The sequence below is a fragment of the Primulina eburnea genome, chromosome 18 (assembly GCF_022965805.1).
Source record: "Primulina eburnea isolate SZY01 chromosome 18, ASM2296580v1, whole genome shotgun sequence".
In the NCBI taxonomy this organism is placed as follows: Eukaryota; Viridiplantae; Streptophyta; class Magnoliopsida; order Lamiales; family Gesneriaceae; genus Primulina; species Primulina eburnea.
The window spans coordinates 28,755,585-29,043,942 of NC_133118.1; the positions used below are offsets into that span (position 1 = coordinate 28,755,585).

The 288,358-nt window shown below is 35.8% G+C and overlaps 28 protein-coding genes, 1 long non-coding RNA gene and 2 other non-coding genes across 53 annotated transcripts; 13 read left to right on the forward strand and 18 right to left on the reverse strand.

Annotated features, from left to right (window-relative positions):
• Nucleotides 1-20,338: 20,338 nt before the first annotated feature.
• LOC140819596 (cytochrome b561 and DOMON domain-containing protein At2g04850) lies at nt 20,339-21,922 on the reverse strand. Its single transcript, XM_073179753.1, has one exon. It carries the CDS (start codon nt 21,758-21,760, stop codon nt 20,549-20,551), a length of 1,212 nt encoding a protein of 403 aa, XP_073035854.1. The 5' UTR covers nt 21,761-21,922; the 3' UTR covers nt 20,339-20,548.
• Nucleotides 21,923-29,719: 7,797 nt separating this feature from the next.
• Nucleotides 29,720-31,529, forward strand: LOC140819874 (plant UBX domain-containing protein 10-like). The gene is made up of 4 exons (XM_073180126.1): nt 29,720-30,267; nt 30,377-30,550; nt 30,944-31,120; nt 31,200-31,529. The coding sequence occupies exons 1-4, from the start codon at nt 29,761-29,763 to the stop codon at nt 31,425-31,427; spliced, it is 1,086 nt and encodes a 361-aa protein (XP_073036227.1). The 5' UTR covers nt 29,720-29,760; the 3' UTR covers nt 31,428-31,529.
• Nucleotides 31,530-32,476: 947 nt separating this feature from the next.
• On the forward strand, nt 32,477-33,696 carry LOC140819876 (uncharacterized). Its single transcript, XM_073180127.1, has 2 exons — nt 32,477-32,908; nt 33,055-33,696. The coding sequence occupies exons 1-2, from the start codon at nt 32,688-32,690 to the stop codon at nt 33,506-33,508; spliced, it is 675 nt and encodes a 224-aa protein (XP_073036228.1). The 5' UTR covers nt 32,477-32,687; the 3' UTR covers nt 33,509-33,696.
• LOC140819873 (probable apyrase 7) lies at nt 33,086-36,780 on the reverse strand. 2 transcript variants are annotated; one of them, XM_073180125.1, is made up of 4 exons: nt 36,639-36,776; nt 35,250-36,474; nt 33,392-34,553; nt 33,086-33,246 (listed from the first exon to the last, which is right to left on the reverse strand). In XM_073180125.1, exons 2-3 carry the CDS (start codon nt 36,376-36,378, stop codon nt 34,027-34,029), a joined length of 1,656 nt encoding a protein of 551 aa, XP_073036226.1. In that variant the 5' UTR covers nt 36,379-36,474; nt 36,639-36,776; the 3' UTR covers nt 33,086-33,246; nt 33,392-34,026. The 2 variants fall into 2 exon arrangements, with proteins under 2 accessions (XP_073036226.1, XP_073036225.1); XM_073180124.1 differs by having other exon boundaries at nt 35,250-36,780.
• Nucleotides 36,781-39,925: 3,145 nt separating this feature from the next.
• Nucleotides 39,926-42,192, reverse strand: LOC140819815 (glycine cleavage system H protein, mitochondrial-like). The gene is made up of 4 exons (XM_073180047.1): nt 41,964-42,192; nt 41,811-41,899; nt 40,383-40,553; nt 39,926-40,149 (listed from the first exon to the last, which is right to left on the reverse strand). The coding sequence occupies exons 1-4, from the start codon at nt 42,082-42,084 to the stop codon at nt 40,021-40,023; spliced, it is 510 nt and encodes a 169-aa protein (XP_073036148.1). The 5' UTR covers nt 42,085-42,192; the 3' UTR covers nt 39,926-40,020.
• Nucleotides 42,193-44,824: 2,632 nt separating this feature from the next.
• Nucleotides 44,825-48,697, forward strand: LOC140819757 (uncharacterized). 2 transcript variants are annotated; one of them, XM_073179947.1, is made up of 5 exons: nt 44,825-44,975; nt 45,595-45,690; nt 46,144-46,277; nt 46,910-47,335; nt 47,905-48,697. In XM_073179947.1, the coding sequence occupies exons 2-5, from the start codon at nt 45,661-45,663 to the stop codon at nt 48,317-48,319; spliced, it is 1,005 nt and encodes a 334-aa protein (XP_073036048.1). In that variant the 5' UTR covers nt 44,825-44,975; nt 45,595-45,660; the 3' UTR covers nt 48,320-48,697. The 2 variants fall into 2 exon arrangements, with proteins under 2 accessions (XP_073036048.1, XP_073036049.1); XM_073179948.1 differs by lacking the exon at nt 44,825-44,975 and adding an exon at nt 45,086-45,105.
• Nucleotides 48,698-49,642: 945 nt separating this feature from the next.
• On the forward strand, nt 49,643-54,018 carry LOC140819582 (uncharacterized). 6 transcript variants are annotated; one of them, XR_012115239.1, is made up of 6 exons: nt 49,643-49,990; nt 51,883-51,949; nt 52,267-52,665; nt 52,852-53,192; nt 53,342-53,645; nt 53,727-54,018. XR_012115239.1 is itself a non-coding variant. In XM_073179729.1 (5 exons), the coding sequence occupies exons 1-5, from the start codon at nt 49,904-49,906 to the stop codon at nt 53,555-53,557; spliced, it is 1,110 nt and encodes a 369-aa protein (XP_073035830.1). In that variant the 5' UTR covers nt 49,643-49,903; the 3' UTR covers nt 53,558-54,018. The 6 variants fall into 6 exon arrangements, 4 of the variants coding, with proteins under 4 accessions (XP_073035830.1, XP_073035831.1, XP_073035833.1 ...); XR_012115240.1 differs by having other exon boundaries at nt 53,822-54,018; XM_073179729.1 differs by having other exon boundaries at nt 53,342-54,018.
• Nucleotides 54,019-66,069: 12,051 nt separating this feature from the next.
• LOC140819475 (uncharacterized) lies at nt 66,070-69,491 on the forward strand. The gene has a single exon (XM_073179592.1). The coding sequence runs from the start codon at nt 66,351-66,353 to the stop codon at nt 69,282-69,284; it is 2,934 nt and encodes a 977-aa protein (XP_073035693.1). The 5' UTR covers nt 66,070-66,350; the 3' UTR covers nt 69,285-69,491.
• An 8,526-nt stretch (nt 69,492-78,017) lies between these two features.
• On the reverse strand, nt 78,018-90,183 carry LOC140819789 (protein MICRORCHIDIA 6-like). Of its 2 annotated transcripts, none has more exons than XM_073180002.1 (20): nt 90,048-90,183; nt 87,102-87,473; nt 86,798-86,872; nt 86,656-86,690; nt 86,037-86,115; nt 85,848-85,937; nt 85,703-85,778; nt 83,917-83,995; nt 82,944-83,072; nt 82,634-82,732; nt 82,409-82,510; nt 82,182-82,319; nt 81,526-81,618; nt 80,698-80,749; nt 80,500-80,611; nt 79,975-80,228; nt 79,627-79,739; nt 79,445-79,521; nt 79,064-79,106; nt 78,018-78,525 (listed from the first exon to the last, which is right to left on the reverse strand). In XM_073180002.1, the coding sequence occupies exons 2-20, from the start codon at nt 87,463-87,465 to the stop codon at nt 78,406-78,408; spliced, it is 2,130 nt and encodes a 709-aa protein (XP_073036103.1). In that variant the 5' UTR covers nt 87,466-87,473; nt 90,048-90,183; the 3' UTR covers nt 78,018-78,405. The 2 variants fall into 2 exon arrangements, with proteins under 2 accessions (XP_073036103.1, XP_073036104.1); XM_073180003.1 differs by lacking the exon at nt 90,048-90,183 and adding an exon at nt 87,574-87,772.
• A 4,171-nt stretch (nt 90,184-94,354) lies between these two features.
• Nucleotides 94,355-126,925, forward strand: LOC140819021 (uncharacterized). 2 transcript variants are annotated; one of them, XR_012115186.1, is made up of 5 exons: nt 94,355-95,592; nt 95,716-95,984; nt 124,508-124,663; nt 125,527-125,709; nt 125,790-126,217. It is a non-coding gene; the product is annotated as an uncharacterized lncRNA (long non-coding RNA). The 2 variants fall into 2 exon arrangements; XR_012115187.1 differs by lacking the exon at nt 125,790-126,217 and adding an exon at nt 126,792-126,925 and having other exon boundaries at nt 94,355-95,984; nt 125,527-125,683.
• Nucleotides 126,634-132,035, reverse strand: LOC140819020 (putative late blight resistance protein homolog R1B-12). Of its 3 annotated transcripts, none has more exons than XM_073179010.1 (4): nt 129,052-132,035; nt 128,769-128,829; nt 127,288-128,366; nt 126,634-127,164 (listed from the first exon to the last, which is right to left on the reverse strand). In XM_073179010.1, exon 1 carries the CDS (start codon nt 131,839-131,841, stop codon nt 129,403-129,405), a length of 2,439 nt encoding a protein of 812 aa, XP_073035111.1. In that variant the 5' UTR covers nt 131,842-132,035; the 3' UTR covers nt 126,634-127,164; nt 127,288-128,366; nt 128,769-128,829; nt 129,052-129,402. The 3 variants fall into 3 exon arrangements, with proteins under 3 accessions (XP_073035111.1, XP_073035112.1, XP_073035110.1); XM_073179011.1 differs by having other exon boundaries at nt 126,634-127,176; XM_073179009.1 differs by having other exon boundaries at nt 126,634-128,366.
• A 634-nt stretch (nt 132,036-132,669) lies between these two features.
• On the forward strand, nt 132,670-139,789 carry LOC140819037 (uncharacterized). 3 transcript variants are annotated; one of them, XR_012115190.1, is made up of 6 exons: nt 132,670-134,418; nt 135,590-136,588; nt 136,974-137,199; nt 137,608-137,754; nt 137,921-138,308; nt 139,656-139,789. XR_012115190.1 is itself a non-coding variant. In XM_073179045.1 (5 exons), the coding sequence occupies exons 1-5, from the start codon at nt 132,931-132,933 to the stop codon at nt 138,223-138,225; spliced, it is 3,165 nt and encodes a 1,054-aa protein (XP_073035146.1). In that variant the 5' UTR covers nt 132,670-132,930; the 3' UTR covers nt 138,226-138,519. The 3 variants fall into 3 exon arrangements, 2 of the variants coding, with proteins under 2 accessions (XP_073035146.1, XP_073035147.1); XM_073179045.1 differs by lacking the exon at nt 139,656-139,789 and having other exon boundaries at nt 137,921-138,519; XM_073179046.1 differs by lacking the exon at nt 139,656-139,789 and having other exon boundaries at nt 135,593-136,588; nt 137,921-138,519.
• Nucleotides 139,790-141,507: 1,718 nt separating this feature from the next.
• Nucleotides 141,508-144,991, reverse strand: LOC140819666 (uncharacterized). Its single transcript, XM_073179840.1, has 6 exons — nt 144,534-144,991; nt 143,807-143,920; nt 142,955-143,035; nt 142,407-142,579; nt 142,173-142,269; nt 141,508-141,963 (listed from the first exon to the last, which is right to left on the reverse strand). The coding sequence occupies exons 1-6, from the start codon at nt 144,750-144,752 to the stop codon at nt 141,853-141,855; spliced, it is 795 nt and encodes a 264-aa protein (XP_073035941.1). The 5' UTR covers nt 144,753-144,991; the 3' UTR covers nt 141,508-141,852.
• Nucleotides 144,992-147,729: 2,738 nt separating this feature from the next.
• Nucleotides 147,730-149,799, forward strand: LOC140819248 (uncharacterized). Its single transcript, XM_073179259.1, has one exon. It carries the CDS (start codon nt 147,730-147,732, stop codon nt 149,797-149,799), a length of 2,070 nt encoding a protein of 689 aa, XP_073035360.1.
• A 4,041-nt stretch (nt 149,800-153,840) lies between these two features.
• LOC140819768 (triose phosphate/phosphate translocator, non-green plastid, chloroplastic-like) lies at nt 153,841-158,185 on the forward strand. The gene is made up of 9 exons (XM_073179965.1): nt 153,841-154,338; nt 155,078-155,200; nt 155,296-155,448; nt 155,839-155,924; nt 156,034-156,118; nt 156,348-156,467; nt 156,617-156,685; nt 157,661-157,790; nt 157,896-158,185. Exons 1-9 carry the CDS (start codon nt 153,961-153,963, stop codon nt 157,970-157,972), a joined length of 1,221 nt encoding a protein of 406 aa, XP_073036066.1. The 5' UTR covers nt 153,841-153,960; the 3' UTR covers nt 157,973-158,185.
• Nucleotides 158,186-158,477: 292 nt separating this feature from the next.
• LOC140818967 (uncharacterized) lies at nt 158,478-162,663 on the reverse strand. Of its 6 annotated transcripts, XM_073178940.1 has the most exons (4): nt 162,361-162,663; nt 162,245-162,268; nt 160,466-161,164; nt 158,478-160,207 (listed from the first exon to the last, which is right to left on the reverse strand). In XM_073178940.1, exons 3-4 carry the CDS (start codon nt 161,121-161,123, stop codon nt 158,688-158,690), a joined length of 2,178 nt encoding a protein of 725 aa, XP_073035041.1. In that variant the 5' UTR covers nt 161,124-161,164; nt 162,245-162,268; nt 162,361-162,663; the 3' UTR covers nt 158,478-158,687. The 6 variants fall into 6 exon arrangements, with proteins under 6 accessions (XP_073035041.1, XP_073035035.1, XP_073035038.1 ...); XM_073178934.1 differs by having other exon boundaries at nt 158,478-161,164; XM_073178937.1 differs by having other exon boundaries at nt 158,478-161,164; nt 162,536-162,648.
• A 3,267-nt stretch (nt 162,664-165,930) lies between these two features.
• On the forward strand, nt 165,931-168,279 carry LOC140819748 (iron-sulfur cluster assembly protein 1-like). Its single transcript, XM_073179939.1, has 3 exons — nt 165,931-166,333; nt 166,621-166,675; nt 167,887-168,279. Exons 1-3 carry the CDS (start codon nt 166,036-166,038, stop codon nt 168,044-168,046), a joined length of 513 nt encoding a protein of 170 aa, XP_073036040.1. The 5' UTR covers nt 165,931-166,035; the 3' UTR covers nt 168,047-168,279.
• Nucleotides 168,280-168,993: 714 nt separating this feature from the next.
• On the reverse strand, nt 168,994-170,977 carry LOC140819840 (probable protein phosphatase 2C 25). Its single transcript, XM_073180078.1, has 4 exons — nt 170,546-170,977; nt 169,795-170,136; nt 169,491-169,670; nt 168,994-169,387 (listed from the first exon to the last, which is right to left on the reverse strand). Exons 1-4 carry the CDS (start codon nt 170,909-170,911, stop codon nt 169,202-169,204), a joined length of 1,074 nt encoding a protein of 357 aa, XP_073036179.1. The 5' UTR covers nt 170,912-170,977; the 3' UTR covers nt 168,994-169,201.
• A 2,817-nt stretch (nt 170,978-173,794) lies between these two features.
• On the reverse strand, nt 173,795-173,885 carry LOC140820387 (small nucleolar RNA SNORD96 family). The gene has a single exon (XR_012115462.1). It is a non-coding gene; the product is annotated as a small nucleolar RNA SNORD96 family (small nucleolar RNA).
• A 366-nt stretch (nt 173,886-174,251) lies between these two features.
• On the reverse strand, nt 174,252-174,341 carry LOC140820388 (small nucleolar RNA SNORD96 family). Its single transcript, XR_012115463.1, has one exon. It is a non-coding gene; the product is annotated as a small nucleolar RNA SNORD96 family (small nucleolar RNA).
• Nucleotides 174,342-177,503: 3,162 nt separating this feature from the next.
• On the reverse strand, nt 177,504-179,087 carry LOC140819548 (dof zinc finger protein DOF5.6-like). Its single transcript, XM_073179684.1, has 2 exons — nt 178,869-179,087; nt 177,504-178,563 (listed from the first exon to the last, which is right to left on the reverse strand). The coding sequence occupies exons 1-2, from the start codon at nt 178,914-178,916 to the stop codon at nt 177,658-177,660; spliced, it is 954 nt and encodes a 317-aa protein (XP_073035785.1). The 5' UTR covers nt 178,917-179,087; the 3' UTR covers nt 177,504-177,657.
• Nucleotides 179,088-191,777: 12,690 nt separating this feature from the next.
• Nucleotides 191,778-194,189, reverse strand: LOC140819375 (uncharacterized membrane protein At1g75140-like). The gene has a single exon (XM_073179443.1). The coding sequence runs from the start codon at nt 193,951-193,953 to the stop codon at nt 191,938-191,940; it is 2,016 nt and encodes a 671-aa protein (XP_073035544.1). The 5' UTR covers nt 193,954-194,189; the 3' UTR covers nt 191,778-191,937.
• Nucleotides 194,190-195,788: 1,599 nt separating this feature from the next.
• On the reverse strand, nt 195,789-197,184 carry LOC140819249 (uncharacterized). The gene is made up of 4 exons (XM_073179260.1): nt 197,176-197,184; nt 196,768-196,888; nt 196,524-196,654; nt 195,789-196,457 (listed from the first exon to the last, which is right to left on the reverse strand). Exons 1-4 carry the CDS (start codon nt 197,182-197,184, stop codon nt 196,386-196,388), a joined length of 333 nt encoding a protein of 110 aa, XP_073035361.1. The 3' UTR covers nt 195,789-196,385.
• LOC140818966 (uncharacterized) lies at nt 196,852-199,378 on the reverse strand. The gene is made up of 3 exons (XM_073178933.1): nt 199,035-199,378; nt 198,780-198,956; nt 196,852-198,685 (listed from the first exon to the last, which is right to left on the reverse strand). Exons 1-3 carry the CDS (start codon nt 199,086-199,088, stop codon nt 198,509-198,511), a joined length of 408 nt encoding a protein of 135 aa, XP_073035034.1. The 5' UTR covers nt 199,089-199,378; the 3' UTR covers nt 196,852-198,508.
• A 2,155-nt stretch (nt 199,379-201,533) lies between these two features.
• LOC140820141 (ASI1-immunoprecipitated protein 1-like) lies at nt 201,534-204,386 on the forward strand. Its single transcript, XM_073180464.1, has 3 exons — nt 201,534-201,646; nt 203,500-203,960; nt 204,060-204,386. Exons 2-3 carry the CDS (start codon nt 203,520-203,522, stop codon nt 204,210-204,212), a joined length of 594 nt encoding a protein of 197 aa, XP_073036565.1. The 5' UTR covers nt 201,534-201,646; nt 203,500-203,519; the 3' UTR covers nt 204,213-204,386.
• A 1,186-nt stretch (nt 204,387-205,572) lies between these two features.
• LOC140819621 (mitogen-activated protein kinase kinase 3) lies at nt 205,573-210,700 on the reverse strand. The gene is made up of 9 exons (XM_073179789.1): nt 210,487-210,700; nt 210,132-210,383; nt 209,000-209,218; nt 208,763-208,900; nt 208,511-208,678; nt 207,943-208,056; nt 207,286-207,393; nt 206,784-206,875; nt 205,573-206,395 (listed from the first exon to the last, which is right to left on the reverse strand). The coding sequence occupies exons 1-9, from the start codon at nt 210,586-210,588 to the stop codon at nt 206,035-206,037; spliced, it is 1,554 nt and encodes a 517-aa protein (XP_073035890.1). The 5' UTR covers nt 210,589-210,700; the 3' UTR covers nt 205,573-206,034.
• Nucleotides 210,701-220,230: 9,530 nt separating this feature from the next.
• Nucleotides 220,231-221,142, forward strand: LOC140819250 (uncharacterized). Its single transcript, XM_073179261.1, has one exon. The coding sequence runs from the start codon at nt 220,231-220,233 to the stop codon at nt 221,140-221,142; it is 912 nt and encodes a 303-aa protein (XP_073035362.1).
• Nucleotides 221,143-225,018: 3,876 nt separating this feature from the next.
• On the reverse strand, nt 225,019-230,517 carry LOC140819001 (peroxisomal membrane protein PEX14-like). Its single transcript, XM_073178981.1, has 12 exons — nt 230,323-230,517; nt 229,045-229,292; nt 228,845-228,893; nt 228,553-228,740; nt 228,196-228,388; nt 227,962-228,054; nt 227,142-227,212; nt 226,994-227,036; nt 226,840-226,907; nt 226,666-226,710; nt 226,498-226,566; nt 225,019-225,809 (listed from the first exon to the last, which is right to left on the reverse strand). The coding sequence occupies exons 1-12, from the start codon at nt 230,378-230,380 to the stop codon at nt 225,333-225,335; spliced, it is 1,602 nt and encodes a 533-aa protein (XP_073035082.1). The 5' UTR covers nt 230,381-230,517; the 3' UTR covers nt 225,019-225,332.
• An 18,863-nt stretch (nt 230,518-249,380) lies between these two features.
• On the reverse strand, nt 249,381-256,809 carry LOC140820298 (protein EXECUTER 2, chloroplastic-like). Its single transcript, XM_073180639.1, has 11 exons — nt 256,297-256,809; nt 255,395-255,511; nt 255,259-255,324; nt 252,994-253,100; nt 252,817-252,898; nt 251,584-252,270; nt 251,058-251,184; nt 250,801-250,967; nt 250,648-250,722; nt 249,756-249,848; nt 249,381-249,670 (listed from the first exon to the last, which is right to left on the reverse strand). The coding sequence occupies exons 1-11, from the start codon at nt 256,627-256,629 to the stop codon at nt 249,569-249,571; spliced, it is 1,956 nt and encodes a 651-aa protein (XP_073036740.1). The 5' UTR covers nt 256,630-256,809; the 3' UTR covers nt 249,381-249,568.
• A 1,712-nt stretch (nt 256,810-258,521) lies between these two features.
• Nucleotides 258,522-278,490, reverse strand: LOC140819452 (NADPH:adrenodoxin oxidoreductase, mitochondrial). 5 transcript variants are annotated; one of them, XM_073179550.1, is made up of 14 exons: nt 278,375-278,490; nt 263,332-263,475; nt 263,098-263,202; nt 262,511-262,624; nt 262,349-262,402; nt 262,113-262,229; nt 261,274-261,383; nt 261,120-261,193; nt 260,671-260,732; nt 260,371-260,566; nt 259,963-260,026; nt 259,724-259,791; nt 259,465-259,610; nt 258,522-258,949 (listed from the first exon to the last, which is right to left on the reverse strand). In XM_073179550.1, the coding sequence occupies exons 2-14, from the start codon at nt 263,446-263,448 to the stop codon at nt 258,722-258,724; spliced, it is 1,455 nt and encodes a 484-aa protein (XP_073035651.1). In that variant the 5' UTR covers nt 263,449-263,475; nt 278,375-278,490; the 3' UTR covers nt 258,522-258,721. The 5 variants fall into 5 exon arrangements, 4 of the variants coding, with proteins under 4 accessions (XP_073035651.1, XP_073035649.1, XP_073035650.1 ...); XM_073179548.1 differs by having other exon boundaries at nt 263,332-263,524; nt 278,375-278,437; XM_073179549.1 differs by lacking the exon at nt 278,375-278,490 and adding an exon at nt 265,689-265,810.
• Nucleotides 269,067-270,583, forward strand: LOC140819853 (UDP-glycosyltransferase 90A1-like). The gene has a single exon (XM_073180092.1). The coding sequence runs from the start codon at nt 269,135-269,137 to the stop codon at nt 270,530-270,532; it is 1,398 nt and encodes a 465-aa protein (XP_073036193.1). The 5' UTR covers nt 269,067-269,134; the 3' UTR covers nt 270,533-270,583.
• Nucleotides 278,491-288,358: the final 9,868 nt, after the last annotated feature.

A 288,358-nucleotide genomic window follows, 5' to 3' on the forward strand; every position in this document is an offset into this window, starting at 1 on the left:
AAAATATATATATAAGGTCTTTTTTAAGCATAAAACGGAATATATCGATATTGTACCAAAATCTCGATATACCGCAATTTTTCGGTATAATCGGTATGCTAATTATACGTAACGAAAATTTCGATATACTGAGTTTATATATACCAAAATTTTCAATACGATGTCGATATTTTTGGGTTAAGCGTGCATAAGTTAGAGGTAATGAGATGTGTGATCTCATATGAAGTTCTCGTGCATCAAAATGTTGACATTGCGCCGTTGATCTAGTTGGTTAGGTGAACCGTAAAGAGTTATGTCAAATCTTAAAGAGTAATATTTTCTTTGCTGAGAAAAGCCGATAGTGGGAAAAAGATAAGACTGATCTATAAGGAAATGAGACAACACCAGCAGATAGACATGTACCTCCCCGCACTCATGCACCTGACAGCCCCACCCATTAGTACCTTATAGGTGCATTATGTTCTGCCATAGGTACAAGAAAATAAAGTTGTGTCAGTTGATCTGGTTGGTTAGGTAGGCCGCAAAAGAGTGATGTCAGATCTTAATGGGTAATATTGTCTCTGATGAGGATAGGACCGATGGTAGAAAACGGTAAGACTGATCTCTAATTGATGTAAGACAACACTAGTAGATAGACACGGAACTCCTCGGAATCATGGGCCCAACAACCTGATCCATTAACACCCAATAAGTGCACTATATGCTGACACGCGTATAAAAAAAATAAAGTTGCATCTTGGCTAACATTCATTTTTGACTTAGTGGTAAGCACTTAATCTTAACATATATACCGCAATTTTTAGTACGGTGTACAGTATGCATTTTTTGTTATAGTACGATATACCATCCTAATGTAATGTACATGTATTAGACTTTTAGTTCATTAATTTGCAGTGTTGTAATCATTTTTTACTCTATTTTTATCGAAGTGCTTACGTGATATCGAAAAATGATGACATAGTACCGGAAAAATGATGATGTGATACCAAAAATTGCTAGTATGGCACCACGCGTTAACGTATTGGATGTGAACGTTAGCACTCTGTTGAAAAAAAAAACTAAAATTAAAATAGTAGTGCAAATAATTGAACTAAGACCATAAATTGAAATGATAATCATACAAATCACATCATCAAAATATATTTTTCTCAATTAAACAGTGCTTAAATTCATGAATTTAATCAGTGAATAAATGGGGGGAAATTTTAATATATATATATATATATATATATATATATATATATATATATATATATATATATATATATATATATATAAATTGTGATTTGGATAATAATTTTCTGAGAAAATTTATGTGATACCCCTTGTCCAACATCTTAAAAATTAAAAATTTAATTAGCAATGGACTTAAATAGCAACTTGGGTTAATCATTTCGTAATACGATAACGAATACGAAATAGTTGCAATAGAAGCTCATTGTGCATTCACGCATGCGCGAGCCCGAGCTCGGGGCGTGACAATTTAACCTATTGCTATATTTTATATGTCATTTGAACTAACTTTTATTTCAAATCACGACTGGAATTTTAATTTTTTTTCAACATTCCACTTTTTTTAATTGCAATTTACAACTGAAAATTGGAGAATCAACACTGTGCCTACTTTCTGATGGTATTAATTTGGTGCAGCAGTGATGTTTGACCATATTTGAGTGATACACATGATTGTATCAGAGAATGATCACTAATTACATTTACGAATAGGATGACTCCGATACAGCATCGTGTATTGTTGTTACATGAGATCGATCAACTTAATTAGATACAAAAGAGATAACAAATTGATGTTGGTTTGGCTTCCGTAAGATCAACGTCACATGATCTGCATTTGAAGATAACAAGACTCTAGAAAATATATTGAAAAACTCGAAGTTTAGACAAGAGAGAAATCTTTGTCCTTAAAACGAATTTGTCCTTCAATAATTCTTGCGAGATACATCACGTTTCTCAAGATATAATGTGATTGTGGGGACCCGGACGCTAATCATTCTCTTAATCATCGTTGGGATTTAATTATCAATTAAGATAAAACAGGGTCTAAAAATTTTTCTTTTTAATATACAATAGCGGAAGGTAATGGAATCTAAATAATATACATATCTGTATAAAATACATTTCAGTATTAACATACAATAATCTAATCTAAGGTTCAACTACTAAATTCAAGTAATAAAACCCAATCTACTGTAAGTCCGGAATCACCACGCTAACTCGTCTTCTCTCATCGTCATCTCGACCCTGATCCAGCCCCACCTGTTGTCATGCACACATACAAAACAAGACAACAGCCGGATAACTCCGGTGAGAATAAATCCCAGTATAACACATGGTAAACATGTATATACATAAAATAAGTCCTGAAACATGCTATTACTAATAAACTCAAAACATTAGATTTCATAAGCTATGAAATCTAATCACAACAAGCATGCACTTCAAATCAGCTAAACATGCATTTAACCAATCTAAATCATAAAAACATGCTAGCACAACTGGAAGCAATAACGATGGGTCCCAAGATCTAGGAGCCACATCCATATAAGCATGCAGTTCTAATCAAATCATGTCTAGACTTGACTCGACCTATAACTCTAGGGATCCCGGTGTGAATAAGACGTCACTACCTACCCTCCAATCGGGGTAATGTATGTCTCATTCCTAGACTTCGGTCTGATCTGTATCAACGGCGGCAATAAGAGTAATACCTACTCCTATGCTGAGATACACCGAAACGTCTAGATATTTGACAATGCCTGTCAAAGACTCTCCTATCTTAACTGCAAGGAATAACAATCTGTAAACAAAGCATAATCATATTCATAACTGAATATCACGATTATCTTACCTGCTTGAATACAATTCTGTAATCAAAGCATAAACATGTCACAATATAAAGAACAAACTAGTATGTGATTTTTGTTGGGAAACTCAAATGAGATTTCATTTGAGTTGAGACTTCCCGAATATCACATGCATTATACCTTTATCGTTCCCCGTCCGAGGAAGACGAAGTCTCGAAGTCAAATCTGTCCATCCCTGATCTGAAACGACAATAACAAATACACTGTGTCAAGGTGTAGTTCAAATCACGATCTGTCTAGTCAATATCTGAATAACTATAATCTGATTCATATCAACAATATCACAAGATAACAGAAACCAATACTGAATCTGATCAATCTGCACCACTGATGTGTAGACGGCATAACAGTACAGTCTTGTAATCCCGTCGGTCTTAACATCACAAATAGCATATCAACATCTAATAAATCTAACTCCTAAGATGCTGAAATACAAACACAGACATACTGTAGTATTTCTTCGATCTGACTTCACATAACTACTGAATAACCTATCCAGACCCATAAAAATAATCCTCTATTCATTCTTCAATCAAGAATACTTCCATTTAGTTTGAATTCTCAGTCAATACCTTCGAAAATTCATAACAATTGTATAATCAATCTATTCTTAAATCTGTCTTCGATTATACAATATCTACGGTAGTAAAAACACCATATCCGAATCATATACAGTTCTCACAACATCATAAATTCAAATCTTGTCTAAACTTAATAAAACTTACGTCCTTGTGTAGCTTGTAGCGAGAGGAGCACGATACCGTGTTCGAATGTGAAATCAGGCAACCGGATTCTTCGTAAATCAAACTAGAACCTCACGAATCCTATTTCCTCTCCACTGTCGATTCTTACCTCTGAAAATCTGGAAAGCCACGTTCAACCATATGTATATATACTACATGCAAGCCAAGAAACGTGTCACCCATCTTTGTGCAACACGTCTCTCGCTCGGGCGGACAAAAGTTTCCGCCCGGGCGAGTAACTCTCGGCCCTAGCCAATCCAAGCCACCTCGCTCGAGCGGTCAAAAACGTCCGCTCGGGCGAGTGATTCTCGGCCCTCTTCTCCTAAACACTCTCGCTCGAGCGGTCAAAACTGTCCGCTCGGGCGAGTCACTTTCGCCCAACAATTTACATAATTAAATTTTGAATCTCCAAAATGATCTGGTTGCATTCATATCTACTCAACATCGATAATTTCAAACTATCGTGTTATAAACTCATTCGAGTTCGTATAATCTCAATCATAATATTTAATCAATGTCTGATTAAATAATTAACTCTCGGGCATTACATTTCTCCCTCTCTTAGATCTGAGTTCGTCCTCGAACTCTCCAATCATCAAACCAAATCTGTCAGAAGAAATATATGACAGAGTTTAACATCCAAACTCATTTCACTAGCCGAATCAATCCCATATTACTGGCTATATAACACTTGTATACGCCAATTGCAATTTATAACAAAGCAATACCACCTGTAGTTGCTATTCCATCTTCGGCTCCCAATACCAATCGTCATCATCCGACATTGGTTTCTTACATCTATTCATTCTAATCTAGCTGGATAGTTATGGTCATACCGTAAGTCATACCCTGAAAACCATTCATAACAGCTCGTACTAACATCTAGTACTAAAGTTCTACCCATATCCGCCAATACCTGGTTACTATACGCTGACTACCTGTCAATCTGTAACAACTCTGCGAGGGAGAACTCATGATATTTCCATCACAAGTACCGCTCCATCCAAATCACAATCTGATATCATCTAATGCAGCATTCTAGTAAATCTGACAATTCCTTTGACATTGATCTATGTCATCTGGTACAAACTGATAGATATAGATTGAATATTCTGTCAATCATAATCATATCATATCATATCATAAGCTGTAGAATTGACGGTACTTTTATCCCGAAAGCCATACTCACATTTTCTTATTCAGAAATATACTAAATCGGTAATCATCTTCTGATTCATATCTTTCTGGCTTCTTTTGTTCTCAATTCAAACATATCAGTACCATTTCTACCAATCTTACAACATAATTTGCTGTCCCAACTGATCTTATCTATCTATGCCACATTATCTGTTCGAATATCTTACATTCTGAAATAGCTGAATGAAACCTGAATCCACCCCAGTGCAGTTCTGACACTACCTGTGACTTCAGATTCGAACTAATGCTGTACAAGATCAGTTAATAACATAAAAGAACGAAGAAATACCTACCTGGTATTCGGCTCTGACTATCAATACCAAAAGCTGTAAACAATTCTGATAACACACGATAATCGGTCTTATACAAAACACAAATTACATAGCTGTTAAATTGATCTGATCAACAAAATACAGGTCTGAACATTCTGATTACATTTCTGAACTGTTTACACTAGTCTGCATCACACACTGACTCCCAATAACATCAAATTCTGAATAGAAAAAAAACTATACAGATCTAGTGAGTTTAAGAAAACTCATAACATAATAGATTCTGGCTGGCTGACTAATCTTCATACTGCCCAGATCAACTGCTATATCTCATCTGCAAATAGAATATACTCCCAAACAATATAAGATGTCTCAAATACTGATTTAGAATCATAACAATACTTAGCAGACATAAAGCAATACAAGAAAAAGAAAATCAGAAGAAAATAATCTGGTTCTGACATATCTGACATCCTGCTAATGCTGACATTTCTGATACCGCATAGTCTGAATGAAAACCTGTATCAGTAACTGCATACCGGATTCATACCTGACCCATTGCTGTATACAATAATCACCGTTCTCGGAATATTTAACCCAGTCTTCAAATATTCAATATAAACAATCAGATGCTATGGATATATCCCGGAATCATAGATATAACAAGCATAATTCTTCAAAATACCCCTGAACACATAATCTGTCAATTTAGAAACCAACTAAAATGTCATCCAGAAAAATACACAATCAACTGGATTCCTTAGCCCATACTTTAATCTGTCACTTCTTCCTGTTCATTCTGATATAAAACACATCTGACATCCTATCTTGGCCAACACCAGTCAACTATTAGATTACTAGCCCATGTGTTACTGCTAGACTCGATTTCAGTGGATCTACTGAATACATAAGGATACTATCTATTCCTTTCTGTACTAATCGAGTCAAGAACAGTACAATGATCTAAGGAATTCTAGATCTAGAATCCTCATTTATCAACTATTTCCAGAACACATGCTACAATATTTCTGTACTTGTTTAGCAGTACATATCCATACTGAGATCGAAATCATATAACACAAGTACATCATAATCTAGCCCAATCCCGGTTTCATTCTACTGTAGTATATAACATGACACAGAAATCTCTGATATCAACATATTCTTCCAAACAGTAAGGAAATCAATACTACAGCACAACCAGACCCCATAAATATAGCATATCACCATGCTACTCAATCACATATACTCATGAAGAATGCATTAATATACATCAATACATCTGCAATATAATCATAAAGAATAGTACCTGTTGTCGTGGCTGGGTTTGTTTCTCAGTCATTACCACTAATGACTCTGCTCTTTAAGATCTTCGAAAATGTTTCTGAGGACAAACTTTAGCAAAGTGTCCCGTCTGCTTACAGATATTGCACTTCCCAAGCACTCCTTTGCATTGCTCTGAGGAATGTCTCCCTCCGCAAATCCTACAGTATACTCCTGTATAGCTCGGGCTGGAACCACTGGAACTAGAAGAAACATTTCCTACTTTCTTGAACGGTTTCTTTTGAGCTTTCAATGGTTCTTTCTTTATATCACTGCTGCTGCCAATCTCGACTCTAGGAGGCAGTTGCTGTGGATTCGGAGTTGGAAGAGCATACAACACTTCCTGTTGTCCTGTCAGAACCGTTTCCGCTCTTTTGGCTCTATTCAAAGTATCAGCAAAACTACTTGATTGCTTCACATTCACCAATGTACGTACTTCTGGATTCAATCCCTGAATGAACTGACTAGAAATAGCATCATCATTTCTAGCCACAAGAGGAGCAAAACGTAGAAGTGTGAAGAACTGTGCCAGGTATTCATCAACACTCAAAGGACTCTGTCTCAGGTTTGCAAATTCTGCACTTCTATCCTCTCTATATGACCCGGGGAAAAATCTTTGATAAAACTCAAACTTGAAAGTCTTCCACGTAATCACTGAACGACTCTGCTCTAAAGCTCCTTTGGTGAGTAACCACCATCTCCTGGCAGTCTCATGCAATTGGTTCTCAATAAGCCTAATTCTACACTCATCTGTGAAATTTAGAAATTCAAATAACATTTCTATTTCTTCAAGCCACTTCTCACAATCTGCTGGCGTCTCATTTCCCTTCAGAACCGGCGGCTGAAACGACTGAAACCTCTGAAACTGTGTTTCCATCTGAATCTCTGCCCCATCTATCTTAGGTTCTGACCTACCTGTCTGATCATATGATGTACTGCCTTTTTCTGGAATTCTGCGGGGAGCTATATCTGATTACCAAAAACATCAGTAATCCATACCACCAATCTGTTTCAAATCTTTTCCTGACCATCTTACTGCTGGTCATGAATCCGATCTGATTCATATTTAAGAATACATAATCCCAATTCAAATCATATAATCAGGTAAGCATGTATCTTAAAGCAATAACACATAGTCTCATGCTAGCACACAATGTCAATCAACATGAAAAACAATCTCATGCTAGCACAGACATGCAAGGAAAGAAAATTCATCTACCCCGCTCATTCTCTTCTATCTTAATCTGAGTCAGTCTAAAAGATCTATCAGTTCTTACTATCTCAATCTAAAGATCTATCTCTAAAGGATCTTCGCTAAAGGAACTATCGCTAAAGGAACTATCAGCTCTGATACCACCTGTTGTGGGGACCCGGACGCTAATCATTCTCTTAATCATCGTTGGGATTTAATTATCAATTAAGATAAAACAGGGTCTAAAAATTTTTCTTTTTAATATACAATAGCGGAAGGTAATGGAATCTAAATAATATACATATCTGTATAAAATACATTTCAGTATTAACATACAATAATCTAATCTAAGGTTCAACTACTAAATTCAAGTAATAAAACCCAATCTACTGTAAGTCCGGAATCACCACGCTAACTCGTCTTCTCTCATCGTCATCTCGACCCTGATCCAGCCCCACCTGTTGTCATGCACACATACAAAACAAGACAACAGCCGGATAACTCCGGTGAGAATAAATCCCAGTATAACACATGGTAAACATGTATATACATAAAATAAGTCCTGAAACATGCTATTACTAATAAACTCAAAACATTAGATTTCATAAGCTATGAAATCTAATCACAACAAGCATGCACTTCAAATCAGCTAAACATGCATTTAACCAATCTAAATCATAAAAACATGCTAGCACAACTGGAAGCAATAACGATGGGTCCCAAGATCTAGGAGCCACATCCATATAAGCATGCAGTTCTAATCAAATCATGTCTAGACTTGACTCGACCTATAACTCTAGGGATCCCGGTGTGAATAAGACGTCACTACCTACCCTCCAATCGGGGTAATGTACGTCTCATTCCTAGACTTCGGTCTGATCTGTATCAACGGCGGCAATAAGAGTAATACCTACTCCTATGCTGAGATACACCGAAACGTCTAGATATTTGACAATGCCTGTCAAAGACTCTCCTATCTTAACTGCAAGGAATAACAATCTGTAAACAAAGCATAATCATATTCATAACTGAATATCACGATTATCTTACCTGCTTGAATACAATTCTGTAATCAAAGCATAAACATGTCACAATATAAAGAACAAACTAGTATGTGATTTTTGTTGGGAAACTCAAATGAGATTTCATTTGAGTTGAGACTTCCCGAATATCACATGCATTATACCTTTATCGTTCCCCGTCCGAGGAAGACGAAGTCTCGAAGTCAAATCTGTCCATCCCTGATCTGAAACGACAATAACAAATACACTGTGTCAAGGTGTAGTTCAAATCACGATCTGTCTAGTCAATATCTGAATAACTATAATCTGATTCATATCAACAATATCACAAGATAACAGAAACCAATACTGAATCTGATCAATCTGCACCACTGATGTGTAGACGGCATAACAGTACAGTCTTGTAATCCCGTCGGTCTTAACATCACAAATAGCATATCAACATCTAATAAATCTAACTCCTAAGATGCTGAAATACAAACACAGACATACTGTAGTATTTCTTCGATCTGACTTCACATAACTACTGAATAACCTATCCAGACCCATAAAAATAATCCTCTATTCATTCTTCAATCAAGAATACTTCCATTTAGTTTGAATTCTCAGTCAATACCTTCGAAAATTCATAACAATTGTATAATCAATCTATTCTTAAATCTGTCTTCGATTATACAATATCTACGGTAGTAAAAACACCATATCCGAATCATATACAGTTCTCACAACATCATAAATTCAAATCTTGTCTAAACGTAATAAAACTTACGTCCTTGTGTAGCTTGTAGCGAGAGGAGCACGATACCGTGTTCGAATGTGAAATCAGGCAACCGGATTCTTCGTAAATCAAACTAGAACCTCACGAATCCTATTTCCTCTCCACTGTCGATTCTTACCTCTGAAAATCTGGAAAGCCACGTTCAACCATATGTATATATACTACATGCAAGCCAAGAAACGTGTCACCCATCTTTGTGCAACACGTCTCTCGCTCGGGCGGACAAAAGTTTCCGCCCGGGCGAGTAACTCTCGGCCCTAGCCAATCCAAGCCACCTCGCTCGAGCGGTCAAAAACGTCCGCTCGGGCGAGTGATTCTCGGCCCTCTTCTCCTAAACACTCGCTCGAGCGGTCAAAACTGTCCGCTCGGGCGAGTCACTTTCGCCCAACAATTTACATAATTAAATTTTGAATCTCCAAAATGATCTGGTTGCATTCATATCTACTCAACATCGATAATTTCAAACTATCGTGTTATAAAATCATTCGAGTTCGTATAATCTCAATCATAATATTTAATCAATGTCTGATTAAATAATTAACTCTCGGGCATTACAGTGATACCCTTGTCTCACATCTAAAGATCGTAAGATTTGATATTCTTGTGTAAAATAAATAAATAATATAATGAGATATGCACCTTTGGGGAATTAATTGTGAGAAATCTTTTACCAAGCCAATAATACCTACACTTAGGCATACTAAATTTTCGAAAATAGGTAAGAAGATTTAGAAAATTAGGATATTATACAAGTTAGAAGAATTAAGGCATGATTTTGCTAGGGATTTTCGAAAAATCCAACCATATTATATGCCAAATTATTTTACTTGATTGGTTTGAAGCAAATCATCCAAGTTGGCTCAAAATTCCTTCCCACTTAGCAACCTAGATTTCGAACCAAATTGAGAGCAATAGATTAAGGATTAAATCCCACAATTTAAGAAGCTAAATTTTCGAGAATAGCAAGAAATAATTGAAACCAATTTATGAGATTTGGACACAAATTTTGGTAAGGATTTAGCCACCAAATTTAGCTTAACCCTCTCCCCTATAAATAGTGCATCAACCTCACTCACTCAACACACTTAAAATTCGAAAATCCTTGCTGAAACTCTCGAAAATCCAGCAGCCACCCTCACCGAAATACTGCTCGAAAATAGTCCCAAAGTCGTCCGAGAAATCGAAGCCAAGGCGCTGTCCGAGCAAGAGCAAAAGGCGATCCAATTTTCGAGTTGAGCAACAACGTTTTTAGTACATCCAAACACGGTAAGTGGGCTGTTTTAAATTTTGTTTTATGCACATGAAAATTTCGGTTTTGTGGTTTAAAAATACGGTCGAGTACCGTCGTTTTGTCTATACGTTTTTACGAAAGTTATTACGTTTATGTTTGACACTGTGAGGATTCCCTGAAAATGGGTGGAATTCCAACATATAGCCCTCAACGGTGGGATAAAAAATCGTTTTATGGCCTTGCCCCCTTAGAGGATTAAAACTTAGGAACTGACGTCAGTAAACCGTTAAAGGTGAAAAATCGCAGTGTTATTATGTTATGCAATTTACGTTACGATTATGAAAAGCATGATGTACGTTTATGATATGTTTCGAAAATGTTATTAAATCGGTTATGTTGTGTTCAAAGTCCACCATTTACTGAGTATTTCCCAAAATACTCATCCCCCTTACTCTCCCCTCCCAGATAAGTCCGAGGAACAGGTTGAGGACGAAGAGACGGAAAAATTTTGGGGTTGGTGATTTGCCAGATTAGTAATAGGCCTTATTTCGAATTTCTGATTTAAAGAACTGTAAGACGATTCCGCATTATTTACTATTTAGTTGGATTTCATTATTGTAAAGACAATTGTTATTTCATTGAGATTATGATATATAAACTGGTTTCGGTTTATAATGTACTACGAAAGGCTTGATGTTTTCAATTGTGTGATTGTTAAACGACGCCGGTGTCAATCCCGAGTTTCGGGGCGTGACAGAATGGTACAGAGCCGGTCACCGGCATGGAACACCGGGAAATAAGTGCTATGCGGGGCAAAGTGCTACGTGCATGGGAGTCACCTCTTGAACCTGCGGGACAAAGTGCTACATGACGGGAGCCACCTCTTGAACCTGTAGGAGCCACCTCTAGATTCTCGGTGCTGGTGGATCGAGGGATCAGGCCGCAACGAGGACGTCGCGTTCTGAAAGAGGGGTGATTGTGATACCCTTGTCCCACATCTAAAAATCAAAGATTTAAAAATGAGTTTATAATGGCTTACAATGGACTTCTATAGCAACTTAGGTTAATCATTTTCGTAAAGCGAGGACGAATACGAAGTAGTTGCTATAGGAGCCCATTGTGCAATCACGCAGGCGCGGGCCCGGGCTCGGGGCGTGACATATAACAACTTCCAACTTTTGATAATAGCAATGCAAATCGCAAATCTCATAACCAGAAAATGAAACAAACTCTCTTTTGGGAAGAAAGAAAAAAAAAAGGATTTGCGAACCAGAAAATGAAACAAACTCTCTTTTGGGAAGGAATAAAAAAAAAGGAAGAAGCTCAAAATGAATGCAACTTATTTTTTTTATAATATTCTCAAAGTTAATGTTATGTTATTTCTCATTATGTTATTTATTCAGATGGATTGATATTTAAGTCACAAATCTCAAACATTGGCTGATAGTTGGAGACAAAGATCATGAAAACTCGCAACTCTCGATAAGCAGCGCCTCCCTCAAGGCATTGAAAGATTCTAGATGATAAGTGCAAGAATTGCATTTAATTTATATGAGAATCCATTTGAATTATGTTAGTTTCAGACAAAATTATGCTTGATATTTTTTATTTTTGTGTTGTTCATGAGTAAACAATTATTGGGTGAATAGTGATGATTAGATGTGTTTTTGATGTTGAAATGTTGATGGACTATGGCGCCGCAATGCTATGGCTTCACAAGAGATAAAGAATAGTTGCAGCGCTACAACTCAACGTCGCAGCACCATGGTTGCCGATGCATGTAGCGCCTAGGCACCACATTACTATCGCCACGACGCTAAGATTGTGAGCTGATTACGATTTACGGGCGCCTAGGCACCACTTGACTAGCGCCGTGGTGCTAATGTTTGCGCGGAAAATTCTATTGACTTTATTTTGCGGGCTTGGACGAAGTATAAAGATAGAAATAGGGTTTCCATCGGGAGATGGCCGTTTTTGGAGGAAAAAAATCACGTGAGAGACAAGGAGCATACAAGGGAGAAGGATTTGGAACGCAAGGATTGATCTCAAAGACGAAAAACGACGAATCTGGGGACATAGACGTCATTTTTGACTCGTTATCTAGTTCTTTCATCCTTTAAGAACGAAAAATCATGTTGTGTTTTAATTTAGATTTCGTTATGAACTAACTTTTTAATTCTAGGGGATGATGTAGCTTCATTGACACGATAATTTTGACTTTGTTGTTTATATGATTGAATTCCTGTTAGTTTAATTGTGTTTCTAGTTCTTATTGATTTCAATTTACTGGTCATAAATTGACTGTTATCTTTTTCTAATTCTACATCTCGGGAGATGGGCTAGAATTATAGATCATCAGAGACAAATCGTTAAATGTTTATATTGTTCGGAAGGCGATATTGGCCATAAATTGACTGTTTTCTTATTAATTCTACAACTCGGAAGATAACTAGAATTATGAATCATTATAGACAAATCGTTAAATAATTATACTGTTTGGAAGGCATATAACTTTAACAGGGCTTATGTAAAATCATGGATTGCATATATCATTTGAATTTAGATTTTTATTGGGAATGTTTGAATCAAAGTTTGAATGATACACTTTATTCGACACCTGAAAAAGGGGAATGAAATAATTAAGTGTCATTGGCTATTAAATGAATGGAATTCATGAATATAAATTCAACCGAGAATAGTTATCGTGAAATTAAGTGAAAATCTATATATTTTCTCTCATTGATATTTGAAAAATTTGGTGATTCCGCTAATATTTATTTTCAATTAATTCGTTTTAAGTAGACTAAACATTTTATTGATTCTTCTAGATAAAATCGTGAATATTTTAATTACAAGCACTTGTAAACTTTTATATATACACTCCTCGTGGGAACGACACTTTAATCTCTTATATTAAAACTTGACAATCGTGCGCTTGTGAGCGCACACAAGCGCAAAATACGTGACACCATGTCATAGAGGGGGCACTTAGGTGGCTCTGGGAGGTGCTTCCCGTGCGGCTTGGATTGCCAGACTGCATATGAGGCGCCTCAGCACCTCCCATAACGTATAAAATAATTCATTTCGAGTTTCATATACTTCTTAATTTAATTTTCATTCATTAAAACTTTAAATTTATCCAAGAATCGAAAGAGAATCAATTATTGTAATTAATGATTATAAATAAAGAACACCAAAATTATCAAGTCTTTTTAACTTATTTGAGTGATTGATATTCCCTTTACACTATTCCATTTATTTTGACTAGAAAAATTGGCAAGTTTTGAATTTACTTCTTCACCTTTTGATTTTACCCTAAGTTTTTATTTTTTATTTTTTATTTATTATTATCCTATTAAAATCTAAGATTTAGTTCCCTTTTTAATATTGGCTTGATAACGATTAGGATGTGATGTAATTTTCAACTTGGTTATGTGCAGGAATAAATGGATTCCTGCGGGCTGCAACTAGTAAATTTCTTTCTGCACAATGGAGCACTTAATTGGATTAATATCTACAATTTTAGACGTCTCACACATTGTGAGACGGTCTCACGAATCTTTATCTGTGAGACATGTCAACCCTACCGACATTCATAATAAAAAGTAATACTCTTATTATAAAAAGTTATACTTTTTTCATGGATGATCCAAATAAGAGATTCGTCTCACAAAATACGACCCGTGTTACCTTCTCACACAAGTTTTTGTCATATTACTTTTATTCGGGTCTATTTATGAAAAATTATTATTTTTTTATATAAATTGTATTATTTTTCATAGATAAAGTGACAGATATAATCTCACAGGAGACCTATTCTAAATGATTTTTTGTACGATTTTATTTTAAATTGATTTTATTTTTCTTTGCAATGTTATTTTTTAAATGACACAGCGGGCGACGTAGCACTATCGTGTGTAATGTCGCATCAATCCTCCTTTATTAAAATTCCAACAATTAAAAGATATATGTAGGGTCGTCCCCGGGGAAGGAAACCTAGGGTCTCTGATTCCATTGGCGGGGCCTCCAAATTTTTTTCATTTAAAATTATCTCAAATTTTTTGCTAAAAAGTTATAACGGTGGTCAATTTTTTTGTATTTTTGTCGGTATTCTATAATCTTGTAATTTGCCTATTTGTATCTTCGTATGATTTTTAGTCACTTCGATCATAATTATAACTTGCATGTGTTAGTATTTAAATTTAAATTTGTATTTGTTTTGTTAGATTTGTTTAAAAAAATCAATTATTTATGTTTCTTTATTTTGATGATTTTTATTTGTATGTACTATACATAAATTCATTCCCGACTCGTGAGTAGGGATGAGAAAAAATACCGAAATACCGAAAAATCGTATCGAAAAAAATACCAAACTTACCGAAGAAATCAGTATACCGAAAATTTCGGTACGGTATTGGTATCGGTACAGAATTTTTTTTTTCGGTATACCGAAATACCGAAATAATTTTTTATTTAAAATTTAAGTTCGGTATACCGAAAAAAATGTCAGTATACCGATATTTTTTCGGTATACCGACAAAATTTTCGGTGTCGGTACGGTACCGATATGAACTTTTTTCATATCGAAAATTCGTTATACCGAATTTTCGGTATCAGTATCGGTATAAAAAAATTTCATACCGATATTTACGGTACGATATACGGTATCGTAGTTCGGGTATATCGTATTGTACCCACCCCTACTCGTGAGCTTACGCTTAGAGAATTAATTCATCGAGTTATTTTTTAGTTTACATGTAATTATTTATAATTTAATAAATTTACATAACACACTGGATTTTAAAGTTTTCTCAATTATTCAATCCATATAATGTACACATAATATAGCAAAAAATATTTTTTTAAAAAAAATCCCAAACTCAATAATGTCCATATTGTGAATCCTTATCCGAATTTTACACTTATTACACAAACTTTTTTACTATACATAAATTATCCACCAATTGCCACTTTTGATGCAATTTAAATTTAAATTTATGAATTGATCTATAATATTAACATAAAATTAAGATGTGGGCTATTAAAAGTAAGTCACTTTATGTGGTTGTGGAGCAAATATTGTCTGCCACTAATCTTTAAATTCTTCCTTTTTATTATTACTATTATTTAATTTACCTCCCAATCTCTCCTTTTCAGGAAGACCCACTCACGTTCTCACCTGCAAAGGAATTAGGAACTGTTGAGGAATATTAGTCCATTAGTCGTCACTCTCGTCACTGTATTTATAGTTTTGATATATTGTCTATCAATAGTATCTACTAATCTTATTTACCTTTATATATATACAAAACTATACATCTACAAGATAAATGTCACCTCAGTAATGAACATAGAGACGAACACTAATGTTTGACGACATAGCAAAATTATATATGTGTATATATAATATTATATGTATATATCCTAAGTGGGAAGCATTTACTTTTTGTAAAGTTGGTTGGCTTGAGGGAACAGATTCCCAAACACAATCCTAGAGAATAAAACACTATATTCAATGATTTCTTTTAGTCTATTATATGTGTTGGGAACAATAAATGCAAGTAACTATATGACAGTGGAGTGGAAAAACAGATTTTGTATTGTTTAAAATATTTGAGTTATATTATTATTTTTTTAGATATATTTGTTCGTAAAACGACGAGTATGTAACACTAAGATAAATTATTTTTAGATAGATTTGATAGATAATTTCAAATAGGAGATCATTTACCAATTTGAGTAATAATTTAGGGATATGAGGCATGAGATGTTTTTAACTTAATTTTTTTCGATTAATAGCTTGTAGGGCATCTTTTATCTTCTAGACAATTGTGTTAGTTATGGCATGAAATCTAGTAGATGGGCCGTCTAATCTAGTTTGTATGATTATTAATTCTGACGGCCTCACGAATTTTTATTGGCAAAAACTTGTGTGAGACGGTCTCACGGGTATTATTTGTGAGACGGATCTCTTATTTGGGTCACCCATGAAAAAGTATCACTTTTTATGCTAAGAGTATTACTTTTTAGTGTGAATATGGGTAGGGTTGACCCGTCTCACAGATTATGATCCGTGCGACGGTCTCACATGAGACTCACTCATTTTTATTTGTGAGACGAGCCAACTCATATTCACCATACAAAATAAAATTTTTGACAGAAAAAAATAATATTTTTTCATGAGTCAACAAAACAGAATATATATCTCACAAATTGACTCGTGAGATCGTCTCACATGAATTATGATATATCGGTTTTCTCTGTGTTTTCTCTCAATTAATTTTCCTTACATAATCGGTTTATAAAAAAAAGTTTAAATTAGTTTATCATTGAATATAATAGACTCCAAGTATAACTCGAAGACATTATTGTTATCGTATTTCTGGTACATATCTTGACAGTTTTCAGGAAAAAAAACCCACGACAATTGTCCTCGTACGAGATCCGAATCAAAGATGTTACATTACGCCCACCTTAAAATTTGATTATCTAACAAAGCAACGAATTCGAATTTTTTTCAAAACATAACTCCAAGATAATGCTCATGTTTAATTTACTACAATCAATGTGAATGCTGGGTGCAATAATTGTCCATGTTTGGTTGAGCGATCGAACCATGGTGTTTGAGCTGCTGTGCAGTTTAAAAGATTTGAGTTGCAACATTACTACTAGCTATAGCTTTTGATAAAGCGGTAAGCACTCGGTCCTACAATTGATATCAGAGCCAAGGTCACGGGTTCGATTCTCATTGATTGCAAGAAGTGCAATTATTGGGAGAAAGATTGTTGGGTGCAATAATTGTCCATGTTTGGTAGAGCGATCGAACCGTGGTGCTTGAGCTGCTGTGTGGTTTAAAAGACTTGAGTTGCATCATTACTACTAGCTATAGATTTTGGTAAAACGGTAAGCACTCGATCCTACCGTGAATATTTAACTAAATCCATATAGAATCACCCACATTATGCATCACTTACATGTATGCGTCTTCTTCAATTTTCTCACAAAAAATTTGAATCTTCGCCCTTATTTGTTTTGTTTTTCTAGTAAACTGGGAAAAGCTGTCGATGCATATATTCTTGAGAAGAATATAATCCAAGACTGACTGACGAATAAAAAATAGAGAATAATTATCAATCACTGGTACGATAGTTTTTTTTAAAAAAATAGTTAAATATATAAAATAATTAGCCTAGATTTCAAGATGCTTCCTAATAGCTACAATGAAATGGTACACAACCTATTGGCTGGCACGCACATAAATGGTAAACTCAAATTTCAGCAAGTGCAAGTGACAAGTCATGTTGACATTAGTCGTATATATGATTTTGATATATTGTTCACTCATTATGATTATCTCTATATTAATTAATGAGCCGACATTTATTTATTAGATATATATATATATATATATATGCAGGGACGGATCTAGGATTTTGGTTTTGGGGGGGACCACCTTTGCGACGGTTTTCTCTAAAACCGTCGCAATATGGCGACGGTTATAATAAACCGTCGCGGAATTTGCGACGGTTTTTGTAAAACCGTCGCTAAACCGCGACAGTTTCTATATAACCGTCGCTAAAAATTTTTTTTAAAATATTTGGGGGGGCCGTGGCCGCCATATAGCGACGGTTGTTGATAAAACCGTCGCGCATTTTGCGACGGCTTCCCTCACAACCGTCGCTAAAAAATTTTTTTAAATTTTTTTGGGACGGCCGTGGCCCCCGTTCGCCCTACACTAAATCCGCCCCTGTATATATGTTGTCCACTCACCGCACTCATATTAATGTCCACCAATGATGAAGTATATTCAAATGATACATTCAATAAATGAGTGTCATATCATTGGTGGATACAGATGTTTATATGATAGATAAGCAGCATACCAAATTACCAATATATTTGTATGTGTGTAGTGTATGTATTTATGCTATGCATGCATAAGATTTCAAGAATAAAATCATTTGGTCCCAAATACATAAACAACATTCCTTTTTTCGGTTTTTTAAATATATAATCCAGTTTCTAAATTTAATAGCATTTGTTCTTGATCTTTTTACTAACATGTTCCAATTAACTAAATTTTGAAAATGTTTTCATATATTTCTTAAATGGATTAAATAAAAATAAACTAACAAATTTGTTTTTCCAGTGATATTCTTAATCTGTATGAAAAAAACAAAGAACTCGAAAAGACGAAATATTTAATTTTCAAAAAACACCACTACCATATAGGTGTCACATAAAATTATCCATATAAAGTAATTGCTTGCATGAGATACAAGGCAGGGCAAAAGGTCCAACAAGGCTAGCTTATCTCTAGCACGCCTATATAATTTATATGGTAGCAGCAGCACATGCGTGTAGCTCATGTACAAAAAAGGACTTGTTTGCCACACAACTTATAGTAGAGTGGCATCCACTACGTATACTTCAAATCTACGAGCTTCTAGTCTCATTTCATAGATAAAGATGAGAATGTTTATTCGAGCTATGTCGAGCAATAGTATCATCTTTTTTTCCCGAAATAAATTTCTTTTTAGATTTCATTTATTTAGTTGATCTGATTAAGATACTTCGAGTAGCGTCGGGTATAGATTTTTTTCGAGACTTCTGTGATAAGTTTTTCCGGACTTCGCTTTATTCGAAAGAGAGAAAAGTGGAAAGTGTTGATATTGCCTTTACTAAAAGGGTACTTTGGAGTGGAAACAATGCACCAATTAATGAGTAGTTGTGAAGGAAACTTGAGAGCATTTGTTTGGACATGAAGGAAAGGAACTAACTTTGATATGAAGCTTTTTGTTATAAAGAAAGGCTGTTACTTTGGAAAATCTCCAAGAACTCTTGTCCTACAAATCAAAGATTGTTATATATATATATATATATATATATATATATATATATATATATATATATATATATATATATATATATATATATATATATATTTTGATATCCTGCACACGTATCAAAACTCTAATATCGTCTTAAATTTGAGACTTTGATGCCAGATAGACTACATAGTACGGATTCTAGTCATGCTATTTAGCTATCAATTTTAATTATTCTATTAATAAATAATATAATATTTTTAAATTGACATTATACAATTGATTATCACAATAAAATTATAGATTAAATAAAATGTACAATCACCCATATTTGTATATTAACTTTACGGTAATACAAGGTAAGATACATGACAATAATGAGTTAAATAACAAATTATGTAAAGGTTTTGTAATTTATGAGAATTAGTTTTCAATTTTGAGCTTAAAACTATGATTGGACAATCAATTTTAACAATTCTAGCCAAAATCATGAATTCAGTCGTAGAACTAAAGACCTATTAATAAATCTCTAATATTAAGAGGAAATTATATTTCTGTCATTTTGTTACTTTGTAATTTTGATCATCTATGTAATCAAATTTCAATTTTAGTCACGTATCTTCCGATTTTTTAAAATTTTAGTCGTTTTTCATCAGGAATATTGATGTGTCACTACACACGTCACCGCGACATCACACTACATTATTGCCACATCATGGAAAAGATTAAAATGGCAAAAAAAAAGATAGCCGACTAAAACTTAAATTTGAACGTTTTTGGTGGAAAAAATGTAATGAAAGACCCCCATTGAATTGAATTGAGTCCATAAATCTGAGAAAAAGTGAGAATTCTCGATCTCCCTCGATTCGAAAATCCAGGATTTGAATTGATGTCCTTTCATTGATTCCTTTAAATTACATTGACTTATCCTAAAAACTCATTTCAATTGGAATTTGGTTATATTACCAAAATTTAATTGTGATATTTAACCACTTTATAATTTAACAATATCACAATTGTTGCATTTTCATATCAAAAAACACTTTAAATTTGAATAAGAGAAAAAGGACTACTCTGATCTTAGCCACGAGTGATGGAGCCACTTCCCTTATCATAAATATCTCCAAATATCCCTTCTCTCCTTAGCTTTTCTTCCTTGGATTTCCGACAAAAAATCACCCAAGAATTCACTTCCAATGCAATGCAAACGCCTAGTAGCGTCGAAAGCAACAAACAATACGCTAATTTAGCATAAGATGTGTCCTCTCCCATGATTTCGAATCCTTGGAAAACATTAATAACACCTAACAAAACACAAGCATATCCAACAAAATGGTGATAGGATTTCCAATACTTTCTAAATTTGTGTGTAGTTTTAGGCCTGAACAAAAGTGCAAGAGTTTGCAACCACCCTAAACAAAAAGCCGCGAACGCGAGTTTCCGATGCAGCCCAAAAACTCGGCCTGGTGATAGTTCCCCTAGTTTGATCCCAATGGAGAATCCCACCGTTCCTAAGAAAACAGCCAGGATTTGTATCCCTGCATGAGCATAGAACCATGTAGGTCCTATGGCTTGTATGTGCCTTAGATATCGGGCCGTGACCACCCCTATGGGAAGCAGAATCCCCCAAGAAATGGCATTGAGGATCCCATGCACTATTTTGAGTGTTCTAGGATCGGTACTTGACTTGGCTGATGTGCCTGAAAGGACATCTATTGTTATGATGGAAGAAAGATCGTTTAATGTAGTTGGATGGATCGTTGGGGAGTAGCCTTGCACGTATAGGCCGCGGTTCCAAACGAAATGGATTTTGGTTTTGTTTGTTGGGACCTTTAATGTGGTATAGATTTGGATGGTGGCGCCGTCATATATGGTGGCCATACGGCCACCATACAGAGTGACAGAAGAAGAGAGGACATGGATGTCTAGAGGTCGGGATAGGAGGGCGTTTTTTTGTAGCTTGACTGTTGGATCCAGGATATATGGTAGCAGGACAATCTGGCCTGAGTTGGGATCTGGGAACGTGATCAAGGCTCGCGTTCCGGTCATCTCGGGGGAGATCGGATTGATGCCCCATCCGACCCACCCGGAGGGCGAAATGAAGGTGCCAAAGAAGGCTAGATCAAGAGTTGCATTGTGGGGGTGGAATGACCAAGCCAGGGAAGCTTGTTGAGTAGGAAGCGTGATGCATCTTTCGAAGGTTTTCGAGGCCGTCTTGGTAGTGCAACGAGACGAAAAGGCGACATTAGCATGAAGGGATAGAACAATGTGGAATAGCAAGACAATCAGCATGATGTTGCTGAAACAATAACAAGTTGAATCCTGAAATTGTGCAGTGTGTTGTTCTTCAACATATAATATGCTGAAAGATGTGCTGAGTTTTGCATGTTTCTAGCAACTAGTCCATGCAATAAATCATGAAAAAGACACATTGAATCCTTAACTTTGAAGAGAAGGCAATGGAATGATGTAATAATTACTGATCATAGTTGAACATATTTCTAGCCATTGGTCCATGTAAAAAATCATGAAAAAGACTAATTGAATCCTTGTCTTTGAAGAAACGGAAATCTCTATTATGATAACCACTATAACCAATCGTGAGCAAGAAGTGATTTCCTGATGTAATTAGTATAAATCAGACTTTAGTTCACTTGATTTAATGCACAGAAACAGGTCCACTCTCAATATTGTATTCTGGTGTCACTCATTAGCAAGTAATTAAGTTACTAAATAAGGGGCATTTGGGTGATTGACCTGTATAATATGTTATCAAATTTGAGTCTTAGTCTTTAATGATTCAATTTTTTTAAATTTTTCGATATTTTTCATCAGGAGTGGTGATATCTGTGTGCGACACTGCAAACATCAGCGCTACGTCGAACAAATGACTAAAATTACCAATAATAATAATAAAGATAACATACCAATACGAAATTTGACGACACATTACTAATGTCGCAAAAACGCAAACATACGTTATTAAAAAAAATACAAACGTCCTTAAAAAAAGTCATTTTTGAATTTCTATATCAATTCCCTTGCCCACTGAGGCTATGTTTTATATTCTCAAATCTCATATTACAAATGACATGGTCTAAAGCAAATTCTACTTCTAATTTGAACTTTACTAGAAAAGAAAGAGAGTATTTCCTCTGAAGTCTGAACTCTTGTGCGACATTCTCTCCTTGCTTTGAATAAAACTTTGATAAAGGAAAAGAATTCATTATAAAGTTGATTAAGACATCTCATGTAGCATACTTTTTGACAATGCAATTCCTCTTCCACATTTGTTTCATTACATGATCATAGGATTCCTTCCTTGAAGAAACCAGACAATCTGTTCTCATTAGAAACCAGTAACATCCGCAGTTTTTTTCCAAGAACGTGCCATCGACAATGGGGGAAGCTGCAAGATCACTCGGGGACGCGTCATTGAACAGCATTGTGTTAGAAATATTATTTTCTACAATGAGCTTACATATTTAAATAACAATTATATTATATATACTATCTAATTAATTTTGAGTCTAATAAGTGATTTATAAAGTCTACTCAATTATATATTTAAAGTATGGAATTTAATGTGTAGAAATCATATAATATTAGGATTGATGGGATTCTAATGAAAGGGTGCCCCTCATTGAAGGGACACATTGAATGGTTGTAGTCCCCAAACCAAATCTATATAAATACATGTAGTTATTCTTCCTTCCCCATTTTCAAGAGAGGACTAAGGAAATTCTAATAGGAATCAAAAGTGAGAAACTTGTTGATCTATTGAAGAATTAAGGAGATTTGGTTGTGGAAGGCTTCATCCAAGACAATTTATTTATTATGGATTCCGGTATGTTTTATAGTATTTATTTCTGATAATTTGACATGAATGTTTAAAGATCTTGTTGTGGTTATGAAATTTAAAGTGCCAACAAGTGGTATCAGAGCCATCATTCATGGCATATTATTGAAATTTTTTTTTTTTTTCGGATAGCAGCCTTCTATGTGCATTTGTTTGTTTCTACTTTCCTTGCCAATTTACGGTTCACGTACAGTGGGTTAGCACATATGCAATTTATGTACTGTGTCTTATTAATGCTGTGTATATATATGGCCTTGTGATGGATTCCGTGCATCATTTGAAATTTGATTACTGTTGCGAGAATTCCTTGCCAACTTGTTTATACCGTAAGTTTTTTTTTAATTTGATTTGAGTATGGATTAATAATTGCTAAACATATCTTGTTTCATGCATATTATTCCAACCGCTCATCCATCACCAATGGTTGCACCATTTCATTAGTTGTGGCCAAGTGAAAGTTGCATCATTTCATGGAGTCATATTTTTATTAAAGGCTTTTCATGCTTTATAAATGATTATTTTCATTTGCATTTTCACATCAATTATTGTTACTCTTAAATTTATTTCTACATGCGAATTTTAAGCCTTAGCGCTTAAAATCCAAATTTACAAGATATAAACTCTTGAGTTTGGATTTTCTAAGCTTATACGCTTAAATTCGAACTTTAGAATTAAATTCGAGAGTTATCTTTTAGTTTCGGATTTTTTAAGCAATTGCGCTTAAATCCAAGTTTTACAAGATATATACTCTTGAATTTGGATTTTTAAGTTTAACGCTTAGAATTCGAAATTAGAAAGTTCAAATTTGGCCGGTATGGGGCGGCGATGGTGGTCATAGTGGGTGAGGGATAACGGTTAAGGTATAAAAATCAAATAAATATTAATTAATTAATTACTAGTTTGATTGATTAATTAATTAATCATAAAATGATTTATTTCTTTTTAATCATAATTATTATATGAATTGGATTATTGTTTTTTTAATCTATATGACAAATTCAATTCATTTAATATCCAATCTTATGGATTATTTTGTTATAATATTTTAATATAAATTGATTGAAATTATATGTTGCCAAAGTAACCTCTATAATGTAGATTTATTTATTTTGAAATATTATAATGTGTGTCTACTATTTATGAAAATATGATCGGCCCAAAGGAAGATTATTATTTGGTCAAATAATAGACATGTTAATTAGTGTACGGTAATTTTTAAATTATTTTACATTATAAATATTAAGTCGGTCCAAAGAAAGACTTACTATTTGAGTAAATTTAATTAATTAAGTATTTGATTACCATGTCAAGAGTACCATTTGCAATTGATATTTTTTCCAAAGATTAAATGTCAATGTTGTGTTAGGTATCTTGTTTTCGGGCCCACCATTATGTGGAGTATTTAATCATATCATATGTGTGTTTATTTATTTATTTTATAATTATGATGTGATTATGAATTGCGAGCATGATATTTTATGTTTTATTTGTTCAGTCAATACTTCTGCTTCTACTATATCTGCTAGTATCAATTCCGTTCCTGTGCTTAATGGCACAAACTTCAAGAATTGGAAAGAGAATGTCATGATTGTTTTGGGTTGTATGGACTTGGACTTTGCGCTTCGGGAGGAACGACCTGTACCTCTTACTGAAGGGGGTTCTGCCGATGAAAAGGCGAACATGGATAAATGGGATCGTTCTAATCGCATGAGTCTTATGATCATGAAACGCTCTATTCCTGAAACCTTTCGGGGCTCTATGTCCGAGGAGAAAGTTGCTACTAAGTTCTTAGAGGAAATAGAACAACGTTTTGCAAAGAATGAAAAGGCCGAGACAAGTACTCTTTTGGCTAATCTTGTGTCCATGAAATATAAAGGAAAAGGGAACATAAGAGAGTACATAATGGAGATGTCTCATATCGCTTCCAAACTAAAGGCACTGAAGCTACAATTATCCGATGATTTGTTGGTGCATTTAGTTTTGATTTCTCTCCCTATGCAATACAGTCATTTTAAGGTGAGTTATAATACTCAAAAGGATAAATGGACTCTTAATGAGCTCATATCTCACTGTGTGCAAGAAGAAGAGAGAATAAAGCGAGAAAGAATCGAAAGTGCAAATTTAGCAACTGCCTTTAAGGACAAGAAAAGAAAAAGAGGAAAAGAAGCTGCAGTTGGGACATCAAACAACAAGAAGCAAAAGAAACAGAATACAGAAATTAGATGTTTCTTTTGCCGCAAAGTTGATCACTTAAAGAAAGATTGTCCCAAGTATGCCAACTGGCGTATCAAGAAAGGTTCGCTTCTCAATTTAGTATGTTCTGAAGCTAATTTGAGTTCTGTACCTAAACACACTTGGTGGATAGATTCTGGTGCTACTACTCACATAAGTGTGTCTATGCAGGGTTGCCTGTGGAGCCGACGGCCAAATGATGCTGAAAGATTCATCTATGTGGGCAATGGTGAAACAGCGGCAGTAGAGGCTATAGGAACTTTTAGGTTGTTATTAAAGACAAGTCATTATTTGAATTTGGAAGAGACTTATGTTGTACCGTCTTTTAGACGGAATTTAATTTCAATTTCTCTTTTGGACAAATTTGGTTACTCTTGTTCATTTGGAAATAATAAATTTAGTCTTTTTCATAATTCAAATCTCATTGGTACTGGTTCTTTATCTTTACATGACAACTTATATTTATTGGATACTATTGTCTCATTTAATGAAACCTTGCAAACAAGTTCACATGGTACAAAACGAAAATTAATTGATAAAGATTCCGTCACACTATGGCATAAGCGTTTGGGTCATATTTCTAAAGAAAGAATTCAAAGACTTGTGTCGGATGGAATCCTTGATCCCCTTGATTTTACAAATTTTCAAATTTGTATTGAGTGTATAAAGGGGAAACAGACAAACACAAGAAAATTAGGTGCAAACAGATGCTTGGATGTCTTAGAACTAATTCATACTGATATTTGTGGACCATTTCCTACAGCTTCGTGGAATGGCCAACAATATTTTATTACGTTCATAGACGATTATTCAAGATATGGGTACCTATATTTAATCCATGAGAAGTCTCAAGCATTAGACGTATTTAAGATTTTCAAAGCTGAAGTTGAAAATCAACTTGGCAAGAAAATTAAAGCCGTCAAATCTGACCGTGGTGGAGAATACTATGGCAGATATGATGGATCTGGTGAACAACGTCAAGGACCTTTCGCAAAATACCTAGAGGAATGCGGTATCGTCCCGCAATACACAATGCCGGGCAAACCCAGCATGAATGGTGTTGCTGAAAGACGAAATAGAACGCTTAAGGATATGGTTAGAAGTATGATTAGTCATTCTTCTTTGCCAGAATCTCTCTGGGGAGAAGCTTTGAAAACTGCAGTTTATATCCTCAATCGAGTTCCTAGCAAAGCAGTTGCGAAAACCCCTTATGAACTATGGACAGGCAAAAAGCCAAGTATTAAGCATCTTCATATTTGGGGTTGTCCAGCAGAGGCAAGACCTTACAAGCCTCATGAAAAGAAACTGGACTCTAGAACTGTAAGTTGCTACTTTGTTGGTTACTCTGAGTGCTCAAGGGGTTTTAAATTTTATGTTCCTACTACTAAGAATATTTTTGAGACAGGAAATGCAAGATTTCTTGAGGAAGTTGAGTTTGTGGAGGGAGATAAAGTTAGAAATATTGCCTTTGAAGAGGAATTTGTTAATATTCCTTTTATTGCAATTGATAATGGTCAAGACGTTATTCAAAATGCAAATTCGGATAATCAAGGCAATATAGAAAAACCACAAAATATAGAAACAACTTCTGTAGTGCAAACTCAACAATCTGAAGAAAATATGCCATTACGAAGATCCACTAGAGAAAGGAGAACTGCAATTTCGGATGACTATTTTGTTTTTCTCCAAGAAAATGAAAATGATATAGGCATGGTGGAAGATCCAATCAACTTTCATCAAGCCAAACAAAGTCCCAATTCTCAAAAGTGGATAGATGCAATGAATGATGAGATGAAATCCATGATGGAAAATGACGTTTGGGATCTCGTTGAATTGCCTGAAGGTGTCAAACCTATTGGTTGTAAATGGATATTTAAAACCAAAAGGAATTCAAAAGGCAATATCGAGAAATATAAGGCACGTCTAGTTGCCAAGGGGTTCACTCAAAAAGAAGGCATCGATTATAAAGAGACTTTCTCTCCTGTTTCAACGAAAGACTCTTTTAGAATCATAATGGCACTTGTAGCTCATTTTGACTTAGAGTTACATCAGATGGATGTTAAGACTGCGTTTCTTAATGGTAACCTTGATGAAACGATATACATGACGCAACCAGAAAACTTTGTATCAGGCGACCCAAAGAAAATGGTTTGCAAACTAAAGAAATCCATCTATGGTCTCAAACAAGCTTCTCGTCAATGGTATCACAAATTCCATCAAGTAATTATCTCATTCGGTTTTGAGGTAAACAAAGTTGATGATTGTGTATATCATAAGTTCAGTGGGAGTAAATACATATTTCTGGTATTATATGTCGATGATATCATACTTGCTAGTAATGATATAGGCTTATTGCACGAAACCAAGAGATATCTGACCAAGAATTTTGAGATGAAAGATCTTGGGGACGCCTCTTTTGTATTAGGTATACAAATACATCGAGATCGCCATCGATGCATTCTTGGGTTATCACAAAAGAGCTATATCGAAAGAATTCTTGATAGATTCGGCATGAAAGCATGTTCTCTAGGAGACACCCCTGTTGCTAAAGGGGATAAATTTAGTTTGAGTCAATGCCCCAGAAATGAGTTGGAACAAAAGGATATGCAGAAAATTCCTTATGCATCAATTGTAGGAAGTTTGATGTATGCCCAAGTATGTACGCGTCCAGATATTGCGTTCATTGTGGGAATGCTAGGCAGATATTTATGTAATCCAGGGATGGATCACTGGAAAGCAGCCAAACGAGTTATGCGTTATTTGCAAAGAACAAAAGATCACATGCTCACTTATCGGAAATCAGATAATTTAGAGATCATTGGGTATTCTGATTCTGATTTTGCTGGATGCCAAGATAGTAAAAGATCCACTTCAGGCTATATTTACTTGTTAGCCGGAGGGGCTATTTCATGGAAAAGTGCTAAGCAGACACTCGTAGCTTCATCCACTATGGCGGCAGAGTTTGTTGCTTGTTACGAGGCATCTAATCATGGGATATGGTTGAGAAATTTTGTCACTGGGCTGCGTGTTGTGGATAACATTGAAAGACCGTTAAAGATATACTGTGACAATAATTCGGCAGTACTTTATTCCAATAACAACAGAAGTTCTTCGAAATCGAAGCATATAGACATCAAGTTTCTTGTTGTTAAAGAAAGAGTTCAGAGTCGTCAAATTACTATAGAACATATTGGGACAAACTTTATGATCGCGGATCCGCTTACCAAAGGATTACCACCTAAGGTCTTTCACGAGCATACTGCTCATATGGGTGTTGTACTATTTGATGATGTACATGTTTAGTGGGAGTTTGTATTTTGATGTTCTTTGGTACATATATACATTTTTATGTTTGTGTTCTGAAGAATAAATTATTTGGTTCAAATTCTTAAACTCTGAATGTTACTTATGATTTATTTGATCTCATTAAAGAATAATTTTGGACTAGTTGGAATTAGGCATGTTGATCACATTGCATGTAATTTCCATGCTACACATCCATACTTGATCTATGTCATTGAATATATCAGTAAGGTGACCATTGATGGATCTAGTTACGAATTAATGTAACAAAGATCGCTTTGATTCCATTCTGATATATTAGATGGACCAGATTGTTGCTAAGAAAATTGGATAGTTAATTTTGCGCATTAAAGTCCATATAATATAATTGATCAAGAAACATATGAAGCCCAAGTGGGAGATTGTTAGAAATATTATTTTCTACAATGAGCTTACATATTTAAATAACAATTATATTATATATACTATCTAATTAATTTTGAGTCTAATAAGTGATTTATAAAGTCTACTCAATTATATATTTAAAGTATGGAATTTAATGTGTAGAAATCATATAATATTAGGATTGATGGGATTCTAATGAAAGGGTGCCCCTCATTGAAGGGACACATTGAATGGTTGTAGTCCCCAAACCAAATCTATATAAATACATGTAGTTATTCTTCCTTCCCCATTTTCAAGAGAGGACTAAGGAAATTCTAATAGGAATCAAAAGTGAGAAACTTGTTGATCTATTGAAGAATTAAGGAGATTTGGTTGTGGAAGGCTTCATCCAAGACAATTTATTTATTATGGATTCCGGTATGTTTTATAGTATTTATTTCTGATAATTTGACATGAATGTTTAAAGATCTTGTTGTGGTTATGAAATTTAAAGTGCCAACACATTGTACGTAGAATGGTTAGCCTTCCCCGGAGCATATTAGGTGGTTTTTCACGGGCCGTGAATCAAGGAATAGACTTAATCTGTATAGGAGATAGACATAGCCAGAATCATCAGCATAATGTCCATCCGAACTATCCGCTTCACTATCCTCCTCAGCAACCTCAAATGGTCCAAGAAGAATGGGCTTTCCTTGCAAGATTCGAGCAGCAATATGGAAATACTCATCCCTTTTTCTACGCTTGCCGGTTTGCGAATGCTTTAAAGATTGCTCAAGAAGAGCATAAGTTCTTGTTCATGTATATTCATTCCCCAGACCATCCTTTCACTCCCTCTTTCTGCAGAGAGACACTTTGTTCAGAGGTGACAGTACAGTTTCTTGATGCAAACTTTGTTAGCTGGGGCGCACTTGCTGGTGGAGGAGAGGGCATGCATATGGCTGCTGCTTTAAGGGCTGCTAGCTTTCCATTTTGCGCTGTGGTTGCTCCGGCTTCTGGTGATAATTTAGCGGTTCTGCAACAGGTGAGTTCGATTAAGAAGATTTCCGAGAGAATTTACTCAACAAAATGTACTTTATAAACTGTGCTAGGGACTTGAAAGTTTGGTCACTAGTTTTGCTTCTTTTGTACAGATGGAAGGACCAGTCTCCCCAGGTGAATTGGTGGAAATTTTACAGAGGACGTTGGAAGAACAAGGATTAGCATTCGGGAGTGGCAGGGCTAAACAGCAAGAGAAGGCAAATTCGAATCGCCGATTGAGAGAAGAGCAAGATGCTGCTTATCTTGCATCTCTTCAGATAGATAGAGTACATGATTCTTTTCAAATTCAAATAATTTTTAGATTGCTAATGAAGGGGCTATCTGCTTTTTCCAAACTTCATGTTATGTCTTCTAAAATCATTAAACCTTCCCCTCATACGATTTTGTGAGTCTGACCTTGAAAATAATGGGAATGACATTCTATTGCCTAGCCAAAATGTGGGTTGAGGGCAACATCGAACCCCCGTCGCAGCACGCTTAAACTTAGCAAGGCTAATTCATTAGATGTGAAAGTATCTCAAGTTAAGAATAACTTCACAGTTTCTAGCATGATTAATGTGGGATTAGTACCACTGTCTTCCATTTTTAACTCATGGACCATAGATTAGACCATTTAAGGAAAAAGAAACTGATAATCTACTATGTTTCCCTTATACCAGGAGAAATCAATGATGAAGAATCCTACATCTTCAGAAAACAGTGTTCCAAAACAAGAGAATTCCAATCATAGCTCCGCAACAAGCAAACTGCCAACTACGCTAAAATCATCTTCAACCAAGGCAGAAGCTTCTTATAAACCGAAAACCAGTAAAACAAAAAACTCTGAACCGACTAAGGTATTTGAGATTTGTTCTTTACATCTTCATGAGCATTTCGTTTACAAGAATGACTAAAAAAACGCTGATGCCTGGACAGATTTTAATCCGGTTTCCGAATGGAGAGAGGAGGGAGCATAGTTTCCTCTGTACAGACAAGATCAAAGCCATTTATCGGTACATCGACTCACTAGGCCTAGAAGGAGTTGCAAACTACAGGCTAATATCAAACTTCCCTAGAAAAGTTTATGGTGCTGACCAAATGGGAATGACACTCAAGGATTCTGGGCTCCATCCAAAAGCAAGCCTCTTTCTTGAGATTCTGTAACATTCTTTGAAACATTTCTTCGCTTAAAAAAAACAAGAATGTAATCAGTTTCTCGTGCATTCTTACAAGACATCACGATCTTACAACCAATGAGGTTGTAAATGCAAAGTGTAACTTGGCATTTACAAGTTTTTGTACTTCCTATCTTCATTTAATCTGGGAAAATTTTCTGCAGCTCTTATTATGTGCATTTTAAAAGTCAATATGCATTTATTTGGATTGATCAACAAAATTACATGAATTTAAAGTCTTTATCATTCAAACCGAAACCAGGAATCTGGGTATTTAAGCAGAGTCAAAGATGCATTTCGAAAAACAGAAAAATTTGTATGAGACTGTCTCACGGTATAATTTTATCAGACAGATATCCAACTCAACTTTAATGATGAAATAATATTACATTTTATGTTTAAAGTTCAATGTTTCATTTTAAATATGGATTGAGTTATTCGTCTCACATAAATAGATTCATGCAACTGTGTCACAAAGACATATTCTTCGAAAAATTGGCAAATGCTAATGCGGAAAACTGTTTTCCAAAATACAACAAGAATGGTTCTTTCTTGATTATGTTTATGTCGACATATGTTTCTTAGTTGTCGATAATATCTTCAATTTTTTCAGTGTTGAAATGACATAAAAATTGTATATAAATAATTAGTACTTTGTTATTTATGTTTTTCTTAATTAAATAAAGTAAAAACGTTTCTTGATAATCACAATAATCATATCAGTATTATAAACTGTTAATTATATGCATATAAGATATATTTAATAATATATAAAGAAAACTGATTAAATTTGTAGAAAAATTATAATTTTACAAATGCTAGGAACATAGAAAGAAATGTTTGACTAGTAAATTACTTAAGTAATAAAGAAGTTAATATTTAAAAAATGGATGGAAATAAATAAAATATATAAAAAAATTATTATTTTTTATTTAATTGAATATGCACATGGAAATAAAAAAATATATATATAAAATTATTAATTTTGATTTAATTTAATATGCAAATGAAAACATGTTTTCATTTTGTGAACACAAAGATCATCCTTAAAGTCGTTAGTACGAAGCTAAAGCGTGTTTTTCATGTTCCATCTTCGTCTCCTACCATTCTTTAACTAAAATCGCACGCAGTGGAAGTTAAAAGCGTGTTGCCTCCACCGTCGTCGAATTCAAAAGCATCATCCAGTGATTCCATCCCACTCATCTTCTTGTTTTTGCTCCGTTTTCGATTCTTCACCCAGATACAAGAAATGGGTAATCCAAGCATTTCGATTGTCGCAGTTTCGTTGATCTTCACTGTATCGTGTAGTATTACGAAATTGGGCGAAGGAAAAGCGTACGAGTCGCCGGAGTACACAGTGATGCACTCTGAATCAGATTTCGAGGTGAGATATTACAGAGAATCGGTCTGGATGAGTGCTCCGGCAGACGAAATCTCGTTCGAGAAAGCTACCAGAGATGGCTTCCACAGGTACCCTTTTCTTGTATTCAAGTCTAATTGGATTGCGTGTTTTGCACTTCATTCTTTATGGACGTAATTGCTCGAGGAAAATGGAGGTAAATGATCAAGATTTTTATGATAAAATGCTAAAGTTTCCATCTTTTATGAATTCCCAGATTATTCCAATTCATAGAGGGAGCAAATCTGAACTTTTCTAGGATTCCAATGACTGTACCTGTCTTAACAAGCGTAGTTCCAGGAGCTGGACCTCTTCAATCATCAGCATACAATATAAAATTTTACTTACCAGTGAAATTCCAGGGTACCCCACCTGTTCCCCTCCCTGAACTGAACCTGAAACCTGATTCCTGGAAAAGTCCTTGCATTGCTGTCAGGAAATTTTCAGGCTTCGCAAGAGATCATAATATTGTGAAAGAAGCTGAAAAATTGGCTGTGAGTTTAAGCAGTTCTGCGTGGGCAAACGCAAGTTTTGTGCAGAGTGAGTATGCTTACTCGATTGCGCAGTACAATTCTCCATTCAAGTTCATTGGTCGTGTCAACGAGGTTTGGGTTGTTGTCGATGGGTCTGAGGCTGCTGGTTGCAAACCCAGTCTTGTGGCTGAATTCTGAAGCTCGTTTTACTTGGCAAGAATGGCCACCATTGGAAATGACGATGAAGTTGAGAGGGCTATCAATGTTGGTCACCTGCTGCCCCTCTTAAATTTGCCTGTAAACTTTGGCAATATACATGTATATTTCCTTATGCATTGTATGTATAAAAAAGTAAGATCTTGCTAGTTCTAAATTTATGAATTTCAGTTTTGCCTTCCGCCTAAACTTTTGGCTTTGAGAACGACTCCAAATCTTATGTGTGTTCTATATAAGATCCAAGACATCTACATCATCCGTTGGTAATCAATACAGTGATAATACATATCATTTGATGTAGAATGATAAAATCTATGGATAGATTTTAGAGTGAAGAGCAGCAGGCATTTGATGGAGAGCAAACCACAAAATTCTCTGACGACCCGAGCATATTGATATTTGACATGCGCCTTTTCAAATGAATTCGGATTATATCAAATACATAAAACAGAAGGATAAACCAAATCTCTTACAATCAAGAATACAAGTGTATCTGTTGATCAATCAGGTTGTCCTTTAGGATATAGGTAAGATGGCAATGATGTCCGAGAAGCAGCCATCTTCCTACATAACATGGGCAATTTAATTTGACTGCAGTAAACAACGAGGAGGAGGAGCAAAAGCAAAAGAAATGTAAACAATGGGGAAAATAACATTTTATGGTCTGGCAGAGAAAGAATGCCATTTTGAGATTTATCAGAACCAAGCCATAAGAATTCTCCCTCGATTAGTGATGCACCTAGTGTCCAAGAAATATTTCCAGGCCCAAATATTATTTCCAAACCATTGAGGCAAAGAGCATTTTCCATAAGAGATGCCAAATATGGGAGCCGAAAACAATCGAGTCCGGTGATGCTTGTCTGGTCAGCTGACAGGTTTGAACATAACCTGTCACCCAACTCCCACAGCATAGTCAGGTTTGCCCTCGGGCTCAAGTTTAGTGCATGGGAGACAGCAAAGAATCCCGATACTGCATGATAACGTGTTACAGAATACGATGTTTTTGATAGATTAAGCTCCGTGTTACCTGCAGATGAGATATTGAAAGATGGGTGTTCATAATTTGGCAGCGCTAGCTTTTAGGGTGGAGTTAGACTCAAGCCCATAATCTTAACAGACACAATTCAATATAAACAACTTATGCTCCAGAGAAACATAAGATTACAAAATCAACAACGTATATTAAGAAGCAATACTGGTGTGTTAAATACCAGTAACTGAAATAGTTTTTACTTGTCAATTGACCATCATGGATGTGATTGTTCACAATGTAGGATGTTTTAAAGAAACATCTTAAAACAAGAGAACAACAAAGTGAACCTGACATTTGCGGGTTCAATAGTATAATAGCATTGACTACTAACAGTACAAGAATTTTATGAAAAAAGGGAAGAATGCAAACTTTCAAACTTCTCCTACATGTTGCTCACTTGCTCATGAAAAAATATGACCAAAAGAAGTAAAGGAATGAGTAAAACAAAAGCTACGAGACTAGTTTCATCATACTGGAAACTTTTTACGGGTAATTCGCAGTCACATGTAAGATAGACTTCAATGACAAACAAGCACCCAACTCTTCACAGCATAAGAAAACAAAACACTGTAAACTGGGCAAAAAACACTAAAAAACGTGTATAAAAATATAAAATGCATCTGGTATTCAGTAAATTAAGATACTTTTAGGTCTAAATTGTATGATCAGATTGTTATAATTTCAACCGACCTCCATAATTAGCCAAGCCAATACAGTTTGAACGATGAACTTGGTGAGACCAATCTGAACTGCTGGAATTTATAGCAGCTGACCTAGCCATCACTTTACACTGCTCCCAATTTGGTTCCCCAACAAGTAACAGAGAATGTAACTCATTGTCTCGCACATGGTTGCTCAGGTTTCTTGAATTTCTTGGATCAAGCCCAAAGCAACCACCACATGAGTGGTTTTGAAAGAAACCAGAACCAAGACACGGATGTCTAACCTCAAACATACCACCACTACGTTCTCTAAGCGCCTGAGTATGACTAAGCATAAAGATTGTTCGATCAAAAGCTTCATTCAAACCAAAAGCTGGTAATGAATATGCTGCAAGATCGTATCCAAATGGCCCAAACTTTGACCTAAACTCATGCTCATCTTTCAAAGAAACATCTACCTGAGCCACCACCTGTAATGAGGATCCTCCTATATCAAGAAGTCCCAATGTGTGCGGCGTCAAAGAACTCCTAAGTACCCCCATTTGATAATTCAATGCTACCCAACCAAAATATGCCTCCTCCTTCCCACTCAAGACCCGAATCCAGCTCTTCCTGTACAAAAACCCATGCTCTTTCACAACATTCTCAACATTCTGCAAAACCCGCTCAGCATCATCCACAGTTAATCTCCTCATTCCAGCTGTAGCAAAAACTATTAAAGGCGTCACAACATGCCTCTTTAAAGGTACCCTTTGCTCTGCATATCTAATCAGTGGCTCTAGAGATGCCCTCACTCTAAATCCATCGTCAACAAAATTATGCAACCCCGGTTCAGTTTGCATACAGTGGTACTCACAACCATTGCTTTTATTAATATTTTGTGGGTAACTTCTTAACAAAATGGGCAACTTCCCATAAGCCTCATCCCCATCATCAGTCATCCACTCATACACATTTACTCTTGAGCCGGTACTTCCACAGTCCAATACAACAGTGAAATATGTATTCATTTTCTCAGACATAAAAATTTGATCTTTCATAACTAAATATCCACCAACTATTCCTATGATCAAGATGATAATAATAACGAAGTTTCTTATTTTGGGGTTGTAAATAAACCTTGTACCTTGAAACTTCCATTTCGACTTGGGCTCCATCTAAAACATCACATCAAAAGAAACCCACGATTATTGAATCTACTATACATCATCTTCTTCATTTCTGATAGCTGGGGGTCATCAAGCAAAAACACACTGTACATTAGAGGTCGCATTATTCAGTCATAGTTCCTGATTCCTTCATCAAAAGACTAAATCGATAGGAGGCGTGCAAAGAATCCACCTTCAGATACCCAATCAATCACGAAATAGCTCTAAAATTCAAGATTTGGAAATTATTGGATGATTTGCTCACGTACCTTTCAGCAAGCAAGACACCAGATCTATGGTCCGCTGTGAGGTAATTCTTTCCTTATCATTTTTTGTCGTCAATTTCTTTTTATTTTTGATAAAATTTCACACGCAATCTTTCCGGAAAAACTTCACATGCATGATGCAACAAATTTCTTTTTTTTTTTCATTTAAAATTAGATTTCTAAAAATTTTATATATTTATTTGCATCGAGTAAGAGATCCCTCGTATAAAATTAATATATGAAATATAGTTTTTGTGAAATTTTTATTACCATAAGGATTCCTTATTAGTTACTCTGCACAGGCGATAAGTGTGTACAATATTTTTTATCATTATTGATGGATTAAAGTGAAATTTGCTAAATTATGGAGAACTAAATTGATATTTGAATGATTAAAATAAAAAAAAATGTGTGTTGAAATTTAAAAAAACAAAAACAAAAGTGTAATATTAGTAACATATAAGGGTAAAATTGGAAAAAAAGTTGATGTCCTCTCTAAGTAGTTATTATCATGTCCTCAAATTTAATATAACTAGTAATCGTGACACACGCGTTGCGTGTGTCCTGAATACATGTGACTATTATATTAAATATTCATGATATTACAACATAACGACGTTACAACATAAAGAAGAGAGTTTATTTTCACGGTGGCTAGTTTGGAGAAGAAATAATATTATTTTTCACGTGAGCAATTTCCTTATGACGGTGAATATAATATTATTTGTTAAGAAAAAATATAATATAAAAAATGAGAAAGGGTAAAATAGGAAATAAAGTTGGTGTCCTCATAGAGCGATTATTATTAGAGGCTCAACTATATTAAAATAGTAAATAGTAAATATAAAAAATTAAAAAAGGTAAAATAGGAAAGAAAATTGGTATCTTCATAGAGCGGTTATTATTAGGAGCTCATACTTAATATAATAATATAGATATAGATATATTTTAGCTGATGATTTTCTATAATAAGTTGCTTCTATCATAAAAAAAAAAAAACGAGAAAATCGTCCAAAGGTGTTAAACTAAACCAAACCAAAATGCATGAATTAGATCGGTTTTCAGTCAAACACAAGTTAGATTTGTTTTAAAATTAATCCAATCGAAAAAATTATTTTGGTTCAAGTTTTGTATAAAAATAAAACAAATCTAACCAATCTAAAACAGACTATATTAATTTAAAAAATATGTGATATTTTTTTATTAATTTAATATGATTTTTTTGGAATATAAAAATATTTTATTTGATTTTTAGTTTGTATTCTATTAACAGGGAACTCTGTACATGTTATAATATATTGAGAATCTATCATACACTTGAAACCGAATAAATATATAGAATGAACCACAAAAGTTTGGTTTTCTCGTAAAGTAAAAATTTGTGTGCGACGCTCTCACAGGTCATATTTTGTAATACGGATCTTTTATTTGGATCATCCATGAAAAATATTACTAAGTGCTAATATTGTAACGCATTTGTATACTTTGTGCGTGAAAATGTTATATCTGGTTTGTTGCAAGTTCATCATATTCCTTCATGTGACCAAATAGTTGATATTCTAACAAAAGCTCTATCTGCAAGGACAGATCCATGTGTTTTTCCGCCCTCCGCCCGGGCAGTAGCCCATCTGGCTCAGTTATCTTCAATATATTTTATACGTAAAATTTTGTTCAATATTCCAGTAGCTCGGAGACTCCATTTGTCAACATTAACTCAACTCTAACTCAAAAAGTTCTAGCTCGAATAGAAATGAAAACTTGACCGTACCATTATATCTTATACGTCTTTTCGAAGGTTAAGATCCAAGCTCAGTGCCATCCTAAATCCCTCCCTGAGCTTGCGGGGCAGGCCAAATAATACGAGGTTGCAGAGACAGACGAACTTACAATGGCAAAGATATTATACATATGGATTTGCACATGTGGCTACACTCTATAAGCTTGACGAGGAAATTCGGAAGCTTTGTTAACGATTGTGTCTCTGATGAATATGTTGGAAATTTAATAAAAATAAATTATGTGATTTAACCAAATATTATAATAGATCAATAAGTCATGTCGAACTATCAGAAAATAGAAATAAAAATAACACATACCAGAATAGATTGATTGACCTAGAATTTGAGTTATGGATATTATTGTCATAGATGAGAATATGAGAGAGATATAGAATATGTGTACTGTATATATTATGTGTTATATTTTATATGCTTAATGAACCATAATCTTATATAACTTTAGCAGCCTTCGGCCCGTCATATAAGACTTAATTGAGCTGGGTTTCTACACATAATTTGGATCATATCCAATTTATTTAAGAATAGGTCTCTTGTGATACGGTCTCACATATTTTTGTCTATGAGACGGGTCAACCTTACCGATATTCACAATAAAAAATAATAGTCTTAACATAAAACGTAATACTTTTCATGGATGACCCAAATAAGATATTTCTCTCATAAAATACGACTCGTGAGACCGATCTCACACAAGTTTTTGTATTTATTTAATATTTTGGAAACTCAAAATTAATTAGACCACTTATAGGATCTTTTGTTAGATAATATGTACATGTATAATTAATTAAATTATGAGAACCCACAAAATAGTCCCAACAAATTAATTAGGCATAACAAACTAACAAATTTTATTCCTTCATTTATCTTTTTTTTCTTTTTTTATTCATTATTTTAAGTATACAAACACTTCGTATTGTGGTTTGAAATATAATGAAATTCACTCTATTGCACGAGGAGAAACTTGTTCTTTAATTTTCTTGACTATTATAAAGATGATGATGATAATTCGACATATGAAATATGATTTTTAATACTGCTAAATGGCATTCACAGTAAATCAGGCTATACAAGTCTATTGTGAGACGATCTCAATGATTTTTATTCATGAGACAGATTAACACATACCATATTTACAATAAAAAAGATACTTCTGATATAAAAACAATATTTTTTCGCATGTAACTCAAATAGAAGACACGTCTCACAAAATTCACCTCATAAAATCATCTCATAAAAGTTTTTTATGAATGCATGATGAAATTTGTAAGTCAAAATACAAAATATATATATATACACAAGATATATCAAACTATTTTAAATAACAAAAGAATATTTGTTCCACTGTGTAGCATATATTAAAATTTCATGATTTTCACATAATTTTTTTTATATTCAATACATTATTTTAACAATACATTAAAAGATCTTGGTTCAAATCCATGGGCATTGCTGGGTTAATTTTAAGAATTAGTTTTACTTGAGAATAAAAGCAAAACAAAATAAAAGACAGTTGTAAAATAAAATATTGAGTTGATTAATTAATTTTTTTTAAATAGAACAGACCAAAAACACATTGCATTCAAATTTCAATGAGAAGCATCTTCTTCTTCACAGAATTTTGTGTACTCTTTTGCCCCCAATAGTGATCCCAATTCTGATGGATCACTAGGCTTCACCTTTATCATCCACCCTTCTTCATATGGGCTTGTGTTGATCTTCATTTCATGGCATGGCAAAAGAGTAATTTCACACAATATAAATTTCTCCATGCCCAAAAACAAGAATGAAATCAAGAAAACAATGGTTATTTATGTTACACTGAGTGTCATGATATGAATTGCAAACCAAAGATGAATTGTATAGATATGAAAATTTAATGATAATCAACCTAACACATTATTCAGTGAAAAAAATATGAACATGGATTAAGAAAGTTCAATGATGTTACCAATCCGGGAGAGTCGACTAGCTTTGAGTTGACCTCGATGACTTCGCCGGAGATCGGAGAATTGACGTCGCTGGTGGCTTTTACACTCTCCACGGCTCCAAAGGAGCTGCCTTTTGTCACGGACTTACCGGATTCCGGCAGGTCCACAAACACCAGTTCTCCTAAATGATCCTGAGCAAGCAGAATTTTAGTGACCACAAGTAACCTTTTCTCAGTCTTTTGCAACACTAATGTCACTTTTGTCTTCAACTGATTTATACCACTTGTTTCGAAATTTTGTAAGATTTTTGCCAACATGACAGAGTGTTTTCAGGCTATTTTTAGCAAATTAATCACAAGTAGTTGATCAGAAAACCTGGCTATGTGTAATGGAAATTAAACTGGTCACATATGAGCGAGTAATAGATGATTTTCCTTTCTCCAATTTCTCTTCTTCAATTGGTTTCTTCCCCATTCCAATTTTCTAAATTCAGGCTATATACAATGACGAGGTACAATACTTTATGAATTTCATTTTTTTCCCCTATTGAAGCTACAGTTTTCTTAAACCAACCTTATAGAGGGCAAAATCGAAAGACGGCTATTATTACTGTTGAAACATTGTTGGGAAATGGAGGAGCTATTTAGATTATCTAGTCCACCAAAATCTATCTCTGGATCTTGTCATGCTGGTTGATGTACCCACCGAGACAATGGATGCAACCGCTCCAAAGATAAGTTCGAAGATTGTTCTGCATTCTCACCGGACTTTGATAGGGGAAAACAACTCAAACATGTAACTCTACATGGAGAAATTGATATCATAATTCTTATCTACCAAAGGCTTTAACAAATCATTTCCGGAGGTGGGCTCAGGAATATAGCTTCTCATTCTTCAAATAAAATCCTCGAGTTCACCGCACCATTTGTTGAGGGTGGTGAATGATTTGATATACTCAAGACACATTTTGCAACCACTGGACATGGTTGGTTCATCGCCCAGCACGTCCGCCTAAGGGAGCAAATGGGAAGTCTCAATCCACCTTGAGGACAAGGCGGTTTTGAAGGAGATTGGAATGACACAATACTGGAAGCATCTTAGTCACAGAAGCAAATATTAATCATTTGTTATTTAAATTTCAAGTTAATATGAGCAAATCCCAACACCAACACAAGATTAAACAAGAAATAAATGATTTTCCTTCAACAATTTCTATTCTTCACGCTGTTTCTTCCCCATTTCTCCCCTTCTTTTCTAATCCCAACTACCCAATCTCCCCTCCTCGATTCCATGAGTAAATCAATCATCACTACAAAGTCCAAGAGTGAATTCCCATTCAATCACTTTCCATGACCAGATTTTCACGTCAAGCAACAAAATATTATTCAAACACTAAAAACAAAGTAGTGGTGACACTAATGTTTGAAGAGGGGAGACAGAAATAAAACCTGGGCATGGTCTGTAATCCCAACAATAGCCACAGAGCCGTCGTGCTTCACCCATTCATGCGAAGGGCTGTACTTGAACCCCTCCAGCACTGCAAATCAACCCCCAATTTCAATCATTCATTAAGTAAATTGAATTATACTGAACAATTTTACCAGTGGAAAAACATCTGGCGATCGAAAAGGCTGGAGAAACCAGCGCGGTTGAAGAACAAGCATTGGAAGCGGAGATTTTGAGAGCATTCGCGGTGGAAGAAGCCCACATTCTGAGCGCCATTTTCGAAGCAAAATTTGCTGTCAGCTCCTTCTCCAACTGAGTGACTGTGGAAGGGATTGAATCGAACGTTGGAGTTTTAAGTAAATTTGGTTATCTTGTACGAATGGTGGACACTGAAAGCCTCATCCTTTGGAAACGTCACTCTTAACAAAATGCAAGGGTAGCTCGATATTGTGAATATGTTCGAATATTTTTCGAATCAAATTTTTTGAGTCGAATTCGAACTACACTCGTAACGACTATGAATACATTAAAAATATTTGAAATTTATCTGTGAGACGAGTCAACTTTATCGATATTCACAATAAAAAGTAATACTTTTAGCATAAAAATTAATATTTTTCACGGATGACTCAAATAAGATATTCGTCTCACAAAATATGACATATGAGATTGTCTCACACAAGTTTTTACATAATATGATTTATTATATAAAAAGTAATTTATCATTATCTATACTATTAATAGTTTAAAAAGAGTCATAATAGTGACTATTTTTTGGTGAATTATTTTTCTTAAATCCAAAATTTTCTTTCACATATTTTTGCTTTACTACTTACAATTTGTTATTAAATTTGACCTTAAAAAATGGAAACATCATTTTTCCTAAGATCTTATAATGCTATAATTTGTACAATATAATTTATATTTTATTGTTAAATTGTTATTGATTTATACATTTATTTAACGCAACATAATGTGCTTGAATTTTCATATTTTATAATTATAAAAAAATAATTTTGATAAATCTTATATCACATTTAGTGTAATTTTTAGAATATTAAAATAACTAAATCAAGAACTTGAGAACAAAATATATACAATATATAAAATGCAAAATGTCAATTTTAGTATTCTATATGTCTTGAATTGTATTACTTTTATTCTTGTGCTTTTTATTGAATCACTTAAAATCTTATAATTATGTTTTGACAATCGATTGTATTCTTTTTATCCAAAATTATGTAAATAAATGATTAATATCATTATTAATGTTTTTATAATTATATTAATAAACATATTAGATGTCACGAGAGATTTTAACCTCGTAGTTATAAAAATTTAAAATTATTTCAGTTGTTTAATTACACAATTTTGAGAAAAAATGCCTAAAATTGATCATCAAAATATAGGGGGTTGTATTCAATGTAGGAGAATTATTGACTTTTGTAGAGTTTAAAAGTCTAGATGTATTCAGTTAAGACTTTTGTATACTTTATAAATATCTAGTGGTATTCAAAATAGACTTTCATAGAATTTGAAAAAGTCAATTGATATTCAACATTGACTTTTTATTAATATACAAACATTAAAGCCTAAAGTACAACTATAAATTTTCAAAAATTGTATTAGGTTCAACTCAAATATTTGGATGGATTTTTAAAACTTCTAACTCGTACACAAGCTATTTATTTCTCTCCCTATCGCTTCACATCACATCTCTTCTTATCTTCTCTCCTCTTATCTATCTCTATCACTCTCTCAAATTTTTTAAATGTGTCTATATATACATATTTCATTCAAATTTTTCATTTTTTGACTGATTAATCATTTAATAATTTTTTCATTTTAATATCATAGGAAATTTTGAATTCTAGAATTGATTTTGTGATTTTCAACTTATGATTTAGACAAATTAATGTAATATTCAATAATAATAAAAGATGACCCAAAAAATGTTGCTTAATTCTTAATAATTGAAGGTAAAAACTTGTGTGAGAGGGTCTCACGGGTTGTATTTGTGAGACAGATCTCTTATTTGGGTAATCCATAAAAAAATATTACTTTTTATTCTAAGAGTATTATATTTTATTCTAAGAGTATTATTTTTTATTGTGAATATCGGTAGGATTGACCCGTCTCACAGATTAGGATCCGTGAGACGGTCTCACATGAGACCTACTCGTAACTGAATAGCTGGCAACAACCATGATTTTTTTAAATTATTTTTAGCATTTTTAATTAATATGTAAGATATGATATTTTTATACAAAATTGTATCCACATAATGATAAATAAATATTCTTTTCACATGTATATTATCAATTCAAAAACAAGGTTACAAATTAATCAATTGATGTATTTTTAAAAAGTTAAAAACATGCACAAAAACCCATATATATACATATGTAAGTATTAAATGATTTTAATTTAAATAAGTAATTTTATTTATTAATATAAATACTGAAAAATTATTTCAAACTGAGTATGTTATATAGTATCAAACAATTATTACTTATTAGTTCAAAGAAATTAATAAAAAAATGATATGTTATAATTAAATACAAAATTTATAAAATTCTATAAAAAAAATTCACAAAAGTTTATAAAAATCTTACAAAAAAGTTTACATGAATCTACATAAATCTGTTTATAAATCTATGAGATTTTGTAACAGTCAATAAAAATCTTTCAAAAAAGTTTACATGAATCCACATAAATCTGTTTATAAATTTTTGAGATTCTGCAAAAGTCAATAAAAATATATCAAATCCATAAAAGTTTATCATTTGAAAAAGTCATTAAAATCAAAATTCTGGATTGAATACATCCTACATAGTTACAGATGACATATATATATATATATTGGATATACAAATTTTCTATGTTTATGACATAAGTTAATATCACCTTATCAATCTCGAACAAATATGTTCGGTGAGAATGCTGTGTGTGTGTGAAATGTATATATGTATGTATATGTGTGTGTGTTTTTTTGGTATTTAAACCCTATTCGGAAATTAGGTCAGATTTTCATTTATCTATCCGAAGCCAAAAATATTTATCTGGAACTTCTATCCTGTCCGGGAGAAAAGATACGATTTTGATATATTCTCCGCGCATAATTACCAATCTTTTGGGAATACAACCTATTCTCTGAAGAATACCACGTAAGTTGTTGTGTTTTTTTATTCAATTTTCGCTTTATATATGTGTTTTTGTTATGTAGATGATATCTCTCTTTTTTTATGCTCCGAAATCAATAATCATGGATAAAGTTTTTTTTTATTGTGATATCGGGTGTGTTGTTCCGGAGTAGTAGTTTCGCTAATTTGGAAATTATCATGTTTTTTTTTACTGAATTGTGCTCATATTGGGAATTTCTCGTTTGATCACCTAGGGTTTATCAGCTTAATATTATATTTTTTGCATTGCCTTTGCTTTATGAACTTATACTCGCCGAAGGTTATGGTTGGTATGAGGGATGATGTTTTGAATTTTTATCTTTTTAATTGTTTTGAGCACAATGAAAAAATTTATGGGAAAGCCAAACTAATGAAATCTTTGCATACGGTACAGATTTCCGATTTTCATGATTTTTTAATAATGAAATTTCTCTAAGTTTTAAAATTGCAAGTGAAACTTTCCATTTAAATCGAGAGCAAAATCAATTTTTCTGAACATATTAAGAAAAGGTTGAGAGTGTATTAGAGTGATTTAGTGTTGGAGTCCACGATATCTTTGTTTGAATTTTATTCAGTTGCCTAAAACAAGTGATTTCTTTTTCAGGGGCCTCGGTTATACAGCCGATCAACTGTTAATTTATTGGGGATTTTCTGTGTGAATATGGTATAGATGATGGCATTGGCAACTCATCAGTTTCAGGTGATCATGTCTCTCCATCATCTTAATTGATGCATGTTTAAGATAACAAGCTCTAGAAATTTGAAGTCCTAATGAAGAAATTGTTTGTGCAATTTTTTAATAATTGTTTAAATGAGTATAACATGGATTGTTGGACTGGATAAGCGCTTTTAATGCTTAATGTGCTTTTAGATTTCATGCAACATGATATTAATCTTCACATAGTCATTTCTCCGAGATTGGCCATGACCGCCGATGTAACTTTACAGGCCCACAAGGTAAAGTTCCCTGTTAACAGAGGTCAATAATAGTTAACAAGACTCTATCTCGCAGTTTTGAAGTTGGTTGCATGAATCGTCTTTATCCCAACTTCCATGAATCATCTTTATCCACCCTACCTTATTGTGAGCATCTTTTCTATATATCCTATAAAGACTGAGTAATTTTTGTTAACCAATTCTTGACTTTGTTCAGGGTTCTTATTGTTCTTCCCCAACCCTGTCCTCACCTTGGAGCAGAGGAAGGAAATTAAAACCTTTTGCACTGTCATTTTTTCCAGTTGGGCGGAATGATCGGTTCATCTCTTTGAAATCCAGATCTCGCTTAAGGTAAACGCTCGCCTTCATCTATCTCTAGGTTCATGTTTACATGTTTTCGAGGATGAAAAGCCACATAATTTGACTTCTTTTCAAGAGGTGCAGTTTATCGTAATGTTGGTATGTGGTATAGATAGGTCTGATAACGAAAGTTCAGACCTAAACCTGTCCTATGTACATGTTATTTACCTTATTCATGTAGTTGTGGATCTGCACATTTCTGATGCTCGACTCTTCTGCTGCACAAGGGGAATGTAAGGAAACCATAGCAATATCTATCTCTATTAACATTGATGGTTTGAGTGTTTCCACAAAGTGTTCAAATTAGAATCATGCTATTTCTTCAAATTCTCAAATGTTTCTTCTGGTTTTGTGGTATAGTCATTATCTGACCTTTAAACAATTTATAGATATGTTTGTTCCTCCGGTATCTGCGCTCATCTTCTAGGTGAATTGACCTCAATTTCTTGGTACTAAACTGCATTATCTTTGCTTTCTAGGCCTTTAAGAATTCAACCTTTCGCACCCTGATTTATTGGTGAATTCTGCACTTGTCTACAACCTCATCATGAAATTCCATGTTTTGCTAATGCTAGACAGCCTGTTGTTTTATAATATAAACTGATCAAATTGTTTGCTTACAGTGTAGGTGCTTATCTTTTGCATGGACCAAAGTCAAAATCACTTAAAATATCAGCTTTCAAAAGTAGCAGTAGACATGATGATTCTGGAAGCCGAAGTGATGGTTCAAAATCTCTAAAGAATCCTGTTAAAGTTCCTTATTTGCAACATGAGAGCAAAGAATCTGTGGTTGAATCTTCAAGGGCTGCCTTGGATGAGATGACCGCCAGATCTCTAGCTATGCAAAATTTATTCAAGAATTGGTTAACATTACTGCGTACGCCCTCACAAACCCAACTAGCGGAGGAAGTTGTTGAAGAGCCTTTTACGACAGAGACATCTGAATTGCAAAGTACAAAACAAAAGCAAGGAAAAGGTGAAATCTTGAAGGCAGCTTGGTACTACTTCTGGGGCTTGGATGCAACAATTAAGATTCCATTGTTGATATTGTAAGCATTGTCTTTCATCTCTCTCTCTGTCCCTCTATGTTGGGGGTTTGCTTAGACACTCTTTTGGCTTCAACAAACAAATAAATGCATGCAACTAAACAAAATTAGGGTATTGTGACTGTATGTTCTATCTTTGATGTACACTACAAGTACAGTTTTGGTTTACATTATACCCACCTAGAGGATCAGACAAATTCTCATGGGTTTTCGACCATATGCAGTTATTAAGAGGTTTTGGTTGAAACTGGTGCTAATTTGCTGGGTTGACCTAAGTCGGGAATTATGTCTTTTATTATGTCATAGATGTTCTCTTGGTTACGAAAATGATACCTGACTGAATTTTAGCAATCAAGATCAGAGAAAAATGCGCCTTATTTAGCTGTTAAATAATTTGGTTTCTCTCTGTATCTGTTCTCTTTTCCAGATTTTGTTCTCAAATTTCTAGTTGTAGGTCTTGATACAAACATTAAACATTTACATACGTAGATGCCTTTAGACCAGTTTTTTGACACATCACATCCACAACGCCATGAAACATTGCTGATGACTTGCACTTAATTTGTTTGCAGTACACCTCTATACCTCACTGTGAACGTTGTTTATGGTTCTGAAGTATCAAAAGAATTGACTCCACTTTGGATTCTTGGACCAATAATTGTTGGTCTCTATGTTAAGATGTTCCGGGCAATATGTAGCCTTTATGTATTCAGCTTCAAGCAGACGGTGAATATTGTGAAAAATATGCCTGCCTACTGCCTGCTGGCGTATGATTACATTTTCCGTGGGAAGCTAAAAGAAGCCATACGGGTGCACCTATGGAAACCGGTGGTGGATATAAAAAGCGTGAACTACAATGATGTAACTAAGAGAATATTGAAGGATTTGCAAGGCTGGCTGGTCGAGAAATACCTCGATTTTGTTGAATCGATATGGCCATACTATTGCCGAACAATCAGGTTTTTGAAGAGAGCGAATCTTATATAACTTTTGAGACTTTTCTTTGAAGAATCAGTGATCACCGGTTAGTTCCCTTCTTTGCTTTCGCCCCAATATTCTTTGGGTCAAGGCCGAGCCCTGTTTCCAGCCAGTTTCTTCTTCCCTCAAGCAGGCGACAGAAGAATGAAGAGGATCGGCATTGATCATTAGATTTCGACAAAGATTTCAACCATCTGTTGATGGTGCTAATGTCCCTCGTACATCCAAAGGGACCCCTTTTTCTGTATGGAAGATTTTCTATCGCACTCGGTTTATTGCAATTTTTTCAGATTATTACTGATTATAGATGTAGCTGCTCTCATTCAATACGAACTCATATACATTTGTACTTGGTTTTTTTGTAGTAATTATGTATTCTGCCTTTAAAGAGGAATCATCTTACTTTCTCTAAGTTTTTTTTTTCTTGTTTCATGGAGATGAATGCGCAAAATTTTCAAATCGTTCGTAATATTTGTATAGAATTTTACATCTACCTCTTTGAAGTTTGTCATGTCAACGAAAAAATCGAACTATATTGAAATAGGAAAGTAATGTTAGATCACATCAAATTTTATCTTCATATAATTGTCCTCGTATATTTATCAAGAAACAAATTGTCGTAAAAAAATAATAAAAAATATTTTTTGGAATATATTAGAGTTTTAATTAGATATTTTGAAAATGAATATTATATATTAGGTGCATATTATAGGTGAAGTTGATGAAAAATCTCCAATCAACACATTTTTTTGGGTTCACTCTCTACCCACAAAATTGTGGTACTATGTCATACAAAATGTGGTACACTTCATGTGGAAAATGTGGTACACTTCATGTGGAAATGTGGTACTAAAAAGTACCCAGAGACTGAACACAAAAAAAAATCGACGGCTGGGGATTGAAGGCCAATTTTCCGCATATTATGAGTAGGTCTATTGTGAAACGGTCTCACGAATATTTATCTGTAAGACAAGTCAACCCTACTGATATTCACAATAAAAAGTAACATTCTTAGAATAAAAAGTAATAATTTTTCATGAATGACCTAAATAAGATATCTGTCTCATAAAATACGATCTGTGAGACTGTTTTATACAAGTTTTTGTCTATTATAATATACTATTTCTATGTAAAATATGAAGCTATAATAAAATTAGTGGTCCAGGACATATTAGTTGTTGTGGATGTCCTAAGATTGTAAATCCGATATTTACAGCTATTTGGATTTAATATTTATCATTTATTCTTATATCTCTTTATTTTATTTTTTTGTAAATTACATATATATTTTTAATAATATATTATCTACGAATTTCCTAACTACCCCAAAAAATCAAATCAAAATAGAGAGCCGGCGGCCGAGTGGTCCTGTGTGAAGTGCCGCTTTCAGCAAGAACAAAGCAGCCGCTTTCTTTACTTCCACTAACCAAAATCCCGTAGCTTAAATTCTCACAATTGCCAACATACTTCGCGGATGGTATCCAGAATCTTCCGCAATAATCGAATGGGTTTTTCTTGATAATGAAATAATCTGCCCTTTTTGCTTTGTGGCGGTGTTTGGTTGTTTGTTTTCTACCTTCTGGGTTTGTAAGAATGTTACTTAGAATGAAACTTGGTTCTTCGTATTCTTGTGTTTCTACTTCTATTTCCCCACTACTCCAAAGGATGGACACTTTTAAGGTATTTTTCTTTCTCTTTTATTCGTGATTGTATTTTGTTAAATATTGTTTTTAGTTGCAATAGATTAAAACCTGTTTTCTTCTGGATTGTTGGCCTTTGGTAATGGTACGATTCCACTTGTTTTTCAGTTCCCTGACTGTGCTTTTTAATTAGCAATCTAAATTTGCAAGAATTGGGAGTTGTTTGACATGGTTGTGTTCTAAATTTTCTGTCACAGCTTAAAAAATTCAATCTTTGAGTTCACCCCCTGAATTTTTTCTCATTAGTTTGTTGGTTTGGTGGAATAAATTTGGTTGGTAGAAAAAATATAATGTTGTTGTATTGTTATCTTTTTTTTAATGAAATTAATAATTGTAAAAAGACATTACAAGTACAAATACTCTGGACACCACAGCGAGAGTCGATAACCGTAAAATCACCTACTACATAGCATCTATAACAGAAATCGCACTAGGAATGCACCGAAAGCTCAGAATCTTAATCTTCTTGATAATGTGTTCCAACACCGGCTTCTCATTTTCAAACATAGCTCTGTTTCTTGCATTCCACACACTGTGAACTGTTGCTGCCAGTGCAACACATCTCATTTTATTCAGGGTCGAATTACCTCGATAGACACTTCTTAAAGCTTTGAGGACTGCTGTCGAAGATCCCATAATCTTTTTCATTCCTAGCCATTGACGTACACCTACCCATATTCTGTTCGAAACATTGCAACCAAAAAATAGGTGTGCAAATGACTCTAATTCCGTGTTACATATCACACAAGACTGATCAGACAGATATCCCAGTCTATCACGGGTTAATAATTTGTTATGTGCAAATATCCACAATGCAAACCTGTGCTTTGGGAGGATAAACGATTTCATGATTTGAGGCTTCGAAGGCCACCATCTCACTGCCGTTGGGAAGAAATGGTACGCACGACTGAGCCCCACATTATCGCAAAACCACCCCTCCAAGCACAAGACCGCCGCATCAACAAACCCCAGCTCTCGAATCATCACATCCCTAATACCCATAATCTGCTTAATAAGTGGCGAATCCTCTCGTCTCCATTCCCATTGCCAAACATCACCAAATCTGCTATAAGCATGATTGATCCATTTTATCCATAGGCTATCTTTATTCATATGAATTTTCCACAAAGTCTTGCATATCAACTCATCATTCCAAGTCTTTAGATTTTTCAATCCCATGCCACCTTCTTCAATTGCCGATAAACTTGTTTCCAAGCAATGGGAGGACGCTTGGCTGGCCACACAAATTTCCTGCACAAAGTATAGATAACATTCACGATGTTAGATGCGATTGGTAGAATAGACAACCAAAAACATTCCGCACACTGAATCACAGATTTGATCAATTCTAGTTTCCCGGCGAATGATAGAGAGTGCCTCGGCCATGACTTAATCTTGGTATCCACTGCATCTACTAGGAGGCTGTAGTCTGATGTTCGTAGCTTTCTCGAAGCTAGGGGGATCCCAAGGTAACGGAACGGTAGTTCACCGTGACAGAATCCAGTAACAGCAAGAATATTCCATTTCACATCTGGATCAACACTCATGTAGGTTAATTCAGCATGTTAGTCCGATGATAAAAATTCAAGTTTTTATGGGAAAATGGTTTTGTTAGCTATAAACCAAATATACCACACGTTGAAGGGATTGATCCAAAATCTTGATAATTTGTGTTGGAAAGTTGTTTGATTTTATTTCAATAGAAGAAATACTTTTTACCTTTAAGTATCGAGGTCATTATCTCAAACGCTGAATGACGACAGGTTCAGACTTTTATTCTATTTCGCAGCATGAAAATCCGTCATGTGTAAATGCTTACAGTTGTTTCTTCTGTTAAGGTTACATCTGATTTCAGTTTATTCCTAATTTCAGTTGAACTCGAGACTACGCCTCTTTGATGACCGGAATTTATTTGCTGAACCATTGAGAAATATTAAAGGTAGCTTTTGCCTTGTTAAGTGCCAAAATGATAATTTCATACAAGATGCACTTGAGATGTGATTTGTCCCTTTTGTTGTGTACCAGCAACTCAGTAGTTTAATCTCACAAAATTAATCAAACCTTTAACAAATTTTAAATGTCTCAATTTATGAAGATTGAACGATTTTGTTCGTGGTGGGTTGTTCTGTGCTTGAAGCTCCTTATTCTAAGATCACGCAACTTGTTAAATTTCACACCTTTATCTTTTAGTATCTGTTCGATTTTAGATCTTGCTAGGATCATCCTGGTTATTGATTTGTACTTTTTTTCTTCAAGAAGTTAATTCATACCAGCTCACACAAAGGAAGCTAAAAGGAAAAGATAGCTTATTAAAAAGGCGATGCATTCTATACGCTACCCCTGAAGATGAATCATACCGTGATCTTGAACCAGATAATTTCGAGCAGGAAAGTCCAAATCCTCCTGCTGAAGATGATATTTCTGAAGATACTTCGTATCATCATCTTGAAAGAACTGGGGGAAAACCCGGATTTATTTCATTTTATGGACAAACAAAAATAAGTGAGGATGAAAATACTGTTTCTATCCCAGAGACAAATCAGAATGATATTTTGTGGTTTGTTGGTCCCACTGTTCTTGTAGCATCTTTTGTCTTTCCTTCACTTTATCTGCGCAGGATCCTAACGACGATATTCGAGGACTCTTTATTAACTGGTAGGTCAAATTAGTCATTCGATACTGTTACAAAATATTTTTGAAGATGGTAGATTAAAATAATGACACAACCTGGAAATCATTCTAAGTTTCTACCATCACAGAGTTACTGTTTGTCCAATAATTGTATAATTTGATCTATCATGAATGTTTCTGTAGAATACTATTCAATCTTGTTTTTTGCAGACTTTCTGATATTGTTCTTCACGGAAGCCCTTTTCTACTGTGGAGTTGCTGGTTTTCTTTTCCTGGTAGATTGCCTAAGGAGGCCTCTGGAGCCAGTATTTGCTTCGACAAACCACAACCTTGCCCCTCATTTGGGAAACCGAATTGCTTCTGTTGCTGTTTTGGTTCTTAGTCTCACGATTCCTATGGTGACAATGGGGTTTGTTTGGCCATGGACAGGTCCTGCAGCTTCCGCTACTCTTGCTCCCTACCTTGTTGGCATTATTGTACAGTTTACTTTCGAGCAATATGCAAAATATGTCAACTCTCCTTCTTCGCCTGCGATTCCCATAATCTTTCAAGTAAGAATTTTTTGGTTTTAATGCCATAAAAAATTAACGCGCAACATTGAGACTTATTTCACCTGCAGCATTCCATTCTATGCTCTCTTTGAGCATGTTGCAGAATAAACTGTTGGCTACTAACATACCACTTTTTCGACTCTTCGAAGGTTTATAGGTTGCACCAACTGAATCGAGCTGCACAATTGGTGACGGCCCTCTCTTTCACGGTGAGAGGGGCTGAGATGACCTCACACAACGTGGCTATAAATGGTTCCTTAAGTACACTTCTGAACGTCCTTCAGTTTCTTGGCATCATCTGTATCTGGTCGCTATCGAATTTCATCATCAGATATTTTCCATCACCCACCACTCATGATCCGTAAGACCGCGAGGGAATATGAACCTCACCTCATTGTCACCTCTCTAGAAATGATCTGACATACATATGAGACTGACTGCACAGGCACGCAGGTTAGTGTTTGATCTCGTTTTTTCCCTACGCAATCGCTTAAAAATCCATGATTAAAAGAATTATCGTTTCCCACCATTTAGCATACTCAAAATCTTCATATTAAAGATGACGCCTCCTAATAATAAGGCCGATTGTTGTTTCTTGATTCCTCATACTGTTTCTCGGCTCGGCTCAGATGGATTTCGACGCTCAGGTCCTGCTGGAATTTTCATAATCCTTTCTTGTATAGTTTCTTTCAAGTTTTTCATCATGATCTTGTGGAGAAGACACTTTTAGAGGAGAAAAAGCTTAATTCTTTGATGTGTTCTCCTTAAATGTAATGTGACATTGTTTTCTTTTATTTAGCATCAATGGATCCATTAATGCTTCCTTTCATATGCAGTTTTTTAGGATTGAGCAATTTATTATGTTTTAAATTATTCATTAATTTAGTGTTTTTATTAACTTTTAACGTAATTAATTGTTGTAATAAATTGAATTAAATGTCAACCTTATTGTGAATTTCTCAAATAATAATTTAATGTGAAAACCTCGTTAAATTCAACTACTGTTTTCTTGTATATCTAAACATCCATATGTGATATTGATATGTACCAAGGGTAAAAAAAATTAATATATACTAACCTCAATTTTGAACTTTTTAAAATAAAAAGTCAGAGCCAGTTTTTTCTTGTATGGATTTTGTTGCGAACGATTATAAAAACTTGAATGAGACGGTCTCATGGGTCGTATTTTGTGAGATGAATATCTTATTTAGGTCATCCATGAAAAAGTATTACTTTTTATGTTAAGAATATCACTTTTTATTGTGAATATTTGTCTCACATATAAAGATTCGTGAGATCGTCTCAAGACCTACTCTAAAAACTTTATTAAAATATATCGTGTACTTTTGTTTTTCCGACGTGAATCGGGCTATCATACTCTAGCTGGGGACTACTTCTATGTCTGGTCTAGTAGGATGGCCGATGGTTTACCCATCCCATTTTAATTTTTAATGTAATTTCTATTAATATGAGGGCAAATTTTAAAAAAAATACCTCTGTACATCTTTTGTTTAAGATTCAGTACCTAGATGATTTTGTTTACAGATTAATACCTGACAACTCTACAAATTTAGTTTTAGCTCCCTACAAAGATAAATTTACATTTTTGCCCTTTTATTAAATATATAATTTTATCCACCAAATTAATTGTGTGTTTTCCATCTACCAAAATATTAGTGCGTATTATGGGGTTTCAGATACTTGATTTTGTTATTTGAATACTCCAAATGTGTAAAAAAAATACTATATATTCGAAAAATAACAAGAAATTCTGTCATTGTTGTTTTTCATTAAAAATGCACTATGATGACTTATTCATGTCATTTTATTTTTTTAAAAATATAGTTGCTCACTCATCATGAAATAAGATTAAATACTTATTTTGACATATAAAGTATCTATTTTGAAGTTCCAGATATGTGATTTGACTCTTTAAAAACTCAAAATGTGTAAGAAAATACGAAGATCAGAAAATACGAAGATCGCCATAAATTCAGTCATTATTTGTCTTTTCATGAAAGGTATATTTGGATGATATATTCATCTAATTTAATATTTTTTTGTAAAAAAAATTAAATTCCAAACTAAGCCTGTAAATTTTAAAATATTTAGTTTTACTTGAGAAATACCTATTTTGAATTTGAAAATACTTGATTTCGTAAATGAGATACTCATAATATGTATTAAAATACTGGATATTCGAATAGACAAAGTAAATTCACCAAGTATTGGTATTTAAATAGAAAATGCATTTGGATGACATATTCATCCATTTAATATATTTTTTTGTTAATTTTTTTTTTAAAAAAATAAACATGAAAATTTTAAAGTACTTAGTTTTACTTGAGAAGTACTTAATTTGAGTTGATAAATACTTGATTTCGTAAATTAGATACTCACAATATGTTTATATATTTGAATAGGCAACGTAAGTTCTCCAAGTATTGGTATTTCTAAGGAATATGCATTTGGATGAGAAGTACCTAATTTGAGTTTGTAAATACTTGATTTGACATAAAAGATACTCATAATATGTCATAGAATACTGGATATTCAAATATGCAACGTAAGTTCACCAAGTGCTGACTTTTCATGGAAAATTCATTTGGATGTCATATTCATTTCATTTAATATATTTCTTGTAAAAAAAACAAATTCTAAAATAAGCATGAACCTTTTAAAATACTTAGTTTAACTTGAGAAGTACCTAATTTGAGTTACAAATATTTGATTTCGTAAATGAGATATTCACGATATGTAATAAAATACTGGATATTCGAACATGCAATGTAAATTCTCCAAGTGTTGGTATTTTCATGGAATATGCATTTGGATGAAAAGTAACTAATTTGAGTTTACAAATACTCGATTTGGTACAGGAGATACTCATAATATGTAATAGAATACTGGATATTCGAATATCCAACGTAAGTTCACCAAGTGTTTGCTTTCCACGGAAGATTCGTTTGGATGACATATTTATCTCATTTAATATATTTTTTTGTAAAAAAAAAACAAATTCCCAAATACGCATGAAAATTTTAAAGTACTTGGTTTTACTTGAGAAGTACATAATTTCATATTGCAAATACCTGATTTGGTACATGAGATACTCATAATATGTAATAGAATACTGGATATTCGAATATGAAACTTAATTTCACAAAATGTTGGTCTTTCTACGGAATATGCATTTGGATGACATATTCATTTCATTAAATATTTTTTTGTTAAAAAAAACAAATTCTCAAATAAGCATGAATATTTAAAAGTACTTAATTTTACTTGAGAAGTACCTAATTTCATAATGCAAATACTTAATTTGGTACACGAGATACTCATAAATATATAAATAGACTACTTGATATTCGAATATGCAAACGTAAGTTCACCAAGTATTGATCTTTCCATGAAAGATGCATTTGAATTATATATTCATCTTATTTAATATTTTTTTGGTAAACAAAATTATCAAATAAGCATGAAAATTTTAAATTATTTAGTTTTACTTGAGAAATATCTAATTGAGTTTGCAAATACTTGATTTCGTAAATAAGATACTCACAATATGCATTAAAATACTGGATATTCGAATCTACAATCTTTCCATGGAAAATTTATTAGGATACTTATTCATATCATTTAAATAAATAAACACAGTTCATTATTCATCATGGACTAATTGGGAGATAGATGCATTATGAACATAGTTCGTAAATGAGCTTGAAGTTTGCATTTTAAGCATTTCTATCGATTTTTGAATTAATGATTTATAAAATACTCATCAGTATTAATTAACAATACTTTTGATCTTCATTGAATGACTTATTTAACAATTATTCTTATTTGACATAATACTTATTGGTAATTATTCATTATACTTATTAGTATTTTTTTCTTTATACTTATGAGTATTAATTTATAATATCATTAATATTCATTCACAATACTTGTTGGTACCATTAAATGACAAGACAATACTTCATTTGATATCATCCACATTAATATTCATTCATAATATTTATTGGTAATCATTCATTATATGTATCAATATTCTTTCATTATACTTATTATCAAATTTGAGTTTTTAAATGATAAAATCAATTTTAAGTAGAATCTAATTATGTAATACTTTTAACAATTTATGTATTACATTTTTATTTCACGGATCTCATCATCAAAGATCACTTAATATTGAATTCAAATTATATATTTTGGCATCATCAAATAATCGAATCGAATTTGAGTATCTAATGGTAAAATCAAATATTTGCGAACTCGCATTAAATACTCTTTGTACCAATTTAGCTATCATATTTTTACCTTCACCAATTTAGATACTCTTCGTATCAATGCATCTTCCATGAAAAGAACAACACTTGGTTAATTAATGTTGCCTATTCGAATATCCAGTATTTTAATACAGATTGTAAGTATCTCATTCAAGATATCAATTATTTACAAACTCAAATTAGATATTTCTCAAGTAAAACTAAGTATTTTAAAATTTAAATACTTAGCTGGGAATTTTTTTTACAAAAAAAAATATTAAATGAGATGAATATGTCATCTAAATGCATCTTCCAAGGAAAAATAAACACTTGGTGAGCTTACGTTGCATATTCGAATATCCAGTATTCTATTACATATTATGAGTATCTCATGTACCAAATCAAATATTTGCAATCTCATATTAACTACTTCTCAAATAAAATAAGTACTTTAAAATTTACATGCTTAGTTAGGAATTTGTTTTTTCTTTTACAAAAAATTATATTAATGAGATGAATATGTCATCCAAATGCTTATTCCATAGAAATATCAATACTTGGTGAACTTACATTGTCTATTCGAATATCCGGTATTTTAATATATATTGTGAGTATTTCATTTACGAAATCAAGTATTTACAAACTCAAATTGGGTATTTCTCAAGTAAAAATAAGTACTTTAAAAGTTTAATGCTTAGTCGAGAATTTGTTTTGTTTTGTTTTTTTAAAAATATTAAATGAGATGAATATGTCATCCAAATGTATCTCTATAAAAATATCAACACTTGGTGAACTTACGTTTTTTATTCGAATATCCAGTATTTTAATACATATTGTGAGTATCTCATTTACGAAATCAAGTAACTCAATATTACTTGAAACTATATTTTTTATATCCAAAAATAATCAAAATTGAGTCTTAAAAGAGTAAATCAAGTATATGTGAAATCAAATTAGGTAATATTTGTATCAATTTAGGTAACACGTTTTTTATTCACAAATCTCATCATTAAAGAACATTAAATATTATCTTCGAACTATATATTTTGACATACTCAATCGAATTTGAGTATTTAGAAGGTAAAATCAAGTATTTGTGTACTCGAATTATGTATTATTTGTATTAATTTAAGTATCACATTTTTACTTCACGAATTTCATCATCGACGTCACTTAATATTACTTCAAATTATATTTTGGCATCCTCAAATAATTGGATATGAGTATTTACGGGGTACAATAATTTATTATAGACTCTAATTAGATACTCTTTGTTCCAATTTAAGTATCAAATTTTAACTTCACAAATGACACAATCAAAAGTCACTTAATATTACTTGAAACTTAAGTATTTTCTTACACATTTTAAGTATTCAAATAACCAAATCAAATATTTGGAACCCCAAAATATGTATTTTATCGATCAAAATAAGTACTTTTTTCTAATTCAACAATGAGTGAGAAACTGTGTATTTTTTCAAAAATTAGATGACATGAATAAGTCATCTTAATGTATTTCCAATTAAAAGACCAATAATTATTGAATTTATTGTGATAGCTCGAAGATCTAGTATTTTATTACACATTTGGAGTATTTATAGAGTCAAATCAAGCATTTGGAACTCCAAAATAGGTATTTTGTAGGTCAAAATAAATATTTAATATTATTTCATGACAAGTGATGACCTATATTTCTTTTAAAAAAAATAAAATGACATGAATAAGTCATCCTAATGTATTTTTAATGAAAAGACCAACAATGACTGAATTTATGGTCAATGCTCGAAAATATAGTATTTTCTTATATATTCGAAGTATTCAAAGAGCGAAATCAAGTATCTGAAACCCCATAATAGGTACTTTGTATGTCAAAATAAGTATTTACTGTTATTCCATATAATTGAGAAACAATATTTTTTAAAAATTATATTTTAAATGGAAAAGACACATGTAATGTTTGTGAATAAAATAATATATTTATTTAAATAATAAAGGGTAAAAATGTAAATGTTACCTTATAAGGGTTAAAACTAAAAGTATATATTTTTCAGACACTGATTCCTAAAAAAATATATATAGGTACTGAATCCTAATTGAAATTTTGGCAGAGGCATTTTTCTTAAATTTACCGTTAATATGATCTAATAATATTTTCATGTTTTATTAAAAAATAATAACAAAAATATTTGTTTTTTTTTTAAAAAAAATTATATGAGAATTATAGTTTTTGGGCTTCAAAAATGAATATTGACCCGAAATTCAAATATGCTATTGCCACTTGGCTAAAATTAGGTAGGCCGACCAAGGCCCAAGCTGAAATTTATCCGGGCCTGAATAGCCGTGTAAAAAATATTAGTCAAGCCCATAACCTTAATAGTTGCCTTAGGTTAAGGTACCGGTAGATTCGATTATTTTTATGATATTTTTAATTTTGAATTTTTTTCTTATATTTCTAAAATTAAAATAAAATGAAAGAATATGAAAATAAATCATACTTTTTTTATAAATACAACTCAACATGTATTTTGTTACTAAAACAAATAATTTTTTTTTAGAAATACTTGGAAAAAATAGTTTAAAGCAAAAACTTGTGTGATACGGTCTCACGGGTCATATTTTGTGAGACGAATCTTTTATTTGGGTTATCCATTAAAAAATATTAATTTTTATGTTAAGAGTATTACTTTTTATTGTGAATATCGGTAGGGTTGACTCGTCTCACTGATAAATATTCGTGAGACCGTCTCACAGATAAATATTCGTGAGATTGTCTCACAAGAGACCTACTCATAGTTTAAAATTAACATGAGTACCCAACATGGCTCGAGTATTCGAATCAGACTCAACGAATGCTTTCTTCATCGGTCGGATAATATTTTCGAGCTTTTCGATTTCGATTTCACCATAATCGCCACCATCTTTCATAGAACGGCTTGGTAAATCATACATTTTTTTTTTTGTTTTCAGAAAATAATAAAATTTAATGAATGAAATCAAGATTTCTTCACATGTTCACACACTAAGGACACCTTGGCCCCTCACCTAATCCACATACTGTTTTTTTAATTTTAATTTTAATGGAACAAATATAATGTAGACAAAAAAACATACCGACTACAAAATTAATAATGCAAGAAGAGCATAATTGAGATTGACTTATCACTAACAAATAAATCAAGAAATGAAACTCTAGGCATTGATCCAAAGGAGAAGGTATATTATTGATGCTTTGGTCTTTGACTATAATATACATACATATAATATATATATATATATATATATATATATATATATATATATATATATATATATATATATATATATATATATAAACAAAAGTTGACGAATTCATAGAATGTTAGCTGACAGCAACGATGTAACTCAAATTTACGTATTATATGTCGTCTTACCACCAATTTGTTTTGGCCTCTAACTTTTAACCTTGGTTAGTAGTATCTAATGTTTTGGGTGATAAGTATTAGTATACCTAGTGGAAGTATATATCTCGAGAAAATGTAGTGAAAACAAATCTAACATAGTTAGACATATCAAAACAGATTAACAGTACAAGTTATCTGTCTTTTTAGTGGGTCGATAAATTATCAACTCAAGATACATATTTTAGAAAGCATGACAGATCGATTGACTATTTTGTCTCGCTAACAAATTGTCAACCAAACACCTATTTTATATGATAAGACTGTCGATTTTGACATTTTAAATACAATAAAGAAAACATTTTCCCTTTTAAAGGGATTTTAGTGGGGCAAACTTTATGGATTTTGCCCCTCATAAAATGGTTGCCCGTGCTCATAAATTCCCAATCTCATAAGCAACTACACCAAAAGATAAACAATATCTATACAACACCACCAATACATTTAAATTAATTTTTTTAACTATATAAATACTCGAATGTCAAGTTTTGATTGATCGATTTTAATATCAATTGTATGATCGTGTAATCATCGTCATTTTACCTTATGTAAACGTTGACCTATTTAACAGAGTATTGTGTTGGGTGCAATAATTGTCCCTGCTTGGTAGAGCGATCGAACCGTAGTGCTTGAGCTGATGTGCGGTCTAAAAGATTTGAGTTGCACCATTACTACTAGCTATAGCTTTTGATAAAACGGCAAGCGCTCGATCCTACAATTGGTATCAGAGCCAAGGTCACGGGTTCGATTCCCGTTGATTGCAAGGAGTGCAATTATTGAGAGGGAGATTGTTGGGTGCAATAATTGTCCCTGCTTGGTAGAACGATCGAACCGTGGTGCTTGAGCTGATGTGCGGTCTAAAAGATTTGAGTTGCACCATTACTACTAGCTATAGCTTTTGGTAAAACGGCAAGCGCTCGATCCTACAATTGGTATCAGAGCCAAGGTCACGGGTTCGATTCCCGTTGATTGCAAGGAGTGCAATTATTGAGAGGGAGATTGTTGGGTGCAATAATTGTCCCTGCTTGGTAGAGCGATCGAACCGTAGTGCTTGAGCTGCTGTGCGGTCTAAAAGATTTGAGTTGCACAATTTCTACTAGCTATAGCTTTTGGTAAAACGACAAGCACTCGGTCATACATATTGTTATCTATATTTCATTTTTGGTTATCTGCACTCGATTCCATGAAAAAGTTTTTATACATTGAATGAAGTATATATAACAAAAAGTAAGTGCACATAACATTATCTCACTTGTCAAATCGTATAACAATTTTAATGCAAACTTTATATATATTTCGAGTTAAAAGTATTTTGGTCACAATAATTCAAAAATTGACAAGCTGATTGCTAAGTTGAGCACGCATGTTCACTATCAAAGCTAATTTCATTCTTTAGCCAACTCATTTGTTTCCATTTGTTTGTTCTATGTGAGCAAGAATATCCCAATAATCTTGATCTTAAAAGCAAGTTTTGGTAGGCTAAATTACAAAATTGGAATATATTTCACATGGGTTTGGTTTATCTTTAGGTCTTGGATCATAATTTAATTTCATTGATTTATCTTTAGGTTTTTAAATGAACAAAACTTTCACACAAAACCCTTTTTAAAAATATAGATTTTGATGTGATAACATACATCAAATCTCTATTATTTTTACTTTTTTAGCATATAGTTCACCATATTCATCTGATTAAAATGCTAGGAAAATGGCAGATAACTTGTAACTCATCTGACATCAAGATCTCAAATTTAGAGCGAGATCTCGAGTTCGAAACCCAACGGTTGCAAGTCATCTCGACCAACTAAAAAAATCGTTAGTAAAAGGGGGTGGTTCTTCTCTTGTGTTGTTTTCTTGTATTATAATTGGAATTAGGTGGCGTTTGGTTAGAGCAGAGAAGATTAATTGTGAAGAGTTAAATCATGAGGCAGGATTAGAAAACTACCAAACTAAGGATATGTATGTGCTTTACTTGGCCACAAGAAAAAGAGTTATAATATTATGAAATAAAAAATTAAACTTTTTTTTAAAAAGTTAAATAAATAATTATTTATATATTTTTATTATTATTTCCCCAAAGCCCACTAATTGGAGTTGTGGGGATGGCTGCAAGCACAAGTTTTCTTGGTGATGTGCTTTTTTTTAGGACAAAAGTCAAAGATTATACAAAAAATTTGTTGATGATATACATGAAACAAAAAATATATTCTTGGATATTTGAACTAAGTTGAAATAGAGTCGTCCCCTTCAATGATAAAGAGTGATGATTTTTGTTGTCAATTATCCAAATTATAATTCTTGTGGATCATCCAATTCTTTATTATACTAATATTATTACACAAAATATTTTGTTGTGAGACAGTCTCACGAGTCTATTTTGAGTCACCCATAAATATTATTTTTTATACCAATGTGAGTATGACTTATCTGTCTCACGGATAAAGATCTGTGAAACCATCTCATAAGATATCTACTAATATATATCCATCAAGTGTAAGGCCTTGATATCGCTATTCATCCTATAATTAAGAATAATTATTATAAACTCGGATGATTAAAAAATCTGTGAGACTATCTCGCAAGAGACCTACTAATAATGTTTATCGAACCAAACTATTACAAAAATCTCGAAAAACATAAATATTTCCGACTTCACATGCTAACGTCACATCTCACACTTGTTTTTTCATCTTGTAAATAAAAATATTGGTTTCATTACTTTTTATTATTAGTTAAATTTAGGATTTGGAATTTTTTTTACATGTTTTCTTATCTATAATTTTGTTTGAGAAGTTCACATCACGTGGAGATAACTTTGTAAATTGGTTGGGTAAATATTTAGTACACTCTGTTTTTACCTCTCATAGAATGAGTTTCAAATGTCGCATAATATAGATCCCGAAACTTCTCGGTGTATTTTCTCCGACTTCTTGATTTATAGAAGTTGTAGGATCGAATATTTGTTGATTTATCAAAAATTATAGTTTATGATATTATTGTAATTCGAATACTTTAAATTATATAATATCGTCCTTCCAACAAAGACACTGCTCACATTTTCCATTTTCTCATAAATTATATCTTGTTCTTTGTTAGAATTCATTGGACTTATTATCACATTAGTAGGTCTATTATGAGATGATTTCACGGATCTTTATCAGTCAGACGGGTCAACCATGTTTATTTTTATAATAAAAAATAATATTTTTTTGCATAAAAAAGTATATTTTTTTATGAGTGACTCAAATAAAAGATTTATCTCACGAGATTTTTTGTGTTATAACATGGGATGGGCCTAAGAGATAATGAGCTAAATGAGTGAATTAGTGAATGATTTAATGTTTAATCCCAAGTAAACATGTAATTTATTTTAAAAAACATAAGTATGTATTTTTTTTTTTAAAAAAATCATTTATCATGAATTTTACACAAAACAATTAAATAAATTATCACGAGGGAACCTTTTAAAAATGTTAATAAGACCATTCAAATAATGGAATTGTACCAATTAAGTTGACAAACGGTGATGTTTTTTGACCTCATGCTACAAGTCAAACTAAATTAAATATATTAAAATAGATTCTCAGCATTAAATATATATATACATATATATATATATATATATATATATATATATATATATGAATTCATCATATACATTTTATATGAACATCGATGAGATAACACTCATATATTTTGATATAAAATTTTGATATGTTTCATTACATCTAATAGGTGAATACTACCTTATCGATGTACACATGAGTGTTCACAATAAATGTAAAATATATCAAAATAATATATATATATATATATGAAAATAATATATATATATATATATACTATTATATTAAGGCTGAGCACCTTATAAAAATTGCCAAGGAGGACACCATCTTTTTTTTCCAGTTTTACCCTTATATGCTACTAATATTACACTTTTGTTTTTTGTTTTTTTTTTAATTTCAACACACACTTTTATTTTTATTTTTTTTTATTTCAATCATTCAAATATCAATTTAGTCTCTCCATAATTTGTCAATTTTCACTTTAGTCTATCGATAATGATAAAAAAGATTGTACACACGCAACGCGTGTGCAGAGTAACTAGTATATATATATATATATATATATATATATATATATATATATATATATATATATATATATATATATATATATATATTCAATGAACACTTTATTTATTTATTTATTTATTTATTTATTCAATCAACACTTATTCAATGAACACTTTATTTATTTATTTATTTATTTATTTATTATTCAATCAACACTTTTCCGGCTATGTTAGAATTTTGCTGATATCCCATTCGAGTGTGACATAAAGCAGAGACTTAGGGAGATCCCCACCTAACATTTCTATTTTCCTAAGGTGGCCTGGTGGGGGATCCCTATATTTCTTCCTATTGCATATTTTTTTAATTTTATTTTAATAATTTATTTTTTTAAAAAAAATCAATCTTCATAATTTCACCTCAAAAGCCACTAAATAACTCCATGATTGGTTTTTGTGGTACCTCCACATCACTATAATATAACCACAAAATTTGATGGTTTGATTTATAAATCATAACATATATAATTAGACTTTCATTTTTTATATGGTTTCACACAAAAATATATGATTGTTACCCCAATGGATGTGATATAAATGTGTATATGTGTGTGTATATAATATAATTTTTTTTAATAGTACAATAATCTATGTATATTATTTTGATCGTTCTTCTAGTATAAACAGCTATTACATCTCAACAATCATCTTCTCAATGATCATTACTCATTCCAATCCTTGAAAATTGAACTTGTGATTCTACCTGTGATTTTTACACCAATTATAAGATTAGACGTTTGTTATTTTACCACAACTTATAGATTTGACAGCGTTATAACTCAAATATTGTAAATCATATACTCTCAGCGTCATGTTTCGATTGTTCACTTGCATGAGTAATTATTGAATCTGAACAATATAACGTCCATTATAATTTTAAAGATATAAATAATTCATTTCTATTTTTTAAATCAAGCAAAATGCACCTAATAATCAAATTTTTTTTAAGTGGATAATATTAAAAGCGCCGCAGCTTTTGCCAGAATCTCTAGAAAAAAGTAAATGGTGAGAGTAAATTATTAAAGAATGAGTTCAAGATTTCATGAATATTACTACTATTTACCTTTCTTCAAAAGTGGATTGGGCAGACTTTTCACGTTCATGAATCTATATATAATCTCCATGCTCAGAATTCTTCTTTCTGGGATCAATCCTTTCTTCTAAAATCCAAACATTTTTCAGTTTTTCCTTCTTTAAATCCTCCAAGGATTTGAATTTCTTCTGTTTCTTGCTCACTCACATTCAATCTCATGTACCTTTTAGTTTCAGATATTTGATAATTCTGCTGTAGAAGCTGTTTCCTGTCACATGTTTTGAGATGGGATTCTTCTGTTTTTATGTGATGATATTTTTTTTCTCCATCTTTTCACCTTTTTCTACTCCTGTTCTTGGAGATGATACCTCTGATTCCTTCTGGCTCCTTAGAATAAAATCAGAATTTGTCGATTCCTTGGGAGTTCTTGACAACTGGATTCAAGAGACTAGCATGTGTTCTTGGAATGGAGTCACGTGTACAGAAGATCAAAACAACGTTTTGTCTCTAAATCTGTCCCATTCCGGGCTAAAAGGCTCCATATCTCAAGAATTCTCAAAGCTCAACTTTCTCGAGGATTTGGACTTGTCGGCAAACTCTCTCACAGGTCCTATTCCTTCTGGTATTGGGAATGTTCAAAACTTGAGGGAATTGAAGCTTTTCTCGAACTATCTCACCGATTCGATCCCTGGAGAGATTGGCCTCTTGAAGAAGCTCCAAGTTCTTCGAATAGGAGACAATTTTCTGACCGGCCAAGTGGTACCGAGCATCGGTAACTTGACAGAGTTGCAGGTGTTGGGCCTTGCTTATTGCCAGTTCAATGGAAGTATACCCAAAGAATTTGGGAAGTTGAAGAATCTCAAGTTTCTTGATTTGCAGAAGAATAGCATTGGTGGAGTTATACCAGAAGAGATTGGTGAATGCATTGAGTTGCAGAATTTGGCTGCATCGAACAATAGGATTGAAGGGGTGATTCCCGGTTCAATTTCCAATCTTGCATATCTTCAAATCTTAAACTTGGGAAACAACAGCCTTTCTGGACATATCCCAGTTGATTTGAGCCGGCTTTCGAATTTGAAGTACTTGAATTTGCAAGGAAATGGACTAGGAGGTGAAATACCAGAGGAGCTCAACAGATTGGTTCAGTTACAGACACTGGACTTATCCTATAACAACCTATCAGGGATCATTCCTCTACTTAACTCTGAGTTAAAGAGCCTTGAAGTTCTAGTGCTGTCTCACAATCTCTTAACAGGCACCATCCTGGACAATTTTTGCCCCAAGAACTCAGTTTTAAGTAAGGTTTTTCTTGATCAAAACGAGCTATCAGGGAACTTTCCATTGGAGATCCTGAATTGTTCATCCATTCAACAGTTAGAGCTCTCTGGAAACAACTTTGGCGGGCCACTACCTTCGGATCTTGGCAAGCTTGGTGGCCTTACCGATCTTTTGCTCAACAACAATAGTTTCACGGGAGCTCTACCTCCTGAGATAGGGAATTTGAGCAACTTGGAAAGTTTGATCCTCTTTGGTAACATGCTCAGAGATGGGATTCCAGCAGAAATTGGAAAACTGGAGAAATTGCGCGTTTTGTACCTTTATGATAACCAAATGTCAGGAGGCATTCCAAGAGAGCTAACAAATTGTATGAGCTTAACTGAGATTGATTTCTTTGGAAACCATTTTTCGGGAGCCATCCCTCCAACAATTGGGAAGCTTAAGAATCTTGTTATCCTTCAGCTGAGGCAGAATGAATTGGCCGGTTCTATTCCATCAAGTTTGGGTTACTGCAGAAAGCTTCAAAGGCTTGCTTTAGCTGATAACAAGCTCTCGGGACCGCTTCCATCGACTTTTGGGATGCTTTCTGAGCTGTTTCTTGTTACTCTTTACAACAATTCACTATCTGGTCAACTTCCTGAATCACTCTTCAATCTCAAAAAGCTTAAAATCATCAACTTTTCGAATAACAGGTTTAGTGGAAGCATTGCTCCTCTTACCGGTTCAAATTCTTTAACCGCTCTAGACTTAACCAGCAATAGTTTCTCAGACAGGATTCCTCCAGAACTAGCCATGTCTAAGAACCTGATTCGCATTCGCCTAGCAAACAATTTTCTTGTTGGTAATATCCCTAATGTGTTTGGCCAGCTTAAACAGCTTCGTTTTCTTGACCTATCGTTCAACAATCTAACCGGTGATCTTGATGAAACCGGGCTTTTAAACTTGAGGAATCTTGGCCATCTTCTCCTCAATGATAACCAATTTTCTGGGATGATTCCTAAATGGTTGGGAAGCATTCAAGAACTAGGAGAACTTGATCTTTCATCTAATAACTTCAATGGTACAGTGCCACCTGAAATTGGAAACTGCTCCAGATTGCTAAAACTTTCTTTACATAGCAACAGATTATCAGGTTCCATCCCCTCAGAGATTGGAAACTTAGACCTTTTAAACGTCCTGAATCTCAGAAAAAATGAGCTATCCGGTTCAATCCCTCCAACAATCCAGCAGTGCAAGAAGCTATACGAGCTCAGGCTCTCAGAAAACAAGCTAACCGGTCCCATACCTCCCGAGATAGGCACGTTAAGCGAGTTACAAGTCATTTTAGACCTGAGTTTCAACCAACTTTCAGGTGAAATTCCTTCATCCATTGGAGATCTAGTGAAGCTAGAAAGATTGAATCTTTCTTCCAATCAACTCGAAGGGACAATCCCACCTTCCCTCAGAAAGTTATCGAGTCTCCACAGACTTAACCTGTCAAACAATCATCTCCATGGCCAGCTTCCTTCAACCTTTTCAGGATTCCCACTCAGTTCTTTCCAAGGCAATAAGAAACTATGCGGCCCACCATTAGTACCTTGTTCGGAATCATCGCTACACGAGAGAAAGTGGCTCTCAGAATCTCAAGTAGCAGGTATCATAGTGGCCATCGTGTTCACTTCCACTCTAATATGTCTCTTCTTCATATATATCATGCTCAGAATCTGGTGGAACTGGAGAAACAACGTCACGGTTTCTTGCTCCGAAAACGGTGGTTTCGATTACAAAAAAGAAGATGAAGAATGGGTTTATGGAGAAGAGATCATCAAGAGTAGTGATCATCAGTTTTGGAACTCAAACAACATAGCATTGGTGCCGGCACAACCCAAGCAAATCTCCGAAGAAACCTGCATTTTTCAGTTCAAGTTGAGTTCGAGTAGCTCTATGAATCCTTCGGCTTGAATTTAATCTTTTCTCTCTTTATTTTCTTGCATTTCATTATATTTTTTCTTGTTAGTTTTGTCAAAGATTTTTGTGAAGTGCTGCATAGAATGTGTAGTTCATGGGGAAAGAGGTTTCAAACTGGATATATAGAGTATTAATTGTGCAAATCTAATAGCAGGGAGGTCTATTTTGTTGTATAACTGATATTTCCCCCTAAAAACATCTGATAAGGTCTTTTGTGAGACGGTCTCACGAATTTTTATTGTGAGACGGGGCAACCATATCGATATTCACAATAAAAAGTAATACTCTTAGCATAAAAAATAATATTTTTTTATGGATGACTCAAATAAGATATATGTCTAACAAAATACGACCCGTGAGAACGCCTTACACAAGTTTTTGTTAAAAGCTTATTAATTCCATATTGTAACTGGCAAGTATTGGAAATTTAAGTGTAATTTAGTCTTATGTGTACTATATTGCATGTCGATTTGTACACCAATTTTTTTTGTAGTGGAAATGATCATATCAACTAGAGTTAATAGTCATTTCAAATGGATATTTGTTCGAATTTTTTTGTCAAAATATAAAATTTTACCCAACAAATACTCTCGTTGATCGTCTCATGCGCTTATTTAATGAGACGGATCTCCGACCCAACTCGATTCGATTAATGAAAATATACACTACAACTCGGCTTACAAATACCTACTTGATTTTAAGTCTTAAAAATTCATTAACATGTTGGCCTCATTCAAAAATTTCCCCGTCTCTTCCTAAAATTATTGGGATCCAACAAATTTTCACGATCAAATTCATCATACTTATAATGATCTAACAATTTATCGATCACTTTTTGATTTTGTAACGCATCTAACATTAAGATCTTAAATTTGAGACAAGATCTTGAGATCCAGAACATCTCGGACTCGTAAAGAAAAATCTAATGATTGACTTTACGGTATCTACCATCATTTAGGAAATTGCATACAGATATTGACATATACGTATGAGCATTATTCCACGTGAGAAATGTATTTTTCTTTTTAAAAAAAAAAAAAGAAGTGAAATGATATATTTGATTTGGAATAAACTCAATGCAAAATGAACCCAAGTTGGTTTCTTCTTACTCGAACATGCATTATTCCTGTACTATTGCTTTTGCTTTTCGGCCTTGTGCAATCCGACGCAATGCAAACGTCACATCACAAAGAGAGACGTCGGGTTAAGAGTGAACATTTGATTTGACCCAATCTCAAAAACTAGTTTACAAGAAGACTGTCAATGATTTTATTCAACCGATGTATCACAACTAACAAGCCTCTCTCACGTTTAAGAATTATCATATGGAGCAGAACATAAAGTTTACAAGTGGTGGAACGTGAGCTCTGATATAATGTTAAGATTGAGACTTGAACATAATTCAACTATGAAAACTAGCTCATAAAAGAGATGATTATCCAAGTCCATATATACGACTTTCAGTGATTGTATCCAAACGATGTAAGACAATTAAAATTAATCAATTAAAATCAAAATGAAGTGTGTTTTGGGCTCATCATTATTATTATTTTTAAATGATGATTGAACTTGTATCTGCTATCTTTTGGTGTGTAGTGGTAAACCTTCGGACAAATGCAACAACCTACAAATCATGTTATCTAAATATAAATCACACTAGATAAACCTTAATGGCCACTCTACTAAGGGTTATGTGCTCATTATCTATGTAGATAGATGATTGGATTTTGAAGTGTTATGAATTTATTTTTAATAAACATAATTTCTTGACATTCATATTTTATCTTCACAAAATATAATTTTCCCAAAAAAAAATTCGAAGTACTCTAGAAAAAGAGAAAATACAATCGATAATTGTCAACCAATCAATTTAAAAATGGAATGTTTTTGTGATAATGTACCAGCTGAGTTTGATTGGAGAAATGATTTAGCTAGTTCGGCTGTCAAAATAACTTCAATTAGACAACATGCGTGTATTAGAAAAATCACAAAAAAAAATTGTATGTTTGAATGACAATGAGACGAGACGGAGACGGAATTTTCATATCTCATTCTCGTCTCCGAATTCCATCCCTACTCCCATATCCGCCACCCCAATCTTAGTTTTTTGGATCGGGACCGCGGAGATCAAATCCTCGTTCTCACCTCGTTTCCAAAATATTAATGGAGCAAGACAGAGACGAGTACGAAAATTTTCAAAATCAAAATTTATTATTATCTATTATTATTATTGATAATATTAATATAATTATTAATATTTTAAAAATTAATATTATTATTATATTATTAATGATAATAATATTATTATTTTAATTATTAATATTATTTTTGAGACGAGTTCTGTCACGCCCCGAAACTCGGGATTGACACCGGCGTTGTTTAACAATCACACAATCGAAACAACAAGCCTTTCGTAGCACAGTTTAAACCGAAACCAGTTTATAATTCATAATTTCCACGAAATAAACATTGTCTTTACAATAACGAAATACAACTAAATAGTAAATAATGCAGAAGCGTTTTACAATTATTAAATCATAAATTCGAAGTAAATCCTATTACTAATCTGGCAGATCACCAACCCCAAAATTGCTCCGACTCTTCTTCCTCAACCTGTTCTTCGGACTTATATGGGAGGGGAGAGTAAGGGGGATGAGTATTTTGGGAATACTCAGTAAATGGGGGACTTTGAACACAACATAACCAATTTAATAAAATTTTCGAAACATATCATAAACGTACATCATGCTTTTCATAATCGTAACGTAAATTCCATAACATAATAACACTGCGATTTTTCACCTTTCAACGGTTTACTGACGTCAGTCCCTAAGTTTTAATCCTCTAAGGGGGCAAGGCCATAAAATAGTTCTATCCCACTGTTAAGGGCCATATGTTGGAATTCCACCCATTTTCAGGGAATCCTCACAGTGTCAAACATAAACGTACCAAAAGTTCGTAAAAACGTATAGACAAAACGACGGTACTCGACCGTATTTTTTTTTAAACCAAAAAACCGAAAGTTTCTCACATATGCATAAACCGAAATTATAAATTTAAAACAGCCCACTTACAGTATATTTTCTTGCTAAAAACGTGGATGCTCGGCTCGGACAGTGCTTCGGCTCGACTTTTAGGCTAACCTTGGGACGATATTTGGGCAGAGTTTCGGCTAGGGAGAGTTGCTGAATTCTCGAAATTTGCAGCAAGGAATTTCGAGATATAGGTGTGCAAAGAATGATGGGGTATTTATAGGTGAGGAGGGTTGAGCTAAATATGGTAGATCAATCATCCCTAAAATTGCTTCAAATCTCTCAATTTTGACTCTAATATTCTTGCCCTTATTTCGAAATCTAGTTACTTAAGTGGAGATTTATTCTTGATCTCAATATCCTCCATAATCTTGTATTATTTCCCAAAAATTTCGAAATTTGCATGATATGTATGACTAAATATTGTATTTCCAAGGTATTCCAATATATCTCCTCAAAATATAGATACCCAAAAATATAGTAATAAAATCCTAACAATTCCTCAATTATCTCAAGAATATAATATCTTAATCTAATTATAATTGCATGGGTGAAAAAAAAAAATCGGATCTTACATCCCTCCCTCCTTATGGGAAGTTTCGTCCTCGAAACTGGAGTTGGCCTGGTCTCCAAATAGGTAGGGATATTCCTTTCCCTTACAATCTACTACCGCATTGTTTCTTGCTAACCAATCCATTCCTAAGATGATATCGAAATCGACCATGATCAACTGTATCAGGTCGGCTCTAAAAATCTAATTACCAATACTGATTTTTCAATCTCTGTAAATTTCGTCAGTTTCAATGGCTCTACTAGTAGGCGTGGCTAGTTGGAAAGGTTCGGTTAGCTTACCGGGCTTACGTCCTAACTTCTTACCAAATCTCTTAGATATACAAGAATGTGTAGCGCCACAGTCAAATAACACATAAGCAGGCGCTTGTTGAAAAATATGGTACCTGACACCACATCGCTTGCATCATCTGCCTCCTCCCGCGTCATGGCAAACACCCTGGCATTTGGTTTGTTCTCCCGTGGTTTGTTGGCATTCGCCCCTGAGCTGGACCCGTTTCCTTTACCTGGTCCAGTTGTTTTGTTGGTGGCGGTTGGACAATCTGCCATACGGTGTCCTGGTTTTCCGCATCCAAAGCAGACGCCGCTGGCTCTACGACATTCTCCCAGGTGTCGTAAGTGGTGTTAGGCAAGGCTTAATGGCTTGGTAGTCTGAGGCAGGCGAAGTTTCTTTAGATGGTTCACCGGAATGGTTCGGTTTCGTGAACGACTGACTGCCATGAGAGGACTGATCATTCATAGGCCTTTTGTTCCTAATCTCCTTCTCTCTGCGCTGGATATCAGTTTCAGCTCGGATAGCTGCGCCCATCAAGTCTGAAAAGTTCGCAGGTTGGTAGACTGCCAAAGCCGACTGTATTCTGCTGTTCAGACCCTTTTTGAAGCGGTGCAATTTCAGAGCTTCATCTGCCATAATTGTAGGTGCATAGGATCCAAGAGATTTGAACTGAGATGTGTATTCTACCACTGACATATCCGGAGTCTGAGTCAGATTTTCAAACTCACTCAACTTTTGCAACTTGACCTCGGCTGGAAAGTACTGCTTGAGGAATGCATCTCGAAAGCGCTACCATGTGATTGGCCCGGCGATTAACATGGCTGGGGAGACGGCTTCCCACCACTTACTTGCTTTGCCTTCAAGGAAGGGTACCATCACATCCACTTTAAGAGCATCTGGTATTTCTAGCAGTCGCATCTAAGTTTCCACGCTTTTCAACCAGTTTTGGCCTAACTCAGGATCTGCGTCCCCTTGGAACGTCGGGCACCTGTTCTTGCGCAGTGATTCATAATGGAACTTGACTCCGTGCTGTGGTGGAGGTGGTGGTGGCTGATTGGCGTTCTGGTTTCCCAACCCTTGCAGTGTGGTTGCCACAATGGTGGCTATGACCATAAGATCAGCTCGACTTAAGTTGACTGCAGGCAGGGGTCCGTTCCCTTGCTCGTCCTCCTGTCCGCCTTCTCGGTTGGCATTAGCGTAACGCGGGTTGCGGTTCTGCCTCGGGGGTCTGCCGGCCATTTTCTATAATCGCAAGTTCTAAGAATTTGTACGAGTAGGATTTATGCAATAGATTGCGTAGAAATAAATTGAAATCAACGGAGCAAATAAAATATTTTATTGATTTCTCAAGCAGGAAAATAAATGAACATGACTAATCCAAATGAATTAAAAGTATTTGACCAATCTAATGAAATGCATGTACTGAATAGAAAAACGTAGCGACAATGGAAATTAACTACTAAGAACGGTTCACTAAAACACTCTAATTCGATATCTCTCAATTTCCTAGAAACAATAAAAAGGAAATGCTCATAATATCAAAAAAATAGGACAAAATAAAATATCAAGAACTAATAGAGTAGGGTATCTATATATATATATATATATATATATATATATATATATATATATATATATATATATATATATATTCGAAAATTTCAAAAAATAAAAGGAGAATGTTGGCGGATTGACTCGTTGACTCGGCCGAGTTGACTCGCCGGGTTGACTCGCCGGAGTATGGTCGGAGCAAGGGCGTGTGTTGGTGAATGGGCCAGGAACACGGAACCGGTGGTGGCACGGCCAGAATCGGTCGGAAAACTAGCTAATTTGGCCGGAACTCGCGAGAAATCGGTTGGCTCATTTGAAATTGGGCGTTCCCGATTGGTTGATCCGAACTCGAAATTGATTCTTGGGAAAAGGTACCCATGCATCTTAGATTGTTTGGGTAAAAGGGATTGATAATCGGAGTAGGATTGGTAGGGTAATTGGACAAAATAATTTTCGGGTTAGGGTTCATACGCCAAATCCGTAGATCTGAAATTCCCGTTGTATCCGAACGCGAAATCTGAAATTGTGTAAGGGCTTTTGTTCGTCTCATCGAGGCGGTCCTAGATCTGGTCTCCGATCAAAGAAAAACTACCGGAAGCGGCCGGAATCGACGAAAAACGCGGCGGCGCGCGTAGGGGCTGTTTGGCCGCATTTTTTTTTTCAAAATTCGATTTTTTAAAAAAAAAATCGATTTTTCCCACTCGGATTATGAACCTGGCGGCTCTGATACCACTTAAATGTCACGCCCCGAAACTCGGGATTGACACCGGCGTTGTTTAACAATCACACAATCGAAACAACAAGCCTTTCGTAGCACAGTTTAAACCGAAACCAGTTTATAATTCATAATTTCCACGAAATAAACATTGTCTTTACAATAACGAAATCCAACTAAATAGTAAATAATGCGGAAGCGTCTTCCAATTATTAAATCATAAATTCGAAGTAAATCCTATTACTAATCTGACAGATCACCAACCCCAAAATTGTTCCGACTCTTCTTCCTCAACCTGTTCTTCGGACTTATCTGGGAGGAGAGAGTAAAGGGGGATGAGTATTTTGGGAATACTCAGTAAATGAGGGACTTTGAACACAACATAACCAATTTAATAACATTTTCGAAACATATCATAAACGTACATCATGCTTTTCATAATCGTAAAGTAAATTCCATAACATAATAACACTGCGATTTTTCACCTTTCAACGGTTTACTGACGTCAGTCCCTAAGTTTTAATCCTCTAAGGGGGCGAGGCCATAAAACAATTCTATCCCACTGTTAAGGGCCATATGTTGGAATTCCACCCATTTTCAGGGAATCCTCACAGTGTCAAACATAAACGTACCAAAAGTTCGAAAAAACGTATAGACAAAACGACGGTACTCGACCGTATTTTTTTTTAAACCAAAAAAACCGAAAGTTTCTCACATATGCATAAACCGAAATTATAAATTTTAAAACAGCCCACTTACAATATATTTTCTTGCTAAAAACGTGGATGCTCGGCTCGGACAGTGCTTCGGCTCGACTTTTAGGCTAACCTTGGGACGATATTTGGGCAGAGTTTCGGCTAGGGAGAGTTGCTGAATTCTCGAAATTTGCAGCAAGGAATTTCGAGATATAGGTGTGCAAAGAATGATGGGGTGATGGGGTATTTATAAGTGAGGAGGGTCGAGCTAAATATGGTAGATCAATCATCCCTAAAATTGCTTCAAATCTCTCAATTTTGACTCTAATATTCTTGCCCTTATTTCGAAATCTAGTTACTTAAGTGGAGATTTATTCTTGCTCTCAATATCCTCCATAATCTTGTATTATTTCCCACAAATTTCGAAATTTGCATGATATGTATGACTAAATATTGTATTTCCAAGGTATTCCAATATATCTCCTCAAAATATAGATACCCAAAAATATAGTAATAAAATCCTAACAATTCCTCAATTATCTCAAGAATATAATATCTTAATCTAGTTATAATTGCATGGGTGAAAAAAAAAATTCGGATCTTACAAGTTCGGAGACGAGGATAATATCTCCAAACCCGCCCCGAACTATTTCAAAGATTTTAAAAAATCCTCAAATCCGAAAAAATCAGAGATCCCCATCTCTGTTTCGGGTTTTTCCCACGAGCTCCCTCCAAACTCATGGGAAAAATTGTAATCCCTATTCATGAGTCAATTTTGTAAGACGAATATCTTATTTAGATTATTCATGAAAAAATATTATTTTTAATGTCAAAAGTATAGAATAAAATAAAATAAAGAATTTGTATAATTACAAATGTCACCTTCTTGTATAATTTTAAGATAAATAATCAATATTCTATGTTCTACACATACATGGAGATCTAAAGACTAAAATCATGCAAGACCAAAGGCAAACCTAATACCAACCAGCAAAGAAAGATACTCAGATTCTCAAAAATTAAATCAACTTGGCATGTTTCATCCATTCACTTTTTACCATATTTCACGTTAGTCAATTTTGAACCAAATTCAAAATCCATTATTTACAGTTAGATACAGACTACTATATCTCTGACTGTTTTAACATGAGTAAACATTCTCCTTCGATTCTGTTTCGAATAGAAGACGCGCATACTCGTGATGTGCTGCTTGTAGTTCACACTGACCTATTTCTTGAGTGAATCTTTCCCTTGAATGAGTCCGATGGATTTGGTATGTTTATTCAAATTCCAACAATTTGTCTTTCTAATCAATTTTTTATTTACCAAATATTTTAATGCATTTCACACAAATATCATTTCAACATGTTTTGCAGATACTGGAATTTACACAATTTATGTAAAAAAATGTCCGATATAACCTTAATATGAATTGTTTTCTTTATTTATGTGTTGGACAATCTATTTAATACATCTAATAGTTCGACTAATATCATTTTTCTTTCATTACAACGAGATTCGCAATCGCTACCCTTCGATTACATTGGCTAAATTCCCGACTAATGTAATAATCTGTATACTACACTGGATATGATGGAAGGATTTTCAAAATTAATAGTTCATGAAAGATCAGATGAAGCTCCGAATACCAAATTCTTGATTCGGGAGCTAGTTGACTACAATTGAATTGCTTATTCATGATTTTAGATTACCGGAGATTCATGTGGATTCAATTAGACATCCAACCTGTAATCGCAACGACCCAATGGCAAGATAGGAGCTCTACCAACTGAGCTATATCTCCCGAGCCAAATAGAGCATGCATGACAGTAAAATATATAAACCTCAAGTATCAAAATCAATTTTGGGCCTTGGATTTTACATTAGGTACTCCACATACTTCCAAAGACCGTGAATCCAACAAAAACTACTCAAATTTTAAACTGACCCTGGCATGTCTCATACACTCAGTTTGTAGCATATGCACGTTAATAATTCTGAATTAACCATTCCAATTGCTAGTAAGTACTACAGTTTGTTAAAGACTAGGCCTCTTACCTCTATGACTATATTTTCCCATTGAGATTTCTCTGGCGAATCCGATTCCAACAGCAGGCGTGCGAACTCCAGATGCGCTTCTTCTAGCTCCATTCTAAGAAGCTCTACCCACACAATGAACCACCAAGTCTTCTCATACATTCAGTCTTCAGCATACTTACACGTTAAGAATTCTGAATCAACCATTCAAAAGCTACCGTGTACTACAGCTAGATAAAGACTAGTCCTCTATCTCTATTACTATATTTTCCAATTTAGTGTTCTCTAACGAATCTGATTCCAGCAGATGGCGCGCGTACTCGAGTTGTGCTTCTTCAAGCTTCATTTTTAGGAGCTCTACCTACACAATCAAGTACCAAGTCTTCTTACAGATTTTCTTGAACAATCGGTTGGCGAAAAACATTTCTTAGTAGAAACAAGTGTAAAAGAAATGCATCGATGGAACTAAAAGGATAAAAATACTAATATACATAAATGACTGAAGAGTAGACCTGGTAAAAACTGAAAGGATATAATATGGTTAAGAAAACAGAAAGTAAAAACGGCATTTTTCCCTCCAGCAAATAAGTGACAAAAACATCCCCCTAAGAGAAACAAAAACTAGGGGAGATGGATTGGTCTCTTTATCATTGTCATAAGAACAAGATCTATAAAAATGACCAATGTCCTCGGTTTAGTGCTTCCAAACAGAATCTTGCAGGGGACGAGAGAAACGAGAAATAAATTATGTATTGTGCGTCAAATGTTGGACTCAAATCATCCAGTAAGCTGTGATAGATGATGTTTATATCAATAGAGTAAGCAAGTTTTTTACTTTTTTTAAAAATATTTGAGGAAAAATCATATTGTCAGAACCATCATTAAGTAGATAGAAGTACCTTTCTATTGAGAGCTTCCTCCATCTTCTCATATTCTTTGCATCTAAAATACAGAAGCATACATGCTTAAGTTAAAGGGACCTCGATGAGATTTTGATATTGACAATAGATAAAGCAAACACAAATCATCTTATCGTTCGGAGCAATGATTGACCAAGAAATATGATTAAGATGGTAATAAATGTAGTCAGGAGGAAATTTACAAAAAGAATTTTTTTTAAAAAAAAAAATACACGTCAAATTTTGATATTTTTTAATTTAAAGAACGATCACTGCCTCACACCTACTGTTTGACGAAAATAGAAGCCGAATTTTTTGTCGCTCTTCACGAGAATTAAGATTAATAATCAAGAACCACGTGCATCTAAATTGAAAACTTACAGCATAAGCAGTCTTCTGTTTTCAAAAATCAGGTTAGCAGCCCTCTGGTTTTCCAACTGAGTAGGAGTTAGTACATGCTGTAAGGAAAAAATTGCAATTCGATTAAGAGAATGTAACAAATGGATAAAAAGTTTTTTGCGATGTCCAAAATGGTTGAAAACCCATTCCAAATGGACGAACACCTGTACATCCCCACCAAGCATGGTGTCGATTGTTGGATAACCTATCACCCCTGTCCTTTTCACACTTTCAGGCTCTACAACATGATCAAGTTCTTTCCTCTTCAGAGGCACTCCTGTGCAGAATTGAAAGCACGAGCTTTAGATCATTTATACCTCCCAATTGAGAGTCACTTGGACAAAAATTATTGAAGGACAAAAGCTCAAGCATCAGTAACGCTGTGAATGATATTTGTATAATTAGCCAAGCCTGCACTTGATATGAGTCAAAACCCAGGACTTGAATCCCAAAAAACCAAATGCTCCATCGCTATATTTATTACTAGATCACAGCATATCTACTTTTCTTACCTGGTGAATTCTGATGGAAGGATTGTACTGATATTCCAGATTTTGCTGCCCCAATATCCGAAGAAGTGTTTGTTTCATGTGGGACAGTTCCAGTAGCTGCAGATAGTTTTGGACTAACAACAACGAAGGGGTTGGTACCTAACAAGATGGGTTGATATATACAACCTGGACTAAAATCAGAATCAGTTTGAGGTGTCCTCGCCTCAGGTCTTTTCCTAATATTTCGATAACCAGTGAGTTCACAATGATGATCCCTGTTGAATTTCAACAATGATAATCGTAATAAAAATCATTTGATAAGCATCAGGTAAATATTTAATGACTGAGCAAACAAAATAAACAATAATCGTAGCTCGGATACGAGTCTCAACAAATTAAAAACGCATTGCTCCCAGTCATTAAGTTATCATGTAGTAAACGAGAAAAAAAACAGATATACTAAATCTCAAATAGCTGCTCGTTCCCGAGTCATCTACACCAGTCAAAAATATTTGTTCGTCTAATTTTCCTCAAATAATTACTAACCAGTACTCATGTGTCATTAGTTTCAGACGGTGTTCAAGCTTTTGAAAAACGGGAGTTTTCTCAAAGTCTTGTTTGCTGTGAATCGGCTGAATAAAGTTTGCTTCCAAAACACCTGCCATGTCCAGTAACAAGTCATGTAGATCTTAGGTTGCATGATTGAAGATAAGATCCCAAGCACATAAATTTCAGAATTCTTACCAACGACTCCTCTGCCTCGGTTTTTTCTATAGGACACGACACGCCAAAATGGCTGCAATTGATAGACAGTAACAAGATGAAATATTAAGGTAAAATAAACGTTCATGCAACACATTTCTATTTATTCAGTAAATGTATGCTTCCTTATTTTCTTTCCTCTCCTTTTATTAGGGAGGAGGTGCAGGACCAATCTTTGGGCACTGCAAATGACTGCTACTGAAAATTGACTGGCTGAAATTAGATTGTTCCAATACTTCTCCTAAAATCTAAAGTTAATAATAATAATCATCGCCACCACCTCCACCACCGAAACTAGAAAATATCATCGTGTTAAAAATCACTTCCAACCTTTTCACCCGGGATGAGTAGCATCCAAAGCATACATACACTGAGTGCGTATCCACATAAAAAAAGTACACTTAACATGTGGGGGTCTACACACCTTTCATCATCAAGAAAACAAACCGAAGTCTAAAGAATTCCTCAACCAATGAAAACCAGCATCCGATAAAAGGAATTAACTCGCCACATGCCAAATATGAAGGGTACAAACAGCAACCAAGACAACTATCTACATAAACATTCGGACAGCACCATGTATATGAACATGGATATCACATCGCTTCCACTGCGATGATAAGTATACAGGGAATCATGAAGGCTGCTATTATTCGGAGTAGACGAGACCATGTTTAGACTGATCAGATATTTACAATGACAATTATGTTAAGCAAATCAGCTTATCATTTAAATGACTGTTTACACTTTGGAATGCAATTTGTTTGAGTGTTAAATGCCAAATGTGTAATAATCAGTAAGGGCAGTTACCAGTATCAATCTATTCTTGTGATAGACATTAAAACCGTGTATATTTACTTGTGGAGCTTCCTTCAAAAATCCAATTGTAGTGGTGACTGAATCCTACAAGAAGCATATTATATCAGAGTCCAACAGCCATAAAAAAGGTCACACATGTGCGTGTGTGTGCAGAACAAAGACATTAGAAGCCCGGTTTCTCACTTAAGACAATGACACTGAATAGTAATGAAACCATTAAAGCCCATACAGCGATTAACTACTTTGCTTAAGTTTGAAGATGATGCACAAAGACTCAAATGAATCTGTTGCTTGAAATGGCAGCAAGTAAAAATCAGGTTAAGAAAGTGGTGTTCAAAATAAAATCTTGCTTTAAGTTGAAATAATGTATCATTTGTATTAAAGAAAATTACCTCTTTGACCCTATCTAAATGATATATAGGTGCTTTGAAGTCTGCCCAAAAATGCCGACCCAGCCACCACCACAACCAGGTATTTTTATTTAAAAAAAAGTGCAAGAACTCCTAGAATTATTAGCCGCTAAATAATTGCTTGCGGAACCCGCTGTGGGATGTAACTTTGCATCTTTGTGTACCAACAAGTATTTGAAATATATGCGCATCTACTGCCATGCAACCATCATAAGAGTTTGCCGAAACTTGAATTACCTCAAGATTGTGGGGTCTGTACAATATAAATTCTGGAAATTTGAGATCACTGGCAATGTTATGATACTCAACAACTCGCCCACGCAATAATATGTTGAACTTATTTGGAACACGCAAGTATAAAATAGATAAATATGCCTGTATGAATAGGAAACTGGAAGTTAGAACTTAGAAAGTAATGGTTTTTTATGTACATATTTATGCAAAAAGAAATATTACAGACATACACGGAGCGAGTAGCAAAGACGATTAGCAAGATGATGTTCATTTACTTCCGTCCGAGAACCAACTTTTGCAGAACTTTGGCCCTTTCCCGACACATAAATATCCTGATACCATTAATTAAGTGACGCTAAGAAACAACATTGATGCAAGATGATAAATGAGGGAAAAATGAAGCAAAAGGTCGCGGCAAATCCTTTGATAGAAGTCAACAAAGGAGTAAAGCGAACCTCAAGGTCTGACTCAAAATCGAGCTCCAGTTTACCTTCATCATTATGCCACAGGTTGTAAATTATTATCTTTGTACCATTACCGCAGATGTCATCACACTGTGTCACAGGGGAAAGCAAAGGAGACAATGAAGTTAAGTTCAAAAGATAACGGTTTAAGCAGAAATGTGTGTGTGTAGGGAACACAATAGCAGATATCACGAAAATAATAAGAAATAACTTTGTTAGACCACCCTCACGCATAAAAGGGCTATTGGAAAAGGTTGAAAAGAGGGAAGAGGAAAGAAACTAGTTCAGTTAGATGGCATACATGCTTCAGAAGTTCAGCTTCTGTAGTAAATGGAGACCACTGCAACAAGATGCGAAGATTGTTCTTAAACTGATCTTCATCATACAATATATTCCAAGTGTCCGTGTAAAAGTTAAACTGATAATCAACCTGCATAATTTAATCACAGCCCTTACATATTATAATATTGAAAACGAACACATTGAAACACGAAAAAGAACAGCTATGTCTTACTTCAGAAACAAGAGGATTGAAAACACATCATAAAAGTTTAGTTCTTCTGAAAATTAATAATAATAAAAAGAAAATAAATTCTTCTTAATACCCTTATTAACCTCTCCCAGTAATAGTGTCCTTACTCACGAGGAAATCATAATCATATCCATTAACATATCTAAGAATTCCAACCAAGACTTTGAGCTTTGGAGATAACAACCAAGATTTATTATGATTCTTTTCTCAATAAATGAACATCAAGCCATTGATTAAGAGTAAAGAATCGATAACTATATCACATCTTGTAAGTTTCTCAGTTCACAACGAAACCTTAAAATCTTCCCAAATGTTTCCACAATTGAAGATGTTGACATGCAAGATAGATTAAAACAACAAAATATCCAATGAGGTAATTTTCATATAAAGTTTTTGCTTCAAACTATAAACACTCGAGATAATCAGAATAATGAAATGATGTTAAATAGCAATTGTCATTTACGCAGAAGCAGAGATTCGATATGTTTCACATGGTACAAGTGTCCCATTTAAAAACTTTAAAATTTTCTTTGATTTTGAAGCATAAAAACTTATCAAAGACAACTCATAAAACCATCAAGGTCTTGAACACCAAAACAGTGCATGTAATTTGAGCACAAAGGAAACTCTAGTGAAAAGCAAAGATAAATAGAAACTTGTAATTTACTATCGGCTAACTTGGATTGATTCTACAGTCATCAGAGCCTGCAAACAGTATAGATTAAACTACATCATCAATTACCACGGGGACCACTATGCTATCTTGCCTTGTCTGCATCAAGAATGTATAAGATAGAAGACCTACACTTTGTGTCAATTTCCTGATCAAGAAAAATGAAGTCAAAATATACCACGATTTAACAATAACAATAAATAAACAATTTTGTGCAGGGAAACCCGAGAATTTATTCCAGTTTTTTAAGATGATTATTGACTTATGAAAATATTAAATCAATGACTGCTAATTATAGAAGTAACATACAGCAAAAAATGAGAAAATCGCTACTCTATATCCGTTGAAAAAAATGTAGCTTTGACAGAATACCGAACATTTTTTTTTCTAAATATTAAATATAATTCTAATAATTCAAAACTGCCAACAATAATTGACCATCTATGGTCAGTGAGAAATGATACAAAGAGAAAGTATACAAGTTATTACTTATTAGTGGGATTTATGAAGAAAAATGCACTAATAAGTTTCCTTTTCAAAACTTCATACAATGATAAGCTTATCCCCCATTTTATGTGCTTTATCTCACTTGGCTCCTGAAAAAAGGCAATAGGGCATAAGACCATCTAACTTGTCCATAAAAGCAGTAGTTAGCTTAGGGAACAAGCCCAAACTGAGTAAGGGAGCTTCTTGATGAGATTATATTTTAGTATATTTATTCGGATAAATTTATTGGATTAGGAGAATTTTAATTGTTTAAATTGGTTTTATAGTTTTAATCTCGATTTTTGATTGTTTGTAGGTGAAAGTGATGGAATTGAGTCAAAACGTAGGAAAAAGAGATAAATTTGGTGGTAGTTCATTGTATTTGTCGGTAGCTTGGTTGGAGAGATATAGAAGGATTTTTTACAATTTAGAAGAATGGCTTGAAAAACACTGGGATAAATCAAGTTTCCGGCCCCTAGTTGGATTGGGAAGCATAAGGAGTTTAAGAGGTGTTTGGTCTCAGACTTAGGTTTTGTCATGCCTGGGTGGTCTTGACCTAGCTCTCCTCATTATATTTTATGTTTTCAATAACAGCATACTCTGCATGGTCGTTCAAATAATGATAATGAAAACTTATATCTTGCTGGGGTGGAAGATTTAATTTAGTATGAGGGGGGATATTTGGTCCATATTTAGCTTGAGGCTGAAGGGCTGATGGCTCGGATAGGGATGTTAAACTAACTGATGGCAGATACTCCTTTCGTCCATATTTAGCATGAGGCTGATGACTCGAATATGGATATTAAACTAGTTTTTCCTATATTTTATTTTGGATTCTTTTGTGTGGAAAGATATAATGTTTCCCTAATATGTGGGCTGATTTTGCTCGATAATTAGGATACTTGGGAAAATCCCTTGAATAAGAGGATCTGATTTTTTATTTGTTTCTATCATTGTTAAGTACATTCGTCTAAAAACTCGGTTCAGTTGTAGATAAAAATAATCAAGAACGAATTTTATTTTCTCTTATTGAAAATTATTTTTCTCCACATTTAGATCAGCCAATGTTGCGACATTTCACTTCAAGTTACTAATACATCTTACACCCTTATCATGTTTCACGCAAGAAACTAAATATGCAACTATGACTTCAAGGCCACAATTTAATAAACTAAAGCAAGGATCACATAGTTTAGAATCCACATTTTATAAAGTAAAGACATATGACATAAAAAAGAATTATCAAAAGTTTTTCAGATAAAGAGGGGTATTCAGTCACACCACCAGGAAAAGATGGAAAAAATAATGTGCGGGCAAAAGAACAAATAGAGAGAGCAGATCATGATTTTCAATGAAAGCAAGAAGGAACCTGTCTTTCATATGGCGACTTAACACAACAACATCAGCCCCGAGTCTCATAGAGCTCGTCTTAAATCCATTTCCATCTGCAAGGCTACATATTAGAATCTCATCATGAAACATGAGAATGAAAAAATAATAATCATAATTATTACATTGTCCAATAGCAGTTTTTGAATTCTTATCCGAAAATCCAAAACTTAGGCAACGCCTCATTGATTCTGGGTCCATTCCGCCACCATTATCTAATAAAAAATCATCATAGTTCACAGTTATCCAACCTTTTGTCAAGGTTTAACACCAATCGAACAATAGTGAAGCAGCTGAGTCAAGGTATACAATACCTTGAATTAACAAAGCAGGAGTTTTATCTCTTGGGTTCAAGGTTTTATCGACAATGACAAAAGTTGCTCCATTCTTTATCTACAAATAAATTGCAAAAAATATAAAACGTGTATCAATGAGGCACAAACAGTACACAAAATAGTTGTCTAACAATCAACCTTGAAAAATGTTCCATCAAGACACCCTATATTGCAATTCAAACTCACCCAGAAACAAAAATGATGCTAAGTTCAGTTCATCTTGATCACTGATAAGCATATGCATGAAATAAGCAAAAAAAATTGCATGATCAGCAGTTTATCATCTTCTCATTCATGATACAGGCAACTTCAAAGTACAGTGAATAATATGCATCCAAAAAGAGTTAAATAACTTATTTTAACCTAAAACTGACGGAGAGAGACCATGTTGAGTGAGAGAAAAGTTTAAAAATTAAGTCATCCATCGTCATGTTGGAGGCTTGGAGCATAGCCAATGCATTAAAGTAGAAGAAGCAATACTAAAGAAGTTCACTGAATCAATGATGTCAACCATTTAAAGCAGCAAAGGATGATGAACAGATAATTCCAAGTACCAAAAGGATAAAATGGACAAATGAAAATACTCTCGAAAGATTACCTCATCGACAGCATTATCAAGAAGCTCTGCGAAGGCTGTAAACATGGGACAAGTAAAATAAGGACAATAAAACATCTTTCAGAAATATCCAATATGATAAGTTCAAGCAGCTCAACCAGAGAACAACATGAGCAGCACATACCACCAAAGGCCCATTTATGTGAAGTAGCATTTGAATGAAGAAATTTGGGGTGAACACGAAGATAACTTGTGCCATCTGTCGATGAAAAAGATAATTTCAGATTACAAAGTGGCAGAAAATATGCACTCTAATCAAAGCTGAAAAAGACCATTAGCCCAAAATACACAGAAGTCGCAAGTCAGGTCAGATAAACTGGTAATTGTCACAGCCATTTTCTTAAAGTGTTGAATTAAAGTTTGCCTATTTCAATGTCAAGATCATCTGTTAAAAAGATCAACTTCGATTATTTTAGAGAGCAAAATACTTTGACAGCTAGGCTCAGAAGTAAGCCTGTCATCATAGTTTCCAGCTTTCCAGAACTGCCGACAAAGTGGCGTTAGACATATTGATGATATGGAGCAAAGTTTTGTATCATCATTCGTGCCCTGCTCTTGATTCCAAGCACTTGCACCACCATGCGTTGAATTTACAACACTTGACCTTCTACTCCCCTCATACGCATGACTGCGGAGATTCAAATTAGATTCTTGACTGCTGGTCAAATCAAATTCGGGGTGCTCGTTCTGTTGCAAATATCTTCTTTCCCAATTGTGCTCGAACTTATCAGCATTTGCACCAACTTCTCCAAGACTGTGGTTGCTAGTTAAATTAATTTTTGCAAACCTCATTTTATGGACTGGAAAGGAATAAAAATACAGACCAATGGTTACTAAACATATCAAGAAAAATTGTAGCTTTATTTTAGGGAAAAGCCAATGAAAAGAAAAATAGATAACCTATATGGCAGTAAAGGGGAATAAACAATAAGCAGAGAGGAGAAAGGACTGAATTTTTTTTTTTTTTTTTGAAAAATCTAGACGAAAACCCAGATCCTTTCTTTCATTTTTTATGCAATTGGGGGAGGGGGTTTTCCTGAGCAATAAAGTCTAAAACTTGAGACCTCTCCCATAATTGGGAGCTTGCAGTTATTTGCAAACAAGGCGTGGCACGATGTTTTTAAAACAAATTTATCCTTCTCCTGACGTAAACCATGCATAGCTTTAATTGACATTAGTCCTAAGTATTTAACTTCTGTAATAAGGACTAGTTCCTGTCTAAAGACAATTGATTTTTGACTACTGAATGGCCATTCTCGATTTATACTTAGCAGAATATTTGCTCTTACCATTTGGTTTAGTGTCATTCTGAACCAAACAAATATTAAAAATCATCCATCCCATAGTGCAAAACATGATTTCTTTCCATCAATACATATAAATAACATAATTTCTTCTAGTGATATTAAATGAAATATATAACTGCTTACAAAAAATGCACATGGAATTTGACACAAAATATTTAAAGGCATCTGATACCATATTAGTACATACAAAAGGCCTTATTTTCTTGAAAGCATTTGAGAAAGCAGTAAAAGGCTAAATAAATATTAAAAAATTATAGATCACTTAGACAAAGCATTGGCCACGAATGTCCTCAAAGCAAGCTTAACAGCCCTTTGGAATCCCATAAGCTCAAAAATATCACCTTCGACTTTTAAGAGCAAAAATTATTTAGTTGAAAAAGAGAGGGAAAGGAGAGAGTCTTTGATGGATGACAAAAACAAAGAATATGAGTCTCGTACATGGTTGAATATTCTGTAATAAGAATATAGGAAGCCACGTTCTGGGGTTTGAAAAAATGATACTGATGTGACCTCTTGATATGGGGTTGGGAAAAAAATGAAGAGATATAAGTCTTGAAATGTGGATAATCTCACACATTAAGCATGAGTCATCTATTGTTAAGAGAAGAGACAAATGGGGAGAAGAGACTAAATAGGAGATTGAGAGAAGAGAAGACACATCTAATATGGGGAGAAGAGAGTATCATTAAGAGAAGAGAAAAATGGGGAGAATAGATTAAATGGGAGATTGAGGAATGGAATTGGGAAGAATACAAGCCTTTGACCCAATAACTAATGTAAATTTTATAGGAAGTATTGATGTCTTTGAGATCGGAAGTATTGATGTCTTTGAGCATGGGTAACAAAATGTTGGGACCTATGTTAATCCATTCAATTTTCCTATGCACCATGGTTTCATCTGTATGTCTTTCCTTCCGTATAATCAACTAGACATTCAAATTTTTTACAATCAGCTGTATACTTCATCCATGATCATTACCCTTACATCAAGATGTAATCTATTTTATTTGTACTCAACTTAGAATGATTCTCCTCCAAGGTTGGTCAGTTAGTATCCACATGACTTCCAACTTACAGAATCCTTCCCTGGCAGTCAGTAGTTTGTATTTGTACCAAAACAGTCATTCTGGACAAGCCCAATGCCCTTAAAGCTATATATCACCTTACATTGGTAAAGCAATTGAGACCACTTGACTAGTCTCATACACGTGAAAATTAGTGGAACAATTAGTAGTACAATTTTATAGTTGTGGTTTGTTTTGCAGGATTTAGAAGAGAATTCCATAATTTTAAGAATAACTACATGACTATCAAAGGGGAAAAAACTAAGGGTGTTCAAATTTATTTTAAAACCGAAAAAGCCGGCCGAACTGAAAATTTTGGTTTTTCAGTTTGATTTTCCGGCTCTTTGACCAGTTTCGGTTTTGGTTATTCGGAAGTTCGGTTTTTGGTTTGTATGTGTTGAACTTTTTTTAAAAAAAAAATTAGTTTTCGTTGTGTCACACACCCAACATGCCCTTCTCTTAAACAATAATATGCAGGGTTTTGACCAAGGGCCTGCGGTCTCCATCTAACATTTTCTTATTTCCATTAATTTTCTTCTCTTTTTTTTCTCCATTTTCCCTCAGCTTTCTCCTTCATTTTCAGTTAGAAACGAAGGTGCTACTTCGTGTTCCGGCTAATCCATTCTCACGCTCATTCTTCAACTCAATAAAACTCCATCTCCTTCTTCTAATTCAAAATCACCCCAAACAGAAAAATCCCACCAAATATCACTATCTATTCTATTATTTTATACTTTTTTAAACTCTTAAAAATTTATTTTTACATTTTGTGGCCAACCAGCACATCATATATTACAACTCATTATCACGTCTCACAGGCCACAGCAGCTCCATGTATGGAACTTTCAGTGTTCTGGGCTCGAGCTTGCAACCATTTCCCTTCATTTTTTCCATCTTTCATACCAAATAAAAAAAAATCTAGAGTTTCAAAAGCAACAAAACCCAGCATTCTCTTCTTGAAGCTACAAATCATCAAAACCCAAAGTACGACGCCAGAATATACCTGGTGGTTTCGGGATGCGCTTCAATCATACGCGGGTAGGGCCATTAACTCATTATGCGTTGCTTCTTCCACACTCCATTCTCCAGCTAGCCAGCTGCATTCGTTGATCACACTTTATGGCGTGTCACCTTTTCAGTTTTCTCTTCCCTTTTCATTGACCAAAATACCCTTCTAACATTTATCATATATCTATTTTGAGTAAGTTTGTTTGGATGATCCAAATAAGAGATTTGTCACGCAAAATACGATTCGTGACATTGTTTCACACAAATTTTTCATCTATTTTATCATAAAATTCTCGAAATTTTCTTTTCTATTTAAATTTTTAATTATTAGTATTATTTAATATATATTAGCGAATGTGTTACCTAAAAAATAAAGTAATTTTTTGTAAAATTTAAAATGTTGAATTAGAAATTATATTGTTTCGTGGAAACATTGGTTAATTTTCAATATTTTATTTATTAAAATGAATTAAATTAAAATATTCATTAGTTACTATATATATCAAATTAATTATCAATTATTTTTTAATAATTTAAAACTAAATAAAAATTGGCAAAGGGTTTCGAAGCCAGATTTGGTGCAAAACCGATAGGGACGCTATTTAGGTGGAAAAGATAGCCTCCGAATGGACAACTTAAACCAACCAGTCTTGGGCTGTGGTTTAGATGGGTCGGGTTGTCTAATTTTTTTTATTAAAAATAATTATAAAATTACAATTTTTTAATTAAAATTTTATAAAAACATTTAAAATGAAAAATAAATTTTAGCCACATAGTTCAACCAAAATTTAAAACCAATAAGAATTGAATTAGTTAAATAAAATATGAAAAAATAAAAAAATATACCTCAAAAGTTAATTATCATTAAAATTCATTTAAAATAAGTCAAATAAAACTTAATAATATATTAAAAAAATTAAATATACAATTATACAATTATATATACATATATATATATATACTATATATATATATAAATTAAACTAGCCTGTCCTAATCCGATCCAGGCCAATTTGAGAAGCCTATATACTATCATTAACCAAGTCACATTCCAATTGATAATTATGCAAATAGTGATGAGGGACGTGATGTAATTAAGATTGTAAATATTTTCCCAAAAAACAAATAAAATATAATATGGAAATAAAATATATATTTCTTGATAAAAATTATTTAAAAAGGTTAGCTACTTCAAATAGAAGTATATTTCGCTCAGAGTATTATTATAATATATTTTTTTGTTTTCATACATAATGGTAAAGTCCAAAATTTAAGACAAGATATTAGTTTCGATATCTGAACATGAAAACAAATTATAAGAATCGAGCTTCATATCTTATTTGTATCTTTTTATTCTCTTTACGATTATATCATTTGGTCTCGTTTGCAAGATTGTTTTACTCGTAATTTTAATCGTGCACAGAACTAACAAAATATGGTATTGTTTATATTGGTCAAACAGAAAACTTGTGATATGTTATCTAATTACAATATCAATTTTAATCATTCAAATCATCTGCACTAATAATGTTGTTATTCTACAATCCACAACACATTGAACTATTTTAACGTTCTTAATGAAAATTTTGTCGAGTGGATAGAGAGCCAAATATAAAAGGCAAAAAATTGTGTGAGACGGTATCACACAAGTTTTTGTGATACAGATTTCTTATTTGAGTCATCTATGAAAAAATATTACTTTTTATGCTAAGAGTACTACTTTTTATTGTGAATATCAGTAGAGTTGACCCATCTCACAGATAAAAGCTTCGTGAAACCGTCTCATAAGAAACCTACTCAATATAAAAAACACTCTTCCGTCCCAATTATATAAACTTGTTTTTTTAACGTACATTTAAAAAAAAATCATTAAAAATAAATTTACATATAAACTTATTATTTTATATCTATTTAATTCATTCAAAAAATTATTACATATGTTGCAACTTTTAATTAATAGGTGTATATTGGTAACCATTTCCCAATAATTAATAGGTGTATATTGGTAACCATTTTAATTAATAGGTGTATATTGGTAACAATATTTCTGAATATCGTATAAATCTATATATTTGAGACAAACAAAAATAAAAAATGACCCATATAATTTAGAGTTTGAGATACAGATAGTTTGTATGTTTAGGAATGAGTAAGGTTCGGTTAAATCGAATTAACCAATCGTACTCGGCCAGTTCGAAAATTCGGTTCGATTATTTCGTAAATTCGGTTTTCAAATTAAAAAAATTCGGTTATATCGATTAATTCGGTTCGATTATGGCTTTCAACATTTTGAAATCGGTTAATCAAATTAACCGATATAATAAATACAATTATCTAATAATCATTATTATTTATCAATGTATAAATATATTTAAATTTTTAATTTTAAAATTAACCATAATTCTAATATAATTCTAAACGTTTTGGCTTTTTCATTCTCACTTCTATATTCTCCACTCTTGACTTCATCCGCCGCCCACCCATATCTCGTCATTGGTCGAGACGATGCCCGTCCATGTTATGTTATTTTATATAAAAAAACACGTATTAATTGTATTCAAACAAAACTTATACATTTGTGATGTGTGTGATTTTATATTTTTATAAATTTGTGTAGACTGTAGTTTTCAAGAAAAATTACACATAAAATTAAAGTTAAATTACATATTTTTTTTAAATATAATCGGTTAATTCGGTTAGCGACCAAATTAACCGATTGTAATTTGGTTCGGTTTTCATCAGTTATGAAAATTAATTCGATTCGGTTATGCTACTTCGGTTTTGTTGGTAACCGAATTGACCGAATGATCACGCCTATATATGTAGTGTGTGTATATATAATCACATAATAAATGATACAATATGATAACTAATTTCAAATAATATCGTTAAATTTTAATTGACTCATACAACCTGATATTTTCTGAAAATAATTAATAATAACTTCATTAGATGAATTGAGAAATATATATATTTCAATATAAATAATTAAAATAATATTTAAATATACATCTATCTTTCCCTTACGAGGACAATCCTTTTATGTGGTTGTCACTTACCTAAAAGATACATAAGTAATTTTTAGAGTTAATAAGTGTATTTGTAATTTTTAATATTAATGAATGTGAATATAAAACTGATAAACGTTAGGAGATATATGTAATATTTAAAGTATATTGGATTATTTTAATTATTGTAAAGTCGTCAGAGGAATTATGAAATTAACCATATTTTGGAATCATAAAAAACATAATTCTAATTTCAAAGCTCAAGTTTCTTACCTTGATCTCGGGCTTATATATTTATTTCAAGAGTAATTATTTTGTGAGACGGTCTCACGAATCTTTATATGTGTGACGGGTCAACCTTACCGATATTTACAATAAAAAGTAATACTCTTAGCATTAAAAATAATATTTTTTCATGGATGACTTAAATAAGAGATCTGTCTCACAAAATACGATCCGTGAGAACATTTCACATAAGTTTTTACCTTATTTCAATTTAGTTATCGATATCAATCCAAGGTAAGGACGGCAATGGGGCGGGCGGGGACGGGTTTGCCATCTCTGTCCCCGTCCCCGAATTCCATCCCCACCCCATGACCCGTCCCGATCCCCGCTTTTCGGGTTCGGGAAATCCCAAACCCGAAACTTCGAGGATCAACTTCCCATCCCCGTCCCCATCCTCGTTTTAAAAATATTAATATGGCAAGATGATAACCGATTCAGAAATTTTCTGAAACCAAAACTTATTATTATATATTATTATTAGTGATAATATTAATATCAATATTAATAATAATATTATTAATATTTTAAAAATAATACTATTATTATATTATTGATACTAATAATAATATTATTTTATTATTGATATTATTTTCGAGGCGAGTTGGGGATGTGATAGTAATCCTATACCCGCCTCGAACTACATCGGAAATTTAAAAAAATCCTCGAACCCGAAAAAATCGGGGATCTCCATCCACGTTTCGAGTTTTCCCCATAGGGCCCCAAACCCGTTGGAAAAATTGCTATCCCTAATCCAAACCTAATCTAATTTAATTGTTTAACCTAATCTAAATTTCAAAAGCTACTTTAAAAAATAATCCATACGAACTATTTTTCTAATTATCTTGGATTGATATCGATAATAAAATGAAATAAATATATATGCATACGAACTATTTTCTAATTAGCTTATAAAATACATATTATTTAATTGTTAATTCAATTATGAATATTTTTATGTTAAAATAAATTAATCATATGTAGCTTTAAAAATATATTTATTTTACAGACAATATGAGTAGATAAAACCAGAATTTCCAACGATAAAAAATTGGGAAATTTTCAAACGCTAAAACCACTTTCTTTTGCCGCTACATTGATGAAAACTTTCGTTTATTTGTATAATCTATGGAAGAATTCTCCGTTTTCCTCCTTTCCATAAATTGAAGTCAGTAGATAAACCCATTTTCTTGATTAATCATTCAAGTAACGAGAGTTTTAATAGATTCTTGAATTTCTTAATCTTTTTCGGTGTTTTTGTGTTTTGGATGAAACTCTTTTGTTAATTTCTGATTCTTTCCTTTTTCGGCGTTTTGATATCTGGATTCTTGTTCCTTTTTTTTTTTCGCTTTTCTTGGATTTCTTTAATCTTTTTCGATGTTTTTGTGTTTTGTATGAAACTCTTTTGTTAAATTTCTGATTCTTTTCATTTTTCGGCATGTTGAAATCTTGATTCTTGTGCTTTTTTTTCCGGTGTTCTCGTGTTTTGGATGAAATCTTTTTGTTAAATTTCCGACCCGTGTATTTTTTCGGTGTTTTTCATTTTTTGATTCTTGTAATTTTTACGCTTGTTCATTTTCGATTCTTGTGTCCAAACTTGTAGATTGTTTGGATCCCACTCGCATGTGGTGATGGAAGGGATTTTAGTATCTTCGTTTCTTGGCGATTTATTTATTTTTTGTTGTACGTGTATTGATTGATCCATATTTATTGATTCTACTTTGTTGGCAGAGATGAACTCGGCAACATAAATTTTTTTTGAACTTTATGTTCGAAGAATTTTGATTTGAAGAACGAATGCTTCTCTACTCGTGCCAATGTTTTGCGTGGTTTTTGTGCATGGGAAGGAGCCCTTCTGTTACATTTTTTTCATTCTTGTTGATCAGTTTTTATTGATCTATTCTCAATTACTGAATATTTTTGGCTTGAGGAAATCGCCAGCCAGTATTTTGATGCAGAATCAGACAAGAAGAAGGTTGTCTTTTGCAAATTGAGCGGCAGATAATACTTTCAATTCGAATTCAGCAACCGGTTATATCATATTGATGGTCTCTTATGACTAACAAATTGTGGACAGAAAATTTTTTTTGCTAGTCCGTCGATTGGATTTTTTTAGTTACGAGATGCTTGAAATTTGCCAAAGTTATGAAACAAGAATCTACTAGAACTCTCGACTCTTTGCACGATCAGGGCGAGCAAATCCACAGAACCCACGTGATGGCTGTAGATATGGACCATGATTTGAGTTGGGTATGATCACTACACTTTGTTTAGCCAAAGAAAATCATCGATAGAAAACTTTCTTTGCTTCTAGCTCATTGATGGAATAGTGATGGAAACATCCCGTCAATGTTTTTTTTCTTTCCTTTTCAGTGAAGTGCTTGAAATTTGTGGAAGATATAAGAAAAGAAGCCACTAGAACTCGAGACTCTGCATCATCAGGGTGATTGAGCATATCTACTGAAAAATGATGTCTGTAGATATGGACCATGATTTGAGATGACTATGATCACTACAGAAACCGGCAAATAACCATATTTGTATTTTGATTATGTGCTTGATTTTTTTCTCAGGGGCACATGTTCTCAAGGCCTTGGAAGCCGAAGAAGACAGAAAAATTTCAGGGCCTTTAACTTGGAAAGGTTTTACATCTTCCCTCATTAATATTTGAAGTTAAAGTATCTAAAATAAGTTTACATAATAATTGGTGTGCTGATCTTCAAGTCATTACCAGTTTTACATCAAACCAGTTTCATACTTTTGACTTTTGAAACCTCAAATAAACTTCATTCAGTTCATTATTAATTTAATGTCAAGCTATAATAGTTAATTATATAATTTGTTTGTTTTAATATATATTTTATTGGCTGGAATAATTCCTTATACTCTGAAGGTGTGTTTTATATTTTAAAATAAATTTTCATTCTTATGAAAAATCTTTTTGACAGATGATAACCAAGTAGAAAGAGAATAACCCAAAAACAAAGAGAAATATTAGGTTTAACTTCCTCAACCAATGGATGTGGTTCTCATACACCTTGTCCAGACCCAAAAAATGCCCTGCAAAAACTTGAGTTGTGCGTTTCATGCACAATCTATATATCTTTTGACTTCATTTCTTACAATAAACCTACTTGACTTTGTTCTTTCACAGGAATTGGTTCGTTGGATGTGAGTTTATATGTTCATCTCAATTTATTTGGACATGATATTTTTCACTCGACGATATTTATTTGTCCAGTGTTAGTAATTATTATCGTGGATTAAGTTCACGTATAAATTTTTCAGTTCACTTACTCTAAGAAGTTAATATCTCTATGAATTATATATTCTTATGGTTTTATCTTCTGATGAGATCAAGAATCTTGTTGATACCCCGGGAAATATCTTGTATTCGGGTCATCTCCAGTGTGGATTTAGGGTAGGCAGGAAAGTGGAGCAGCCCCATCCTGTGTTCAGCAGGAGCTGAGTTCATCTCTAATCCCGGGTAGTAGTAGCCCGGTTAGTAGTAGCCCAGGTTACAAGTAAGAACAGTGCTCTGCCTCAAGGTTATTTACCCTAGCACTCCAATACAGGTGTTCTGTCCAAACTCGCCAGTATGGAAAACCATGACTTGATCATCATTAGGAGATCTTTCAGCGCATGTAAGGTTGATGTGACTAAATCGAAGTAAGTATTGGTTGTCAGACTTAACAGTGTCAGTAAGCAGAAGCATGGGCAACCATCCTACCATGAGTAGCAGCTGGGCACTGAAAAAAAAGTCATCATTGACTTCTCTCCTATAAATACCAGGTTTGCTTGAAAACAACTCATTCAGATATATACTATTGTGCTAAAAAATATCCATGTTCTCAATATAAAACACTTGACTGATTTGAGCGTCGGAGTGGCTACAACGGAAAACCTTCCGGCGTCCCACTAACGATCTCTGTTATTTTAAGTGTGCAGATATTTCAAAGCTAAGGAGAACCCTTTCCTGACAAAAAACAATATGACTAGGTGAAATTGCCCACCCATCTCAAACCCAATTCACTCGGTCACATCATTGACGCCGTTTGTGGGAAATCAGATCTAAGACGAGATATGGTTTTCACCCGAAAGTCAGCTCGGAGGGATAATTCGAGAAGGGAGTTCAGTCATCTGGCTCAGAGGCGCTCCAAGGAAACCCACCCCAACAAACTTTCATGATCAACCCTGAGTAGTTGACTTAGTGGATAGCAGCAGCTGTCCAAATGGCGATGATAGAAAAATTACCACCCAGCAATAGCCGAGCATCCCATGAGGAAGAATCCTGGGGAGAATCCCCTCCTCAGAACAAAACAAAAGGAGGGGGAAGGAAAGCTCCCAGGGATGTTCCAAAACCTTCACCATGGCCGAAGAGCTGGAAGATTTAAGACAAAAGGCGAAGAAACTGGAAGGGCAAGATGGATCCTGTCCAACTACTTGAGCTCAACAAAGGGGAGTCCTTTCTCAGCATATATAATCAATGAGCCCTTACCAGCGCACTTTAAATTAGCAAACATCAGGGAATATGACGGGAATTTAGACCCCGAAGAGCATTTGGCCCGTTTTGAGAACATGATCATGTTATATTGTTATGGTCATGAGATCAAGTGTACGACATTCTTAACCACGTTGGTGGAGTCAGCCCAACGATGGTTTGATAAGCTAGAACCACAGAGCATACAAAACTTTGAGGACTTTAAAAGTGTTTTTTTACATAACTTTAGCAGCAACAAAAGATATAAAAAGACTGCTTTTAGTTTGTTCGAGATTAAGCAGAGCAGGGATGAGTCATTGAGGGCATACATCTTCAAGTTTAACAAGGCAGCATTAGAAGTGCCCTCTTGTGCCCCGGAGACTAAAAGCACGACGTTCACACAGGGGCTCTAGGAGGGGTCTCTGATAAAGAAGCTACCAAGAGATTTCGAAGATCTACTATCTCGGGCAGAGAAGTACATCAATAAGAAAGAAGCTCAGAAGCAGAAGAGGGAGGCTGTTAAAAAAAAAGAAACAACCAGCAGGGGAGAATAGAAGAACGGGCTCGAAGGGAGAATCCCCTAGATTTTTCTCTAATTAAGCTCCCTTAAAAAGATCAAAGGACCAAGCATTACACCTTTGTGAAGATAAGGTAACCAGCTCCCACCTCTCTCCCAGGACCCGAGGCCAGTCTTAAAGTTTTGGACATTCCATCAAGAGTGTTATCACGACACCAGCGAGTGCAAGCAGTTGAGGAAAAATCTCAATAGTTCGACGGAAAAAAACAAGAATACTCTCGTGTGTCCCCAGAAATCCGGGGCCAGCACCATCCGCCAGAGCCCCAAATTCTGAACTTGTACTGGGGAGTCACTCCAGATCCATAGCATCAGAAAGAGCTTGGGAAAGAAAGGCCCGAGGAAAATCCCCTACTTGAGAGTAATTAAAATGATCTCCGGAGGATCTATAGATGGTGATTCCAACCGAGTCCGGAAAGGTTGGAGCCAGCGAGAGGTCTTGAATGTGAATGGCCCGAGGAAAGAGGAGGAACCGACCATCACTTTCGGGCCTCAAGATTTACAAGAAGTCAGTCTACCTCGTAATCACACCTTGGTTATATGGCCAAAATTGCAAATTACGATATAAGGCAAGTGTGTGGACTCGGGCAGCTCCGTCAATGTCATATTTCAAGGAGCACTAGACCAAATGGATTTAAAAGATTATCAACTCGAGCTTGTGGAAACTACTCTGTTTGAATTTGCAGGTCATACCGTCCATCCCCGGGGAAATAGGATCTGGAGACTTGAGGAAATCAGTTATGACCACATTCACGGTGGTCAACGCACCCCTCTTCGTATAATGTCATATTGGAAAGACCGGCCATTAGCGTTTTTAAGGCCGTCACCTCCAACCATCATCAGGAAATTAAGTTTCCCTTGAAACTTAGGGTCGTGGAAGTTCGGGGAGATCAACCCTCCTCAAGAAAATGTTACGTCGAGACTGTCAAAGTGGACAAGGAGATGGCAAGAATGGAGGGGTACAGAAGCAGGGGAGGAAGGGGTGAATAAGTGCATTCTGTAGAGGAAATGCATGTGGTGGTGGGAGAAGAGCAGGAAGAAATTACCTTAATCTCTGGAAATCCGGGGAAAAACACCAAAGTTGCCCAGGAGTGGTGGATCTCAATTAATAATTTGTTTGCGGCAAAATGTGGATATCTTCGCATGGTACCCTGTGGAGTTAATTGGGATCTCAGCTCATGTAGTCGAGCAGAAGCTAAACATTCTCCCGAACTCCCGGCCAGTGATACAGAAGAAAAAACATTTCGGACCAGATAAAAAGTCAGGGTAATAGTAGAACAAGTGTGGGAGCTTCTGAGAGCTGGTCAAGTCAGATAGGTCCAATTCCCGACTTGGTTGTCAAATGTGGTTCTAGTCCAGAAAGCCACAGGAAAATGGAGGATGTGTGTGGATTTCAGGAATTTGATCAAAGTTTCTTTGCCCCGGATTGATCAGCTGGTCGATTCCACATCTGGATATGAATTACTGTGTTTTATGGATCCCTACCAGGGATATCATCAAATCCCCCTGGCCTGGAAGTGACAGGTGGGATTGCAGCTTTTTCCCGTTTCGTATCAAGATCAGCACATCGGAGTTATCCTTTCTTTCAAATACTTCGTAAGTCGCAAAGATTCGGATGGGAGGATAAGGTAGAACATGCCTTTCAAGATCTAAAAAATCATCTAGCCGAGTTGCCTATCTTGATTAAACCTGGACTAGGAGAAAAATTGCTGGTCTATCTGTCTGCCACTGAGTGCGCCGTTAGCTTAGTCATCATTCAAGAAAATGGCACTGGTCAGAAACCCGTGTATTATGTAAGCCATGCCCTCAGAGGCCCCGAGTTAAGGTATGCAGAGCTGGAAAAAATATCCTTGGCATTGGCCATCACCGCAAGAAAATTGAGACCCTATTTCTTGTCTCATCCTATCACTGTCCTCACCAACAGCTCACTAGGAAAGATTATGACAAACTCAGATATCTCGGGGAGGCTGGTAAAATGGACAATAGAGCTCGGGGAATATGATATCACTTAACTTACAAGGACCGCCATAAAAGCTCAAGTCTTGTCAGATTTTATAATCAAAATGACATAGCCAGGGCGTTTAGAGAGTGTTTGTTGACGGTGCTGCCAGTAAAGAAGGAAGTGGGGTAAGAGTCGTTCTGGTTTCCCCCACTGGAGAAAAAGTAAAGCTTGCTGTAGGATTAGACTTCTAGGCTTCAAATAATGAAGTTGAATATAAATCAGTACTAATCGGAATAAAAGCTGCTCGGGAAGCTGGAGCTGCCACAATCATCCTCTACTCGGACTCTCAATTAGTTATTCAGCAAGTCAAAGGCTCTTATGAAGTCCGAGAAGGAAGATTAAAGGAGTATTTGACAATCATTCAAGAGCTATCAAAGAGTTTTACTGACTGGGAGCGCAAAGCAAATTCTGAGTGAAGAAAATATCGAGGTTATGCACTTGCCAAATGGCGTCATCTTTGACAAGAGGGCGGAAGAGATGTTATTCATCACACCAAGCTGGTTTCGACCATAGATACCAGTCCCGTAACTTTACAGGAAAATTCTTGGAGAACACCCTTGTTTGAGTTTATTTCAGCAGGACAGATGCCGGCAGATCCTCAACAAACCTAGAAAATCAAGAGGCAATGATCTCGTTTTAGTGTCCTTAATGGAGAATTGTACTGACGATCATTCAAGAGCCCCTTTTAAAATTTTTGGCTGGAGAAGAAATTAAATATGTGCTAAAAGAAATTCATGAAGGATGTTGCGAGGATCATCTCGGAACCATAACACTCACCAGAAAAGCACTACTGGCTAGATTCTGGTGGTTTACTATGAATACAAATGTCCGGAAGATAGTCCAGTCTTGTGAAGGATGTCAGTGCCATGGTAATTTTTGCCACAGCCCGGCCTCATCTTTGAAGCCTGTTCGAGCATCCAGTCCTTTCGATCAATGGGGCCTGGATATTGTGGGATCCTTCCCAATAGCCCGAGTTCAGAAAAAAATCATGTTGGTAGCAGTAGACTACTTTTCCAAATTGGTGGAAGCCGGGGCCCTAGCCAGAATTACTGAAGAGAATGTATTAAAATTTTTATGGAAAAACACAGTTTGCAGGTTTGGGCCACCCAAGAAATTAATATCTGACAACGGTCGACAATTCCAAGGGCGAAAAATTATGGCATGGTGCAAAGAAATGAAGATTATTCAGTCCTTCACCTGAGTAGCCTATCCCCAAGCTAATGGGCAAATTGAGGTCACTGACCGGGTAATTGTGCAAGCTTTGAGAGCCGGGTTGCAGGGTATTGGAAAAGATTGGGTGGAGGAAGTGCCTAGTGTTTTGTGGATCTATCGAACCACTCGCTGGACTGCTACTAAAGAAAATACTTACATTCTGGTTTATGAATCTGAAGCAGTGTTGCCAGTAGAGATCGGGCAGACTTCGACAATGATTCAAAGTTATCCAGAAAAGAATGATGCAGCTCAGGCCCATGAATTAAACTTGATAGAAGAAAAAAGAGAAAGAGATGCTATCCGAATGGAAGGTTAACGCAGACGGGTCATACAAGCTTATAATCAGAAAGTCCGACCTCGAGAATTCCAAGTGGATGAGTTTGTCCTAAAGAAAGCTAACCCGGCTGGAGAAGTAGGAAAGTTAGAGGCCCGGTGGGAAGGACCTTACAAAGTAATAATAAGACTTAGTTCAGGAGTGTTGTATTTACAGAATAACCAGGGTCGATCTTTGAAAAGACCCTGAAATGGTTTTCATCTGAAAATATATTATGCTTGAAATGTACTTATTATTTGAAAAATTAATGAAGGTTTTCTTCTGAAAAGTGTGCAAAGCATTATATCAAACTCGGGAGGCATGAGGCCTCGGTAACTTAAAACCCGGGAGGCATGAGGCTCTGGTACTTATTAAACCCAGGAAGCATGAGACCCCAGGTAACTTATTAAACCCGGGAGGCATGAGGCCCCGGTAAATTGTTAAACCCCAGGAAGCATGAGGCCCCAGAAACTTATTAAACCCGGAAGGCACGAAGCCGTTTTATTCTTCAAGACTTGGAAATTTTTTAAATAACATTTTGTCCAGAGTAAGTGTTGATTAAAAGTGACCAGAGTATTTTTCAAGACTTAGAATTTTTTTTAGATTCTTACAAAACTTTCAAGGTGTTTTTTTAGCCTGAATTGGTTGACATGTTGAAGAAAATAAAGAAAAGAGCGTTGCAAAGGAAAAAATTTCAAAGGCTGGGAAAACGCACAACAAAAAAAGAAAAATACAACCCTACTTTATTTGGCTAGTTTTCAGTACCCTCTTCTCCCGATGGAGTGGATCGCTCGAGATGCTCCCTGGATTTCTTCTTCAGCGTCATTAAAGAGGATCATCTCGAGACGAACCAGCTTTCCTCTTCCTCCAGATGAGGGGAATGTGATCAACGGAGTCACCAGGCGAGTTGGGGCGCTCAATTCTTCCATCTTCATGACACTCTGCCCGAGTTTGCAGCACGCTTTTTTTTTTCCGCTTCCTTTTCAGCCGCTCGCCTTCTCGCAAAAGCCTCCTGCATTTTCGAGTTATCTGTAAAAAAAAAGGGAGGGTGAGAAAGACAGAAATGTTAAAGTAAAAAAATGATGATGATGATAGAAATAAAGCAAAACAGATAAGGAAATTACCAGGTTGAGCGCCCGAGCCAGCTATTTCATCAATCACCTTGTCTATAAGGTTCTCTGCCCGGGCACTCAACTCGTAAGCCACTAAATTGTCATTGGTTGTGAGGAGAGAAGAAGATAATTTTTTTCACTCCACTAGTCCCTAGCTTCGAGTGCAAGGCTCCTCAAATTTATAGGCCCGAGGAAATTCAGGCTGGGTAGGGAGACTAGGTAAGAAGTTGGTCAGGCATTTGAGAAGGGAGGGAATGGTGATATAGTAAAACCTGTCTTTCCATCTCTTCAAGGAGGAAGAGATATCATCAGAGAATCGACTCTTTAATCGGGCAGACAAGGTAAAAACATCATCTCCAAAACGGAATATGAAGAAATAGTAGAGAACAAGAGGGTTAATAAGGAGGTTGCGCATTTTAAAAAGGATATAAGCCGAGGCCATTATCCGGAAAGAATAGGGGTGAAATTGGTTTATGAGGACCCCGAGAAAGAGGGCCACATCGACATAAAAAGAAAGCAGAGGAAATCTGAGACCACTACAAACTTGGTCTCGGAAGAAAGTAAAGAAACCCTCTGGGGGTTGGTTAGCCCGATCGGAGGGACCGGGAATTCGGATTTGGTAGGAGGAAGGAATGGAGCCTCGGACCCTAAGATCTTCCTCAGCTCCAGAGCACAAAGTACTCTCTATGGTAGAAAACCAAGGAGCACTCAGGACCTTAGATCGAGGTGAGTTAGGAGCTCGGCTTTGCCCTTACCTTTTTGGGAAGCTCGGGAGGTACCGAGGTGGGGGGTTTGGTTTTTTGCTTTTTGGACTTTTTGGGAAAGTGGAAAAAAGTGGGTTTTTCAGCAGAGGGGGAAGGGAAGTTGGAGCGTTCCGTTGCAGACTCATAATCATACGAGACGCGCGCATTCGTCCCAGAGGTGGAAGAAGTCAAATTAGACATTATAAAAGAAAAATAAGGGAATCACTAACGAAAATGGTTGGGAAAGGTGATCGTAGAATTGCAGAGTCGTCGTCGTCGGAAAACGGAGTGCGCAGGAAATGTGAAGAGAAGTGAGCGAGAATGTGAAATTGTAAAAATGGAAAGTGAAGAAGGGTTCGTTTATTTATACTCAGGGGATGATGATCTTGAGTCGTAGATCTCAAAACAAATGGACGGACACGATGCTTCTCGAAAAATGTGTAGGGTATATGAAAAGATGGATACAAAATTCAAAGCGACATCCGACCTTTCGACTACTAAGGTTTACCTCATTCTCACGTCAGCCTTATATCGCATGAATTTACCACCTTAACATATTCTCGTTACTTGGGACAGCGAGTAGAACTCTATCCCTACTATTCAAGGGAGGGAGTGGTGATACCCCGAGAAATATCTTGTATCCGGGTCATCTCCAGTGTGGATTTAGGGTATCCATGAAAGTGGAACAACCCCATCCCGTGTTCAGCGAGAGTTGAGCTCATCTCTAAGCCCGGCTAGCAGTACCTGGGTAGCAAGAGCCCGGGTAGTAGTAGCCCGGGTAAAAAACGTTGAGGCAGAGCACTGTTTTTACACGATGCTTCTTGAAAAATGTGCGGGGTATATGAAAAGATGTGTACAAAATACAAAGCGACATCCGACCTTTCGACTACTAGGGCTTACCTCATGCTCACGTCAGCCCTATATCGCATGAATTTCCCTCCCAAACATATTCTCGTTACTCGGGATAGTGAGTAGAATTCAAGCCCGACTATTTAAGGGAGGGCTTGGTGATACCCCAAAAAAGATCATGTATTCGGGTCATCTCCAGTGTGGATTTAGGGTAGCCAGGAAAGTGGAGCAGCCCCACCCCGTGTTCAGCGGGAGCTGAGTTCATTTCTAAGCCCGAGTAGCAGTACCCGGGTAGTAAGAGCCCAAGTAGTAGTAGCCCGGGTTGTAGGAGCTCGGGTAATACAAGTAAAAACAGTGATCTGCCTCAAGGTTATTTACCTGGGCACTCCAATACAGGTGTCATTTCCAAACTCGCCAGTACAGAGAACCATGACTTGATCATCATTAGGAGATCTTTCAGCGCATGTAAGGTTGATGTGACTAGGTTGGAGTAAGTATTGGTTGTCAGGCTTAACAGTGTCAGCAAGCAGAAGCATGGGCAACCATTCCACCATGAGTAGCAGCTGGACACTGAAAACTAAGTCATCATTGACTTCTCTTCTATAAATATCAGGTTTGTTTGAAAATAACTCATTCATATATATATTCTTGTGCTAAAAAACATTCACTTTCTCAATATAAAACACTTGACTGACTTGTGCGTAGAAGTGGCTACGCCTGAAAACCTTTCGGCGCCCTACTAACGATCTCTATTATTGATGTGTGAAGATATTTCAAAGCTAAGGAGAACCCTTTCTTGACAAAAAACAATCCGACCCGGTGAAATTGCCCACCCTCTCAAACCCAATTCACCCGGTCACATCATTGGTATAAAGATTACATCAGTTATATGTCTGATTAGAAGTCTGGCATTCCCCATTTTCCAAACAAAGCCAAGTTTGCAATTTCGTATCAATTAAATTGCAAACATCAGAAAAAGAAAGTGGGATTAGAAGGCATCCATTGGCAATATCATGGTATTATGAGCAAACATAATGTATCAAGCATTTTTTGTTTTTTCCCAACGAAATGGTCATTTTTCAATATAAAACACTTGACTGACTTGAGCGTAGGAGTGACTACGCCTGAAAACCTTCCGGCGCCCCACTAACGATCTCTATTATTTTTAGTGTGAAGATATTTCAAAGCTAAGGAGAACCCTTTCCTGACAAAAAACAATCCGACCCGGTGAAATTGCCCACCCATTTCAAACCCAATTTACCCGGTCACATAATTGGTATAAAGATTACAACAGTTATATGTCTGATTAGAAGTCTGGCATTCCCCATTTTCCAAACAAAGCTAAGTTTGCAATTTCTTATCTATTAAATTGCAAACATCAGAAAAAGAAAGTGGGATTAGAAGAAATCCATTGACAATATCATAGTATTATGAACAAACGTAATGTATCAAGCATTTTTTTCCCCAACGAAATGGTCATTTTTCTTTCACATCCTTATTCGGGGCAAAATGAAGATTCTTCACGAGCTGCTTTTCAATTATCGACTGGACCGTTATGCAACATCAGTTTCGGGCCCCAAGATTTACAAGGAGTCATCCTACCTCACAATGATGCCTTGGTCATCCAAGTCAAGATTGCAAACTATGATATAAGGCGAGTGTTTATAGACTCGGGCAATTCTGTCAATGTCATATTCCAAGAACCATTGCACCAAATGGATTTGAAAGATTATCAACTCGAGCCTGTGGAGACTGCTCTATTTGGATTTATAGGTCATACAATCCATCCTCGAGGAGAGATTGTGCTCCCTTTGACCATAGGATCTGAAGATTTGAGGAAATCAATGATGACCTCATTCACTGTGGTCAGCGCACCCTCCTCATACAATGTCATATTGGGGAGGCCGGCCATGAATGCTTTTAAGGCCGTCGCCTCCACTTACCATCAGAAGATCAAGTTTCCTGCAAAGGGAAAGGATGGGGGAAGTTCGAGGAGATCAACCCTCTTCAAGAAGATGTTATGCTGAAACTGTTAGAGTGGAGAAGAAGAGGGCGAGAAGGGGTGAGTACGGAGACAGGGTAGGAAGTGGACGAGAAGTGCATTCTGTAGAAGAAGTGCAGACGGTGGTCGGAGAAGATCAAGAAATGGTTACTTTAATCTTTATAAATCCCGGGAAAAACACCAAAATTGCCCGGGATCTAGAGTCATCCACCCGAGCTCAATTAATAATTTGTCTCGGCAAAATGTGGATATATTCACCTGGTCCCCCATAGAGTTAACTGGGATCTCGGCCTGGGTAGTGGAACACAAATTAAACACATTTCCAAACTCCCGGCCAGTAGTGCAGAAAAAGAGACACTTTGGACCAGAAAAAGATAGGGTCACAGCAGAGCAAGTGGGAAAGCTTATGAAAGCTGGCCAAGTCAAGGAAGTCCAGTTTCCAACTTGGTTTTCAAATATGGTCCTAGTTTCTGGGTGTCATAGTGACTGAGAGAGGAACATAAGTCAATACAGAAAAGCTAAAGGCTATTTTAGAAATGGTTTCCCTTAGAACCATCAAAGATGTGCAGAAGTTGACAGGCTGGATTGCAGCTTTGTCCTGCTTCATATCAAGGTCAGCACAACATCAAGGATGTGCAAAAGCTGATAGGCCGGGTTGCAGCTTTGTCCTGCTTCATATCAAGGTCAACACAAATCTTGATTAAGCTCAGACTGTCTCATTCTATCGAGGTCCTCAACAACAGCTCATTGGGAAAAATCACGACCAACCCGAATATCTCGGGGAGGCTTGTAAAATGGACAATAGAGCTCGGGGAATATGATATCACTTACCGGCCAAAGACCGCCATAAAAGCTAAGGCCTTTGTCAGATTTTCTAATTGAAATGGTACAGCCCGGGCAAGAAAAAGTCTGGAGAGTATTTGTTGACGGCGCTGCCAGTAAAGAAGGTAGTGGGGTAGGAGTCATTCTAGTTTCTCCCGTGGGAGAGAGTAAAATTGGCTGTAAGATTGGATTTCTGGGCTTCAAATAATGAAGTTGAATATCAGTAGTGATCGGGATGAAGTCATTCATCACACCAAACTGGTATCGACCATAGATACCAGTCCAATCACTACCCAAGAAAGTTCATGGAAAACACCCTTGCTCGAGTTCATATCAAAAGGACAATTGCCAGGAGACATTCAACAAGCCCAGAAAATTAAAAAACAGTGTTCTCGATTCAGCCGACGATCATTCCATGGCCCTTTGCTCAGGTGTTTGGTCGGAGAAGAAGCTAAGTATGTGTTAAAAGAAATTCACAAAAGATGCTGCGGGGTTCATCTCGGGACTACAACACTTGCACGAAAAACACTACTGGCTGGATTCTGGTGGCCTTATATGAATACAGATGCTCGAGAAATGGTCCAGTCTTGTCAACGACATGGTAATATTTGCCACATCTCAGCTTCACCTTTGCAACAAGTTAGAGCATCCCGCACTTTCGATCAATGGGGCCTGGATATCGTGGGGCTTTTCCCAGTAGCCCGAACTCAGAAAATATTCGGTCGTGGAATACTTTTCCAAATGGGCGGAAGTTGAACCCCTGGTCAGGATTACTGAAGAGGTGGTATTAAAGTTTTTATGGAAAAACATAATTTGTAGGTTTGGGCTACCCGAAAAGTTGATATCAGACAATGGCCGACAATTCCATGGGAGAAGAATTATGGCCTGGTGCAAAGAAATGAAGATTATTCAGTCATTCACCTCAGTGGCATATCGACAAGCTAATGGGCAGACAGAAGTCACTAATCGAGTAATCATGCAAGCTCGGAAAGCTAGATTGCAAGACCTGGGAAAAGATTGGGTGGAAGAGATACAATGTTCTCTCAGCCTATCGAACCACTCCCCGTACTGCTACTAAAGAAACTCCTTACAGTTTGGTTCATGGATCTGAAGCAGTATTGCCAGTAGAGATCAGGCAGACTGCGGCCAAAATTCAAAGTTAAAGGGAAAGGAATGATGAAGCTCGGGCCCAAGAATTGGACTTAGTAGAAGAAAAAAGATAAAGAGCAGCCATTGGAATGAAAGCTTATTGCAGACGGGTCATACGAGCTTATAATCAGAAAGTTAGACCCTGAGAATTTCAAGTTGGTGATCTAGTCCTAAAGAAAGCAAACCTGGCACGAGAGGTAGGAAAGTGATGAAAAGACTCAGTTTAGGAGCATTGTATTTAGAGGATAACCAGGGACGATCTTTGAAAAGAGCCATGGAATGCTTTTCGTTTGAAGAAATATTATGATTAAAAGTGTACTTATTAGCAGTTTACCAACCCACGAGCTTTGCTGATCTAATGGACACGGCAATAAGAGCCGAGACTGACATCAAGCGCCGATAGTACGAGAATAAGAACAAGCGACCTTTTACAGGGAAATCGTCTGAAGGGAAACGACCATTCAAAAGACCAAATCACTTCAGCAGGTCATTCAAAGCCACATCGTCCAGCCCAACCTACCAAGAGGTCAAAATATGTCCCACCTGCAATAACCGCCATTCTGGGGAATGTCATAGGAGGTCTGGTGCATGCTTCAACTGTGGGAAGGTAGGACATCGAATTGCTGATTGTCTTGAGCCTAAGAAAAGGACATGGTCAAACACTGATACTAGCCCCAACAAGCCAAAGAAGAATAAGTCCAACGCTCGTGTCTTTGCGATGACTCAGGAAGAGGCAGATGACGCGAACGATGTCGTGGCAGGTATCATTCTAATCAATGAAATGTTACCTTATGTATTGTTTGATTGTGGTGCCACTCAATCGTTCATATCTAAGAGGTTCACTCAGAAATTAGGGCTTACAACTCCCGCTAGTAAGACAATTGAAACACATAAGGTGCACCGAGATTGTAAAGTCTGTAACAATGATCATCTATTTCAAGCTGAATGATTCAACTAAACATGGTGAAGTTCGACGCCATTCTAGGAATGAATTGGCTATCAAAGAATCGTGCATTAGTAGATTGCCGCATGAAGGACGTCAAACTACTGGCTCCAAACCAAGAAGAATTCGTTTACTATGGCAAAATCAAGAAACAGAAATCCTTACTATCTGCTTCCCAGACTTTGAAAGTCATGAAAAGCGGAGAAGAAGTTTACTTAGCTGTGATAAGCGAGGTAAAGGAAGAAACTACACTTGCACTAGAGGAGATTCCGGTAGTACAATAGTTTCCGGATGTTTTTTCTGAAGAACTCTATGGCACAGTCCCCGACCGCAAAGTGGAGTTTGAGATTGATTTTATACCCGATGCTACACCAATCTCAAAAGCACCATACCGAATGGCTCCGGCAGAATGAAAAGAACTAAAAGAACAACTTCAAGAATTGTTGGATAAGTAGCAAATCCGACCAAGTGCGTCTCTGTGTGGAGCTCATGTCCTATTTGTAAAAAAAATGACGGAAGCATGAAATTGTGTATTGATTACATGGAATTGAATAAGATCTTCATCAAGAATAAGTACACGTTTTCAAGGATAAATGACCTGTTTGACCAACTCAAAGGAGTTACAGTCGTTTTCAAGCTCGATTTAAGGTCAGGCTACCACCAATTGAAGGTCAAGGCAGACGATATTCCGAAGACGGCCTTCAGAACAAGGTATGGACATTATGAGTTCATGGTAATACCATTCGGATTAACAAACGCTCCGACAGAATTCATGGATCTCATGACAGGGCGTTCAAACCGTTTCTCGACAAGTTTTTGTGGTGCTGTTCATTGACGATATTCTTGTTATATTCATCAAGTGAGGAGGACCATACAAAACATCTTCATCTCACTCTTCAGACGCTTAGAGAAAAGAAACTGTACGCTAAATCCAAGAAATGTGAATTCTGGCTAAACAACATCACATTTTTGGAACGCATAATATCAGTAGCAGGAGTATCTGTGGACCTTAAGAAAGTAGAAGCAATCATGGACTTGTCGAGACCTAAAACTGTGAAAGAAATTCGAAGCTTCTTGGGATTAGCTGGTTATTACCGAAAATTTGTTGAAGGATTTTTTTCAATAGCCATACCTCTCTCTAAACTCACAGAAAAGAACTCTAATTTTCAATGGAGTGAAGAATGTGAGCAAAGCTTCGAGACCTTGAAGAAGAAACTGGCCTCTACTCCGGTATTGATATTGCCAACGGAAGGAAAAAACTTCACCATTTACAGGGATGCGTCAAAAAAAGGTTTAGGACGTGTGCTCATGCAAGATAGGAGAGTAATTACCTATGCTTCAAGACAATTAAAACCATATGAGCAAAACTATCTGACACACGACCTCGAACTAGCTGCAATGGTGTTCGTACTAAAAATTTGGAGACATTATTTTTACGGAGTCATGTGTGAGATTTTCATTAATCATCAAAGCCTCAAATATTTGTTCACTCAAAAAGAACTAAATATGCAGCAGAGACATGGATTGAACTCTTGAAGGACTACGACTTGACGATAAGCTATAACTCCTGAAGGCAAACAAGGTAGCTGACGCTTTGAGTCGGAAGAATATGGACAAAACAATCCTAGCGTCACTTTCAGCACAACCATGTCTCCGAGAAACGATCAAGATAAGTCAAGATCGAGACCTCGCTTTGATGAAACTGAAACAACAAGGTAAAGAAGGAAAATCATCGGATCTCTAGACAGATGACAAAGGAGTCCTGTGGATGAAAGGATGATTGTGTGTACCCGACATCGATAATCTTCGACAAGAAGTGATGTCTGAGGCACACAAGTCAAAATTTTAAGTCAACCCCGGTAGTACCAAAATGTACAGAGATTTGAAGAAAAACTTCTGATAAGTAGAATGAAAAAGGACATTGGAATGTTTCTCTAAGTATCACGTGTGCCAACAAATCAAAGCTGAGAATCAAAGACCTGGGGAACTTATTCAACCTTTGGAAATTTCAGAATGGAAATGAGAACATATCTCCATGAACTTTGTAGTCGGTTTACCAAAGTCTAAACAAAGTCATGATGGTATATAGGTAATTGTAGACCGACTTACGAAATCAGCGCATATTTTACCTGTCCGCACGAGCTACAATCTGGATAAACTGGCCACTTTATACATGAATTGTTGACACAGTCTAGAGAAATCTTAGGCTAATTGTTAGAGTAATTGCAATATTTTAGGATGTGATTAATTAGTAATCTTAGGCTAATTGTTAGAGTAATGACAATATTTTGGGATGTGATTAATTAGTTTTATTCTTTTTTATTTTATCTCTTGTAACCTACAATATAAATAGAGAAATCTGTATCTTAAATATCATTATGAATGAATGAAAAATATTATCTCCTGTTCTAGTGTTTTTATGGTATCAGAGCAATAAAAGCCTTTTACGTTTGAATATTTTTTTTCATCTATGGAAAAATCAGAGATGCAACATGTTCTCAGTGCTTCTGATAACTCCCTTCCATTCCAAATTACTAGCTTTAAACTCAGTGGCCGGAACTACTTGCAGTGGTCTCGTTCCGTCCAACTTATTATCCGCGGGAAAGGACGATTTGGCTACCTTGATGGTTCCATTTCGACACCAACCCAATCCGATCCTTCGTTTGCAGCGTGGGATATCCAGAATTTTATGGTTATGGCCTGGCTCCTTCACTCTATGGACGACTCCATTGCAGAGATCTACCTCTATTACCCAACAACAAAGGCTATTTGGGACGCTGTTGCCTTAGCCTACTCAGATCTTGAAGACTCGAATCAGATGTTCGACCTCCGGACTCGCTCTCGTAATCTGCGACAAGACGATGGTACTGTAACTCAGTACTTCGTTTCGCTAACAAAGCTGTGGCAAGAACTCGACCTCTTCACTCAACTTGAGTGGACCGATGCTGCCAACCGTGAGATCTACCAAAAATTGCTCACCAAAGAAAGAACCTATGACTTCCTCACCGGCCTACATCCATCCCTGGATGATGCTCGTGGACGGATTCTGAGTATTAAGCCATTGCCGAGCCTTGATAACATTTTCTCCGAAGTCCGTCGAGAAGAACAGAGGAAACGAATTATGCTCGGTGGAGCTACCATACCCGTTGCCACCAATCATGATGCCTCTGCCATGGCCGCTCGAGAATCCCGCAAACCGCAGCTGTGGTGTGAACATTGCAACCGACCTCATCACACTAAAGCCACATGTTGGAAGCTCCACGGCAAGCCAGCTGACTGGGTGCCACGCAGCCAGCGTAACGCCGAGTCTACCAAGCCAGCCGTACCGGTGAAAGCCGATACCAACACACCATCATCCGCTGCAACATTCTCTCAAGCACAACTCAATCAACTTGGCCAGTTCCTTTCCACCTCGACTTCACTGATGGCGCACGGTACTTCTTCCTCTGTAACCGACCCTGGTAACTCTGGTGAGTGTTGGATTATTGATTCAGGTGCATCCGAACACATGTCCGGAGTTCGCACCCTTTTCTCATCATATCAACCATGCCAAAGATCTAGATCAGTAACTTTGGCAGATGGTTCAATTTCTCCTGTTCTTGGTATTGGCACTGTTTCGCTGAGTCCCCGTATGATATTACATAATGTCTTGTTTGTCCCTCAATTGACTCACAACTTGCCGTCGATCAGCAAACTCACCCGTGACTCCGATTGTATTGCCAATTTTTGTTGTGTATTTTTCAGGATCGGGCCTCGGGGAAGACGATTGGGCGTTCTGCTGAGGTGTCGGGCTTATATCACTTTCTACGAACTGATTCTTCTGTTCGGTGCTGCCAAGTGGTCCACGGTTCTACACATCAATCTCGTCCCCAACAAATAATGTTACTTCATCAACGCCTTGGTCACCCAAGTTTTTCTTATTTAAAACATTTGTTTCCTTCGTTGTTTCACTCTTGTGATAGGTTTATATGCGAAGTATGTCAGATAGCTGAACATACTCGCATACCTTTTCCCATTCATCTTTATCATGAATCTAGACCATTCTCTCTCATACACAGTGATTTGTGGGGTCCGTCTCGCGTCTCTTCAATTTCTAATAAAAAATAGTTTATTACATTTATTGATGATCACTCTCGTGTCTGTTGGATTTTTCTCCTTCCTAACAAATCTGAAGTTTTGAAAATTTTTGAACAGTTCTACAATATGATCCTTACTCAATTTAACTCAAAAATACAAATCCTTCGATCTGACAATGGTGCCGAGTATTTCAATTCATCAATCAATGAATTTGCTTCAAAACATGGTATTATTCATCACAGTTCATGTGTTGATACCCCTCAACAAAACGGGGTTTCCAAAAGGAAAAATCGACACCTTTTAGAGGTCGCTCGCGCTCTTCTTTTCACAAACAATGTTCCAAAAATCTATTGGGGGATGCTATTTTAACCGCATGTTACCTAATCAACAGACTTCCGTCTCGGGTTTTAAAATTCCAAACACCATTAAATACCCTCAGAAAATCATTCCCAAAGTCCAAAATATTCACTGATCTTCCTCTACGTACGTTTGGGTGTTCGGCGTTTGTCCATATTCATGATCATTCTAGGTCTAAATTGGATCCTCGTAGCCACAAATGTATGTTTGTTGGTTATTCTTCTACACAAAAAGGTTATCGATGTTATTCTCCATCCAAAAGAAAATATTTTATTTCACGGGATGTCACATTTCTTGAATCGCAATCGTTCTATCCCCCTACTCCGAATCCAATTCCCATCTTCCCTCATAATTCTGCTCCCGATCCTACTTCATCGCCCAGTACCAAAATTTTTTTTTGGGATTATTTATGGGAACCGAATCCCATACAAGAGTCACAAATCCCACCTCCATCCCAACTTAACCCTCAAATCCCACAAAATTAGGAGTCTCCCTCTTCCTTAGAGCCAGAATTATTTTTGGGATTTCCGTCCACCTTGGAGCCACATTTAATTCCAGAAAATCCGCAGCCTTCACCCAGTATACCACAAAATCCGCCTGCTATTCCTGCTCCAAATCCAATTCCACCTTCAAGTCCACCCGTTGAAATTTCTGTAACACCAACTCATCCTCCTCGTGGAACCACTGACCGCTTTGCAGCGACTTACAGCAGACGCAAGCACCAAAATATCGAGCCTGCACCTTCTGCGTCGCCCCCGTCAAACCCAGCGCCCGATCCGGATACCACCGAATTGGCAAATTTGGATATCCCGATCGCCCACCGCAAAGGTACTCGAATATGTACTCAACATCTTATTTCACATTTTTTGGGGTATTCTAAGTTGTCGCAGCCGCTACAAGCCATGGTCACTAACCTGTCACATTCCACCGTTCCCTCAACCATTGATGACGCCCTTCGCGATGACAAGTGGCGGACAGCATTATTTGCCGAGATCAAAGCCCTCGAAAAAAATGGGACATGGGAGATTGTTCCGAAACCCGATGGCAAGAAACCGGTTGGTTGTAGACACCATCAAGTGCAATAGAGATGGGAGCATTGACAGATATAAAGCGCGACTTGTGGCTAAGGGATACACGCAGACCTATGGTATCGACTACCTAGAGACGTTTGCACCAGTTGCCAAAATCAACACTATCCGAGTGTTGGTTTCTCTTGCAGCAAACTTGGATTGGCCACTTCACCAACTCGATGTCAAGAACGCGTTTCTCAACGGCGATCTCGTTGAGGAAGTGTACATGGATCTACCACCCGGTTTTCACAATCAGGGAAGTAACGGCAAGGTTTGCCGGCTAAAGAAAGCTCTCTACGGTTTAAAACAGTCCCCGAAAGCTTGGTTCGACAGATTTTCCACCACTGTTCATCTTCTCGGGTACAAACAGGCTCATTGTGATCATACATTGTTCTATCATCGGGTCAAGGATAAGATTGCTATTCTTATTGTATATGTTGATATTATAATCACCGGGAATGACGTGACTGAAATAGAGCGAATTATGAAGAAATTAGCCACTTCTTTTGAAATGAAAGACCTCGGTCACTTGAGATACTTTCTCGGAATGGAGATAGCTAGAAGCAAGGCTGGAATCTGTGTTTCACAGCGACAGTACGTCATTGACTTACTCAATGATACCGGATTGATGGGTTGTAGACCGGCAGATACCCCCATGGATCCAAACATCAAACTCGAGGCCAAACCAGATGATACACCTGTCAACAAGGGGAGATTTCAACGGTTAGTCGGCAGATTGATATACCTCTCGCACACCCGGCCGGATATTTCCTTCCCTGTGAGTTGCATTAGTCAATTTATGCACTCACCATACCAATGTCATCTTGATGCTGCAACCAGGATATTACGGTACTTAAAGGGCACTCCGGGCCGTGGTCTCATGTTCAGAAAGCAAGAAAGAGGTGTGTTGAAGTCTTTACTGATGCCGATTGGGCTGGATGCCCAAATGATCGACGCTCCACGTCTGGTTATTGCTCCTTTGTCTTTGGAAATCTGGTTACTTGGCGAAGCAAGAAGCAATTAGTTGTTGCACGAAGTAGCGCGGAGGCAGAACTTCGATCAGCGGCTCTTGGAATTTGTGAAGCTCTTTGGATCAAACTGTTATTGGAAGAATTGAAAATAGAGAAAAAGAGCCCTATGCTTATCCTATGCGACAACAAAGCTGCCATAGCTATTACTCACATCCCGGTTCACCATGATCGTACCAAACACGTTGAAATTGATCGGAACTTCATAAAGGAGAAGATTGATAAGGGGATACTTGAAGTGTCCTATATTCCTACGTCGCAACAAACTGCTGATGTCTTAACAAAGGCTTTGTTCAAGCCTATGTTCGAAAGACTGATTGACAAGCTTGGGATGTACAACAACATTTACCATCCAGCTTGAGGGAGAGTGTTGACGCAGTCTAGAGAAATCTTAGGCTAATTGTTAGAGTAATTGCAATATTTTAGGATGTGATTAATTAGTTTTATTCTTTCCTATTTTATCTCTTGTAACCTACAATATAAATAGAGAAGTCTGTATCTTAAATATCATTATGACTGAATGAAAAATATTATCTCCTGTTCTAGTGCTTTTATGAATAATATCGTACGATTACATGGAGTTCCAGCTAGTATACATCAGAGAGAGACCCTAGGTTTGCATCCCGTTTTTGGAAGAGCTTTCAACAAGCTATGATCACCTTCAAACTGATGGCCAAATGAGAGGACAATACAAAATCGTGAAGATATGTTGAGAGCATGTGCTCTAGATTTTAGTGGTAACTGGAGTGAACATCTGCCCTTGATTGAGTTTGCTTACAATAATAGTCACCACGACAGTATTGGAATGGCATCATATGAAGCTCTGTATGGACGGAAATGTCGATCACCACTATATTAGGATGAAGTAGGAGAAAAACCGATCACCGAACCTGAACTAATCCAAGAGAGTGGATAAAGTTACTATGATCATGGAGAGAATAAAGACTGCACAAGATCGACAGAAAAGCTGGGTTGACCAGAAAAGAAGACCAATGGAATTTGAAGTGGGTGAAAAAGCGTATGTGGTAATGTCATCAATGAAAGGTGTGGTCCAATTCAATAAGCCTGGGAAGTTGAACCCAACATATGTTGGACCTTTTGAAATTCCAGGGAAAGTTGGAACACTATCGTACAGATTGGCATTGCCCCCAGATATGTCTAGAATTCACAATGTCTTCCACTGATGCGATCCGGGTGAAATGTGTGAGCTGGGTCAGGTGCTCCACCGGATCAAATCAATAATCTTGTTTAGGAAAATGAGCAAAGTAGATGAATCTGTGAGCTATAGCTTCCACTGTGACCTGCAGACAATGAGATAACCACGTGAATGGGCGTCGGAGGGGTGTCTGGCGTGGCCACTCCGATGCTTAAGTCAGTGAAGGATTCAAGCAAAAAACCAATGTAACCAAGTTATGGTTGTGATATTGGTGTAAGAGTGTAGGCCATAAATGAGTGAATGAATCCCAAATGCAAAGAAAGAACTTGGTATTTATAGTAGGAGAAGTAATGATGACCTCGTTCTTCGTGCTACCTACTAATTATAGTAAGACGGCTGATTGTACCCTATATCCTGATACGTCAAATCATATACTAGTCACATCCCGCCTGTCTGATTTTGTCAACCATTTAGTGTCAGAGATAGGTTGGCGTCATTAAATGCGGCACTTATATCGAAGTGGCTCGGGTAGAATGCTTCTCGGGAAATTATAAGAGAGCCGGGGAATCCAATAACCCGGGGAGATTATGTTCCGGGTGTTTCAATGGCTCGGCCTTCTGATTAACCATCTCCATAGTCCTCTCTGTCCTTGAGCTATCCCCTAAATGTCCCGGGTTGCTTGAGATCCGGGCTTCTGTGCAGATCTTCGCTCTCTTGGCCCGGATTTATCCATGACCCGGGCACTATGCATGGCCCGGGACATCCCGGGGTATCATCACTTCCTCCTTAACTAGTCGGGCAAGAGTCATACTCGCTGTCTCGATTAGTTTTGTGTGCCCGGTCATGGACTTCAATAGAAAATTATCAATTCCAGACTATAAAAGCGTCGGGGGCTTTAAATATCCCAGAGATGGGATGAGGTGTCGGGGCCTTGGGCCGGGGAGCATGTCCCGAGACTTGGGGTTGGTCGAGGTGCGGAGCCTCGAGCCAGGGTACGGAGTGGCCTGGGGTTAGATAATGGTCGAGGTGCGGAGCCCCGAGCCAGGGTACGGATCCCTGGACTTAACGAATGGTCGAGGTGCGGAGCCCCGAGCCAGGGTACGGAGCCCTGGACTTAATGAGCAACCAGGGTACGGAGCCCTGGGTCTTGGAGTGGTCGAGGTGCGGAGCCCCGAGCCAGGGTACGGAGCCCTGGACTTAATGAGGAACCAGGGTACGAAGCCCTGGGTCTTGGTGTGGTCGAGGTGCGGAGCCCCGAGCCAGGGTACGGAGCCCTGGACTTAATGAGCAACCAGGGTACGGAGCCCTGGGTCTTGGAGTGGTCGAGGTGCGGAGCCCCAAGCCGGGGTGCGGAGCCCTGGACTTAATGAGCGACCGGGGTACGGAGCCCTGGGTCTTGTTGTGGTCGAGGTGCGGAGCCCCGAGCCAGGGTACGGAGCCCTGGGCTTAGATAATAGCCGGGGCCTCATATCTCCCGGACTTAAGATAATGTGTCGGGGTTTCATGTCTTCTGGACTTGAGATAATGTGTCAGGGCTTCATGTCTCCTGGACTTTAAAGAAGATGCCGGGGCCTCGTACCTCCCGGACTTTCAAGAATTTGTCGGGGCCTCATGTCTCCCGGACTTAATAAGAACGTGCCGGGGCCTCGTGTCTCTCGGACTTTAAAGAAGATGCCGGGGACTTGTACCTCCCGGACTTTAAAGAAAATGCCGAGGACTCGTACCTCCCGGACTTTCAAGAATGTGTCGAGGCCTCATGTCTCCCGGACGTAATAGATTTTGCTTATCCTGTTGTATTAGTTTTATTAAAAACCAAATCACTAACCTGGAAATATTGTGAAACTTCTCTGGTTGAGCTAAATTAGGTGACTAATATAGCTGTATGCTACTGAGTGCATAGCAAATGCTCTTCCACGCCAATCCGGTATAGCTGCTGAGCTTCGAGTCCACATAAAATCTGAGTGCCGAGCTGGTTGGACTTGTATGTTTGCCAAGCAGAGTTGGGCTTACTGAGGTGCCGAACATGGTCGGACTTACTTTTGAATAGAACCATATCTACGCCTTGAGCTCAAGTTCCCACAGACGGTGCCAATGATGCGATCCGGGTGAAATGTGTGAGCTGGGTCAGGTGCTCCACCGGATCAAATCAATAATCTTGTTTAGGAAAATGAGCAAAGTAGATGAATCTGTGAGCTATAGCTTCCACTGTGACCTGCAGACAATGAGATAACCACGTGAATGGGCGTCGGAGGGGTGTCTGGCGTGGCCACTCCGATGCTTAAGTCAGTGAAGGATTCAAGCAAAAAACCAATGTAACCAAGTTATGGTTGTGATATTGGTGTAAGAGTGTAGGCCATAAATGAGTGAATGAATCCCAAATGCAAAGAAAGAACTTGGTATTTATAGTAGGAGAAGTAATGATGACCTCGTTCTTCGTGCTACCTACTAATTATAGTAAGACGGCTGATTGTACCCTATATCCTGATACGTCAAATCATATACTAGTCACATCCCGCCTGTCTGATTTTGTCAACCATTTAGTGTCAGAGATAGGTTGGCGTCATTAAATGCGGCACTTATATCGAAGTGGCTCGGGTAAAATGCTTCTCGGGAAATTATAAGAGAGCCGGGGAATCCAATAACCCGGGGAGATTATGTTCCGGGTGTTTCAATGGCCCGGCCTTCTGATTAACCATCTCCATAGTCCTCTCTGTCCTTGAGCTATCCCCTAAATGTCCCGGGTTGCTTGAGATCCGGGCTTCTGTGCAGATCTTCGCTCTCTTGGCCCGGATTTATCCATGACCCGGGCACTATGCATGGCCCGGGACATCCCGGGGTATCATCACTTCCTCCTTAACTAGTCGGGCAAGAGTCATACTCGCTGTCTCGATTAGTTTTGTGTGCCCGGTCATGGACTTCAATAGAAAATTATCAATTCCAGACTATAAAAGCGTCGGGGGCTTTAAATATCCCAGAGATGGGATGAGGTGTCGGGGCCTTGGGCCGGGGAGCATGTCCCGAGACTTGGGGTTGGTCGAGGTGAGGAGCCTCGAGCCAGGGTACGGAGTGGCCTGGGGTTAGATAATGGTCGAGGTGCGGAGCCCCGAGCCAGGGTACGGATCCCTGGACTTAACGAATGGTCGAGGTGCGGAGCCCCGAGCCAGGGTACGGAGCCCTGGACTTAATGAGCAACCAGGGTACGGAGCCCTGGGTCTTGGAGTGGTCGAGGTGCGGAGCCCCGAGCCAGGGTACGGAGCCCTGGACTTAATGAGGAACCAGGGTACGAAGCCCTGGGTCTTGGTGTGGTCGAGGTGCGGAGCCCCGAGCCAGGGTACGGAGCCCTGGACTTAATGAGCAACCAGGGTACGGAGCCCTGGGTCTTGGAGTGGTCGAGGTGCGGAGCCCCAAGCCGGGGTGCGGAGCCCTGGACTTAATGAGCGACCGGGGTACGGAGCCCTGCGTCTTGTTGTGGTCGAGGTGCGGAGCCCCGAGCCAGGGTACGGAGCCCTGGGCTTAGATAATAGCCGGGGCCTCATATCTCCCGGACTTAAGATAATGTGTCGGGGTTTCATGTCTTCTGGACTTGAGATAATGTGCCAGGGCTTCATGTCTCCTGGACTTTAAAGAAGATGCCGGGGCCTCGTACCTCCCGGATTTTCAAGAATTTGTCGGGGCCTCATGTCTCCCGGACTTAATAAGAACGTGCCGGGGCCTCGTGTCTCCCGGACTTTAAAGAAGATGCCGGGGACTTGTACCTCCCGGACTTTAAAGAAAATGCCGGGGACTCGTACCTCCCGGACTTTCAAGAATGTGTCGAGGCCTCATGTCTCCCGAAAAACCAAATCACTAACCTGGAAATATTGTGAAACTTCTCTGGTTGAGCTAAATTAGGTGACTAATATAGCTGTATGCTACTGAGTGCATAGCAAATGCTCTTCCACGCCAATCGGACTTACTTTTGAATAGAAACCATATCTACGCCTTGAGCTCAAGTTCCCACAGACGGCGCCAATGATGCGATCCGGGTGAAATGTGTGAGCTGGGTCAGGTGCTCCACTGGATCAAATCAATAATCTTGTTTAGGAAAATGAGCAAAGTAGATGAATCTGTGAGCTATAGCTTCCACTGTGACCTGCAGACAATGAGATAACCACGTGAATTGGCGCCGGAGGGGTGTCCGGCGTGACCACTCCGATACTTGAGTCAGTGAAGGATTCAAGCAAAAAACCAATGTAACCAAGTTATGGTTGTGATGTTGGTGTAAGAGTGTAGGCAATAAATGAATGAATTAATCCCAAACGCAAAGAAAGAACCTGATATTAATAGCAGGAGAAGTAATGATGACCTCGTTCTTCGTGCTACCTACTAATTATAGTAGGGCGGCTGATTGTACCCTATATCCTGATACGTCAAATACTATACTAGTCACATCCCATCTGTCTGATTTTGTCAACCATTTAGTGTCAAAGATAGGTCTGCGTCATTAAATGCGGCACTTATATCGAAGTGGCTCGGGTAGAATGCTTCTCGGGAAATTATAAGAGAACCAGGGTTGCTTGAGATCCGGGCTTCTGTGCAGATCTTCGACCTCTTGGCCCGGATTTATCCATGACCCAGGCACTATGCATGGCCCGGGACATCCCGGGGTATCATCCACGTTTCCCAACTAAGAAGATATATTTCGGATCCGAATCATATTCTTGAGGCTGGACCACTTCTGATCGAAGGAAACTTGAATGAAGAACTAAAATACGAAGAAGTTCTCATTCGAATTGTGGATTACAAGGACCAAGTATTTAGGCGTTCGAACCATTCCATGTGTCTAATCATACTGAAGGGGAAGCTACTTGGGAACTCGAAGAGAAGATGCGAAAGCAATCTCCCTTCCTTTTTGAAGAGCAAGACCACCCAAATTTCGAGGACGAAACTTTGAATTAGAAGGGAGGGACATGAAGACCCAATATCAGCTTTGTACCAAGCCTAGAATTCAAAATTTTGGACTCAATTCCAGCATAATTATAACCAACACAATTCGTGAGCAATTAAGCCTTAATCCTGAAAAATTCCGTGTTTTTTACCAAACATTCACACTTTTGTAATAGCTCATATTTACACCACACGTTTGAATCATATTCAGCCACAAAACACCTCATTTTTTATATTTTGGACAAGGGAATGGATGAGTTTTAATAACCTAATAAATGGCCATTCAACCTAACATTCAGCAGCAATGAAAACAGCATAAATCAGCCATAAAATGCAACATATTTTTGAAAATTCAAAGAGTCACATTCAGCTGATTTGGGATGAGTTGTAACAGCACCATGAGTGAGGAATAATGATATTTAAATGGAGTAAATAGCCACGAATGGAGGACCTTTCAGCTAGGGGTGGGCAACGGCCGGTTCGGTTCGGTTTACTCTACAATGGTTCGGTTTTTCGGTTTTCGGTTTTGAATATCTCTAGTCCAAAACCGAACCATTTTATTACGGTTCGGTTCGGTTTTTTGTATTTCAGTTCGGTTTATATGGCCGGTTATATACGGTTAGCTAAAATTTGTTACGAAATAAAATTATACGTCACTTTATGTCTTTAAAATCTAAATAATAGTATTTTTCAAACATTTAATTTGTGGGACTTAATTTTTTATATAAAAAATTAAAGAAATATATACAGAAAAGAAAAGAAAACATCGACTGGTGAGTGGTGAGAAAGAAGAAAAAACAATCGGATTAAAAATTTAGAGTTAATGATACTAAGTTCTTAAATCTTAGTAGGCCCATTATACATAAAAAGTCTTATAATAAACAATAATATGATCCATTATACATAAAAACCTTATACTTAACAATAATATGGTCGGTTCGGTTTTTCGGTTTTTTCGGGGATGAAAACCGAACCGAAAAACCGAATTTCATAAATTTTAAAACCATAACCGCGTTCGGGTTTTATGCCCACCCCTACTTTCAGCTGGTTATTTACAGCCTATAAATAGTGGCGAAAGGTAAAGTGAAACCACGCAAAACAAAGCACAAACATCCCAAATTCAGAGCCCCCTCGGCAGCAGAAATTTCGAGCTTTGTTCAGTCCAATTTCAAGCAAAAACTCTACCCAAAGTTGATAAAGAAGCTGTCCAAGACTCGAGCCAAGTAGCATCTCTTTCGAGCATAAACAATACCTTATTCGAGCCACGTTTTGGCAGGCAAAACACATCCTCGTGTTTGAGCATTCCAACAAACATTCTTCCACGTTTAATTGTTGCTTCAAGAATTGTTATTCGGCTTATATATATATATATATATATATATATATATATATATATATATATATATATATATGCTTTAAAATGATTATGTTCCTGTTTTTGAAAATTGAATCGTACATTATTCGATTCATGCTCTTTGATTTAGATATGTTTCCTTCCACATGAATTCTTTGTTATGCTATGAAATCTCGAAAAAAATGCACTGTTAGGATTTGAATTAAAAGTGGTAAAGAAATTTCCGAAACATGAAAAGATAAGATAAGGTCCTGATGTGGTGGGTTATAATAACCGATATATGACATTGCCCCTTTAGAAGAATAACAATTAGGGACTGATCAGTTTGCCATGGACAAAGAGATCAATAATAGTGCCTTGATATGATATCTTTTGATGCCTTGTTTCGAATTCTGTTCACCTCACGTCTTGATTCATGTTGCAATATGTTCTGCGATAATTCACCTTTGAACTCATATTATATGTATATTTCGATATTCTTGTGTACGGTTGGCCCCCACATGCCGAGTGTTTCTCCAAACACTCATCCCCTTACTTCCCTCCCCAGATAAGGGCGAAGTTCAATTCGAAGAAGATGAACAACACATGTTTTGGGGTTGATGATCAAGTTCGAAACGTGAAGTTTCAAGCATCGGTTTTAGTTTTATTTTCTTTTAGGTTATCGCTTCCGCAATTGTGTTAAGCACTATAAAAATTATTTAATATACTGACTTTTGGCTATTTCATGTACTACATGGCTTGTTCTACGATTTTAAATTGTTAAACGACGCCGATGGCGCGTCTCATTTCGAGACGTGACATTTCTCATTCGAATATTTTATCAGATGGCCTTTGCCATAATTTTGGTCTTGTGTTTTTGCGAACTCCAAATGTAACTTTGTCCAATCATTTTCATCAATCTTGACGATGCAAATCAAAGCCGAAACCCGTCGCTTTACTTATCAACAGTTCGCTCTCAATTGCTCATGGATTGACGGTCTTATAAAACAATTGTAGGAGGCAATCCGTGCATCACTTGAAGATTACAATGAGCAAATCGAAAAACTCAAACAAGAGATAAATGATGCTACTCATGGTGCTGACAACATAAGGAGTGATATTAGTGCACCTACTCAAAGATATGCTGTAATAAAGCGGAATGAGGAATGTGGGGTAATGATATCTTGATATTTGTGCTCCTGAACTTTTAGTAATCTTTATAAAAAAAAAAGTCTAGGTTATCGGCATGACATCATATTGAAGGTATCCTTGGCAGTGGTTAACTCACATGGCAATAATGGTGCAGACATGAAATTCTCATTTGTCCGTGTTACATCTTTTCATCTTGTTCCATAAGTTTATAAATTTTAAATAATTGTTCCCCATTCCAAGATAAATAATTTTAAATAATTGTTCCCCATTGCCAAAAGAAAATATTAGATGCATCTGGTGACTACCTAATGTCCAGGGCTTATACTTCAGTTGGATCAATGGCACCTTTTTATGTCTTTCCTTGTGGACATTCCTTTCATTATGCACTACTGAAACTCAAGTAAGTTGAGGAATATGAAGGTCACTGTTTTTTCTGTAACTTTGTGTTTAAATAAATCCGTTGTTTTAAACATTTATTTGGCATTTAGAACGATTACAAAATTTATTTAATTTGTTTGACCCGAGCTCCACTATACTTTGAATAACGAGATATTTTCATGTAAACTTATCTTGTACAAAGTAGAGTATGTAAAAAATCTAGAGTGAAATCTGAAATTATCTGGAATAGACATGTTGTGGGTATTGTTTATGAGAAAACATCGTATGCCAAGTGTTCTTCTGTTCTCATGGTCTGAGACTTCAATATCTTCATTTGGTTTTTCGTGAAGTCCAAATTTTGCTGTTTTATGGTTGATTCAACTGACAAATGGCTGTAGTGTAGTAGAGTGATCTTATTACAACTTTGTCTTCACGATCTTATTTATACAAATTGCCTTTTGTTCAAAGATTGGTGCTGCAATACTTTTATTTCAATGGTTTTACAGGCTGAATACATACTAGATTTGCAAAAGCTGTTGACTTTACTGAGTGATGGACCTAGGAGGGAAATGAATGGCAGTTTGAAAGAAGAGGATCCCGCACATAAAACTTCAAGGATTTATATACACAAAAAATTTATATATATGTGCGTGCAAAAGACAGGTATCTTGTGATATTTGCCGGTCTTGGTAAATTCCCTTTTTTCTAGTCTACTTCATTTTTACATTCTTTATTTCATTTCTAATAGTTGATTTGATGAATTACTTAGAAACAAGTATATAAAATATTTCAAATAAGCAACTGTATGTGAGTCAAGTCTACGCGAATTTAGCCAGTTTTGGGTCGGAAAAACTCGTTCTGTGACATATTGTTCCGGAGTGGCTAACGAGGACTGGCAATGGTATCAACTCTTGATGTAAACCTGCAAGAAGTCCAAGCTTGAAATCACTTTCTTAAATTCTTGTTATGGTCATTTTTTTAGTTTAGCTACCGGTGGCGGTGATGCATTATTTATTGCCATGTCCAGTTTCTTCTCACTCAGAAGTACAATAACATTGAAACTGGTCGGAACTAGTGCATTCTAGTCTCGTAGATCGTAGCTTGATATATTCTCAAATAGTTGAAGTTAATGTTTTTAAACAAAAGTAGGCGTGAAAACTAAATTAGTTTCTGCTGGATTATAGGAATAAGAGTTGGCCAAACAAAAGTTTAAGTTATTAATCAACTCTAATCAAATTGAAGTTTAAGTTTTTAATCAACTCTAATCAAATTGTATGTTAACACTTATTAAGTAGAGTGACACAAAAGACTAACCGTTTAGTGTAGAACTTTAAGCGATCAATAATTATATGAACTGTATAGTATTTGAGAAGGTTTTAATCTTAATTTCTCGTTGGTGTAATCCAACACATAAAATTAGTTTTCAAAGGAGTTTACAACTTAAATTAGTAGAGTATTGATTCATGCATAAATACATGTTCTCACTTCATTTTTCATATTATACACCTTGCATGTATAATATAATAAATAAAAATTATGCATGTAATATATTTTTATTATTTAAATATGATTCTATAGAAAGTTCGAGAGATTTTGGGATGGACACAAGTATCCTCCAAATATTTCTCCCTTGTTTCCTCCGAAATATAGAATATATTCTCTGCTTTGAATGAGATAATAACGAAATAAAAGAAGCTTGATTTCACAGTACATGCTTCACATGACATGTTCACCTAAAAAATAATTCCGGTTTCCCACTCCGTGTTAGCAGTTTAACCTGCTAATTCTAGCAATTATGCTATGAACTAAAGTAGAAGCCAGAATGTCTCCAAGTTGAACTTCCATGAAGGCTGTTGTGTCTGGTCATCTTAGGCACAATTGGCTAAAAACGTTAGCTACTTTACTGCCCTTCTTGTAAATGTGCGAGAGCATGATGGGAGGCCGGCCAAGTTCCCTCCATAGATGCAGAAGATCCATTTAATCGATGTAGCTTGTATGAGAACCAGAGATGCAAGGAATCAATTTCCACCCAGATTGAGAAAGTATTAAAATCCACATAAAATCGTAGCCCTTTCCTCGTATCAAGAAGCCTCACAAAGATATTAGTGACTCATCCAATGACTTTACATGTTCATTTGGTTTGCCTAGTGAAAACACTGTTAGAAGAAGGCCGTATTTTTTAATGTGACATTTACTAAAGAATTTATGCAATCTTAATTCTTATGTATGACAAGTGACAGAAGATTTTATTTCAAGTAGTAACCCACCTGTTAATGTTGATCTCTACGTTCTTCTATTCGTCGGTCTCCTTTTATTTCCACTTTATGCTTCATGCCATGAGTAGAGAAGTTACATTCAGAATGGACAACTTGAAAACAATCATTTCCCAAGCTCTGTTGCTTCTCCAGTATTAGCATTGCAGAATGCAACACAGAATATTTACAGTGATACAACTCAATCTTCTCCAGTGTCAGAATTTCACCCATCCCAGATGGGATCTCCTCCAATTCATAACACGATTCGAGAATAAGGTGCTGAAGGCTTGGAAAGTTGTAACACTTGGCTTTCCAATGCATCAAGTCTAATGCTTCAAGTACCAGTACTTTCAGTCGAGAAAACTCCCCCTCGTTCGGTTCCCACTCTGTTCCTAGGCAAGCATGATCAGTTAGTTTGAGAACTTCAAGATTGGGTAGTGAGCCAACTATTGTCAAAGCAAACCATGGAATTCCACATCCGCTCAAAGATAAAGTTTTTAGTGCACTGGGGAAAGCAAACTTGAGCTTTGGCAGCGAAATCAAGTCTGTGAACCATTTGATATTTGGAATTACACGGATCTTCAAACTTTTGAGCTGACGTAGATATATAAGATTCTCAAATCGATAATACGACCACCCTTTTTCCCTGCAGCAGTGAGCGTCATATGAAACATCCAATTTCGTGATGTTGGGAATCCTTGTCAAAATTTCCTTACTAAACCTCAAATTCCATATCCCAGAAAGAGTATGGAGTTTCTCACGAGCTAAATACTTCCCATAAAAATTGAATATGGAAGAAAAGTCGAGAAAAACTAACTGCCCTGATTGTGGAATCTTCCTGATTCCCATTGCCAAACTTTCATCCCAATAATGTGCGTATTTATTCATGATCATAGTTTCTAGATTCAATAGCTTTGACATCGATCCAAGTACGTATTCTTGTCCTGTTGAGGCAGTGGTTGGAACTAAATGTTTCATTTGCTCATTTTGATTAACTAATCTAAGTCCTTCATCAGTTAAAAGCTTCACTTCGCTACTTGTTTGACCACTTCTGGAGATGTGATTCCAGCGGGACTTGGCGTCTTTGAGATCTGTAACAAAATGAGTCGCAGTTATGTTGATAACTTTCTTCAGGATGACCTACAATGTTTCTCTTAAAAAAAATTCCAAAAAAACCATACTTTTGGATCAAAGGGGATCAAGCTCATTAACGTATATGCCAATCAAATTTACTTGCCCAAATACCACAGTGGGCTGAAATGTTTTCCAGTTTAACCATTGAAGCTATATTTCAAGAATCACTAAAAATGACTTCCAAAAGATATAGCTAGTTGAGCTGGGTAGTACAACTAAAATATTTCACTCTGTAGCCATTGTTTATAAGTTTTCACGATGGATTTGCTTGTCCAATTTAGTATTTCTCAAGTAGATAAAAAGGAATGAACCCTTTTGTGAGTTACATATATACAACACACACAGACAGTTTTTAATACCTTTGCGCAAAACATCCAGGCCATCGGGAGGGATTGAACCAAACTGCACTAGTCTACGCATCTGCAAAATATTTTCAGGAACGAGACCAATGTAAGTCGTAAGAGTTGAGAATTTAGTAACCACGTAGGATAACTTAATCTTATATAAGCCAAGTGACCAACCCATCAAAATTGATCCCTACATGTTTCAATCACCCAAACTCTTTATAATTTTGGAACACATAATGATTACAATAATATAACATCTGCATCTCTTATAGTTTACAAGTCAGTTATTTTTTACCGCTGTATGTATGCTGCGATCTGAGAAGCTCTTTTTGGAATGGACAACAACTTGGAAACCATCGTTACCATAGCTGTGCTGCAACTCCAGTATTTGCTGGGCTGAATTCAGGACAGAAGCTTTACACTCACGCAACTCAATCATTGAAAGTGTCTGACTTTCTCCCATCACAGACGGTATCTCAACCAATTCATGGCATGAGTGAAGAATGAGGCGTTGAAGTCTTGGAAAGTAGTTATAATCAATTTTCCAGTGCATCAAGTCTAAACCTTCAAGCACCAACAGTTTTAGTTGAGAAAACTCTCTTTCACTTGGTTTCCACTCTGTTCCTAGGCAAGCATGATCTTTCAGCTATAGAACTTTAAGATTCGGCAATGAACCAATAATTGCCAGATCATGCCAAGGAATTCCACAACCACTTAAAGTTAACGTTTCAACTGTTGAAGGGAAATCAAACTTAAACATTGTGGGTGAAACTAAGCTAACACAGATCTTCAAATCTTTGAGTTGATGTAGATTGACAAGATTCTCAAGTTGATAGTATGAGGTTGCTTTTTCTGTACAGTTGAGACTATCGTATGAAATAACCAATTTCTTTATGTTTGGAATTCTTTGCAACATTTCTTTTGTGAATCTCAAATTCCATATCCCTGAAAGACTCTGGAGGTCTTCAAGAATTAAAAGCTTCCCATGAAAATCAAAATTGGCAGCAATAGGATCGATCAAATAAGCTTCTGCAAACTGGATATGCCTTAAATGTGCCATCTTCCAGATTTCCAGCGGTAAATAAATCTCACCATTGCGACGAAAATATTGATTAATAATCAAAGTTTGGAGATTCCATAGCTTTGATATTGTTCCAGGTATGTCCCCTTCATACGTCAAAGCAATATACCGAAGATTCTGAAGTTCCAAAACTTCAAGCGGAAATCGAAGAAACTCGACTTCGATAGCATCTAACACTCTAAGTAGTTTGAATTTCAGGAAAACACTTGAGGGAAAACAGTATGGTCCCATACACACAAGTGAGCGAGAAAATGAAATAGATGGCAATGAGTAAAAAGGAAAGGAACGATACTTGAATGCTTCAATTGGATGAATACTTAAATGTCGTTCACTTAGTGAACCTCCAGGAAATAGGCTGGCATACCATTTTGATACCTGTAGAAAATTTTCATATTTTGCTTCTTTTACACAGAAAGCAAGCAAGAGGTCATGCATCCTGCATGTTTTGATTCTTCCTTCAGAGTTCTTCTTAGATATTAAAATAAGATTTCGATCGATGAGTTCTTCCAAATACTTCTCTGCTGTGTCTTCGACGGTTTGAAACTGAACATGTTTCAGAAAACCCACAGCAACCCATAACTTAACGAGTTTGGACACAGAGATCTCATAATCTTCCGGAAAAACTCCAAGGTATAGGAAACATGCCTTCAAATGTTGAGGCAAGTAGTTATAACTCAACTTTAGTATCTCTAAGCAATTATCATCACTTGAAGACACAAATGAAGTAACATTTGCTGCAACAGCATGCCATGCCTCCTGTGTCATGGTTATCTTGGAGAGTAATCCACCAATCACCACAATTGAGAGTGGAAGTCCATGACACTTTTGTGCAATCTTCTTCCCAATATCTTGTAAATTATGAGGACACGGTTTTGTCCCAAAAATCTTAGCACGGAGTAGAGTCCAACTTTCATCATCACTTAAGAGTGACATACGGTGAAGATGGTCAGAATAGCCCGTATGAGCAGCCACATCAACAAGCTGAGTGGTCAATACGATTCGGCTTCCCATATTATCATCTGGAAACACCATTTTCATTTCATCCCAAGCAGCAGTATCCCAAATATCATCTATAACAAGTAGATACCTCCGACCCTTTAAGTTCTTGTACACATGAAGTTTTAGTTGATCATCACTCTCTCGACGAGTCTCATCAGTTAATTTTTCCATAGAATCTAGAACACTTAACAGGAAGTCTCGTACGCAATATGATTGAGATACAGTGGCCAATGCACGGATGTCGAAGTGATATACAACAGAGGGGTCAGCGTAAACACGGTTTGCTAGAGTAGTCTTGCCGATTCCTCCCATCCCAACAATGGAGATGACTTTCAGTTTAGATTTATGTGCATTCAAAACCTGTTCCTTGATTTGCATAAAGTGATTGTCGAATTCAAACACTACGGTATTTCTAATACTGGAACCAATCATACCATATTTTGATAAACCTGCACGCAAAGAATTTCGAGATTGAAAATCATCGCTCCAAGAAAATTTCTCAAACACCTCTGCCTCATGCTGAGTTATGGAATCACTTTCTCGTTTCAAGTTCAATCCCAGTCGCTCCTTAATCTGTGCCGCCAGTACCACTACAGAATCAATTTTTTCGGTTGCGAGCTTAACGAGGAGACATCTGAGGGCCATACCCTTCTCAAAATGGTGCTCAAACGTGACGTTTTTCACAGCAGCAGCAACCAGCGGCAGAAGATAATTTGCTGCCTTAACCTCGAATGATGAAAAACTCCCCCTGCTAAATAGATTGGTTGAATAAAGATCAGCGAAATCTTGCGCCTGATATGCTTCATCTCTGATTCGTCTTTCCAAACAAGCGATCATTTCATCGCTCTTACGGGATGAATACTGTTCGAAAAACTGTATCAAGAATCCAAGTTTTTCATGGAGAGATTCAATATTTTGCTTCTCATAAGGTGATACATGTCGATCATGGAACAACAAGATTTGCTCAAGAGTCCGCTGGATAGAAACAACAGCTGCATATGCCATCTCCAGTCTAGAACGAGAAATTTAGCTTTATTTGCAGATCAATCTACAAAGAACAGAAATCATCAAATGAACGAGTTTTTGAGCAAGAACAACACATGGGTTTTTCGCATTGGTCTACACTGATTGAAAATCTTGGTCAGTTCAGAAATTTCTCGAAGAAGAAAGAAGCGCAAACTACGAGCAACGGAGCTATGAAATTTAATAGCGGATCTTACTCGGTGAGATTCTTTAAATTTTTATTTATTATTTATATTCTTAAAATTATTCTATAATAAAAATTAAAATAAAAAAATATAAAATAAGCAATTGGAGTAGCAGAATTAGAGTCGGTGGGATAGTATATGCCTAAAATTTCATATAATGATGAAATTCGTAAAGAATACGGGAATTGGTCTCCGGTCGTCGATTTTTTTTGTGTTCAATCCATATGTGCTTTTTTAGTATCACATTTTCACATGAAGTGTACCACATTTTGTATGACATAATACCACAATTATGTGGGTAAAGAGTGAACCCAAAGAAATGTTTTGATTGAGGATTTTTCACAACTTCCCCTAAAAAATACGATGTAAATAAATTGAATTGAGTTAAATATTAATATAATTGTAAGATTTGAATTCGATTTGATTTGACTATGTTCGAGTTCGAATTCGATTCAAAACTCGATTATTTTGAATTTTTAGTTTGATATTTGAATTCGGATTGATTTAATTATATTCGAGTTCGAACTCGATTCAAAACTCGATTATTTTTAATTTTTTTGTTTGAGTACTACTCCAAACCAAGAATTATTGAATTATATGTATATAATATAATTACCAGTTACGTGGTTCATTTGAAGTTCTGATCTTACACTCCGCCATTCCCATTTTCTATCAGTTTTTCTCCTGAAATCGGAAACATCGTAATTTACTACTGTATATTACGCAGTACAATCATCTCCATTGATTTCGTTGATTTCCGGGAACCCAATCTTCAATCATCGATTCGATTCAGTTTAAATTTGCTGGATTTTGTTTTGATTTAATCCTTTTTGGGTAAAATCATTTTTTTTGGTTCCGGTTGTTGCTGGATTTAAAGTTTGATGACATGATAAACGGAGATGGCGTTGAGGAGAAAGTATCCTCTGCGATCACCTCTCCGTTTGATACGCAGTTCGATCAAGAATCGGAAGGTGGAGATGAGTTGTCAAACTATTCTTCTTGCGGGGAATCGGAGTTCGAGAAATACTGTAGTGCTAGCTCGGCAATGGGCACTCCTAGTTTTCGTAGTAGCTCGTACCAGGGATCTGATTTTGGGTCTTTGAAAAGCTTCAAACTTGAAAGGGAAAGTGCTAGTCTCAAGAACTTTGGGGATAATAAGATATTATCGACCTTTAGGGGTTGTACATGCTCAGATAAGGGAACTCAGTCATCTTCGGATTGGAAGGGTAATGGGATGTCAAATGGGAGGATTGAAGGTTTTGTTATGCGTGGTATTGATGTTTTGGGAAATTCTGATGTGGATGACAACTGGGGCAATGAAGGTGTAAATATGAATATAGGCGTGCGAAATTGCGAGGAGGGTACAGAAGTTCCAGGCGAGGCTCGGGATGTTGAAGGAGTTAAAGGTTGTTACAGGGGTACAATGGAGGGGAATGACGAGGGAGGAGGTTTGGAAATTGTTGGAGGTAAGGGCAGGAAATTGTCAGATGAAGGTGAAGCTTTATCAAGCCACGATCATTCAGATGGGGAAGATTCAATGTTTGGATGTGGTAGTGATGATGGTGGGGAGATTCATTCCTACTATGGGAATAACTTGCTGTTTCATGTTGATGAAAGTGGGAAGAATGAAAACCAATTGGTTATGAATTCAAAAGTGGCGTTTGGATCTAATGATTGGGATGATTTTATTCAAGAAAATGGGGGACATTTTGTCCCTTCTGTTGCTTGGAATGAATTTCGGGTATGTACTCAAGGTGCTATTGGCTCTTTGAATTTGTTTGCTACTGATTCTGTTGAATTTCCACTGCCACAAGCTGAGGCTAGAAGTACCTCTGTAGCTTGTGATAAAGTTCAACCTGCATGTAAACCCGCAGAGATCAGGGTAAGTTCTTTATCCACAAACTCAATAAACCATGGGATTCTTGATGGCCGGGTGGCAGATGTAAAAGAAGTCCTTATGTCAAGAAATCAAGTCAGTGATATGGATGAATTGACGGAGTATCTCGAAAGAAATTCTAATTGTGATGCATTTGAACCAAATAAGGATGCATTAGCTAAAAAAGGCCTGGCAAAGGAGGAGTTGAAAATTCACCTAGCTAAATCCGAAATGAAACATCAATATAAAAACGCAGTTATTAGTTCAGATGTTTCAGTAGATGGGAAGGTCGCGAAAACAAACATTGAGTCGAATCCCCCCTCCGAGTCTGAGTTCAATCTTCTTACGGTGAAAGATAAGGATAGAGGGTTCAGATTATTTGAAGATGGAAATTCATTTGCTACATCATCATTTACTGACATGAATATGAGTGATATTGCTGAGAAGAAATCTTCCTTTTCATTCGGCAAAGTTGAAGATCATTTTGAGCCAGTTAAAGTAAATTGTTTTCCACTCTAATTTTGTAGTTAGAAAATATTATTTTTTTGTCTCCATTTTCTCTTATATTTTGGTAGAGATTGCTGGTATCAGTTGCATTGTTTGAAAATTATCCTAGTATTATGTTGCAGAAGTTTAATACCAATCATGTGATTATGCATAGCACACGTTTCTATTTTGGGGAAGCATTACATAAACTGGATCTAGTTATGGAAATATTGTTATCATGGAGATAGCAAAGGATCAAAGAAATTATTGAAGTTGATGAAGACAGTTACTTGTAAGTAGTGACTTAATATTGTCAACAAATGTAGAGTTCATTAATTACGTCTCAAAGGACAATAGGAAGTTGAGAGCATGAAAGTAATGAAAGATATAATATTAGAACATACACGTAGTTTTTAAATAAAAATGTAAAAGATAGTTTCTATTCACAAATTATTCTTTCTATCAAGTCATAATGCTATATTGTAATTTGTATTTGCAATCCCTGTTGCTTTGTGCATCTGCAATTGTATTGAGTGCTAGTTGACCAAAATTCAGTACATAAGCTTTTTTTTTTGTTTGCGTTTCTTTTCTTTAGGAGGAGTTTATTACTTGAAGTATGCATGTCCCGCCTTCTGCCAATAGATTCTTGCACGATTAGGAAGTTTGATTTACTTCTTGTGATGCATAAACTTTCATGAGGCTGCTTATCTATCTGGATCATCGACATGAGTAGTTGAGTATGGATACTCAGTTGTTGCATTTCATGTTTCATCCATGAAAACAGATGAGTACCAATTAGTCAAAATCAAATCATATAATTTACTCATTTTCCCAGGTAAGTCAAAACCTGTCTTTTTTATGGCTCGCGATATAATGAATAATCTACAATGGTTATTGCTTGTTGTTTACAATCCTTTTAGATATTATTTGATCTTACGAACTCATCTTACTAGTGATCTTTGTTTTATTTTTATTCAAATATTATTATCAGGTGTCATATATTACAAGCAGACGACATTCGTTTCTCCATCTTTAAACAAGTTTGTATTGAATGGCACTGGAACCGCATGGAGGAATTCTCCTGTTGTTGCTTTAAAAATGCATGCCCTTTTAGTATTTTTTATGATATATTTTCCTGGTGTTCTTTGTTATGTATTTTAACAGTCCGCCCTTTGATGTCTAGCAGATGAGAGATTTCGAGTTGAAAGATTTCTATGATGAGATTGTTAATGACATGGAGGATATACTGCTTGCCTCAGGTGATACTCCGGTAGCTAGATACTCCCAAGGTTCTAGGATGTATGAAGCCCATTTTTCTCAGCCATCTAGAGATGGTGGCTCTAGTGCTTCTACATCTGGCACGGATTATGCTAATAATTGGATCCAGCAGCCTCTTAGAATTGATAATGTTGAGGTAGTGGGTGCAAGACAAATTGAAGGGGATGTTTCAATGAGCGAGCGACTAGTTGGAGTGAAAAAATACACTGTCTATAAAATTAGAGTGTCGAGTGGGGAAGAATGTTGGGAGGTTGAACGCCGATACCGTGACTTTAGTACTCTTTATCAGCGATTGAAGAAGCAATTTGCAGTTCAGGGCTGGACTCTTCCTTCACCTTGGTCTCATGTTGATAGGGAATCCAGAAAGCTTTTTGGTAATGCTTCTCCTGATGTTATTGCAGACAGAAGTGTTCTTATCCAAGAGTGTTTACAATCTGTTGTAGCGTCCAAATTTACTTCTAGCTCTCTCAATACTCTACTTTGTTTCCTCTCTAAGTCAGAAGTGGTTCCCGATTCTCCTGCAAATAATACAAATATACCTCGGACACCATTTCCTGACAGAGTCACATACATGGAGAATCTTACCACCTTGGGAAAGACCATTTCACTTAATGTTCAAATCTCTCCTTTTAAATCAATGAAACAAATGTTAGATGCACAGCATTATAGATGTTCAGGTTGCCACAGAAATTTTGATGATGGAAGAACAAGGGTGCAGGAATATTTTCAAGTGCTGGGGTGGGGAAAGCCTCGTCTTTGTGAATACAGCAGCCAATTATTTTGCTCTTCCTGTCATAACAATGATACTGCTATCTTGCCAGCTAGAGTTCTGCATTATTGGGATTTTACTAGGTACCCGGTATCTCAGATGGCTAAGTCTTATTTGGATTCAATTTATGACCAGGTAATCAAGAACTTGTATAGAACGAGAGTTTTTTGGATGTTGGATTCTTTTTTCATGAAGAACCTTATCAAAACATATAAAAGTACGAAAACATCTTATGTTTTGAATTTTCTCGGGTAGGTAGAGTCCTTGCTTAGCCCTTATCTAGCAATCCCTCTTCCCCTCAATCCTCCTCACCGTACTTTCTTACTGGACAACTGGTCCATATGTACGTACAAGATTTGTGACATTAAAATTGTTCTCAAGATCTACTTACCTTTGTCTACCTGCAAAGCTATGTTCTGGTCTAAGCCTTTGGAAGTTAGGAATTTTTATAAGCATAATTCGCAGTATACATTTAAAGTATTTCGTTAGATTGTTATTCTGATTTTGTCTTTTCTTGCAGCCAATGCTTTGTGTCAGTGCAGTTAATCCATTGTTATTTTCAAAAGTTCCAGCATTACAGCATGTTGCAAATATAAGAACCAGGATAGCAGCGATGCTGCCCCATGTTCGTTGCCCATTTCGCCGATCTATAGACAAAGGCCTTGGAGCTCGGAGATATATTCTTGACAGCAATGATTTTTTCGCTCTAAGAGACCTAATTGATCTCTCCAAGGGGAGTTTTTCAGGTAAGCTATTGCATCTGTATTTAATAATATAGGAAGGCATTCTTCACCTTTTTGTTTCTTAATTACTGCAAAAAAAATTACTTGACATCTTGACTGCATATGCTTACGATCTTTCTACATTATTTTGACCTTTTACAAATGTGTGTGGCTAACTCTAAAGAATTGGAACCTCTATCCTATTTGAGAGTCTTATAATTTTATCTCTAATGATGTTCGATAAAAACACATGGAACCTCTATCCCTTTCTCTGTATAGGGTATCCTTAAAATTTGGATGATTGTCTGTCACAACCCCCGAAGCACATTTTTTGTATTTGTTTCTGTAAAGTAATTTTATATTATTTTGTTTGTCTTTTCATATCTAAGAAATTCCTGCATTTGATTACAGTTCAATGGTTTCTTATTTCAGCTTTACCAGTCATGGTAGAAACGGTGTCTAGAAAAGTTCACGAACATGTCGTGGAGCAGTGCCTTGTGTGCTATGATGTGGGTGTTCCCTGCAATGCTCGGCAAGCCTGTAACAATCCTATGTCTCTAATTTTCCCTTTCCAGGCAAGTATTTATTCAATTTTTGTGTATTTTAATATAATACCTATTTGTAGCCAAGTCCAAATGACTAATAATTTTTGCAAAAGCCTAGATCGTTATAAGTTTCTTGGATAATGATCTTATCGTATTCAGAAATACCTTTTCTGATTGATTCAACTGAATTTAACAGGAAGAAGAAATCGAAAAGTGTAGATCTTGTGAATCAGTTTTCCACAAGAATTGCTTCAAAACAATAGTAAGTTGTCCATGTGGTGCTCATTTTAAGCAGGAGGCTCTGAAGCTAAGTGCTGGAGAGGGAATCCATGTTGTGAAAAGCAACTTAAATTTACTAGGAGGAACAACTGAATCTGGTAATGGCTTTATATCAGGCTTGTTTTCCAAATGGACTCCAAAAATATCTCAGAATCTTGGAAAAAATGAGCCTAAAGATGCTGAAAACGTAATCTTGATGGGCTCGTTGACAAATAGCTCCCTCTGAACATCTTTACCTACAGATCTTTATGTTGGTTCTTGATCAAATAGTTGCAATTGCCATTGTTATTGTGCTGGAACTTTGTCAAGGTAAGTAAATTTTTGTTTCCCTTTTCTTGAATCTTCTACTCAAGTGTGTTCTTATTTCTTAGCAACATGGTTTCTGATTATTTATCATGTTTATTATAGCTTTAGATGGATGGTTATTCATGTTTGTTTTTGTCATTATGGGTAATCAGTCCTTTCCATGAATGATTTTTAATTGTGAAGAAATTTTTTGTATAAAAGAATTGTACATGTATTTGCTTGTCTGCTGAACTGATGTATATTTTGCATGAAAAGGGGAGCGAAACATTGGAGGGAAAAAGAAAAAAGAAAAGGTGAAAGTTCAAAACAATAATAATTTCTATGTTCAAGAACTTAAATAAACCAATTCCCAGAATTGATGTACTTTAGTTTGATAAAAGACTGAAGAAAAGGGACCAAATTCATTAGCAGAAAGACCTCAGCATTAAGATTAGGTGATGATTTTCTCCTTTGCTGAAATGAACTAAGGAAGTGTGACAAATGTGGTCCTATTTTTGGCAGCTGTGTCCATACATCTGGATGTATGAAGCGTTTTGATGAGATCTTAGCGTAAAGACAATATTATGATTAATTAATTATTTCTTTATTTCGAATCGAGCTTTATGATTAATTCAACAATCGTATTCGATCTTACTAGTAACAGATATTGAGTGTGCTGTTACGTAGGGATGACAATTTAACACACGGGTTTGGGGCTCACGGGATGGGGATCTCCTAATTTTTTCAGGTTCGGATTCGGGGATTTTTTTAAAATCCTCGATGTAGTTCAGTCGGGTATGAAATTATTATCCTCGTTCCCTAATCCGTCTCGAAAATAATATCAATAATAAAATAATAGTATTATTATTAATAATATAATAATAATATTATTATTATTGATATTAATATTATCACTAATAATAATAGATAATAATAAGTTTTTGTTTGAAAAAATCTCTGAATCCGTCGTCGTTTTGTCATATTAATAATTTTGAAATGAGGATAGGGCGGAGATGTGAAGTTGATCCCCGAAGTCCCGAAGTTTCGGGTTTGGAGATTCTTCGAACGCGAAAAAACGCGGATCGGGACGGGTATGAGAGTGGGGATGGAATTTGGGAATGGGGACAGGGATGGCAAACCCTCTTCATCCCATTGTCATCCCTATTAGTACGATAATCTTCTTCTTACAAGTAAACAAGCTTCAAATCGCTCACAATCTGTTGAAGCTATACAAAAATTTACCCTTTCACACCATACTAACTCAAATTAGTTGACATAACAAAGATTATTGTATATATATGGATAACATAACCATTTATTCGTCGTGCTATGAACACATTCATATCTTTACGACTTTATCGAGTAACAGAGGCATTTGCCGTAGAAGAATTGGAGGAACTTGGGTTTTTCCGTGCATCGTCCTAATTTGGGAATGGAACTAAAGCTAGTCATAAAGCAATGCGCTCTACATTTGAGTTCAGTGAAGAACCAATTGCAACTTTTCCCCGTATCAATTCCTAAGTCAAATGGAAACAAAAAACAAAAAAAAAAAACACCTTTGAGTTAGTATCGTAGGAGAATCAACAATATCTGTTCATGCAAAGTATTAACGTGGTATTAAGTACAGTTAATGTGACATCAAAAAATTGCTGATATATTATTGGATATTACTGTTCGGGGTGTCGTCTCAGCGAAAAACTAAATATATTTAATAAAAAAAATTAGAAGTTGAATGTAAAAATATATATAGTTGTATGCCTAGATATTATTTTTTGAAATGATTTATTACTATATTTTAAGCATACACATAATGTAATATTAGGCACAATAAAAACGAAATGCATATGAGTTCGACTCTACCTCCACAGAAGAGCTTATAATTTCAAATTCCGATCAATATTTATTATTTTCTAAAAAAAGAAATGATGGAAAACGATATATTGTAGCGCATTTTAATTATTTATATTCACACCATAAAAATATACATTTCTTAAAAAAAATTAATAGAAATGGGACGGTAGATATTTAAAAATATTTATACAAAACCTAATAAAATTGGATTATGATCCTTTATTTTGTACACAAAATTCTTATGAAACCGTCTCACGATCTCACAGATAGAGATAACAATGGGGTAGGACAGGGGTGGATTTGTCATCTCCGTCCTCGAATTCTATAATCACCTCGATCCTCGATCTTTCGGGTTCAAGATTCCCCAAATCCTAATCCGCAGTTATCCATTTCCGCCCACATCCTTATTTCAAATATATTAACGAGACAGAAGTTATAAGTATATATTATTATTAATGATGATATTAATATTTATATCAATATCACTTTCTAAACGAGTTCGGAGATGTATCCTCATACCCGTTCCAAACTCGAAAAATTGAGATTTCCAACTGTTTAATCACGGGTCAATTTCGTAAGACAAATTTTCAATTCAACCAGACCTAATTCATGAAGAAGATTTAACTTTTTGATTTAAAAAGTATTATTTTTCATTGCAGATACGATTGAGTCGATCTCACGAATATAGATCAACGAAATCATTTAACAAAAACATACTCTTGATTGAAATTATATGGCTACGATAACCATATAATTAATCATCTATTTTATCATTATATTGGGTAAAAATATGATTTACAAAAGAAACAATAAATTGAACACAAATAAATTGGAACAAATATTTGCTAACTCTTGAATTTTGACTCACCTACATTTGGATCAGCCTTGGTAATTGGTTTTATGTCAAAAGCTGAGGCAATACGGAGTAATGCTAAGATCAGAAGAAGAGGGAATATTAATTTGAGGAAACCCATTATTCTTAATAACTGAGATGCTTTATTTCTTTTTTATACACAAATATATTAAATAGAATCCAATAAATGAACAATTAATGATCAATAAATAAAAAAATCTGGCCATTTAAGGTATAATAACGCCATATTATAGAATATATTATTCGTAACCCCGTCACATAAATTTATTTGATGTTGTCCTAAAAATTGATCCAATTATATACTATGAACCACGTATAATTTTCCCGTTGCAGTCCAATCGAAAATATTTGTTACATAATTTTAAGATTTAAATTTTGTATTTATATGGACAAAATCTATTGTATTTACTCTCAAGTGACCAGCTTGTATATTAAGTTCGAAAATATTTGTTGCATAATTTTAGGATTTAAATTTTACATTTATATGGACAAAATCTATTGTATTTACTCAAGCTTGATAGTAAAAATACTTCACTTTGCTTGGAGCAAAGTTTAGCTCCCAAACTTACATCTATTATCTCTTAAACACAAACAGTTTACTCAGTGTGCATCGAAAAATAACAACTACAAATTTCATAGTCATTCAAAACAAAACAAAAATGTCTTCCAGGTAGACCATATATAGGTCCCAACTACATTCTTGATCCTTCCTGGATACTTGGCACAGCCAACATATACACATGAACCTTTATGCAGAACTATGATATTGCTCTTCGGCATAAGAATTTAGTAACACACTGGTACGTACAATTGCGGCGACAAAATCTACTGTATCAACGTCTCTCAAATGGCTTCGGCATCATCTCCAAATGTTGATAAAGAAAAGGGGGCTATAGCCACGTTGAAAGAACGCGACCCTACTTTATCAATATGCTTCATCTCAAAATCACCCTCCTACAAGATTTTAAACGAATAAAGAGCTGTTTCAGTAACATTTAGAGGAACTTAAGAGAAAAATATGCCAAAGAGTTGTGTAGTTGTTTCTAAAGATTTAACAGTATCTGAATCAGAATCAGAAACTTGTAGCAGTGGGGAATGAATAACAGATTATGTACTCATTAGTTGCTTTTCGGAGGGTGCGATAAAATATAAATCAATCTCACCATTCTGCCAGTAGGTGTGCCCAATGGACATGCAGATGAATACTCAAAACCAGTATTCGGAAGAATAACCGGTTGTTCACCAATAACTCCTATACCACTAGTTAGGAAAGAAGGAATCAGTAAACAGAGAATATAAATTAGTCATAAACTAAAGCCAGTAGTATAAATTGTGAAACTATTGTTAAGAGATTATTGTACATCCATGATTAAGTATTAGCCACACCAATAACTTACTGAACATTCTCGGTTTTCTCATTGGCGTCGGTGATGATCCAGTGCCTTCTAAGAAGTTGTACAGGGCGGTTTGAGTTGTTTGTGATTCTGATCCTATATGCAAAAAAATAAAGACCTCTCGAAGGTTGACTTCGGCCTTCAATGTACACACTTCTAACTTGAACCCTAATGCCCTGGAAAAAATAATTATAGTTGGCCTTTGATCGATGCAAACAGCCAAATAAATGAATAGCCGGCTCATTACTGATTAAAAAAGTTAACTACATTTGTAATTACCTGCATTGTTAATTAAAGTTTTAAAACAGGCCCATGCAAATTTTGTTTCAAGGTGCTAACAATCAAGGAGCAAAGATTGACATGAAGAGTATCTAAGATCTGTTAAAAAAAGTTGTGAACTATACTTTGATAAAAATATTAACTGTAAAGGTTCAACCTAAAATAAGTAGTTGGGCCAGAAGAAAGACAAAACCATCACGCCAAGTAGATTATCTGGGAGAATCACGACTAAAATAAAAACAGACCACACATATATCGGATGTTTGGCATACCAAGGTTGTTGCATCACTAGTGCACTTCAAGAGACAATGAGGAGCAATTTCCTTGAGCTCATCATGGTACCTAGCTGCGTCCTGATAATATGTGCAATACATAAAAAAAACGAAGGACACAAACAGCAGGTTGATTAAATAAGCATTATAAATTTTGATCAATGAGCAAATGCAAACTAATAAAATTTGGACTACTCATTTAATGTATGCATAATCAAATGCTCTCAGAAAGCTTCAGATACCATCGAGGATTTCGATTTCATACAGCAATAAAAATTATTTATACAGTGCAATGTTTTACTATCAAAAGTTTTGGCCGCCGAACGCATTTCAGTTCAAGGCCAAGAGGCTTCCTGCCATCTCCTATAAAGGACATAGATCTTACTTTAACCAAAAGATTTATCAGAACCAGATATGATTTTTTCCCTTGATAAAGGAGTAAGTTGGATTCAGGTTTTCAGATACTCATAGCAGAAGATAATAAATCCCATCCACCCAATTACAAGCGAGCATGATAAAACCGTTTTGTCTCTAAAACTGGTTACTATATATACATGAATTGGTGATTTTAACATGAAAAGTTTTGAAAATTGATATTCTTCTCACTTCTAGATATACTACATGTTTCTCATCCAATTGAACATAGTAAGTGGAGTAGGAACAAACTAATAACCATCACACTTACACTAATGAAGTATCACTTGAACATGTATATATTCATCCCATTTGCAAAATACGATGTTCCCACCAACTTTCATAGTGAAATGTGTGGAAAATGTTGTTTGATTCATCATGATTACAAGAAAAATCCATTAGGGAAAAAAGTAAAAAGGTACGAAAAGGTGTGCATACATCAAATCTCTCCTCAGCAATGGCCTCCCGCAACAATCTCTGAAGTCGTAAAACTGGCTCATCTTCCTCAAATAGTTTCAGTGAATCACGAAGTCTAGCAGCTTCTTTGTAATCCTAAATTGATTTGTTAACAAATAAAATGGCACAGCATAAGACTCTTGAACAATTTCTCATTGAAATTATGCTACAACACTCTTTCTGCAGGACCATCCAACTCTATCAAATGACTTTGTTACTAGTGAAACAAATTAAGAGATTCATATTCATATGTAAATCAACAGACCGACCAAACCATCCAAGAGATTAATGCATTACATACTGTCAGCAGAACCTCAAATATAATATACACACAGATGTCCCTTGAGGCAAAAAAATGTCACGAAACCACCCACAGACAAATCCAGAAAACTTATAACAGTGGGACTTTGCGCAGAAAGACAGGTGAAAATTACCAATAAAATTTTACAACTTTTAATTTTGAGATGACCACCATCACCTGCCTCCGCTATTCTTCCCCTGAAAGGTCATGCCATTTTCAAGTACAAACAGATAAGCAACCTATGCTTATCACCACTTCTGAGATATATACTAACTGGGATAATCTCACTTGACAAAACAGCCCATCAACCCCCAAATTCATATCTATCTACACTTCACCCCAAACAAAATAGCATAATTCTTTCTTCCACACACCATACAAATTTACCAAAAAAAAAAACATATTCACCTCAGATTTAGCAGCAACTTCCAATTGCTGCTTCAACAGAGCATATGTTTCCGCCCGAGAAAAAGAGGATCCCTGACTCGAACCCGAACTTTGCGAAGTACTACGACAAGCAACAATTCTGTTCAACCGCAAAGTAAGATCTTTAACGCCGCCACTGATTCGACTCCGCAACGACAGAGAATCGAAACCCGATATTACTTTCAGATTCAAAGAATGCATTTTCCAAATATTTTAAAAACAAAACAAACAAACAAAATGATCTTTTTCTTGATGAAATTCAAAGGGATCGGAGCTCTATCTCATTCAGCTCTTCGAACTATGTGCAGTTACAATTGTGTACATCTGGTGGCTATTCCACGCGCCGCCGATAACAGGAAAATTCGATTATTCCGGCACTCGCTGATTTTTCAGTAGCCTGGAGCCATTTGAGAGAGGCAGAGGTATAACTGGTCAGTGAAAGACGATGAGATTTTTACGGTTGGCTGAGAATTTTACACGTTTCGACTTTTTCAGATTTTTTAAAAATATTTTTATTAATTATTGCCGCCGGTCGTGAACCGGAGATCACGAAACCGAACCAAATCGAATCGAACTAAATGACAAGTTGAAATAAGATTTTAGCCTATTATCAATTATTGATAATATATATTAGTAAATTATGTATACATTTTATGTGTTTAAAATTATAAAGCAAAAATTTGTGTGAGACGGTCTCACGGGTCGTATTTGTGAGACAGATCTCTTATTTGGGTTATCCATGAAAAAATATTATTTTTTATGTTAAAAGTATTTTTTTTCTTGTGAATATGAGTAGGGTTGACCCGTCTCACAGATTATGATCCGTGAGATGATCTCACATGATCATAGTGCAATTTGAAAGGATACAATTGAAAATAAGTCGTAATTACAATATTGAAAAAAATTGTTGGTGCGAGGAAAATTTTGGAAACAGAACAGGTGACAGAATTTTTATATAATAATATAGAATATGAATAAAAACATAAAATAAAACATGTTTTCATCCTAAAAGAATTAATATTTTTTTTATAATTCCATATGTGATTTTTTTATTAGTTAATTTTTGAATATATAACTCTTTTATGAGAATTTCAAACAAAATTTTAATATTTTATTTCAAACATTTAAATTTGGTTATTTCACAACGAATATCAAGACTTATTTATCAATTATCTGTAAAAATCCATTTAAGGAGAATACCCATTTTATAATTTAAATTATATTGTATTATTAAATTTGAGTATCTTATGCTAACAAAATTTGAGGCAATGGTCTGATTTTTTTTATTTAATATCAAATATACCATTTATTTTTATTTTGGATTTGATATTGAAGATAAATTTATTTTTTAGTTGAAAAATGTGTTTATTACAACCGAGTATCTGATACTTCATCACAAACTCGAGACATTAGTGTCAGATGAATCGTGGATTATATTGCAATAATGTGATTTGCAGTCTATTGTTTTAGTTCGAGGATTTACCAAGATACTCCATTTACTTTATGATGGTTTGCATTGTTGGTAATGTTTGTAGGGATAACAACCCGACCTCGCTTTAAACTTGTCCTATTCGAGATGGATCTAAACCAAGCTAGCTAGCTGGTCGTTAAAATTTTTACTAGGTTAATGAAGATCAAGGTAGATGACTCAATGTTGATTGTTATTTGATATTGAAACGAATTTATGTTCCGAAATATGATAATTGGCTCATTTCATGTCTAGATATGACAATGGGTCGAGTTTGACCAAAATCGAGCCATACCTACCAAGAAAAGTTTAAAACAAAACCAAAAAGTAAACAAATTATATGGGTAAATCCTATAACTAAAACAGTAGAATGCAAATTATACTAATCAAATAAATCATATTGGATAAATTTTGTGCGATAGAGTCTCCGAAAAAGATGACCGAATTATAGTTAACCTATGGATAATATGTCCCTTCAAATTCACAGGACTGCTATAAATATTGTTCAAGAAATCGGCCAATTAATATATTAATTATCCATGGTATGAGTTTGGTTGCATGTCCACTTACTGTATTTTGTGATACAGATCTCTTATTTGGATCATTCATGAAAAATTATTAGTTTTTTTGCTAAAAATATTATTTTTTATTGTGAACATCGGTAGAGTTGACCCGTCTCATAGACTCTCTAACAAGAGAGCTACTAATGTGTGTGTATGTTGTCAATAGAATTGAAAAAATAGAGTATCTCGTAATAAATAAGCGTGGTTAATTTATGTACTTGTGTTATATAATGCGACTTTATTGATCCTTTAATTAATTACCAGACTTTAATAATCAATTTAATTTTCTCATATTATATTCAATTTGTCGAGAATAAAAAGAAAGAACAGAAATCAAGTCTCTCTTCAAATAAAGGAAAGAAAAATAAAAATCTATGCTGGCTTCCTCAAATTAATTTTCCCTCTTCTTCTCTTAGCCGTGTTCCCTATGGCTGCTTCTTCCAAATCAGGTGACTACAAATTCAAAATTGACCAAATTTAAATTGCTCTTACAAATATTTTGCTAGATTGTGTTAATAATTTGTACATATTACTTTAATCATGTTTCTTGGTAGATAGAGTAAATGTGGATTGAAGTTAAGGATGTCAATTTTCTCTACAAATTCGGACTCCGCGAGGAAAAACTCGAAAGGAGGACGAGGATTCCTGAGTTTTTCTGGTTCATGTTCGAGGATTTTATAAAATCTCTGAAATAGCTCTGCGGACATGAGAATACTATCTTCATCCCTGAAATAATATTATTGTTACTGATACCCCATGGATGAGCCCACTACCCCTGGTCCATCTCAAGCCCAAAAGGAAGACCTGCCCATCTAGGGCCCAGGTGTAGACCGGCTCATCTAGGGCCCAGGTATTCTCCTATAAATACCAGGTTTGAGTGTTCATTTAGGGGACGATTTCGCTACATTGATTTCAGCAGCGCCTTTAGCTGCTCCCCCCATATATCCTCAGTCTCTGACTTGAGCGTCGGAGGGGCTACGCCAGGACACCCTCCTGGCCCCCTCCTAACGGTCTTATTTGTGATTTCAGGCCCAGGGTAATTTTGAAGCCCATGTCTGGATTAGTGACGCTTGCGTGGATCGGACCCTAAATTTCCCGTGAGTATCACTTGGCGCCGTCTGTGGGAAGTTTGAGTTGAGACGTAGATATGGTAGCTAAGAGAGGGAGTGGAAGAGTTACCTCAGCATCATCACGTCCTCGGAGGGGACCTGAACCATCTCGTGCTGAGACAATACAGGAACAGCCGCATCTTGAGACAAGACAGAAGCAACCTCGTCAAGAGACAAGAACCGAGCAGCCCCTTCACGAGACAAGGGTCGAGCAACCCTATCCCAATGAGAATGTGGGGAACTTGACCCTAGAACAGTTGGGTCAATTTATCACCCGGACAGTGGATGAGGCCATGAAGAGGAATCAAGAGTCTATGTTTGCAGAAGATCAGGCCGCTCGCCAGGAGCGAGAGGAGAATGTGGAGGGAAGTCAGAGTAGGGTGGAGGAGACGCGACCCCGCCCAAGTGAGGAGAATCCGGAGATGGAAGAGATGTGGAGGGAGATACGGACGCTGAGGCAGCAATTGGGAAACAGAGCTGCAGCCCCCAAGAAAGGAAGTCCTTTTTCCCTCGCCATTTTGGAAGAGGGGCTTCCTCCAAATTTCCGACAGTCAAACGTTGGAGAATACGATGGACATACAGACCCCGAAGAACACTTGGGGAGATTTGAGAATGTGGCTCTGTTGCACCAGTATTCAGATGAGGTCAGGTGCAGGGTTTTTCTGGGCACGTTGGTGAGGTCAGCCCAGCAATGGTTTAACACTTTGCAGCCCAGCTCTATACGTTCTTTTGAGGACTTCTCAGCTGCTTTCTTGCACCGATTTGCTAGCAGCAAGAAATACCAAAAAAACTATTTAAGCCTGTTTGTGGTGAAACAACAAGAAGCTGAAACTTTACGAGAGTTTGTTCAGCGTTTCAACAACGTAGCATTAGAGATACCAGCGGCCACTCCTGACATCATGATAAGTGCCTTTACCCAGGGACTTAGAGGAGGAGAATTTTTCAAATCGCTTGTCAAGAAACCTCCGTCGAGCTATGATGATTTGTTAGTTCGGGCGGAAAAATATGTAAATCTAGAGGATGCCCAGCAGCACAAGAGGATGGAGCAGCGACCCGGAGGAGGAAGAGTTGAGGGAGTAGAGAGAGGAGGAAGGAAGAGGGGTACAGGTGAAAGGGAGGAGGATAGAACTAGAGGTAGAGGACGGTTCTCATCTCATGTTCATCTGGATAGAAGTCATGACAAGGTGATGGAGGTGGGAGAGTCCGAGGGGAGGTGGGAGAAGTCGCAAAGGATTGAGAGCAGGGCTAGATTGCCTTCGCGGGACAGACAAGAAGGATCCGCATCCGGGAGTCGACCGAGGTCTCGCCTGTCCCCTAGACGTGGTCAAGGTCCTCCATGGGTACATCAGAGGATCGAGGGGTCGAGGAGAGAAAGTCGAGGTCAGGATGTCCCTCGAGAGCACGCAGAACCGAGGAGAGGAATGAACAAGGATAACCACCCTACGAGAGGAATGATTCATATGATCTCGGGAGGTGCTACTGATGGAGACTCTGGGCGAGCTGGGAAAGCACGTGGGAGAATGTTGGAGAACTTTGAGATATATAGGGGTGCAGACTTACCACAAGACACCGTCATCAGTTTTGGGCCAGAAGACCTTCGAGGCATCGTGGCTCCTCATAACGATGCCTTGGTGGTGACGGCCACCATTGCCAATTATGATGTGGCAAAGATATTTGTTGATAATGGAAGCTCCGTGAACGTCTTGTTCAAGAGCACGTTGGATCAAATGAAGGTGGAAAGATTTGAGTTTGAGCCGGTCTCCACCCCGTTGTATGGGTTTTCAGGACACGCCATCTCACCTTTGGGTCAGATTGTGCTTCCCCTATCCTTGGGGACTGATCCTCGGCGGGTAACAAAAATGATAGCGTTCACCGTGGTGGATACCCTTTCAGAGTACAATGGAAATTTGGGGCGACCAGCTCTAAAGGGTTTCAAAGCTGTAGCGTCCACATATCATCAGAAGTTGAAGTTTCCTATAGGGAAGGAGGTTGGAGCCTTATGCGGGGACCAGATGGTCGCGCGTCGGTGTTATGAGGGGATAGTGAAAGAAGATGGGAAGAAAGCGAGTGTGGAGCTTAACATGATTAGGAAAGGAAGAAATGAGTAACTTTGTCCTGGGGAGGTATAAGAGGAGCAGAGATGAAAGTTGGAGAATGCGCTGGGCAAGGGTCTAAAGAGGCTCAGGAACGCTTGCCACCTTAGAGAATATTAATCTTGACTTGAATTTTGATGTATTTCGTTTATGAATTTGTCTTATTTATCCGTTGGAATTCAATAAAATCAGGTTCCTCTTTTCAGTTCATGAATGTTGTTGTATTATGAGAGGGAAGAAGAAAAATTTTATTTTCCTACTAAGGCGTCGCCTGGTAGAGGAGCAGAGGGCAGGAGAGAAATGTTATTTTCCTACTAAGGCATCGCCTAGTAGAGGAGAAGAGTGAAGGAGAAAAATTTTATTTTCCTGCTAAGGCGTCGCCTGGCAGAGGAGTTAGAGGATGACGAGGTGGACTCTTTATTTTCCTGCTAAGGTGTCACCTAGCAGAGGAGTTAGAGGATGACGAGGTGGACTCTTTATTTTCCTGCTAAGGTGTCACCTAGCAGAGGAGTTAGAGGGTGGGGATGGTTGAATTTTCATTTTCCTGCTAAGGTCTCACGTAGCAGAGGAGTTAGAGGATGGGGGCGGTTGAATTTTCATTTTCCTGCTAAGGCCCGGCTTAGCAGAGGAGTTATGAGATGATGAGGCGATAGTTTGATTTTTCCTGCGAAGGCCTGGCTTAGCAGATGAGTTATGAGATGATGAGGTGAGAATTTGATTTTTCCTGCTAGGGCCCGGCCTAGCAGAGGAGTTAGAGGATGGAGGTGTTGAATTCCTATTTTCCTGCTAAGGCATCGCCTAGCAGAGGAGTTAGAGGGTGGGCGCTTTGAATTTTATTTTCCTGCTAAGGCATCGCCTAGCAGAGGAGTTAGAGGGTGGGCGCGTTGATTTTATTTTCCTGCTAAGGCATCGCCTAGCAGAGGAGTTAGAGGGTGGGCGCGTTGAATTTTATTTTCCTGCTAAGGCATCGCCTAGCAGAGGAGTTAGAGGGTGGGCGCGTTGATTTTATCTTCCTGCTAAGGCATCGCCTAGCAGAGGAGTTAGAGGGTGGGCGCGTTGAATTTTATTTTCCTGCTAAGGCCCGGCTTGGCAGAGGAGTTAGAGGGTGGAGGTGGTGAATTGTTATCTTCCTGCTATGGCGTCACCTAGCAGAGGTGTTAGAGGGTGGAGATGTTGAGTTTTTATTTTCCTGGCAGAGGAGTTAGAGGGTGGAGGTGGTGAATTGTTATCTTCCTGCTATGGCGTCACCTAGCAGAGGGGTTAGAGGGTGGAGATGTTGAGTTTTTATTTTCCTGCTAAGATCCGGCTTAACAGAGGAGTTAGAGGGTGGAGGTGGTGAATTGTTATCTTCCTGCTATGGCGTCACCTAGCAGAGGTGTTAGATGGTGGAGATGTTGAGTTTTTATTTTCCTGCTAAGACCCGGCTTAGCAGAGGAGTTAGAGAGTGGAGGTGGTGAATTGTTATTTTCCTGTTATGGCGTCGCCTAGTAGAGGAGCAGAGTGGAGGAGGAGAATTAAATTTTCCTGCTAAGGCATCGCCTAGCAGAGGAGCAGAATTTGAGAGGAAAAATATTTTTTTGGTTAGTCGATAACGAAAGTTGTTGGGGGAGCAGAGTTTACGAGGATCGACCTGAGGTCGCGGGCGAGCAGCTGCTGCAGGGCGAGCTTGGGCGAGACTGCTGCTGCGGCGAGGGCGAGACTGCTGCTGGGCGAGACTGCTGCTGCGAGGGCGAGCTGCTGCTGCAGGGCGAGCTTGGGCGAGACTGCTGCTGCAGGGCGAGCTTGGGCGAGACTGCTGCTGGGCGAGACTGCTGCTGCTGCGAGGGCGAGCTGCTGCTGCTGGGCGAGCTTGGGCGAGACTGCTGCTGGGGGATACTGCTGCTTCTGCGAGGGCGAGCTACTGCTGGGCGAGCTGCTTGGCGAGGGTGTGCTGGGCGAGGCTCGGGCGCTGGCGGCGAGGAGATGTAAAGGCGAGTGTGGGCGTGCTTGGGCGAGACTCGACGGCTGGGAGTTGGGCGAGAGTGGAGGGGTGAGGGCGAGAGTGTGCTGGGCGAACGCGCGCTGCGGATGGAGCGAAGGGCGAGAAGGCGCAAGCTGGGAAGGGTAGGCGAGGGTGTTAGGCGTGGTGCTACCGAGGGAGAGGTGTTGGGGAGAAGCAAAACAAATTTTGAGGAGGAAATGAGAATGAAGTGAGAGAGGACCAACTTGTGGAGACTACTGAACATCCGGGGAAAAATACCCAACTCGCACCCGGTAACCCGAGGACAGCACGACTAATCGAACTTCGAACCTGCGATTCAGTTCGACTCGGGAGGGGGAGACTGGTGATACCCCATGGATGAGCCCACTACCCCTGGCCCATCTCAAGCCCAAAAGGAAGACCTGCCCATCTAGGGCCCAGGTGTAGACCGGCCCATCTAGGGCCCAGGTATTCTCCTATAAATACCAGGTTTGAGTGTTCATTTAGGGGACGATTTCGCTACATTGATTTCAGCAGCGCCTTTAGCTGCTCCCTCCATATATCCTCAGTCTCTGACTTGAGCGTCGGAGGGGCTACACCAGGACACCTTCCTGGCCCCCTCCTAACGGTCTTATTGTGATTTCAAGCCCAGGGTAATTTTGAAGTCCATGTCTGGATTAGTGACGCTTGCGTGGATCGGACCCTAAATTTCCCGTGAGTATCAGTTACTATTATTAATAATATAATAATATTATTTTTTGAAAATATTAAAAATTTATAATTATTAATATTGATAATAATAATAATAATAATAATAATAATAATAATAATAATAATAGATAATAATAAGTTCGAGAAATCCCCAAATCCAAATACGCCCTATGAATATTTTTGAACCACGGATGGGGCGGAGATGAAGATTTGATCTCCGCAGGTTTGGGGATTTCGCAAACCCGAAAATGCGGAGATGATGGATGAAATTTGGAAATGATGATGAGGATGACAAACTCGCCCGACTTATTTGAAGACGAGGATGACAAATTTGAATTAATTATTTACTTGTTTGATGATTTGTAAGAAGTTATAAAAAATGTTGGTTCGATCCAAACTTACTTCTATTTTAAATACCATAATATCCCAATAATATACCATACTAAAATTTGATAACACATATTACAAAGTATGTTTCCAAATATTTTCAAAATATCATGTTTTCGGTAATTGCGAAAATTGAAAGATCTTATTATACAAAAATATATATTTCAGCTCAACTATCTTCCTTTAACAAAAACATTTGGACTTTTATTCTCAAACGATCAATACTTTTTTCTCACCCACTTTTTTATAATCTCTAAAAGATTCACTTCAAAATAGCATAAGCATTCCCAAACATTCCTTAAAACAACTTATGGTTGTGCTTAGATCGATAGATTTCAAATTTATGGATTCCAAATATATTCAAATGTAAATATGTTGTTTAAAGAAATAAGACCATAAACCTCAAATTCAACTCTTATTTGTTTATATACAATTTCATAATAACAATGATGAATTTCAAGTCAACTCAATAACGATATCTTTTGAAATTAATATTTTGAATTAATAATATGTAAATTAGTAAGATCTGCATTTAATATTTGAACTGTTGTTTTATTGCGAACAATAAAATTAATCGAAACTCATAGATTTCAAATCCGTCTTCTCAAATACACACGATAAGATATAAGAGTTTGTAAGTTATTTAAAATTGATTTGGCCAAAAACTCATCGCAAAAATTTATGTTAGACGGTCTCATGGGTCGTATTTTGTGAGACAGATCTCTTATTTGGGTCATCCATGAAAAATTAATACTTTTTATGCTAAGAGTATTACTTTCATTGTGAATATCTATATGATTGACCCTTCTTACAGATAAAGATTCGTGAGACCGTCTCACAAGAGATCGATCAAAACTCGTATGTAAGTTGTAACGGACCCTCAAAACCGAAAACAATTGCAATTTTCGAGAGTAATTTTATTCAAATAAAAATATAATTAAATAAATGATGTTTAAAATACCCGACATATAACCGGGTCGTCCATTTACAATTCGGATCCTTTCCTCCTGCTCTTCGACGGAGCCCCCAAAGCGACCCCCCCAACCACCATATATACTTACACGTATACTTACCTCCACGGCACTCCCCCACCTAATTCTCCGCCTCGATCTGCAAAGATGCAAAGCGCGGCCGTTGCATTCTCCTCCCATTCGCTCTCTCTCTCCGCCAATCCTGGTAAGCTCGCCGCCGCCCGCAGGTTCAATGCTCGCTCTTTTTTGCGGCACTCGGAATGGCCACATTTCGGGAATGTCACCTCAACGGTCTTTTCCTCTTCATCGTCCACGCCGATTTCCTGCTCGATGAGGCGAAGCGGCTGGATTTCCAGCTCGAATCCGGCGCCGAAGTCCGATTTGGTTCCACTTCGGGCCACAGCGGAGGGCGCGGACGCTGCTGAGGTGCCGCAGTCGAAGAGTGTGTCGGATACTTTGGTGCTCGGAACGCTGTTCGGGCTTTGGTACCTGTTTAATATTTACTTCAATATCTACAACAAGCAGGTGGCTATTTCCTTCTATTTTTTGTGCTCTTTCTTGCATCGGACTGCGATATATTGCCATTTGTTGTTAAGTCAGATGTGAAGTCGTGTTGCTTTGTTGATTATTTCATTTTTGTTGTATGTAGAGATTCTGTCCAGTAATTATGATTCCTGGAAGCAAATTGATAAGCCACCAGGCCAGACACGAATATGCTTGTATCGTGCATAATCGCTATGCTGGATCTGTTTGACGAAATGAAAAGGAAAGCATAATATGTAAAAGCTGTTTTTCCATTGCAAATCCTTTCAAGCTAAATAATGTCCAAAAATGAATACTGTATAAAGTGATTATACTGATTTCTTAAATGGAATTCACGAATCAACGTGATCTGTGAATCAAAAGAAAGGGAAATGGAACCTTTAAGTTGTGCAGACTTACGGAAATGAAATATGAAAAAAGTAAATCAATATCTTACTTTTGATTGTAAGTCCATACCGCATTAAAGTTTGCTTTTGATACTTTACTAAAGAAACGGTGAGTTCGCAACTCCATTTATATGGATCCAATTGATGATTTTTATTCGTTGTGTGGAATTTAAGTTTTATCAAATTCATACCTCGATTCTTGACAATTTCATATTTAAATTGTCAATTTAATGTGAACAAAAAACTAATTAATAAAAATGATAACGATGCTGAAAGGTGTGTTGCATAAAGACCATTTAGTATTGAACTTTGATGATGTTGTTTATATGTTATAGGTTCTCAAAGTTTATCCATATCCAGTAACAGTCTCTCTAGTTCAATTTGCCGTCGGGGCTGTTATTGTTTTTTTGATGTGGACCTTGAATATCTACAAGCGGCCTGCAATCAGTGGTTCCCAGGTACTTGGGTGACATTAAGGAACTTTTTTTCAATATTTTTTCATGAAGTTTAGTAATTGTGATCATGAATCTAATACTGTTTCCACCACTGTCAGCTTGTTGCAATTCTTCCATTGGCAGTCGTTCACACTTTAGGAAATCTATTCACCAATATGAGTCTAGGAAAAGTAGCTGTTTCATTCACTCATACAATTAAAGCAATGGAGCCATTCTTCTCAGTTGTCCTTTCTGCAATGTTCTTGGGAGAGGTATGTGATTTATTTGCTTTTAAAATATTCTGTTTTGGTTAACTTGTACTGTATCTCTACATGGAGCTTCCAAAACTGACATGAAAAACAATTATTTGTTGAAACAAGCTCACTCATCCAGTTTTACACGAATTGGTATGGTTGATTGTATACACCTTTACAACTAATACTCAATGCTCGTGTCTAGAAGAACTGTCCTTTTCCATAGATCGTTCAATAGCTTCTCGACTTGAGAGATGCCCTAGTATCTTATTATGATAGAAAAACACATGTTCCAAATTTTGCTTCACGTAAGCTTCAATTTCTGCTTGGTTTATCTAGTTTGGAAAATTAAATATTTCTAAATTTTGCTTCTTGTAATATGATTTTTTCACTTCTGTTCTTTGGCAGTTTCCCACAATATGGGTTGTTTTCTCTCTTTTACCAATTGTTGGTGGAGTTGGTTTGGCATCAATGACTGAGGCCTCTTTTAATTGGTATAGAATTATGATATTATGTCAATTAATTTATGTAATCACTTTGTATGGTATCGAATTTTTTTTTTAAAATTTACTTATGGAATTTTCACTACTATTGTTTTTGAAGGGCTGGTTTTTGGAGTGCAATGGCCTCAAATTTGACGAATCAGTCTCGCAATGTCCTTAGCAAGAAGTTTATGGTCAAGAAAGAGGTATGGTACAAACTCTTTTTTATTTTGTGAGTCCAGGAGAATGCAGTGTTGTCAATATTGCAGGTAGTCCAATTGAGTTTCATAAGGTCTTCACTGGTTTCAATTATTTTCTTGAACACGGGTCATAACAAAATCACTTGTTTCAAAATCAATGAGGAAAACTGGAGAAATTCTCATTCTTATCGAATTTGTGGAAATGATGCTTTAGCTTTAATTTCTCTCGATGCAGGAGTCCTTGGACAACATTACTTTATTTGCAGTTATCACTATTATGTCCTTTATCATTATGATACCAACTGCTATTTTCATGGAAGGAATCAAGTTTACTCCTTCATATCTACATGCTGCTGTAAGTAATTTTAATAGGAAAGTTTAAATTTATTTTTAATTTGTTTGATCCTGGCATTTCCTGAAGTTTTTCCTTCCGTTGATCTTTTTTCCTATAGCTTGAATATTGGAGTCTTTTTAATTTTTTTCCTTCATTTGGTCTGTTGCCAGGGGTTGAATGTCAAACAAATTTGCATTAGGTCCCTTCTGGCTGCTCTATCCTTCCATGCATATCAGCAGGTAGGCGCTGAAATTTTTTCTTATAATGTGTATACAAGATAGTTACCTGCGGCTGTTTTTAACGATATTAAGCGCTCACCAAATTTGATGGACACAATCTCATGTGGTGTTGTACTCTGCCAAGTGCAATGCAACATTTATATTTAATAGTTTTGGCAGAAGTACTGAAGGAAATCTAGGCAATAAAATTTTCAATTGAAGCAACTTTAGCTTGATCTGCTAAGAAATACACACCGAAATTTGTTTTCATCATTTGCAGAGGTTTATTTTTTGTATTTGCTTCCTGCGTGATTGCTTAATGATTTGCTTATCCGATGATTTTTCTCTTGTTGCTTGTGGAGATACTTGTGAAGTCTGTATGGGTCACTCAGGTTTCATTTGATAGAGCGATTACAATAAAATCAGATATAATTCATTTCGAGTCCATTTATTTGGTGCGCTGCAGTCCGTGAGGAAGAACCTATATTATGCAAACAGATGGAACAAAGAAAATGCAGTGGCGTTTGGTTGAGCTTTCAATGTAACTTAACGAAAGATTTTTGAGAAAAATGTCTGAAAACAACTTTGAGATAATGTTCGGATATAAAATTCTGAAATATAATGTAATATGACGAAGAAAAAAGAGATGCAATGTAATGATCATAATAAGGAGGTAAAATAATAAACTTATTTGTTAAAAGGTCTAAGGAAAATAAAAAGAATCGTTGTGTAAATATTTTGTTTTGAGTAGATTTGAAATATGAAAGATATGTAGTAAAAAATTTGAAAGAGTAAAGGATGCATGGTGATAAATCCAAAAAGCTCCTGCCCAAGCAAACAGAATCTGTAGAGTAGACTTCAGAAAATGATCTGATTCTGCGTTTTGTTTTGTTTATGAATCTCGATATTTCTGGTATATCTAATTGATAGTATTATTTGTACCAGATTTCTAGATAACCAGTCGGGAGATGTATATTTACTGCAATCTTTTTGCAGGTTTCTTATATGATACTACAACGCGTATCTCCTGTCACTCATTCTGTGGGGAACTGCGTCAAGCGTGTCGTGGTGATTGTGTCCTCTGTTATCTTCTTTCGCACAGCAGTTTCACCCGTCAATGCCTTTGGTACGACCTATAATTCTTCTATTTCTTTGGCAATGAAATGATTGATTCTGAATTATGATAACAGAAATGGTTGACTGTCACTCCGTCTTCTCGTGGCTTTTGCAGGTACTGGAATAGCCCTTGCTGGAGTATTCCTATACTCGAGAGTGAAGCGCATCAAACCAAAGCCGAAGGAGGCTTGAAGGTCTTGTTTGTTTAAACTACACTTTGTGGCAATTTTGTGATAGGTTCGAATCGTGACGGAAATTTTTTTTAGCCGGAATTTTTTTGCTGGGTTTCTTAAGCTCTTCTATCTTTGGTCTTTCCTTCCATGTATTGGCTTGATTTTACAGGATAACTTAGTTCTTTAATCGGTTTCTGTAACACTGCAAGTTTTAAATGTGGCTTTGGTATTATGTTGTTGCCCTGAATATTATTTTTCCTTATCTAGATCCAACAATTTGATTTAGCGTATTTGGGAAAATGATATATATTTAATTGATGTGTGAGATAAATATAATTTTTTTTTTAAATAAAATGTATTACGTTAAATTTAAATACACACACATATATAATATAACATTTTTATTATTTTAAAGATTTTATGTACAAAATTTAAAATTTTGATAAGTGAAGAACATCAATTTTGAAGTTTTCTACCTGACCAGTGACACGCCTTCTCGATCTGGCGATTATGAATACATGAAATTGTAGGCAAATCCTCCATATATTACAAACACTAAGAATTCTGACAAAAAGAACTTAATAACCTCGAGTTGAAACTACAAAAACTATCACGGAAAACATCGGCACGCTAGTTAGAAAATATGACAAAAACACAAACGGTTGACCCTGAAACTCCATATCACTAGCAGTTGGCCTCGAAATCTTTAAAATACAGACAGGACAATAGTCAAATTAAGGAACTCTCGGTTTGTTATCCCAGATTTCTCTGGCCTCTAGAAGTTCTGGGCAATATCGTTGTGCCAACAAATCAACACGTTCCGAAAATGGCTTGGTACCATAGTTACCGATGTGCATAACCATTTGGTTCCAACGCTTCTGACACAAGTCTCCAGATCTGTGATCAAGAAGAGTATCCCAGTCCACATCTTCCATGCAGCCTGCATCCATGAGATAAAGCTTTCTCAGCATGCGATAGTCGTCAGAGTCAGCCCACAAGCCTTCAGCCACCATAGGTGATGTCAACTGTTTATACCACTTTATGCAACAATTTGCTTGAGCTCGAGTGGATAATTTATCGCTAATTGCTGTCCAAGAGATGTTATCCCGCAGCATCCCATGTTTCGATCTTTTCTCTTCAGAGAGTTTCTGTTGCAGATCGATGTTCACCAGATCAAAAAGGTTCTGATACTCTTTCTGTGTCCACTGTCCTTTATTCATGTTTTGCAGTTTTATTCTACGCCAAGTATCCTTTACATGCCATCTATGTTTGCCAAGTTCATCAGCCAATGCCTTCCACTCGTTACCAATAAGCTCCTGGTACTTCAGAATTATATCGCACTCTTCTTGAGTCCATTTTCGGCTCTCAGACCTTCGAAATATGACTTGAGCACGATAATAGACAGCACTATATGGCCTATAGGGTATGGCAGCTCCTATCTCTTTCCAACAACCTCTCAACTCAGGGTGCTTACTACAATTTAAAACCATGTCCAAACCATCTTTACCCAAATCATGATCCTCTATGAAACGATAAACAGCCGCTTTGACAATCTCGTTTTCCTCTGGAGTGAACCGTTTACCTCGCAGTAGGTTCTCTTCATCATATATCTCCTTGGTATTGGAATCATCAGAAAGAGGGAAAACCTCAACCTGACCAGAAAAACTCACCTTCTTCTTACTTTTGGAAGGCGTAGGATCATCTAAATCATTACCCACTAGTTTGGCCTTTTTATTCTTACCTTTATTTGCCTCTTCTACTTCATTACCATCAGTCTTGTTCTTTTTCTTCCTTCTTTTATGTTTCTCCACATCTCCACCCTCGTTGTGTTCATCCTCTACAGCCTTCTTTTTCTTTCTCTTAACCATTTTAGAAAAATCATCGTTGAGGTCCTCGGTGATCGACTCATACATTTTTTTACTCTTACTTTCATTTTCCATTGTCATATTTTCCTCCGAACCATCATAAATTTTGGACTCCTTAGCTCCAGCACAATTACCTGTGTTTGCCTCTTCGACTTCATTACCATACGTCTTGTTCTTTTTCTTCCTTCTTTTATGTTTCTCCACATCTCCACCCTCGTGTTCATCCTCTGCAGCCTTCTTTTTCTTTCTCTTAACCATTTTAGAAAAATCATCGTTGAGGTCCTCGGTGATCGACTCATACATTTTTTTACTCTTATTTTCATTTTCCATTGTCATATTTTCCTCCGAACCATCATAAATTTTGGACTCCTTAGCTCCAGCACAATTACCTTTGTTTGCCTCTTCTACGTCACTACCATAAGTCTTGTTCTTTTTCTTCCTTCTTTTATGTTTCTCCACATCTCCACCCTCGTTATGTTCATCCTCTACAGCCTTCTTTTTCTTTCTCTTAACCATTTTAGAAAAATCATCGTTGACGTCCTCGGTGATCGACTCATACATTTTTTTACTCTTACTTCCATTTTCCATTGTCATATTTTCCTCCGAACCATCATAAACTTTGGACTCCATAGCTCCAGCACGATTACCTTGTGACTCTATGCAATAATCATCCTTGCCATCTGTTCTTCCTCTCTTCCTTTTCTTCGCCTTAACCTTCTCAGTAACATTACCTTCAATATTATCATCAAATGCCCCACCCTGTTCTCGGTCTTCATATTCTCTCTCTCTGTCGCCACCGTTATGGATTTCCATTGATATTTGTTTCTTCCCTTCTTTCTTAACTGCTTTGCCACTTTTATGTTTGGAAACTTTTTCTTCCACTGGCTTTTCTAGAACCTCGTTTCCCTCAAGTCTCCCAACCTCGTATCTTGGGAAATAGCATGCCTCGTTTTTACTCTTTTTCTTCTTTATTTTTTCCTGATTCCTTGCATCCTCACTGCCATCTTCACCATAAACACCGATCAATTGTCCGTGACTTGAATCCTTCTCCATGTCAACCGCCTCAGCATCTTTCACTTCTTTATTTGCCTCCTTTTCTTTGTTCTTTCTAGGATTCCTACTCATTTCAGTAATATCTTCGGTCTGAGATCTATGCTCATGCTCACTCGCCTCATTCCAACCAACATTCTCAATCCCATACAATCCCGTGACACTTTCTTTACCAGTTTTACCTTTCTTCAACTTTTTCTCAATCCTCTTCTCCATCTTCTGGAGCACATTATTTTCATCTCCTTGATCTCCCATTAAACTTCCTCCTCCCCCTCCTCCTTCTTACTGGTTTACTTCTGAATGAAAGAAATAAAAAATAAACTTAAAAGAAAGGTGAAAGAAAACCAAATGCTAAATGCTCTCTTTACAGAAAATCCACCCGTTTACAAGAAAGAAAACAAAATGCATGTTCAATACACTACTTGTAAAGCATTCCAAAAATGTCATCTCCAAACATCACCAAACACGTGCATTATAGAAGATCGAAAAAAATAAAGGAATGAATGCCTATGATAGAGAAAGAAGTAATCAAAACCAATTACATCACCACACAACCTATATTATATCCAATCATAACTTTTGAAATCCCATTACTTCTTCAATGGCCACCTCAAATTTATAAAGAATCAATTCTATAAATTTTCAACTTGTGCCAAAAATATCCCATAAACAGCGCAGAGAAAAGGCATTTCGATAATGCATCAACATATAGAACTGCAGTAGATGAAAACAAATACAAAGGAACAAAAATATAAGCCAAAAAACTAACCCTATATTTGGAGGCCGAATATTTCACGGAATTTGACATGTTTTGAAATTAGACATTTCACTTTATGATGGTATATGTATTAGATTTTTTTAACTCAATGAAATCCCATCAATACGAAACGAATTTGATACGATTTGAATGACAAACAAAAATTACCATCTGATAATATACGATTCAGCATACAATATCACGTAAATTAACAAATATAAATCATACACAGGGCATCATCGTGAAAAATAACTGATGTCTCATACCTCAACCATTTACTTGTAATTTAAATCCTTAAGAAAATCCTGGAAATGTCAACTCAGACAAATTACCTGAATATTAATTTAAATAGTCTTATTATAATATAAAAACTCCACAACCATTTAAATTCAATAAAAAAATCCAATTACAACTATTTACGTATTTTAAATTCCTAAAATTCCAATATCAGTCAATCATTTCTATTTTAATTCATCGCAAAATATTATTTTTAGCTTTAAATGACGCTAAACTACAATTATAATTAGCAATACTAAGGCATCGAACTAGTCAATACTCGATTTATACATTTCCATAATTCGAAAATCTCTAATTAAATATTCTGAAATTTGTTTGATACCTTGAATCAACTCAAAGTTTGTACCTACATCCAAAAATATAACAAATATCAACATTGATACTAAATTTAACCAAAAAATGGAGCAACCTTTAAACAATTTCTGGAATGATTTATACCTCAATATATATATCAAAATGAAACTTACGACCCAGAAAACAAAAGTCCTCAGTCAATTTTCGAACTCCGGCGATGTCCGGCGACGATTCAACGGATAAAGGGGCGGCGGTTTTCGACGGGTGTTCCGTTAGTCGCGATATTATCTAGAAAAAGTGGTAACAATGAAAAGCTTACGTCGAGAGCTTTCCAAACATATATCTACTTAACTATTTCGGCCTCCGGTGCGGCCACAATCGGCGGTCAAAAGTGACGGAGATTTGAAAGGGGTCGGCGAAAGTTACGGGAGAGAATATGGGAATATCGGATGATGATTATTATTATCTTTTATATATATATATATATATATATATATATATATTAGTTTTGATATCCTGCACACCTACCGTGCACACTTTTATGAGCACTGATGAAGTGCACACCTCCGTGCTCACAAAGATGTGCACGGTAGGTGTGCAGGATATCAAAATTTATATATATATATATATATATATATATATATATATATATATATATATATATATATATATATATATATATATATATATACTATCTTATTCTTATAATAGTTACTTTAGAGAACACTCAAATATTTAATTTCATAATTACTTTTTTTACTTTATTAAAAATCTTCTTAAATCCTTCTATATTTTACATAGCAAAAAAACTAAACAAAAACTTTCATTTTAAATCGAACAACTCTTTTAAATTGAATATAATTTCGCGTTAATTGTTTAGTATTGTTTGATCAAAAAAAATAATAATAACATATGTAACAGGTGTATATCTTTTACTAGTATATATCTATACTTCTATATTAAATATGAGGGCTTAGAATAACTACCTTTGAGGACACCAAAATATTTAATTTCATAATTATCCTTCTTACCGTACTTAAAACCTTTTCAAGTCACTCCATATTTTAAATAGAAAAAAATCAAAATAAAACTTCTCTTTTAAATCGAACAACTTTTCTAAATCGAAAATAATTTCGTTTTAATTATTTAGTATTATTAGATCAAATTAAACATAATAATAACACATGTAATGCATGTGCGTCTTTTACTAGTATATATATTAATATTAAACAAGGAAGCCTCAATTCTTGAGTTGTTTTACTCGGGTTTTCAAGAGGAACTAAACATGTGTTAATATTTGAGCAGATTTTATTCAATAATTTATTTTTTGTTAACGTGTAATAAATAATTTAATACAAATAAAAAATAATTAGTGATTTTTTCGTAAATAAATGATATAACTAACAATAAACACTTCAAATTTTTAAGGTATTAATAAAATATAATCGTGTCAAATATAAATTTTAAAAAAACAAAAATTCGGAAATAATTTATGTCAATGTTAAATATGAGAAAAATGAAGTGAATGTTGTAATATATTAAGACAAAAACTTGTGTGAGACGGTTTCATGGGTCGTATTTGTGAGATCTCTTATTTGGGTCATCCATGAAAAATTATTAGTTTTAATGCACAAACTTGTGTGAGACGGTCTCACGGGTCGTATTTGTAAGACGGATCTCTTGTTTGGGTCACCCATGAAAAAATATTACTTTTTATGCTAAGAGTATTACTTTTTATTGTGAATATGGTTAGGGTCGACCCGTTTCACAGATTATGATCCGTGAGACGGTCTCACATGAGACCCACTCTATTTTTTATATTAAGAGTATTACTTTTTATTGTGAATATGGATAGGGTTGACACGTCTCACAGATTAAGATCCGTGAGACGGTTTCACATGAGACCCACTAATATATTAAAAATTGGGATGATTAAATTGGTGCATTTATGTGTGTATGTTTGAGTACAATATGGTATGTTACATACAGAAATTTATAAATTTAAGAGTTTGTGAACTTTGACCTTTTAATCTTCGTAAAATATACATGCATATTTTAATGTATAAAAGATTTATTGCTCGTATTTAAAAACTGATTAGATAACCAAAACGAATGCCTTGAGTATTATTATTTTTCGGTTAAAGCCATATGTATTATGATTACAGTGATTTTTTTATTTTTATATTTGTAGTTGTACGAGTATTATTTCATGATGGAATTTTGCGTAATAAAAAAAAATGCGAAATTAGAAGGAATTTATAAAAGTGAAAATATAGAAAAAGAATTGAGAAAGGGCAAAAGCGGAAAAGTTTAACATTCTGTCTTAAATTGGACATACAATATATGCTCATCTTAAAATATAGTCATATATCTACTCCGCAAATAGCGTATTATAGATTTGAAAATAGAATATCCATATTTAATTCATGATATCGACTTTTAAGTTTTCACACCTAACAACATTATTGTCGTTGGTAGACTTATGAATTTAGTAACTTTTACTTAACTATTAATTGTGATATGATATATTAAACAATCAATAAAGGCATATAAACCTTAGTTCAATAAAAGAAATTTGAAAACATGTTAATGTAGACGTGATCTCGACAAATATAAAGTTTTTTTATTTAAGAATTTAGTTGGCATATTTATAACTTTGGTAGCCTCAATTTTTTAAGATATTTAAACATGAAAGTTAATTTAATTCGTAATATAACTAGATAGATTACTACAATGAGATATTAATAAAAGAAATTAAATTATATGAATATAAGTTTTTTGGAGCTCCTACCCTCAATTCTACATTTTTTACCCTATTTTTCAGAAGAATGAGTTTTTTTCAACTTCACGAGGCCTTTTCTTATAAATAATCCGTGTACTGCTAACAAAAAATTATCAAAGAAAGTACACTAAATATAAAAAACGTCTTAGAAGAAGGTTTAATGTGAGCTCTACCGGGGAAGAGGTTGGTAATAATAAATCTTTTTTTATGTGAAGAGGTTGATAATAATAAATATACGTTCTAGATTGTAGGATCGAGCGCTTGTTGCTTTACCAAAAGCTATAGTTAGTGGTAATTGTGCAACTCAAATCTTTTGAACCGCACAGCAGCTCAAGCACCACGGTTCGATCGCTCTATCAAGCAGAGACAATTATTGCACTCCTTGCAATCAATGAGAATCGAAACCGTGACATTAGCTCTGATACCAATTGTAAGACCAAGCGCTTGCCGTTTTACCAAAAGCTATAGCTAGTGGTAATTGTGCAACTCAAATCTTTTAAACCGCACACCAGCTCAAGCACCACGGTTCGATCGCTCTACCAAATAGATACAATTATTTCACCCAACATAGATTTTATTTATTTAATTTAAAATTCTCCGTTTTATATCTCTTGATTTTTTAAAATTATATATATTGAGTTTAAATTAATTTGAATGTAAATCAAGTCTTCTATTATCTCTATAAATATTATATATAAATATATGTAGATATATGTATGTGTGTGTGACTATTAATGGTAATATATGTATATTATATTAAATAATAAATATCATAATCTATACTCTAATTATTATTAAAATATCATTGTTTGGATATCATTTTGATAAATGTTATAATTTTTAGAATTTTATTGTGTATAATATTTTTGCTAAAATTATTATTTTTAAAAATATTTAACGGTTTTGCGAATCCAATTAGAATTAGTCATACGTGTAATGTGTGTATTCTGATAAGCTCGGAATCAAATTCCCATATTAGTCAAACCCTAATTTCAGAATCTCATTTCAGTCGACTTTGTTTTCGAATTAATCCGAAAATGTTGAGGCACGCAGCTAATAGGGTTCTCGGCCAAGGGCTACGACCTACGGCGACTTCCCCTGCGACGGTCGCGGTGCGCATGTACCACGAGAGGGTGGTGGATCACTACAACAACCCTCGGAACGTCGGATCGTTCGATAAGAGCGATCCGAATGTCGGGACTGGGCTGGTGGGAGCCCCTGCTTGTGGCGACGTCATGAAATTGCAGATTAGAGTCGATGAGGAGAGTGGGAAAATCGTCGATGCTTGTTTTAAGACCTTTGGGTGCGGCTCTGCTATCGCCTCTTCTTCCGTTGGTACGTTAGTGGATGAAATCAATGAATTATATTAAAATCGCATCTTGTCTGTCTGAGCTAGGTTTACGTGTTTTGATTTTCCTAGCAGTGTATACGTATAACAGATCATGTTTTGGTAAAAGGAATATCTGAATGCTTCAGCTCACTTCATGTGATATGGAGTTACGAGTTATAGATAGCTAGCACTGCAACTACTGTCTGTGTGTGTTCGTTATGTTCGTCCCTGTGTTTCCGCTTATTGACTTTGGCACTTGTTTTAGTTAAACAATTTGTAATTTTTATTTCAGCCACCGAATGGGTGAAAGGTAAACAGATGGAGGAAGTCCTGTCAATCAAGAATACGTGAGTCCCATTCTTTTCCTTGTTCTACTGACTGCATCTATTAGTGTTGTATTTTTCTGTTTATCCGTGAACTAATGCATCATGTGCATTGATATGTACTACTTGATTTCTTTCTGCTTTGTAATGTTTGCTTGGCCAGACATATGCTGCTTTTGCAATACTTTGCCTAAAGGTGGGTGTCTATCTCCTCCTTTTATATAATTTGATTTGATTACAAATGTGCCACTTCGCTCCTCACTCCTCCATTTTCCCCACGATAGTTTTGCTATATTATTCTTAGATGCTTTTCTCTATCATAGAATTACATCATGGTCTATGTGAGTTTTTTGTTGTATTTCTTCATGACTTATTATTAACGGTCATTCCTTGAGGTGATCGTGATGAAACATGCATAGAAGAGCCATATCCGTTGTTTTGTTTCCAAATTTAATGTAATACACAAATGAAGTTCGGTATGAATACCAGTAAATGAAATTTCAAACTAAGTAGCAGTCGGGTGTTTTTTTCTCTTTTGTGTTACTTTTATGCCCATTGCATTTTTTTCTTTTTGTTCAAGTTTTCTCTGTCTGAAGTTCTCACAACCAAATTTCATGATTGTAGATTATTTATCTGGGTAGATCCATGATAGAACTGGATACTCTTTCTTTGGAGTTTTTATACTACTTATGGTGGAATACTGTTAAACCTATAATGAGGGGTTCTCTGGATTGACCCGATGGAAGTTCTGAAATTGTACATTTTCCATGGCTCAAATGATTGTTTGACGACAGAAATATTTTTTTTGCTTATTTTATGATCTGCATGGAGTATAAAGAAATAGTGAACTACCAAGAAATCTTATTCTTCTCTCTGAATGCAGTTCTGAGTGTATTTCAACTACTATCTGGTTCAGTAGTTGTTGGATATGATTATCGATATTTAGGCGATATTAGGCTTCTAACCAATTGGATTAAAAAATGTCAGAAATTTGGTGCAGTGAGTAATAATTTTGACAGCCAAACAAATTTTCTCATGTTTATATATTTGGTTATATTCATATTGTTGGCCTTGTGAGTCCATAATAAAAATACTTATTTGGTAATGGCAAGCGTACCTTTGTTGACTTGGATGGTGATTTGTGATTTTGGCTACGAAACCATTTATTTCATACATCCTTCTTTTTCTCATATGCGTGCTGAATGTATTTTTCCTTGACGATCTTCAAAATACAGAGAAATTGCAAAACATCTTTCTCTTCCACCTGTGAAACTCCACTGCAGCATGCTTGCTGAGGATGCAATAAAGGCTGCTGTCAAAGATTACGATGCCAAGCGTTCCAAGTCAAGCGGAGGTCAGGCAGCCGCTCCTGTGGAGAAAGCTGCTGATGCCTGAGGAAGTTTATGTGTTGCTGCTATTTACACAATACTCAAAAGCTCATGTTTTGTATTTAAGGACAAGGACATAGTCCTAGTAGTTTTTCGTCTGCGTTTTTATATTCTTGCATTTTCGTTTAAGCAGCGTATGTATATATAATACACTCTTTGTGTGTATGGGAGAATAAATAAGCCTTACTTCTCAAGGCAACAAGGCTCATGTTTTTGAGCAAATGCCATAAAATTATAGTACCAGTCGCCTTTCATGAACATGGTCCACTCGGAATTTTGGCACGTGAAAGAAATGTTCTTCCTCGTAGATTTTCTGTGCACATTGGCCACTCGTTTTGTGATTCTGCTGATAATGGAATATATTTTTAGTTTTTGTTTTCATATATATCAAGATATTTTTATTTTGATTTTTTTGTCTTTTTAGGCGTGTTTATTATTGCACGCCTTTTTTATGTTTAAATTATTTATAGTAGTATCTAAATTTTCTTTGCATATTGACTACTCGTTTTGTGTGCTAATAATGATATATATTTTCATGTTTTGTATTTATCAAGATCTGTTTTCTTGTAAATATTTTCAGGTATAGTATTTCGTTAAATTGATTTAGTGTGGTTGAAAATTTCATTTTATATACAAAGCAAATCATATAAAGTTCTGTATGATGTTTATAATCATTTATTAGCAGAAACAATTGATTTTTGTTGTTTTATATGATTATACTTTATGTAAATTTTAATGCAATATCGATTAATACATTTTTTTAAACCTTTTCTGATATTAATTTATAAAAAAACCAAAAAATAAGAAATGAAAGTGTCAGCCACAAACAAATACTGATTCAGAACCAAAATGGATTTTCCAACTCATGACGACATGCAAATTCATTACCGTGTGTCTGATGTATAAATTAATGTTTGTGTTCTAAAGAAATGAAAAGAGAAGAAAAGTCAAATCTTGCTTGTTCAAAGAATGATTATTTATGAAAGAATCAAGAATGCAATAAAATCTACAGTTCTATCTCCAATTGAAGATGTCAAAGGTTAAAAAATAAATACAACTTGACTATGTCCAGATCTTGAATTAATCCGTCCACCTCCGTTTAATCCCTTGCTATCCACTTGATCCAACGAGACCAGCAGAATATTAGTCAAAAAAATTTAGATTACTCGGGCAAATTCACCGATGTGTTAGCAAATTTTGGAAGTTGAATAAGCATCACAGTTATGTCGTCAATGGCGCCTCTCGAAGCTGAAAGATCGACAAGTTTTTTACAGGCAGACAGTGCCATCGGCTTCTCAAGGTTTGTGACCAGAGGTCGGGCGATATCAATGGCTTCTTGATTGCTGACCTGCAATGCAATAAAGAAGGGAGTCAGCATCCAAAAGAAAGTGTTTGTTTCAAAAACCTCTAAACAAAACATTTTAGATCAAATATAATATAATTTGATTTACCTTATCCCATAGTCCATCCGAAGCTAGAAGAAGGAACTCCTGCTCGGGTTTAAGCATAATGATCCGTGTGTCTGGTTCTGCCGTGATCCATTGCTTAAGGTACTGGTCTCCAATAGCTCTGGAGACTGCCAAAGTTCCTAAAACTCTCCAGACACCATTGCGGTTTTCAACAAATCCACCCTGTTACATTAAAACCAGGCAATCTAAAGATTATTGTCGGACACGTGATAATATCTAAAGTTCTATACGAACGAATACAAAAACATAAGAATGAAGTGAAGCTGGGATGTGACGGCTTGCTTACCAGTGCCTCAATTCTGTCTCTCTCGTCTTCACGAGAAGGGCGGTGATCAGAAGTGAGCGACTCAGCAACCCCACCTCTGCTGATGACTGCACGACAGTCACCGGCATTGGATACAACTAGATTGCCTTGTGTAATCAATGCTGTCACACAGCATGTTCCACCCTGCTGATCTTGCATGAGAAATTCGGAATCCGTGGTCAAGAAACCTTTCTTAACCGCGGATTCAATTCCTTCGTCGTCTTCCCTTCTTTCTAATTCATGTACGACGTTCTTGACCAAGTTCTCGGCTGCAAACTCAGCAGCTTTTACGCCTCCATGCCCATCAAAAACACCAAAGAAAGCCTGCAAATTGTAAGAGATGGCCCCATTAATCTCCATAACATCGCTGAAAAAATTCAGTTCAATGTTTCTCATTTTTTATACCTTCAAATAACTCCTCTGTTCCCCACAAACTAGTTAATACACGATGGAACACAGGCTAACAGGGAATTCACCAAAATCAAATGAACAAAGTTTAAAATTTTGTTCTTCAGTTTCTTCGTTTTCTTTTTCAAAAAATTATATAAATTTCGTTCCAAAAAACACCAATCCTTAACCAAAGATTAAATTGCTAGATTACCTCAGATGAAAAACAAAAAAATCGAAATTAATCTACGCGAAAGTAATCCAAATCAACACAGAAACTTGCAGGAAAAAAAAAACAAAAAACAAAGGGGGGAAAAGGATTTAACAGCATAAAAACATGAATTACCTGATCCGAATCACCATGAAGATCAACAACAGCAGCGTACCGATCCTCCATCACCTCCCTCCTCCCCTTCTTACAACACACGGAAAACCCATCTCCCTCCACCTCCACCCACTCCGCCGCCGCTGTCTCCCTTTTCACCGACGAATCCACCAAAACCATCGGAATATCCAATCTTGGCGGCCTCTTCCTCTTCAAAACAGCCGGAAAATCACCACCAGCCGAAGCCCTGATGAGCCCACTTGGCGAAGACGTTTTCTGGACCCGAAAAAGCCTCGGAGACGAACAAGACTTCGGAGAACACATACAAGAAGACGAAGAAGGTGAAAAAACCGGAGAATTTGACGCTGCAACAGTACAAGAAGTCATTTTTCAGATCTCTCTCTCTGAACACTACTATAACGGTTCAAAATTGGGATGTTAAGAAATGGGGAGAGAATCGAAATGGGTATATATACTGGGGAGACCCCACTGCGGAATACGTGTTTAATCTCTGTGTTTGTTCTGTCAAATTCTTCGGATGGTTCATTTTTCAAACGTTGTGTAGGCTTGACTCGAATTATCGAAGAAAATAGCTTTTAACTATTCTTTCTTCGGAAACTTCTTTTTTAATAAATGCCGATTTTACCTAATTAAAATTAAACTGATTTTAATTACCGTAGATCGGGTCGGAATTGATAGGTTCGAGTTTGTCAGGTCGGGCATTGATTTCGACTACCTAGTCTTCATTTTTCTTTTTTTTAAAAAAAAAACCTTTTCACAAAAAATAAAAACCTTTTTAAATGAAAATGGTCATATTCCTTTTGAAATAGTCATATCTTTATTGAAACACAAAAATGTTTGGATATATTTTATCCATTTTTCTTGCAGTAGTATGAAACGTTTCATTGTTAATAGTAGAACGTGTACCCTTGAGTTATGTTTGTATGTAACTCTATGTAGCTTCCCGATCGCCGGCCTTCACAGTAAGACATGAGTAGAAGCGAGTGATTCAGGTAGATAAGCTTCGACGCTCTCAACCTGGTTCGGAATCACCGAGGAAAAGGCAAAAGTAACTTTATGTCATGTGTAGTAGTGGTAGAATAACTACAATGTATCCACTGTGTTTTATCTTGTATATTATCTAACTTTTTGTGACAGTGGAAAGTTTAGTATTATTTAAGAAAGAGTATTCATTTGTAATCGTGACGCAACGTTATCCAAGTGAAATAGAAGTTTTCTTTTTCAATTCTTGTAAATATAAGTTCGATATTCTACGTGTTTGCTTGTCTCACCAGCTCTCAAGAATACTACTAAATTATGTATGTTTTTATTTGATTGCTTTGATCAAATCAAATTAACCAAAAGTTAAAAGGCTAAAACTCAAATTTGACTAATCAGCGTGATGAAAGAGAAAAGAAATAAAGGGAAAAAAGGCCAAATAGTTGTTTTCCCAATTAAACTTTCAGTTTCTTGGGAAAAAAATGTTATACATACTTGAGGAATTGACTTCAAGAATAAGTTTTGAAATATCATAAATATATTAAATTAGATAGGATAAAGATATTGCCACCGCCCCAACTAAGAAACCCCACGAAGAATATGAAAATTATACTGTAGAAAGATTGACTTGTTGGACTTTTGTGTAATAATATTGGAGTGTGATTTTCTGTCTGCCTACTTTCAACGCGTCTTGTTCTACCAAGATAGTGGATTCTATCCTAGATATTACTCACATCACAGAATGGATCCACTGATTTTTTTTACGAATATGTGAATTTTGTCTATCCAAATCATGTAGAAACAATACTTTTTTATGTAACATCAGTTTAACCAATATGATATTCAGTTTTTCGAACTTACCAGTAAAATTTAAATGATCTTTTTGTAGTTATATTTCACTTTTTCTTTTCGTTTATTCTAAAATTCATTCATATTCATATTTGATGAAAACGAGGGAAAAAATATTATTCATTCGCATTCATATTCTAAACATAATTTTTTTTTAAGTGATGTAACTCAATTAAACAAGTATTTGAAAAGATAAAATTATTTCTAAAATAAATTGAACTATATGAAATAAAAAATTTGTATGTTATTTTCGTGATGTCTGAAAAACAAACTAGCAGTTATATTTACAACGCCGAGTTCTAAAGAACAAAAGGTAACATAACATTTAAGATATTGGTCCTATGACTTGAAACCAACTGGTTTTTTTGTCCCGAGAAAGTTTCTCTTTCTATAAAAATATCATTAGATCATATGAACCTCCCGTATTTAAGATATTAATCCATAGAAGACTCCTGAGCGTGTAAGCCAGCAAAACCATGGATATAACCTGAACCTGAAGTTAAACGTTTGTTACGCTTTTATAAGATTACAAAAGCGACAACGCAATACTGCAATACTGATGAGTTGCATCAAGAACAGAAAAGAAAACCAAACATGTATTTCACATGGCCAATCCCAAGAGATAAGAGCAGAACCTGCTACTCAAGGCGACAGGATATGAGAACACCCACAAATCTTCGGATAACTTAACAAGATCTCAACGAAGAGAGGGCTTACTTTACGACGAATTTTCAATCGCTTGAGTCTTACGAACATTGGATAAAGCTCGCCTCAATTTGTGATAATCGTCGAGAAAAACATTAATTGACCTGTTCTATCGAATTAAATTCGTGTTTCGTGTAAATTAAGTAAAGAGTAACAAAACAATGTTCACAGAATATGTAAAGCCTCACCCACACCGATCAAATACTTCTAGTGCTTGTTCCTTTTTATCTTGTGGCATGCTGAGATAACTTGAGCTTCCTAGACAAGTTCAAACAAATACAACCCAACCAATCAAATGATAGAATAAACTGGATTGTGGAGTTCAGATGGAGCTCAATTGATCATCGATATTTGATTATTGAGCAACGATGAACACTGTATTTTCTCTGCCAGACATTCAACGGTCTCTGCAACCAGGACAGCAGTAGACACCTGCCTATGTCTGGTGAATCTGACTAAACAAAATTGCATAAAAATCAAAGTAATGACTAACTATGGAACACTAAGACATCATATAAGCCAACATTGATAGCCTCCTCTCGATTAAGCACAAAGAGACTTGAAAGACAAGTTGGCCATAACAAGGTAGTTAATATAGCTTATGATTATGTTAAGTGCTGCTCAAAAAGTATAACAGCACTAGACCGTCAATAAGCACTACTATCGCAATCAAATTATTTGCAAAAAGGGATATTTTATCGTTGAAAAAGCAATAATTGGCCTCAGAATTGCAGAATATCAGCAAGGCCCAAAAAGGCCATCAGTCCCGAAAGATGGTGTTCTTATTCAAAAATTTCTTCACGGGCCATCAATAACCAAAAATAGAGAAATATCCAGAAAAACACAAGAGATTGAGAAATTACACATAAATAATGAAAAAAAGATCAAAAATGTATTTCTCCTGGCAAACCAAATTGATAACAGCAGAACCTGTTACAGAAGGTGATGTAATATGAGAACAACACAGATCTTCGAAAAATTCAACAAAGAGAAAGCTTCTTTTACAACTCTACAACGATTATCTAATCACTTGAGCCATGCGAACATTGGTAGAAATATACTTTATGTTAAGTGTTGCTCAAAGTGTTGAACAGCACTAGACCATCAATAACCACCATTTTCTCAATTAAATTGTTCTATAAACAGGAAATTTTATTGTTAGCAAATAAATAATTGGCATCAGAATTACAGATATCGGCATGGCTCAAAAAAACCATTCAGTCCAGAAAGAAGTGTTATTTGTCAAATATTTCTTCACAGACCACCCATTTTGATTAGATCAAGAAAAAAAGAGGAAATTTACGTCAAAATTTCACGAATAAAAAAAGAAAGGAAAAATATGTATTTCTGATGGCTAGTCCCAGGTGATAACAGCAGAACCTGCTACACAAGGCGATAGGATATCAGAACGCCCACCAATCTTCGGAAAAATCAACAAAGAGGGAGCTTATTTTACGATGATATTCTAATCACTTTGAGTCGTACGAACATCAAATAAAGATCGCCTCAATTTTGTGACAATCATCGAGAGAAACAGAGCAAAGACCTTTTTTTGTCAAATAAAAACTCATAAACCAAAGATATTAATGGTTACATTGTCAAGCTACTATCTTTCCATGGTATATATTATCTTCACAGAACTCGTAAAATAACAAAATTAGAAAGAAGGGAAGAACAAGCCCACAGAAAAGTCACTCTTAAGCTAGGTAATACATCACTGGTGATGTGGGATCCAGATGTAGCTCAAAGAATTATGAGGGAAAATAATTGGGCAACGATGGACACCTCCAAGAGAAGCCAGACTAATAGATGAGAAACTCATCCATTACCTTCCTTCTCTATCATCGATTTTCCAGATATGTAACAGCATCTACCATGGATAATAGCAGACACCTGACTAACATCTGGAATCCCAGTCTTTGTAGGTGAAAGAGAAAGAAAGAAAAAAATCTGCAAAAAATCTACCAGAAAGCAAAGAAAAATCAGAGCGAGTGATTTCGCAAGAAGTACTCCACTCCTCAATGCTGACCACCGATTTCTGATAACCCCATTACTGAATTCTGAGGACTTTGGAGAGCATGAACAGAAAACGATGTACAGCAGATTCAAACATGAATAATTCACAACACAATCATACATCTTAAAAAGGGTAAATCATAATTTAACGATACCACCAACAGATAAAACGATTTGCCCTATAACGCCCCAAGCGAAATCGGAACATAAATAAAGTAATCAATGGCACAAAAATCTTCCCTTTTGAACTAATCGGGCAGGCACTGTGAAAGGTTATTCAAAAGATTGGAAGATTAGTTAAAAAAAACATTGAAAAAAAAAGCTGAGGAACAAATTGATGGTTAGAAAACGAGATAGAACCATATTACTGAAGAAAGCTGCGGAGGACTTTTGCGTGTATTTATACACAATATTTAGGGTTGCGGATTGGGACGGAAACGACCAAATCCTTCCATCCCAAATCCGTAGCCCTAAAATTTTTATCTTGCGGCGGATGTTTGCGTGTATTTGCTACTTATATACACCGATAACCTAATCTGCAACCCTAGTTTTTTGGGGATCCAGATTTGTAGCCCTAATTTTTTTGAATGGGCTCTTGAATGACCCAAAGTTCTGAAAACTATATTTTTAATCAATGTTTCGAAAATTTTATATAACTATTCTCGATTGATTTAACAAACCTAAAATTGGGAAAAGAAAAGTGACTTCGAGTCATTTTTTATTTCGAAATTAGGCAAAAATTTATGTGAGACGGTATCACGGGTCGTATTTGTAAAAAAATATCTTATTTGAGTTATCTATGAAAAAGTATTACTTTTTATCAAAAGAGTATTACTTTTTACCGTTAATATCGGTAGAGTCGGTCTCACATATTAAGATCCGTGAGACGGTCTCACATGAGACTCATTCTCAAAATTATGGATTAAATTTTTAAAAAGTTAGAAATAAAATAATGGATCACTATGAAATTATTCGAGAAAATATTAAAATTGATCTCGTAAGTTGGTATAATTCTACTATCTATTTTTTAATTAACAAAATTCAATTTCAATACATATGCTTTACTTCTTTTTTTTTTTTTTAAAAAAAAATCTATTTCATTTTCACGTTAGCGATATCTAGTATTACCACAGTAATGATTTATCTCATTTCAACAATATCCGACATGATATCACTATTCTGACAAGAAAGAACCAAAGTTGTTGCAATACGATTGAAATTCGACTGAGCAGATGATCGCGAACAAAATTAACTCGATTTAAGAACCATTTTTTTTTATTTTGATTTTAATGTGAATACAATTTATTTTAAAGACGGCAAAGATATAAAAAGAGAAGAAAGGGGAAACACGTTTAAAGAGAGAAAAAAATATGACTGGTCGTCCATTAATTAATTAAGAAGGATAAAACCTTAAAGGTGTCTTTGACTACCAGGATTTAGGAGGATTTCATGGTATTTGGATTTCAAAATCTTATTTTTACTGTTTGGCAAGATGATTCAAAAAAAAGATTCGGATTTGTTTAAATTTTATAAGATTTCATGGGATTTCAATAATTATATCCAAATCCATCAAATTTGATAAGATTTGGTGGGATTTGGATTTTAAAAACAAACAATTACTTTTTTATCCAACACACCATTCTCTACCAAAAGTTTCTACATGGTTAGACTTTTTTTCCTTTAATTTTTTTAGAAGTTGAAAGATTTCGTTTAAATTTTATTAGCTGATTAATATAAAAAAATTATTATTTTTTATTTCAAAAATATTACTATTTATGATGGTTATAAATCGGGTCAACTCGTTTCACAGTTATAGATAGAGATGTCAAAATCAGACAAGACCCACCAACTCGACACGATTCAACCCGAGAAAAAAATCAGGTTTGGGGTTTTTTTTTTTCCTTCGGATCAGATCGGGTTGGACCTGGCAGTTGGCCCGAAAAAATGACTAAGTTGGGCTGACCCGCAAATTTTAACATTTTAAAAATATATATATAATTAATAAATGTTGCCTACATTTTTATATATTATTATATGTCTGAAAAAATATATATATATTTATATCATAAATTTTCATAATTTAATATTTATTTTAAATATTTTTTATTTTAAAATAATTATTTATTTGAATTAGTAAATATATTTATTTTTATACAATTAGACTTTCAAATTTAAATCATATATACGAGAGAAAATTTTGTTATTATATGTTTAAATTAAAATATTAATTTTTTTAAAATTTTATATAATTTCTTTAAAAAAAATTCAAAATCGGATTAATTGGGTTGATTCGGATTCGAGTTGACTCCGGTTCGGGTCGAACAATTTTTGAATATATTGTTGCTCAATCCGACCCAATCGACCCGAATTAATACCCTTAATTATAAACCATGAGAAAATAAAACATATATACTTCAACTCATTGATCTAGTTAATTCACCTCAAGTTGGATAATTAATCACTCCTAAACCCACATTTGTCGCATATAATAATCGACTGATTATATAGGTAAGACTCCACTAATTATACTACTAATGCTTAGTTAATTTAGTCTAATCGTCAAATTAGAGCATCGGGTTAATCGAAGATCCAAACGCATTCATCAATCCAGTCCAGGATCCATTGATCCCGCCAGGATAACCTATCCCCGTCTCAGGATTACATGCAGCTTCTTGCTGAAGATTATGCCATTCAAGTGACAAAATATTGGATGTGTTCATTGGCTTCACATCCAGCTCGTGATGATTCTCGTACTGCAGCTGCGTCCCTGCAGTACTGAGATTTTCGATCCCAGATTGATAGAAAATCCCACCGAAGTTATCGTTGATCGCGCCGAAGTTATCTCCGTTGATTCCCATGAAATCCCGGCCCCCAAAAAGGGACGCATACTTGTTCTCCGAGAAGTGATCGACCGGAGCAGGATTTTCGAGCAAGAAACTACTGTGGTGAGAGTTCATGTTACCATTCAAAATCCCATTTGAGTGGAGAGATGGGAAGTGGATTTGATCAGGAAAAGCGAGCGGGAACCGATCCGTGGGATCAGCATTATCATGATTGTAATACGAGGACAGAGGAGAAGGTACTGATTGAGCAGCGGCACCCTTATAAGTTTGCTGTTGCTGCAGGCTCTGGTTATTATCATTCAAAGACGACGATGACGACGACTTCTTGGCAGAGGATTTCTTGTTCTTCCGGCAACCACCCCCGACAGGGATGTTGCGGAGGGTGCCACCTTTGGTCCAGTAGCGGCGGCAGGCTTTGCAGAAGTATCTGGGCTGGGAGAGGCTGTAGTTGTTGTAGTAGCAGAATTTGGTGTGCGTGGATTCGCACCGGGGGCATTTCAAGGCTTGTTCATGCTGCGGTCTGATTACTCTCCCCTCCAGTAGAGTTCTCGTGCATGTGAGCATGTCTTCTTGATCAGATTGCGGCGTGATTGTAGAAGAATCCATCGCTGTAATATTGGGTGTGCCCTGAAAATTGGAGAAGAAGTTTCACATTTCATTTCGTCATTTGGAATTTGAGTCCTCTATAGATTTCAACTGGCTATAGTTATGTTAAAAATAGATGAGCTACTGCATAATTTTGTTTATAAAGTTCAAACGTAAGATAATACCTAGAAAAGCTCTAAGAAACTCGAGCGTATTTGAGTTCTATCAACCAGTTTAGATCATTCAAACTCAAACCCAACTCGAATTCGAACTTTAGCGACTCATTACCACAATGTAACTCAAAACTTCACAAATATACATGTACATTGGCGCGCAAGCAAAATTACCTGTTGGAACCAGTCAGATGAATCCATGCAAACTTGGAGGGAAGTCATATCCGCACGAAGGCAATCGATAACCAAGATTCTTGAAATCTCGTTTTAGTACCTAGATTCAAGAGAAAAGAACCACCGACCCTTTGTACTATATTTGTACAAGAATCATCTCTAAACGAGGAAATTTTGGTGTGGGAATGATTTTAGTTTAGGGAAGTTGGGGTAGAGGAGGGGAGGCAGTGTATATATAAAAAAGGACCGGAGAAAAAGAGGAGCCATGCACTGTAGAATGAGGTGACATAATAGGAGAATTTTTGGGTCCAAGATAAAGAGATAACAGACAGCAGACAGCTTCATTTTTGGACCCACTACGTCTCCCTTCACAAGCAAAGTATAATTCCCCTCCCTCAGACCCCACCCAGCATCTTAGTAATCAAATCTTTGAGGAGAAAGATAATTAATTCGTTTTTAAATTAAAATTTGCAAATCTTTAGTTTAAGCACAAAGAAGATGATGCATATATGTTGAAGCTTCAAATATGCACCGATTAATCATCGTTGATGTGATCCGGATGAATCGGGTGAGCTGGGTCGGGACAATCCACCGAATCTGATTAGAGTTTTGTTAAGGAAAAATGAACAAGAAGATATATCTTGAAGAGAAGATATATCACTATGATATGACTTCAACTGTGTCCTACAAACAAGAAGATGAACTCGTGAATGAGCATTAGAGGGGTGTCCAACATGACCAATCTGATGCTTAAGTCATCGGGTAAATATGAACTCTCATACCTTATTTCTGACGACTTGTTCTGACACGTCAACCCATGTGGTTCTGAAAATAATGATTGTCAAGTACAAGGTATCTCATGCTGGCCTGGTGCACTTGAGTTATATGTTACTTTCGAGGTAGCCCCGATAGAAAGCCTCCCATGAGCTCGTATAAAAACCCGGGCTTCTGGTATCCCAGAAGAAGATGTCCTTGACATTCATGATTCACCTGTCCGTTTTCAAACGAACTCTTCCTGCAGATTTACGTTGATTTGAGTTATCCATATAATATCTTGGTCATCCATGACCCAAACTCAGATGAAGGTATCACCAAAATAAACAAAATAAAAAAGAGACAAACACATAGAATAAAAAAAATCAAATTTCCCTACTTATTATCATATTGAATGAATATATAGATTTCGACCTAGGGAAATTGCGAAAATTCTTTAATATTGTAAATACTTAAATTTATCAAAAATTTAAATACTATTAAATTTTGGAGAATCTTGTTTTTTTTTTTTTAAAAAAAATAACATAATAAAATATGGCACTTGTTGCTACAAAACAAGAAGTGATACATATGAACATTATGAATTCTGTTTTTTCAAAAACCTTTTCCATTTGGAAAACAATATACAATCTTTATCACTTTGTTCTTTTATGTCCACTTTGATTCAAAATGGCAATTTATCAAAATAAATATAAAGTGGCAGACCAAATCTTCCAACTTTACAAAACTAAGAAGTTTTCATGTACTGATTAATTGAGGCATTTGAGCAAGCCTAGTGATTAACTGTATATTCTAATTTTTAAATCAATTTCAATTTTTATTGAATGAGTCATCCTCGATTAATTTTCAAACCCATTTTCTCCATCAATACTATTTTCCTTTTACTAATATTTTGTTTCATTAAGTTTTTCTCGATAAGGCTTTAACGAGATACATCTATCGTTTAGAAGGTAGTCAAAGAAAATATTTATTGTTGTATTATTTTTCCTTCGCTTACAAGATTTTACTGTCGATGTTCTAACGAGATAACATTTGAGACTCGATAAAGCTTACAAGTGTACGTCTTGCCAAATGCAAATAATCATCTAAGTGAGAGTGTTATAAATATATTTTTATTGTAAATGATTATCCTTATATAGTTAGATTTGAGTGATTTGTGATCAAGATAAATGACAAGATAACATGTCTAATGATTTGTATGCGGTTATTTTCCTCTATAAATAGGGTAATTGGGTTAAATCATTCAAGAAACGGAATTGAAAAGTGTCATATGGATCATAGGAGAAATTACAATTTTAGTCATTTGAGTTGTAACTCGACAAAGTTCCAAAAACTTGAATATTTTTTTTCTTCTCGAAACCACTAAATCCATCAAATTCGTTTATTTGATATTGATGTTCTTCTATATGACATGTGTGACGAGAATAAAACTTTTATTATTTACAATAAAATTCATCTAAGAAAAAAGGAAAATAAAGCAAAACGACCCTTAAGACTTAAAAATAGGAGGAAATTTTTTTTGTCTCCTTTTATTTTAATTTGTAGAAGTACATTTTAATGTGTTTAATATCGAATTTATTCTTGTCATATGAGTCATGTAGGAAAATATTAATATCAAATAAGCAATATTTGGTGATTTGGTAGTTTATGACAAAACAAGACCAAAAAAAAAACTTCCAAATTATTAGATGATCAAAATCAAACTTTGATAAATACATGACTAAAATTCGATACATATCAACTCTAAAATTGCAATTTTCCTTTATATGAATAAGTGAACATATGATATACGAATTATGATTATGACATTTTTTTTCATCTATTGTGTTTTTTTATATGGTTATCTATACTTCTTTCTATACTATATTATTAAGTGTGAGTGGGTTAGAAAAACTGTTTGAAGAGGACACCAAAATTTCTTCCCTTTTTATCCTCCTCTTCAACACTACATATAATGATTTCAACCACGTCAATCATATGTCTGAGATCTTCCCCAAAAATAGAATCTCTAACCGTACCAACACATTTGAAAACTTCTTAATTTAAAAAAACCTTGCTGTTAGTATTTTTAACACAAAAATCTTTCTTTTTTTCTACCATAATATTATTATATTTTTTTTATTGAAATTAAGTTTAATAGAAAAATAAATTTTTTGTCATACACAACAATGTGTACGAATTCACTAATTATAACATTCATATCAAATTACAAATGTCTAATATTCATTCTATAAATTGATTAAACAATATTTCAAATATCTAATATTATGTTACACGCAACGCGTGTGTCTCAACCGTTAGTATTGATAAATACTCCTAAAATAAATAATGTTATTCAAACGAATTTCAATATTTTCTAAATTTCTTAATCACGTTTACAACTGTTAATCAACCACCGCACGTCATGTAAAACCAAATATATGAAGAGTGAGTCTCATGTGAGACAGTATCACGGATCCTAATCTGTGAGACGGGTCAACCCTACCCATATTCACAATAAAAAGTAATACTCTTAGTATAAAAAATAATATTTTTTCATGGATAACCCAAATAAGATATTCGTCTCACAAATACGACCCGTGAGATCGTCTCATACAAGTTTTTGCAATATATGAGTTAATTATGGATTTTTTTTGACATTGAATGATTTTATCTTTCATTATTATGGCCTTTTTAAGCTATGTCCAATATTAATTAATTAAAAATATTTGAAGAATATTTTTGTTTTTCCATACAATTTGAATATTTAAATTAGAAAAAAATTTACTTTCTATTTATTATATGAGGTGTATAGATAATTTGAATCTTTGCTGTTTTTAAGGAATTAATTAGCGCCTTAAAAAAATCGAGTTTTGATATCAGAGTTGTAAGGACCGTGTATCGTATTATCGTAAATCTTATATGATTATCGATAATTAATGAAATTGTCATGGATTATGTATTTGATGTATCTCGTGACAATAAATTGAGAAATGAATATTGTATATGAATTGACGTTGTACGAACTTGATTTGAGAGGCCGGACGCCAATTTAGTACAAACATAAATATTTGTACAGAACGTGTGGCGCCCGGGAGGTAGAAAATGACCGCCCGAGCGCCAAGGAATGAAAACTTGATATTCGGGCAGAACACCCCGCGCCCGAGCGGTAATTTTTGACCGCTCGAGCGCGGTGTAAGTTGAAGCCGAGGGCAGAATGTCTCGCGCTCGGGCGCGAGAATTCTACCGCCCGAGCGCGAGTGAGATGGGGATAAGAATGAATTTCTCTTTCTTCGTTTCTTCATTTGCAATTCAGAAAGTTCGAGAGATTACGAGAGATTCTGATTTTCTTTCGTCCGAATCGTTTTCAAAACGCTGTCTAAACGCGAAACAAATTATATATTTGTTATCGTCGCGTCGAAGGCTTCTGACTGAGGTAATTTTCTTCTAGTTCCAGCAGCTATAAATATCAAGGTGCTGGAATAGCATGTATTTGAAGTTGAATATCTGATATGTAGTAGAATAACCGACAATAAACGTATATTTGAAGTCGGAATTAAATTATGATATGATTTTGATTTGATATGAATTTCTGAAGTTTCAAATGATATTTGAAACTCATATTAATGATGTTGGAGTATGTTATTGATTGGAATGAGTATGTTATTGATGTAGATAAAGTATTATACCGATATCTTCAAGCTACATCGACTGGAACGAAGAATTGAGGTATGTTGCGACCGGGTAACATACGACATGTATCTGTATTATATGATATATGTTGGATTGATTGGATTGGAATACGTGTCTATGTGCCTATTTGATGATTTGATGTGGCATACATGACATTGAGATTTGAGTATCGATGTATAAAAAAAAATGTTTTGTTAACACACATCATTTTATGCATACATCGATACATGACATGCACGTTGAGCTATGATCCTTGGATACCCTGATATGATTTGATTGGATTCCGGGGTTTGTGAACACAATCGCTATGCCGATATTATATGACCCGTAAAACATAGACAATTGTGGCCCCATATGATTGGATATGAGATGTGGGATTGATGGCGCTTCGTCGACGCTATCATATGTGTATTCCCATATCGGCCGGTGTGCCAGCTCGAGAATTGATTTGATTTGATATCGATTCGATTGATTCTGACATGTGCTCAGTGGATGGGCATTTGACCTGATACCTCGACGACATACATGCATTGCATACCATATATCATTGTTTAGATATCTGTGGTATATATGATTGGTTGTTCCATACGGAGCTTTGCTCACCCCCAAGGGGGGCTGTTGTTGTTTTTGTGTGTGGACAATGGCAGGTACTCCAGGATATCAGGAGACCGGAGAGGGTACTTCTGGTGGGAGCCACAGCTTGGGCTGAGGTTTATGTTTATGTCTTGTTCTCAGTATATATGTATATGTATCTATATACCGGGGAATGTCCCGAGGGTATGAGTTGTTTGTATGTGATTGGTTTTGGTTATGTGTGGGCGTGTTTATGATTTGAATTTAGATACTATTGTTAGTATTTAAATTTCAGAAGAGATATTTTGGGCTAATTGTAAAGAAATTTTAAACTCGTTTTCCGCTGTGATTAATTAACCCTAATCAGATTGCATTGTAATAACGATTAGGAGTTAAGAGCCCCACACAGTATGGTATCAGAGCATAGCTGGGAATGCTCTATTGAGTCTTGTGTACACTTGAATAGGCACAAATGAATTGTGCGTATGTGTTTGAGTTATTTGTATTACTTGCTCTTATGTGATTTGATTTGAGTAAGTATCTGATGAGATTGATGATATGAGATGATGATATGAGACGATGAGATTATGAAATTGATATGAAATTGTGATATTCATCTTTTAATTTGTAGATGGATCACACAAATAAAACTGCGAGTAGCAGTACTGAGAGGATTGTTGGGCAATTTGAAGGATTGTCCATGGATGTTGTGATGGCTCGATTCCAGGATCTGAAACCACCGAAGTTCTTTGGCACTAAGAGTGCTGAAAGAGCTGAAGCCTGGTTAAAGGATATCGAGCACTTGTTTAATATTTTTGAATATTCCAAGGCTCGGACACTGAAACTTGCTCTTTATCAGTTAAAGGACCGAGCTAAATCTTGGTGGGAAGCCGCTGAGATTGGATTGAAAGAGGCCGGGACTGAAGTCACATGGGATGTCTTCAAGGCCCAGTTTTTGGAGCAGTATTCCCCTCCTTCTTATTATACTGCACAGGAGAATGAGTTTAATAATCTGCAGCAGGGAACGATGTCTGTTGCAGAGTATGCTTCAAAGTTTTCTACTTTACTGAAGTATGCACCTCACGTAGCTAGGAATGCGAGGGCAAAATATAATAGGTTTGTAAATGGTTTACATCCTACTTTGTATACCTATTTTGTTTCTGGATTGCCTACCAGCTACGCAGAGGCAGTGCAACGAGCCAAGGCAGCCGATGCTGGACTTAGGCGTGGAGGTCCACAGTATACTCCTCCACCTCCGGTGTCAGCTCAGCAGCCTACATTGCGACCGAGAGGTAAAAAGTTCAAGAAGACTGGCTCTGCTTCTTCGTCTTCTTCGAGCTCGAGTGGATCACAGAGAGGGAGTCCTGTGATTGCTCCTTATTGTAGCCATTGTGGGGGTAAACATACTATCGAGCAGTGTCGAGGTATGTTTGGTACTTGTTTTCAGTGTGGGCAGGAAGGCCATTTCTCTCGAGTATGTCCGAACAGGAGTACGACTTCTGCTCAACCCCAGCCAGGATTTAGAGGTGGCCCTAGTATGACGAGACCTGCTGTTCCTGTTCCATCTTTTCAGCAGTCAAGTGTGCCACGATATCGAGGACCGGGTGGTCAGAGTGCCCAAGTTCCTCCTCAAGTGAGAGTATACGCCATGACTGAGGATCAGGCAAGAGAAGCTCCTGGTGGTGTGATTGCAGGTATTTGCACGCTTTGCGATTATCCTGCACGTGTTTTATTTGATACAGGAGCATCTCATTCATTCATATCTCATGCATTTGTTGCATCTCATGATATCGAGTGTACCCCGTTGTATGATACTTTGTCGATAGCCACGCCAGCAGGGAAGATTATTTTGTCTGAAAAAGTTGTGCATAATTGTGTATTGATATATGAGGATAATGTGGTATTTCTGAATTTGATTGTCCTCCCTATGCACGACTTTGATTGTATTGTTGGCATGGATATCTTGATGACAAATCGAGCTACTGTTGATTGTTGTCATGGAGTGGTTCGATTTCGACCGATTGATGGACCCAAGTGGAATTTTTATGGCAAGGGTTCCCAAGCCAAAATTCCATTGGTATCTTCCTTGGAGATGTCTCGATTGTTGACTAGCGGAGATGAGGGTTATCTTATCTACGCTATTGATATTTCGAAGAAGGAGTCTTCCTTGTCTGAGATTCCTGTTGCGAAAGAATTCCCGGATGTATTTCCCGATGAGATTCCTGATTTTCCTCCTCATCGAGAAGTTGAGTTTAGTATTGATCTTGTGCCGGGGACTGCTCCCATATCTAAAGCTCCTTATCGCATGGCACCATTGGAATTGAAAGAATTGAAAGAACAATTACAGGATCTTCTTGATAAGGGATATATTCGACCGAGTGTATCACTTTGGGGAGCTCCAGTTTTATTTGTTCGAAAGAAAGATGGTACGATGCGAATGTGTATCGACTATAGGCAACTGAATCGGGCTACTGTGAAAAACAAGTACCCACTTCCGCGTATTGATGATTTGTTTGATCAGCTTCAGGGTACTTCTGTTTACTCGAAGATTGATCTTCGTTCTGGGTATCATCAAGTACGAGTTCGAGACGAAGATGTGCCCAAAACTGCTTTTCGTACGAGGTATGGCCATTATGAATTCCTGGTTATGCCTTTTGGTCTTACGAATGCTCCTGCTATCTTTATGGATCTAATGAATCGTGTCTTCCGAGATTATCTGGACCGATTCGTTATTGTGTTTATTGATGATATTCTTTTGTACTCAAAATCGAAAAAGGAGCATGCTGAACATTTGAGACTGGTACTTCAGACTCTTCGTACTAGTCATTTGTATGCCAAATTGTCCAAATGCGAATTCTGGATGGACAAAATGGTATTTCTGGGCCACGTCATTTCGAGACATGGCATATCTGTTGATCCTGCGAAGGTCGAAGCTGTATTGAATTGGCCAAGACCTACAAATGTTCCTGAGATCCGTAGCTTCATGGGTTTAGCTGGATATTATCGTCGTTTTATTGAAGGATTTTCGAAGATAGCTAAACCTATTACTCAACTGACACAGAAGAATCAGAGATTCATTTGGTCAGATGAATGTGAAGCTAGTTTTCTTGAATTGAAGACGAGATTGACCACAGCACCTGTGCTTACTATTCCCTCAGGTACCGGAGGATTTGTGGTGTGTACAGATGCGTCTGGTAAAGGTTTGGGCTGTGTTCTGATGCAACATGGCAAAGTTGTTGCTTATGCGTCTCGTCAATTGAAATCTCATGAAACACGTTATCCTGTTCATGATCTCGAATTGGCCGCCATTGTGTTTGCTTTGAAGATTTGGCGCCATTACTTGTACGGAGAAAAGTTTGTTATCTATTCGGACCATAAGAGTCTGAAATATCTCTTTTCTCAATCTGATCTGAATATGAGGCAACACAGGTGGATGGATCTCCTGAAGGATTTTGATTGTGAGATTCAATATCACCCTGGATCGGTGAATGTTACTGCGGATGCCCTGAGCCGTAAAGTTCATGATTCTGTCTTAGCTTCTGTCAATGTCGCCAAGGTACATGAAGATATATGTACTTCTGGTTGGACTTTTCACTCAAATTGGAATTCTGTCACTGTCTCAGCATTGCAAATTGAGCCGAGTTTGATATCGAAAATACGAAAGGCCCAACGAAGCGATGCTCAGATCCAAAAGTCGAAAGAACTGGTATCTGCAGGACATCAGTCTGGATTTCAGATTTCTTCTGATGGTTCTTTACGACTTAATGGTCGGCTGGTAGTTCCTGATGACTTTGATTTGAGATCTGCCCTTCTTCGAGAAACACATTGTAGTAAATACAGTATTCACCCTGGAGGCCGAAAGATGTATTTGACATTGAGACCTCAATTCTGGTGGAGACGTATGAAGAAGGACATTGCTGAATTTATTTCTAAATGTCTGGTCTGCCAGCAAGTGAAAGCCGAGAGAATGAAACCTGGAGGATTGCTCCATAGTCTTGAAATCCCGAAATGGAATTGGGAACATATTGCTATGGATTTCGTGACTCATTTACCTCGTTCGCCCAAGGGCTGTGATGCTATTTGGGTGATTATTGATCGGCTTTCGAAATCTGCACATTTTATTCCGTATGAACGGACTTATCCTTATAAGAGAATGACCCGTTTATACATTGAGAATGTTGTAAGACTGCACGGTGTGCCAGTCTCGATTGTATCTGACCGTGATCCCATGTTTACTTCTAAATTCTGGGGTAATTTTCAGGAAGCGATGGGTACGCGTTTGGCTATGAGTACTGCTTATCATCCTCAAACTGATGGCCAGACGGAGCGTACGATTCAAACTCTAGAGGATATGTTACGTGCGATTGTGATGGATTTCAGAATGGGATGGCAAGATGCCTTACAATTGGTTGAATTTTCATATAATAATAGCTTTCAAACGAGTATCGGTATGGCACCGTTTGAAGCTCTATATGGGAGACGATGTAGATCACCGTTATTCTGGGATGAGATTGGTGAGAAACAATTGACTGGACCTGAAATGATACAGGAAATGAACGATAAGGTTCAGTTAATTCGGCAGTGGATGAAAGCTGCTCGGGATCGTCAAATAAGTTATGCGAATAAACGAAGACGACCCTTGGAATTCCAGAAAGGTGACAGAGTGTTTTTGAAGATATCTCCCTTCAGAGGCACTGTTCGGTTCGGCTTGCGAGGGAAGTTATCTCCTCGATATGTTGGTCCGTACGAGATTCTGGATCGAGTTGGTGATCTTGCGTATCGATTAGCATTGCCACCAGCTTTATCTGCTATTCATGATGTGTTTCATGTTTCTATGTTGAGGAAATATGAACCTGATCCATCACATGTACTTGCACCTGATGAGGTTGAACTTGATCCTTCTCTTTCCTATGTTGAACAACCTGTTCGCATTATGGATCGAAAGGAAAAGATATTGAGAAACAAATCGATTCCTCTGGTACGAGTGCAATGGACACGACATGGTGTTGAAGAATCGACATGGGAATTGGAAAGCAAAATGCGAGATGCATATCCGCATTTATTTGATGCTGATCCATCTGTTCCATTGTATTCTATGTATTCTGATCCTTATTCTAATTTTAGTTTTGATATGTACTATAACTGGTGACATATGTATGTTTACCAATGTTAGGTATATAGTGATGTTTAAGATTTCGAGGACGAAATCTTTTAAGAGGGGGAGAAATGTAAGGACCGTGTATCGTATTATCGTAAATCTTATATGATTATCGATAATTAATGAAATTGTCATGGATTATGTATTTGATGTATCTCGTGACAATAAATTGAGAAATGAATATTGTATATGAATTGACGTTGTACGAACTTGATTTGAGAAGCTGGACGCCAATTTAGTACAAACATAAATATTTGTACAGAACGTGTGGCGCCCGGACGGTAGAAAATGACCGCCCGAGCGCCAAGGAATGAAAACTTGATATTCGGGCAGAACACCCCGCGCCCGAGCGGTAATTTTTGACCGCTCGAGAGCGGAGTTGAAGCCAGGGGCAGAATGTCTCGCGCTCGGGCGCGAGAATTCTACCACCCGAGCGCGAGTGAGATGGGGATAAGAATGAATTTCTCTTTCTTCGTTTCTTCATTTGCAATTCAGAGAGTTCGAGAGATTACAAGAGATTCTGATTTTCTTTCGTCCGAATCGTCTTCAAAATGTTGTCTAAACGCGAAACAAATTATATATTTGTTATCGTCGCGTCGAAGGCTTCTGACTGAGGTAATTTTCTTCTAGTTCCAGCAGCTATAAATATCAAGGTGCTGGAATAGCATGTATTTGAAGTTGAATATCTGATATGTAGTAGAATAAACGACAATAAACGTATATTTGAAGTCGGAATTAAATTATGATATGATTTTGATTTAATATGAATTTTTGAAGTTTCAAATGATATTTGAAACTCATATTAATGATGTTGGAGTATGTTATTGATTGGAATGAATATGTTATTGATGTAGATAAAGTATTATACCGATATCTTCAAGCTACATCGACTGGAACGAAGAATTGAGGTATGTTGCGACCGGGTAACATACGACAGGTATCTGTATTATATGATATATGTTGGATTGATTGGATTGGAATACGTGTCTATGTGCCTATTTTATGATTTGATGTGGCATACATGACATTGAGATTTGAGTATCGATGTATAAAAAAAAATGTTTTGTTAACACACATCATTTTATGCATACATCGATACATGACATGCACGTTGAGCTATGATCCTTGGATACCCTGATATGATTTGATTGGATTCCGGGGTTTGTGAACACAATCGCTATGCCGGTATTATATGACCCGTAAAGCATAGACAATTGTGGCCCCATATGATTGGATATGAGATGTGGGATTGATGGCGCTTCGTCGACGCTATCATATGTGTATTCCCATATCGGCCGGTGTGCCAGCTCGAGAATTGATTTGATTTGATATCGATTCGATTGATTCTGACATGTGCTCAGTGGATGGGCATTTGACCTGATACCTCGACGACATACATGCATTGCATACCATATATCATTGTTTAGATATCTGTGGTATATATGATTGGTTGTTCCATACGGAGCTTTGCTCACCCCCAAGGGGGGCTGTTGTTGTCTTTGTGTGTGGACAATGGCAGGTACTCCAGGATATCAGGAGACCGGAGAGGGTACTTCTGGTGGGAGCCACAGCTTGGGCTGAGGTTTATGTTTATGTCTTGTTCCCAGTATATATGTATATGTATCTATATACCGGGGCATGTCCCGAGGGTATGAGTTGTTTGTATGTGATTGGTTTTGGTTATGTGTGGGCGTGTTTATGATTTGAATTTAGATACTATTGTTAGTATTTAAATATCAGAAGAGATATTTTGGGCTCATTGTAAAGAAATTTTAAACTCGTTTTCCGTTGTGATTAATTAACCCTAATCAGATTGCATTGTAATAACGATTAGGAGCTAAGGGCCCCACAAGAGTAGATCTTTTGTGAGACGATCTTACAAATCTTTATCTGGTGAGACGGGTCAACCCTACCGATATTCACAGTACAAAGTAATATTTTTTCATGGATGACCTAAATAAGATATACATCTTACAAATTACTATCGTAAGACCATCTCATACAAGTTTTTGTCCTTATTATTTTGAATGAACCAATATTTTAAGTTCGACCCACACCTCCAAAATCTCTAATGCAAAACTGACGGGTTACATTTGTTTATATTAAACTAGTGTTATGTAATTTGACAAATACTCCTGCCAAGCTAAATTGCACATTCACCCGAATCGAAGTAATCTATAATCCTGAAGTATTTTGCTAACAAATTATAAAATCTTTTATTTAATAAAAAATTATAAGTGAAGTATTTTCTCACCAAATAATAATATTCATCCTTCACACAATAATGAATGAAATATTCATGAATATTACCTTGTCAAGGAGCTACATTGTGGTTGATCTGAAGCCAAGAAAGCATTATAATTTCACATTCCTAAATTTGCAAGAAACAAGCCAGGATGGATTCTAGACGACACTCAAATCGTTTCAAACACTACTACGAATCGAAAAATGTTAGCAAGAGGCCAACAAGAGGTGTTTGGAAACCAATAAGCATGGTGAATATGGCGTACTACAGAAACGACATGGGCTCATCAGAGTGAAATCGAAGTCGCGCAACTTCAACATGAGTCAAACACGTCGGTTGTAAGTACCACACAAATGGTATATCAAGATTTTAACAGGAGGAACTGCAAAGAAAAATGTTAGCTCCCACTTTGCCTCAGATGGCACTGGTTCAAAGTGGCTAACTATGTGCAGTGAGATAAGAAGCACCATTTTGTATGAGAGCCAAATTGAAATTTCCAGTAAAATCAGCCTTTAACATGTTTGGAAAAAGCAGCGTTAGACATTGCAATTATGTGTTCCCATAAACAAAATCACATATAGCTCACATGACAATGCAAATGGCGCAGGAAAATAATGTTATTAGGATATGACGTGGAAAGAAAACAGTCATTTGCTATCATCTGCAACTTGAGTATTTATAAACATGCCGTCCCTTCGCTTTACGGCACCCGTAGCTTCCACAGTGGAACCTCTAAAGTTCAGCTCAGAAGTTGCTCTGTACCGGGGCTCGACGGATGCAGGCCTAGAATCTGTATCAGTGCTAGGCCGGTAAGGACCACCTGCTCCACCTTGATACCGCGATGGAGACCCGTACCTTCTTGAAGGACCTCTTAAACCACCCCCTCTAACATCCATGATTTCAGAATTTCTAGAGGATTCCGCAAAAGACCTTTCACCTGTAGCAGATCCCAATGGAGCTCCATCTGTGACGGGTGTGGAACTGAATGGATCGTTGGGTCCCCAGGAAGTGAGCGCCTCCTTTTTATTGGCAAAAAACTGCCATGCCCCAAACAGGAAAAGAATGAAAACCAAAACCGGGCTAGACCACAAGATGCTATTAAACTCGTTTTTGAACACCGGAAGATTGGAACGATACATTGCCAAGTATCCATTCCCAAGACCAAGTAAAACAAGCTTCTCATGGTCGCTTGTGATTAGTGGTATTTGCATTCCTTTATCATCATTTGTATTGATCACTTGCTGATGTAAAAAAGATGTTATAATCTCATCAAATACAGTGGAAAACAGCAATCTCAGCCCACCAGCGCGAACATAATGCTGGGATGATACATTGTACACAAAAATCTTCTCCCTATTTGCAATCAACAAATAACCTTTGATTGCCTGTAAGGCTACAGACTCGTCAAGATCCACTTTTCTTTTTGATCTAACTCGACACTTAAAATTCACGGTATCGCCCAACAACAATGTGTGAATCAATTCTCCTTCTGAGGTGATCCCATATACCTTGGACCTGTCCGTGGCATCAAACACGTAACTCTTCACAACAGAATTGTTCATCCCTTCACACTCGGATTCCTTTACTCTCATTGTCCTCAAATCCAACGAGCCTGCCCCAGTCTCAGTAAGAAACAATAGCCTTTGCTTCATGAATACAACTGGTCTCCTACTTGGAGTAGCGGTCCCAGCAACCATCCCACTCTCTTTAAACACGGTAATTTTCCCACCACTATCTGTCGACAAAATGTACCTATTTCTCCCAAAATGATGCATCTCCAATATATTAATCCGTAAGCCCCCTCCCTCTGGCATCATGAATCTTCCCAGTCTCTCCACCCGAAGAAAACTCAATTCCTCACTATTCAATACCTCCCAAACACGATGAATCACAATGACCCCATTCTCATGCCCTGTAACAATCATGCTCTCATTCTTGCTAACAGACAAGTAAGACACCATAGCAGAAACAGGCGATGATTCCTCCAACTCCGAGTGTGTGTCAAACTGCACTGACACATCTCCACTCCGCAAAAACACATAAACCTTACCCTTATCATCCCCAACCGCAAAATACTTACTCATACCCTCAAAATCCCTATAAGGCAACACATTAACACAAGTTGGGCTAGAACCCAACTTCACAGCAGAAACAAACTGAAACTTTTCGGACCAAAATGTACTGTACTTCGTCACTGAGCCCAACAGATCCCGAGACCCTGCCCCAGCTACTTCGTCAGGCAAAACATCTTCTTTACTCTGCAATCTCACATCTTCTTCAGGTTTTTCAACAACCCTTGTTTCAACCTGAGGTAATGATGACAAAGGTGAAACCTTTACTCCTTCGGAAGCATCAGGCAACCGAGATTCTAATCTAGAAACAAGCTCCGTCAGGTTTTTCACTAATTCCTCAAGCTTTTCCAATTGAAGCTGCTGTTCTCTCAGCACAACAGCATCAAGGTCGCTTCCACGATCCAGAAAATCTTTCCTCGATGTAATTAAATCCTCACTCTCCGTTTCGATTACCGAGTATGAATCCGAAGATGGGTCTAACTCTGATGCAAGAACTAACCAAGAAAACAGTGGAAAACTAAAAGAAACCCAAAAAAACAAACAAATATTCAGTAAAGTTACTAACTTTCCTTTGCTACGAGAGGTGGCCATTCAATATGATGCTCAGATGTCGGCACCGGCTGTGGCGAACTGTGACCGTTACACAAAGCCACTGGAGCTTGAATATTGAGATCTGAAAAACAGGCCTTCGGGGTTCAAGTTGTAATTTGCGGGGACTTACTGCTGAATTATTGGGTTTCTTGAGGGCATAATTAAAATTTCAAGTCTCATGCCGGAAACAGCGGCGGCTGGGAATTTGGTGCAATAAAATCTGGTTTTATTACAGTCAACGGTATTCAAAATCGACCTTGTGAGGACCGAATTTGATCTAGCACGGTCTCGTATTAAGATATATCAGAAATCGAGCCGAATTCGAAGTCGAACTATATTCAACATTTTAATTCAATAGGATTAGCTTCTACAAATATAATATGGATTTGGATCCTATTTGATTTCAGAAGTGGATCAAAAGTGATTTTTCAAATTATTATGTTTATTTATGTAGAAAAATATTGTAATTTGAGTAAGTCTCTGGTGAAACGGTCTAAGGAATCTTTAATAGTGAGACGGGTTAACCATAACGATATTCACAATAAAAAAAATAATATTTTTTCATGAATGACCTAAATAAGATATCTGTATCACAAAATACGACCCCTGAGACCATCTCACACAAGTTTTTCTCTAGTAATTTATTATTAAAAAGATTTAAAAGTTAATAAGATCTTCACTTTTCTTTTAATATTTGTCACTTATTTTTTAAAATTTAATCAAAGAATATTTAAAAAATTTAATATTTTGTTAGATAAATAACATTGAACATATATTCAAAACATACTATAAAAAAGAAAAGAAAGAAAGAAAAGAGAAAAGAGAAAAATGATTTCAATTCCGTGTCAACCCAATCTTAGTTTGTGTCATTTCGATCAACGATCGGTTATATACATAAACAAAGTATATTTAGAATATAATCATTTTTGAATTTATAAATATTCCAAAATAATGGTCCCATATGAAAATAATTCTTATTTATAATTATTTCAGAAAACATTATAATCAAGAGTAGTTGTTTGGTGAGATAATCTTATACGTCTTTATTCATTAGACGAGTCAATTTTATCGATTTTTATAATAAAAAATAATATTTTTTTACATAAAAATTAATATTTTTAATGAATGACTCAAATAGTATTTGTGTAACAAAATTAACAAGTTTGTACATGATCAATTTGGGAAAAAATTAATAAAATTAATTAATTTTTTTTATTTTATACTTCTCAATTCTAAACGTTAATGTCCATAAGAAAAATGTTCATATTTATAAATATTTTCTTAAAATCATATTCTGCTCTTTTCATACCATTTTATTTTTTGTAATATATATATATATATATATATATATATATATATATATATATATATATATTATACCAAAATAATAAATACACGATTCATTGAAATATGTCCCAAAAAACAGTACAACACCACAAGCAATTAATTTGTTCCCTTACGTGAATCAAGCCTACAAGAATTTTACCATGATAACTCAGCCAACCGACGGGGGATCTTCTCCGGCTACCTCTTTCACCATGCCGATCATTCCATTTTCTCAGCTCATTAATGGTTAATGCATCATACGCAGAAAAAATGACATCGGCGACTAAATTTCTTGCGGGGAAGTTCAAATTTTATCGACCTGAAAAAGGATATGCAGATATATTACAATATCAGCTAGCTTAGTCAATCAACCAACAGCACAGCCTTCAAACTCAGTACAAGGCATGAGACGGGAACTGGTGTGCATATATAGATTCTTAAACATCTAGGCGACCTTTGGGACGAGGTTGCTATAGGTGGTGTTAAGCGCCAAATTTAAGAACATGGAGAAATTTCTTCAAACCTGTTCCCCTGTAAGGAGTTCAAGTAACCATCATATATGATGAATGACTGCATGAAAGTTGAAGAAAAACAAGGCTGCGATTGCATAGATGAAATGGATCCCGGCCACATGTTTTCACAGGAGGGTTCTTTAAAAAAAATGGACTCTTTCTTCCTCCGGCTCATTATGCACCGTGTGCATGTGTGGGTGGATCCCAAACATCTACATGAGGGAGCTAGACAACATCTGGAAAATGGCAAATTTGTTATCAAATAGGCCACGTTTCTCAAAAAATAATTTTGAAAATGGCTTGGCTTGATGAACTTGGGGTCCTCCTTTAGTCCTTTAAGACTCTGATTGCTACTTCTGTTTCGTGATTTTTTTGGTTTAACTTATTTAACGGGTATTATCTTTCTTCCAATAATTGGATCTAGCTAGCCTCCTAAAATTTATCAGGCTATACTTCATCTCCACCCAAAAACCTGCCTAAGGACAAGATCTTAATCCACATGAACAAATGCATATAAGCAACATCAACAACAAAGGTCGCCAGTCTTTATGGGAATACAGATCTCACTACTAGATAAAACGGACTGTTTGGTATTTAGTTATTTACCTTGTTTTCTTCTTCAAGTAATTCTTGAACAGGACGGCACGCAATAGCTATACAAAGATTCTGCAAAGAAAAAAGTTCAGATAAAAAATTCAACTATTCTGACCATTATAAAAGTTAGCACAATACCTTTAGATCACTCCCTGAATAACCTTCTGTAGCATTTGCAAGTTGTTCAAAAGGAAACCCGGATTCCATATTTTCTTGAGCTAGAATTATCTTGAATATTTTCAATTGATTTTTAGCATCTGGTAGATCCACTTATATTCCATAGAACCAACAAAAAGTTATTTCTTTAGAAACTCTATACAACAGAGTTGCTGTGAAATGTTTTTAAAGAACATTTGGGAGCAAGTGATTCCATAATAGTTACCTTCTTGGTAATCAGCGAATGACAGCATCATCAAGGTCAGATGGCCTATTAGTGGCAACAAGGATAAGGCTTCTCTGGCCTCTAGCACTGAGCAAACTGTCAACCTGGATGCACAGACACACTGTATTTTGGTATAATTGATAGCTAATAATTGAGGTTAAAAGGCATGCTATGAAAACATAAACTAAAGCAAGGTTGACATCAATTAAACACAAATTGAAGGGAAAAGAGAACTAATAACGGCCTTCAAAGTTTTCCATGCTTTAGAAACGATTGGATATAGCTTTATGGTGAGCCGATATTCTTTTGAACCGCATGGCTTGGCCCTAGTAAAAATTCATTAAGCTTCTATCAAGTGCTTCAACGCGTCGATCTTGCAATACTGAACATCAAAGTAAATAAACTAACCTCTGCCATATTTCATCAAATTTGGCATTTCTAAGGAGCCACACACACAGAACTATTCAACTTAACAGAGAGGGATTATACACATCATGCAAGATATCTGACAAAAGAAATGAAGGACAAAACTTATTCTCAGGTATTAGTCAACCTCATCATAGAAGGTGGAATATCTTTAGGAACTAAATCTTCACCTCGTCATGCTCGAATTTTCTAACGCGAAAAATTCACCTAATCAGCACTATATTTTCTTTAAAACTTTTCTACTGATACGGCACACTTTCGCTAATTCCCCAAAATTATCTCACCCAAATCAGCTATCACCCATGCCAGTCGCACTGTCTCTGCATAAATTCTCAACCACACCATGGATAAAAAAAAAATTGAGCTATTGTGTATTCCCAGATAGTCCCCATCAGCCGTCGAACATAGCAAAAAGACGAACAACAAAACAACGTAAAATTGGAATGTTGCCTTTTCCCTCATGGCCTCACCAGTTTTAAAAGCAGATAGCATATGAAACATGAATTTTGGATATTAAATGAGTTCTAGGCAGTAAATCAATACAACAAATGAAATTCAAGATATTCAAATTTGACATGTAACTCTATTCATCCTTTCTTCCTATTTTACTGGTTCAAATGTACAGAAAACCTATGCCACGCTTCCAAATTTGGAAATTTTGCTCCAGTTTCATTGCCATTTGGCCAAAGAACCCCTCATACCCATGCCGATATATTCCACGAAGACATATTACTTTGGCGCAATAATCTTCTGATATCATACATAACAGGCTCCTCGGCGGCAGTCCTAGTAAATAAGCCAATATGAGCAGCCAGGATCATACACAAAATCAAGCACAGTACAAACCCCTATCTACTATCTAAGCCACCGACATGAATATTGCAGAATTTCCATGCCTCCTTGCAGTCTTGCACAATGGTCTTAATCTTCAATTTTAAGTTTTAATAGCACAGAATTAATAAGGATTCACCAAAAAGGTTAGGACTAGATGTTAGGTGAAAAAATTCTCAAACAAACATGATTGTTTACATGTAGAACTTTCATGTATGGCCTAAAAAAGTTTGAATCTTGTGTTCAGTAACAGGAAGAATACTCGAATTAAATTCTCATGGAAATGCAAAAGAGGATAATTTATTTCCCTCTTATATCATGCATAATGATTCCTTCCATTTATTTGAATAAATCTAGCCAACTGAACTAGTACTTTGTTAAGAAGAGTTTAGGAATTATCATTCAACTACTGATGATACCGGCCTAGTTTTAGGCTTTGTGATATGTGAGCAGCTAATCTTGGTGAAGCAGGCCCTGTCATAAATCAGAATGTAATCTGCATAATGTTACAAATATCCAAAGCTATTATCTTCTTCACCTTAGATGTAAGTGTTGAACCAGTAATACTCATGAAATTAGCCCCAGTTTCTGTTGCCAGTGCCTTTGCAATTAGAGTTTTCCCAGTTCCAGGAGGCCTAAAAAGTAATATCCCTTTGCAAGGCTGACAAAAAGATGAAACATGTTAATAAGCTAAAATGCAAAACATATAAAAAAAAAAAGAAAAAAAAAACATACCAGATATATCAATAACTTACCCGCAGTAAATTTCCGTGAGAGAAAAGCACGAGCCTCTGCATTGGGAGAATCACGAGTTCATTCAATGCCTTCTTTACATCTTCAAGGGCACCAACATCATCAAACTTCACACCAATCTCGCCTGGGGGGACTACTGCTGAAACAAAGTAGTTCTCGTATTCATCCTCAGCAAGACTCTGCCACAAGTTTCGCTTTAGCAAAGGAAAATGGTGTCAATCAAATCTATATATTCTAATAAAAGAGTAGTTAAAAACCTTTATTGTTTCCTGCTCCTTCAACCTCATAATTACTATTTCAAGGCTAAACATGACAATTGACAGAAATTAACTTAAAATAGAAGCTGATTCTTATTGCACACCAGTAGATTTAAGATAATGCAAGCAGGGAAATTTTCTATATTAATGGTATTAAGTAAAAAATGCTCCCACCAGTTCAGGACTTTATCCAGTTTTGACATTTCTTGTTAAGGAGAATGACATGACTTTAAATATCTTAAACATTGTAATACTGGAAAGTACGACCAAAATCCTTCAAATGATGAAGTTGAATGGTTTATCAGATATATATCCAATTCCAGGCATCTGGTTAATGCTGAGATTTTGAAAATCCTTCAAATATTGAAGTTGAATGATATATATAATAGAGAGATCCCATTCCAGGCATCTAAATGTTAAATATCCTACCATTCAAGAATATGCAATTTTTGACAAACAAAAAGGTATACAACTTCCAGCAACAAAATTTCACCACATCCAGCTACAAACAGCCAAAGTACATAAAGTATCCACCTTCATAATCACCGAAACGTTCACTCCTATAGCCAACCCAGCCCAACTTATCTTGGGTCGTGAGTCAGACAGACCGATCCGCTTATTTTTTTAAAAAAATACTAATAAATTTGATATATCATTACATTTAAAATATATAAAAGAAGTATCTTTTATGAGAAGAAACCCGTAAGTTCAGTTGAATATTCAGAACATCTTAATAAATTATTTTTAAAATCTAAATTAATAATAATAATTATTATTATTATAACAATTAAATTATATTTCATGAAACAATTTATTTATGTTTTAAAAAATTAATGTGCAATCGCAATTTGCAAAAAATTACTTGAAAAATATATCATATTGATTTAGTTATTATTATTTTTATTATACAAAAATAAATCGTGTGTAAAGTTGCATAGATACACATGAAACTAATAAATTAAGCAATATGATTGATTATAAACATATTTAAATAACTTAATTAATTCTTAAAAAAAATCTGGAATGAATACCGATGCATGTGTATATAAAGGGAATGAACATGATTGGTACTTAACTAGCATATAAGTATTTTTTAGACCGATTTAAATTGATATAAAAAGACATAAAAAAACTAGCATATAAATAACGAAATTTTAATATTAAATTTAAAACTTAAAAATATAAAATTCTACCTTAATTTGATTAGAATTTAGGCTGGACCCTATCTTGGCCTGCCTCCAAACGGAATGCTATTTTATTAATTCAACCCGCTCAATTTTATAGCGGGGCGGGACGGCCGGATGGACTTGACCTAATTTAACTAGTCTAAAGGAGGTATCTTATTAGATGTCACGTGGATTTTTAGCATTTATTTAAACAATTTTAATAGAGTTCAAATGAAAAGGGTAATGTTGTCATATCACTTCCAAGCACTTCCAAACATATTGGAAGGTAGATTTGTCAAATTGGGTCAGGCCAATCGGGTCGGCTCGTCCCGCTATAAAAATTGAGCGGGTTGAGTTGATAAAATAGCAGTCCGTTTGGAGGCTGGCCAAATGGGGTTGAGCCCGTTTGGGTTGCGGGTCAAGATGGGTCGAGCCCAAACGAGGCGGGTTGGCCCGCCAAATTTGGGAAGAAATTTATATTTTTTTTTATATTTTTGAGTTCTAAATTTTATACAAAAATTGGAATAAGTCACATGCGCTTCCATCACTCTATTATCTTATTTCTTTCTTATTTTTCTCATTGATCTCACCTCCATCACTAACTCTTGTAAAATATGAATCTCTGTAAATTTTATTCATGAGTCTTAAAGAGAAGAAATTTCTTTAAATTTTATTCATTAATCTTAAAATAATTTTTAAACATAACAGTTGTTTGTTTGAAGTCCGACGAATTGTAGTGAAATTTTGTGGACCCAACGGAGGTTTGATAATTATGTGTATTGTTGAACACATAATATTTTCTAAAATTTACAACATTATCTTTCCTCGACTTTTTGTTCTCTTCCATGTCTCAATCTTCATGTTTGGTTTAAGCACTTTATTTTTTTTGAATTATGTTGATGCTTTCTTAATTTCTCTTATTTCAATGTTTTTAAATATTTTATGAAACTATTTGACTAAAATATATTTTTCTTCTATATTTACTATAATATTGTTTAGTATTTTTTTTCTTAAAAAAAATAAGCGGGTCGGCCCGCCTAGCCCACGGCCCAAGGTGGGTTGGCCATTTAGAGGCCCGCGAAAATGGCGGGCCGGCCCGCCCCGCCCCGCCTAATGACGGGTTGCGGCGGGTTGCGGGCTGGCCCGCTTCGCCAGTCCATTTTGACATGTATATTGGAAGGGGAGAGAAGGGTAATGTTGTCATATCACTTCAGCCTTGCAAGAAATGATATAGTCATTGGCCCAATGGTTTGGCCCATTTTCTACTTTATCCATCCAATATAATATTTCGGCCCATTAAAGGCCCAATATGATTAAATAGAACAATCAATTATGTAACCGGAGAAGCAGCTAACCGCCATTTTGTCCCCAAATTGTTTCTCTTAGAAACCCTAGATTGCAGTACTTCAAACGAATTTGGGGGTCGAATCAACCTTCTCTGTCGAGGTACTTGTGTCGTTTACATTAATTTTTATATGTAATAATTTCAGTTGGTTTATTTATAGCATCATTGTCTTTTTTACATGTGGGGGCTTTCAAATTTGAGGTTGAATGTTGCAGATAATGTACGTATATTTGTACCAATTTTAGGTGAAAGCATTACACATTACAATGAGAGAAATTTTTATGCGAATTTAACAATGTTTGGTTGGAGTTTTTCGTTTTTGGCGGTATTTCTGGTGCTTTGTTGATTGAACTTCTTGGTTCGATCATTTGGCCGTGAGAAATGAAGAAAGAAAATGGTCCGTCCGGGAGGGGTGAATGAATTTATAAAAATAATTTTTAATTTTTAACATTTGATGTAAGCTGCAAAGTTGGTTTAGACTTTCTATACTTCTAGGTGAACTCCTGTTTAAGCAATAAATGAAGTCGCGGAAGACTTGAACAAAATCTGGTTAGGAGAGCCAATGAGCAACCAAGGGGAATTAACATGATAATAGTAAAAAGTGGAGAAAATAAAAGGATAAAGTTTTTTTTGTAGAGGTTCGAAGGTAAAATAATCATCCTATGTCTCTTAGCCTTTTTTACTCCATTTCGAAAGGAATTTAGTAGAAGATTAGATTCTAACGAATCCATTACAGGCACTTGTCGTATCCACTTAGATTATGTCTAAGGTTGAAATACTTCAACTCCACTCAGATTACGTATAGTATTTCTATACCATATTTGGTAGAAGTGACTGACTGGCTGCACCTGAGCGCATGGGGAAACAAGGTGCCCTGCACATGTCTAGATCACCACCCAGGTGACAGGTGTGGCTCACGCGCTTTTTGCTTGGTGCAAGTCTTGCGCCACACGCGACAAAGAGGTGGCCAAGGAAATTAAGTCAGGCTTATGTCATTCATAATTTTTAATGTTGTCAAAAATTCATAATTTTAATATTGTCAAGGATAGATGGGTAAACGAATCAAGCTGGCTCGCGAGCTTCGAACCGGTTCAAAAAATATTTGATTATTCGAAATTATCCAAAATCGAACACGTTCAATTTTTTTTTGAGCCGAACTCGAGCTCGAATAATTTTTTCAGTAGTTTGCGATCTTTTATTTAATATTTCTATATATTTCCTCTCACTATCCTAACAAACCCTAATGATTTCCAAATCTTACACTCCGCCACATCTCTCATTGTCTCCGCTTCTTCATCGTTCAATCTTTTGAGTTCTTAATTCCGAGAACTCAAATCTTAATGTATGACGCCGCGTTTCCCACCGACTTTGTCTCTTTCACGCTCCATGTTCTGCGTTCTGACCATTTCCTTCCGCGACAAGCTGTTGGTTATTGTAGCTTGAAGTTGAAATCAAAGAATCTAAGTGTAGGAATTAGGATAATCAACTCGACCACGCTGTTCGGATATTTTGCTGATTGAAAATCCGCCTTTTCAAATCTCCGCTCTAAACATTGTTTTATGATCCGTATTTACTGTGAATTAATGTTTTTAACAATTTTATGGTGATTACATCGAACGCGAATAATTTTTCTTTATCATTTTTTATTTAGTATTTTTCAGTGGAAAAGTCTTGTAACTTGTAAGTTTGTTAATATGTTTAATTGGATCCTTATTTTTGGCTCAATTTGTTTACAGCTGTAGAATCAAGAATAGAATAAATATATTTTAATACAAAGCATATTCGTGAATAATTTTGTTTTAGAAAAAATACTTGGTTCGTATTCTGGGTATTATAGTGCCACTTTGTTTAAGGTTGGAAAATGAGAACGCTGGGAAGTAACTTTTATATACTTCTGTCATATCATGAATTTTTTTCTGTCGAGTACTTCTGATCGAGACTGATAAATTTTTAGGGGCATTGGATTGTTTGCTCATGGATGCCAAAGAAAGTTATGCTTCCTTCTTGGAGAAGGTGAAAAGGACTATATACATTGATAACATGTCGCCAGCGGTGACCGACTCCGTCGTGAAAGCTGCTTTTAATCAATTTGGTAATGTGTTGAGTGTTCATTTCATTCCAAACTATCTTGAACCCAAAAATGTTCCACGAGCTGCTTTAGTGGAAATGGAAAATCCAAAGCAGGCTGAAGAAATTATAGCAGAGATGGAAATCTACCCTTTCATGATATCGGGAATGCCAAGGCCAGTTAGAGCATGTCCTGCTAAATTGGAGATGTTTGATGATCGTCCCAAAAACCCAGAAAGGAGGATACAATGTCGTTGGATAAATTCTAAAGAACCTAATTTTGAGGTTGCTCAGAAAATCAAGAAACTTGTAAAGACTCATGCTGCAGAAGCATCATTCTTGCTGATGGTAAAGTCTTCCTTTGTTCACTGGTTGAATGAGTGACTTCAGTATCAGCTTATATGAATATATTTGCAGATTATGATGTGTTTTATCATAATAATGTAGGAACAACTGAAAGAGGAAGAAAAGCTCGCAGCCCAACAGAACGAAACCTTGAAAGCAAATTTTAGGAAGTTTGAACTGATAGATGGCGTTCATGAAGATGGAACAACTAAACAATTGGCTCATTACTATAACATGCATATTTCAGATTCTTGATAGTACGTGATCGATCATGATTAGTTAGCTTATTCAGGGAACTTTGCAATTGGTATGCCCACGTCGTATCAAATGCACACCAGATGTGTTTTTTGGCCTTGCGTAGTTGTACATTCTAACTGGCTCTCATTGGGCAAGGTCTAATGTCACGTACATATATCTAGTATTTGGATATATTGCGCATCTCTTGGTTTTGCTTATTGAATATAGATATAGTGTAGAATGATGGTATTTTTGTGCATACCAATGTGAGTGGCATGAGCTCTAAACAAGCTACGTGAGGTAAAAACGAAAAAAGGTGACATTTCGGCGAGCCCCTTATACAGTAACAATTATGACTTCATTGGTTATTAGTTTGAGCCTGATTTCTATAAAAACCCTTTTGTGTTATTTTCTTAAATTATTGTATTTGGATCGATGGATTTGAAATTATAACTTTCAAAGCAATAATAACTAATTTATTGGTTTGTTTCGATAAATCTGTTTGACAATGAATTTCAAATCTCCAATCGTTTTTTTTAGGTATTATGGTGGAGTTTTCCAATCTATCCTAATATGATTTCTCACATCATCCTTTCAAATTCAAAATTTTCAATCCAAACGTGGTCTAAGATTGTAAGGGAAAGATTTGATTAAGGAAACTTGACATATTGACATAAAGTTGCATTTGTATTGATGAATTTCAAATTAATGGATTTTAAATGTATTTTTATTGTTTAGTGGAGTACTATAAACTTCAGATTCATCTCTTACATATTTATATAGAATTTCAATTTTATGTTAGTTATGATGAATTTTAATTCATAAAGAATGATGTCATTTGAACTCTATTCTACTTTGTATTATTAGTATGTAAATAAGCAAGTGTTGATTTAAGATTTGATATATTATTTCATTATAATTTGTAAACAATTAAATTGTTATCAAAATCCATAGACTGAAAATTATAATCGAAATCCATAAATTTTCATATCCTCAAGTGCATCGACCCAAATGGATTTGGAATCGGAGGAAATGAATTTCAAATTTATTGAGCATAAAAAAATCAAAACAAATATGAATTTTAAAATACTTGTAGTTAGATCCACTTTATTAAGTGCATCAACGTCAGGTTCTTTGTTCAAAATTTAAAATTTAGGGTAAGAGAGTTACTTTATTAAATTTTGATATCCATTTTTCACTTCACAACAGATTAGTTTTTCCATATGAGAAATAATATTTTAGTTTGTAGGCGGTGCTTGGCTCATGAATAAGATGATAAATGATACATAATATATAAATGATAAAAGCATAATATAAAAATAATAAATCCACGTACTTGAATAAGATAATAGTGCATGACACTGATCTTTTGTAAAACTTGAGTCAAACGTTGGATAAAATAAAGATGAGTAATCAATCAATGTCTTGTCTTTCGCATCAAGCGATAGATAAATACAAGCACGCAACAAACCCAACAAAGAATAGAATCAGATACAAGAACAGAATTATTGATAATCACAGATCACTGGGTTCACAATTCCAAGCTCCCTATTTACAATATACAACATAGGTATTCCTATCCATATCTATCTCCACATAATTAGTATCAACCGTTTTACTACTGGATACAACACGGGAGCTATTCAGAAGTGTAACAATCTGTGGAAATAAGGTTAAATAGAGATCAACGAGGACACTATCCTAACCATATCTATCTCCACATAATGGCACCCACAAGGCATGCCTTCCACTGTCAAATAAGATCAACGAGGACAACCCTTTAGCTGGTAACAAAGAACGGATAAAAAAGTTAATGCAATTGGACGATGTGAAGTTCTTGTTATTGGACGATGTAAAGTTCTTGTTTGGCTATGAAATAGCGGCCGATCATTTCTGATGCTTCTACAGTAAACTGCTCTTGAAATGTCCCCATACGCTTACTGGGTATATCAATTGAAAGGTCCTGAAAATTTGGCAAGCCCTCCACTTGCACACCATCTCCACATATCAGGAACTGATTTCCAACAATAAATGACCCTGTCACACGGATTGCAACTCCATTTTGACCATGAGCTCGGCATTGAAGCTTCTCTACGACATGCACCAACTTCTCAGGAGGCCATTCACCAGCCAATGTCCTCCGAATATTTGTCAAGGTTGTAAGGATGTTGTCTGGACCAACATGTTCTTTCCCACCAAAACTGGAAACAACATTGACTTCATTAAGAAAATGGTGGTAATTTCAAATGCCATGAACATGAAGTCGGTAATGGGAATTATCTCATGGATCTGCAACAAAAATGGTACTTGTTTGGTTTCTTCAGATTATGGAACCTTGAATGGATTGTTCACATGTTTACGCTACATTTGAGAGGGATGGGCCAAGGACTTTTTGTTGAGAGGGGTAGCTTATTATATTCTGATGGTGCATCACATAAAATTTGAAACTTTCTCAATTGAAAATAATACTACTCCTTCTTGTCCTTTTCTAGGCCCGCCTTCTTTACCAAACACTGCAGAATTCTAGCAACAGTCTAAACAAAATTGCATGAAAATTTGGTTGGAAGGGTTTCAGTAAATGTTTGGTACCTGAAAATTGATTTATCTTGATACAAAGTCTTTATGTGATGCCAAAGATCGTCGGATCCATCAAAAAGCAAGTAATAGTGTATTGTTAACATCTGTTTGAGACAAAAACATAACACAAAGCATATATCAAGCACCATTAATAAGTATTACCAATAGAAAATTGATCTTGTTTTTCCATTTGCATAAGATTCATATGAGACTCAGGTGGGCAGGCAACCATTCTTTCGTGTGAGAATTTTCCAGTTAAATTGACAATATGATAAAAAAAAAACTTGGGTTTTATCAAGGGCCCGCTTGAAAATACATTTTTCGTGTGAGAATTTTCAAGTTAAATTGACAATATGACAAAAAACTTGGGTTTTATCAAGGGCCCGCTTGAAAATTTAAAATTAATGCAAGCTGTACCAAATGCTCTTTACTCTATTTTGTCCATCTATGAAGCCACAAACAACAATACAATAAGCATAACTTGAGGAAATCCAAAACCGAGAGTTCAACTCACATCTGCAAGATCCTTCATCCTTTCAATTGGATCAAATATACCTCGGACAAAAGCACCCAAGTTGACCTTGGCATCCACATACTTGGTAACGAACGGGTGTGATAGCAGCTGCATTACAAGCACAAAATTGATTGGGTTTATATTGTAAGATTGGAAGTGTGGCAAAACAAAACAATCAAAATCTAAAAAATACTAAACAAGAAGCAATCAACAATCATAATCTCGTAAAATACTGGTCAAAAAGCAATGAACAATTTTCACAAAGGCCATATTCTATTGACAGAATCCTTAGTCTTCTTGCTAATGCAGGTAGGACTTTAGGTTTCTCAAAATAAACAGAAGGAAAAAGAACCGAAAGTTGAAATTTTATAACACAACTCAGAGAAGTATTGTAAAATTGATTAAATAATTGGGATCCTTCGTAAACATGCACTAAATTGGTCATTAAAAGTTATAATACCATACAAAATGTGTTATCTCACAGTCAAAACAGCCCATTCAGCATGAAAACCAACACTAGTTCAAAAATTAATGATTGGACAAAAACTTAAAAATTATCGAACCCATTACCAACACAACTCAACTTGATGGAACCAATACAGCCAAGCATGATTAATCCTCACGCAGTAGCAGACAAGAACTCTACCTCTTGCTCACCTGCTCAGCTGTTGGCCTGGCAACTGGATCTTTCTGGAGGCAAGCATCAACAAATGAACATAACTCTGGAGAAAAGATTTCCTTTGACAGAGATGGAGATTTATCATCCAAAATCTTCAATATAAATAGTTGTTAGAACCCAAGACAAGATATATGCATTACAATATCTCAGAACAACATAGAAACAGGATGAACTGTTACCATCTTTCTCAAAAAATAATTTAAATAGCTTTTCAAACACATCAACTTTCTCAGTACTTATTTTGCAACATAACATGGATTGTAATGCACTTTTAGTGACTAATATAGTTCGTTAACATGTTCAAAATAGTTCAAGGTCATATGGTCAACAAGTTGTAAAAAGGAGGCATAATTAGTTTTTGTTTAAATCAACCTCACTAGTAGCAAAACTGCTGTAGTTAATTTAATATCATTCATGATTTGAACATCTAAGTGACAAATAGAATTGAACGTAATAAAATTAACAGCCTTCACTTGAAACAACATATATGAAAATTTTCATAAATGAACGAGCGGCAATACAAGGTAGTGTGTCAAAAATGATTACCTGCAACATGAGATTAACAGGGCCTTCATTAGCAGAGTATGGAAATTCACCCGCAGCACACTCAAAAAGTGCAAGCCCAAGGCTCCAAATATCAGCAGGATAAGAGTAACTTTCATTTCGTATTCGCTCAGGAGACATGTATGTAACAGTTCCAACAAAAGTAGCGCACTAATAACATAACAAACAAGTGTCAGGAACAATAATATCACCAAGTGGATTGAGATATATGCTTTACGAAATTGCGGCACAAACCATTGCCATTGAATCCTCGAGTCCAGCGCTAATACCAAAATCTGTAATCTTTGACTCTCCTTTCAGATTCACGAGCAAATTTGCAGGTTTGATATCTCTATGAACTAAATGTCTAACTCCGTGCAAGTAACTTAGTCCCTTATCAAACAAATGAAGTCAGGAAATAATTCACGAACAAGAATTCATGAACTCAAAATTTGCTTATTAATACAACTGAAACTAAAGAAACCATCTTACAAGCAAAAGTTCTTTCACCATAGAGGAAAGAATTGGCTCTGGTATACTCTTCCGAACACAAAGGATATCTGCCAAAGATCCACCATCCATGTACTCTAAAGCTATGCTAATCTGCCCAGAGCCTGGAGTGTAGAAAGCACCATAAAACTGGACAAGACCTTGATGACATGGTGCTTCACATAATGTTCTTATTTCAGTAAGAAGCTGTTGCCTTTTCTCCTAATATGAAATGTAAATGCTCACATTAGACATAAATTCAGTATCTTACAAGTTGAATTCCCAACAGTTACTCTTCTTCCATATAGTACCATCTACTTGGCGCACACATCATACATATATAATTTACTGCAATCTTTAAAATATATGTAATTATAAAATTCAAAAAATAATAATTATTAATATAATTAATTTATAATATGTGAATGAGACACACGTGTAATTAAATTTAACTAAACCATAATTAATGCTAATATCAAAGTGAGTGAAAAAAGATAACTTTAGAATAGATTTTATGAGATTTGTTGGACAAAATAAATAAATTTGAATAATTTATCAATATAGGATGCTGTAATAAATATTTATTTTTAAAAAAAGTGAAGGAATATTTTTCCACACTCTTAACAATGTCAAAGTTAGTTATTCTTAAACACTGCATGATATAGTATGGGTAATATAGAGATACATCTCCATTCTTCTTCACCACTTCTTACTTTCCTCTTCTAATATAGAGTTATTATTCATCCTTGTTTTAACAGCAAATAATTATCGTGCATACGGTGTATTCAAATTTGCTCTGTTTTCTCGCATATATATAGCACCATGATGCTGACAAGAACAAAATAGTTAACCACGTGGTAACATTATATGGCGAGCATTACTCTAGATCCAAACTTTTGTAGGGTTATATAATTCAGATAAACAGATTCACTTATGAAAAGAGTGTTTTATTTCTCAGTTATCACTCCTAGCTTTTCCACCCAACATTGAAGCCAACATTATCACATTTGGAGATTGGAAATCAACAATGAACATAAAAAAATTAAATATCAATTTCATCCAATCCAATGTCTCAAGAACACAACAAAATTCAAGAAAACAGTACAAATGTTCACAAGTAAACAAAAATGCAAACCTTTTCAAAAATATTTATCTTCTTTAGGGCAATGATCCTGTGATTTGGAATATGAATCGCCCTCTGAACAACACTGCTCGCACCACTACCAATGCACCCAAAGATCCTCATCTCATGCGAGGCACACCTGTATGTTTTCTCAGAATCATCTGCGAAAAACGCGGATGATGCGCATTTCTGCAACCCAAGCTCATTGATGTTGTATATATTGTACGATTTGCTCAGTAAATTCACTGCCCCACCATCGGATAGCTGATCCAACAAGTTCAAATAAAACAAGAAACACAGAGATAACATCAAAACTAACAAAAAGATAAAATCTTGAAAATCAAGAGGGAAAAAATCGAAGATTTACCATGCAAGAATCTGAAGGGTCGATTATTGAGTCAGATGGGAACCCTTTTTCTGCATCAAATAGTGGCACTAGCTTCCTCTTCAATTCCTCCAGGCCAGCCATGGGAAGCGCAAATTCTTGAAAGTATGCTAAAGCTATACACGCATCGCGGATTTACCCAAACCCAATTTCTTGGTAGGAACGACTCATCGGAGTCAGGAGAAATATGGATTTTTTTTAAATAAATAAATAAATACAAAAAATAAATAAATCTACCAAAATGTCAAATTATTTGTTTTTTATTTTATTTTGTTAAACCCGGCCCCTTCTGGTTTTATCAAGTTTATTTTTTAAATATTTAATAAATATAATTTTTAAAATATTATTTAAATTTAAAAAAACTTAATAGTAATAATGTTAAAAATTTTAAAATTATAAACAATAACATTATGAAAATTATTAATGATTTTTTTAAAATTAAACCGAAGCGAATGGTGGTATCGATTTAATTCCTGAAAGAGGTTTGATTGATTTAGAAATCCAATTTTTCTTTTAGAAAAAATCATACCATCCTATTATTTGGTTCGATTTTGATTATTCTAAAATAAATCTAGTTTTAAAATATATTTTGTTAATTTTATATTCGACATTTATTATATTTTAGTCTTTTCTCGAATTTAAATCATGGCTGCCAATTTTTTTTATAATAGAAAACATAACTAACCGAACCGAATTAAAATCGATTTTCAGTTGACAAATAATATCGATTTTCTAACATTGCCTTTTTCCTTATCTTATTTATATTTTTTTGGGGCTGGAATTTTTTTTATGGTAGACCGAGTTAACTTTACTCGCAAGGTTTTGAATTTCTTCTAAGCCAGTAACAGTTGCATAGACATGATCAAGAAACCGGAATCTTGGATTTATCCGTTTTGTCGTCGCGAAAATGGGACTCGTTGAACGTTCAATGAGAAATAATTTCGGGTTGGGGATGAATGGCTTGGGTAGAATTCTTGAAGGGGACAAGATCTACAAGGCTATCAAGAAAAAACAATATCAAGTTTGGCAGTTTTAGTTGAGATCGGATGATTCGTCGGTCTCATCGCCTTCGAGTTGATGCTTAACTTTCAAATTATCTTCAATATTTGATTGTTGATCGTTCAACCCGGTATGGAGCAGTTTAATTAATCCGAGTTCCGAAGAATTTGATTCTGGTGTTGATAATTTAGTCTCTCCTAAAATGTACGTGCATGATATGGAGTTCAAGCATAAATATGTTTAGACTTGTACACGTCGTTGGGATGCAATAATTATCTTGTTATATAGTTTAAAATTGTGAAGTTGTATCGTTAGCATCGACTATAAGCGCTGCAATATATAATTATCAATATTTTCTTCCTTTCTTGTATCAAAATTATGTTTCTTCTTCTTTTTCTCGAGTACTTGCCGATGGATCCTCTGAGAATTTGATCTTATGTTGCAATTCTAATTTTGTAATTAATTAAAAAAATATCACAATTTGTTATATTTAGTAATGTGATATTACAAAACAATTAACGATGTTAAAATAATGTAAGATGACATATATTGTTCATAAGAAGTCCAAATGATTTGAAATTTGGAGATTACATAGAAAATTCAAAAAAATAGAAGTTTTGTGTTTTGAATTTTGAAAATTTTAATCGTTTGAGTGGTTCAAAAGGATAGATCGATATTGAATATGTTAAATATGATATATTATATTATTATAAAATAATATTAAAAATAAAAATTACAAATTAATTGAGTCGGTGGAATTCATATGAGATTGAGATAGAGACAGAGAAGAGAGAACACAATTTCGATTTTTTTTTTTGAATTTGCGATTTATTAGTTTATCCAATTGACGAACCGATTTCAATTCTGGGATCGTTGACACGAGGTCTTTGATTTGATGTATAAATTTTATATTTTTGGTGCTGTTTGAAATTCGTCAATTTCTGTAATAATCCGATAAATTGTTAAATCATACCGAAATTGAAGATTGTTGGATATTGTATGATATTTGAAAAAATAATAATATTATTATAATGGTGTTATTTTGAATTATTCGCCATTTATTATAATTAAGTATTTTAATTATTAGATTGAAATTGTAGAGCTGTTTATCAGTTGTTATTAATTCTGATTATATATTCGGAGTCTACGAAGTATAGGCTATCCATTGATATGAAATTTTTGTAGTTTAGAGAGTGTTTTTATCTAGCTTATTAATTGAAATTAATTTATTAGGGTGTATTTAATGTTAGTGTTGATAACTAAATACATCGGAATATTAATTATTGAACGATGAAGATCAATAATCGAGTTTTATAATTTTGGGAAATATTTGTTGTTGAGTTATTTGATGTTATATATTGAGGCTACTATGATTGTTTTGATACAGTGACGATGATATGATAATTGTTGTTAAATTATATAAATAAGTCAAAAGCCTCGGGATCAAAGAAATAACAAGATTTTATATATACTCGATTATCAGGTACGCGTTGACGTACGAACATATGTTGTTATTGTTTAGTATTGATAAATACTATTGTATTGAACAATGTTAATTGTTAAATCTAGGAAATAAGTGATTTGATATTATATTTGTTATTGTTTATTATTGTTGATGTTGTTGGTTGTCGGTGATTGGGCAATGATTTGCTATTGTCGCAGTAGTGGGGAAGCTACATTTTGACGCTATTGATGTTGCCGGAATTGGGGTGTGACGTATCATTCATATTGTTTATCGCATTATTCGGGGAGCGATGTATTGAAGATATTGTTGTCGTCGGAGTCGGGGTGCGACGTATCGTTGTTGTTGTTTGTTGAAGTGGAGAGTGATGTTTGTTGGTATTGTTGGTTGGATTGGTTGTTCAGAAACAACGAATGGACTATTCTTGTTATGATGTCAGTTATATTTTGTGTTGTTAATATAAGTATATAACTGTTATGTATTACGATGATTATTCTTATGGATACTCACCTTTAGGGGTTGTTTCTATTAGACAAGTTATAAGACAATACAGGTAGACATGATAGAAGTGAATGACTATGTGTGTAGTTGATAGTTGACAGTGACAGTATAACTTATTTACGCGTGTGTACTTATTTTACTATTTCTGCTACACTGATGTAAAATTATGATTATTGCACTATTTTGTCGTATATGTATTATATTATTAAATCGTCGAAAAGAAATTTTTATATATATGATGTCACATTTGTATGAGATTTGAGGTGCCACAAATTTGTAACCCTGCTATTAAATAATAGAATTTCATTACAAAAGCAATGAAATATAAAACAATGAAATTTAAGTTCGAATTATCTGTTTGTTTATTTACGATTTTATTAATATATGTTGTTGAATTTTGATCTCTTTAACAATGCAACACTCATGTATGTCATTTCATATCAACACTCTCAATTAAAAAATTAGTTTATAAAATTGTCAAAAATTTAAAAATAGAGGACTAAGACATAATTTTAACAACGTATATTACGAAATTTATGATCAAGCAAATACATAAAATGAAAGGTAAAAACTTGTGTGAGACAATCTCACGGGTCGTATTTTGTGAGACGGATATCTTATTTGAGTCATCCATGAAAAAATATTATTTTTTATGCTAAAAGTATTACTTTTTATTGTGAATATCGGTAAAGTTGACTCGTCTTATAGATAAAGATTCGTAAGACCATCTCAGAGAAAACCTACTCAAAATGAAAATTGAAAATTTCCATAAAATTTAATAATAATAAAACAAACAAACAAACAAAAGAAAGAAAGTTTGGCTATCACAAAAAATAACATCTGGTTATTTATTAACCATCAAAATTCTGATTTTTTTTATACCCACGGGATATTGCCCCTGTGAAAACTCATATTATTATTATTATTTTTAAAAAAATACTTTCTAAAAAAGATTTGCTAAAAATAAAATAAAAAATCACATGGTGCCTAAATTTCCATGTGACATCATATGCAATGGAATTTGTTTTTAACTAGAAATTTGTGGAACAGCTTAATGTGCACATTTATATCTTGAAAATGACTTGTTTGAAATATATTATAATAAATTTATTCTTTTGTAATAAATTAAAAATTAGTTTTCTCTCGAAACAAATTTGATTTAGAATGGTGCCAAAATAAATAAATTGCCATTCAAAACTTATGGGTCACTTCATATTATTTTATACTGGTGATCACTGACACGTTTGCGTGTTTGTACAATTTTTTATAATTAATTTGATTTATATTTAAATAGAAGTAATATCATAATTATAAAAATTAATGATGAATCAAACTGCAATTTAAAATTATTATATATTGTAATTTGATTTGATTATATTTAAATGAGTGTCACACCATAATTGTAAAATTAAGTGAGAGACTAAATCATAATTTTGAAATAATTAATTTTTTAATAAAAAAACGGACCATGACACCGAGTATTTTGGTTCTATTAGGCCAAACTTCCATCTATCAATCTAATTTAGAAAATTCAATCAGTTTAATAGTATTTGAAACTTAAATCATGTTATATTATTATACATAGTAGGTCTCTTGTGAGACGGTCTCACGAATCTTTATCTGTGAGACCGTCAACCCTACTGATATTCACGATAAAAAGTAATACTCTTAGCATAAAAAGTAATACTTTTTCATGGATGACCCAAATAAGAGACACGTCTCACAAATACGACCCATGATAACACCTCACACAAATTTTTGTCTATTATACATTGGACAGTCATTTATCACCTCGATTTATAGGACCGCCTAATTTATATATAGATTTTTTTATTTTTTTTAAAAGATTGTTCAGTATATTTTTTTTGTCAATTTATATCGGTTAAATATGAGTAATATGATATTGATTTTAATTTTGAATATGATATAGAAGAATTATTGAAAAAATACGTAAATAAACAAGAAAAATTAAATATTTATGTAAAAAAAAAAACCGTCTAGACGCCGAGGCGACCGCCTAAGACTCTAGTCGGTAAGCGGATGAGGCTAGACGGTGGGTGACTATTGACCTACCACGTACCGTTTTTTATAAAATTGATTTGAACTCAATAAATCATTCCCAAAGAAATATCATTTAATTTTTTTATCCAAAAAAATATATATAATTTATACGGAGAGAAGAGGAAAAAATCGAATAATCTTATCCGACAAGCAAACTTATTTTATAAAATTAATTATTAATGATTACCACAATTATTTTTTCCAAAAAAAGATGACGTGGCATTGTCCAAATCTTGTAAATTCTAGAATTTTTGTTTATCTATCAATATCAATCTCTTATTATATTCGACTCCAAAAAAAAAAAACTTATTTTATTGAGAAAAAAGAACTTATTTTATCATCTCTACAAATTGAGTGTTGCGATTATGGATCGAATGTTTAACTGTCTAAGCAGTAATTATAATAGCAAAAACTTATATGAGACGGTCTCACGGGTCGAATTTGTGAGACGGGTCTCTTATTTGGATCATCCATGAAAAAGTATAATTTTTTATGCTAAGGTATTACTTTTTATTGTGAATATGAGTAGGGTTGACCCGTCTCACAGATTAGTATCCGTGAGACGATCTCATATAAGATTCACTCAATTATAATATGTTGATCAAATATTTCGAATAATTTGTTAATGAAATCTATATAGTATGTTTGCAACACTTACTTTTAAGAAATGTCATTTTAGTCATATGGATGTGAAAAATCTATCTCAGGATAAAATGAAGATATTTTGTATTTGTAGGTGACTAAATCAAATCAGAATCCAACAAAAACAATACCATTTCTTGATCTAATGATGTCATATATATAGAAACGAAAATTCGATTCAGAACAGACGCGATTTTTCATCAAACATTGCACCTTTTCATGAAAATCAATAATGAAACAATGTGTTGTTTCCAAAGAGCTGTCTTACACCTTGCGAATGATTGTTTGGTTTCTGAAAAACTTTTGGGGGCAACACCCATGAGATGGCTCTGCCCCCTCGACCCTCGCAACATAACCAGACAGATCGACCTCCGTAATTTTTACAGTAGTATACATTGTCTGTTATCGATAAACTAAATAATTATAACTATGAAAATTGTTCTAACATAATATATCGTATCTGAACTAATGTGTCATTTTTACTATATAACGAGAAGATAATCGAAACATGTCACTGAAAAACTCTAATAATAATTTTTTAATGGCTATAATTGAAAGAAGATATCCAGTCCAAATGAACAATCTCCATGGCATAAAACTCCAGGTGCCAAGTGTAAAAATATAACCCAAATTATAATGCTGCACCGTAGTTCATCAATCACGCCCCTCTCGTGGCACATTTGCTTTTTTCAGCCGTGAAATTTTTTATTTTGGTATTGAATGTTGGTCACTTTTTTTTAAAGATTTTGATTATCTAGTTGTATTATTTTAGTCAAATTTTCGATGTATTGATGTGATATATCGACTATTGAGTTGATATGTATGATGACACGTAAATGTTAAGAGAAAATTAAATTATTAATAAAAATTGAAATATAAATGACTAAGAGTTTGATAATATAAAAAACCAAAATCGTAAAAGTATTAACAAATTTATATTTTTATTTTTAAAAATATTTTTATGGCATCTCTCAATATTAATATATTATATTTTTATAAAATAAATTATATTTTAAAATATCTCCCATATTATTATTAGTAGTAAAAGTATATATTTTAAATCTGGCAACACTAATTTAATTTTGTATGATATGATATCGCAGTACAAAATATATCTTAAAAAATAAAATACCATTTAAATATATCTTCTCTAATGTGTAAATTCTAGAAATATTTCTCAAAAATATGAAAATAGATTCAAATGCAACCATTGTGTTTATACAATAATTTTATATTTAATCCCATTATTCTTATTAGGTTGAAAACTTGATAGGATCACCCAAGTTAATTTTGTGATACATGTATTCTACGATTTTGTTACCCTGCACACATGATGTGCAGGGGTATCATGTGCACCTATGTGACAGTGCATTATTGGTCAGTACATTTTTTAAAAAACAAAACAAAAAATTTTGTATGGTTGTGGGCATGTCACGTAGACAAGTGCCCACAGGTGTGCAGGAAAAGGGTGTGCAGGATATCATTGCTCATGTATTCTATTTGAGCCACTTGTGAAAAATTATTATTTTTTATGCAAAAATATTATTTTTTATTGTAAATATATACATGATTGACTGTCTCACGAAAAAATATGTGAGACGGTTTCACAAGAATCTTACTTAATTAATTAATGAACAAAAGACAGAGAAAATAACGATAAAAAATAATTTTTAAATAATTCAAATATAAAAGAATGGATATCAATATTATTTTGAAAAGTTCTATATGATCTTTACAAATGAGTTTGAATAATTTTGTGGGATGTATCCAATCCAATGATTTAATGAATATTTTAAAGAGGGATGATACCCTGCACCCTTGGGTGCAGGGTATCCGTGGGCGACAGCTGAGCTGTCGCCGACGTGTGCATTTTTTTTTTAAAAAAATTGTAACCGGAATTAGCGACGGTTTTGTTAGAAACCGTCGCTAAATGACAATATTAAAAAATTGTAACCGGAATTAGCGACGGTTTTGTTAGAAACCGTCGCTATATGACAATATTAAAAAATTGTAACCGGACATAGCGACGGTTTTTAATAAACTGTCGCTAAATGTCTAACAAAACCGTCGCTAATTCCGGTTACAATTTTTTTAAAAAAAATGCACACGTGGGCGACAGCTGACCCTGCACCCAAGGGTGCAGGGTATCATCCCTCTATTTTAAATGTTATATAGATTTTTGAGAATTTGATAGATTTTTATTAAGTTTCGTAGAACTTTCACAAATTTGCAAACTGAATTCCACTCATCTTTGTAAAATCCGGCAAGACTTTTGTAGACATTAGTAATTTTTTCATATAAATATGAATTTGTATATTTAATTACATCTTATTATTTTTAGAGTAGGTCTCTTGTAAGACGGTCTCACGGATATTTATATTTGAGACGGGTTAACCTTACCAATATTCAAATAAAAAGTAATACTCTTAGCATTAAAAGTAATATTCTTTCATGGATGATCCAAATAAGAGATCTGTCTCACAAAATACAATCCGTGAGATCGTCTCATACAAGTTTTTACCTCGTTTTTATTGATTTATATGACATAAATGATTATTCTGATGTAAAAAAAACATTGTTTGATATAACATGAATTTGTACTTTTAATTATGGATTTGCACATGTATATATGTAAAAATATTAAAACATTATTTTTCATTGTGTAAATATAATATTTGAATAAAAATATAATAGCTTATACATTAATTAAAAATATTAAAATATAATTTAAAAATTTTATACAAAAAGTTAATACAGAATTTAAATTCTAGTTATTAAAAATTTATTATTATTTTTAATTATATGGGCCAACCAAATTTTATGATATTTCTATATTTAGTGAAATAATTTTATTTAGAAAAATTCATAATTATAATTTTAAATCTGGTAGAATTATAAGTTTAAAAGTCATAAATAAATATAATAAATTTAATTTTTCAAAAACCGAAGGAGAAAAAAATATTTTATCAATTATATCAAAGTTTATCTATAAATTATAGAGTACAATCTTAATTTTTATTTGTTTTTTGCGTGATTACTCAAATATTTGAGAATTAAATCACATTATAATTTTTTGGATCCTATTTCGTTATTACGAAATATTACAATAATTGATATAAATAATAGATTAAAAATCATAAAAGCGATTCATAAATTAAAAAATTTCTAAGACATTATAATTTTTGTTTTGTTTTTGTTTTCAAAATATTGTAAAAATAAGTGAATTAAAATTAGGTCAAAAAGGAAAATTGAGTTATTAAAAGTCTATCGCAAAAACTTGTATGAGACGGTCTCACGGGTCGTATTTTGTGAGACGGATCTCTTATTTGGATCATTCATGAAAAAATATTACTTTTATGCTAAGAATATTACTTTTATTGTGAATATCGGTAGGGTTGACCCATCTCACAGATAAATATTCGTGAGATCGCCTTACACAAGATATTAGTGCGAACATCTTGTGCAATACAAAAAATATTGATGAATCTCACATGATTTTGTTTTTTTTCAAATGTTCATGCGAACATCTTAGGAAAAAAAATGATCGGAAGTAAAACTCTCGAATGATATATTGTTTTCAAGTATCTTATAAATTATTATAATAATTCATTTCTTTTTACCATCAATTAGATAAGATGAAGAAATATGAGATTAAAACTTGGGCAAAAACTTGTGTGAGACCGTCTCACACGAGTCGTATTTTGTGAGGCAGATATCTTATTTGGTCCATCCATAAAAAAATATTATTTTTTATGCTAAGAGTATTTTTTTTATTCTGAATATCGATAGGGTCGACTCGTCTTACACATAAATATTCGTGAGACCGTCTCACAAAAAAACGTATATGACGGTCACATTTTTTATTCAACCTTTTTTTTCTTATTTTATTTTATTTTTCTAATGGGTTGGGGTTTATTTACCTTATTTTCTCATGTTTCTTTATAATAAATAATTTCCTTCTATAAATGCTCACCACAAACCTCCATTTTAACAATTTCTAGCTCTCCATTCTCATCACCATACTCTGAATATCTCACAATTTTCCAAGATTATTCGAAGAAATGCAAGCGCACGATGCTGCGGTTTCGCACTCTCCGAGTTCCAACGGCCATTCTAACAGCGACCTGACGGAGATAGCCGCCCGGGCTGTGGAGGAATGCGCGGCGGAACTGGAAGAGAAGTCCGATGAGTTCTACGACGATGAGTTCTACTTCGAGAGGGAAGTGGATTCAGAATCTGTGAAAAGGGAAGGTGGAGAATGGGATGGAGATGAGGATGATCAAGGCTTCGAGTTCGAGTTCGTCACGAGGGATTCGGAGTCGTCTACGATTTCTGCCGACGAAATCTTCCACGACGGTAAGATTCGACCGGTTTACCCGTTTCTAAATGGAGATTTGTTGATCAGGAAAGTGAATATGGATGCAAACAAGGAGAAGAACGGAAAGAAGACGATTCGGCTGCCGTTGATGAAGCTTCTTATCGAGGAAAGAGAGACGGCAGCGACGTCGTCTTGCTCGTCGTCGGATGTGGATGAGCTGGAAGGAGTTCCGGAGGAGATGTACTGCGTGTGGCAGCCGAAAGCCGCCTCGGATGCTGATGAACATGAAAGTGGTACGGAGGAGATGTACTGCGTCTGGCCGCCGAAGCCTACTCCTGAGGCGGCGGAGTCTCCGGAGGAAACGGTGCGGCGGTGCAAGAAAAGCACCTCCACGGGGTCGATTTACAAGAAACTGAAGTTGAAAGAGCTATTGAGCAGGAGCCACAGTGAAGGAAGGAAGGAAAATTTCGTCTTTTTAACTCCCAAGAACAGTTGGAGCAGAAGAGAGAACGAATACCGAGTCGAAGAACCGCCGGCTACCGCCGGAAAATTGAGACCGCCGCCGCCGCGGCGGACGTACTTACCGTACAGACAGGATCTGGTGGGGTTTTTCTCCGGTGGAAATGTGTTGACCAAGAATTCAAAGCCTTTTTAAGATTAATTTTTTTTTTTGTGATTATATATTTTTATTATTTAATGTTTTGTCTTTGATAAATTTGAGCTATACTTTTTAGAGATTTGTTTGTTTTTTCAAAAGAAAATTCAACTTCTTTGCTTGTTATTTAAGGAACACTAGTTTTTTTTTAATTAATGAATTTATGGTTGCAGTTTAATTGTGTTCATATGTTGATTCTTACAATACTAAGTTTTGGTAATGGAAGACAATTTATTACAATATATTTTGTAATAAAATAAAAATATATATAACAAAATCTGAAACAAAATAGAAATTACTCGATGGTTGAACTCATAATTGAGTGAAACAATTAGCATGTGTAATAATCAGCAAATGGATAGACAACTTATTGCATGCTTTTCTTAGGATATTTAGTTCAACTACATTATAATGGCATGGACATTTTATTGTGACGATAATAAACTTTCTTTTCCTCGGAAATTGATGGGAAAGGTCTCACGATATCCATGTTCCATTGTGCGAAAGATGATGAGCACTCCAAAGATCGCAAAAAGCCAGCAAGCTTATGATTGAAATTGACATGTTCTTGGCACGTCTCGAACGTTGCCTTACTGTTTACTCCGCATCACGCCTCACTGAAGGCTAGAACTAGCCATGTCGTAGAGCTTTTCCCGCCAAAGCCTTTCCTCCCATGTGATTTTCGCGGATTTCTTCGTGGACTGACATGAAATACGTAGTTAGCTTTATTTGGAGCAAGAGTCTTCGAGTAAAGCTGAGAATAATTTCTTTTTTTATATATGTCGATATTAATTGATTATACATTTTTGTTTTATCTGTTTTTTGACTCAACTTTTTTGAAAATTTAAAGTTATAATCATGTTATTCATATGACATACATTTTTCATCGTCACATTCCACGAGTCAAATGATATCTAATAATATATCCAAGTGAATTCTATTTTTTCCTATATGGTATCGTGATGTAGCATAAGGGTAAAAAGACGTAGAAATGCAAACTATTTTAAATGTTCGACTTTTCCACATTTGAGTTCTCACATTAAAAATACATAAGATACCATACAGGGGTGTCAATCGAGTGGGTTGGGTCGGGTCGGGTTTCGGGTCAACCTGTGATTTTTTTTTCCAACTCGAACCCAACCCGAACTCAAAACAACCCGAAAACCGCAACCCGAACACGAACCCGTATAACCCGACTCAACCCGTCTAACCCGCCTAACCCGAATTCTATTAATTTTTTTAAAAAAATTAATGAAAAAAATTCAAAAAAATAAAAAACAATAATAATATTTTAATTTGAACACATAATAACAAAATTTTCGATTTAAATTTGAGAGTTTAATATTAGAAAATTAAAAGTATATTTATTAAATCACATAAAAAAAATAAAAATATGCAATATATATATTAAATGATGAAAATGTATCATATAAATATACAATAAATTTTGTTCAAAGATACAATATATAAAAATATAAGTAATATTTTCAAAAAAAAGTTCGCGGGTCAACCCTCGACCCAACCCGACCCAACCCTCGAACCCACATAGCATAGCACTAACCCGAACCCAACCCGAAAAACCCCAACCCGAACCTGATTTTTTTCGTGTTGGGTCATTTCGGGTTGACGGATCGTGTCGCATTTTGACACTCCTAATACCATATATTAATTATATAAAACATTAATTAATGCACTAAAAATATAAAATATATGAGTGAAGATGATTTTTTTTTTTAGGATTTTCGGAAAAAAATAATAATTTAATGTAAGTGCGAAAAGGAAACTTAAGTTCCACGTACAAGTTGTGAACTATTAACTATTTTTTTTCCAATTAATTTTACATATTCATTTTTCTTTTCAAATTTAATTCTCCGATGTTGGAGTTCATAGACTTGACAACATTCGAATTATAGAACTTAAATTATTCCTACATCACATGACTCGTGAATCACAATATATATGTTCTTATTTTTCTACCGAAATTTAAGGCATTCATTACATCCTAAGACTTTAAAAATATAGATGAAAATTATGGATTTATCGGGTTGAAATTAGAGTAGGTTCTTTGTGAGACGATATCCACGAATCTTTATCTGTGAGACAGAGTCAATCCTACCGATATTCACAATAAAAAATAATACTCTTAGCATAAAGATTAATATTTTTTCATGGATGATCCAAATAAGATGTTCGTCTCACAAAATACGACACGTGAGATCGTCTCACACGAGTTTTTGCTTTGAAATTATTGTAATTGATAACTTTTTATCGATATACGATAATTTACTAATTAATATTTAAAATTTTTGCACAATCTTTGTTTGGTTGCTAAAAAAGTCATGTCAATAGATGCTAGGCGAACGAACAGGATTGAGTAATAGAGTGAGTCTCTTGTGAGACCGTCTCACGGATACTAATCTATGAGACGGGTCAACCCTACTCATATTCACAATAAAAAGTAATACTCTTAGCATAAAAAATTATACTTTTGTATGAATAACCCAAATAAGAGATCCGTCTCACAAATTCGACTCGTGAGACCGTCTCACACAAGTTTTTGCCTGAGTAATATGGGAGAATTGTGATTTTGGTTTTATTTATATATATTTTGTGATTTTGATTATCTATATTATCAAATATTAGTTTTAGTATACTATTTTTTGTTTTTCGATAAGTTATTTTTTCGATATATTGCTGATGTGTTAACGACATGACGCTCCGTGAAAGAGAGACAAGGCAACACTCTTATGAAAAATTGAAAGATACATTATTAAAACTAGAATTCAATAATATAAATGATTATAATAATAAAATAAAATATAAACAAAATTTTCCCTAGTTCTAAACCACAAGTGAAATTTTTTTCAGTTTATACATAATAATTTTAAATGCAAGTTCCAATTTATATGTAGCAATATTCGATATCACATTATTTTTTTAATTAGTTTTTGTTATAATATTTTATCTTAACATATTTGTTGTGATAGGAATATTTTCCATAAAATAATTTTTTTCTATAAAATTATATCTTGTTTTTTAAATATTTTTAAAACATTGTCCAAGGCTGTCACATGATCATGCATGGCGCATTAATATTTTTATTATATTCTGCTAGTAATGCTAAAATTTCAAATTTGAAAATTAAATAAACTGTTAGACCATTTGTCAATTAAATTGTACTCGTACATTAAATTAAACTTTATAGAAACTTTAAATCCTAATAAAAAGTAAAAAATGTGACAACAAAATTCTGCATAAACTTTGATTTCACACTGCACATACACACACATTCTCTTACTATTTTTTTTTTCTTCAAAATTTCTCCTCCTGTGTAAATGTTAATAATTATTTATAAAATTATTCAAAATGATACATCCTTTATTATATAGTTTTCAACTTCATTCTAATATATATTTTTAGTAATTTTTTTTTCAAATTTAATTTATAAAGTAAAAAAAAATATTTTAACGTGCATGCAGACATACTAGTACACAAATATAGTCGGGTGGGATGTTATATATTTAGAGATACATGTCAAAATGGACTACGCTCGTCGCTATTACACACACCATTCTTGCCACATCGCCTTCAACTCATTGCCACACGAGCTATTCAATGCTATCCTTGCGCTTAGTAGGGGAGCGTCGAGCGCGCGCTAACATTTATTTTTATATGTGAGATCCATTCTTAAGGTGGCATCGAATTTTCTGCCACACCTCCCTTGTCACCTTCTTATTGCATTGAATTAAATGGATCATTTATTTCCTCCAGGTAAAGCCAAAGTCAATATAGTCACAACTGAAGAAGATAGACAACCAAAAACCAAAACGGTACAAGAAATTTCGAGGTTTTCACGAGCAGATCAGGTGTATTCGGTTGATGAAAACACATTGGATAGCCACAATAATTGATAGTGGAAGACGACCGGTTACATTGTCATCATGTCTCGTTTCACATAATAATTTGTAGGTGTGTCTACACGTCGAAATATACAGCAATATACGCTATAATCAAGTCAATGCAGATGCATGATCTTGGCAGTACTTTACAAATCTTACTAAAAAAAAGTGCAGAGACCAGGGTGATGAGTTCTTGAAACTGATAAGTTGTCTCATCCCTTTTATCAAGGACATTAAAGTGGTATATGTACCTGAATTCAAGATGTACTGATGTTCTTCAATCTTTCGGGCCTACAAATATGAGCCATTATCTTCCTTTTGTATCTCAGTTGAAGAAACTTGGGAATACTCACCATCGGTATCAACGAAACCACCTGATTCAGAGATTTTTGTGATTCTTTGCAACTCATCGGTTACATCTGGAGCACGAGCTAGTGATTGATCATCAGTCAATTCCTCTTTCTGATATGGTCGCTTCTTTGGCTGTCGTATAGCTGCAGCGGCTTCGAGCATCGCAACAGGTGGTGGCTGGGGAGGTATCCATGAATGCTGAACCGGTCGCTCAATACCCAACCTGTTGGAAGGTCCGGACTTCTGATCATTGTCGGATTCAATTTCTGTGATTCTAGGATTCTGTCGCTGCCACCAAGGCACTGGATCGTCTCCATTCAACTGCTTATCTGGGAGTCTGTAACTTGAAATGTTACCACTTTCTTGAGTATCGACAACGTTGGTGGAGCTGTTCTGAGATCGACTAAACCCCCAAGGCTGATTGCAACATGCAAAACATTATTGCTATTACCCTAAAGGTCTGCCACAATTGTTCTCATAACTTCAAAAAGTTTATGATCGTGCAAGAATACCGCGTGTCTATGCCAGAGTTCAATTAGCAACAAGATATTTGGATCACAGTAACTAAAGGAGCATGGACACACAAAGGAGCCAAGGTGATAAAAAAGCATAGGGGCACCGGACGAGTCACATGTCTTGAGATCAGGACATCAAGGCATTATATTGGGGAATCCGGACGTATCCAAAATTTATCACACAGAATTGAATATCTAACTTCCAATGCATTGACTAAATAAAAAACAGAAAACGTAATCTATTATACTGTGTTTCACATTGAATTTTAGAACCGTTCATTCATAATTGTGAGGCATACTTAAAACTCACCTCGAGCCTTTAAGGAGAGTCAAGGTGCATGTTTCGTGAAAGGAAGTATTGGCTTGTGTCTAGACATGTTTGAATAGCTTCATCCAAGTTAACAGAATATGATTTATGGTACTTATGTCTCCAGGATATAGATAAGACACAAAAGACAAGAAGACCATATAATACGGATGTATCAGATGAGTAGTTTTTAAAAATATCCTGCATCGCCAATTGACGTCGAAACAAGTAACAATTGACGTTTTTATTAGAAAGATATAATCGACAATTATGGGCAGCAAACCTTTGGCCTAGGCTCTGAACGAGGATTTAACACTGGTTGATCTGGATTTGACGAAGCATCATTGACATCCTGAGGCGACAACATGCAAAAATTGATACACCAATGGGGACAACTTCAAAACTATAAGCAAGAAATAAACAGAAACAGTATTAATAGCACTGGACTAACCCTGATATTGAAAGGGTTCTCCCCATTCTGAATCATATCCATGATCTGCAAAACAATTCCGCATATTATAAAGAAAAAAGGAAAAGCGAATATAGAAAAAGAGTTCAATGCCTCTTGAATATTATATGATTACAAAAGGCTTGACATATTTCCATGCTCAGGGACAGTAAATACCTCCCCATACGACTTAGATTGAACACCAACAGAAGGTTCCACGTATGCAGGCGGTGACAGAGATCTCGCTGCAAAGAGCACTCAAAATAACAAAAAGGTGATAGCCAACTCATTAAGAGCACGATAATTCAGCAACTGATGAAAGAATAGCAACCTGAATGTGAATCATTGTTTGCCTTGCCATTGCTATAAGGTAGCTGGAAAACCACAGCACATGTTAAAAATCAACATCAACCCCGCTAATAATCAAAAGATCAATCATCATCAATGGTACTGAAAAAGAAACATTATGACAAGCTCACTCGTGAACTGGTCAGTGAGACCCTTTGATAATCCTGTTCATCTACGATAATTCTTCTACTGATACTTTGACCTGATATGACCAGAAAAACAGAATCAGTTTACATAAATTACATCTTACAGATTCTGTGGAAACTAATGATGTTAAGCAGACACAAGAAAAGAATCTTGAAGAGAACAGTCTTTACACAGCAAGTAGAGAAGGATGAGTAAGGAAGGTATATCTGTGAAACACTTAGGTTGAAAACACACATATGACGAGGTCGGTAAACTCTAAGAACACACACAGGTTAGAACAGATGGCAGACTTTGACCCAAACTTCAATCAAGTGAACCCAGTGCTCCCAATCACAATTAGCTCCACAGATTGTGGTTTCAATGAAATGTGATCAGACAAACAAGAAATTAAAATATGATTTGCAGTTTAAATCCTCAGGTAGCAAATTGGAAGGCTGGATGTCACTTATAACATTGTCAAATATGCTGACACTGAATTACAAACTTGGACAGAGAGAAACAAAAGAGCTAGTAAATATGCCAAAATGAAATTAAAAGTAGCATTTAAGCAATGCACAAAGCTAATTCTAGTTATACTAGCTGTTGGTGGCTCTGTCAATGACGAGTAATCACAAACAACTTCATAATATTTATGACAAATCTACTCAAGTAAAGCTAGATTTCTGCCAATGAAACTCATAAATTCAGAATGCAGCAATAATAAATGGCTAAAAAACCATGTACAACTCGTTTCGAGAGAAAGATTAAAATCACTTACAAAAAAATAAAGGAGAAATAAAAATGGACAATGAGAAACTTCCTTACCCTCTTCCAACTTCTTTATAGAATTACTCATCGATTTCATTTCACGCACTTGCACATTCAAAGTGCTGATAAGCTCCTCGAAGAATCTCTTCTCTGAAAAAAACAGACCAAGTAAATCATGAATGCCACAGCAAGAAAACCACCACGTGAAGCAGTAACTGAGCAACAAAATCTGGAACAATAAACAAACAATTTGCACTATAAAACAATGGTTAGAGTCGATGAAAAATATACCTTCATTTGTTGCAATCAACATCTCCTGGCTTGCTCGGGCAACATCAGCAGCTGCTATAGCAGCAGCTTTTGCAGCGGCCGCAGCTTCTTCTTCAATACTTCGTTTATCGTTTTTCTTTAGCATCCCCTCTTCCTTTTCTTCTTCCAGTACAACCTTGCGAATCCATAACTTTAACCTTGGAGTAATTGCATTCTGACACAAGAATGTTACAGAAAATGTCACAAAAAAGTAGGAATATCAAACCTTCTGATGAGAGAAACTACATATATTACTGTACTAGTGTCAAGTGCAAGACAATGAAACTTGTATTGGAATTGTGTCGCCGAAGGGCACCTCTTCATTGGAACTATCTATACCTTGAAAAGTACTGCCGCTCCAGCACCGGATGCCGTAAAAAAACCTAAAGCAAAAAGAACATGAGACCAGTGAAATTGGGTGAATCGGCCCTTTTTTGGAACACTGCTAGCAGGTACGACAGATGTAGACTGCAGATTTTGAGCTGGAGGTTGCTGTTGAGCATTTGATGAAGCTTTTATCTGCTCATCTTTAGTTGTATGGTGGAGAAGGAAAAATCAGATACAATTAGCGCCTTGATTAACAAAAATAAGCAACTTCTGAAATAATTTGACATGGCCAAATACAAATTACCCGAATTAGTCACAACAGGCTGTGTTGTTGCAACAGGTGGGGAAGGATCCTGCTTTTTGCAAAGTACTAAGATTACGTACTTGGAAACTTCATAAGAAATAAATAAATGACTTCATGTGAAGGGCAATGAGATATAGTTTCTTCCTCGATATTAAACTTATTCTGCGCAAGATGGAAAAAGAGATAGGCGAGAGACATACTGGAACACGACGAAAAGCTTCGTCTATCTCCTCTTTTGTGAGTCCCTTCTTCTCAAGAAAAGATCTTCTGTAAATTACCGGAGATCCCCTAACTTTAGGATGTGAAAGAAACTTAACAGCATTTTCCACTTGATCTTCTCGAATCGGTTCGGAGTTCACAAACACGGAGGTTGGTGAACTTTCCTTTACAGCATCCACCTTAGTAACTTGATGATCAGCGATAGATGGTTGCATTGCTTGTGAGACCCCTATTCAAAATTAAACTTATTACAAATAGCAGGATTCGGGAAAAATCAACATGTTTAATATCTGAAAACATACTTCAGGTATGGCCTGATGGCCATAAGAAATAGCTATTTATCTCATCAAACATTTTATATCAGTTTAGTCACCAAAACAATCATCACTCTTTATAAATGTCCATAGTTGATGCAAAAATGTCACATTAAATTTGGTGAACTCCAATTCACTAACCATTACCATAAATACCAGTCATCAAATAAAAACAGAAAAATCAACAAAATGGTTTGTAAATTACTAGATTTAAAATGAATTACCAAAATTTCTGACTCCTAAATCTGGCATCACCTTTCATTCCATCAATAACAAGCACTACCTCGTAAATCAGCTCACCAAAATTCTTGCCAACCCCCCTAAACCCCAAGAAAGTTCTTGTTTTAGTAATTGAAAAACTCACAGTTTAAACTACAATTGTAATGAAGAAAATTATTTTCATGTACAGAAGTACTAAGATCGGATAATTCAGAGATCTAAGCGTGAGCTAACTCATTGTAATGGAGGTGGCTGAGGGTGCACAAACTTAGAGTTTTTTCCGCCAACTCGCGTTTTTAGAAAACTTTACATTAAATGACATCTTGTTTTTCTATTTTGATTTGTAGGTTCTCCTCCACATGCTAGGCCCATCCACGTAAACCAAACATCTAGAGCTTAAAGAGGGAACAGAAACACTCAAGAATGAAATATCCAAGCTCCATAATAAGTGGAAAAGTCAAATTTTATATGATAGTCATAGAAAATAAAGGCTGACAATTTTCACAAGAAATACAAATAGTTCATCTGGATTTCACAGACCAAACGACCAAACTTTAATTCAGGCCCACATCAGACTCAAATAGTCAGAAAATTTAACTATAATAAAAATCTACACAATTCATTCTTGCTCAAATTTCACAGCTTGAACTTTCTCCCCCTAAAAGTCATAAGAACGATTATGGGAAATCAAAGAACTTGAGTGGATGAAAACAAAAAAAACAAAACCTGGGTCCGGCGGATTTTGGCCTGCAGAGCTCGGAGGAGCGTCACCGGTGGCTGCCATAAGGATTTACTGTCGGCCTGGTGATGGATTTTGACGGGACTTTCAACTTAGAGAAGCTAAATTCTACGGTCAGTGGATAATCATATTTTGCAATCAGCCAATCCGGACCCCAAAATATTAAAGTTTTCTTAAAAATTCTAAAATGCTCCTCTAAAAATATCTGCATTTATAAAAATGAGTGAGTCTCATGTGAGATCGTCTCACGGATCATAATCCGTGAGACGGGTCAACCCTACCCATATTCACAATAAAAAGTAATACTCTTAGCATAAAAAGTAATACTTTTTCATGGGTGACCCAAATAAGAGATCCGTCTCACGAATATGACCCGTGAGACCGTCTCACACAAATTTTTGCCTATAAAAATTAGGCATTCATGAGAAAACTTTATATTAAGAAAAATATTATTTTACGTTCAAAATATTATTTTCATTTGTTAGTTATGTTACGACGAAATATTGTGTAATATATGATGATTTGAAGTAAATGACAAAATATTATTTTTTAGTGTAATATGGATCAGATCGATTCGTTTCAAATATCTAAATTTGTGAGGCAAAAAACTTGTGTGAGACGGTCTCACGGGTTATATTTGTGAGACGGATCTCTTATTTGGATCATCCATTAAAAAGTATTACTTTTCATTGTGGATATGAGTAGGGTTGACCCGTCTCACAGATTAAGATCCGTGAGATGGTCTCACATGAGACCCACTCATTTGTGAGATCGTTGTACAAAAGTCATACTCATAATTTTAAGCATTTGATTTATTTAAGATCTGTTGTATCTAGAACGACCGAGCTAGTTCAGAAAAGGGGGAAAATATTATGATGTGAAACACCCCTTAAATGTTGGGTGCTTAAAATTAAATTCTACTTGTATTATTCTCAAGAACATATATAAATAATCATAATAATTAATTAGAACATATTTAAATAATCCTAATAATTTAGTTATATGAAATGAATTTATTATCCTTCAAGTAAAATTTGTTATATGAAATGAATTTATTATCCTTCAAGTAAAATTTAATATATTTATATTGAATACTACAAACACATAAAACATTATTCTAAAATAATATCACGTAAACATTAACTAAATTGGCACTTGTTGTGAGATGATGACTCACCTCACTTCACTCACATACATATCATATTAATATTTTCATTCTTTCACGTTCATTTTAACAGCAACATTCATTATTTATGAGTCTCATTGTCTACTCATCTATCTTTATTTTTATTTTATATTAACTAAATAAATTTCCAATTTTATTTACATCTTTTAAATATTTGTTACTTAAAATAAATAATAACATTTTTTATTCTTTATTACACAAAATTATTTCATCTTATTTGACGAGTGTAATTTATTTAAAATTAAAATTTTATCATAAATTTAAAATGAAAGAGCACAAGATAGGAAAAAAATCACATTTACATATAAATAAAAACAACATATGAATTAAATGTTAACAGTTGTCAAAATATTCTCAGCTAATTCGACACAGAGTTGGTGATGCACTTGACTGTCACGTGGTTCGTAACTTCTCCTCAAATAACCATGAAATCCTCGATTCGAGCCCTAGACAAGTTGTGTCGTCTGACTGTCACATACTCCATAACATTGGTCGTCAACTTTAACTTGTACTCCGTTTTTACATTGGAACTAGAGCTAGAGCTGGTGCTGCTAGAATATCGAAACATTTTGGAGGAAACAAATTCAAGTCAATGTGCCAAATAGTATGTTATTAGAATGAAGAATGGTAGAGCACAAGATGTCTATATATAATGCTTTGTCATGCAACGACACTTTGCAACAACTATATTTCAATTTCTGCTTTGCAACGACTAAATTCCAAATGTATTGAAAATTATATTTAATGAATGTAGATTAACATTAATTGAAACAAAATTACATTATTTAAAAGAGGAAATACAATAATTGAAAATTACATATTTCATCTTCTCATGATTGCTTGACATAGAACGTTCGTGAAAGATCAATTGCTTCTGTCATTTGCGAAGTGCCCTTTGAAAGGATCGTGTATTCATTCAATTGAGTTTTGGTCAAGGCAAATTTTGCTTTCTTCTCCTCAACTTCGAGATATTTTTGTTCCATTTTAACTTCAGTCTTTTTTATGTTTGTATGCTCAGTAAACTCTACAAACATATTGTCCAATTTTTTGCCTTTTCTCTTTCTTTTTATTGCTTTTTGACTCATTAGATGAGTGTCTTCTTCGTTTAGGTCTACATGTAGACTTGCATCTTTGTTGGACGAGGTGTTGCTTGCCCCCGAATCTGAGGTCCTCACCTTCTTCGTGCCAACAAGGTGATCAACATACTATGAGTAAAAATTAGACGGTCTTTTGCGATTTTCCACACATGCACGAGATTAAATGCAATGACGTGATTTTCCTCGCATTATTTTTCATACACAAGCCACAAAATATCCTCATCATTGTGGCTATTTCGATACGCACTATAAACACTATTTTAATTTGCATTGAAGCAAGGTGAGCTTTGGGGCGTTAGGTAGCTGATTCGAATAATTTCCAAAACCTTGGAAAATTTTAATACATAGTGGAACAAACGAGAACTTCGGAAAATAAGGTGAATATTGCGTAGAAGAACCAAATGATCATAATGTCTGATTTTATTATATGTTTTATGAAGTGGATCTAATTTAAATGTTGTTGCATACTGATACCCCTATAAGGGCCCGGGTCATCATTGGGTAGCCCGTATAGAAACCAAGAGGGCGATTATTACCTACCCGACTGGGCACTTCATGCATAGCCAGGTATTTACTTACCTCCCGGGCAGCTAGGGACCGGGCTTTCCTGCTAAAGCCGAGGGCTCAATACCCGAGTAACTTACTTAGAGGATCTCATGGATTATAGGGAAGAAAGCGACTGGGCGGGAAGTCAACGTCTTTAGCCTGAACGTATCCCCGAAAATATTGAGAAGAAAGGGACTGGACATGCAGTCAACGTCCCTTATTCTCGGAGTACCCACGAAGCTATCGGGAAGAAAGGGACCCGACAGGCCGTCAACGTCCGAGGGTACAAGTAGTAGGTGAGCACGCGCATCAAGGTAACCCTAGCTTCCCCTCCTATAAATAACATGTATAATTGTCATTCAGGGGGGAGAGAATCTATTTATTCACAAGCATTCATACATTTTTACTCAAGTTTTCTTCCTTGACAACCCTGTTGACTTAAGCATCGGAGTGGTCACGCCGGACACCCCTCCGGCGCCCATTCACGAGTTCCTCTCATTGTTTGCAGGTCATAGTGGAAGCCATTTACCTTGTTCAATTTCCTAAATAACACTATAAATTTTTGATTTGATCCGGTGGAGCACCCGACCCTGCTCTTCCATTTCATCCGGATCGTATCATTGGCGCCGTCTGTGGGAAATTGAGACTAAGGCGTTGATATGGCTCACACGAGGAAGACTAACCAGAATAATTCCCGGGTTCAAGGAGCCGACGCAAATCATTCAAGACAAGAGGATGCTCCCCCTGATCTTATTACTATGACTCCAGCGGAGTTGGATAAGCGTATTAATGAAGCCGTAGAGAAAGCTATGGCTAGGCGGGAAGCTTCCCACCATGATATACCACTCGAGAAGGAACCAGAAAAAGAGCAGGAGCAGCAGCAGGAATTGAGGGAGGAGGAGAAGAGGGGAGAAGTGGAGGAATCCTCTGCTGGATCTAAGTCACCAACGATAGTCGAGGAGATGTTGGAGTTAAAACAAAAAATGAAAGTCTTGGAAGGACAGCTGGAAAATCGTGGAACTTCTCGAGCGTCTGTCAAGGGACGCCCGTTTGCCGAGGCAATTATTCGGGAACCTCTTCCTGGAAACTTTAAATCGGCTAAAGTAAGGGCGTATGATGGAAACGAGGACCCGGAAGAACACTTGGCCAGGTTCGAGAATATGGCTATGCTGCACTGTTACACCGATAGGATCAAGTGTAAAGTGTTTTTGACTACGCTGGTGGACTCAGCTCAGAGATGGTTTGATGGGTTGGCTCCATTGAGTATTAAATCATTTGAGAATTTTCAGAAAGCCTTCTTACACCATTTCAGCAGCAGTAAGAAGTATAAGAAAACTGCTTTCAGTTTGTTCGAGGTGAGACAGGGGCCGGAGGAAAGTTTGAGGATGTATATCAAGAGGTTTAACAAAGTGGCTTTGGATGTGCCTACTTGTGCTGCAGAGACAAAAACTACTGCCTTCACTCAAGGCTTGAAAGAGAGTGAGTTTTTCAAGTCATTAACGAAAAAAGTGCCTGAAGACTTTGAGGATTTGCTGTCTCGGGCAGAGAAGTATATCAACATGGAGGAAGCCCAGAAACAAAAGAGGGAAGCCATCAGGAAGGAAAGAGGGGACCGGGCACCTAAGCCCGAGGAGAGAGGACCGCGGCGGGGTAATCCAGGGCACTTTTCCCCGCATGTGCCTCTGAAAATCATCAGTGAAAAAGAAGTGCAGGAATGCAGTAGGGATCCGGTTCCCAGTCATCAGCTGTCCCAACCCGAGAAAAATGGATTTTGCACCAGGCATGGTGTGTGTCAGCATAGCACCGAGAATTGTAAAGTTTTGAAAAGAAGTTATGTCCCACCCACCAATAAGGGGCACGACCAGTACACCAAGAGGTCAAGAGGTCCACCTTGGACCTCCCGGCCACCAGTACCTAATGCTCGAGTAGACTCAAGAAACAACCCGAGAAACGATATGGGTAGGAAATGGGAGCCAGAACCCGAGAAGAGGAGCCCTTCGTCCCCTGCTGCTGGACTGATTAAGATGATATCGGGAGGATCTACCGATGGGGATTCAAATCGGGCCAGGAAATCAAGAAGTAGGCGGGAGTGTCTGGAGGTGGAAGGATCTAGGAGGAACGAGGCAGTGATCAGCTTTGGCCCGGAAGACCTAAAGGGAATAAACATGTCCCATAATGATGCTTTGGTTATCCAAGCCCGGGTGGCTAATTACGACATTCTGAGAGTTTTTGTGGATTCCGGCAGTTCAGTCAATGTGATTTTCAAAGATGCCTTAATGCAGATGGATTTGCAAGGGTTTAAGTTGGAAGTTGTGGAGACTGCCCTTTTTGGTTTTGCTGGACATGCGGTTTATCCGGAGGGAGAAATTGTTCTGCCACTCACTCTAGGCTCCCGGGACATCAAGAAAACGGTCATGACCACCTTCACAGTGGTGGACTCCCCATCATCTTACAATATCATTCTGGGGAGGCCGGCCATGAATGAGTTGAGGGCAGTAGCATCTACTTATCATCAAAAGATCAAATTTCCAGTGGGAAGCCAGGTGGGAAAAGTTCGTGGAGATCAACCCTCTTCCCGAAAATGTTATGTGGAAGGTATCCGGGCAGATCAAGGCAAGTCGAGAAAAGAGGGGAAGAAAGCCAGGGTGGAGGAAATTTGGAAGGGCGGAGTGGAGAAAGGAGAAGTCCACTTTGTGGCAGAGGAAGAGCAGGAAGCTGTGGAGATAGGACCAGGCCGACAGATCCGGGTGGCCCGAGACCTCGATATATCCACCCGGGTCAGTTTACTTAAATGTTTAAAGACTAATATTCATGTGTTTGCCTGGTCCCAACAGGAACTAACAGGGATTTCACCCTTGATATCTGAGCATCAATTAAACATTCTCCCGGGAGCTCACCCGATCAAACAGAAGAAGAGACACTTTGGTCCCGAGAAAGACAAAGTTATCGATGAACAGGTGAAAGAGTTGCTGCAAGCCGGTCACATCCGGGAGATACAATTTCCTACCTGGCTCTCGAATGTGGTGCTGGTACCCAAAGCCGCCGGGAAATGGAGGATGTGTGTTGATTTCCGGGACCTCAATAAAGCCTGTCCAAAAGATCATTACCCATTGCCCCGGATTGATCAGTTGGTGGACTCCACCTCAGGCTTCGAACTGCTCAGTTTCATGGATGCCTATCAGGTATATCATCAAATTCCTTTGGCAAAAAATGATCAAGAAAAGGCCAGCTTTATCACCTCGGGAGGTACATTTTGTTATGTTGTGATGCCCTTCGATTTAAAAAATGCAGGGGCCACATATCAGCGTTTAATGGATAAAGTCTTTAAGAAGCAGCTGGGAAGGAATCTGGAGGTTTATGTGGATGATATTCTGGGAAAGTCAAAGGAGGTGATGAATTTTATTGCTGATTTGGAAGAAACCTTTACCACTTTGACATCTTATGGAGTCAAGCTCAATCCTGCTAAATGTATTTTCGGAGTTAAGAGTGGTAAGTTCTTGGGCTTTATAGTGACAGAGCGGGGAATCGAGGTCAACCAAGAAAAAGTGAAGTCCGTCTTATGTATGTCCTCTCCCCGATCTGTCAAAGAAGTGCAGAAGCTGATCGGGAGGATTGCCTCTCTATCTCGGTTTATATCTCGGTCAGCCCACAGAATTTATCCTTTCTTTCAGGTTCTCAGAAAAGCCCAAAAGTTCGGATGGGATGACAAGTGCGAGCAGGCTTTCCAAGATCTTAAAAGGCATCTGGCTGAGCTCCCATTTCTGGTAAAGCCTGAGCCCGGGGATAAGTTGTTCGTCTATTTATCCACTACTGAATATGCTGTCAGCTCTGTCTTAATAAAGGAAGAAGGCTCGGATCAAAAGCCTGTCTATTATGTCAGTCACGCTCTAAGAGGTCCCGAGCTGCGGTATAGTGAAGTGGAGAAGATGGCCCTGGCTTTAGTTGTGACTGCCCGGAAATTGCGGCCTTATTTTCTATCACATCCTATTATCGTTCTTACTAACAGCCCGCTTGGAAGAATTATGACTCACTCTGAAGTATCCGGGCGGATGATCAAATGGAATGTGGAATTGGGGGAATACGACATTGAGTATAAGCCCCGGGTGGCCATAAAAGCACAGGCTTTATCCGATTTCCTATCTGAGATGATTCAACCTGCTGAGGAAGAGAGATGGAGGGTGTTTGTAGATGGGGCTTCTTGCCTGGTTGGATGTGGAGTCGGAGTCGTGATAATCTCCCCATCGGGAGAGAAGATTAAATTGGCGGTCAAAATTGATTCCCGGGTAACAAATAATTAAGCAGAATATGAGGCTGTTCTAGCCGGCATCCGAGCTGCCCGAGAAATTGGAGCGGCCAGGATTATATTGTATTCCGATTCACAGTTGATTACTCAGCAGATCAAGGGCGTGTATGAGGTCAAGGACGACAAAATGCTCAAATATTTGCATCTCATCAAAGCCCAGGCAGTCGTATCTGTGGATTGGAGCATCGAACAGATACCCCGAGAAGAAAATGGAGAGGCTGATGCCCTAGCAAAAATGGCTGCTTCTTTGTCGGAAGACAGCACCCGGGAGGTTTTGTTTGTTTCCCGAGTAGTTTTAACTATTGAAGAAGAGGAAATGTTGACAATACCCGAGGATTCTTGGATGACCCCTCTGATCAAATTCATCCGGGACAATGAATTGTCCGAGGAGAAAGCTCGAGCACAGAAAATAAAAAGACAAGCCCCCAGGTTTGTTCTCTTAAATATCTTATACAGGAGATCATTCCAGGGACCATTATTGAAGTGTTTGAGCGGGAAGGAAGTGATTTACTAGTATTTAACCCGTGCGATGCACGGGATGATATTATTAAAAATTAGTGAAAAATGAATAGATAATTAAATTGAAAAGAATAATATAATTCTAAAAAAAAATAAAAATAAAAATTATTTTTTCGCTAATTTATAAAAAAAATTAAATACAACGCATGTCGACTAATTTTTTTGGCTAATAATCACTATCATATATCAAAATTTTAGGTTGTGTTAGCCTAAGTCAATGACATGATGCTTATCATGTTTAGTGTATGGATGTCGACCATCAACTTTAATACATATTAGTTCTTTAATTTTGGAGAAGCTATATATTATTATTTTTTTACATGTGATTACAAAAATATTTTTAAATCACATTCAATAAAATTAATAAGAATTGATTTTTTAAAAATTCAATAATTTCATTTAAAATCAACATTCACAAAAAAAATTGTGACATGATACGTGTTTGACACATTTGAATGATAACAATAATTGTTTCATCAATATCTTTATCTAAATGAGTTGTAATTTTATCCACAAAATCTCTTCATTATATACAGAACAACCTATTATTCCGAAATAAAAATGAAACACGCGATCATAAGTAAATTATGTATAAGTTATAAGAGTTATTTAATTAATATTTACTATGTGTATTTCAAAACAATATCAATAAATTTTATAAGGTGTCTTCTAATAAGATGCGTACATTCTTTAGAATTGGTTTAATCATTTCCATTACAGGACATTTTATACTATCATGTATCCGTGAACTTTGTAATATAGAAGAAAATTATCAAATAAGACATTCCAAGGGACAAAAAATTGTTCATTAGATGCTTTTGACATAATTATACCATACATTAACTCTTTCAAATTATAGAAATCTCGAATTGCATGCATTGGGTGTCAAACATTTTTTTATTATCGAGGGTAATATATATGTTTATTGAGAGTAATTTAATGTCCATTTGAAACTCTCTTGAATCTATCTTTTTTAATTTTCTTGTGCTCTCTTATTTGAATTTTTAGTAAGACAATTCAAGATATACAATATACATATGATTTTTGAAGAAAACTGCAATGCATTAATTCTTTAAAATTAAGGTAATTTCGAAATAATATGCATTTGAAATAAAAAATTTATGATTATTAAATGATAATTTAATGTTCATTGAAAAACTTTGTTGTAACGATAACTTTTAACACTCATCCAATTTTATTTTTAAAATAATTAAATAAATTAATTAAATATTTTGTTTCTTTTTTAATAATTAATTTGGGCAGAAAATACTTAAAATAGCAAAATATATTTTTGAATAATTTACCTTATGAGTGATACTGAACATTGCAATCATTTGTATTTTAAATTTATTTATAAAATTTTTAATTAAATTGATTGATATAGTCAATGCAAAAATTTTAATATAGTTTACGTTTTTAATAGAGTTTAGTTTCAATTTGAGTAAAAAAAAAACAAAAAAAAAACAAATAATACATAAATTATATTTGAATTAATATAAAAATATATTAAATTTAAAATTGAATTAAATGAATTGATATAATCAATGCAAACAATAACTGAAGTGATCATTTAATACAATACACATATTTCAATTTCATTAAATATTTTATTTCCTTTTTTAGAAGGTGATTTTGGCGGGAACTTTCCTATTTTGGTAAAAACTCTGCTTTTATATATATATATAGATGTTCTTCAAGAGATTCATGAAGGATGCTGTGGTGAGCATTTGGGGGGAACATCTTTAGCTCGGAAAGCGATGCTAGCCGGGTTCTGGTGGCCGACTCTTCACCATGATTCGGCTCAAGTGGTTCGGACTTGTGAAGGCTGTCAGCATCATTCAAACTTTCAACACAGCCCAGCCACCCCTCTGAAGCCTATTTGGGCATCTTGTCCTTTTGATCAATGGGGTATGGATATAGTCGGTCCATTTCCGGTTGCTCGGGCTCAGAAAAAATTCTTGTTGGTGGCTGTGGATTATTTCTCTAAGTGGGTGGAAGCCGAGCCCTTGGCTAAAATCACCGAACAAGAGGTTTTAAAATTCTTATGGAAGAATATAGTATGTCGCTTCGGCATACCCCGGCGATTGATCTCGGATAATGGGAGACAGTTTCAAGGAAAGGAAATAACATCTTGGTGCCGGGAAATGAAGATCACCCAGTCCTTCACTTCTGTTGCGTACCCTCAGGCCAATGGGCAGACACAAGTTGTAAACAGAATCATTGTGCAGACTTTAAAGATCAGACTACAAGGCAAAGGAAAGGACTGGGTAGAAGAATTGTCTAGTGTACTATGGGCATACAGGACTACTCCCCGGGCACCTACTCAAGAAACTCCGTTCAGCCTGGTATATGGATCTGAGGCCATCCTTCCTGTTGAGATCGGTCAAACATCTGCCCGGGTAGAATCTTACCCGAGCAACAATGAGGATAGCCGTGCATTGGAACTGGATCTATTAGAAGAAAAGAGGGATCAAGCCATGATCCGGATGGAAGCATATCGGAACCGGGTCATGAAATCCTACAACAAAAGGGTCCGAGTTCGAGACTTGCAGATAGGGGACTTGGTTATGAAGAAGGTTAATCCAGCTGGGGACGTGGGCAAGCTCGAAGCTCGATGGGAGGGGCCTTACAAAATCATTAGAAGAGTTAGTTCAGGATCTTTTTACCTGGAAGATGCTCAGGGGAAACTTCTTAAGAGACCTTGGAATGTACTTCATTTGAAGAAATATTATGCTTAGCCAATGTATAGATGTAATTTTCACTTTGAAGAAATAATAAAGGATCGCTTTCCTCATACTTTTGCCTACTATAAGTGATAATGCAGAAAACTGAGGAGATATAAGCCCAGGGTACTACTCCCTGGCTCGGGCTCCGTACCTCGACCATTCCAAAGTCCCGGGACCTGTTCCCCGGCCTAAGGTTCCGTACCTTAGCTCTATATAAGCCCAGGGTACTACTCCTTGGCTCGGGGCTCCGTACCTCGACCATTCCAAAGTCTCGGGACCTGTTCCCCGGCCTAAGGTTCCGTACCTTAGCTCTATATAAGCCCAGGGTACTACTCCCTGGCTCGGGGCTCCGTACCTCGACCATTCCAAAGTCCCGGGACCTGTTCCCCGGCCTAAGGTTCCGTACCTTAGCTCTACATAAGCACAGGGCATTACACCCTGGTTCGGGGCTCCGTACCTCGACCATTCCAAAGTCCCGGGACCTGTTCCCCGGCCTAAGGTTCCGTACCTTAGCTCTATATAAGCCCAGGGTACTACTCCCTGGCTCGGGGCTCCGTACCTCGACCATTCCAAAGTCCTGGGACCTGTTCCCCGGCCTAAGGTTCCGTACCTTAGCTCTACATAAGCCCAGGGCATTACACCCTGGCTCGGGGCTCCGTACCTCGACCATTCCAAAGTCCCGGGACCTGTACCCGGCCTAAGGTTCCGTACCTTAGCTCTATATAAGCCCAGGGTACTACTCCCTGGCTCGGGGCTCCGTACCTCGACCATTCCAAAGTCCCGGGACCTGTTCCCCGGCCTAATGTTCCGTACCTTAGCTCTACATAAGCCCAGGGCATTACACCCTGGCTCGGGGCTCCGTACCTCGACTATTCCAAGGTCCCAGAACCTGTTCCCCGGTTTAAATTTTTGTTTATTTCAGATAGTTACATCACAAATAATCAGTTAAAAAACAGAAGACCGATGCCTGGGTTTTCTATCTCAGTGAAGTTCTCAACACTTGGAAAATCTCTAAGAATTATTAAAGCAGGAATATCCTATTCATGTTAAGATCAGATGCTCAGCTTTTATGAAAATTGCAAAGAAAGATAAGGGGACAGAAAATATTGCATTACTAAGAGGCCCGAGAAACAGGAAATGAACTTGAAAATAAGAAAGAAATTACAATCCTATTCTATATCAACAGGGCCGGTGCCCGGCTCTTTTTCCTCCTCCGTCGGCCGCTCTTTTTCTTCTCCTTCCTCCCCTACAGGTTTCTCCCCTTCTTCCTCCTCTCCGGACTCTTCTTCCTTATCTTCGACCCCAGCTCCTGCAAGGGACGTAATGGCTAGCCCGAAGTCTGGACAGTTGGCCCTGTCCTTGGGGATAAGCCCGGCTTCCTGGAATTGTTGAAGACATCAGTTGAAGCCGGTCTTAAAGAAAAGATAGGCTCGATCCTCCACGGCCGCCTTGAATTCTGAGGATTCCAGGAAGGAAGTCCGCAGTTGCTCTTTCTGGCGCTCAGACTCGGCTAGGGCCTTCTCCGCTCTTTCAGCCCGGGACATTTGTTCTTCTATGGCATCCATCAGGGAGGCGTTCTTACGATCAAGAATCGATTGATGCCTGTGAAGAGTTTCCTCCCTGATATGACTTTCATTTAGTTCCTCCCGGGCTTTGGCCAGCTCCGCCTGGGCAGACTCCACAGAACCCCGAAGGGTTGCCACCGTCTCTGAATGAAATCCCTTCAACTGAGCAAGCTCCGCTTGAATAAACTCGTGCGTTTCTTGGAAGACCTGGAGGTGGGGGACCTGGTGGTTGGCTAAGTAGGACACCTCTTCATAGGCTGACATTAACATATGTGCACCCTATTTTTCAAAGAGAAGGCAGGGTTGACAAGGTAATAAAAAAAAAAAAAAAGAGAGAGAGAAAGAAGGGAAGAAAAAAGCTTACAGCCAGAAGCTTGTTCAAGCCATCTAGGCATCGAGGGGTCGGCGGCATGCTCTTCAGGAAGGCCTGGTCAGTAGGAAGGAGCATTTGCTTAAGGAGGTCTGCCCCCGACCCGGGAGGCTCCTTCGGTGAAAAAGACAGACCCGCTGGGCTGCGAAGAGAGGAGGGGCCCTGGCAAGGGCCCTTGGATAGATTCTGGAAGAAGCTCCTGGGAGGATTCCTGGGAAGGCTTCTGGAGGGGCGCCTGATCAGTATGCGAAAGAGAAAATGCTTGATTCGCTTGGGAGAAAGCCTGGTCTCCCACTTGGTCATCTTCGCTAAGAGTCAAAACCGGGATGGTCGTAACTCTTTTTTGTCTCTGGCCGAGGGGCAGGAGGTCCTCTTCTTCTTCCCGAGAGTCAGGCGCCGCTCTCTTCTGTTCAACTTCTACCCGGGCCGCCTTCTTTGTCCGAGCTGCCACCTCCTCAGCCATTTTTTCTGCTGCAGCCTTCCGAGCCGCCATCCTCCTTTCCTTGGCTGCCTTTTCAGCTGCCCATTTCCTAGCAAAAGCCTCCTCCATTAAATCTGTATATAAGGCAAATGAGGTTAGAATCCACGTGCAAATATCAATAAAGGAGACGATGGCATAACAGGTAAATGAGAATTACCGGGCTGAAGGCCCGAGCCAGCAACTTCGTCGACTACTCGGTCAATCGGATCTTCAGCCCGGTTACTTAGGTGATAGGTGGCCAGATGCTCTTGGGTTATAAGGGTGGAGGAAGAAAACTTTTGACCCTCCACCAAGGCTAGGCTTCGGATATAAAACTCCTCAAATTTATATGCTTGGGGAAGCTCTGGCTGACGAGGAAGAGAAGGAATGAACCCGGTCGGACAATCGAGACTAGCCGGGAGTTTGATAAAAAAATATCTGCCTTTCCATCCCTTTTGAGAGGAAGGGATATCATCAAGGAAGCGGGCATTAAGCCGAGCGGAAAGGGAAAAAGCATTATCACCTAATCTACAAATAAAAAAGTAATGAAGAACTTTGGAATTCATTACCAGGTCATGCATTCGGAAGAGGACAAAAACCGAAGCCATAATCCGGAAAGAATTGGGATGGAACTGATTAAGAGGTACACCAAAGAATTTGGCAACCTCGATATAAAATGAGGGAATAGGAAATCGGAGACCATTTCGAAGCTGGTCCCGGAAGAAAGTAATATAACCCGAGGGGGGTTGATCAGCCCGGTCAGAGGACTTGGGTATGAGAATAGGGTAGGAAGAAGGAATGACCCCCAGGGTTCGAAGTTCTTCCTCTGCTCCTGGACGCAAGGAGCTTGGCAGAGAAGAAAACCAGGGAATCCCTGGGAGGTCGGCTGAAGGTCGGTCAGGTACCCGGGCTTTACCCTTACCCTTATCTTTTTTGGGGATCCGGGATATGCCCGAAGAAGAAGGTTTAGAAGGTCTCGAAGAAGGTTGGGGTTTTAAGCTTATAGGTTTCTGGACAGTCTGGGTAGAAGGGCGACGAGAAGTAGGGGAAGGAGAGGAATCAGAACGGAAGGCAGCGGATTCGTATTCCGGTGAACCTCGTACGTTAGCACCAGAAGTGGAAGAAGTGGAATTAGACATGATAAAAAGAGAAAACTTACAAGTGCGGTGGAAGATCGTCGGAATGGGAAAACTTGGAGCACCTGAAAGCTGCGAGTAAAGAATTTGCAAGGGCTTCGCCGAGAGGGATGATTTGATAGTAATTTTCGAGAAACCTAGGGTCGCTATATATAGGAGATGGGGAATGATCGGGACCTTCGATTGAGTTAACACGTGTGCGGTTTCGATGCGCCTCGAAAGTCGCGACGGGCAGAACGAAAAGACAGTTACACAGATTGAGATGTCATGATGGCTTATCTCCTCGGAATACGAAACATTACTAGCCGTTGGGATAGATGAACACGTGTCATTATAATGCTGTGTGGGTAGGCCGGGAGGTTTGGGAGAACCCGGCAAGTTTGTTTCATAGCTCGGGAACCTAGAGACCCGGGATTGGGATTTCTAAGTCCGAATAGTCCGAGACCCCGACATCTTGTTACAGTCAAAAGGTTCGATAGCCCGGGATTATATTTTAAGTTCAGGGGGTGCCAGGTCCGGGAATCATATTTTGATCAAGAATGTCACAAGGGCGGTTTTCAGTTTAAAAAAAAAAAAAAAAAGACCGGGTTATTACACATAACTGTAAGTCTATTGATTCGGTCCGCATAAATTCGCACAAGATTTATCTGCAGAAGAGTAATAAAGCAATAGAAGTCGATAAAATTTCCATTACATAAAATAGCGGCGAAAAGTTATGGGATCCATTATGTTAGATACAGAATCCTGCCACTCCGTTATCCAATTAGTTAATTCATGAATGCAGAGGTTGATGAAGGATTCATTCTTCATTATCTTGTTCAGGGCATGCCACTCTTTCCACAGCATCATATGCAGCAGAACTTCATCATCAACCAGATCGGTCACCCGGTCTACTACGAATTCTCGGATATACTTCCTCGCTCTGGCTCTTTGCGCTCGAGTAGTGGCCAAACGATTGCGGTAGGTATAATCCAAGTCATGAGCCTTGTCCCGCACGGCCATGACCTTCGCCCATATGTGTTCCTCAATTTCCCTCTTCAGTTCTTCCACATGAGGACGCATCTTCGGGGTCACCAGGACATGTGTACTGCTGCAGGCACTGGAACCGCTTGAACTCGACATTTTGAATTGAGGGTCACTTTGCATCTATCCCCTCTTATTTATAGGTGAACGTCTTTAAATGTGGAGGAAGTACAAGAGTCTCAGCCAGCCGAATCGTCCCCTCTATGAGTCAAAGGTAAGAGTTGATTAAAACCGTCGAATCTAGACATGTGTACGATCAGGATGCCCTTCGTAAATTGTGTGGGGCAGGTGGAGGGTCTGAGCGGTTATCCAAACGGCAAATCTGATGTGTCTTGGAATACGGAACGTTTAGCGCTTGACAGGAGTTTAGTAAAATGCATATCATCGCGACACCGCGTCAGCAAACCTAAAGATTTTCATTTCCCGGTTTATTCCTTTTCTAGGATTACAAGTTTGGGACTCGGTCATGCTGGTTGGCAGCCCGGGAGGTTTAAGGCCCCGGCATTTTCTCTTGAGTCCGGGAGGTTTAAGGCCCCGGTATTTTCTCTCGAAACCGGGAGGTTCGAGGCCCCGGCATATTATTGCAAGCCCGGGAGATACGACGCCCCGGCATGCTACTTTTAAGCCTGGTGGATGTACTTGAATCGAACAAATTAAGGTATCCTAAATAATCCTTCTCAAGATGATAAACGATGGCGATAGTTGGGTGGAATAGACGTGTGTCATTAATGCACTAATCAGTACGAATCAACGTTTTTTACGCCCGAGGTGTCGCATCCCTAGGTCTTTTCGATAAGACTTGAGAAAGATGGGGCCCCGGTATTCCCTCCGAAACCCGAGAGATGCGGAGCTCGGGCATCCTTTTTGGTATAAATACGAAATCCTCACGTCTCCGGTTGTTACTTATTATTAGTTAATCTTGTCATTTAAGTTGTGCAGCCCGTGAGATATGCATCAGATAAAATAGTACAAAGACAGTAAACTCGGATAATAATTTTATTTAAAGAAATTATTTCGGATTACATCGAAATATGCCTCCTCTACGAAGGCTTTCCACAAATACATCCAACGTCTCACTTCTCGTGTAGCCCTCCCTTCGTAGCTCTTGGTGTCAGTGATATCGTTGAGAGTGTTCCTCTCTTTACGGAGCATCAGTTCGTACATGTGATCCTCTCCAAAAGGATCCCCCAACTCGGAAATATGTAGGTACTCCCGATACTTCTCCAATTTCGCCAGCAGCCGGGGAGTATTAGCCTCACCACAGTAGTAGAGAAGTTGTAACTCCTGCAGTGCCTCCCAGAAGGCAAGAATCTTGTGAAAGACCTCCTCTTCTATTTCCGTCTTTTGTCTCTCCGCAGACGCATTCATGAACTCTTCCGCCAGATCGGGGACGCTGGGATCGCTAGCACCTGCCATTATATCTTTCTAACAACACTTTGCTGGTATGATGGCGGATCGGTAAGGCACTATTTATGATAAGAACAAATTAATAATGACCGTTGATCTTCAAGATGCCTGAACGGTTGAGATAAGTTTCGGAAATTGTACTGGGAGGTGAAAAGGCGTGCACAGCTGTCGAGGTGTCAGACTTATCCATTTCTCGAGATGTGGAGCGTTTTCTAGTAGGAATTAATTTTGGGTGCATCTCATTGTAACGAATGCGAAATTCAGGGAGGCTGGATAACAATTCATTCGGGTCCGGGAGACAAATCATCCAGGCGTGACATCTCCCCTACGGGATATTTGAAGGCTCCGATGCTATCATACACCATGAATTATTTCGCACCAATCGGGACAGCGAGTGAGACTCTAGCCCGACTATTTTAGGGATGGGTGGTGATACCCCTATAAGGGCCCGGGTCATGGATGACCCGGGAAGTTTCATTGGGTAGCCCGTATAGAAATCAAGAGGGCGATTATTACCTACCCGACTAGGCACTTCATGCATAGCCAGGTATTTACTTACCTCCCGGGCAGCTAGGGACCGGGCTTTCCTGCTAAAGCCGAGGGCTCAATACCCGAGTAACTTACTTAGAGGATCTCATGGATTATAGGGAAGAAAGCGACTGGGCGGGAAGTCAACGTCTTTAGCCTGAACGTATCCCCGAAAATATTGAGAAGAAAGGGACTGGACATGCAGTCAACGTCCCTTATTCTCGGAGTACCCACGAAGCTATCGGGAAGAAAGGGACCCGACAGGCCGTCAACGTCCGAGGGTACAAGTAGTAGGTGAGCACGCGCATCAAGGTAACCCTAGCTTCCCCTCCTATAAATAACAGGTATAATTGTCATTCAGGGGGGAGAGAATCTATTTATTCACAAGCATTCATACATTTTTACTCAAGTTTTCTTCATTGACAACCCTGCTGACTTAAGCATTGGAGTGGTCACGCCGGACACCCCTCCGGCGCCCATTCACGAGTTCCTCTAATTGTTTGCAGGTCATAGTGGAAGCCATTTACCTTGTTCAATTTCCTAAATAACACTATAAATTTTTGATTTGATCCGGTGGAGCACCCGACCCTGCTCTTCCATTTCATCCGGATCGTATCACATACTATGACGTTAGCTCGAGAATTTACCAAGAGTATATTGAAAGATAGTGACTACATATTACATCTTCATTTAAAAAGAAAAAAAGAGATGATGTAATGTCATATTGAGAACAAAATAAATTAGATATTACAAAAAATTAAGATTTTAATATTATACGTGGAATATTATAGATAGATTATCATAATTTGAAAAAAAAAAAGAAGAAGAAAAAAAGAAACCGAAAGAAATGTTTACAATTCCAAAAAGAAAGGGGAGTTTGTTAATATACCTCTAGTTTTACCACCCAAGAAAAAGAGGTCATCCCATAAAGACTAGTCTTTTTTCCCAACCAAATGACCTTAAAATAAGCCGTTTGGGGATATAATATAAGATTTTTTTATTCACCTAATTCAATAACACATTATTATTATTATAAATTCATGTTACCATGTACCAACAATTCAATAAATATTGGGATAAGTCTCCTCTCTATATAATTTTTTAAAAAAATTGAGAGAGCCAGCAAATTTTTCTAAGGAAACAACTTGAGAACTTTTTGCGGAATGAAACAATTAGTATCAACTAAACAAAAACTTGTGTGAGACGATCTCACGAGTCGTATTTTGTGAGATAAATATCTTATTTGAGTCATCCATGAAAAATTATTGTTTTTTTATGTTAAAAATATTACTTTTTATTGTGAATATCGGTAAGTTTGATCAGTCTTGATCAACTATGTGACACACAATGAAAAGTAAAAACAAAATAAAGAGAACCCTATTGAAGTAAGCTTTATGATTTCATTTGATTTCTTCCTTGTGAGTTAATTTCCCAAATACAAAAAGTGAACAAATCGATGAAAACTCAGTACTACGTGTGCAGCCAATGCGACCAAACCACCTTTCCAAGTATCTTTTTTTTTTTTTGAATCAAGTCTAGTTACCTTTCCTTCAACTCGATTTTAGGGGGACAGAGCTAGAGTTTCCAATTTAAGGGGCTCGGAAGGAGGACGGCCTAGCCTTCGGATTCTTCCATCACAGCTCAGCCTTCCCAATGATGATGATTTTCAGAAATTCCATCAAACTAAAGTTCAAGAATTTACTGCTAAGAAATCGAAATAGTTGGCACTTATCAGATTGCAAGACGTTTCATCGTTCAGATCCATGGTTCACTCGAAGGATAGAAAACACAAAAGGATACAAACCATTGTAATCATATGGTTTCTTCTGAAGTGGGAGATTCTCAAGGGCAATAAGGTGACAAGGAAATGGAGATTTTTTGGCTGGCTTTCCCACTTTTACGTGCACAAAAAAAGTGCCAAGATCAAGAGTCCTTTTTATAGTAGTGTACCCCATTTTGCTTAGCTTCATGCTGTCCACCCATCCATTCACACATTCTTTTATATTTAAATCATGTACCGATTACTGAACATTCCCATGCCTCTCATTCTAGTTTTATTATATACCAGGGATTGATCATCATGGTTCTCCAGCAAAGAAATTACACCAAAGAAATAACATTCACAGGATGATATTTTACCAAACTACATTTTACCGCCAGGCTTCATAGCCTTCCACACTAGATCAAACATATGTTTCTTCTATTATCATCTCATGCACCACAACCAAGTGTCAAAATTTCTCCAGTCATTGCACAAGATTAAACAACATTATAATAAAAGTAAAAAAAAAAAAGAACAAAAAAGTTACTCGAAATTGTCAGTTCCAAAATCTAGCCGCAGAAAGTATATAATTTTGCTGCTTCGACTTACTCTGGTAGTTTCAAGCGATTGAACAGCACAAGAAAACTCTGTTCGGGGACAACATAAAGAAAACCAAGGTCCGCACCTTTCACATATGGACCCAAGCCCTGTGCAATCAACAAGAGTGACCGATAAACAATGCAACACTAGAGGCTAAAACTTGATAGGCATTTGTGCATGAGACTTCATTACCTTGCCGTTTAGTTGTAACAGTTCCCCCTCAACCCATTTGGGATTCTGGAACCCGAATTCTGCTATCCTTCCTTGGCCTCTGTAACTTGCAACCTGGAAGAACGTAAATACGTGTTTTGAAGTTCCTAACATAGAAAAACTTTAATCTTTCTTTTCTCAAGGGCGACTCTTGCCACGGTTTGGCACAATACAATAACAAGAAGTCTTTATCCAACTGAGTAGGATCGCCCTACATCATTGTGCTATATCCTATACTATATCCACCTTATCTATATTTAAATAATTTTATCCTCTTTTGTCGTTCCTAACCAAGTTTTTTTTGTCCCTCTCTTTTACCCTGTTAATAAAGCAAATATTTGTCATGATCTTACAAAAACTAACTGGGTCATTTATTAGTCGCCTGAGTATACATCTATCTCATCTTAATTGTGTATCTCTCAACAAGCACAACATTGACTCTCTCTAGACTCTAATGTTCTCATTTCTTGTCTTGTCCAACCTTGTATGTCCGCACATCCTCCTTATCATCCTCCTCTCTGCAACTCTTATCTATTGCTCATGCTGATTTGCAGACCGATATTCAGCTCCGTCTAACATAACAGATCCATACAAATTGGCACAATAAGGTGGAAACTTTTCCAGCCTCATTTGTATAAAAAAGATGCTCAACTCAACTGCCGCTTTTAAAAAGGAGTAAGTTCTGAATTCTCTCACTCATGCAATACTCATTTTCATTTTTATTTTATTTTCATAATCAGTTTGAACCTACTTTCCCGTTCTTCATTACCTTCATCATTTCACCACTCTATCGCAAGTAAGATATAGAATTCAAGTGTATTCAGCGGGCTATGCGCATCAATGGGGGAAAGAGAAGAGGGTCGCAAGTATTTACCACTCCAAGTTCATCTGGGTACATTCCCCGCTTAGCAAGCCGGTTACCTCTCCCAATTTTAGCACGAAAAGTCACCTAGACAGATGTCAGGCACAAGGTTAGTATATATCCAACAAACTAATCGCTAAACCAGAAAATGGACAAAACTCTAACCTGCCCTGCTGGAACATTCAAATCCCCGGTCAGCTTAACTGCCTCAACATACTCGAAGAACTCCATGTCGGAAGATTTATCATCACTATTCACAGTCCAGCTACCATATTTCCGCCTTAGTTGAACCACCTCAGTACCATAAGGGCCAAATGCACCAACATATAGACCTGAAGTCACAATAATACATCTAGAGTGAAATAGAAGTCATTTGTGTCAAAATAAACATGCATGGGAAAAGGGAGAGAACGTAAACTCACCATCAAATAGATCTAAATCACCTTGGGAGGTAGTAATACGACTAAAATTTGTGTACTCGGATAATCTATTCTGCTTCTGCGCATGACTGACAGCAAGCTTAACCATTTCTCGAACATCTTTGGAAATCTAGAGTGATCACAAGATAATTCTGAGTTTTAAAACAAATCAACATTAAGCATTGGAAGATCGAAACAACTGATACATATATAGAGCTATTCGAAACAAGACCCATTATTCAAGGTGCAGAACATTTCTAGTGCAAATTTCAAAATCAATAACCACATAGGAAATGCCAAATTGGAATACATATTCCATGAAAAAGATCAGGATAACCCCAAGTTTCCCCAACCTCACAGGAGGTTAACATAGGAGTAAACTTTATTGGACCAAAGGTGCACGTTTTCACAGATCCAATATTTGAACTCCTCATTCAAAACAGAACCTTTAGAAGCACATGTTTACCAATTGTTTTTTTCTACAACTCTTTCTTTAATAAAGTACACTCAACTTATTTTTCATTAATACCTTGGAAGAAACTTTATCAGAGCCCATAAACACCTTGGCCACATCAGGAGGCATAAGTTCAGAAACACTGTGGGCAGTGATAGCAGCTACCACCTCCACCTTCGATGCTGCATTTTTTTCTGCACCATTATCTTGATCTCCTTTTGGAATATGCAACACAAAGGAATCCCGCTCCGTATCCTTTATATTAGCTGGGACACGAACAAACTCATCTTTTGTATGATCGTCTTCTTTATTGTGCAATACTCCTCCAATGTAAAGTTTCATGTCTAGATTCTTTTCATCTTCCAATGTGTCATTATCTCCTTGAGCAGTGACTTGATCTTGTTGATTGTCATTTATATCACCCGCTTCCTCCTCGGAATCTTCACCGGTTGTTTTCACATCATCTTCTTCTATCAATTGCCTCACAGCATCCTCAGTCATGTCTTCGGTAATATTAACTTTCATTACTTTAAACTTCAGTTCTGGAATTTTTTCTTTAAGAAAATTCATGACACTTTTTATCCCTTCATCAGCTCCTTCCATGTCAATACTTTTTACTTTTCTTTTTTCCGCTTCACTTTCTTCTACGTTATCATCAACTACTGGTGTATCCACAATCTCACTTGCTGATGGCGTAGTGGATTTATCAGATGATGCACGTGAATTAGCCGAATTTCCTTTAGTTCGTTTTAGAAATACAACCTGTAAGATGCGATGCATAAGAACCTTTTCTGAGGAGATGATAAATCTATATAATCATCCGAATATGGATGGGCGAGCAATTCCAGGTGTGAAGGGCAGAACCTAAGCCACAGCACTTACTACAGGAGGTTCGAAACATGAGTGGACTAGGCCTCATTTTCAGCAATACCATCAAATTTCTTGGGCTTTTAAAACAGTTAAGGGGTAAATATAGGCGAAAGAAGCTTGATTTCAACCCCATGCTCATGAGTTCAGAATTCATCCCAAGTAAACCGACATTTCTCATGAAAATTAGAAATATTATTTGACTCGCAACTCAAAATGAAAAAAAGTATTGAATCATATAAGCTTTCTGTGGCCAACCAATTAGTTTGTTGTTGAAGATGTTGGTCTTCCAAGATTTTTTGTCTGTTTTGAGTCACACCGTGTGCACACACGTTTAAAATTATGTTTCTTAAAAGAAAAAAAGATAAGAGAAGATTCCAATGGAAAACTTCAACATTTAGCCATAACTAGCAACAAAAATTGATAGACTATTCAGATCACCTGCATCTCATGTGTCCCATTTGCATCTTTAACCACAAATATTTCAAACAGTGGAGTTCCAGGAGATGAAGTGACCAACTGCCTGCAATAATTTCTCATTACTGGAGACTTTATGCTTGCATAATTACGGAGATCAAAACAAGAAAAATGATCTCTTCTTTAATTTCTTATTAGCACCTTGGACTATAACTTCTGCCAACAAATCTTCCCATTCCAGGAGTGATCCGAATCAATCTCCCAAAAGGATCATCCGAGTCCTTAGAATATCCAACCCACCAACCAACCTGCATGCATGAAATAAATATGAGCAGTGTCAGATTCTAACTTTCGAGCAAGAAATTGAACTCATGAAACAAGGAACAAGAAAGGTAAGGATGAGCATCTGCAACGTTCTCCCACATCTGTTAAATATATGGAAATAATCATTCTATATCTATCCCCTCTTCACATATTTTTTGTATTTCTCATATAATGTCCTTGTAGTGCCAACTGAGATAGTTTTAATCCCTAGTGTTAGAAGACATCAAACACATATTGTACCAGGACATAGTGGCATAGCAAAAGCAGAACTGAGAATTAGCATGCAGGTGACATCTCATGGAAAGTCAAATAATGATAATCATGAAATTCTTATATCCGAAAGTAGAATTATGTCAAAGAATAACACCATGACAATTTACTATTATTTTATTTATTATTCATGCACTACTGATTATGGCTCCACATAAAATGTTCCAAAGAAAACCATCATCCTTTGATATCAATAAAAATAATAAATCTTGTGGCTCCACATAAAATGTTCCAAAGAAAACTATCAGCCTCTGATATGAATAAAAATAATAAATCTATACTAGGAGTCCTTCAGATTTCTTATCAAATACTCTTTGATGAAACATCTTAAGCTTTTATCAATAACCGCAATCTAATACAATGTGGTGCTTCTGATTCTATGTCATGTTCTTGAAAAGAATTTGAAGGGTGTACTAGATATTTATTATCTGGTGATGGTTCGTTGATAATATGAGTTTTTCAAATGTAGGGCGTTCAAGGTATTTGTGTCATAGAGCACTGTTTGTAAAACAATATCATGAAAAAAAAATCAGTGTTCTAAAACTCGTGTCTAGGAGGTCCTAGGTGGTTCAAGGCGGGCCTAGGCGTTTAAAGTTTTTTTGGGAATTTTTTTTTGGGTTTTTAATTTTTGAAAGCCGAATTAAACTAGAACATGACATAAGAAAGAATTATAAACTCGTGCTTTTAATTTTTTGGGATTGAAAGCCCAATTAAAACAACGATTTGTTGCCTTGCGCTTGCCCTAACATGTCACTCTCATCTTCTTTGTTTATTTACTTCTGCACATATACGAAAATCGAACAAGACCCTGAAGGTAATTTTTTCTTTATTTTGATTTTTTTTTTCATTGCCTATAATTCTGATCCGCCTTAAGCAGGAGCAATGAACCAGGTGTCAATTGGATTTTAACAAAGTTTGGACCGAAATTTAGATTAAGAACCATTACAAGTCTCTTAATGCCGTGGAATCCGCCTAGGCTCTAGGTGCTAGTCTGGGGCCCGACTTGCGCCTAGCGAATTTTAGAACCATGGAAAAATTAATAATAGAAGAATGTTGTGTTTGATCAAGCTCTGACATATATTTCCAGTGCTTAATTTTGAGTGTTTCACCATCAAACTTGATGTGTGATAGCAAAGCAGTTAATTGCTCTAGTGAAGTAGCACATGCAAGTAGGATTCATTTTTGCAACGTAAATTTTTTTGCAGTTGTTTACTTTTGCGTAAAACAGTCATCAGCCATGCCATCAATTTACCCAAGGAATTGGATGTTCAATAGCTAACCATATCTATCCACGCTACATTTAATTACGAGCTAATTATAGTTTTCTTTTAGTCTCTTTCGTGAACAAACTCTTGAAATGATCAAAATAATATAACTTTTTCAATTACTTAGATTAAATTAGTGTTTAGACTTGATTATTTTGTAAATCAACATTCGAATTATGGAACTGTATGATATTTTCTTCAAAAATTCTCCTAACCTAAGTGGTCAAATAAAAAATACAAATGACAACATTACAAGCCAAATAATACACAACATATATGTATGGTGCGTGCTAGCAACTAGTAGAAATCAAAGTCTTTACCGGTGAGGGAGATTTATGAAGGAACATACAGTTGCTATTATCAAGTTTTATTTCGTGTACTCCGTATATAATCAGACAAAACTTAAGGTGTAGTACAATATTCTGCAACTCAGAATCTCCAAACTAATACCTATCATTAAAAGGAAACTGGGAAAGAAGGTTGACGCCATGCCATGTATTGGCATTTATAGACTGAGAAGTGGAAAAGACAAGAGTAACAAAAGCAGGAAACCAGATAATCAAGATAGAAAAGGCGTAAAAAAGCCAACAGTATATTACGGTATTACCAGACCGCTTCCTGTACTTTGGCATAATCTTGAGGCATCTTGGTAACGTTCTTCCTTGATTGCATACTGGAGCAAACAGAAACTGATAAAATTTTAGAAAATTTGCGCACATAACTCAATTTGAATACTAATTTACCTTCAATTGAGCCATAATTTCAGCGATACTATCTTTTGATGTTGTATCCGCAATCGCTTTTTTCAACTTAGCAGCTTCCTGGAAGTCTTCACACTCTATTGCGTCATCCAGTTGAAACTGTGAACTATAACAAGTCATTATTTCTCAAAATGGAATGACAGTTGTCTAAAATTTCTTCTTCCTATAAATCACTCGATAAATTAGAGACCCCTTTCAGTCTCAAATGCTTCGGCAAGCAAAACATACTGTGCCACATAAGTCAAAGATAACAGGTGGGGTACAAATTACAATCACAAACTCCACCAGAAAAAAAATGTTTGAAAAATAAGCTGATCTACCTACCAAAAGACAACCTATCATTTGCTTAGAACTAAATAATTACTATCGCGGAACAACATATACATTAATGACTTGCAATCAGAAAAGTGAAACATATGCCCAAAGCCCCTTCAATAAAGATGATGGTTAGAACAGACAGTGGCAAATATTTAAAGTTTAATTACATAGTTCAATTTGGACCATTTGACAGACTAAAACCAATCAGCCAAAACTTTCCCAAGGCCCTTCTCATCCTATACTAAATGCTGCTATGGCTTTTGAGTAGGGATGGAACTTAATCTACTTTGATATGTGCGTGCAGGAGGACTGCCTCGCGTCGGTAGCACCTTCGAAATCCTACTAGAATAGATTAATGCACATATATAAGATAAATTTTTTTTTAAAAAAAGATTATCCTAACAAATCAAGACCAAAAGCAATTCTGACAGTAAATCCACAATAGTATACAAGTATACCAAAAAGCATCTCTTAAATCCCAGAGAGAGAGAGAGAGAAACAACTATCAACGCACAAACTGTATTCGTAAACATCTACAAGAACCGGTGTGCTCAAAAGAATTGAACCTTGAGAACAGATGCATAGCTCTCAGCCTGCTCAATCTCTGAAAAATGGCGGGTCCACCTATTCCAATCCCAATCTGCAGATGACGATGATGAATAACAAAAACTGCTACCATTACTGCCAGAGGTGCCATGATTACCGCTCTCAATATTACTCCGGCAAATGCAAGCCAGCCTTGAGTTCTTGCTTCTTGTAAGAAGAACTTTATGAGCGAAATCGACTGAATGTTTCTTCTTGGAGAGAGGGCCGGTGTCTAGTGAAGATGATGAGAAAGGTCGGAGCTGGGGAGGCGGAACGGCGGACTGCCCAGTCGCCCAAGCATTAGCCACCGACATCTTGAATTGCTTAGCTTAATTTGCAATCTTGAATCGTGGGTTGAGGTTATGGAAATGATTTTCACCCTTTTTCCCCTAAAATTTTCCAAAATTTTGAGATATTTTCTGGAAATAGAGGAGCTGAGAAAGAGCGTTGGGCATTATGGATAGAATCTCGTCTCTAGCTGGATAGGATAACTCTCGATCTTATTCGTACAACAAACAAAAAAAAATACACCTAATAATCAAAGCAAAAATATATGTGAACGAGTCGTATTTTGTTAGACAAATTTTTTATTTAGGTCATTCATGAAAAAATATTACTTTTTATGTTAAGAATATTATTTTTTATTGTGAATATCGGTGGAGTTGACTCGTCTCACTTGGTGTATATATATATCCAAATAACATAATTATTTTTTAATAAAATTTTCTTAAATCTTATTTATCAAAAATTTAAAAAAAGTTATAAAACTAAATGTCAGAGTTTCGAATCCCGACTCTTAAAAAAAATTAAAATTATTAGGTAGATTCACGAGGAAAACTCGAAACGAGGACGAGATCTCATTTTTTTTTTTGGATTCGAGAATTTTTTAAAATCCACAAAATAGTTCAAGACGGACACAAAGATATTATTCTCATCTACGAACTCGTCCCGAAAATAATATTAATAATAAAAATAATATTATTATTAGTATTAATAATATAATAATATTATTTTTTTAAAAAAATATTAATTATAATGATTGATGATAATAAATTTTGGTTTGGAAAATTCTCGTACTTATCCCGTCTTATTCTACTAAAATTTTAAAATGAAAATGGTGGCAGGAATGACAATTGATCTTCGCAATTTCCCCTCGAACCCGAAAAATGGAGATCGAGACGGATATAAAAGTAGAGATAGAATTCGAGGACGGAAATGAGACAAACTCGTCCCCGTCCTATTATCATCTCTATACTGGAAGATATTTTTATTGGTATTTGTTGAATGATTTCTATGTATTAGTAGTTGTTTTATTTGTATCAATTATCATAACTATACCAACTCCACAAACTATTATACCAACTTCTTTCGGTTTGTATTTTCCGGTGTATCTTTGTAGTTGTATTTTCAAACTCCACTATTTGAACCTTACTTCATTATGTTTTTTAATTTTAAAAAAAAAACTTATTATATGATATTTGGATAAATAATTACTTTTTTTATTATTTAATTTTTTTTTTAAAAAAAACCCGAGACCCCTTGTCGATTTGTCTGGTATTTAATTTTTGTAAAATAGTCCAAAAAATATTTTATAAAGAATTATTTCTCATAAAAATGTAGTTATGTCATATATCGAAATGAGAAGGTGTATTTATGCCATGCATTTATTATAATAATATCATCAAAACTGACATTTAACATTTTATTATATTTTCTCAAAAAAAAAAAAAAACTAATATGCGCAAGGAATATTTATTGAGTAAATTTTGGTGAATTTAGAGGACACAAAATAGTTATTATAAAGAGTAGGTCTCTTGTGAGAAGGTCACACGAATCATTATATGTGAGACGGGTCAACTCTACTGATATTCACAATAAAAAGTAATACTTTTAGCATCAAAAATAATATTTTTTCATGGATGACTCAAATAAGAGATTCGTCTCACAAAATACGACATGTGAGACCGTCTCACACAAGTTTTTGTCTATTATAAATGTATCTTGTCACAATTCACAAACTTGTTTTTCCCTCAAAAAAATTGGACATGATTTTATTAAAAAATTATTTCTAATATATGAATATATTTTAATTCCCCTGGTTGAATTGGAGTCTAACAGTAATTTACGTGCAAAAGAAACAAATACATTGACTGTAAAATATTCCATTGCCCCTCTTGAAAATAAATAAATAAAGTATCCCATTGCCTGTAGTATGAACTCACATAAATACACCTCAAAATCTTGTATACATGTATTTCTACGGTTTGATGCGCTTTAAATTCTAATTCTTCACAAATACTGAGTTTTTAGAGAAAAATATAACTTCAAATAATTTTTTTGACAAATATAAAGAATGCATACCATTATCATTGTTGCAAAAAACGCGCCAAGCATTTCTGTGCAGCGTTATGCACAGCCAACTTCCAGCAGCTCCTCCCAAGTTGTGAGCTTTTGCCGGGGTTTTCCCTTCAAACTTCCCCGCCTTCTCTCTTCAGCATCGATTCTTTCCCAGCCACTGAAAGGGACGACTACGATCCTCCGACTGTCTAATAGTTGGAGCAGCCCTTGTCCCCCGGGTTTTGATGAGTCAGAAGTTAATACTCCTTTACTTATGTCGTCTGAGATGCACGCAAGCTGCCATGTGTTTTGGTGATCAAAACATCTAGTTAGCTAAGAAGTAGCCAATATAGTAATACTACCCTGAGATAAAATAAAACACAACCCAACTTGACTCAAATCGCCCTTATTGACAGTACCGGAGCCAGGATTTGTATTTTAAGGAGTCGAAGCTAGATGCTAAGAACCAGCGAGCAAAATACATCCTCAACTTATCTAAGATATATGAAAATATTATCAAGGAAAATTTTAGGGCGGGTTTTCCCTCCGTCGCTGTTGCTTGCTTTTTTACCCAGCATAAATATTTTTCAACGGTTGTTGCTATGCAATCCGCAATAAAAACTGATCACACGACATGCATCGATCATAAGATCAGTGGATGAGGATTGAGATACATGCAAACATCCAATCGGTATGATTGAGGATGTATTAACAAGTGTAATTAAAGAATTACAATGAGTTTATCAAGTTAGTGTCATGTCTACAAATAAATTGGCATGGTTAAATTCTTTACTGTAAATGAGTAAATTTACCGTCTCCTCGGCACAATAAAGGTTGGTGCCGATGATCCCCGTTGGTCCTCTCTTCAACCACCCACACACATACAACCCTGCGTCGAATTTTGATTCATCTTGTGACACATTGGCTAGAACACGACCTTCGATATTTGGAACGATTCCTGAAAAGGAGATGAAGATCAATCATTACGAAGCTAACCCATGTTCTGAATTTCACCAACGTAACAGCTCCTTTTGAGACAAGTTATTCTCAAACTTCTATACGTTCATATACCTTTGTGATTATCAAAGGGTAGTCCATCAATAGCAAGCGACTTGTAGCCAATGCTCTTCAGTGCTATCCTGCAAGCCGATCCTTTAGTTAATCACCAAGCAAACATGTTCTAGGGAGCAACAAGCAGACATCACTCCTGTCCTATTATATCGAACTATTTCATAAACAGTGCAAGTCTTAAACATTATTTAAATTCAGTGAAATGACATGCGTCTCATACAGAATTCCAGAGAACTTGCCCGCATGATATGTCTTCATACACGCCAGTACCAACAGCAACCTGCTTTGTCTGACCATCATCTCCTACAAAATATAGCAAAATACAGAGTGGTAATTGGTACATTTACCGGTTCTAAAAAACACTGTACTGATCAGGGCCTGCATGATCAAAATTTCCGAAAATAAATCTCAGTGTCTACCCCCTAGCTCCAATTACAAGAAAAAAATTCCAGAAAGAAAATAAACCGTAGAAGTAAATATGTTTGTGTCGTAAGTTCATGAAAAAGCTATGAAAAGTATTTCATAAAGAAAGTACCCAAGACTTAATAGATAAAACAATAATAATCATAATAATAGCAATTGTGTAATATTCAAAAGGACAAATAAGAAAAGCCCTGATGCAAAACAAATATGATAAAATATACTACCTTTAAGTATTGTCTTCTCAAGCCGAACACCAGCAAGATGACCACTTTTATCATCCGATTCCAGAAACTTCTCTGGTCTGTGGAAGAAGACAAAGTGGAGCTCACGTTGATTGCACAAAGGAGAAGTTCCAGGATTGGCTACTTTCGAGAGCAACTCATAAACTCGCTTTCTGATCCGATTATTTTTCATTTCTATCTTTGCAAATTTACAGAGTCAAAGAATATAATCAGTTTGAAGGATGTTTTGGATTTCTGTAAAAAAATGAGTAAGGTAGCAAAAGAACTTGAGATGAAACATACCTCATCGGCCAGAGTAGTAACTAGATCAGCTTGCTGAATATGAATAGCCAAATCTTTGATTCCTGAAATTAAATTTCAAATCAGTCTTAACAAAATACTTGCAAATTTCAAGTCTCTACATTTTTTCATAAACATCTGAATAACATCAGTCGATTTTGATGAGGTGATGAACACATGAATCTCGGACTGATAATACATATGGGTTGCATTATATAGTAAAATCCTGGTGTTCTATCTTCTGAAGAGTACATGAAACTAACATTCATCACTTATAGCCCAAGTCAAACTAAGACATCAGCTGACACTCAACGCTAAAAGTTGATAAGCAAACAAAATCAGGATTGAATTAGGTAAAGTAACCACATCAGATCCAGAATAAATGGTCGTGGGACTTTCAAAAGTTAAAAAGGTGAAAAACCAAACTTCCAGATAATAGATAGAGCAATTACCTAGAATTTCTCGCAGTTCTTTTGCAGTCCAGGATGCTTGCACTGGTCCACGTCTTCCAACCAAAAAAACTCTTCTGCAATCATACTTGTTAACTCAAAACATTAATCCAAAGCCAACATCAGTTTCTGAAAACTATTATAGTGGATGAGGAACCTTATGAAGCTTCCTTCCAAGGCAGCCAATGCATGGCAGGCAATATCGGTTCTTGCCAATTCTGTTGTTGGACGTAAAAGAACTCGAGCAACATCAAGAGCGACATTACCCTAAAAGCAAGTGTCATATGTAAACAAGGAAAACACAAATTTGGGAAGGTTTTGGAATTGGAAATGGTTTAATATAAAACCAAAATTAGGCACAAGAGGAGACAAAAATAAAGCAAAAACATGATTGAAGACAAAAAAATAAAGCAAAAACAAGATCATTCTGAAAAGACTCAATCAACTCGAACAGTTGCTTTTTATATATTTGCTTCTGTACACCGAAATGTAAAATAAGAAAAAAGAACCCAGCTACGAAGCAGAGGAACTTATGTAATGTACATGCGTTCAGAGCAGATATGAGAACTGATAAAGATATAAACTGGACAGCCAATATTTGACAATCACAATGTTAAACTAGAAGATCATGAACTTGCTAAGGAAATCTTGGTGATGTGAAGAGATTCACTGACAAAAGGAGCATATATGAAGAGCAAAGGTATACAAACTGCTTGTTTTCTGTAACTGCTCTGCTGCAGGTGGACATTGCAGTTCATGGGGACAAGGACAGGGTTCATAGTAGACGGGTAAAACTTTGACATCTAATTATGGTAACAAGCAAAAGAAATATGTTCTATGCAGATGTGGTTGATCCAACAGGTAATTTAATCATACAGTTACTTAGCCCACACTGCCTCGCCCTTTTTGTGAGTAACAGATGCATGCTAGGACCATCATTGTATAGTCACACTTGACATCAATTGTGAGAACTAAGACAAAAAAATAGAAAGAAACCTGCCCGAGAATAACAGCAGTGTCGGAGCTTTTTAAGTCTGGGGTTAGATTTCTACAGTCTGGATGCCCATTATACCACCAAACAAACTCTCTAGCAGCATGAATTCCAGCCAACTCCTGTAACAGAAACAATATAAAACAGAAATGAAACCTTATTTTACATTATTGAAAACGTAATAATACAAGATAGAACCACATTAGCATCTGACAGAGTGTGACAAGAATAATACACAAACCTCCCCATGAATGCCAATAGATCTGTCACTTTCAGCACCATAAGAAAGCACCACCTAGCACAAAAATTCCACCTTGCCTCATCAAATCTATGTACGAGGGGCTAAAAACAAGAGGCCAAATAGCCATCCTGTCAAAATACTTGTCCATAAATGCTATCTTACCGCATTATACATCTCACGAAGCTCTGCCAAAGATATGGAAGATCCAAGAGATATATTTCCATAGAATGAACATCGTTCATTTTGTGCAACCCGTGAAAATTGATTGATCACCACCTGTTGGTTTTTTTGTCAGTGACCAAGTCCATAAGAGAACTACTATGAAACAACAGCATGAATTAGAGTTTGATTAAAAGAAAATGATAACTGCTCGTTCTCCCTTCTCTCGGACCCATGAGTTAAATTACAATAAAACAACTAGCATAGATAACAGAGCAACCATTTTCAACAAACATGACTTCAATGGCCCATTTCTAGAATTTTACTACTGACAAACTAAAGATGAAGCTTGAGACCCAATTCCAAAGTCCTAGGAATTAATTATGATGATTTCCTAATATCCTAATAAAATAAACTACACATGCCTATAATACTAATTTCAAAGAAAACTACTGCTGTTTCATACGTGTTATTCATAAAAACTTAATCAACATGATGTAATATGCTTAAGTAACATGACATAGCAGCCGTGAACTTAACAGTAAAACTATAATTTAGAACCTTAACATAATGTTGATTAAGAAACTGGCCTTGGTTTCCGGATGATCAGGTGCGACTCCAGACCGTACTAATCCAAATGGCGTAGGCAATCGGTCAATTATATCAACTTCTACTCCTTCGTGTGCCTTCAAAAGCTAATCCAAAACCCATAAAAAAAAACATCACAATTTCGGATAATCACAATAAAGAAACAAAAATATGTCTGAAATTCACGAAGACAAAATCAGAATCAATAAACAAATCCTTAACACATGCTTAGCTACCTTTTCCGCGGTGTAAAATCCAGCAGGTCCACTGCCAACAACACAAATGCGTAATGGAGCTGAAGAGAGAGCTGCGAAGCTTCTCGACAAAAATTTTAGCTTTCCCAAATTCACCATTTGCTGAGGGATCAAAACCTTTGAATCCTTTCTCCCAAAAAAAAAAAAAACCTTTGAGTTCTTTTCGTGGTGGCTTCTATTCAAGAGCTCGTAAACTTTGAAAATTAGAAAATGGGAATGGAAACTCTGACTATTGGGCTTTAAGGAAGCCCAATAAATAATACATTCTAATGGACTAGGCCCATGTATACTTATTGCCCGACCCGGTATAAAATCTTTTAATGAGTTGGAAAATAAACGGATCCAAATTCTATAAATTGAATACATAAACTACTTTATACTTTTAGTAATTTGTTTATAGTTAAGAAACATAATGTTCGATAAAATTTTATATCTATCTATAGTGAAATATTTTCGCCCCCCTTAGCTTTTTTTATTTTTATAACGTAGGGTGATAGATGTTGATACCCCATGGAAGACAGGCCCATCTTACGGCCCCATTATGGAAGACAGGCCCATCAAAGGCCTTATTATCCCTGGCTCATCCATAACCCAAGTGGAAAATAAGCCCATCAAGGGCCCAGGTATTCTCCTATAAATACCAGGTTTGAGCGTATGATATTTCATTCACTATATTGTTTTCAGCAGCACCCTTAGCTCCTCCCCCCATATATCCTCAGTCACTGACTTGAGCGTCGGAGGGGCTACGCCATGACACCCTCCTGGCCCCCTCTTAACGGTCTTTTTCGTGGTTTCTGGCTCAGGACCATTTCAAAACCCTGCGTCTGTACTAGTGACACTTGCTGGGAGCAGACCCTAAATTTCCCGTGAGTATCAGATGTAATTAATTTATTTCGCTTTCCTCCTCTTAAAATTTGCACTTGTCTCCCTAAAAAATCACGGTTACAGATGTACGGGGTCGAGTGATAATCACGCGAGCATCCGTTTTAAGAAACATCCCATTTAATATATTTTTCCGCCCATCTAATCAATTAAATACACTAGAACTATTGAGTTTACTAATCAGTAATCAGTATGCGTGCATTGTTTATGGTAAAAATTTATTGTTAAGATTGAGATTTGAATCTAACTCAACCCAAAAGTTAATTTAGAGGGAAAGATTGTCCAAGTTCATATAGGCGATTCTCATAACTTTATCCAACCGATGTGGACAACTAAAACACCCTTTCACACCTAAGAATAAACTTCTGGAGCATTAAGTTACAAAAGATCCAACTATGAACATAACAAATGGCTTAACACATAACGGTGAAACCTGATCTCTGATATCATGTTAAGATTGAGATTTGGACCTAACTCAACCCTTCGAGAACTTAACTTCTATTTTAACATCTACTGAATGCATTTTCAGAAAAAACTATGGAGTTTCTTGATGTTAATGAGAGAGCATATTGAAATTGGAAATGTATGATTTTATTTATATTTTTGATTGGGAATTAAAGGTTTTTGTAGAAGAAAGTGTCTGATAGGCTGCAAGTTATTCCACACTTCCTGGAAAATTTATCTAATCAATTCACTCGATTCTTGATTTTAAAACTATATAATCTCATATATAAATATATATTTTTTAGTTTGGAAAAAAATTTAAATTAAAATATAGTTTAAAATATAATATATTGTTTTTAGTTAATATTTTAATAAAAAAATTTAAATAAAAAATGTAATGAATTAACTAAATAACAATCAACTAAAAATTTAAAATAATAATTCCTAATTCATTAAATATCATTTCATAAAATATATAATCTAAATAAAATTATCAGTCTAATTAAATTTTTGTTTTTCTTATCGGTTCGATTTTAACATGCATAATCAAAAAACGAGCTATATAAAAACTTTTGTTTTAACATTTGTATCTAAATTAATAAATTAGGTTTTCGTTCAGCTGTTCTTGGTTTCAGTTGGAATTTATATTTTTTCATACCTAAATATACAAATTAAATGTGTCTTTCACATATATCCTGTATTATACACTACAAAAAAAAAAAAAAATTAGCGACGGTCAAACAGACGATTTTTTAACACTCGTCGCACATAGCGACGGTTTAATTGAAGGAGACCTAGCGACGAATGTTACAAAACCGTCGTTATATTAAGCAACGGTATGTCAAACACCGTCGCTATACTAATCAACAGTTTTTTTAAAAAATCGTCGTGCGACGGTCGTTTAAAATTCACAAATTAATGAAATGTTTACACAACCGTATAAATAATGTCATAAAATTCACAAATAAACTATCATGTATTAAATTTTCTGTAAAAAAAAAAAACTTTAAGACCTGTTATGCGCGAAGATATGTAGTTCCACGTAACGCTGGAAGATCACACCGACTAACAAATCTACGAAATAAATACTAAAAATGCTAGTACAAAATACAAAAACCGAAACTTCGAAAAATTTATAGAGTTTCGCTGCTACCAGAGATAGGCGAAAATCGCCTAAGGAAAAAGTTCTCGAATCTCGGTATATATAGAATAATACCGACGGTCTTTGAAAAAACCATCGCTATGTGCGACGGAATGTAAATAAACCGTCGCAAATGGCGACAGCATTTTCGTATACCGTCGCAGATCTGAATCCGCGACGGTTTATTAAAACCGTCGCAATATCGACGTTTTCTTAAAATATCATCGCTTTTTTAGCGACACGTTATTTAACCGTTGCTAAAAAAAAAATGGACGGTTTTCAATGAACCGTCGCTTATTTTGAGTAGGCACGGGTTGCTTATAAGTTGTCGCTATAGAGCGACAGTTAGAGAATACGGGTCTATTGTGATACGATCTCTTATTTAGTTTATTAATAAAAAAATATTATTGTTGTGTTAAGAATATTAATTTTTATTATGAATATCGGTAGGATTAACTCGTCTCACGGATAAAGATTTGTGAGATCGTCTCACTTCAAATACACCCGAACAGTGTGTTAGTATTTAATGAAACCTGTCCATTTAATGAAAGTCAAATTTGTCCATCATCTTCCATAGGACCTTTAATTTCTAGTTGATTATTTAATGATTTGACCTATTCAATTTAAATTTGGACACGTCTAGAACGTGGACCAAATCTTGTCCAAAAGATAATTTTTTATTTTTTTAGAAAAAATAGTAACTCTTAAAAAAAATTTAAAAATAAAACACAGACAAACAATACTAGTAAAATACTTCAAAAATTGATTTTTTAAAATGGGTAGGTCTTTTAAAATAATAGATTTCTTGTGAGACGATCTCATGAATCTTTATATGTTAGACAAGTCAAACCTACCGATATTCATAATAAAAAATAATATTATTTTATATTTTTTTTGAACTTGTGTTTTTATACTATTGAAGATTTTAAATTCCATCTCTGAACAATGATAATTTATTATATAGATACCGAATTAATATACCCATAAAAACTTTTACATATAAATAAGATCGTCTCACAAAAAATTTACTAATATCAAGTTGTTGTATGGTCAAACAATTTTGTCACCCCTCGTCTATTCGACATATTTTGTATATCTTGAACTCTTAAAAAATTAAATTCGATATAAATTTAATCAATGGTTCACGTTGTGTGTTTATATAATTTAATCGAATAATTATATATCGACTATCGTCTCTGAAAATAATTTTTTTTAGTTAATATAAAGTTTCGAGTTCAAAATCTAATTATACCGATCAGTCTAATCATGGTGTAGACTAAATTTTTGTATCGTAAGAATTGTTCTATGTCGATTACTAAACGTGTCAAATTAATGTTGTGTATATTTGTCTTCTAATCTATGTCACTTACTAAACGTGAATTCTTATTGACTTCACAAATATATTTTTTTTCTATATAATTATATTAATCGACTATAAAGTTCATAATATATCAAACAATACAAACAAATATTTAATATATAAACAAAATGAAATAAAATTCGTACAGCATATATACCAGTAGATCGGAGCACGCTTGCTTGCATCTAAATTAAATTATATTTTTGGCGCAACACACAAACATACACACGCTACCCGTGCATGTAGCGTGCATGCTCTGTTTTCATATTCAAAAGTGCTCGAACCGATCCAAATCTTAATATATGTCAAGTTTTTATACATATCAAGATCGTGCTCGAACATACAAAACCAAGTCGAACAAAATTTTTATATGTCAATGTGGACTGTGCAGGCCGTGAAACAAACCATGTAAATGATACTGAGATTATTTTATTTATGCTAGCTCCGAATTTGGCCGCAGGCAAGCATGTCTTATACCACTCTAAATTAACATTTTTTTTTCTTTTGAAAAATGGATAAAGCTGTATATTATTATTATTATTATTATTATTATTAGTAGTAGTAGTAGTAGTAATAGAATAACGAATATATATTTAAATAATATTATTATTCCCAAAAAAAATATGTAATTTAGCACACAATATATACTATTGAAAGTTAAATATCTTTGGATATGTCAAAAACCAAAAGATTTAAAGAAAAAACATGTGTGAGAGTGTCTCACATGTCATATTTTGTGAGACGGATCTCTTATTTGGGTCATCCATGAAAAAATATTATTTTTTATACTAAGAATATTACTTTTATTGTGAATATCAGTAGGGTTGACCCGTCTTACAGATAAAGATTCGTTAGATCGTCTTACAAGAGACCTACTCAAGATTTAATAGAAATTTCCTAAATTTTTACAACGACAATCACTTATATAGTAATTTAATAGAATTTCTTGATTTTAGCAAAAATTTGTGTGAGACAGTCTCACGGGTCGTATTTTGTGAGACGTAACTCTTATTTGGGTCATCCATAAAAAAATATTATTTTTATGCTAAGACTATTACTTTTTTTATTGTGAATATCAGTAGGATTGAACCGTTTCACAGATAAAGATTAGTGAAATCGTCTCACAAGAGACTTACTGCCTAATTTTTATTAATTTTTTTAACGATAATCACTTAATATATTATTTGAAAAATGATTATTGTTATATAATATTAGAAACAACACAAAAACTCATATGAAGTGTCTCACATTTCAATTTTGTGAGACGAATTCTTGACCCGAAACGACTGACTATTTATGTCGAAAAATATTAGTTTTCACTGTATATATGGGATCGAGTCGATCTATATCACAAATATAAATATGTGGGATCGTTTAAAAAAAAAAACCCTACTCAATAAACTGATATTTACAACATACTAAATTTAACTTTTTATTTCAAATTTTTATTTAAAATAATTTATCAAAAGATGAGTAAATGATGTATAAAACAGGAAATATTGCAGTTTTTGTTATGCTTAACAAATTAGATCATATACTTGAGGTTGGTTTTCTTCTTTTTTTTAAAAAAAAAATAAAATAAACAATTTTGAGTAGGTCTCTTGTGAGACGGTCTCACGAATCTTTATTTGTGAGACGGTCAACCTTATCGATATTCAAATTAAAAAATAATACTCTTAACATAAAAAATAATATTTTTTCATTGATGACCAAAATAAGAGATATGTCTCACAAAATACGACCCGTTAAACCGTCTCACACAAATTTTTTGTCAACAATTTTTACATATAAATTATTTTTTAATATTGTAAGTTAATAAACAAGTGTAACTTATAATATTTATTTATTTATTGCCGCCATATTTATACAGTCAATAACCCGTCGGAGCAGGGAACCGAGGGCGTTATCCTATAAGATGGGCTATCTTCCATTTCATAAACTACGACTAAGAAAAATCAATGGGTTCGCTTTCCTGCCCGCACTTTGCCATCTTCCCTTTCTTCTCCCAAGGCCACACCATCCCTCTCCTGTACCTCTGCCGCCTCCTACGGCGGCGCTCCGTCGTTGTCACTCTCTTCACCACTGCCGGGAACTCCCCGCGCATCCGCGCATCCCTCCAAGACATCGACGTTTCCATTGTCGAACTCCCTTTCCCGCAGAACATAGAAGGTGTTCCTCCTGGTGTTGAAAACACTGATCAATTGTCATACGGATCCTCCTTTCTCCCTTTCGCGAGAGCAACAGAACAGATGCAGGAGAGCTTCGAGAAAGCCCTGGAAACCCTCCAGCCTCCTGCTTCATGCATCGTCTCCGATTCATTTCTCTGGTGGACTCTGAAATCTGCGCAGAAAATCGGGGTGCCGAGGCTGGGTTTCTACGGGATGGGAAACTTTTCAGCCTCCATGTACCAAATACTGGGGAGATACAGCCCACATGCGGGTACAGATTCAGTTGATGAGCCCTTTTCGATGACTGATTTTCCTGAGATAAAGTTGACAAGGAATGATTTTGAGCCACCGTTTGGTGATATTAAACCATCGGGGCCTTTTGTAGATTTTATGATAGAGTGTATAATCGCTCTGGCGATGAGTAATGGTTTGATCGTGAACAGCTTTTACGAGCTGGAATCTCGTTATACGGATTACTGGAACAAGAACCTGGGGCCGAAAGCTTGGAATATCGGGCCACTCTGCTTGGCGACGGCGCCGCCGGAGAATAATATATCGAAGAACTCGAGTTACCTGCGATGGCTGGATGAAAAATTGGAAAAGGGAGAACCCGTTATGTATGTTTCGTTTGGTACACAAGCCGAAATATCACCTGAACAGTTTCTTGAAATTGCAGAAGGTTTGGAGAAATCGGAGGTTAGTTTCTTGTGGGCTTTGAGATCAAAAGGGTTGGATTTTCTACCAGAGTTTGAATCAAGGGTAAAAGGTAGAGGATTGGTAGCAAAAGAATGGGTTGATCAATCGACAATCCTTCAACATGACGGGGTAAAAGGGTTTCTGAGTCACTGTGGGTGGAATTCTGTGATAGAAAGCATCTGCGCCGGAGTGCCGATACTGGCCATGCCATTTATGGCAGACCAGCATCTCAATGCAAGGTTTGTGGCGGAGGAAATAGGGGTTGGACTGAGGACCTTGTCACGGGATGGGTCGGTGAGGGGTTACGTGGCGGCGGAGGAGGTGGAGATGAAGGTGAGGGAGCTAATGGGCAGCGGGAAGGTGGCGGAGGAGGTGAGTAAGAGGGTGGCTGAATGGGGAGGAGCCGCGCATGACGCCATGAAAGAAGGCGGTTCTTCATGGGTCACGTTGGATTTACTGATCGAGGGCGTGACGGGAAAATCAACTGATTAACAGTCAATATCCTATTGATAATTTTCTAATTTAAATAAATCCCTTTTTATTATTATTTTTTATATATATATTGTGATTTTCTCGATTAATAATAGATGGATTTACACTTCGCGCGTGTATAATATAATGTCCGGCGTTGTATTTGAATTTGACATGAGAGATTTCAAATTTATAATAACGAATACACTTTCTTTGTTTGGATTAGTACGTAAGTTGTTTCTGTGATACGAATCAACTATATTCATATTTACAAATATAAGTAATATTTTTAACTTTAATTTTTTTAATTAATAACTTAAATAGAAGATATGTGTCACAAAATTGACTCGTGAGATCGTTTCATAAATTTTTTTGTGTGTTTGTATGTGCTCATTGGCCATTAATTTTAAATCTCAATTAGTTCTTTTTTGAGTCATTATGATAGATTCCAAATTTCTCCCCATACAAAACCACTCCTACAAATCATCCTAAAATCTGAATTCTCGATCCAAATACAGAGCCGTACCTGTGATTCACAGGGCCTGAGGCGATACGTAAAAAAAATCTTTTTGTGATAAATAACCGTAAAGCTCAATTTGTAAATTAAAAATAACCAAACAAAAGATATAAGGAAAATATACTTTACGAGTTATATACTTATCTCTTTACGATTTTTTCCTTCGTGCGCCACAACATCAACATGGCTCTAACGTAATGCAATGTCATATGAACAATTATATTGGAAAAAGATTGAAATTGACAAAAATTGTAAAATATGTTGCTAAAATTGAAATTTATTAATATAAACTATCAAAATAACAAAATGATAAATATAAATGAATAAATATTGTAAAAATATATGATTTGTTTTAACTAATAAATATAATATTTTATTCATGAAAATAGAAAATAAAAATATGTAAAATAGGTAAGTATCACAATTTTTTGTGTTTTATTTTTTGAAATGGGCTCAACTACATAAATTCAAAAAAAGAAGCCAAATAATCGAGAAATAAAGTATAAAAGTTTAACACATTAATTGACACAAGATAAAATAATAAATATATTGGACAAACATTACTATTTTATGCATACAAAATTTTTAAAAAATTAATTAATGAGCCGTGAAGTTTTATTGTTTGGGCTCTACATAATTTGATTAAATCCTAATGAATACAATCATTATATTTAATCATGTTTTCAATAGGTCAATGTCTAATTTTTTTTTAATGTCCAATGTACATATTATTTAGGTGCATGTCTCAACAACATGAGACCGATGATTTTTTTTTGGGCCCCTGTGAGGGCTGGGCCTGAGGCGATAGCCTCTCTCGCCTCACAATAGGTACGGCCCTGTCCAAATACAATCTAAATGTTGGGTCATATCTTGTTTTTCACAATACATTGTGTAATGTAGTCTACATGACAAAAACACGACAAAAACTTGTGTGAGCGGTCTCACGGATTGTTTTTTGTGACACATATCTTTTATTGGGTCATCCATAAAAAAATATTACTTTTTATGCTAACAATATTACTTTTTATTGTGAATATCGGTAAAGTTGACCCACCTAACAGATAAATATTCGTGAAACCATCTCATAATTGACCTACTCAAAAAACATATGCCATCTATATATGCTATTGAATCCATCCTCTAGGATGCAACTTACAGTGTTTATTGTATTACTATTTGGTATTTTTGTGCCAAATACTTAATTTTTGAAATACATAATATATTTAAAAACAAATTCAACGAGGACAAGAACAAATTTCAAAGAGAAAATTTAAAATAATATAATTATTTAAAATCTTATATCATTTTAAAAAAATGGGACCTAAGACATTTATTGATTAATATTTTTTTTGAAATATGTTGTAGATATATTCCCCATTAATACAATTTAACATTATGTTGTACATATATTCAAATCTTCGACATAAAATATCTTCTCATATATACCAATAATATTTTGAATTATGGGATCCGACGTAATAGTGACATAAGTCAATAATATTTTGAATGATGGGATCCGACGTAACAATGACATATAAATAAGGATAGATTAATAGTCAAATATTTATCGTTAAAATTTTAAGATGTTTTAATAATCATTTTGACCCGATTTAAGATTCAATTTTATTAATCAAATAGTTATCCATAAAATTGAATCTTAAACCGGGTCAAAATGATTATTAAAACAACTTAAAATTTTAACGATAAATATTTGACTATTAATCTATCCTTATTTAATCCACTCAAGCAAACACATAAGTCAATCAATAAAATAGAAATAAAGATTATATTTTTGGTTTGTTATGTATATATTTTATTTATTTGACAAAAACTTATGTGAGACGGTCTCACGGGTCGTATTTATTTGAAAAAAACTTATTTGTATTAATGGAGAATATATGTAAGAGTATTACTTTTTATGCTAAGAGTATTACTTTTTATGCTAAGAGTATTACTTTTTATTGTGAATATCGGTTATTTGGGTAATCCACGAAAAATTATTACTTTTTATGCTAAGAATATTACTTTTTATTTTGAATATCGGTAGAGTTGACAGTATCATAGATAAAGATTTGTGAGACCGTCTCACAAGAGACCTACTCTATTTATTTTGATAATTTATGTTATCAAATTTTAGTCTTTGTTTGTTATTTTTTTTGTTAAAAAAAATTAATCTATTTTACGACATAACGTTGATGTAATGTTGATGAGCGTAGTATACCATATTAATTATTTTTGCTAATTTACAATATATCTCGTAAAATTTGTGAGCTTTCTTTCGTGATATGCCATAATTTAACGTAGACAATCCATGTGAGGTCGTTGAATGCGTTAATATTGCCGCATTAGTTGTTTCTGAAAAATTGTGTCGGATGCTCTGTTTTTCAAGAGCAGGTACATCGTACATATATATTTTTCGTCATAAATATATAAATATGTATATAAAATTTTATATAAATTTAACAATTATAAAACAAAATAAAAAAATATAGTATATAAAATTTTATATAAATTTAACAATTATAAAAAAAAATAAAAATTTACAGATATTTTTTTATTTTGTTTTTATTTAATTTATTCAAAGAAATAGTTTCACATTTTTGAATACATAGTTAATAGAGTACATTCGTTTAAAAATATATTAGAATTAAATTATATATTTGAGACAATTGAAAAATAAATAACGTCTATATAGAGAGTATATGCCTTTGAATGTGTCTCATGTGAGACCGTCTCACGGATCTTAATCTATGAGACGGGTCAATCCTATGGATATTCACAATAAAAAGTAATACTCTTAGCATAAAAAGTAATATTTTTTCATGGATTACCCAAATAAGAGACCTGTCTCACAAATACGACCCGTGAGACCGTCTCACACAAGTTTTTGCATGTCTTTTACCCTTTTTGGTACCGTTTGGTTTGCTATATTATTTATCCATATTTTTATCCACATTTTTATCCAATCTAATATCATGTTTCGTTCACCATATTATTTATCCATTTATCAATAATTTATCTTACATCAATCAAATCATCAATAATTTATCTCACATTAATCAAATCATTGAATTGAAAATTATAATATTAACCTTAATAAATAATATTATAAATATTTTATTAATGTTCTCAAAAGAACAAAATGAGAACATCGTATTATCTTAAATTTAATCAAATTAATCAATAAAATCAAACATTATATTAACTATCATTTTTATATATTTTATTATTAAAAAATATTACTTATCTCCATATTATTTGTATCATACCACTGACCAAATGGTACTTTTTATATGTTGAGTTCATTTAACGCAGTTGTCACGTTCTCCATTATTGTTTCAAGTATTATGGGAAAATTGTTCGTTTGGTTTTTTTCGATTTCGATGTTATATTGTCAAATTTTAGTTTTAATCTATTATTTTTTTAATATCAATTATTTTTTTCGACTTGATGCTAATATTGAACCAATGTAATGCTGATGTGGTGCTAATATTAATAATGTAACATCAATATTCTTTATGAAAAAGTAATAAAATTGAAAATAAATAAATAAATGACGAAAACTGAAATTTGTTAATATAAAATATTAAATTCGTAAAATGACAAATTTATTGGACAAAAATTACAATTTTTCCAAAATATTATTCATACTTGGTTAGCTTGAATAGTTTCTGCAAGTTTCGATTGGAGGTCTTTTAAAAAACACAGTAATATAATATAAATTATTATCTTTACTATTTTTAATTTTCGTACGAACCTTCACTAAAATTATTTTTTGTCATTTTAATTTTTTTTTTGAAACAAATTATTCATTCTTCATTAATTCAAATCAGGGTTATTACAATCATGAAGTAGAATATCTGTAATAAATTCAGGACTGTCATAAGAAATAAAAAGACTAGAATAAGAATTGGCCGCCCTAGCCAGAGTGTGAGCAGCCATATTCGCTTGTCTTCTAGCAAAACGAACTTCGTACGAAGGTTCTTGATAGAGAAGTGAGCAACATGCAGCCACAATCGATCCAAATTCACTACGATCCGCCAGCTTTGAGGCTATAGCATCTACCACCAGTTTGGAGTCTGTTTCGAATACAATGTTTTGTAGTTCCAAGGAGACAACCCAAATAATGGCATCAAGCAATGCTTTCGCTTCAGCTTCTCGTACCTCAAGTATCCCATAATATTGTTGCATCCTAGAGATCATAAATTCTCCATTGGAGTCCCGAATTATTGCTGCTACCCCAGTCTTGTGCGCTTCCTTAAAAGTGGCTGCATCAATGTTGCATTTCATAAAGCCCGAAGGCGGTCTGTGCCATCGCATTTCTTCAGGCGAGGGCATCATCTGTGTACGTGGAGCTTGGTCCAGTGTTTGAGCATATTTCCATTGTTGGAGTAGGTCGGCTGCTAGAGAAATATTAACTCTAGCTGGTCTATCCACATCGTTCCATAATTTATCATTCCGATATCTCCATATGCTCCACAAAATCATGACTAAGTTGGACTTTTCTTGTGGTGAACACCGTTCCAAGCATTGCGAGAACCATTGTGAAAAAGATTCTGATGCATTAGCACATTCCTCAACGAGATGTATCAAGTTAGCGAGGTTCCAACAATTCTTAGCATAAGGGCAGTCTATGAAGAGATGCCAATTACTCTCGATACCAGATCCACATAGAACACAACATATGGGGACATTCAGCCCTCGGTTTTGTAGGTTCTTGCGACAAGGAAAGCAGTTTCTCACAATACGCCAAAGGAAGAACTTGATTTTTGGTGGTAATTCGAGCCTCCACATTTTAGCCCAAGTCCCAGATGCAATGCACGAGTAGGTAGATTGGTTATATGTATTCACAAGAAGCTTATACCCGGATTTGACTGAGTAGATACCATCTCGGCTGAAGTGCCAAATTCTCATATCTTCTGAATTTGGTGATAAAAGAGGAATTTTTATTATTTCCTCGATATCTCGTTGTTGAAAAGAATCATGTAGCACATTGATATTCCATTGTCTTGCAGATGGATCGATCAAATCTGAAACTGTCACAAGATGTTGTTCCTCATCAAGCTGAGTTTGTATATAGAAATTTTCCGGATCACGCAACCAAGGATCATGTAGGATATTTACAGATCGGCCGTCACCTATTTTCCAGCGTAAACCCTGTGCCAAGATAGCTTGAGAGCACCAGATGCTTCGCCATATGAAGCTAGGATTGGGTCCTAGTCTTGCATTTACAAAATCGTTTCTCGGAAAATATTTTGCTTTGAGTAGCCGAGAAGATAGAGCATCAGGGGCAGAGATACACTTCCAGCCTTGCTTCGCAAGCATGGCAAGGTTATAGCCTTCTAGGTTTCGATAGCCTAAGCCTCCCATTTCTTTTTGCACACATAATCGATCCTAGGTCATCCAGTGTATTCCTCTCGCTCCATTAGGTTTCGAACCCCACCAGAAGGAGTTCATCTAGCAAGGAACTCGGCAGTAAGAACCAGTTCATACAGTAAGTTGGAAGTGCATGTGCAACAGATTTAATGAGTACATCTCGACCTGCCGATGATAGGGAGTTTTTCTTCCAATTATGGATCCGTGTCCAAAGCCTATCCCGAAGATATCCAAATACTACCCGCTTTTTGCTTCCCACAAGCGACGGTAACCCCAAATATCTTCCGGTATCGAGTGGGTTTGACACACCCAAAATAGTTGACAATTCATCCTGTAGTTCTTGATTGGTGTTTTTGCTATAAAAGATTCCAGATTTTTGCAAGTTGATAGCTTGTCCACTTGCCTGCTCATACGTCGAGAGGAGTTGCTTCATCGTGTTACATTCTTCTGGGGAGGCTCTAAAGAAGAAAAAATTGTCATCAGCAAAGAGTAAGTGAGATATAGTCGGGGCACCACGACAGATTTTGATTCCATGTAGTGTATTTATGAATATCCTTTTATTTTCGAGATTTCACATATAAAAAATTGTTGTTTTTCTGATTTCACATCGACAATTATATCAAAATTGGTGAAATTAAAAATTAGTGAATCAAAACATATTTTAAAAACTTAATGAAGCAAAATCTAAAATTAAACAAATTAATAGATCGAAAAATTATTTTTCATCGCATATAATATACTATATCAATAAGCTAGTATTTTAAAAATATCTTTCTTAAATTTTTGGCAAAAAGTTGTGTGTGGCGGTCTCACGAGTCGTATTTTGTGAGACATATCTCTTATTTGGGTCATCCATGAAAAAATATTATTTTTTAATGATAAGAATAGAACTTTTAAATTGTGAATATCGGTTGAGTTGACTCGTCTCACTGATAAAAATTTCGAGAGACTGTCTTATAAGATACTTACTCTAAATTTTTTTTCTTAAAGTTATCCCTTGGTTATATGTTTTTAAAAATATGAAAAAAAATATTATCCATAATAACACTGTCTGCAAAACATTTTCAGCACGGCATTGTTTACCGAGCTCATTGACTATTGACTTAATTTATTATTATAAGACAAAATAACATTTAATTAAATATATGTTTAATAAATTTTAGTCCCTAATAATATAGTATCTTGAATCGAGTAAAATATTATATAAAAACTAAATTATTTATTTAATATTAATATATTGTTTTATTATAACAAGATAAGTACATACGAAAAATAATCTAAATACATCATTGATGGACTTTAATTAATCAAAAAAATTCTTGTAAAACGATTTCATGTTTCAATTTGTGAGACATATCTTCTATTTAGGCCACTCGTGAAAAAATGTTAGCTTTTATATCAAAATATTAATTTTTATTGTAAACATGAAGATAATTGAATCGTCTCATGAATAAAAATATATGAGATCGTATCACACCAAATATAATATTAATTAATTTGATTAGGGTGAAAATCACCATACACTACAAAAAAAAAATATTTGCGACGGTCAAACCGTCGATAAAAGGGTAAAGCGACGGTTTTAACAATCCGTAACTGTAACTATCGTCGCATTCTTGAAACGACGGTTTCTCAACTCCCGTCGTTCGTAGCTACGGTTTTGTTGATGAACACCGTCGCCATGTAGCGACAGTTTATATATTAACCGTCGCTACTCGAAGCGACGGAAATATAAATACCGTCGCTGTTAAAACCGTCGCTATAGTAAGCGATGGTTTTCACAAAACCGTCGCTATATTAAGCGACGAATGTGTTAAAACCGTCACTATATTAATCGGCGGTTTTTTTAAAAAAACCGTTATTTAATGAAGCGACGGTTTATATATAAACACTACAATAAAATTCACAAATAAACTCTCGCAAAAATTAAAATCATGTATTAAATTTTCTGTAAAAAAAATCTTGAAAACCTGATGTGCGCGAAGATATGCAGTTCCACGTAACGCTGGTAGATCGCACCGACTAGCAAATCTACGAAATAAATACAAAAAAATGTTAGTACAAAATAAAAAACCGAAACTTCGAAAAAATTATAGAGTTTCGCTATTACCAGAGATAGATGAATATCGCTTAAGAAAAATATTCGCGTACCTGGGTATATATAGAATCATAGCGATGGTCTTTGAAACCACCGTCGCTGTGGAGACCCGGACGCTAATTCATTCCTTAATTTTCTTTAGGAATATTTAATCATTTCTAATAAACAAGGTCTAAATTTTTTGTTTTTTGTTTTAAATGCAAAGCGGAAACGTAATGTAATTAAATTCAAATTACATAATAAACATAAACATACAAATATTGTATTATCTACAATAATCTAATTAGGTTCAACTACATATCAGTGCTGAATCCTAAGTTGCTTCTGAGCCCGGGTCTTCACGCTATCTAGTCCAGCCTCGTTCTTGTCCTGACCCCACTTCTATTCCACCTGTTGCCATGCACACATACAAACAAGACAACAGCTGGATAACTCCGGTGATAATTATATTCTCAGTATAAACCATGTATACATGCAGTCATATAAATCATATAAAAGCATATAATAGACATTCATAACATGTAACATAATCAATATCAAGAATAATTCCTATTCTAAACATGTACCATCATCAAGAACATTAATGGACATGTACCATATTCAGGAACATAAATTAACATCAATCAATATAAATCGATATAACTGTCACTCAGACTCGTGACTCTACGTTTTAGACTAGACTCAATCCTAGCCTAGGGATCCCGATTTCCAAATGTTGGCATTCCATATCGATCACCAGTAATAGAAGAAATTACTATTCTATCCACATCGATATGGTATCGATCACCAGTAATAGAAAAAGCTCTGATTCTATCCACATCGAGATAGTATCGATCACCAGTAATAGAAGAAGCTCTGATTCTATCCACATCGATATAACATCGATCACCAGTAATAGAAGACGCTCCGACTATCCACATCGATACGGTATCGATCACCAGTAATAGAAAAAGCTCTAATTCTATCCACATCGATAGCCAAACATCCGGTGACCGACTTTGGCACTATCGCCAATACACTATCTTGTGACATCGTGCAATGTGCCCGTGGCGATCCCGCCACTATCAGGCTTTTCTGTCACAAGATTACTCGTCTAATACCCGCTATCTATCAATCAAGAAAACAAGCATATCAATTCATTTATTGCAAATATCTATGCGATAAAATAAAGTGTGCGATTTAGGGAAACTCGAGCCCAACCTCACTCGAGTTGTGCAATCCCAACTCAACATTAATTTATACCTTTATCTTCTCGCTCTGACGAAGACGAAGTTCCGAAGTCAATTCTGTCCATTTCCAATCTGGCAATGACAATATCAAACAGGCACAATATCAATATCTAACTCAATTCAATACCTGTTCTGATCAATACTCAAATCACAACATAATCTGCTCAATGCCAATCGACACATGGTACCACAATACAATCTCAACCAATATCGAATCTGATCAATATCAATTTACGAATGTTTCGACGGCATAACAATACAATCACGATAACCCCGTCAATCTCAACATCACAAAGATACTATCAGAATTCATAATCAGTATCAATACAATTTATAATCTCGATATCGGTACACTTAACCTCAGTAATAACTCAAATCTGATATCAAATCTCAATCAATTCAACTCTGAAAATCATAACAATTGAATAAACAGACTATTATTTAATCTGAATTCAATCATACAATGCCTACTGTAGTAGAAACACCATATCTGATTCATATTCAATTCTGACAATATCATAAATTCAAATCATGTCTAAACGTAACAAAACTTACGTCCAGTTGTAGCATGCGTTGATAGAAACACAGTACTGAAGTCGGATTTAAAATCGAGCGGACGGATTTCTCGTAATTAATTTCTAAACCAGAACTGAAAGCTTCTCCCGCAATTTCTCGATTCTTGCTTCCATCCCATCTGAGAGGCACGCTTATGTTATATGTATATATACTACATGCATCTCAAGAAACGTGGCACCCTCCTTTGCGCAACACGTCTCGCGCATATACGCGACCAGCATCGGCGCATATGCGCGAGACACAATTCCTTGGCTCGTGTCTCGGTAGTTCTCTCGCGCATATGTGCGCCCCCTGTCCGCGCATGTGCGCGAACTGTTCTGCCATGCTCGCGCATATGCGCCTGTCTATACCACGCATATGCGCCAAGCACTCGGGACTCCCCTTTGGCTACTGGACACCTCGCGCACATGCGCGCCCACTCCGTGCATGGCTCGCGCATCTCGTCGCGCTTGTGCGCGAGCACACATCCTTGCACATATATTTCGCGTCTTTTCTCACCTTACCCGGTCCATTCCGTTCCATCTATAATTACCTTGATTCATCAATAAATCATTTCAGATTAATCTCAGATTACGGTAATTATACCCAAATCATTTCAGATTACGATAATCAAATTCTCGGGCCTTACAGTCGCTATGAGCGACGGAAAGATTTAAAACCGTCTTCCGTAGCGACGGTCTTGAAAAAGACCGTCGCTCATCTAGATCGACGACGGTTTATGTATAACCGTCGTTAAAAGCGACGGCAAAGACAAACTGTCGCCGATCTAGATCGACGACGGTTGTGGACAACTGTCGATATAGGCGACTCGCACAAAAACTGTCGCCGCAATAGCGACGGTTGACGATAAACCGTTGCTAAACAAGCGACGGTTTTTAGTAAATCGTCGCTTATTTTGTTTAACGACGGTTATAAATAAAGCTGTCGCAAAATAATGCGACGGTTTAGTCACACAGTCGCAATATTAGTGACAATTTATTACAAACTGTCGCTACAATAGCTACGGTGGACAATAAACTGTGGCTAAAAAAGCGACGGTTTTTATTAAACCGTCGCTTATTTTTGGAGCGACGATATTTTTTAGAAACTGACGCATAATATTGCAACGGATTAGTCACATCGTCGCAATATTAGCGACTGTTTATTAAAAACCGTCGCTAGAGTAGCGACGGTTGATGATAAACCGTGGCTAAAACAGCGACGAGTTTCATTAAACCGTCGCTTATTTTGATTAGCGACAGGTTTCTTCAAAACCGTCGCTATAAAGAAAAACCGTCGCTAAGCCATCCGTTTTTTTGTAGTGATAAATTATTCTAATAACGATAAACATCCGTGGCTGACTTCTTCTGAATTCTGATAGTCAATACAACAATTTTGAGATATTTAATAAAATGACATAGCTATATTTTTTAATTTTAATTTTAAATAATTTGTGTTCATAATTTAACTAATTTTTCAATCATGTTACAAAACTAAAGTATATGCTTAATTTTACTGGTGTCATCAACACGTTTATTTTGCATTATTTTAATTTTAAAATCACTTTATTAAGGAATAATACATTTATAAATATATAATATAATAATCAATTTACCTCAGAATGTTTTTAATAATAAATAAATAAATACACTTTTTTTTGCATAAAAATATCCCTTATGTTTTTAAAAAATTAAATTTTATGGTTTTTAAGTTGATAATTCTCAAATGTATCTCTGAAGAATTTTAAAAATCAAAGAAAAGAAAAGATACATCAGAAACACGAGATTTATTGCGTGGCCAAAAATTTGTCAACTTCGTGTATGTTATACTTCGTATTATTTTAACCAAAAATACCATATATATATATATATTTATATATATACATAAAACTTTTCAAATAAATTGCTACTAATATTATTATTAACTTTAAAATAATTATTTTTAATATGCTCTAAAAAATAATTAAAATATTTAATCATTATACTAAAATTCACAATGATACTCTTTAAAACGTTGGAAAATATAATATTATATATATATAAAAAGTATACTTTATTTAATATTATATAGAATAGTGAAACTAAATATTTAAAAGTGATACGACTCAAAATCTTAACTGAAATTAAATTAAATAATATAATTAATGTAGACAATTAAATATATTTTATATTTTCATAACTGTATTTTAAAATAAGATATTGAAAAGGCTTCATATTAATTACGCATTTATTTTCTATTCGCGTTCAAATATCTAATATGGTAGATCATACATTAATGTTGATAAATATTTTTTTTATAATAATTTTTTTAACGATAACTTTTCAAATATGACAATTTTGGTGACTATCATAATTGAGTATGCATTAATTGCTGTTGTGTCAATCTGTGTCATACATGAACCTATTCTCCAAGGTAACGTTTGGTTGGGGTGATTGGGTAGGATAGATAATTTTATCCTACTCTATCCAGCGTTTGGTTGGGGTGATTATTTAACCAAGTCAATCCCTCCTATGAATGATTAGGTTATATTAGGTAGGTTAAAATAATACCTCCTCACCCCCTAGGATTATTTATCCCACTCTTAATACCTCCTATTTTTCCAATTTTACCCTTCTCCTAAATTCAAACTAGCCACCACTTCCCGCCTAAAATCAAACTTACCACCACTTCCCGCCACCGACTGCCGCCTCCACAACCGCCGCCGGCCGACCACCGGTCTACCGCCGACGGACCGCCAACCGAGCACCGGCCGACAAATGTTTAGCGATGGACGCCGGCCGACAGATGTTTAGCGACGGTTTGTAAAAAACCGTCGCAAATAGCGACGGTTTTTTTTTTCAAACGGTCGCTAAATGTCAAATTTTTTAGTAACTAAAATAATTCAAAACCAGATCGGCGACGGTTTCTCAAAAACCGTCGCTAATAGCGACGGGTTTTACAATCCGTCGCTAATTTTCCGGAAACATTCCTACCAGGCAATTTCGTCTTTTCATCCAAAAATTCAAAATTATCCTACACTTAAAAATCTTACCAAACATAATATTATTTTACACCATATATTACAATCCTACAAAAATCATTTTCTTTATCATTTACGTACTAATCATTAGTTTATCCTATCCTTCCAACCAAACGCAGCCCAAGAGCTGAGCTAAGTTGTGTTTTACAACAAAAACGATTTTTCGCGATACGACATCAACGACATACATTAAGAGCATGTTGTTCATGTATGTTATTATTTACGGTGCCCCAATTCTCGTGTGCTCTTAATATTATTATTATTATTTATACAAACGACATCTTTCAATAAAAACACGTTGTGATTATGCGTTACAACAGCGGATGCGAACTCTGCACTTTGTCAATAGTCTTACATTAAAATTGTTTAATATCGTTGTAAGAACTTTATTGTTATCCACAAATCATAGGAGAGAATGCTTCTAGCTCGGGAATCGGATACCAACTCTACCCTTATTATTTGATGCAACAATTGTCCTTGTTGGGTAGGACAATCAAAACTTGTTGTTTGTGCTGCTATATATTTTAAAAGATTAGAGTTGCACTAGTACGACCAGCTATAGCTTTTGGTGAAGTGTCAAGCGTTCGATCCTAGAGTTAGTATCAGGGCTTTGAGTTAGTGGATCCAAGATAATGTTGAAAGTTCTGTTTCCACAGTGTATGTGTGAGTTGAGGGTGATTGTTGTGTGTATCAGAAAGTAGGTGTTGTGCGTGGATGTTGTAACACTCACGACAACATGCAGCGGAAGTTTCAGTTTAAGAAGTTAACACACAACTTGAATTATAATAAAAATAAGAGAGACGAGATATAAATTATGCACAAGTATCAAATACTTGTGCGGTACCTCAGGGCAAAATAATTCACTAGAAAAACTTGTAAGTTTACAAAAAAACCAATACTAGTGAAAGAATCAAACAACTCCCTTATAAAGGCGAGTAACAAATTGCATCCTACACCTCTAACAAACCGTATAACAAAACTATATCGGATGCATCAACCGAGAAGTGACAAAAATCTTCAACACTCAACACACTAATCAACACCGTGATTAGGTGTTGTCTTCGGATGTTGGCAGCACTTCACAGAAACACGTTATCAATCACGAGATGACTACAGTCTCGAAAAGCTCTTCAAACTCCTTCGTATGTCGGACCCTCCTCTTTCACTCACTTCTCCTATTAAAACACACACAGAGTTTTATTAGAAAAAAACTCCTTAAAAAACAAAGATCTCATATCTTAAAGATATAAGATTCCATATATTAAAGATATTATGGCTCCCAAATCTACACGAGATCGCATCATAAATTAGAGATTATTCTCAAGTCTAGAAAGGCAAAACATTAGAGATATTAATAAGGAAATTATATCAAGGAATTTAATTCCTTTCAATCTCCCCCTTTTTGCCTTTCTGGACAAAACACCCCAACATAGTTATACAGCTCAACTCCCCCTGAATTAGTCGATCAATGACTTAGCCAACTTTAGTTGACTCCCCCTGAATTCGACTGGTAAACCTTTCCTGAAATCAAACATCAGTGTTGTATGTTAGATGTTACAGCACTCGAATCACAACATCAAAAAACAGTTCATTAATTAGGGAAAGTTAACATCAGAGAAGATGCAAATACTTATTAATAACTACAGCCATAAAACAAAACTACAGCCACCAAGAAAAAAACTCAAACAAAAACTCAAACTTTCTCAAACTTCTCATTCTCCATTGTTACTGCCATCATCATCATCATCAGTCAGTTTAGCTCCACTGGTGTCGGCTGTATAATCTCCCCTTTTTTGTCCAGAATGGATACTCGCAGCAAGTAGAAGCTCATAATCTGTCACTTGATGTTCGTAATGATCAATGGTCACTTTGGCATTTGCAATCTGTTGCCGACCATAGGCAATCTGCTCGCGAATGTAGGAGAGAGATAATGTAACATAACCAGGAGGAGGTGCAGGGGGCAGGCTAGTCAAGTCAGGCAGAGATTCCGATGTTGCATCAACAGTGTTGCCAACATCCGGAGCAACACTGGAAGTCACCCAAGGCAGATCAATCTGTCTGTTGCCTTTAAAATACACAGGAGAAATCTTCAGGGAGTCTCTAACAAGGCAGAGATCTTCATCAATGTCCCTAATGAACCCTTGAGACTCCAAGATCCCATAGATCAGTGAGGGATATGGTAGCTTAGTCTTCTTGAAGTCCCCTTCAGCATATTGTAATGCTGTCCTGAACACCAACCTCCCAAAATTAAAGGCCCTTCCAGTGCCAATATTAAACAAAACCAGGGCTTGAGATTTGGTCACAGTGGTGGAATTTGTTGACGGGGTCCAATTCCAAATAGAGGTCTTATGTAGGACAGAGTAGAAGGAAGTGAGATTAGCAGCGCTCAGCTTCTTGGGATAGTCGGGGAATACTTGGATCACACCTCCAGTGAGTACAGAGGTGACAACATGTATGTCAAGATCATCGTCAGCTTCCTCAAGATCCGGAGTGTTGTAGAATTCATTGATCACCGACGGGGAGAACTTGTAGATATGATCTCGAACAAACACTCTTCCATACTTCACCGATTCCTCATGTCCAACACTACGCAGAAGATTACAGTAGAGTTCTAACACCACACGGCGACAGTAGGGCATAACAGTGGTGACTGTGGATAGCAACTTTCTGTTTTTGAGAAACTCAACCAGTTTGTATTTCCCATAGGCAGTGACATCAATATTTTTCTTCTCAACCAACTCTCTCTGAACAAACAGCGGCCATAGTGCTCAGAATAAAATTTGGGGGAAAAAGACTTACTCACATCATAGTCAGCAGAGTCAATGTTGTGCTCGGTGTTGGCAACATCCACCTCAACACCGGCAGCAGCATCAGCAGCAACATCTTCAGAAGACTCGCTAGTTTCAGAGTCAATGTCCTCAGATGCATCATCACCTTGTCCCTCAGATTCAAAGTCAGATACAGACGATGAGGAGGAGTCATCAGAGGCACCAGGCCGGTTTTGCTCGAATTCCTTCATCATTTCTGAGTCAGGTTCATTCTCCTTAGCCATTTGTTTTCGGGCGCCCTTATCTTCTTTGAGCTGAGCAAGAAACTCTGCCAAAGATTGTTCATCATCTTCAGGTTCACCAGGAGATTGTTCTTCTGCAGCTTCATGAGAATCCGTGAAGGGGTTTGACTTTTGACTACCAGAAGTAGAACCAGATTCCTTAGCAGCAACAGTTGGTTTGGGGCGAGCCACCAACTCAAAATCATCGTCATTGGAGTCGTCTCCAGATGAGAAATCAGGGTCCAGAATAAATGGGACGGTGGATGCCCTTGGTTTATTGGTAGGGACAAAGTCAGGATCAAACCCTGCTTGTCTCTTTGACTTACGGCGCATAGGAACATGGGGAAAGGTTCTACTCACGGCCTCAAAATTTGGGGGATCCTCGACATTGATTTCGTTCCCAGGTTCACCAGGAGCGATCATTTCCAGCAGGATTGGTTCTTCTGGTACACCCATAATTTCCATGCCCACAACATCGGTTGCGGCTGTGGGTGTTGTGTCAGGTGATTTGTCGCCCATGCTCGCAGCCATTTCACTCCTAATGTCTTGAGGATCAAAGCCAGCCATCTGCGAAATAGAGAACAACAAAGTAGGGAAGTTCGAAGAAGACAGAAAATTACAAAGAACACAGATACTGTTGCGCGAGAAAGAAAACAAATAGTTAGGGTAGGAGAGATTTTAGAATGTGAGGGAAAGAGTAAACAGTAAAGCTATTCCTGATTCCCCCGTAAGTATTTAAGCAATACTCTCCAACGGTAATATTTTGTTAAGCCGCGACTACAGTACCTTTCCGAATCAGTTTTTCCTCTTCACCCAACGGTAACCTTTCTGAACCAGTGTAATTATTATTTCAAGTAACCAGTCAGCAATAGATCGAATTTACCCCACAAACAATTAGCAATCAAGATATTTCAAAATTAAGTTGGTTAGGGTGTTCTTCGAATTTCATGAATCAAAAACTGGTAGCCCACTGGACATGATGAATTCACAAAACAGCAGTATGAATGACCTAAGTTTATGCCTAAAATATGATCAAAGAAATGAAATACACACACATGTGATTAAACAGTGATCAGTCTGTACTTAGGTGTTGGCAACACCTTTTGGCAACATTCACAGATTGGACTCAAACTTTCTTGAACATGTTTAATTCAGACATGGTAGCTCCCACTCTAGAAGAATGGTCTTCATAGGACTCCTCTAGGTAGCTTTTGCCATCTGTATGTTGACTTAGAAGTGGTAGCTCCCACACTAGAAGAACGGTCTTCATTGGACTCCTCTAGGTAGCTTTTTCCATTTTCTTCTAAACATTTTTTTTGTTCTATTTTATCCTCTTTTCTATTTTTCACCATATTGCTCAAGAATTTTCTAAGTCATTATCTATATTGGACAAGATCATATGGTACACGATCATCCTCAACAGCTTTATGACTTAGATTGAGCGCACACCATACTTTGGAGAATTTTGATTGAAAGTTTGATTCACAACTGAGAGCACGCCATTCAGTATCCTACACTTGTACAGGCTTCACACAAAGCAGGATGTATGCAATATGTCTAGCATCCTAAAAATAAAATGCACATGCATGCTGGGTGTTGTCCGCGGGTGTTGTAACACCGAGGACAACATTCGTGAGTGATCATTGTGCACATAAGCTGAGAGACTTCCTAAGATTGGAAAATCTCTCAAAGTCCAATGGTTTTGTAAAGATATCAGCCAGTTGGTTCTCAGTTCTAATAAATTCCATTCGAATTATACCCTTCTCAACCAAATCTCGAATAAAATGATGTCTAATGTCTATGTGTTTCGTTCGAGAGTGTTGTACTGGGTTTTTTGAAATATCAATTGCACTTGAGTTGTCACAGTATACAATTAAGGTCTCACTGTTGAATCCATAATCTTCAATCATTTGATTCATCCACAAAAGTTGTGAACATCAACTAGCGGCTGCAACATACTCAGATTCAGCAGTGGACAAAGACACACAATTTTGCTTTCTACTA

Coding starts and splice junctions, on each gene's coding strand:
- LOC140819768 (XM_073179965.1), top strand. CDS start 153,961: ATGCAAAGCGCGGCCGTTGCATTCTCCTCCCATTCGCTCTCTCTCTCC. Junction 154,339..155,077: donor TCAATATCTACAACAAGCAG/GTGGCTATTTCC, acceptor TATATGTTATAG/GTTCTCAAAGTTTATCCATA. Junction 155,201..155,295: donor CTGCAATCAGTGGTTCCCAG/GTACTTGGGTGA, acceptor CACCACTGTCAG/CTTGTTGCAATTCTTCCATT.
- LOC140819249 (XM_073179260.1), bottom strand. Junction 196,655..196,767: donor ATTCGCTGATTACCAAGAAG/GTAACTATTATG, acceptor ATGGAATATAAG/TGGATCTACCAGATGCTAAA. Junction 196,458..196,523: donor ATTCAGGGAGTGATCTAAAG/GTATTGTGCTAA, acceptor TTTTCTTTGCAG/AATCTTTGTATAGCTATTGC.
- LOC140819596 (XM_073179753.1), bottom strand. CDS start 21,760: ATGCTGATTGTCTTGCTATTCCACATTGTTCTATCCCTTCATGCTAAT.
- LOC140819248 (XM_073179259.1), top strand. CDS start 147,730: ATGGTAGCTAAGAGAGGGAGTGGAAGAGTTACCTCAGCATCATCACGT.
- LOC140819789 (XM_073180002.1), bottom strand. CDS start 87,465: ATGAGGTTTGCAAAAATTAATTTAACTAGCAACCACAGTCTTGGAGAA. Junction 86,873..87,101: donor TTCTGAGCCTAGCTGTCAAA/GTATTTTGCTCT, acceptor TTTCATCGACAG/ATGGCACAAGTTATCTTCGT. Junction 82,733..82,943: donor AAGCTGAACTTCTGAAGCAT/GTATGCCATCTA, acceptor CCTGTGACACAG/TGTGATGACATCTGCGGTAA.
- LOC140819582 (XM_073179729.1), top strand. CDS start 49,904: ATGTTACTTAGAATGAAACTTGGTTCTTCGTATTCTTGTGTTTCTACT. Junction 49,991..51,882: donor AAAGGATGGACACTTTTAAG/GTATTTTTCTTT, acceptor TCCTAATTTCAG/TTGAACTCGAGACTACGCCT. Junction 52,666..52,851: donor CGAGGACTCTTTATTAACTG/GTAGGTCAAATT, acceptor TGTTTTTTGCAG/ACTTTCTGATATTGTTCTTC.
- LOC140819874 (XM_073180126.1), top strand. CDS start 29,761: ATGGTTAGCCTTCCCCGGAGCATATTAGGTGGTTTTTCACGGGCCGTG. Junction 30,268..30,376: donor ATTTAGCGGTTCTGCAACAG/GTGAGTTCGATT, acceptor TCTTTTGTACAG/ATGGAAGGACCAGTCTCCCC. Junction 30,551..30,943: donor CATCTCTTCAGATAGATAGA/GTACATGATTCT, acceptor CCCTTATACCAG/GAGAAATCAATGATGAAGAA.
- LOC140819840 (XM_073180078.1), bottom strand. CDS start 170,911: ATGACTTCTTGTACTGTTGCAGCGTCAAATTCTCCGGTTTTTTCACCT. Junction 169,671..169,794: donor GAGACAGAATTGAGGCACTG/GTAAGCAAGCCG, acceptor TTAATGTAACAG/GGTGGATTTGTTGAAAACCG. Junction 169,388..169,490: donor CGGATGGACTATGGGATAAG/GTAAATCAAATT, acceptor ATTGCATTGCAG/GTCAGCAATCAAGAAGCCAT.
- LOC140818967 (XM_073178936.1), bottom strand. CDS start 161,123: ATGGGAGATCAAGGAGATGAAAATAATGTGCTCCAGAAGATGGAGAAG.
- LOC140819757 (XM_073179947.1), top strand. CDS start 45,661: ATGATGGCATTGGCAACTCATCAGTTTCAG. Junction 45,691..46,143: donor TGGCAACTCATCAGTTTCAG/GTGATCATGTCT, acceptor GACTTTGTTCAG/GGTTCTTATTGTTCTTCCCC. Junction 47,336..47,904: donor AAGATTCCATTGTTGATATT/GTAAGCATTGTC, acceptor ATTTGTTTGCAG/TACACCTCTATACCTCACTG.
- LOC140818966 (XM_073178933.1), bottom strand. CDS start 199,088: ATGTTTAGCCTTGAAATAGTAATTATGAGGTTGAAGGAGCAGGAAACA. Junction 198,957..199,034: donor AGGAGCAGGAAACAATAAAG/GTTTTTAACTAC, acceptor AACTTGTGGCAG/AGTCTTGCTGAGGATGAATA. Junction 198,686..198,779: donor CTCACGGAAATTTACTGCGG/GTAAGTTATTGA, acceptor TCTTTTTGTCAG/CCTTGCAAAGGGATATTACT.
- LOC140819037 (XM_073179045.1), top strand. CDS start 132,931: ATGATAAACGGAGATGGCGTTGAGGAGAAAGTATCCTCTGCGATCACC. Junction 134,419..135,589: donor ATCATTTTGAGCCAGTTAAA/GTAAATTGTTTT, acceptor TTTGATGTCTAG/CAGATGAGAGATTTCGAGTT. Junction 137,200..137,607: donor CTCCAAGGGGAGTTTTTCAG/GTAAGCTATTGC, acceptor TTCTTATTTCAG/CTTTACCAGTCATGGTAGAA.
- LOC140819250 (XM_073179261.1), top strand. CDS start 220,231: ATGCAAGCGCACGATGCTGCGGTTTCGCACTCTCCGAGTTCCAACGGC.
- LOC140819748 (XM_073179939.1), top strand. CDS start 166,036: ATGTTGAGGCACGCAGCTAATAGGGTTCTCGGCCAAGGGCTACGACCT. Junction 166,334..166,620: donor TATCGCCTCTTCTTCCGTTG/GTACGTTAGTGG, acceptor TTTTTATTTCAG/CCACCGAATGGGTGAAAGGT. Junction 166,676..167,886: donor GTCCTGTCAATCAAGAATAC/GTGAGTCCCATT, acceptor TTCAAAATACAG/AGAAATTGCAAAACATCTTT.
- LOC140819621 (XM_073179789.1), bottom strand. CDS start 210,588: ATGGCTGGCCTGGAGGAATTGAAGAGGAAGCTAGTGCCACTATTTGAT. Junction 210,384..210,486: donor ACCCTTCAGATTCTTGCATG/GTAAATCTTCGA, acceptor TTGTTGGATCAG/CTATCCGATGGTGGGGCAGT. Junction 206,396..206,783: donor CAAGATAAATCAATTTTCAG/GTACCAAACATT, acceptor TGTTGTTTCCAG/TTTTGGTGGGAAAGAACATG.
- LOC140819020 (XM_073179010.1), bottom strand. CDS start 131,841: ATGGCATATGCAGCTGTTGTTTCTATCCAGCGGACTCTTGAGCAAATC.
- LOC140819876 (XM_073180127.1), top strand. CDS start 32,688: ATGGGTAATCCAAGCATTTCGATTGTCGCAGTTTCGTTGATCTTCACT. Junction 32,909..33,054: donor ACCAGAGATGGCTTCCACAG/GTACCCTTTTCT, acceptor ATGAATTCCCAG/ATTATTCCAATTCATAGAGG.
- LOC140819001 (XM_073178981.1), bottom strand. CDS start 230,380: ATGGCAGCCACCGGTGACGCTCCTCCGAGCTCTGCAGGCCAAAATCCG. Junction 228,055..228,195: donor GTTGATTGCAACAAATGAAG/GTATATTTTTCA, acceptor TGTTTTTTTCAG/AGAAGAGATTCTTCGAGGAG. Junction 225,810..226,497: donor GTTCAGAGCCTAGGCCAAAG/GTTTGCTGCCCA, acceptor TGTTGCAATCAG/CCTTGGGGGTTTAGTCGATC.
- LOC140819815 (XM_073180047.1), bottom strand. CDS start 42,084: ATGGCGCTCAGAATGTGGGCTTCTTCCACCGCGAATGCTCTCAAAATC. Junction 41,900..41,963: donor CGCCAGATGTTTTTCCACTG/GTAAAATTGTTC, acceptor GTTGATTTGCAG/TGCTGGAGGGGTTCAAGTAC. Junction 40,554..41,810: donor GGATTACAGACCATGCCCAG/GTTTTATTTCTG, acceptor CTGCTTGCTCAG/GATCATTTAGGAGAACTGGT.
- LOC140819873 (XM_073180124.1), bottom strand. CDS start 36,378: ATGGAGCCCAAGTCGAAATGGAAGTTTCAAGGTACAAGGTTTATTTAC. Junction 34,554..35,249: donor TGGCTTGGCTAATTATGGAG/GTCGGTTGAAAT, acceptor TCTCATCTGCAG/GTAACACGGAGCTTAATCTA.
- LOC140820298 (XM_073180639.1), bottom strand. CDS start 256,629: ATGTCGGTGGCTAATGCTTGGGCGACTGGGCAGTCCGCCGTTCCGCCT. Junction 253,101..255,258: donor AAAGTACAGGAAGCGGTCTG/GTAATACCGTAA, acceptor TCATGCATGCAG/GTTGGTTGGTGGGTTGGATA. Junction 249,849..250,647: donor ACCCAGATGAACTTGGAGTG/GTAAATACTTGC, acceptor ACGTTCTTCCAG/GTTGCAAGTTACAGAGGCCA.
- LOC140819548 (XM_073179684.1), bottom strand. CDS start 178,916: ATGACTTCCCTCCAAGTTTGCATGGATTCATCTGACTGGTTCCAACAG. Junction 178,564..178,868: donor CATCTGACTGGTTCCAACAG/GTAATTTTGCTT, acceptor TCCAATTTTCAG/GGCACACCCAATATTACAGC.
- LOC140819475 (XM_073179592.1), top strand. CDS start 66,351: ATGGGATTCTTCTGTTTTTATGTGATGATATTTTTTTTCTCCATCTTT.
- LOC140819666 (XM_073179840.1), bottom strand. CDS start 144,752: ATGCATTCTTTGAATCTGAAAGTAATATCGGGTTTCGATTCTCTGTCG. Junction 143,921..144,533: donor AAGTTGCTGCTAAATCTGAG/GTGAATATGTTT, acceptor AAATCAATTTAG/GATTACAAAGAAGCTGCTAG. Junction 143,036..143,806: donor TTGCTGAGGAGAGATTTGAT/GTATGCACACCT, acceptor ACATATTATCAG/GACGCAGCTAGGTACCATGA.
- LOC140819853 (XM_073180092.1), top strand. CDS start 269,135: ATGGGTTCGCTTTCCTGCCCGCACTTTGCCATCTTCCCTTTCTTCTCC.
- LOC140819452 (XM_073179547.1), bottom strand. CDS start 263,715: ATGTATTCAATTTATAGAATTTGGATCCGTTTATTTTCCAACTCATTA. Junction 260,027..260,370: donor TGAGAAGACAATACTTAAAG/GTAGTATATTTT, acceptor TATATTTTGTAG/GAGATGATGGTCAGACAAAG. Junction 259,792..259,962: donor TATGAAGACATATCATGCGG/GCAAGTTCTCTG, acceptor ATCGGCTTGCAG/GATAGCACTGAAGAGCATTG.
- LOC140820141 (XM_073180464.1), top strand. CDS start 203,520: ATGGATGCCAAAGAAAGTTATGCTTCCTTCTTGGAGAAGGTGAAAAGG. Junction 203,961..204,059: donor AAGCATCATTCTTGCTGATG/GTAAAGTCTTCC, acceptor ATAATAATGTAG/GAACAACTGAAAGAGGAAGA.
- LOC140819375 (XM_073179443.1), bottom strand. CDS start 193,953: ATGGCCACCTCTCGTAGCAAAGGAAAGTTAGTAACTTTACTGAATATT.